General features: G+C 43.0%; 2 protein-coding genes across 10 annotated transcripts; both read right to left on the bottom strand.

Annotated features, from left to right (window-relative positions):
- Positions 1 to 98,573: 98,573 nt before the first annotated feature.
- Positions 98,574 to 146,036, bottom strand: ANKRD46 (ankyrin repeat domain 46). 3 transcript variants are annotated; one of them, XM_053208694.1, is made up of 6 exons: positions 145,899 to 145,966; positions 144,885 to 145,020; positions 116,208 to 116,309; positions 113,224 to 113,561; positions 112,238 to 112,396; positions 105,021 to 107,047 (listed from the first exon to the last, which is right to left on the bottom strand). In XM_053208694.1, the coding sequence occupies exons 4-6, from the start codon at positions 113,532 to 113,534 to the stop codon at positions 106,831 to 106,833; spliced, it is 687 nt and encodes a 228-aa protein (XP_053064669.1). In that variant the 5' UTR covers positions 113,535 to 113,561; positions 116,208 to 116,309; positions 144,885 to 145,020; positions 145,899 to 145,966; the 3' UTR covers positions 105,021 to 106,830. The 3 variants fall into 3 exon arrangements, with proteins under 3 accessions (XP_026919928.1, XP_053064669.1, XP_026919925.1); XM_027064127.2 differs by lacking the exons at positions 105,021 to 107,047; positions 144,885 to 145,020 and adding an exon at positions 98,574 to 98,781 and having other exon boundaries at positions 145,899 to 146,036; XM_027064124.2 differs by lacking the exon at positions 144,885 to 145,020 and having other exon boundaries at positions 145,899 to 146,032.
- Positions 146,037 to 155,697: 9,661 nt separating this feature from the next.
- Positions 155,698 to 226,083, bottom strand: SNX31 (sorting nexin 31). 7 transcript variants are annotated; one of them, XM_015078040.3, is made up of 14 exons: positions 225,892 to 226,081; positions 225,706 to 225,780; positions 215,813 to 215,927; positions 212,436 to 212,500; positions 193,758 to 193,868; positions 189,608 to 189,698; positions 188,561 to 188,648; positions 184,523 to 184,592; positions 179,098 to 179,190; positions 174,885 to 175,088; positions 168,891 to 169,004; positions 165,467 to 165,544; positions 159,337 to 159,393; positions 155,698 to 156,728 (listed from the first exon to the last, which is right to left on the bottom strand). In XM_015078040.3, exons 1-14 carry the CDS (start codon positions 225,955 to 225,957, stop codon positions 156,636 to 156,638), a joined length of 1,320 nt encoding a protein of 439 aa, XP_014933526.1. In that variant the 5' UTR covers positions 225,958 to 226,081; the 3' UTR covers positions 155,698 to 156,635. The 7 variants fall into 7 exon arrangements, with proteins under 7 accessions (XP_014933526.1, XP_026919923.1, XP_014933527.1 ...); XM_027064122.2 differs by lacking the exon at positions 159,337 to 159,393 and having other exon boundaries at positions 225,892 to 226,083; XM_015078041.3 differs by lacking the exon at positions 179,098 to 179,190 and having other exon boundaries at positions 225,892 to 226,083.
- Between the last annotated feature and the right edge of the window lie 62,275 nt (positions 226,084 to 288,358).

Genomic DNA, 288,358 nt, shown 5'->3' with positions numbered 1-288,358 from the left:
ACATTTTTTTATTTAAAGAAAAATACGAATTAATACACTCACTAGTGGTTCATTTCTTCATTTCATTCTGCACATAGAACCTTTATTGTAGTATTCCTAGCCTTCCATATTTGATTTTTAAAAGAAACAGTCCTTTAAACTGTATCATTAAAAAAATCCTCAACAAATGTGAAGCAGTCTCAGAATGTAAAGTCAGGTTAAACATTAACAGCATTCTAAGCCATTTGTCCTTGCAAACAGATACACAGAAAAGCCATCTGGGAGATCATGTCTTTCTGGGTCATTTGACATCCTGAAAAGCCTTTTCCATTAGTAGCATTATGTGAAAATAAAGTTGCCCTTCAGCCACAGTCCTTGTGTTAGTGCGCTTGGGCCGCCATGACAAAATACCACAGTCAGGAGGGCTTCAAACAGCAGACTCCACCCCCCCTCCCCCCCGCTAGTTGGAGAGGCTAGAAGTCCATGATCAAGGTCTCAGAAAATTCAGTTTCTGGTGAGAACTCTCTTCCTGGCTTATAGACAGTTGCCTTCTTGCTATGTGCTGGGGGCAGGGGTAGGTATGGTTAGGAGACAGCTCTCTGGTGTCTCTTCTTTAAAAAAAAAAAAAAGGTTATTTATTTATTTATTTAGAGTGACAGAAAGTGGGGGACAGGCAGAGAGAGAGGGAGAGAGAGAATCCTAAGCAGGCCCCATACTATCCATGTGGAGCCCAACTCGGGGCTTGAACCCACAAACTGTGAGATCATACCCTGAGCCAAAATCAAGAGTGTGTCGTTTAACAGACTGAGTGACCGAGGTGCCCCTGGTGTCCCTTCTTAAAAGGATGCTAATCCTACTGGATTAGGGCCCCGTCCTAGGATCTCATTTAACCTTCATTACTTCCTTAGAGGCCCATCTCCACACACAGCCACATGGGGGTTAGGGTCTTAACATAGGAATTTGGTGGGGGGCGGGGAGGGGGACACGCTCAGTCCAGAACATTCTTAAACTGTCTCAATGTTGCCTCAATCAAGGCAGATTGGGGAGCGGCTTGGAAATGGGAAGAGGGGCAAGAGAGGGACGCTGTAAGACTCTAGGAAGCAGCTGATGACAGCTGTCTACTGCCGCTGCCTTCGGCTCCCCCCACATTCCCTCTCTCTGGGCCTTTGCAGGCTGCTACAAAAGACAAGAGCACTGCCCGCACTCGCTCTGATCTGATGTGCCGGGAGGCTAAGCATCGTTTGGGTCTCGGCTGCCTTTCCCTCTCCATCGGCCACAGCCCTCTCTCTGCCCCCGTGGCCTGGGTGGATGTGCCGCTCTGACCCCGGTGAGAAACTGGCCCCAGCCTGAGCTGATCAGGGTATCGCACGTCTGTGACCACAGAGACGGGCTTCGTGGCGGGCACATGGACTAATCTGACCTAGTTGGAATGGATCTTCGAAGTTTTGGGGGAGCCTTGGGGCAAACAACTTTTCTCTCTTTGCCGACTCAGAACACTGAGAACACGAGGCTGGAAAACAACAGCTGTCTTGCCACCGCGAGGACAGACGACTACCTGAGAAGATGGGCAACCTGGGGGACGCTGACCCGGACGGCGGAGCAAGAACAAGTCACGCTCTTGGTGACCTCGGTCAGGCCCCAGCGTTAGGTTGCGTGGAAGCCAGTCCAGCCTCTAGACATCCCAGCTACGCCAATACGTTCCAGTTTGCAATTGTTGTTGCGGAACTTGTAACTAGGGTTGCAAGGTATAGGACACCCACTTAACCTTGGAAGTCAAATACACAAGGTAGTTTTTTATTATAAACAGGTTCCGAATGTTGCACAGGGCGTTCTTCTCCTAAAAAATTATTTGTTGTTTATCTAAAATTGACATGTAACTGGATGCTCCGCGTTTTCATTTGCTAAATCTGGCAACCCTATTTATAACCAAAATGCATGGGTGATGGGTGGCAAAACACAGCATTCATGAGATCCGAATTGTCGCTTGCTTTGGGGAATGGGAAATAGGAGTCCCTTCCTGGGTCTAGATGTTACAGAAGGACAAAGCCTGAGGATGCTGCTACCAGCACAGTTTCCAAAACAGAGTATCCTGTGTTGGTGCTGACAGCGTTGTTGTGGCTGGGTTAGAAGCAAGCAGACAGGGTCGGAATCGAGCCCAGAATTTAGCAACCATCAAGAAAGCCCAGACGTAGACATGCCCAGGAATAAAGATCAAGGTGAAAGGCAGTTGAAGCATGTCACAACCACACTTAATTCACTTTGTGTTCAACACTATAGGCAAGAAAGGGAAAGAGAGGAACAAAACGAGGAACAACAAGTAAACAACAAGTGAAATAATGTGGACGTTGAGGGTAGTCCTCAAGACAATTTAGGGGGTGGCATAAGTGACCTGGTCCCTCAGCTGGCCTCTTCCACAGTGCCAGCTTCCTCTCGGGCTGAGTCTATTTCAAAGGCCACCGCTGTGACAGGGACGATGGTCAACGTGTTTGATAGCTGCTTCTCCAGATTGGTGTGTACCTGCCAAGGGTCAGCCCAGGCTCAGGTTTGAGCCATTTTTCCCTGAAGCATTGACCTTAGCCCTTCACTTGTGTGTAAGAGGTCACGCCAATTTAGAAAGTGCCAAATGAGGCAAGCAAGCAGAAACCAGGTGCCTAAAGATACAAGAGGTCTTAGAACAAGAGGCATGAGAGGGATGGGAAGGTCAGGTATCAAACTGCAAGGTACAGCATGTTCAAGAAGCCGTACGGGCAGGTTTGACAAACTCTTTCGTGTCAGTTGTACGTTTCCCCGACCAAAAACCCTTCTAAGCCCTCAATGTTGCGCTGCAGGGAAAAAAATCAATCTCGCTCTGCAATCATAGAGAGCTTGAAACTGAAAAATAAGAAACCGTTATTATTTAGACCTAAAGTACAACTGTCGTGTAGATCTGTAGTTGCCCGCTCACCATTAAGCGGCAGAGGGCGGAAAGCACGGAGCTGCAAGGACAACATTGAACGTGGTCAGCTGGGCGCCGAGGCTCACAGAGCGGAGGGTCACGTCACCAAACACAAGGGCAGCACCAACAGGAATTACAACACTTCTCTTTCCTCTTCCCCTTCTACCTCCAGCCTCTCTCTATGGAAGACGAATTCCGGAAAAAAAAACCCTACTCATACGGCCTCTACCTGGTGGCAAATATATGAAAATAATGTGCTTTGCTCTCCGGTTTGAGGTTTGGTCCAAGCTTTTGTCACCAGCCCCGGTCTCAGTTTCTGGCCTATAGCTATCTCCTCCCCGAAACCGGTCTCTCATGCTCTCCTTCTCTCTGCAGCCACTATCGTCCAGGCAACGTGATTCCTCCCGAAGCTTCCAGCCACCTCCCACGAGGGTTTGGGATCTGGCCTGCACCCCCCTCCCGTGTCCTGGCACTCCTTTTCCATGCAGGGCTCACACTGCAAGATGACCGTCAAGGGAAATCGCGCTTTCAACCCAGTGCCTTTCCTCTTCTGTGAAACCAGATGGCAACTAGCTCCCCTTCTTCCAGCTCCTCTCCCAGAAAAGAATCCATGTAACGAATGCAATAACGAGCACCGTAAACTGTTACCGTCAAAGAGGAGAGGAGAATTTAGACCCTACAACTCGAGAGTGAAAGGCTTGAAATCCACCCTGGGTATTTCTGTTCTCCAGAGTCCTTTTTCAGCGCTTCCTCCTCCTCTCCCCACGCGCGCACACACGCACACGCACACACACAGGGGCACGCGGTTCAATTGTGTTCCAGTTTCCATTTTTAAACGGTTCATCAACCCTCGGGGCCATGCTCCAGAAGACAGAAGTCCTGCCTGTTATGTTTCAGATATACAGGAGAGGAGTGGTTGTTTCAAAGCATAGGTCTGGACCCAGATTGCCTGGATCAAGTCTTAGCTCAGATATTTGGTAAGGGATACTTTGTTTAGGCAGCTTACTTTGCTGTTTCCTCATCTGTAAAATGGGGATAACAGTATCTATCACAGAGCTTTGTTAGGAGGATCAAATGTGAGAATACATAAAACAGAACCTGGCACCCTGTAAGTGCCATACATGGTAATATAAGTCTTTAAGGATTTATTCTTGAGAACTTACACACCACCATTGCCCCTCCAGGATCTCACCTCCATCCCAAGAAGATTTGTGGTAAATTAAAAAAAAAATTTTAAGGTTTTATTTATCCTAGAGAGAGGGAGAGAGAGAGAGAGAGAGAGAGAGAACGAGGGGGCAAGGGACAGAGAGGGAGACACAGAATCCGAGGCAGGCCCCAGGCTCCGAGCTGTCAGAGCTTGAGCTCGAACCTGTGAACCGCGATCATGACCTGAAGTCAGGCGCTTAAACAACTGAGCCACCCAAGCACCCCATTAAAAATTTTTAATTGAAATGTCCTTAAGCCAGTATTCATTCATTCAGGCTCAGTGAAATTCCTCCTCACAACAGCTTGATTTTTTAGCTTACTGCCTTCTAATCAGTTAATGTACTGTATTTGAGCTGCCCTGAAGCTCTTCACCATGCATTAAATCATACCGGTTTGGTCCGGTTTTTTTCACACAAACCTCTCTGTGTCTTTTTAGTACACACCCCAAATCTGCTTGAGCAAAAGCCCTGGCCCCTGGCTCTCATCGTGTTCCCTCCTGCCCAATGATACGGCATCAGCACATCACAAAACCACCTTTACAACTTTAAAAAAGTCTCTAGGAACACAGGGGCAATACCAACCACAATAAATTGGGAAGGCAAATTTTTCCGAAGATGCCTATTAACCGATGCCTCAAAGCCCAGCTACAGTTGGAGGATCTCATCAAGCTTTCTGTGTTCCCATGGTAATTAACGTACGTGCAAAGCTTATAAACATATACGAAGAGAGACTGAGTGGAAAATGTGCTGCACCGAGACTAGGAAGAGCCAGGTCTAACCCCAACTCTGGCTGATCAGCTGGGTGGTCTGGGGAAGCTAGAACTGAACCGGTGTTTCGGACTTCATCTGCATTTCTCAAACTATGTGCCTCTGGTCACCCATAGCAGAATGAATGGTTACACTTTTTTCGAGTGCGCATTCTTCGGCCCCCTCTGAGAATTATTGAATCAGAATCTTTGGGTATGGGGACCCAGAATCTCATTGTTAACAAGATCCTCGTGTGGTTCTTAACCACCCTGGAATCTGGGAATCACAGGGCTCTATGATCCCTCTTTAGTTCCCTGTTTATTCATGAGGGTCAGAATTTGATTGCTTTGGACCCAAAGATGTATCGCAAAATGAGCAACACCAGGCCGCATACGTGCTTCAGAATACTCTTTCATTAACACACACTTACCCGGCAGTTTCTAAGTGTCAGGCACTATTCTTGGGCTACATCAGTCAAAAAGCATAAATATGCCTTTACTCATGCAGCCTACATTCTAACGAAAGCAGATATAATAAACTACTAGTAAACACAAAAATAGGTGAGGGCCGCCTGGGTGTCCCAGTCAGTTAAGCGTCCGGCTTCCACTCTTGTCATGATCTCGTGGTTCGTGGGTTCAAGCCCCATCTCGGGCTCTGTGCTGACAGCTCAGGGCCCGAAGCTTGCTTCGGATTCTGTGTGTCCCTCTTTCTCTGCCCTTCCCCACTTATGCTCGGTCTCTCTCTCAAAAATAAACATTAAAAAGAAGTTAAAAAGAATCCCTGTCTCGAGTTCTCCTATTCGAGGGCCTAAGGCCTCGCTGACTGGCCTAAGGCAGGCCCCCAGCAAATGGGATAGGAAAGTAACTTTAGCGGAGCTGGAGGACTGAGGGTTGTGATGGCTCAATCTCGCCCAAATCTTTGCTGTTCCATTTTCATCCTCGATTTTCAGCCTCCAAATCTCGCCCACAGAGGAAAGCAGGTGAGACAGTGAGATGCACCACCCGGTATCTGCTTTCCATTTCTCTCATTGCTTTACTCCTCCGGCCACAGACATTCCCCGAGTGCCTACCTTGTGGCAGGGCCGTGCTGGGCTCGTGGGCAGAGCACAGCATAAGGTTCCTCAACCAACGTCATCCACTAGGACCCTAGTGTCCATTTTCTGTCAGATACCTAATACTTGAAAATGACCACGCATTTTGTCCTATTAGCCGGCCTAAAGATGGCGTTCACAGAACTTTCTCATCAGCAAGGTTTTGTTTTTGTTTTTGTTTTTTTAAAATCCAACTCTGACACGTCTCTGCTCACATAAATCAGCTTCCCCATTTTCAGTGCCTCTTCGAAGCACAGAAAAAAAAGGCAGGGGCAGAAGGGCCCCGGGGCCGAAAGCAGGTTCTGACGTAAGAAGAGATGAACGCGGGCACTCCAGTGGTTTCTATTATAAAAAGAAAAGCCCAACTTCTTAATACATTCTACTTTTCACATTCGCCACATCAGAGACCGATTTTCTTAAACGCTGATGGATGCTGAAGCAGGCATTTTTCACAGTCTTCGCAGCACAGACATTCTCGAAATATTTGCAAGATTAAAAAAAAAAAAAAAAAAAAACAACTTGGGAGGTTTTCCTTTAAAATGCATTTTGTAATAGAACTTTTCTTTGCTCCCGGCATTTGGTGGGGGCAATGTGGAAAAAATGAAAGGGGGGGGCTATTTTGGAAGTTTGCCGGGGGCCTCGGTGGCAGAGGTCAACCTGCCTGCTGGTCTCAGACGGCTGAGGGTAGGAGGCCTGCACCCAGAAAGGGGGTGGCGGTGAGGGCGGGCAGGGCTCCTCCAGAGAGGGGGCTGAGCCTCCCTCACTCTGATACACTCAGCTCCATGCGTGTTTATGAACATGGTTTCCAATAGACAAAAAGAGAATAGTTTTGCATAAATAAAGGGCTTAGGTCACTGCACCCTGGTGTATTACCTAGCTGGAGGGAGTAGGAACCCAGTAGAATCGAGAAGGAAGAAAGTGAACATGACTCACTGGTGAGGGTGTCATGATTTCAGCAGGGTTCCTGCGGGGCGGGCGGGCGGGGAGAGCCTGTGTTACTCACAGGCCCCTTTCTCCTTCAAAGGAAAGTGCTTTCCCAGCTAATCTCTTCCCCTCCGCCCCCACCTGTCTCCGCACAACTGCGAGGGGGGCCTCGAGGGTATTGCTCAACTGGTGCAGGGGATCTTGTTAAAATACAGATATTGATTCAGTAGCTCTGGGCGGGACCCAACAGTCCACGTTTCTAGTAAGCTAGCAACTGGTTCTCATGTTGACGGTGGTCTCTGAACCACATTGGGACAGCAGTGACCCAGCTGGTTCCAAACCCAGCCACACACTAGGGGGAGGCAAAGTTGCTTCGTGTGGCCATTATGTCGATAAAGGTGGGTTTTTTTGTTTGTTTGTTTGTTTTTGTTTGCTGATGACAGCAAATCTCTACTCGTATCCCTGGAAATGATCCCAGTGATTGAATGCTGCTATCACTGTCTCTTACTGTCCCTCTTCATCCATCCCACAGTCAGGCAATGACGAATGCTCTGGCCAGCATTCCTTCCTGCCTCCTGTGACTGCTCCTAGAGCCGGCCCCCTGGAAGAGAACATTCAGGACACACAAAAGCATAAGATGAAATCTTGCAATCACCAGGCGATTTTCTGCTCCGTCTCTACCTCCAGCTGCTTTACGAGCAGCAGCTCGGCATCGAGGCTACGCTTCTAGCCGGCGCCTGCTCCTCCTCTCCGGTGGAGTGTGCTTTGCATTAAACAGCCACTCCAGATGAAAGGGCCATTTACTTCTAAATTGCATAAATTGCTATTTCTTTATTGCTCTCATAACAGAAGCTGCCCTAAAATTGGCACGAAGGGCTCCCAGTCTGCAGTTTCTCTTGTTTTCCAAACCTTGCTCATTTTTCACAGCTCTTGAACTCTCCCTCTCAATCCCTGCCTGCCTGAGTGGGCGAGACAGCAGAGGATGGGGTGCGGGTGGGGGGCGGGTGGGGGGGGGGAGAGGGTGCTAATTAGCCTAGGCTGAGAGCAGCCTTGGCAAGAAGCCACAGGATGGGAGGCCTTGTCAGGTGGAGCCTATCCCGGGCTCGGTGTGGGTGATGACTCAGGGATCACAAAAGAACCTGAATAAGGTGCGGTTTGGGTAGCAACTGATATCTGGCTTGAGTCACTGATGGCTGCTATGTTATTAGAAACGAGGCTGAAGCCATGGTGATTCCTAAATGGGGAAAGACAGGTTGACACAGACGTGAAAGCTGTCAAGTCAGAATAAGGCATGCCTGTCAGCTTTGTCTCTAGGATTTTGTGTTCTTTGATGAATGTCACAGAGGATGAAGCAGTATGCAGATGGCTGTTCAGAAGCTTCATAGCATTAATCAAAGAGTGCCCTCCTGGGCCGGGAGGGGAGTGGGCAAACTGCTTCCGGGAGGGGGTAATGACATTCTCTCGGAGGTCACCTCCGCTCACCAAGATGTCCTCGAGACTGTTCACTCTGGGACCGACTTCTATGAGGCAGGGCTGGGCTGACAGGTCCTTCAAGAAACTGGATAAACACAACTTCCCTGCCTGGACCCCACAGGACTTTCTGGGGGGTATTCTCAAGGGTATAGGTTTAGCCTGAGGCCCATGCTGGGGGGTGGGGGGGCGGTTGGGGAAGAAAAGCCCTTTCAGTAGATGAGGGAGTTAATATGTTTAAAGACCATCAGCATCCAAACTTATATAAATAATAGCTATTATTAGGCAATCCAGTTCACTCAGGAGATACCCCCAAACCCATCTGGAATTGAACGGCATCAGCCTGTAAGAAGTAACCCTCTGCCCTGAACTCTAAATCAGAGTCTCCATCAGTCTGTCATGATCAAGGTCATGTATGTCACAATGAGTTCTTCATTGACCCAAGAGCACATACTTTCTGATTTCGGTCTTTGAAAACATAATTAAATGAGAATGGATTTGAAGTTGCTCTCTGAATAGTAAAGAAAGTTAGTTCTAGCTAACTCTCTGGGAATTACACACAATCATCTGTGTTTGCCAGCTCGGTCATGGTGTCATGTGGTTATTAGCACACACACTGACGCCATGCTGCCTGGGCTTAACTCCTGGCTCCTCTAAGTTACTAGCTGTGTGACCTCGGACAACTATCTTTACCTCCTTTCCCTCAGTTTCCTCATCTGTGGAAATGGGGGCGGGGGGGGGGGAATAAGAGTATCAATCTTCGTAGGTTTGTGTGTGTAGAGCACTTAGCACAGCACCTGACACATCATTAATGCTGCTTATTGTCACTTCTTTGGAGGTACTGGGTATCGTTGGTCGTGTGTCTATCAGGAGAAAGAAGATGAGGAACCATTACATTAGATGGTCTATTGGTTTTTCCATCAGTGAATTGGTCAGAGTTCTTTGAAAACTCTGTTCTTCATTTGTGGAACACCAGGTTTTCAAAGCTGATACTTTAGAGATTAAGTGAATACTAAAGAATTATCTACTTATTTTACTAAGATTCAATGTAGACATCCTCTCAAAATTCAGTTTCTTTAGTGTCCTCTGAATGTAACTCAATTAAAATGCTGATTTTGTGGAAGGTTCCGGAGTATCCCCAGAATTTGTCCTGCCTTTTCAGTACCACTCAAACTTCAGAGTAACCAAACAACCTTAGGGGATGAAGGAAAGTTCTCCTAGATCAAAATTACAGAGGGACTGAATTATGGAAGAAATGACACAGTTAGAAAATTGCCATTCTGTAGCCCTGCATAAAAAAGTTGAAGCAGGTGGGGGTCATCAATAGAAGGTAGAACAGAGATTAATAAAGAACTTTACAATAGAGAGCTCAAGGTATTACCAGCCCAGATCACTGACACATCCTGGCAACACATTTTTTTTTTTTTAAAGAGAGAGAGGGAAAGAGAGAATCTTAGGCAGGCTCCACACCCATCCTGGAGCCAGATGTGGGGTTCCATCTCGCCACCCTGGGATCGGGACCAGAGCTGAAATCAAGAGTCAGATGCTTAACCAACTGAGCCACCCATGTGCCCCTCTTGACAACAATTTGAATGCGATCAGACATTATGTACCTCCAGGTAGGAGGTACAAACAAAATGAACAGTATCACCAATGAAGTATTCTTGAGGAAAGTCAAACTTGAGGCAAATCCAGCCATATATTTGAACTCCTAGTCTATAGGAAATATAGTGGGGAGAAGGACATAATAAATGGCATCGTAAAAAGGAATCAATGAAAGCCAGGATGTAAGGCACTAGAGAATCTGATTTGGTTTCTTTAGCAAGTCAGTTACTTGTAAAGAAAAATGCAGGGAGGACTTTTCTAGATTAAAAGTGACTTACAGAACACTTACAAGATGTAACCACCCAACAAAACGAATGGACTGTTTGGATCCTTATTTGAACAAACAACTGTAGAAATAATTTTGATAATTGAGAAAATTTCAATTAAATTGAGGAATGACTGTTAATTTTGGTAGATGGGTGATGATATTATAGTTATAGAAGTATATATCCTTTAGGGGAATTCATGTTGAAGTTTTACTTATTTATTTTTAATGTTTTTATTTATTTTTGAAGAAGAGAGAGAGAGCATGAATGGGGGAGGAACAGAGAGAGAGGGAGACACAGAATTCGAAGCAGGTTCCAGGCTCTAAGCTGTCAGAACAGAGCCCGATGCGGGGCTCAAACCCACAAACTGTGAGATCATGACCTGAGCTGAAGCAGGACACTCACCGCCTGAGACACCCAGGCGCCCCCATGTTGAAGTTTTAAAGGATGAAATGACCGGATGTCTGGATCGTTTAAAAACACTCCAGTAACAAATTAAAAAAAAAATTAATGGGGAAAGCATTAGATGAAATGAAAGCAAAGATGAAATAAATATGGCAAAATGTGTTGGTTGTTGAGGCAGGTGATCGGTAGATGGTTTTGTGCATGTACGTGTGTATTTTTTACTTTTGAGTAGGGTTGGAAATTTTCATAATAAAAATTTTAAGATAAACCCCCAAATGAATATTATCAAAACAAAAAGTAAATAAAATTACAATATATAATCCTCTTGCACTCCCTTTCCCCCTGATAAAGACTGAATTGTGTGCCTCTAAAATGTATAGGTTTAAGTCCTAACCCCTTGTGCCTCAGAATGTGACTGTATTTCAGGCAGGGACTTTTTTTTTTTAATTAATTTTTTTTTAAACATTTATCCATTTTTGAGAGTGAGAGAGACAGAGCATGCGTGGGGGAGGGGTAGAGAGAAGGAGACACAGAATCCAAAGCAGGCTCCAGGCTCTCCGCACAGAGCCCGACGCGGGGCTCGAACTCACGAGCCGTGAGATCATGACCTGAGCTGAAGTTGGATGCTCAACCGACTGAGCCACCCAGGAGCCCCTAGGCAGGGACTTTGAAGAGGTAATTATGGTAAAATGAGTTTGGGAACCTAATCCATATGTCCTCATAAGAAGGGAGATTAGGACGCAGGCAAACGCAGAGGGAAGCCCATGCGAAGACAGATGGGCAAGATGGCCATCTACAACCCAAGGAGAGAGGCCTTGGAAGAAACCAAACCTACCAACGGCCTCCAGAACTGCGAGAAAATAAACTTCTGTAGTTGAAGTCATCCAGTCTGTTATGGCAGTGATAGTAAACCCTCCCCATTTCCTGTTCGGTTTTCTTTACAGCATTTACCACCACCTAATGTATTATGTATTGATTTCCTTATTGTCAACCTCCCCACGCTAGAATACACATGAGGACAGTACATTTTGTCAACTGCTGAATCCCTAGCACCTATAACAGGGCCTGGCCCATTGAACATACAAGGCGCTCGATACAGACGTGTTGGAGATGCCCTGAGTACCTGCCAGGTTGACAATATTCTTCCAAAGTGAGAATGGTCATCTTACCCCGAGAGGGAGAAGTTGTGCCCTCTACCTCTGTTGGCTCCATCCTGCAGTCTGTCCCAAATCTCTAAACTTTGTCTGGAAACTAAGCATGTCGGGAGTTTGGCTTGCCGAGAAGCTACTCTGTGTTCTGATTCTCTTCCAGCACGCAGTGAGCCCAAGCCTCCCCGTGCATCTGTAGGCGGGGAGACGTGGGGAAGGCTCCAGACTCTTCTAGTGCCCACTCCATAAGGGTCGGAAGAAGCAGAGCGCAAGTGAAACTACAGAGAAGTGAAAATGTGGGTAGGAGGGAAAAAGAAGGGCAAATTAAGGGCCTATCTATAGGGGACACTCATCCTTTTTGCTTGCTGCATAGCACCTACGGAAAATTCTTCCTGTTTGAAGAAAATCCTGCCTCATGAGCCCTCGCTCCCCAGAGTGGAACCTTTTCCCAGGCTCCCTTGCAGCTACAGCTCAGACATGTGACCTGGGCTCCACCGGTCGGACACCATGGCCCGCCTGAAACTTCTCTTCAAAAGTGGGACATGTAAGAATCTAGAATCTATTTTTGGGTGGAGTTGGTAGAGGGGATTTTTTGGCGGTGGCAATAACCGAAAGGTGGTGTTTGGTGCAGCAGTGCTACTGGTGTAGAGAAAGGCAGTGGAAGTCGCAGTAAAGGAAGTTCTGGGTCTAAGGAGCGATGTTGTAAGTTGTAGCACCCGTCCCTGGTGGCCCCGTGACGGCTCAGTTCTGTCGCAAGGCCGCGACTGCCCCTCCTCACGACCCAACCCCAAGCCTGTTTCTCCCGTCCTCCTGAGAATTCTGTAAGCTCCCCAGTACCCTTCTGGTCGACTCCTTTTCTACCTAATCAAAGAAATTTAAGTGAAAGGAGCGCAGATTTGTGAAGCACAAAACACGTTTAAACAATATGCCCTGGAAGGAGAGAATGAAAAAAAAATTTGTGTGTGTGTGGTCAAATATAGAGAAAACATAAAAATGGTTAAAGTGGTTTATTTTAAGTCTGTTAACTACCAGCGTTAAGTACATTCGCCATGTTGTGCAACCACCACTATCCATTTCCAGGACCTTTGAGAATAAGATTTGAGCCTGGATTCATGTCTTTGAAGGTCCTAGGTTTCTATGTCACTTTTAATTCAAGTTAACAGGCCTTCACGGATTTCTGCAGGGTAAGCTTCACAGCCCTGGGGATTTTTGCCAGGCTTCTAGCACCTAGTGGGTGCCTGAAAGCACGCTTGCTATGGAATGGTCAGAGAGGATATTTTTTAGTCCAGTGCTGTGCCGTCTCAGTGGTACGTCAATAAGTGTGTCCACGCACTGTTGTGTGGACATGTGTTCCTTTAGTGGGAAGAAGGTGTATAACCGATGGCATAAAACAGCAATTCCCAGGGTGAGCGGTCCTGTCCCCTGGATGAGAGAAGCTGGAAACAAACTGGTGACAATTTGACTTTTCCCTTGGATGACGCTAACAAGTTCTACCAAAGACCCACGTGGCTACAATGAAAACAAGTTGGTGAGGATATGTCCGCGTCTGCTTCTTAGAGGCTCGGACAGGCTTTCGGTGCTATAATAAGCATTTCTAGGATTTCTGTGAGGAGAATGAGTAATAAAACAACATTTGGTGGTGAAAACGTCGGGTGAGTCGTTCATTCAACGGTATTTATTCAGTCCCTGCCTCGTGCCAGGTTCTTTGCTGGGTAGTGAGCTCTCTGCCACAAACAAAACAAACATGTGGCTCCTATCTAGAGCTTACATACTAATGAAAAGAGGCAGAAATTAAACAAAGGTCAGATATGTCTGGTGAGGAAAGTGCTAGAAAGAAAAGTAAGGCTGGGTAAGGTTGGAGACCGTGACTAGAGATGTATGTTATTTGTGATCCAGTCATCACAGAGGATCTCTGAGAAGGTGATGTTTGAACAGGGGCATGAGGAAAGTGAGGGAAAGGGTCGCATAGACATCTGGAGTGTTCCAGAAAAAGAGAACAGGGAGTGCAGAGCTCAAACGTAGGATTGAGCTTGGCAGATCCTTGGGAACCACAAGGAGGTCAGAGTGTCCAGAGTAAAGCCAGAGAAGAGTTACAGGCAAGAAAGTTCAAGAAGCAGCAGAGAAGATATTTTGCTCTGAATATCCTGAAAGAGTCTGGCAAGATATGGCACACACACCTCCCGGGTCTCAAATGAGAGGTTTTCTTGAAAGAGTTTCTCCGGCAAGAGTTTAGGGCAAGGGGGAGGTAGGGACCGCCTGTTCCTTCCCTCACAAGTTGACAGCTCCCTCTTGAGTCCTAGCTATCAGGGTGAATCACCATTTTTTTTTTTCCCTCTGGCTTCCTGGGCCTTAGCTGGCTTTTCTGTAGGGAGACGGGAGCCATTTGTCTGCCTTCCACAAGCCCTGGTCAGAACCTGTCCTCGGTGCCTGACATGGGGCCAACTATGTTGTCAGAGAGTGGGATACGAACCTTATCAAAAAGGTAAAGATGCAAATGTGAGAAGAAAGGAAAGACCCAGCAAGGAAGGACAAGAGGAGGAGAGAGAACTTCAGGACAAAAGCCTGTGGAAGAGTAGAAGGGTAGGATAGTAGAATAATCCTCTCCCCCCAGCAGTGTTTGCTTGGGCCTCTGGAAAAGGATTGCTTCTATTTCTGCCTCATAGCGCCCCACAACTTTTCCTGATGTTAAGAGAAAAGACGCGAATGCTGATGTTGAGCAGAGTAATAAACACAGTGGGGACCCGTGTTCCTCCCTGGGATGCTCACACCCGTGGAACGTGTCTGATTTGAAAGGGGCACCATGGACCCAGCCGTCGTCACGCATGGCCCCTGGACAGTTGAGCATCTGATTAAATACAAGGGGAATTATGCTGTTTTCTTTCAGCCTGTGCTTTGCTGACACAAACTATTCTTTGATATAAATCGAAACTATCAGAATTAGCATGGGAAGGGCCATTCTTTCGGTCTGCTATGTAATCTCAGGATCCCCAAGTTTCCCAGACTCCGATAAGCTCATTTTTTTAATACTCAAATTTTACAGGTTGAATCCTTGCTCTGACCGCAGGACAAAAAGACACCTCTGGATATTTCTGAAGAGATGTGGCAAGTCATTGTGTACCCCGGACGTTGCCTATCATTTGCCCCCACGTGCCACCTCATGGCTGTTTTTCTACCTTCAGCTGTCTCCCTGCTCCTCTTCATACTCCTCCTCTCTGCTCTGCTTCACGCTAGCTGTGGACACAGCCTCCTCCTTTATTCCCCACCCACCTCCAAAGCCGAGCCGGTGGGTGTGGAGGCAGGAGTGAGAGTCAAAATATTTCACAACTGCTGTGGCCTGTGTGTGGAACGGTCAATCATTTCTAAAGTGTCCCTGCTACGTCAGGCATAACTCTTTCGTGTCTGGATCATTGGGGAGGTTAAGGGGTCATAGGTTTGAGGCAAGGGCACTCAAGGCCGTGATGGTGGGACCTGGGGGAAGAAGCCTCAGGACAAGAGGCTGTTTACCAGACTAGAGTACACAAGTCCCGTGCAAGATTTGCTGAAGGATGGGCATATTCCTGGGCCACTCGGTCTCAGACATCCCTGCAAATCTACAAGTCATGTCACATTGAAAGGAACCCTGCGTCTATGGTCTCCCTTCTTGGGAACCGGCTGGCCATGATGATCCTGGGGTCTCTTCACTCAACCAGATTTCTTCTCAAATCTCCATTCACTCTCAAGTCCAGAATTCCTCCCTCATTTGGTTCAAACATTTGTGAGGGAACACTGAAAATCCCTTCACAAAAAATGACCCAAACCACTCTCCAAGGAAGTCATAGTCCTGATTTAACGTCATCTATGAAAATCAACCTCAGCCCCATTATCTCGTCATTTTTGTGCAAAGTGTCACTGATTGTTTTCTCAACAGCCGAGCAGTTTTATCCTGAGGATGAATTCTGTCCCCATCTCCTAGAGCAAGCCATCCTGAAGCCATCTTTTAAAATAGCATTTTGGGTTTTCTACCTTAGACATGGACAGCTCTTAGCCAGTGCCTGGTTGTTAATAGAGGCTGATGACTGATATCTGAGTGATCAAATAAGGGATACTTTTGTCTATCACTCCTTAGTCACACCTCTTAGTAGTTTCTCAGTGACCTTATGCCTTCAGTCACCTGTTCAACAAACGTACTGAGAGCCACTGTGTGCTAGGCACTGTGCTCAAAATTTGGGGAAACAGAAGCAAACCAAAAAAGATGAAGATCCCTGCTCTCATGGAGCTTATATTTTAGCGAGGGAGAAAACCATCATAACAATCTAAGTATCAGCTAAACCAGCAACATAACCAAAATAAGTAAAACATAGAGGATACGAAATAGTAATGAATGCTAAGAAGCTAAAAAAGCAGAAGGATGAGTAAGTAATGTTGAGGGGATTTTGGGTTGAGATTTTGTGTCATTTTAGAGCACTGGGGAGGACCTCCTGGAGAAGGTGACTTTTGAGTCACCTGAAGCAGGGCAAGGGTGAGCTCCCCTGATATCTGGGGGTGGGGTGGGATGGGGAAGAGAACCCATTGCCACAGGGTAAGCAAAACCAATCACAGTGAGAAGCCCCAGTTTGTAATAATGATCGAATTGAGATGCAGACAAGCACTCCAGGTGGTCCTTGGTTTTCTCCTTCATAGAATAAGGGGAGTTTTTCTGTTTGTTTGTTTCAAGAACGAGCTACTTTTTCTTACTTTCAGTGCTTTCGGCAACCACCATACTTTCCTTCCCTCTCACTCATCTAGAGGAGGAGATCTCCAGCACAGTAGAGTCAAACTATTATGGTTTGTATATGGCAGGAAATAAAAATGAATATGACATTTATTCTCTTGGTGCCCTGCATTTTCTCCAGTAAATCAGTCATGGGCGGTAAATTAATTATGGGCTGCTGTTATGTGCCCGAGCCAGGTACAGCTGTTCCAAATAAGTTCACATTGGCATAACCCAATAGCGAATGCCTGTTATCAGATTTCCAGAGTGCATCTGCATTGGGCAGTTTTGTTAGCCCACGAACTCTGTTGCCTATGGCAACACGTGTTTAGATTTAGGTTGATAGGAGCCGGTGAGAAGGATTTCAAGGTTGGAAAAACAGTGGTCTTTTGATGGCTCACGTTCCTGTCCTATCTCATACCCTTTGAGTTTGGAGCTGGCATTCTTAATGATTAGGTCCATAAGTATGGCTCTGACTGAACAGCCCCATACCTGTTTGGTGACCTGTGGCTATGGCCACAGTTATTTGTGGAACATATTGCTGTGTGGAGCTCCACTTCTGCCCTGTATGTCCTTCAAGGGGGTCATCTTTGGAAGGAGTGGCCAGCCCCTTCTCAAAAGGCATGCCCCTGGCCTGGCCAGCCAGCCTCCCTTCTTTTCAGCCATGCCTTTCAAAAGTTGAAATTACGTGCCAGATGAAAGTACTGTCTGAATGGTTAGTCCTGGTAAAACTCACACAAGAGAACAGAGTTCTAATTCCAACTTCCTCATTCACTTGGGTGAGTCATTTCTCTGAGCCACAGTTTTCCCCATCTGTAAAATGGGAAGCATACCAATCTCATAGGGCTATAGTGTCAATTAAATTAAATAATGTATATCAAGTAGCTCACATGATGCCCAGCTTGGAAGTAGATCCTGGGCATTATTATTTATTTCGAAGGTCAAGGGAGATCAGACTTTGGTGATTATTTGGCCTTTGTGAAGTCATCACCACCACCATCATGGATCCCTGCCTTTGTTACATAGTTATAAACTTCTCTTCAACTTAACACAGTTCTGAGTATGGGAAGGACATTTCAGTCACCTCATATGCTATGGTCTGCTCTAGTGAAGGACAGGAGACTAAAATCAGAAGACTTGAGTTCTAGTTGAAGTTCTTCACTACATCTTTATGTGTCCTCAGAGGAGCCGTGGAAACTCTGAGCCTTACGTGACCACCTGTAAAATAGGGAAGTTGGATTCCTATCTCCAGAGTACTCGAAAATTTTATATCCCCATGTAAACTGAAGGCAAGGTGTGGAACTGCAGGTATAGATTTCTGTGAAAGGAGAGACTGGGAGGGTTCCACTCCAGCCCAGTTCTGTCTACCTTGAAGTTCTGTCACCCTGAAGGTGAGCCAGGCAGAAGATCTTTCTGAAATGAAAACTTGATTATATCACTCGGCTGCTCAAGATCTGTCAGTGACTTGGAAATTGCCTTCAGAATGAAATCTAAATGCTAGGGCAAGGTATGCTAAGGGCAGCTTGTAACGGTGAAACATTGGAAATATACTTGTCCTCTAATGAGGTAACAAGTCAAAGTCAGACTACAACTCAATAGTTAGAATATTATTCACAAGTTAAAATAATGTTGCCAAGACTAAATAACAACATGGGAAGTGCTTACAATGAAATGAGTTTAAAAATAGAGGTAAAAAGGGGCCCCTGGGTGGCTCAGTCAGTTAGGCAACTGACTTCACCTCAGGTCATAACCTCAGAGTTTGTGGGTTCGAGCCCCGCATTGGGCTCTGTGCTGGCAGCTCAGAGCCTGGAGCCTGCTTCCAATTCTGTGTCTCCCTCTCTTTCTCTGTTCTTCCCTTGCTTGTTCTCTTTGTCTGTCTCTGTCAAAAATTAATAAATGTTAAATTAAAAAAAATAGAGGCAAGAATATTTTGCATATAGAATTATAACTATGCTAAATTATACAAAATAGTTTACTTTTTAAAAAAGACTGAATTTAAAAAACCCAAAATGTGAATAGCAATTGATTTGAATAACTTTTCCTTCTTTGTAACTCTTCTATATTTTGCAATTTTTAAAAAACTTTTATTCAAAAAAAATTTTTAATGTTTATTTTTGACAGAGAGAGAGAGAGAGAGAGAGACAGAGCACGAGCATAGGAGGGGCAGAGAGAGAGGGAGACACAGAATCCAAAGCAGGCTCCAGGCTCTGAGCTGTCAGCACAGAGCCCGACGCGGGGCTCGAACTCACCAGCTGTGAGAGCAAGACCTGAGCGCAAGTCGGCCACTTAATAGATTGGGACACCCAGGGGCCCCCAATTTTCTTTAATGAGGACATATTGCTTTGCCAAAAATTATTTTCATTGTTTTCTTATTCTGGAAGTAAAGCATGTTCATTTTACAAACTAAAGAAAATCTAACTACCAAAAAAAAAAAAAAACCCCAAAACTACCTACAACCTCTCAGAAATAACCACTATTAAATCCTCTTGTATATTTATATTTATATACATGTATATATATAAGAATACACACATGTGTATATATATATAGTATACATATGTACACCATATACATGTAAGAACAAGAATATACAAGAGGATTTAACAGTGATTACATATATGTGTGTGTGTGTGTATACAGACATATATGGAAATTTTTTTAATTAAAAAAATTCTGGTAGCCAGAGTGGGGGCAAAAAAGGTGAGCAGTATACTCTTTTTAGATTCTCTTAATGAGGCTCACTCCTCTGGATATAACACATCTTACATGAGGGTCGCTCACATTTTCTACCTTGGGATGGCAGACCGGTTTCCTACCTTCAGGATGCACAGGGTGGAAAGTGTTTCTGGATCCCAGGAGAGACAAACTGGTTTCTTTGTTTTAATTTTTTTTAAATATTTATTAAAAAAAATTTTTTTTTAAACGTTATTTTTGAGACAGAGAGAGACAGAGCATGAACGGGGGAGGGTCAGAGAGAGAGGGAGACACAGGATCTGAAACAGTCTCCAGGCTCTGAGCAGTCAGCACAGAGCCCGACGCGGGGCTCGAACTCACAGACTGCGAGATCATGACCTGAGCCGAAGTCGGACGCTTAACCGACTGAGCCACCCAGGCGTCCCTTTTAATATTTATTTTTGAGAGAGAGACAGAGCACAAGTGGTGGAGGGGGCAGAGAGAGAGAGGGAGACACAGAATCTGAAACAGGCCCCAGACTCTGAGCTGTCAACACAGAGCCTGACGCGGGGCTCGAACTTACGAGCTGTGTAGACCACGACCTGAGCCCAAGTCCGCAACTTAACCGACTAAGCCACCCAGGTGCCCCAGGAAAACTGCTTTCTATGTGAGAAGCTTAGTTGCCTTCTTATTCTTATTTTAGTCCTGATGCTCAGAATTTAGTTTAGAACGCTCAGTATAACAAGGACATTAGCCAGGATATTTAATCCTCTGTAACCCTGAAATCCTATCTTCATGAACTCCCTTTCTGAAGGTTTCTAACTCGGTGGCCTTCCATCGTTCCTGTGGCTGAAGGCGATGAAAAGTGAATGGAGGATGAGGTGGCCTCCTGGGGGCCCAGCACCATGATCCACAGGTGGGTGACTGGGGACATGAATCAGGAGTGCCAAGCACACTCATTTGTGCCCACGAAGATAGTTTCACCAAAATTGGAACCTGGTAGGAAGACTATTCTAGAAACTCAGCCCACTCATCAAGCCTGATCCTACCGGGAACCAAACTTCGGGGCTTGCCCAACCAAACCATGAAACAAATTTATTCATTCAACGACTAACTTGAATTGGGACTATACAGATGAGCCAGGTGCCAAGGGTACAACAGTAATCAAGAGAGTAAGAGCCCTTCTGGTGGTAGAAATGCCCCCCTCTTCTCAGGAAAATAGAGTAAACCTCTGAGGAGTCTGTTTTCTGATGGGGCGCAGGAAAGGCTTCCCAGGTAGAGGCTAGGACATGTGGAAAGGTAGAAAAGAGCTCAGTATGTTCGAGAAACTGAAATAAGACCAGTGCAGCTTTAGGGCAGTGAGCAGGAAGTGGCCAAGAATGAGGTGGAATTCACAGGGGATTGAAGCCATTGTAAACAATGTGGATTTCATGCTCTGGGCAGAATGCTGTACAAGGAGTTTAAACAGAGACAAGGAGTTGGGCTTTGGCAACTCTGGCTTTCCCTCGCCCCTCTCTAGAGTGTTTATTTCCCTGTACGCACCTCTCGCGAGCCTCAGTCCCCCTCCTCAGATCCCTCAATTCCTAAAGTAACTTTCAGTAGTAAGATGCAAAGGCCAGAAGACATTCCCAGGAGTTTGCACTGTAATGGTAGTCAAAAACCTTCAGATAAGGGTGGATTATCAGATTACAAAATGATAGGCATTGGCCAGGAGGTAGAGAATTGGTGAAAAATTCTTGAATCATGGACTGTTCTTCCAACTGGGATCACACACCTCACAAGGGGTCAGATCGGTCTTAAAGGAAGTCAGGCAAGGATGTGGTGCTCCCTTTCCTGACGGGGGGGACCATGGCAGGATTCTAATCCTGGGGTCTCAATAATGGAAGGGATCCTGATGTTCCTCTGAGCCTTAGCCCGGATCACCTGGGCACTTCTGGAGGGCAGGCTCACACCATCCCCTTCATTTTAATCAGATTCGAGTAATTGGCTTCTCATGCTTTCGGTCTCTTCGTCACCTTCTGAGAGGGGCTAATGAACGGAGAAAGAGCCAGTGGGGCCCAGGTAATCCACAAACTAGACATCTGGTCTTGGTGTCCTCGGAAGCGGTCTATGTTCCATTTCCGGGCCAGATACACCTAAGCCTTGAATAGCTGAACTGAAATTCATGGCATTATCTCCCTTAGTCTTATTATGCAGGGTTTTTCCTAATAGACCTTCAAATCCCTCCAAATCTTTGACATCTTGTCATGCAGCTGCTGCAATAGATCTTCTAAATTATGAAAAATTTTAGTGCAATAAAGCAGCCACCTGAGGCCTGAAGACTGTCAAGTACGATCTGCTGGATCTCAGATACCCCAGGTGTATCTCTTTCTCTCGCACACCCCCTCATTGCCTCTTCAAAACACCAGCCTCGCCTTGGCACCCGTGGGACTCTTAAGTCACCTGTGCTCGGCAATGACTGACCCATTTCCTGCCCCAGCCTAAACAGGGCGACAATGGTGATGTTCCATTTGCTCTGTGAAAAGTTAAATGTCACCCTCTGATGTGTACTTGCTGTGAAGTTTCCTAGCCAGGGTACGTGGGGAAACTTTTCTCCATCAGAGTCCTCCTTCCCCCCCTCCACCCCGTTCTGTGTGCAAACAGTCCCTTCTTGTGATTGCACGTTTCTGCCCCCACATTCTTTCAGGTGTAGAGTTTCTTATTGTCTTACTAACAAAAACAGAGACAATATTTACCCAGGACTTACTGAGTCAGACACTCTTCTAAGCACATTTGGGTAGGTTAGCTCTTTTAAGCCTCACAACAAGCATTTGAAGTGTTTGCAGTCATGAACCCTATTTTACAAACAAGGCAACCGAGGTACTGAGAGGTTAAGGACCCTGTCCAGGTAGTGAGTGAGAGACAGAACCTGTGTTCTTAACCATGGGGCTTTTCCTTCTTGGCCTCGTTCCCCCCCTCCCCCCCCCCCCCATCTATCTTCTGTGCAACTATATTCAACCAACACCTATTACTCTGTGGCAAGGACCGCATCAGACACTTGGGATTTGGGGATGAATACATTAAAGAAACCCTTGCCTACAGTGTAAAAGAGACAGGCAGGCACACAATTGACTAGCGTGCCGAGTGGGGAAGGGGAGGCCTAGACACGGGGCCGTAGGACTTTGAAGGGCAAGTCGGAGCCTGTGATACCTCATCCGGAACATCGAAGCGGGTGTAGGGGATAATGCTCTAACCCATAAGCCTCTCTTCCACGGTGGATCATCATTTCCTTCGGTCTCTTCAATTTTTGAGATTTCAATTTTGCCTTCTGCCCCAGGAGAGCAGGTTTTGAACTTAGCCGTGTGTTAAAAATCACTCGTTGTGGCCACAGCTGGCTGATTCTCCTCGTGGCTACGTGGTTGACCCACTTTTCAGCCCCCCTCACTATCAGAGGGGGTGTGTGTGCCTGAGTCTGGCCCAGGGAATGGTGGGGAGAGCACCGTCAGTCACCTCCTAGCCTGGATCATAAAACCTCCCTCGAAACTCTTCCCCCTCCTCTCTCCCAGAATCCAGTGGCAGACTCTGGGGCTAGTCCAAAGTACATGTGGGTTTGAGGGTTTGAGAATCACTAGCCCAATACGTTTGTTTTAATCGCCACCTCATTACCCTCGAGGTTTCCTGGGAGTGGGAGGGAGGAGGGTAGGGACGGCTTACAAATGCAGACTGTTATTTCCTTCCATTCCCGTTTATCTTAGAAAATCCTCCCTCAGCCAGTGTTTGCTGTTGGATTTACCCGTAAGCAGGTGAGAACTGTGGGTGTCTGACCGACCCCAACATGCCCTGGAACCGTCAGAAAAATAAGTCTTTTCTTCTCCCTTAGGACCAGAGTCATGTACTAAGGGCAGAGAGGCTGAAAGTTGACCCCACCCACAATATCATATAGATGACTTACTTTGATAGAATTCCACTAAGTGCTTACATAGATGTATACAGCATTTGAGCATCTAGCATATTCCAAGCACTATGCCAAGCACTCTACAGACAGTAGCTCTTTCAATTCCAACAACAGCTCTAGGAGGCAGCCATTATGATTACCTTGTACAGATGAATCTAAGGCACAGAAGTGAAATGATTTGCCCAGGGTCACACAGCAAAGGGGAAGTTGAGCCAGGACTACTGAAAGGCCATCTGACGCCCTCCACAGGACTAACCTCACATAGAGGGCCTTGAGTGGCTGCCCCAGGCCCCCATTCCACTGCTCCCCACTCTCTCAGTTCCCTTTCATTCCAGACTGGACTTCACTCCCTCTGCTCACTGCTCTCTTCCTATGATTAAAATTTAGTCAATTTGAACCAAGTCCCTGGATCTGATGAGTCTCCCTAGTTTTCTACACACAGTTTGAGATTTCTCTGGCACCATGGCAACCAGATTCTGGGAGGAAGCAGGATCCCCGGACGGAGGTAGGGAAATGCAGGAATTAAGCAAAAATGCTACGAGGATTCACAGTACTGGTAAGTGGTTCCCTCAGACGACACCCACCCTGTGCCCAAGTTCCCACAAGCCTGCCCTTCCTCATCCAGGGCCATTTCGCCACTAAGTACTTTCAAGAGGTGACAGAAATGTTGGAGACGGAAGGAAGGAAGGAAGGAAGGAAGGAAGGAAGGAAGGAAGGAAGGAAGGAAGAAAATAGCAACATTGAAACTAATGAAAGTTTGATTAAATGCCTGCCAAAGTATCACGCTAAACCTCATGAAGAGTTAAATTTGGAATTCATAAAACATTCATGAGGCTTAAAACCCGTAAGGCTTGCTTTTCTGACTTTGCAAAGATTTTCTACTTTGCATAATGATTGTAGAGAAGTCAAGACCAGTTGTAAATTAGAGGTAGTCCTTGTAGGCGACTGGTCTCAAAAGTAGAATTAGAAAAGTTGTATCATACGTTTTACAGCCAAGATAATAATTTGTTCAAATTGGCCAAATGTTGGCTACATGAGATGTGGCTGCTAATAGGTTTAATGGGATGTGGGGTGGAGCCTCCAAAAGAAAGAATCCCTTAAAATCCTACCGCCTTCCCAAACCTTGAGAAAGCTCAGTGGAGGCAAAAAACAGGGTACAAGAGAGAAAGCACGGCCCTTGGTGGGGGCATTCTCCGCTGTGAGGGGAGAGGCCCAGGAGGGGAAACTGTTCTTGAATGAAATGTAGCTTTTACCCAGCCAGCCCATCTCAGGAAAGAGGGACTGTTTGAATGCGTCCAATAGATTCCAGCTGCCCTGACTGGGAACAAGCCAAGAAAAGCCTGCGCCCCATTTTCCCTTCACTGTAGGAAGGAGATTGGGAGGCTTTTGTTTTTAAAAGTCGGGGAGTGAGAGGGGCTGCGAAGTTCCTGTGTTTTTCTTTCCCCTCAGCGACTGCGGAGAGCATCTTCCTTATCATTCAGGGCTGGCCCAAGAGCGCATTTTAACTGGGAGGCATCGCAAATTCACATCTGTTTTCTTATCAAAGTCCTGGACGGGAGGGAGAACCAGCAGCTGTCTCCCTCACATCAAGCCCAGTGCAGGGAGAGCCCTGCGGTTCTGTGATAAAAGAGAGCAGCAGTTAATCAGGGAGCTGCCTTTGCCTTTGTCTCGACTGCCAGCCTCCCTTGAGGACTGGCAGAGGCCTAAGAGGCTCCTGGGTTCTAGGGTGCAAGCCCTTGACATGGCAAAGTCTCAGGACCTTGGTCTTTACCTGAAAATGAGCATCTAATTTCCTTCCACCTTTTCTTATCCGAGAAACCAAACCGCGGGCTGGAATGGGATCACGGATAGGAAATTGCCTGAAGAGGTTTAACGCTTCGCTATTTAAAATGTGGCCCTCAGACGAGCTGCCTCAGAATCACCTGAGAGCTTGTTAGAAATGCAGGCTCTTCGGCCCCGCCCCAGACCTCCCAAAGAAGAATCTGCCTTTTAACAAGATCCCAGGCGACTTGTTTGCACATGACAGTTTGAGAAGCCTGGATTTAAAAAAAACTCTGCAAATCCTACCTTGTGAGGGAATGACTTGTTGAATGTCTCCTGCTAGCTCCAGGAAAATCAGGTCCCAAGCTGGCTTGTTTACCCCCCCGCACCCCACTTTTTAGCTCCGTGCCCGGCATTCAGTAGGCACTCAATATTTGTTGATTTCACTAACAAACCTTATGTCCTGTAAGCCTTCTTTGTGACTCCAGAGGATGGTAGGAAAAGACGGGATATCAAAGTTATGAAACATGTAATCCACCTGGCAGGTGGTACCCAGCCTTTGGACGCTAGTACAACGCCCAGGACAGTGGGCAGCTCTCAGACCTTAGGTGCGGCAAGATCACCTGGAGGCCTTTTTAAAACGGATGCTGAGCGGTCCCCCACCCCCACCGTTTTTAATTCACTAGGTCTGGGATGGGATGGAGAATTTGCATTTCTAACAAGCTCCAGGTGAGGATGCTGCTGGTCCAGTGACCCCCCCACCTTGAGAACATGGCCCAGTATGTTGATGTTGCCTCAGTGCCTTCATATTTTAAATGCAGAAAACAGAAGCATTCACAGTGACAAAAATATCAAATTGGCAGGAGAGCATTTTCAGACTGAGGGATGGGGCTGCTATTTCAGGCTCTGGCTCCTTTTCAGGCAGTGGGGCGGCCTGGGAAGGGGCCAGGACAGCGGTACCAACGGCCAGGAGCTAAGTGGCACTGGTGGCCGCAAGGTTATAATTTGGGACCCAAAGACATGGTTCCCGGCCCTGGTTGTGCGTCAGCGTCACTTGCGTAACTCTTAAAGGGCTACAGTTTTCTTCCTGAATCACCAGGGATGGGACTCGGGCATCTCAATGTGTTAGGTCCTGGAGAGTTATTTGCTACCGAACAGTAGCAGCAGTAACAGCCATGTCCTCTATGCCGGGCCGCGGGTCAAGTGCTTTACATCTATCAGCTCATAAAATTGTCACAATAGCCCAAGAAGAAAGCATCTTTGTTGGGCTGCTGCTGAACACATCACTGCAAACTTAGTAGCTAAATAAAGCAAACGTATTACCTTACGGTTTTGAAGGTTCCAAGGCTGACGCCGGGCTCACTGGGCTGAAATCAAAGGGGCAAGCAGGGCTACATTCCTTTCTGGGGCTCGAGGGGAGAAGCCGTTTCTGCGCCCTGCCCAGCTCCTGGGGGCTGCTCACATCCCTTGGTTCATGGCCCCTTCCTCTAGCCTCAAAGCCCACCACATAACACCCCCATGTATCTCTTCAGCAGCCCCCTCTCTCTTCTGCTTCCCTCTCCCACTTTTAAAGACCCTTTGATTACACTGGGTCCACCTGGATTATTTGGGACACTCTTCCTATTTCCAGGTCCGCTGATTAACAACCTTAATCCCATCTGCAGTTTGAACTTCCCTTTGCCATAATCTAACGTATTTCCAGGTCCCAGGGACCAGGATGCCAGCGTCTTTGGGGGGCCATTAATCTGCCTGCCACAGGAAGCATTCCTATTTCCCCCCATTTTGGAGATGAGAACGTTTAGATTGGTGAGCTTAAGGCATCCTCTCGAGGTCGAGGTCGCACAACTGGAAACCGCTGTGTTAGCTGGGCTTTGCCCCCAAAGCAAAGCCTAACACAAAAACCTAAAGGAAATCCTTTACTGAGGGGTGAGGTCCAGTGAGCAAGTGACACGCAGAGCAAAGCAGGGAAGGAGGGAGAGTTGCAGAGATGTGCTATCCCGTTGGCCATTGCCTGAGGACAGACCGGGGCGGGGGGGGGGGGGGGGGGGGTGGTTAGAAGGGGGAATGTGCCAGGGTGTGTGTGCGGAGCACCAAGCGGGCCCCTGTGCTCTCCCTCGTTGTGGTCTCAGAAGCCCTGGTTGAGGTGCTGTCAGGCTGCACCTGTGTGAGGCTGCGAGCCTGAAGAAAGGCATGAGGGCTGCATATTAAACCCAGAACGCTCTCTGACCCTGCACACCTGACGTCACTTGTCACCACAAGTAACGCTGGCCCACCTGCAGTCATGTAAATTCCATTCATCTGATAGCTCTGAACTCCCCGAGGGGGCTGCCTCCCATCTGGAGGACACTCTTGACACTCAAGAGAATCACTCCTTTCAGGAACACTCAGTGCCTGGAAGCTTCTCATGCAGACCTGTGCACGGGAGCGTTTCCCTGGGACTACAATCTCCACCCTCCCTGGACTTGCCCATCCCTGTGGACAGTGGTGGGAGACGGGGAGGGAGCCCGCCCGTCTGAGTGTTCCCTGTGGTCAAACCACACCCATAGCTTCATAAATAGGCCCAACTGCTTTGGAGGGTGATGCAGAGACAATGATCAAAAACCACTGAAAACATAAACCTCTTCTGATTTTCTAGGGTGTTTATCCTGTAGAAATAACGGAAGGATATCCACAAAAGCTACAAGGTTGCTCATCTCGGTGTCGTTTACAACAGGAGACTATCAGGAACACCTTCCGTGTCCGTGCAGTCATGAACTGCCATCAGCTGAGCATCACTCTCTTGTAGGGTATAGATTGATTCCATTCAGAATAAAACCTATGATTCTCTCCTTCTGCCACACGGCTGGACTGGATGGATTCACCCTCATTGGCTCCCCTGAGTAAACTCCCACTTTTGTCTTTGTGTCCTCAGCCAGATTTGTCTCTGAGCTCGGACCCAGCCATTCATTTGCCTTCTTGGGATTTCCGCAAGACCATTTAGAAGTGCTCCCAAACTCCACATGCCCCCAAATCAAGGCTGCATACTCTCCGGCCCCAACTTGCCCCTCTGAGCCATTCTTGAAGCTACTCTTTCTTATGGAGGCCCCGGACACCCTCTCCCCACCTGCCATCATCCCTTCACTCAGTCCTGTTGATTGTACCTCCAGATTCCTCACTTGGACTGTGCAGGGTCTCCATTCAGAAGACTAAAAATACCTACCTCTTTCCCCCCCCCTCAGGACCTATACACAAGCTGTTCCCTCTGCCAGAAAAGTCCCCAGCCCTGCCCCTCTGCCTGTGAACTTCCTCCCATCCTCATGTCCCATCCCAGCAGTCACTTCTTCAGAGAGCTCCTCTCAGGCCCTCAGCTGAAAGCAGCCCCTTTGTTATTCTGTGCCAGTGCACCCGTTCCATTCCTAGTGCCATCTACATGGACAGAGAGAGCCATGGTGTGTCCACCACGGCCTCGGCTCAGACAGAAATTCCGGTTAGTTCTATTCAATTCCTCCTACTGCCCCATCTCCACAGAGGTGTTCAAGTCTCTTCCTTTGGTTTGGAGGGACTTGCGAGTGCCTGGGACTCTTGACAAGGTGGAGAGTTGTGTGTGTGTTGGGGGAAGGGGGCACACTCAAGACCAGTTCGGCCATGCCCCTTCCCTGATCCTCGCCACAGAAGGCGCCCCTTCTTCTCCTAGTCTGAACCCTCCCCTACCTCGCCCTCTGCTGCCCACCTCCCCTGTTCTCGTCATTATGCTGTCTTCTTACTCTCCTTTTACTGGGCCCTTCCCTGGAAGAGGAAACACAGACCCTGCAGGCTGCACGCGTTCAAGAATCTTCCTGCCGGCACCCGGGGTGCTATCTCCTTTTGCTGTTGTTTCCGCTTTAGTGCATGCTGACCGGGTGTACCTGTGAGAAGGAGATGGAATAGAAATACACAGAAAACACCCAGGTGAGCGCTTGCCATACAACCCGTGTCTTTTTATTTGAGTTTATTGGTTTATCATTTGACATCTGGTTCTGGGTTGAACAGTGCCCTCCAGCCCCCCAGTTCATGTCCACCTGGAACCTCAGAATGTAGCCTTTTTTGGGGGGGAAATAGTGTCTTTAAAGAAGTAATTAGTCAAGATGAAACCGCACTGGTTTAGAATGGGCTCTAAATCCAGCGTGACCGTTGTCTTTAATGGAAGGATGAAGTTCGGACACAGACACACAGACACGCAGGGGAGAAGGCCACGTGAAGACAGAGGCAGAGACCGGCGTGAGGCAGCCACGTGCCAAAGAATGCCACGGACCACCCATAGCCACCAGAAGCTGAAAGAGACAAGGAAGGATTCTTCCCTGGAACCTTTGGGAGGAGCACAGCCCTGCCAACAGCTTGATTTTGGACTCCTGGCCTCCAGAACTGGGAGACAATAAAGTTCTGTTGTTTGAAGCCACCCAGTCTGCGGGATGTTGTTAGAGCAGCCACAGGAAACTAACACACACCCAACAAGACTCTGAGGCCCTAGCGGGCAGGGGCCACATCGAATTTGTTCACTATTGACTCCCTAGCGTCTAGCACCATGTCTGGTGCATAAATGGTCCTACATACACTCTTGGGGAAGAACAAGGACCGCGGTGATTCGCTTGGTCCCACGGAGAAAAAGAGCAGCCAGAGAGCGAGAAATGGAGCTTGGCCCTTCCTTCCCAATCTCATTCTCGGATGCTGAAATGACTATTTTTGGTGAACGCGAATCACAGCTGTGGCCAGTGTCTTCAGTCCAAGGCCGCAGATGCGTGTGCCGAGCCAGGGTTACAGTCACAAGAGTTTATTTTTAAAGTAACCACGCCTGACCTTCTGGCTCGGAGGCCTGTAGACTCAGACTTTCCTGAGGGCCACCCCAGCGTGGCCAGGTCTCCCGGGCAGAGAAAAGCCACAGGTTTCGAAATGAAGGAGGCCCTGAACCTTCCACTCCACCAGCTAAGGAATAGCACCCTCTCCCATCTGTCGCCTACACGCTGACCGCTTTCTGGCGAGTTTGACACCCACAAATCACAATCTGTTGCTCTTGGCTCTCTCCAGTTTCTCAAATTAAATGGTAAGTGTGAGCCTGCTATGTAGCCCACGGGGGGTGCGGCTGGTGGAGCCAAATGCTCTCCCACAGAGGTGGGAAGCTCCCTCTCCACCTTTGGTCTTCCCTGAGAAAAGACACGAAGACACTTCTAAACCGCTGGATTTTTTTTTTTCCCTGTTAATCGAGCCATAAGTAAGCAGCAATCAGCCGTCCATGGGTACAACATAATTTGCCAAAGATGGGGATTCTCCTTTACCTCAGAGGTTTACCTGGGATTTAGGTTAAGAACACATTTCTTAAAGGTTCAACCAGAGTTAGGGAAAAAAAAAAAAAAAGAAAAAAGAAGGAAAATACTAGTAACCTAGTGAGACCCAGGGTACTTTTTTTGTTTTTCATTTTCTCAAATTGTGTTTTTCTTATTTAGTCTTTACATCAATAAAGAATGACACCCTCACAGAAAGAAAGAAAGAAAGAAAGAAAGAAAGAAAGAAAGAAAGAAAGAAAAGAGAAAAGACAAGACAAGACAAGAAAAGAAAAGAAAAAAGGAACATGTTACCCATTTGTCCCCACGCCGGCCTTCCTTGGGCATCTGTGCCCACGGTGAGAACTGCCATACCCATTGCCTATTGAACAAATGAACTAAACACTCTGCACATCTGATTCTGAAAACATCAGGGGGCAATGTTGATATTTACTGTAGGTTTCTGAGGGAGGGAAGGAGAACGTTATATGTCACATGGCACAACTCTTCAAAATTGTCTTTAAACAGGTCTTTCTTGACCACGAAGTTTCATTCCTCATGATGCCGCCCCATGGCTCCCTCTCTGTCTTTATCTTCCTGGTCCTCTCCCTCTTTTTGTACGTGCAGCTACACAGGCTGTCCTGCCAGCGATCTCCTCTTTCCAGCCTCTTCTGATGTATCAGGGTCCTTCAGGTGGGTTCCTCCCTTAGTTTCTCTTATGCCAAGTAACTTGGCCTTCTCTTAGCCTCTCTGATTGTCCTCTCATCCCGTCACCCCACACAACCCCCATAGCTGAACTCGTTGCTCTAATAGGATGTCCCCTTTCCTGGAAAGCACGTGGTTTCCCCACGCCAGCCGAAATCTTTGGTGGATATAAACATCCATACTTTCTGTTGACATCTACAATCCCTGGGTGTTCTGGGCTGGTGCCATTTCATTCTCCCCATTTTCTGTGAGGTTAGAGGGCTAGAGCATTTGCAGTAGAGAGGGGTAGGAGATGGGTAGATTGCAGTTCCAATTTCATAAAAGGACCGAGGATTTGTGAGAACCGGTATGAGCTCACCCCTGTGGAGACGCACCGGGCATAACCACTGCCCTTGAGGAGTTCATCATGTGACTTGGAGAATTGTATATGAGACAATCGTAGAGCAAGCTGACAGTGACATGTACTAAGTGCCCTGAGAGTTCAGAAGGGCAGGCGGGTACATACTGGAGAAGTCTTCAGGAATTTTCTTTAAAAAAAAAAATTTTTTTTTTTTAACGTTTATTTATTATTGAGAGACAGAGAGAGACAGAGCATGAGCATGGGAGGGGCAAGAGAGAGGGAGACACAGAATCCAAAGCAGGCTCCAGGCTCCGAGCTGTCAGCACAGACCCTGACACGGGGCTGAAACTCACGGACGGTGAGATCATGACCTGAGCTGAAGTCGGACGCTTAACCAACTGAGCCACCCAGGTGCCCTGAGAAGTCTTCAGGAATTTCTAAGCCTGGACCTAGAAGATGGGCTGAGTCCAACCAGGTGAGGGGTGGGGGGAGGGAGAAGCTATACCATTCAGGAGAATTAGTGTGAACAAAGACTTGGGGGTGGATATGAAACATGCTGGAAGACAGAAAGGAGGGCCACCTTAGCGAGTGATGGATTTCCCCAAGCACACACTTAAACCAGTCTTATTACTTTAAAATTGAACCTGAACTATATCCCTCCTGGAATTTCTCCCATTAAAAAAATTTTTTTTGTCATATTTATTTTTGAGAGGGGGGTCAGAGAGAGAGGGAGACACAGAATCAGAATCAGGCTCCAGGCTCTGAGCTGTCAGCACAGAGCCCGATGTGGGGCTTGAACTCACGAACCTGGAGATCATGACCTGAGCCAAAGTTGGACACTTGACCGACTGAGCCACCCAGGTGCCCCTCTCCCATTCTTAATTGTAAGGAGGCCTGCGGTCTGGTGCACAGGCAGGCAATCCTCCACTTACCAAGGACTGAGGTTCCAAGGACTGTTATTTAGGTTTGTTGATTGGATCTGGACATATGCATTTTTCCACAAAAACCAAGGTATACATGGGAATTAGCATAGGTGTAGTAAGACTAAAATACGTGTGTGTTGGGGCGCCTGGGTGGCTCAGTCAGTTAAGCGTCTGACTTCAGCTCAGGTCATGATCTCATGGTTGGTGTGTTTGAGCCCCACGACGGGCTCTGTGCTGACAGCTCAGAGCCTGGAGCCTGCTTCAGATTCTTTGTCTCCCTCTCTCTCTCTCCCCCTCCCCCACTCGTGTCCTGTCTCTCTCTCTCTCTCTCTCTCAAAAACATTACAAAAAAAAAAGAAGATGTGTGTGTTGGCACATGTATTACTTTAACATGGTTATTACAGTACATACACTGTAAGCAAGTGAGAAATTTTGTGAAAAATTCGTACTTTTCCAATGAGTTATTTTTAAAATTTACAGAAATGTCATGTTTTTACAATATTCCATAGAAAGTCGGTGAGAAATGACCTCAGGATGTCACCCTGAGAGTTTGGCCGCTTGACTACCCTAGAGGTTCTAATGGTGACCCCGAGCCCTGCCTGCCCCAGGGTCCAACCAGAAGCACGAGGCACCTAAATGACACCTAAATGTCTTTAGGGCATGGGAACTTTGCTGAGCTCCAGGTAGCCTTCAAGGAGAGGTGGCCAATCAGGGGATCTGGCACCACCTCTGACCCAAGTGGGAGAGAATATGCAAAGGCTGGCAGGTGGCTTGGATACATTTCAAAGAGTTTAGCTAATGCCCTGCAGGACACCAGGCACTGCCTGCTAAGTTTAGAAGCAGCATCTAATCCTCCAGAGAAGGGTCTAGAAAAGCTTGGTTTGGTGTTAGGCTCCACAGGGATGATTGAGATCCACAAGAAGCCCAGTCTTGTGAGCTGGGCCAGTGTGGCCGGAATCGAGAATGGTATAATTTGAATGGTTCATAATGTAGCCAAGAATCTTCCTTTCTTCCCCAACCATACCCCCTACCCCCACCACCTTTCTTTTCTTCATTCTCTCATTCATTCATACTAGTGCCAAGCCATTTCTTAGGTGACAAGGACACTGTGATGGATACAATTCCTACCCTATGGAAATTATATTTTATGGTGGAGGGGGGAATAGACACATAATTATGGTTAAATTCATACTGATATAATTATAATTATGGATAATGTTCCAAAGAGGTACAGCATTTAATGGCATTAAGAGGGAACCTAACCAGGTCTGGTGGGGTATACTGAGTGCTTAGCAAGGCTTCCCTGGGAAGCCTTCCGTGGCATCCAAGCTGAGACCTGACAGACGAGAAGTCAGCCAGGCAAAAGAGAAGATAAGAATAAGAATAGGAATAGGAAGAGTATTCTAGACAGAGAGAAGCACCAGTGCTATGTCACTAAGGCAGGAAGGAGAATGGAATGTTCTGGGAACTTGCTGGAGAGAGTGAGCAAGAGGGATGGAGGGTGAGACAGCGGGAGCAGATCACTGGGCACAAGTCCGGGGTGCTCACAGTGGGCTAGGTGACTAATGCCTCTGAGTGGAGCTGAGTCTCTGGGTATTTTTAATGGTGATAATAATTATAATAATAGCTAGCTCTTAGAAAGCACTTTCTATGTGCTACATGCTTTCTATGCCTCATGTTATTCAATACTCACAATCCCCCTAAGGTTTTGTATAGTTATCTTTCCATTTTACACATAAGGAAAACAAGGAATAGAGAAATAAATCAATGTATCTAAGGCCATGCAGCCAACAAGTGCAGGAACTCAAACTTGATCGACGGCCTGATTCCAGAACTCTTGTTCTGAAAACTTTCCCCCCACTGCCTTTTGGCATCAGCGACTCTTGCTGAGGAGGGGCCAGGGAGGCTATCTCCAGCGCTGTAGCTCCTGAGCCCTGAGAAGGGGAGAGGGGGCTGCTGGTGGCTCTGTCTGTGGTAGAGAATTGCTGGGGAGAACTCCACTGGTGGAGGTGGTAGGACCTATCTATGAATCATTTGTAAGGGGAGGATTAGTCAGAGACTGGCTGTGTTGTTGCGGAAGTTGTGGGCAGGGTGTGTAGTCAACATGAGGCCGTGAGGGCTGGAGTTTTTCTTAATGGTGACATTGTGAACCAGGGAAGGTGAGTCAACTTTTGGGGGTGACTTTTAAGTGCAAAAGCATCTTATCCAAGGCTGGCAGGTGAACTTAGAGGATTGTTGGAAGAAAGGTACACCTTAGAGAACTTAGGATGTCCTTGACCAGATACACCCAAAGCCAGGCTGTCTCACCAGCTGAAGGAGCCCTGCACTCCATTTTGCAGGCTGCTCACGCAATCACTGAGCAGCACCTGGAGACAATTTAAAATTAGTTGGGTAAGGAATTTATCACAAAAACAACTCAGGGACTTCCTGGCAGGTCTTTATGCCTGTGATTCAGTGAGAACTCTCAAGGTCCCTGAGCGCAGGGGAGTTGGAAAAAACTTAAAACTGGTTTTGGTGAGGTCGCCTGGGTGGCTCAGTTGGTTAAGCGACTGACTCTTGATTTCAACTTGGGTCATGATCTCACGGTTCATGAGTTTGAGCCCCCCATTGGGCTCTGTGCTGATGGCATGGAGCCTGCTTGGAATTCTCCCTCTCTCTCTCTCTCTCCCTCTCTCCCTCTCTCTCTCTCTCTCTCTCTCTCCCTCTCTGTGTCTCTCCCCCACTCTCTTTCTCTCAAAAGAAATAAACTTAAAAAAAAAAAACAACAAACCCTGGCTTTGGTGAGATAGACATCAAAATGGCAAAAACAAGAACCATGGTAGAATTTAAGAGAAGCAAAATAACTACTCCTCTTGGGGCTAACACTCCTATCCTAACTATGGCCCTGCTAGTATGTTTCCCTATAATTTTCAAGTGCCTGACAATGTGGATGAGATGCTTCCCACTTCGGTTTGACCTTAATATTCGTGATCCAGGTATAATAGCTATTCCAACAGCAAAAGGTAACGGTCATGGAATGTTGGACCTGTGAGGGACATCCATTTATTCCTGCAACCAAAATTTCCAAGAATGTATTCGCACCTGGCATTTCTTCAGGCATATTACATGTCATCTCTAATGGTCCTTAGACTAGTCCAGTCCTTATAGTTAAGATTAGGAAGTCCTCATTACTAACTGTATGATATACTTGAAAGTTGCTAAGAGAGTATATCCTAAATGTTCTAACCACAAAAAAGAAACAGTAATTACCTGAAATTACAGAGGTGTTAACTAACATGATGGGGGTAATAATTTTTACAATATTAAAAAAGTTTTTACAATATAAAAAAAGAAGTCATCTTGCCCAAGGTCCACCCACAGTTGTTAGCAGCTATTTCTGTGGCTGGCAACCGTTAGGGTCCCCTTTTTTCTTTTTGGGATCATCAGTTCCGCAAGGTCTGAGTATAGAATATTGTAAAAGAAACCTCTGAGCTTCCAGGAAGCTCTCCAGTAAGTTATGCAGCTGGAATCTCAGCTGGAGGAGGCATTGTGGTATGAGAGGTAGTCTGGTTTCCCCTAGTGCAAATCCACTTCCCAGGTCTGACCGCAGGCAAGGTCCATAACCTCTCCTTGAGCCTAGGTTTCCTTGCCTTAACAACAGAAACAATTCAATCTTCCTCCATGCATTGCTGTGAGGATTAAATGAAACGATAAACAATGAGATTGAGGGCAAGTATTAATTATCTTAGATAGAATTTTTGGTACATTGCAAATTTCCCCCAACACACAGATGTTTTTTTAATTAAAAAAAAAGTAAGGAGATTAGCATATCTACAGCTTTTACTCCTACGTCTGGCACATAGGAAGCCACCACGAACATTGAAAATTAATTGTCCACAAAAGGCCCCCCTAGGCTGTAGTCATGCCTGAACAAGTCCGGGGGACTGGCAGGGCAATCCACTCTGGCTGCATATTCACAAGGGTTAGAGGCTACTCCTGGGAGAGAATTCGTGCTAAAGTTAGATAATTGAAGTTCCCAAGTTAGATCAAGGCCAGTAGATCAAAGCTTGATGAGACAGGTATTTTCAAGCACAGCCCTGTGTTTATTACATAGACTGACTCCCTCCTTTCCACCAGGGACCCCTATTGCAGTGCCCATGGTCTCCTGAGTTCCAGGGGAGGGAGTGACAAAACTAAACAAAATTTTCTAAAATCTTTGCTAGACTTTGAGAACATATTAGGCAGTTATATTTGTAAATTTTGTATTAATTTGATATATTAATATTAATTTGATTAATTAATTAATTAATTAATTAATTTAATTAATTAATTAAAAAATTAATTTGATTAATTTGTATTAATTTGAAATATACAAAATTAATCAAAATTTGTATATTTTGACCTACCACACACAGGGAAACAAGGGGGACTCCTCCTTCCCTCAGCCTCCATGCATCCCTGGGTGTCTGCTGGAGACTGGGTTGCTGAGTACTAGGAACTGAGTCAAAGCCTTGGTGCAGTAGCCTATGAGGCGGACTTTAGGGAGAGAAGAAGAGGAAAACATCGGCCATGTGGTACCTGAGGGGATTACCTAGGCACACGTGGGACATTTTTCTAGAGATATCAGATCTATTTAGAAAAAATGAAGACCTCAGAGTGTTACTGAATGGTCACCTGAGTCATGACGTTGGGGGCTGGGTCTCCTGAGGGGGTGAAACCTGCCCTGTTGGTTGGTGGGTAAGTAAGTGGACCTGTTTTGTTTTCCTCTATTGGGTTTTCCTTGTGGCCTTGCTCCATCAACACTATCTTTATAAAATGCTGACAAGGCAATGCTTTAGGAGACTGCGCCCAAGGAGAGAAAAAGATCTACTTCTTCTACCGCAGCTATACTTTTTATAATTTATTTTTTAAAATCTTGGTAAAATGTCTATGCATATGTATATGTGTGTGTATATATTTGTGTATGTATATATACAAATAACATAACATATGTATATATATTAGTGTCCAAATTCAGTGACATTAAATCATAACGATTTCCCCTGAGAGTTTTATAGTTTTAGTTCCTAAGTGTAGGTCTCCCATCCATTTTGAGTTAATTTTTGTATATGGTATAAGGTGAGGGTCCAACTTTTTTGTGTGTTGAGTTTGTACCCTGCCAAACTTTGCCAAATCTGTTTATTAGCTCTAATAGCTTTCTTTCTTGTGGATTCTTTGAAATTTTCTCTATATAGGATCATGTCATCTGCAAATAGAGACAGTTTTAACTCTTGGTTTCCTAATTTGGATGTCTTATTTCTTTTTTTGCCTAGTTCTGGCTAGAACTTCTAGTACAATGTTGAATAGCAAGCAGTTAAAGCAGACCTCCTTGTCTTGTTCCTGATCTTAGGGAGAACTCTTTCAGTTATTATTGGCTATGTTGTTAGCTGTGGGCTTTTCATAAATGCCCTTTATCATGTTGATAACTTTACTTTTCATCTGAGAATATCTTAATTTTACCTCATTCTTTTGAAAGGCAGTTTTGCTCGATATAGAATCCTTACTTGACAGTTTTTTTTTTCCTTTCAGCACTTTAAATATATCATCCCACTGCCTTCTGTTCTCTATGTTTTCTGAGGAGAAACCAACTATTTATCTTATTGAGAGTCCCTTGTGTATAAGTCACTTCTGCTGCTTTTGGGATTCTTTTTCTCTTAGGTATGTAGATTCATGTCTTTTTTTTAAATTTTTTTCTAAAGTTTATTTATTTATTTTGGGGGGGGGGTGGCAGAGAGAGAGAGGGAGAGAGAGAACCCCAAGCAGGCTCAACACTGTCAGCATGGAGCCTGATGTGGGGCTTGAACTCATGAACTGTGAGATCATGATTTGAGCTGAAATCAAGAGTCGGACACTTAACTGATTGAGCCATCCAGGCACCATTTGGGAATGTACAAAAATACTTTCTACTACTTTCTCTCACTCTTTCTGTTTGGGACTTCCATAAAACATGTGTTGGTCCACTTAATGGTGTCCCACAGATCTCTTAGGTTCTATTCACTTTTCATTTTTTTCTTTATGCTCCTCAGACTGGATACTTTCAATTCTCTTATCTTCAAGTTTGCTGATTCTTTCTTCTGCATCCTCAAATCTACTGTTGAAATTCTTTGGTGAATTTTTCATTTTAGTTATTGTATTTTTTAGGTCTAGAATAGCTTTTGGTTGCTTTTTACAATAGTCTCATTTTTAAATACATTGCTTTCCTGATTTCCTTTATTTCTATGTCCATTTTTTTCCTTCAGTTCTTTCAGCATATTAAGATAGTTGTTTTAAAATCTTTGCCTAGTGAGTCTGATGCCTGGACTTTCCCAGGGATGGTTTCTATCCACTTGTTTTGTTCCTTTGAATTAGCCAAACTTTCTTGGTCTTTTTTCACGTATACCTTGTGATTTTGTTGTTGTTGTTGTTGAAAAGTGGATGTTTGACCATTATGTCATGACTCTGAAAATCAGAATCTTCCCCTCCTCAAGATTTTCTGGGTTTTTTTGTTATTGTTTTATTTGGTTTGTTTTGTTGTTGTTGTTGTTGTTGTGTTTTTGTGTTTGTTTTGTTTTGTTTTGTTTTTACGAATCATTGAAGTCTATAATTGTCTGCTTGTTCAATGACTTTCCAAACTATTTTTTGCAAAGCTTATTCCTGGTTGTGTGTACGGTCACTGAAGTCCCCGTTCCAATTGCTTATGTTCAGCTAATGTTTGATAGAGATTTTGTTAAATGCTAAAAGCTAACATGAAACCAAACAAACAAAAGCTACCACAAGAAAGAAAGAAAGAAAGAAAGAAAGAAAGAAAGAAAGAAAGAAAAATACAAAAAGCAAACACTTATCCTAATTTTCATGGACTCCTGCTGGAGCACTTTAACACATAGACTTGCATTGAGGCTAGGGATTGGCACAAGGTAAAAGCTTAGGGTCTTCTCAAGCATTTTCTGAGCATGCATCTTGCCTTGAGCATGTACATGGCTTTCTAAACTCCTCTGCACATACAGGTGCCTTTGAATGTTCTAATTTCCCAAAGAACTTTCCCCAGCTTTCCCTCTGGGATTTTAGGCCATCTTTTGCATATTTGGACTGTAATCTTTTGCCTTAGGCTTCTGTGGGTTGTTCATTCACCTAGTAACATTCTCAAACTATGCCCACTGCTTTTCTGGCCTGAGTTCTGAGTTAGGAAAAACTAAGACAAGCATCTTTTGGTAACCTTCAGACAGGTTAGAATGGACATACACAATAATGTGTGAACAAGATGTGTGTTAGAACAGATATAAACAGTAATGTGTTAACACTGGGAACACAGGCTGCCACCTCTTCAAGACCACCTTCACATTGGGAAGGGAATGGGGCCAGGGCAAATAAAAATGCCACAGAAGTTTCCTATCATTGTCAAGTTGCCATTTCTTGATTCAGCATTTTGTTGGATGCTGTAAAACTTTGGCTGTTTTCTAGAGTTCTGACAATTTAGTTCTGAAAGTTTCAGCTTGTGTGTGTGTGTGTGGTGTATGTGTGTGTGTGTGTGTGTGTGTGTGTGTGTGTGTGTGTTTCTTTGGGGAAATAAGAAATTACAGCTACCCACTCCATCATTTTGCTGGCATCACTCCCAAGCTTTACTTTTGATAGTGACCTTATTTTTACCTCTACACTACCATGCCTGGGCAACTGGGTTACATACACAAAATTCACTTTGACCAAATTGTTGAGCTGGTGTATGATGCCTGTTTTTTGTAGAGTAAGTTGAAAATACCATGGGAAACAGGCCAGAATCACACACACACAAATCATTCTCTTTTATCTGTGCAGTATTGTAAATACTGTGTAAATAGCATCTATATCATGATCAAAGGGTTGCTAAAATTAGTTTTCACTTACTATTAATAGTAAAAGGACATTTTCTAAACTGTTGGCTTCAATGTTTAACCGTTCTAGTTTATCCCCATGATAAGTGCTGGCAAATGGGTTTAATCTTTTATAGTGGTGACAGCCTAATGCAATCAATGTGTGAAGGGTTGCAAAGCTATGTCCAGGCTCAGGGGACAAGAGTTCCATAATCAATTGGTGTTGCTTGTCAGGAGCACAGGAGGGAAGAGCATGTATATATTTCTGTGTAACAAATTACATCAAAACTTAGTGGCTTAAAATAGCAACAAATATTTAACTTCCAGTGAAATGGCAGAGTAGGAGGGAGATTTGTTTACCAATCTCAGAGCATGTGCTAGAAGGACAGGGATCACTGGGAAACTTCTCCCGGAACAAAGGAACAGGAGGGCACCATTTTCCTCCCCTTCCCCTAGCATAAACACACAGACATCTATGGAAACCAGCATTGTGCCTACAGTGTGCCCACCCCCACATATTCCTGCAGACACATATGCCTCTGCCAGCCAGGACTCAGCTCCAGGTCCCGTCCCACAGCAGACCCACCCAAACCTTGCTAACACCACGTGCCCTGCTGCCATGCCCTTTTGCAAATCTTCCCCCTCCAACCTAGCCTGCCTGAGTCCCTAACAGCTACAGGTCCCTTCCCACCAACAATGACCTTGCTGGCACCGTGAGCCCTTCTTGCAGTTCAGCACTACTGCATCTCTAACAAAGATCTGGTCTGTCTCAGCTTAAGTCCAAGGTGGCCCCAGACTGGCCCTAACAGCACAGGGACAAAACCCTGCCCACAATAGGCAAAGACAGCTATTATAAATGACTAGGCAGAAGTGGCACAGCCACAACATCTGGGTGTATGCAACATGCATAGGAGAAACCCTGAAGTGCCAGGTTCTGGTGAACAGGAAACATTGTACTGCAGGGCACTACAGGAACCTCTTCTTCATAAAGCCCCTCCTCTTAAGAGCAGGAGAGGTAGCTGATTTTCCTAATACATAGAAAGAGACACAGAGAGTTAGAAAAAATGAGGAGACAGAGGAATATGTCCCAAATGAAAGAACAGGACAAAATTGCAACAAGAGACCTAAATGCAACAGAGATAAAAAAAAAAAATACGTCTGATGAAGAATTTAAAGTAATGGTCATAAAGATACTCAATGGACTTTAGAAGAGAGTGGAGGTTGGGGCACCTGGGTGGCTCAGTCAGTTAAGCATCTGACTTTGGCTCAAGTCATGAAGTCATGGTTTGTGAGTTCAAGCCCCACATCAGCCTCTGTGCTGGCAGCTTAGATCCTGGAGCCTGCTTCAGATTCTGTGTCTCCCTCTCTCTCTCTGCCCCTTCCCCTGCTCATGCTCTGTCTCTCCCTCTCCCTCCTTTCTCTCTCAAAAATAAACATGAAAAAAATTTAAAAAAAAAGAAAATAGTGGGGGACCTCAGTGAGACCCTTAACAAAGAAATAGAAAACATAAAAAAGAACCAATCAGAGATGAATAACTCAATAATTGAAATTAAAAATACACTAGAAGGAATAAATTAAGTAGACTAGAGGAAGCAGAAGAATGGATCAGTGACCTGGAGGACAGAGTAATAGAAAGCAATCAAGCTGAATGAGAGAGAGAAAAAATAATAATAAATGCAAATAGATTAAGCAACACCATCAAGCGTAATAACATTCACATTACAGGGATCACAGAAGGGGGAGGAAAAGGGGAGCAGAAAATGTATTTGAATAAATAATGGCTGAAAATTTTCTGAATCTAAGGAAGGAAATCAGAAATCCAGACCCAGGAGGCACAAAGAGCCCCCTCCCCCCCAAGTAAGTCCACACCACGACACCTGGTAATTAAAATGGCAAAAACTTGTGATGAAGAGAGAATTTTAAAATCAGCCAGAGAAAAGAAAACAGTTACATACAAGGGAAAACCCATAGAGCTATCAGCTGATTTTTCAGCAGAAACTTTGCCAGCTAGAAGGGAGTGTCATGATATATTCAAAGTGCTGAAAGGGAAAAATCTGTACCCAAGAATACTCTATCCAGCAAGGCTATCATTCAGAATGTAATGAGAGATAAAGAGTTTCCCAGACAAACAAAAGTTAAAGTAATTCATGACCACTAAACCAGACTTACAAGAAATGTTAAAGGGGACTCGGAGTGGAAAGAAAAGTCCACAAGTAGGAGTAAGAAAAACAGGAAATACAAAAGCAGTAAAAATAGGTAGATCTATAATAATCAGTCATGGTATTCACAAAATAAAAGGATGTAAATTATGACACCATATACCTAAAACATGAAGGGAAGAGGAATAAGGAATGGGTTCAAACTTAAGTGACCATTAACTTAAAATAGACTGCTGTATGCATAAAATGCTATATTCATTTTATATGTATGTTATGTATATGTATATATAATATATATATCATATACATTTTATATGTATATACTTCATATGTATATATGTATATATTAATGTAACCACAGGTTAAAAAAAAACAGTAAAAAAAATGCAAAAAATAAAGAGAAAGGAATCCAAGTGACAAAACAAATGAACAAAGAAAAAAAGAGACAAAAACAAAAACAAAAACAAAAAACAGACTCTTAACTATAAGAACAAATTGATGGTTTTACCAGAGGGGAGGTGGGTGGGGGGATGGGTGAAACAGGTGTTGGGGATTAAAGACCACACTTACCATGAACACTGAGTAATGTATAGAATTGTTGAATCACTATATTGTACACCTGAAACAAATATAACAATGTAAGTTAACTAAACTAGGATTATAATAAACAAACAAACAACAACAAATATTTACTATCTTTCATAATTTCTATGGATCAGAAATTTGGGAGTAGTTTGATTGGATGGTTTGGGTTCAAGATCTCTTATGAGGTTGCAGTCAAGATGTCAGCTGGGATTACAATCATCTGAATGCTTGTCAGGCTGAAGGATCCATTTCTAAGAAAGCTTACTCACACAACTGACAAGTAGATGCAAGCTATTGGCACCAGGCTCATCTCCTCTTTTTCTGGGCCTCTCTAAATGGCCACGTAAGCGTCCTTACAACATGGTGGTTGACCTCCACCAAAGAAAGCAATCCCAGAGAGAGCCAGGCAGAAGCCATTGTTTTTATGACCTAAACTCGAAGCCACATAGCATCATTTCTGCCACACTGTATTCCTTTGAAGCAAGTCACTAGATCTGGCCCATACTCAAGAGGAAAGGAGTTAGGTTTTATCTTTTGAAGCAAGGCATGTCAAAGAATTTGTGGGCATATTTAAAAACCATCACATGGTGCTATGCCATGCTTCACTGACCTACCTGAGAATACTCACTGAACCCTCCCACAGTCTGAGCAACATAAAATGCTGACTTATTTTATGAAAAAATACTAATTAAATAATGTAGAGTCAAAGGTAAAGAATACACACATATTGTGTGTGTGTGTGTGTGTGTGTGTGTGTGTGTGTGTGATAGAAGAGGAAAAATGAGAGCTTCCTGGTTTCTTGGGGAATTAGTCAAAAACAGCTTAAGGGAACTCCAACCATATAACAACTCACTATCACAAGGAGTGCGACATCTAAAATCTATCTCTTAGGATATTGGCAGAGACCGGGGGCATGAAAGGGGTCTGATTTTGCCCCTCTCATTATCTTTTCCACAGAAGGTTCTGCCACAAGATTAGGATTTCAAGTCATAGGGAAGACTCTAAGTTAAAAGCAGGCCTTTTGAGCAGACTGGACCACGTAAGTCCGGTCAGCGCAAACAGTTCCCTTGCTTAACAGAAACTACCCGACAGGTCAAGGCCTCTGTCACTGGCAGACAGAAGTGCGATGTGAGAGGTATGTATACAAATATGAACAGATGTATTCAGCATTCCTCACTTGGGCTCAGCAGAAAAACTAATACTCAAGCACAAAATGGTGATGTTGTTTTCTGGACATCTGGCTCTGAGTATTGTATGGTTTGTGACTTCTTAGCTTTTAAGTATGTCTCCTCTGACTTTAAGCAGCAGATTCCTCTTAGCAAGCGAGCACTCTGTGCTCTCCAAGGTTGGAAATGGTAGGTTTTCAGAGCTGAGTGAAAATATTGTGTTGACAGCCCTTTGCCTGCTTAAGGCAGCAGGGTTGTTTACTTGGGCTGGAGTACAGCTTTGTCGAGGCAGGGAGTCGTGGTCCCAACATCAGGGTTGCTTAGCAATAGGTCTATGCCATGCTGCAAAATTTCAGACCGGGCTGGAGCACAAGTACCCATTTGGGGGGATTTCCACACGACAGTCTTGCCCTCACTTTGTCATATAGCTCCTAAAATCTGATTCACATTGTAAGATGCAAGAGTAATTTATTCAGTGGCCCCCCCCCCCCACCAATTCTCTTCTTGGAAAAGTTAAAAAAAATATTTGTTCTTTGAGTACATTTCTTTAGATACTACAGAAAGTTAGTCACTCTAGATTACTGAAAATATTTAACTTTAGTTTGATTCTTATTCTGACAAACCTGTTTAATATCTAGCAAAGTAGCTGAATGTGTGCTGTGCTCATACAATGAACAAAAATAATGCATTTTAAAAATAGACTTTGTCATTAGAAATGTTATTACCAGAGAAAGAAATCACATGTGGGCATAAAGGTATATCGTACAACAGATTGCAGGGATTGGGCATGGTTTAAAAAGTGACTAATTTATAGCGTATTCATTTATTAAACAAGCATTTCTGGAATGAGTGCTATGCTATGTTAAGTAGCTAGGAAAGTTAAAACATTTGTCACCATCCTTCCCAGAGCTCACAGTATGGCAAGAAGGAGATAATAAGGTAATCTCAAGTGTTGAGGGAGAGTTAATGAGTGTCTGAGAATTATAATGTGTAGAGCGAGAAGTTAAAGTAAGGGAGAAGGGTTTGGAGATTAGAATGTACTTGAGAAGGGGGGGTCTCCATGCTGGAGAGTGATGGGATATATAGTACACCTCCCAGGTGCTCCTGAAAATAGAGCCAACAGCAACATACCCTTTTCCCCACCAATAGAAACTGGACATAAGATGGTATTTTTGTTGTGTGAGATCGTGAACCTGTGTATCTTTGCAGTAAATTACTGTTGACCTTGACCCTGCTTTGCATTATTTATGTTTTTAAAAAGCAATATTGATTTTATTACAAAGGGACTATTTCCCTCGGAGGGTTTGTTGATTAATGTCTGTTGCAGTTAAAGTCTCAATGTGGCCACTATGGACTTTGGTCACCTAATCCTTCTGTCAAATGTTTTTATTAGCTAGGGTGCATTACACATTCAGGAACTCAACATTAAATGGATTTATGTTAGATCAGGCTGAAGACTTGGGTTAGGAATTAGTGTTTTTTCTCTATTTCAGTCCTTAGACACTCTTTGTGGATGAATTCAAGGTTAGCAGGGTACTACCAATTTATGGCAAATTGAGTCTTTAAGTAGAATATATACAAGGTAGACTATTGATCTTAAATTATTGCCTCTGTTGTCTCTTTAAGGGCATAAAACTAAATACTGCCATCTTTTTATAGTAACTTTGACAAAACCATGTACAGGAGATGTTGGATGCATATTTTTCTGCAATGATAATGGCATATTCATTGCTACTGCTAATTACAGAACTATGGTTAATATTAACTAGTTAAGTCAAATACCAGCCATATTTGAGTAGTTCTAACGTTTTGGACAAAGCCTAATTTAGGCTGATCTGGAATGTTTGGAATGTTTAATTCAACAATGATTTCAGATCATAGGCATTCATTTTCTGTTAAGATTAGCTAGCTAATATCCAGCTTGGATGGGTCAGGTAGCCGGACAGAGAGGAAAGAATAGGTAAAAGAGATATTATGTTAAAAACCAGACGGTTGGATCACTGATAAGCTTTTTTTTTTTTTTTGAGAGAGAGAGAGAGAGAGAGAGCAAGCATGTAAGTGAGGGGCGAGAGGCAGAGGGAGAGGGTGAGAGAAAAGCTTAAGCAGGTGTATGCTCAGCATGGACTGTGATGCGGGGCTTGGTCCTATGACCCTGGGATTGTGACCTGAGCTGAAATCAAGTCAGTCACTTAACCAACCGAGCCACCCAGGCACCCCTGATTGATAAAATTTTTAAAATAAATTACGATAAATAGGAATCTTGAGATTGCCAAGGATAATAAAGGAGTTAGACCAGATAATATTGAGATAGGTGTAGCCTGTCAATAAAAATATGAGATTGAATATTTAAGGTAGAGGCAAATAAACATAGATGTTTCTTACCTACTTAATTTAGCTCTTGCTCTTGTCTTAGTGTTAAGGTTCAAATTTCATAGTACAAAATGTGTTTTTGAGAGCTGGGGTTTTCTCCAAGATGGATAATGATCATTTGTTTTTGAATGCAATGCCAAGAACATCAACAAATAATGTTTAATTATTCATCGATCCCCCCCCCCCCCCATTTAGCTTCGTCTTTAAAATACTTCTCAATTGTGGAACCAGTTATCATCCAGAAATGGCATATATTCTTTTCTTTATTTACAATTTAAAATATCCAAGGTATTATTTTTCTTCCAAAGATATTTCACCTTATTCTCTTTAGTCTATATATGTGCTAAGGGTTAGTAAATTGTTTTCATTAGTTTCTGGAAAGGATCCTCTGAAGCCTGGGTTTCTTTGGAGTTGGCAAACCTGAGTTCACATTATGGTGTACTTCATACTTCTGATTCTGTATTTCTTAATAGTGTAAACTTGGGCAAGTCACATAACCTCTTAAAGCCTTGGTCACTCATCTGTAAAAGGAGAGCAATGACGGCACGTCCCATATAAAACTGTTTTTAAGGATTAGATTTAAGTTGAATGTTTAGTATACTTCCAAACACTACAGGAGTTGTTAGCTATCACTGCAATTATCATCCCAAGAAACCAACCCTGCTGACTCCTCGATCTTGGCCTTTTAGCCTCTAGAATTGTGCACATTGAATTTCTGTTGTTCAAGCCACCTCGCCTGTGGTACTTTGTTATAGCAGCTCCAGCAAATCAGTACAGGACGACTGACAAGAGGAGTATATCCCTAAATTACAAGCGTAAGCTCATTTCTGGAATTATCTGCTATAATTTCTGGAAGCTGCTAGAGTTGGTCTGTTTCTATCATTTTCTTGCGTGGAAAACAATCCACTGCGCGTCCTCCTCTCTGACCCGCGCTGCCGTCTGTGGGGTTTGGCGAGCCAGAGTTAGGCCTCAGAGGGGACACAGACACAAAGATCACATGACGGTTGTAACCGAGATGCCCCAGAGCATAATATCAACAGCTTCATGATTTGGCATCTGTTATGTCAATACTGGTTAGAGCAGTAGAGCTGGGGGAAGGGAGGCAGAGGTGAATCCGAGAGTGAGTTTCATATTGAAACACCACTCCACGAGAATGGCTTGTATTTTTCTGCAAGCAGAGTTAAAGATGTTGTCTGCTCATTTAGTGTTATTATGGGAACAGAATCATCAAACACTATAGATTTTGTTTTCCTTAAACCAGACGGAATCATGATTTCGTTGGAACTGGGGGTAATAATGCCCACATGAACGGCTGATTGCTCTTGGCAGACAACTCTGAACTCCAGGGACTCTTTTTCCTTCACAGCAATTTGGGCTCCTTTTCACTCCTTCCTCCAAGCCCATCCTTGCTGACCGCTCGTCTGTCCTTCGGTCTACTCATTTTCCTCTTGCAAAACAGTGTAGGCCAGGTGTGGGTGCGTGGGTACCACTGACAGGGGAATCCAGGCCACTTGTATCGTCTCAACCTCCTTTAATCAAGCCAATGCTCACCTCCTCCGGAGACAGGAAGCAAGGACTTCCCCATCCCCATTGCCCTCAGGAATTTCTGCAGCCACACTGAAGCCCCGAGTGCTCCTCACTGACTAACAGCAACTTGTCTATTGTCATGGGAAAAAAACAAAACAAAAGTAAGTCATTAAAACGAATACCTGGGAATGTTTAGGAGGTTGGCTCTCCGTAAGTGAGACGGACATACATGTGTTTGTAAATCGCAGGTGGTAGGAACCAGCATTCGGTCTGAGTCTCTGCAGGTGTTTCTGGAGGGTCGGGCAGGTGCAGGGCCCACGGCAGAGTAAGTGCCTCCCTACAGTTTGCAGCCTAGGGGCCTGGCTCGTCCCACACTGGTCCTGCTGCTACTCCTCGCCACTGGCAGCATCTAGCAGGGAGCAGCTGGCAAAGGAGAACCTTGGGTTGTAGCATCCCCAGCGTCACAGAGCTGAGGGGCATTTAGAGCGAAGAAACGATAGCTTAAGAGCCGTCACCGTCACTTAGCTTCAACCTCATGACCACCCTGAGAGGCACAGCGGATACTGTCACCTCCACATCCTCAGGCCCGTGACTTACTGAGGTCTTGGGAATAGAACTGGGGCTGGGCTCCAAGACTTCATAGTATCATGATGTTCAACCTGGCCTCGGGTCACACCTGGGGGGGAGCAGCCCACTCACTTGATCCAGGACTGGCCTGACCCCCCACTCGGTCAAGAGCACTATGGAGATGTGTCATACTTTCACCCACCCAGCCTGCACCGTCAGCCTCAGCCAGCCCCTGGCCACATCGCTCCTTGCATCTTGCAACAATTTCATTTACTGAGAACTTTCATTACTGTGAGATATCTGAGGGCTGCCTGGAATGTTCCCTGCCCTGCGTTTTCCAGAGAACAGATTATCAGGAAGCCCTTATGTCTGCCACCAAGAGAGATCTCTGGATCTTTCTGGCACAATGACTGTTTTGACCTGTGTTTCCTGCTATCTTGTGCATCCAGAAAAAGAGGTACAGAGAATACGGATGGAGGTATAAGTCCCAAGTCCAGATTTTTCCCAAATGGGAAGGGCCAAGTCTGGAAATTATGGCCAGTGCCATAGCAACTATGGTTTTGCCTGCCTTGCTTCGTAGAAATAGCAGGGCTTGATGGAAACTGCATAGTGAGACCATAAAAACTGACCTTGGGCCTGTTAGGTGATTATACATTGATTTTACACTTTGTGCCCAAACCTATCACATCTTGGCCTGCCCGCTTGCAGCTTATACAATAAGGCATTTCTGAGTACAGGGGGTTGGCCCGGGCAACAGTGCCGGGGAAAGAAAACCAAAGGGTTTTGTGCTGCCCCCCAATCAGCGTGCCAGCGCTCTTGAGCAGCTGTGAGAGAGGCCAAGTTCAGATGGCAGGCAAGCCGTGGGGCTTGGAATTCCCCTAGAGGTTCCGTGGAGATCCCCCTGAGAGAGACGCTTGCCCAACCCCTAGGCCTGGAAGGAGCCGGAAGAGCTTGTGTTAATGAGAGAGGAGGGTCCAGAGCAGCCGGGTTGGAACTGGGGTGGGTGACCCCGGGGCCTGCCTTGTTGGGGATGGACCTGGGGATAAGAAAAGCCACTACTTCAGAAGTCCGCTGAGAGGAGCATTTCATGGCACTCTCTTTCCAGACATAAGGTAAACTCTGGAGGCCTCGGGGAACCTCAAAGGTGAAGGACTTAGAAGGGTGGCTTCCCAGGACCATTCCCAGCTGCTGTGGTCACTCTCCAGCCGGGACAGTGTTGCCTGGGCCAGAGTGGTAGAGGAGTCTGGAGGCTGAGGGGGGTCTGCTCACAGGCCCCTCCCTCAGGCCCTGAGGAAGGCTGGCTGTTCGTGGCTATCTGCTCCCTTGCTGCAGGGCCGGCCACACACCCTGCAGACGCTCCACGGACATGTCACCCTGACCTACCAAGGCCCGGAGTGGGCATGAAGGCTGGGGGGCTTCTATGGTTTTGCCTGCCTTGCTGTGTGAATCGAGATGCTTGGGCAAGAGGCCGGAATACTGTCAGTCTGCTTGCCCAGATAGCCTTCGTGCCAATCCGCTCGTTCCTTCATTTATCTAAGCAGAGCTCTGGAGACTGGCTCTGTGTCAGGTTGGACGCCAGGCCCTGGGTGTGCACAGGTGAGCAGGCCAAAGTCCCCGGTGAGCCCACAGTGCGGAGAAGAAGCCAGCTCGGGTGATCAGAGTGCAGTAAAGTACAGCCACGCGGGAGCCTGGTCCCCAGGCCGAAGGAGACGCTAGAGAGGAAGAGCCCCTGGTTCAGTCATGCAAGGTCAGGGAAGGCTTCCTGGAAGAAGTGACAGCTAAGCTAAGACGTCAGGCCCAGTTCAAACCCAAGCTCCCACTTGGTCTGTCTGCGAAGCCTACTTGTCCTTCAGTCCAGCCTGTCCTTCCACATGTGCCACTCAGCCTCTTCCCTTCGCTGGTCTTGTCCTGACTGCCATCCATATCTGCCCCCCACATCAAGCCTCCTTTATCTCCAAATCTTTATTGAGTGCTTACTCTATGCCAGGCACTGAGCTAGGAGCTTTACAGGTTACCTCACAGTCACCCTACGAGATAATGGAGTCAGTCTTCATGGGTTCAAATCCCAGATCAGCCTCCGCAAGCCAGGAGATCTTGGGCAAGTTGGAGGCACAGGCAGGCTCTCTGATTGTGTGTCCAGAGTGCCCTTTTCCATGACACCACAGCTATGTCTGCTCTTTGGCTGTCACTGACATCAACTCTGTATTTCAGAGTCCCATCTGTTCCCATGTCCGAGGTTGTGACCTCCTGCCCTGCTAGACTGCTGGAGCAGCTGAGCCTGTTCTGGCCAGCACGCCCCACACCTGGACACTGGCACCCACAGGAGTTTGGACCCCCGGGCCACTCTCTGCCTGAGCCCATCCACTCAAGCTGCCTGTGCTTGTGCAGAGTTGTGAGTGGGTTATCCAGGAAAGGCTGTGTGGAAGGGAGAGGCAGCAGGAGGACAGCAGAGGATGCTGAGAGCCAGGAGATGGAGGGAGGGAGAATGAGAGCGGACGCACAACGGGACCACAGGAAAGTAAAGCGGATGGAGTGAGACTGGTGGGTAAGGAAGGGTTGCAAGTCAAGGAAAAACTGCTTTGTGGAGGATTTTTAATGTTCATTTATTTCTTTTGTGAGAGAGAGAGAGAGAAAACATGAGTGGGGCTGGGGCAGAGAGAGGGGGAGAGAGAGAGAGAGAGAGAGAGAGAGAGAGAATCCCAAGCAGGCTCTGCACTGTCAGCACAGAGCCCAATGTGGGGCTTGATCCCACAAACTATGGGATCATGGCCTGAGCTGAAATCAAGAGTGAGAGGCTTAACTGACTGAGCCAGCCAGGCGCCTCTGTGGAAGCTTTTTAATGTGACTGCTTACGTACACAACACTGACTAAGGCCCTGGGCACTAATTTCAGGTGGAAATTCCTACAGTTGTTCTAAAAGGTCTCAGAGCAACTCAGTAGGTCTATGTGAGCCCATCCTTCTGGCTGTTTGGTAGGAAAAGTGGCCTCATGAAGGTGAGATTGACCAGAGTGGGAAATTGGGTGAGAAATCGGGGCCCGTGATCTCCGAGTTCATGCCCTTTCTGTGACCCTGGGAGAGATGCCTGTCTTTCTAGAGCCTGTTTCCTCATCTGGAAACTAAGGGAAATTTTGTAGTTTTCCTCTGAGGGGTATTTTGAAGAATAGTTATGGATTGTTTTCCAAGTACAGAGTGTCAGATGTACAGAAAGAGTGCTGGCGTTTCAGAAAATCTACAATTCAAGTTTTCAAATCCGCCAATATTTCCATCCAGGGGCATTTTCCTAAAGAGGGGCCAGGTTAACCCCAGTGGATTCAATACTGTATTCATCTACTCCTGAAAAACAAATATCAGAGTTATTTATTTATCCAAGTTTCATTTGAGACGTTTCAGCCCATTATCCTCTAGCTGGACCACTGAACCTGTGCTCAGAAATGAGAACCAGCTGACTAAATAAACAGTTGCCTATGGAAAAGAAGCAGGAAACGCCTTTCCAGAACTAATAATATTAACAAACTTCCAAGGGACGCACAATCCACAATTAATGACAATTTGGTGGTGGTGTGGGGGGAGGCATAAAAACTTGAATTTGAAATATGAGTCTGAGAACAGCCTGGTGGTTTCATTCTTTTTTTTTTTTTTTTTTTTTTGTTCAGAATCTGTCCACCCTTTTTTCTGGCCCCTTTCCCTTCTGACAGCCACATTTATTCAAATTCTTTCTGTAAATGTCTTCAGTCTGAGGATTTAGATCTTGGGATTCAATATTTCTTGCCCGGACTCCTAGAGGGGCCTGTCAGTAGGAGCTTATTAAAAAGCTCTGTATGTCATGTGACCTCACATAACTGATTCTAGTTAAACCCACAGGAAGGATGGTCTTGCTTTCAGAAACCAGTTCTCCAGCAAGGCTGCCTTTGCTTTTGGTCAGTGACGTCGGACCACATGCTAGGGCAGACCCCAGTTTACGTGCTTAGGCCAAGATTCAGCAGGCTACTGGGGCCTAGGGAATGGGCCTAGGGAATGGGCTTGACCTCCTGGGCCTACTCCTTAGAAGCACCCGGTCTAAGGCCCTAGAGCATCTTGGTCCCCAAGCAGCCCATACGATGCCAAAATCGTGTACCAGGCTATCATATGACTCTCCACTCTTTCTGTCAAGTGTGGGACAGAAATCACTAGTGACCCCTAGAGAGTCACCGTCTCCTTCCAGAGTGAATAGCTGCTGCTGAAAAACAGCTAACCATCCAGGGACTACATTTCTGAGCCCCAACCCGCCCTGGGGGATTCATTCTGGCCAGTGAAACATGAGGTGGAGTGATGTGGGACTTTCTGGCTGAGTGGTTAAGTAGCTGGCATGTCTTCCCTCGCTTTCTTCCCACCTCGTACTGCGAAGGGTCAGAGGCCCGGGTCCCTGAGTCGCTGTGTGGAGGAGAATCCCAGGAGAGCTGCCTGACCAGGACCATCTCATTAGAGTTCATGTGGGCAGGGAACAAACCAAAGCTGTTAGTATCCTGGAGTTGTTTATTGCGCCATTAGCCCACGCCACAACAGTGCCTGTGCGGCATTGCCTAAAGCAATAGCAATGTGTCTTAGGAGAAGCGGGATTTCCCCTCCTAACTTGCTCTGTGCAGGAAACAGCAGTCCTGCCCATGTGCCTGTGACCTTGTCGGAGTCTCTGTGCATCTGCCTCTCTCCATGCTCCCAAACGGAGCCTCTCTGTGGGGAAACACTAAAGCGCGCATGGAAGTTAAAAGCACGGTCTCTGAATCAGACTGCTCAGATTCAATTCCAAACTCTGCCACTTACTAACATGTGAGGCCTTGGGCAAATAGTTTAACCTCCCCGACTTTAAATTCTCTCTCTTCAACCGAGGGAGAGTACTTCACAGAGTCGTCATGAGGAACAAATGGAACATTCTGCGTAAAGTACCTGGCACATAATCAACACAGTAAATACTAGCACCATTGTTACTATTTACTGAGCCTGCTTCAGCATAACAGATGTGCAGACTGACCAACCAATCAATACCGCTGCTACTCTTGGCTCCTGTTTTCTCTTCACACTGATAATTCCCACCAAGACTCCCCGTTTTCTTTCACAGGTATTTGTATTTCTTCTACCTCTGTCCCCAGATGTCATCCCACCTTCTAGTCTTTACCCGAGGCGCTACAACAAATTTAGAAACTTCTAAGCATTTTGCAAAATGAGAAGGAAGTGGATCCCAAGGAAGTGGCCCAAATGTGTGCTGAATGACCATTTATCTGCTTCGGTAGACAGTGGATCCTGTTCTAGAACTACTATCCTCGTGTGTAAGCACTGCCCTCCCTGGCCTCTCCCCAGGGTTCTATGCTGCCAGAAGCTTTTAGGAGCTGTTGTAACGCAGAAAGCAAAAAGGGGAGAAGGACAACAGGTACCCCAATTTATTTTGGAGAGGTTTCATCCAATATTTGAGAGGAAAGAGAAGCTGGAGCATGTTTGGAGTAAGAAGGAAATGGATGGAAGAGAAGAGGAGGGCTGTGAGCAGTGTTGCCCAGACATCTATCTCCTTCATGATGGTCAAGAAGCACAAATAAAGAACTTAAGGTAAATAGAGTTGCCTTGTGATGGCTGGACTGTTTTTCATGCATCATGGTCTTACTCTGTGACTGGACTGTAAGAGCCTCAGTGTAATTAGAATACAGTTTTGCATGGGTTGACATTAGTCTTGCAACCAGATCAAGGAACTTATTTGAAAATTTAAGTTAACACTTGCGGTATTTGTTCAGTTGAGTGATGGGATCAAGGGGTACATCTGGGGCAACAGGTGTAGAAAAGCCACAAGAAAGTCTGGCAGATTCCCAAGGTGAGGTGGCAGCCCTGTGTTTTGTTCTTCACTCTGTAGATGCTGAACAAAGATGAGTGCAGACAGCATGAAGGCAGACTTCCCTAAGCCCAGACTTTCAGGACAGTCGCCCCCTATTGTGATGAACAACCATAGAGGTCATCTGAACTCATTGGAGCCTTGATTGTTGGCCTTGTTTTAGATTCTGGTTAGAATTCAGATTCACTCACAGCTTCCAGGCTTCTAAGCTGTGACCGAACGTTTCCTCAAGGCCTGTTCGAAAGTGTCTCCTTCACAGTAATCCCCCCGCCCCCGCCAGTATTCTCCCAGGTGGCAGAGCCTGGTCCAGCAGAGCTTTAAAGATCATGTAGTGCAATTCCTTAATTTAGACAGGAGGAAACTTGAAATCCCGTAGACTCTTCTCCTCTAGCACATGCTTTGCTAAGCTGTGATGGTCACAGAAACTGAACTTGGCCAGTGGGACAGAGGGCTGGCATTTCCCTGGAGGTGTGGAATGAAAAAGAAGCACGCTTCATAGTCATAGGATGGGAAGACCTGGAAACTGAGGTTGCTGAAGAACCTCAACCCGACTCCCTTCTTCCTCCAGCCCTGGGGTCTTGATTCCCTTCAAGTGGAGGGCATCCGACATTCTTCCAGGTACAGATGCCACAGGACTGCCTGCTCTACTCACTGCATCATTACTGCCATGTGGCTTCCTGGAACGCTGTACTTTACTCAGCAATCCTTAGCACGAAGGCTCAAAGGTGAGCGACACTGCACAAGAGGAGTTTCAACCCTTTGGCTTAAGTCTCTGTCCTCTATTAGATCAATTTCCTTGAACAAGAGGTGCCATTATGGGAGAGTAGAGAACTGGGCTCTAGTACCAGTTTCCCTGCCCGTTCCTGAGAGACTGTGGGCAGCATCCTCAAAGTGGGTCACAGGACACCCTCTCTGAGGGACCTTCAAGGGCTGCCATGATTCCGAGGTAAACAGGTAAGAATTCGTGACCTTCACACTTGACTATAGTCCTTTTCCAGAGGGCAGCTTAGGGGAAAACAGATGTGGAGAGAAATTGGGAGACTCTGAGCCCTGATGGGGAACTTTCCTATCTGGCTAGGGACTGACCAACACAGAGAAGTCGGCGCTCACATCTTATAGTCTACAATGTGACACTGGACAACTGCATCCTGAGCCCTTATGAAGGGGGCAGCCCTGTTGCCAGAGATCTGATACCCGGAATCCAAAGCCTTTCTCTCCGGAGAGGAAGCTGGAGAGAAGATTCTGGGGTAGCTCCTCTCTCTTGCATGAGACTAAGAGAAAGGTGGCCAGAAAGGAGAGGTACCCATTGAGTACTTGGTAATCCCTTAGTTACCAAACTAATGCCCCCTGAAGATTTTATACTACAAACACTGCTTGCCAGTTTTCTCCAGTAAAAGATGAAATGGCTACAATTATGTTTTTGTTTTTTTTGTTTTGTTTTGCTTTGCTTCTGAGGGCCCACCCCTGTCTGAGTTTGAGCTATACCTATTTCGTTTTAGCTTGCCTGAAGGAGAGCTGAATTGTGTTAGGCAGAGAATTATGGTAGTTGACGCTGTGCTTCACATTGGTGGGCGGTGTTCATTGGCCTTGGGTTAGATAAGGGGGTTGAATGACATAGACGATTGCAGTGTTTCCTGGCTGTCCAGCAACATTTTAACCCATCTTTGCTCTATTTGGGATATTCCAGCTTCATGAGTCCTACTTTCATCAGGAAGAATCCAGAAAACCAGTTCCCAAAGTCCTTTGCAATTAGAGCACAGGCATCTGAACTGGCTTCCAGCCATCAGTTACATTTGGCTTAGAAGGGAGAACTTTAAAGAAAAAGGCTCTGGGAAAAAAAAAGAAAAAGAAAAAGAAAAGAAAGAAAGAAAGAAAGAAAGAAGGAAAAGAAAAAGGCTCTGGGTGGAACCCATCTTGCTGTCAAGGATGGCAACCGAGATTTCTTCTAGCAGAATCGGGGAAGAGGGAGTGCCAGAGGAGTGTTGGCCCTGGTATCCTCTTTCCTTGGCGGGGCAGCCGCAGAGCAGCAGCTCTTCACCAGGGCGGTTCTATAGCAAAGATTTGAATGCTGTTCTATGAGATTGGTTCTTTAGGTTGCTTCTGTGAGCTAGCCAATTTCCTTTGCATAAACTCCTTTCTGCTCAATGACCAGAATCAGCCTCTGTGGTTCTTAGTGGAAGGTCCTGAAGGATTCAGCAGCCAACTGCTAACTCCATCACCCCTTCCCACAGACACTCTGAGCCCTGAGATCGCCAGCCACAGCAACAACAGGAATCTCTTGTCTCAAACCTTGGCACTTCACAAATTTCTTTCCTGCTTATAAGATCCAGGCCCCCCATACTTTCCTCTTAGACCTATCCTCTCACGTTGCTAAGCTAATAGCCACTTTGCAGGAAATGGATCGGTGAAGAGGTGGTTTGTAAACCCCATGTGACCACATGAGTTGCCCTCAGCCTGATTTCAAAAAGGCAGCCTATTATGAGAGAGGCACACGTTCTCGCTTCTAGAGAGAGAGGCCGAGTGTTCCTCGAGGATGGCTGCCCACAAGGAAGCCACTTTGGGGGTTTCCATTCAGGTTCCAAATGCCTGGCCATCATTCCGTTCACAGAGCCTTTGAGGTCTTCTTGCTTAGATGATTCACCACTAGCCCATGACAGAATCCAAAGAACGGCCCAGTTAGGTAATCTCTGCTGGTCTCCAACTAGGAGTAAACTCAATAAGCACAGGGATTTGTTCATTGATGGAATAATCCTATTGCCTAGAACTATACATAGTAGGGTCCTTAATAAACCACTGTTGAATAAATTGTGAATTAGTGAATTAATTTATTTATACTGCAAACTTTTTACCAGATGATGGCCTAAAACATACTATGGTAGGAGTAAACAATATGACTTTGGAAATTGGGTATGACTTGAGAGTTTTACACACATAAAATATTTCCATCTGCCTATTCTAGAAGCCTATAGCCATGGTAGGGGATGCCCAGTGTGAAACCATAGTGAAGCAGAATGGTTTACCTCTGTGATATTTTTGGTACCACCCACTAACTGAAATTTGTTGGCACTTTTTTTTTTTTTAATATTTTTACTCTAGGCAGCCTGCCAACTCCCCAAATCACTACTATCTGAAAAGCACCTCATCTTTAAAGACAATGAAGGGGCAATCGTGCATACTGACTTTAGTCTTCAGCCTGGTCTTTAACACCTGTATGAACTTGAACATAAGCCTCCCAATGACGCCACCCTCCTGCACATGGTCTTCAGGAGATTGTATAGACCCAGGTCAGGTACATTTGTAATCTGTGGCTGACACCATGCTAATATGTTTGCATATACCACCACCTTGACCTTTCAAGGCCCTTGAAGCATGTAAGTCATATAATAATTTCCAGTTGACAAATGAAGAAAGTGAGACATTAAATTATTTGCTAGGGATGGTGGAACCAAGACTCCAATCCAGCCCAGCTGACACCAGAGCCTACAGCCCTAACCATTGAGTATTTTGCATCTGACCCACCAGAGGGTTTCTGGGACTCCTCCAATGTCTGCACATGGAAGCAAATATTCAAAGATTATTGTCATCCCCAAATCTCCAGTCCCCCACTCTGAGTCTCACAGCACCTACTCAAGGCTCAATGGGAGTCCCCATGAGAATTTACACCATCCAGTGATAGTCACTATTTCTAGAATACTATTCTCTAGCCTTATATCCTGACATGCCCCATCCACACAAATGAAACCTTTTAAAACCAAGTATCTCTAAAAAAATTTTTCTGTGTACGCATTCAGCAGACTGCAAAGACTCACTCTTCTATCCTATCTTTTTGGTCAAATATTCTGTTCTCTTATGTCACTCCAAGTGGATCCAATTTTGCAATTTCTTTGACAGAAAAGTTCTAGATTGAGAAGTGACTTCAGTGGTGAAGATTTGACAGCATAATAACTTGTCTTAATTTGCCAGAAGGAAAAACCTGGTCACCATTACATCAGCTATTTCAGACTTATCTTTGGTTTGCTTAAGAAAGTTTGCCTGAATAGTTTAATCACTGGTGAGAAGTGGAGGGGGTGGGCAGTGAGATGGAATCCTGCCTAGTTTCCGATTCTTTACTTCTTATCCATCAAAGGAAGAAAGCAATTCATAGACTATTTGAAAGATAACAGCCTCTCAGTCATAGAGCTCTGTTATAGTAAGTTGTGAATAAATGATTTTTCAGATGCTTCAAACATACTGTTTGTGGAGAAACACTTTTTTTCTTAAAAACATTTTTAAATGACTTCAAAAAATGTTTATTTATTTATTTTTGAAAGAGAGAGAGACAGAGAGACAGAGAGAGAGAGAGAGAACAAGCAGGGGAGGAGCAGAGAGAGAGAGGGAGACAAGATCTGAGGCAGGTTTCAGTCTCTGAGTTGTCAGTACAGAGCCCAATGCGGGGCTTAAACCCACAAACTGTGAGATCATGACCTGAGCCAAAGTTGGATGCTTAACCAACTGAGCCACCCAGGTGCTCTGATTTTTTAAAATAATAATAGTAATTATATGCTGTGGGAAGAGGCAGTGTAAAAAGTCCTCAGGAAAAAGAAAAAGGTAAAAGACATGAAGTAAAATCTGAACTACCGTCTCCATTTCATGAATCCGTTCCTCTAGAAATAATCAATATTAAGATTTAAAAAATTTTTTTTAATGTTTTATTTTATTTTTCAGATACAGAGAGACAGAGCATGAGTGCGAGAGAGGCAGAGAGAGAGGGAGACACAGAATTGGAAGCAGGCTCCAGGCTCTGAGCTGTCAGCACAGAGCCTGACACAGGACTTGAACCCATGAACTGTGAAATCATAAAGTAAGCTGAAGTTGGACACTCAACCGACTGAACCACTCAGGCGCTCAAGAATGTTTTAATTATCTGATTTTCCATTACTATGTAAGCACAGATGTATATACTTTATAGTATTTGTAAATGTGTGGAGAAACGTTTTGTGGCTGTCCAAAGGCCCAGATGTAGGCTGGACTTTGTTGAGATGAAGTTAGCTGACAGAGGCCCCTATCTGAAATTCTCTTATCTATACCTCCTTTTTTCACAAAGATGACATTTATGGACATTTCCCTTCTTTGGACAATGCACAGAGAACCCAGAAGTGAAGTGAATGTTGGCCTAAGCTGTTTCGCTACTGGAGCTCTTGGCCTGGTCTAACTGTGTTCTATCCTGCTACCTAAGGTCAAACCTGAAAATACAAACCTAAATTTATAGCTAACACTGGGGTGAAAAATAAAACCAAAAAAATACAACCCAGAAAGCAAACAGACAAAAACCCCATTAAAACAATTTCTACTTCTTTGCCAGAACAGGAAGTCATTGCCAAATAGAGGATATTAATGCTTAAGTTTGGTAGAAAAGCCAAGAAAAAGTAACCCAGCACAGCAGAGCCAGTTTTTTTTTTGGGGGGGGCGGTGGAGGAGGGGGGTGTGGAGCATTCACTTCCCACACTCACAGGGAGGTTGCTAAGCGGAGTATGTCATTAAATGCCTAGCAATGGAAAGGAGCCAAATGTTCCCAGGGAGGGGGCTTTCTCACTATCTTGGGCTTACCTAGGAAACCAGATCTTAATAAAGCCCCTGATTACTTTGCCATGTCCACGACTTAGCCTTTTTCCTGGAACTGGAAAACAGCTGAGAAAGTCGGGCAAGTCCTCCTTGCTCATATGATTCCCTTCTTTTGGTTTCTTGTCCACTTTTTTGAAACCTGGGACCAGTTCCAGCCCTTCTTTACAAGGGTGGGGCTAGCAGTTTGGTTTCAGCTTGATTTCTCCCAGTACCCAACCCAGTATGGAGTTCAAATAAGAATTTTATAAATACTTTCTGGTGCCAACATATATATCTTGCAATCTAGACATTTGGACGTAATGTTAAACAAACATTACCCACCACAAAAACCAGTGGGATCCATCTGTGGTTACTTCAGCCCTGGGTAGTTCCTTCTTTAAAGGTTCTGGCCTGATAGCTGTGGGAAGTAGCTTTTGACCCCAGAAGGCTGCTGGTTCAGTGAATTAAAGCTGTCCTGGAGTTGTTTTCTGTTTTTCTCAGACCTATAATATGAAGCTGGATGGCCCAGCTCCTCCCCAGTGGGTGGCTCAACGTTTTCCCTCTGGCACTAAACCTACTTATGACAGTTTCTGTTGGAGTTCTTTTGGTTGGAGGGGGAGGGTTACAGATTCTCCACAAAACAATATAGGATCAAGATGTGATTCTCCTCATTGACTTAGAGATCCTGGAGATATTTGGGAGTGGGCTCTCAGAATTCCATCCTACATGACCATGCCTTCCATGACCTCTTGGAAAAGTTTTCCACCCTCCGTAATACTTCCAAATACCCTGATATAAGATAGAGGTGATGCAGTGGTTGATTCACCAGCATTCTCTAGCCAAAGGTTCTATATGTTGCCCTTTCTTTACCCACAATCCTATTATTGTCAATAGTAGCAATAGCCGATGTTTATCAATCACTCACTGCATAAGCCTTTTACATGCATAGTCTTATTTAGTTCCCATAACAACCCTGTGGGGTAGGTATCACTATTATTCCATTTTGCAGACAGGGAGACCAAGGAGCAGTTGGGCAGACTAGCTGGCTCAAGGGCATACAGCTTATAAAGGGCAATACCACCACTAAAGCAGGTCTGTCTGACTCCAAAATCCATGCTTTTAGTCATGACCCTAAGCTATCTGTCAAGTCGGGGTTGATGACAGGGAAAAAGAATCCCAGTTTTCCAACTGGCACCAGGAATGTGACATGTCGGAATCAAATGCACAGATCTTTTTCATTGTAGGTTCCCTCTCGTGCTCATCTTCTCCTGTGCTCAGGATGCTGATAAGCGCAAGACTCCAGATGGATGAGGTAACAGAGCAAACAGAATAAAGGTAGCAGAGTAAACATGCAGAGCAGGGGCAAGGGAGAGAGGACAGTTGAGGGTGGAAAGGATCCTGTCGGGGACGTAAGGAGAGATAAAGTCCCCTGAACTGTCTAGAAAGTGTCAAAGATTCTGCAGGTAGGGCCTGCCAGCTGAGGGAATAAAGATATTCGTGTTCCAATAGGACCAGTGTTTTGACAGTGAGTTCCAGAATGTCCAACCACCAGCCTCAGACACCTAAGGGGGTGGGGATGGCAGAAGTGGCCTGGTGGCCTCCATGGAAGGGGTGATCAGTCCTGCACCGTCTCGGCCTTTCCAGTGTCAAAGAGACGTATGCTTTTTGAGAGCTGACAAGACACCCCAGCCCTATCTCCATCCAAAAGAAACTCATGGAAGTCTCTCCCACCCACACTACCTCAACCACATGTCAAAGGAGTGCACTAGTAAACAGACTGAGCTTGCTGCCTGTAGGAGTTAAGGGCAGGATGCCTGCCCTAGCAAGGTCTCAGGTTACTAAGACTTCTTTCTTCTTTCACCCCCATTCTGCAGGACATTTTTAGTGGCTTACCAGTTTTGGCATAAATAATTAAAACTAGGTTAGCCTTGTCAGAAATAAACATGTGCAGCTGTGATAGAATATAGCCTTGGTGGGGGGCCTGTGTGTTTGTGTTTCTTGCTGATATGTAAACCTTGCCCGTGTATAAGTCCACATTCCGGCGGTCATGTTCCCATATCTGTTGGCATAAATTGAAAGCACATAACTGTCAGCTTCACTCCCTTCAACCAAACAGCTACCCGGACCCAGGCGCAAGCTGGCACCACCCGTGTGCAGCTGTGGGCTGTAAACCCATGTGTCTAGGTTAATATTTGCTCATGTTTATATCTTCCCTGATAGGTGGATGGAATTTGCCTAATGATTGTGTTTCCCTGAAAAGTTAATCAATGTCTAAACGAGCCAGTCACAGACCATCACAGAGGTGCAGTGAAGTTGGACTCTGAGTACTTGTTCCCAAGAGCCACATCCCTGGGGTCAAAGCAACAGGAAAGCTGCAGTGAGGATCCTGGGCTTCTTGCTGCTGGGCTCTTGTACACCTTATGCAAAGCTCTAGAATCCAAACACAAGGGGTGCACCTCCTGGGCTTTATGTGACCTGTCCAACCAGCACATCTAGCTACAGCCCTGCTTTCCTCAGGCCCCTTCACACCTTGACCAGGGAACCTTTGTGCCCACTTCATTAGGGCTGTTCATCTTTGAGTCATCAGCCAGAGGGGCACTCCATCCCTGCAAACATATATTGAGCAAATATATATTGAGCATATTTTGAGGATACTGAGGGGAAAATGGTGAATGACATCCCCTAGAGCCACTGACAGGAGAGAGAAGGGAGACAACAAGGCAATTACAATCTGAGGTGTGGGGTGCTTCATGAGGGAGCCTGACTCCTGAACACGGACTTGGGGATCAGGGACACCTCTTAGAGGAACAGAATAAAGGTTGAGCAGAACCTGGAGGGCAGATGGGGTTTGCCAGTTTGGTGGGACCTCAAACATGTCCACATCCTCACCACCAAAACCTGTGAATGTTATCTTCTATAGACGCCAAAGGGTACTTTGCAGGGGTGATTAAGTTAAGTATCTTGAGATGAGAGGTTATCCTGGGTCATCTGAGAGGCCCCAAATGTAATCACAAGTATCTTTATAAGAGGCATACAAAGGGAGAGCTGACTTTGGCCAAGGAGAAAGCAAGCTGACCACAAGGCAGAGATTGGAGTGATGTGCTTTGAAGATGGAGCCGTGGGGCCCCTAGAAGCTGAAAAAAGCAAAGAAATGGAGTCTCTCCTTGGAGCCACCACAAGGAACCAGCCCAACCAATATCTTGTCTTGAGCCCAGTGAAACAGATCTCACACTTCTGGCCTGTAGATGTCTACGAGAATAAACTCGTTTTGAGCCACTGTGTGGTAATTTGTTAGAGCAGCAATAGGAAACTCATACAGTGGGTGTGGGGTTTGGAGACAGCGAGTGGCCCAAGCAGAGGACCCAGCATGGCAAAAGCTAGGTACAACACATCTGTGACTGTAGCCAGAGGGCAGGGTTGATGTCAGGGAGTGGAGAGAATGGTGCAGTAACAGCTCTGACTGCAGAGGTACTTGAGGCCAAGACTCTGACCCTATAGGCTTGGGTTTCTTCTAAGGGCTCTTGGAGCCACTAAGAGAATTTTGAGCAGGAAAGAGACACTATCAAATGGTGCCTGAGGAAGATACCTCTGGCTAGCAATGTGGAGTCTCAGTTGAGGAGGGGGACCATGGCCTACGAGGCCGAGAGGAGGGGGACCATGGCCACCAGAGGCCGAGAGGCTGCAGGCAATGGTCAACCCTGGGTCTGTGGCTTTAGCGGCTCCCAGTGGATTTCCAAAATCTCCTCCAAAGTTCTAAGAGCCCAGATCAACTTCACTTCATTCCATTAAACACTGAATCATTCCTGACTTGCACAAGAGTACCCAAGTTAGTTCTTTATGGTAATTGCCTACGAATAACACTGTGCTAGACTTGAGTTTTTGAGATGTAAAATTAGGCCGTGCAGGTGGATTTTTCCGACTAGATCTTATATAACCATAACGAGGAGCCTAACTAGCTTGTGACAGCAGCTGGGCCTGGAACTCGTAGGCTGGAATTTGGGGCCTGTGCTTCTGTGTCTTTAGTGGATTACATCCACTAGTGCTGATGCTCTCCGGTCTCTGGACCCTTCCTCAGGTGCCAATGTCTGCACCAAAATCTAGGTTTTCTTGTACTCTTCTAGATGCTCCTAGGTCAAAGTTGATTCAAGGGTTACAAACCCAACTCCCTGTAGGCACCAGTCAAAACAGAACAGAGATTGGTGATGCCTGCCTAAACGTGTTTGAATTCAAATGATTAAAAAATGCATTGCTGGCAGCCTCAGGCTGACTTTGTAACCCTGATGAAACCAAGCCCTTTTCAAAATCAGCCTTCTCTCACAGCTTTACCAGGACCCCTTTCAAAAGGGGAACCCACCTCATGGCTTTTTCAAAATTTGAGTTTTAGGATGGGGCGCACTAGAGAGGAACTCTCTGAGTGGAGCAGGTGCCAGAATCTTCCTGATGTACAGGCTTGAGCAATTGAAAATACCAGCTCTCACTCCTTGCCGACCCAGCTGCACCAGCCAAGGTTTAGATAAGGTTTAAAGGACATTGTTAATAATAAACTCAACCACTTAGGAGAAGTCGTAGGTTCAGAATAGGAACTCAAGGCTGGGGTATGTGGCCAAGGAGAAAAGCTTTTGAGAGAAAAGCTTTTTCTCTTAGGCAGTGGGAATGTTGTAGCCCTTCAAACATAAATAAAAGCCAACAATGCTTCGTAACAGAATGCCTTATTTAAGAAGAGGTCTGGGAGTTCTCTCAGCCTAGTGAATGAAACCTGTGGTAACTTTTCTGGGCAAGCTCATTTCACTAAAGGATTCAGGGTAGTGAATGGTGAGAGAAGATGGCAACTGAGTAAATTAGCAAAGAACAAGAGGCCTGGAGCTATAATTTCTGACTTCTATTTATAATTTTGAGATCTTCAACCTGCATACCTGTAAAATGATGATAATTAACTTTGCCCAAAACTCTGTGCACCAAAAAGTTTACTGAGATGAGAAGTGAAATAATATCAATAAAACCCAGCAAAGTGGGCATAACTATTATTTGCCATGAAAGAGGTATTCCTCCAAGATCTTTACATATTAATGTATTTAAACCTTACAGCAAACCTAGGAGATACTTTGGGATAACCCCTATTTTTAAAGGTGAGGAAACTGAGGCACAGTCAAGGCAAGTATTTTGCACAAAGTTACAGTAGTCAGAGCAGGGATTTGAACCCAAGAAGTTGAGCTGCAGAGTCCAGGATCTTAACTACTACTGCATTTTACAGCCTTGCTAGAAAAAAAACCCCAAATGACTTCCCAACAACTGTCTCTAAAAATACTCAAAGCAGCAGAAAGAGTTCTGCATTCCAAGAAAAGTGTAATAGTTGTATTAGGCCAGCTCTACACAGATGACAGTGATAAACTCTGGACAAAGCATTAAAAAAAAAACAAAAAACAACCTGTGTGAAGGCACTAGAGCATGATCATAATCAGGCAGAAACCAGAGGAGAGTTGACACATGGAAGAAGAGATTGACTATGGGGGAGCTTCCTTTTAAAATATTTTAAAGTTTTATGGGGTTTTACCTAGTGGTAGACCTCAGTCAGGTGTGCAAAATAACTGTAATTTGGACCCAAACTGGAAATCTTACTGGCTTGAGAAATCAGATAACTGAATTTGGGGCTGCCAGCACAGCTATAAATTGAGGGGGGAAACCTAGAAAGGATAGAGCCAAAGAGAGAGAACCCCAAGTTCTGTATATAAACTCTGCTCAAATCTCTGGCTGACTCCTGAGCTACATATGTATAGGGCAAACTCCAAGCAGTTAAGCTAAGGCTGAAAAATCAAACAAGGGCTCAGTTGAGCATTTGACTTTGGCTTAGGTCATGATCGCACAGTTTGTGGGTCGAGCCCTGAGTCAGGCTCTGGAATGACAGCTCAGAGCCTGGAGCCTGCTTCAGATTCTGTGTCTCCTTCTCTCTCTCTGCCCCTCCCCTGTTTGTGCATGCTCTCTCTCTCAAAAATAAATAAAAGAACAAAACAAAAAATGTAGCTGCTGCCTAATGGAGGGGGAGTTTGAAGTTGGAGTTCAACCAAGTTAGTTGCTTCTTAAAACAACAATAATAAAAATCAACACTTTACTGAAAAACATGCCAGAAACTGGAGTTTGTACAATGTATCATTCACAATGACCAAATTCAAAATCATTAGATGTTTCAAGAAGAGAGACTATAACCCATACTCAAGAGAAAAAGCAGTGAATGGAGACAGACGTTGAGATGGTCCAGATATTGGAACTGGCAGACAAGGTCTTTAAAGCAGCTATTATAATTATGCTCAGAAATGTAAAGGGGGCTCCTGGGTGGCTCAGTCAATTAAGTGTCCAACTCTTGATTTTGGCTCAGGTCATGACCTCATGGTTCGTGAGATCAAGCCCTGAGTCAGCTCTTCTGACAGTGTGGAGCCTGCTTGGGATTCTCCCTCTCCTCTCTCTCTGCCCCTCCCCTGCTCACTCTCTCCCCACCTCTTTCTTTCTCTCTCTCAAAATAAATAAATACATGTTAAAAAAAAAAGAATGTAAGGAAAAATAAGTTCACAACCAATGAAAGATATGAAATCCTAGCAGATAAATAGAAACTATTTTAAAAATAAACAATTTGAAATTGTGGAACTGAAAAATACAATATTAAATAAAAATTCACTGAATAGGCTCAATAGAAGATTGGAGATGACAGAAGAAAGTATCAGTGAACACAATGATGTATCAACAGGAATTAAACAATCTGAAGAACAGAGTGAAATGAGGTTAAAAAAGTGAACAGGTGGTCAGAGACCCATGGGACAGTATCAAGAAGTCTATCTTCTAGAAGGAAAGGGGAAAATGAGTCATGGAAAAATGTTTGAAGAAATAATGGCCAAAATTAATTCAAATTTGATGAAAGACATAATGTTATAGATACAAAAATATAAAGCAAACCCCAAGCAGGATAAATATGAGGAAAGCCACATGTAGATATGAACTCCATCTTAGCTCAAAATCAAACATAAAGAGAAAATCAGCTAGAGAAAAATGGCACATTACAAACAGGAGACTAATAATATGACAGCTGATGCATTTGGGAAGGACAGAAAAAGTGGAGATCAGAAGTCAGTAGATCCTCTCTAAAGTGTTGGAAGACAAAAAAAACCCCTGTCAACCCAGAATTCCATATTCAGAAAAATACACTTCCTGAAATGAAGGTGAAATAGATAGTTTCATATAAATGAAGACGAAGAGAATTAGTCATCAGCAGAGCTGAACTATAAGAAATGAATAAAGAAAGTTCTTTCATGCTAAAGGGAAATGATATCAGCTAGAAACTCATATCATCAGAAAGGAATGATGGGTACTATAAATGCTAAGTATGTGGACACATGTAAGAGTCTATTTTTCTCTTAATATCTTTAAAAATACAAATGAGTATTTACAGCAAAATTTATAACATTGTATTGTAAAGTATATAACATGTAGATGTAATATACATGACAACTAGAGCATACAGATGAAGGCAATGAATGAAACTATACGGTTGCAAATTCTTACATTTTTGTGAAGTGGTACAATGTTGACTCTAGGTAGATTATTTTAAGTTAAAGATATTTATTATAATCTGTAGAGCATTTATTTAAAAAATACAAATAGGGATAGGTAAAAAGCCAGTAGATAAATTAAAATGTAATTCTAAAAAAAAACCACAAAAAGCAAAACACCCCACCCCGCCACCCACCCCAATAAGCACAGCTAGCTCCAAAGAGAGCAGGAAAGAGAAACAAAGGAATAAAAATAGATCGGACAAACTAAAAACAAAAACCAAATACCCACACCAAACATTAATTACATTAAACATGAATCGACCAAAATGCTCCACTTAAATTAAAAAATCATCAGACTGGAAAGAGAAAAGGAAGAACCCCCTTTATGCTGTCTACAAGCACAATATAAATGTAAATTCAGAGGCAGATTGTAATAAAGGTCAAAAAAGATATATTAACACTATTTATAAAATGAACTCATTCTATGAGATCATCATAACCCTGATACTAAAGCCAAGGAAAGCTATTACAATAAAAGTAAAACACAAACCAATATTCTCCATGAACATGGTGCAAAAATCCTCAACTAAATATTGGCAAGTTGAATCTCAAAAGTAAAAGAAACAACTCCATTAAACACAGGCAAAAGACGTGAACAGATACTTGACAAAAGAAGATATACCACCAACCAACCAGCATGTGAGAAAGTGTTCAACGTCATTAATCACCAAGGAAATGTAAACTAAAACCACAATGAGATACCACTACATACCCACCAAAATGGCTTAAAGTAAGATGACTAAAAATGCTAAATGTTGTAAGGATGCCAAGCAACCAGAACTCTCATACATTATTAGTATAAAATAGTTCAAACACTTTAAAAAAAAGATCTGGCCAGTTTCTTACAAAATTAAACATATGTCTCTCCTATGCCTCAGTGATTCTACTCCTAAGTGTTTACCTAAAAGAAATGAAAACATATCTCCACAAAAGCCTCATACAAGAATATCCATAGCAGCTTTATTTATAATTGCTAAAAATGGGAAACAACCTAAATGTCCATCATCAAGAGAATGAGTGAATAAACTATGATATATGCATACAAATGGAATAAAATCAATAAGAAACTAATAATAAATGCAAAAAATGATGTATCTTTAGCTGAGTGACAAAAGCCTTACACAAAAAAGAATATATGCTGTACAATTTTATGTATGTGAAGTTCCAGAATAGCTGCTGTTCTGGGAGTGGGGATAGAGATTTAGTGGGAAGAGGTATCTGGAACTCTTTATGGTAATGTAAATATCGCATATCTTGACGAAGGTTTGGGTTCCACATGGACATGCATTTGTCAAAACATATTGGTTGGTACATTTAAGATTTGTGCATTTTAGTTTTTGTAAATTCTACCTGGAAAAAAAAAAGATCTACAAATAGTGAACTTTAGCTGATGATTTGCAGGCTAAAATGCTTATAGAAGAGGAATGCTGAGATCTGCAACTCTCTTAGAAATGTAACAAAGAGCCTAAATGTCCATCAACTGATGAATGGATAAAGAAGTTATAGCTTATATATACAATGGAATACTACTTGGCAATGATAAAGAATGAAATCTGGCCTTTTGTAGCAATGTGGATGTAACTGGAGAATGTTTTGCTAAGTGAAATAAGTCATACAGAGAAAGACAGATACCATATGTTTTCACTCTTATGTGGATCCTGAGAAATTTAACAGAAGACCATGGGGGAGGAGAAGGGGGAAAAAAGTTAGAGAGGGAGGGAGGCAAACCATAAGAGACTCTTAAAAACTGAGAATAAACTGAGGGTTGATGGGGGTGGGAGGGAGGGGAAAGTGGGTGATGGGTATTGAGGAGGGCACCTGTTGGGATGAGCACTGAGTGTTGTATGGAAACCAGTGTGACAATAAATTTCATATTAAAAAATATATCAAAGATAAGATGGAGGAATGTTTGGATAGATACGTGATAAAGCAAATATAGCAAAATGGTAACAAGTGTAGAATCTAGATAAAGGCTATATGAGTGACCACTGTATAGTTCTTTCAACTTTTCTGGATTTTGAATTATTTTACAAGTTGGGGGAAGAAAAGAGTAGAGGATAGAGTTAAGTGGGGGGAAAAAAGTGAAGAGGGGTCTTAGATTCATAGACAACCAAAGGAATATACATGGGAACTTTGAGATATATTGAAATGTTTTGGGCACTGTTTCCAAACATGGATAATCATGAAAATATCACAGAGAGCCTTTAAAAATCGTACTGATGCATAGGGGCACTTGTACCCCAATGTTTATAGCAGCACTCTCAACAATAGCCAAATTATGGAAAGAGCCTAAATGTCCATCAACTGATGAATGGATAAAGAAATTGTGGTTTATATACACAATGGAGTACTACGTGGCAATGAGAAAGAATGAAATATGGCCCTTTGTAGCAACGTGGATGGAACTGGAGAGTGTGATGCTAAGTGAAATAAGCCATACAGAGAAAGACAGATACCATATGTTTTCACTCTTATGTGGATTCTGAGAAACTTAACAGAAACCCATGGGGGAGGGGAAGGAAAAAAAAAAAAGAGGTTAGAGTGGGAGAGAGCCAAAGCATAAGAGACTCTTAAAAACTGAGAACAAACTGAGAGTTGATGAGGGGTGGGAGGGAGGGGAGGGTGGGTGCTGGGTATTGAGGAGGGCACCTTTTGGGATGAGCACTGGGTGTTATATGGAAACCAATTTGACAATAAATTTCATATATTGAAAAAAAATCGGAATTTCCCAGCTCCCCTCGTAGAATTCCTGATTTAGGACTAATCTGGGATGGACTGGGAAATATTTTTTAAAAACTCACTGGGTGATGCCCTGGTAACTATCCATGTTAGGAACCATACGTCTAAGAGGCCATAGTTGCTTTTATCTGCAAGGAGTACTATGAAGGATACTACGTACAAGCAAAATCAATTACTATTTCCATTTTTGGTAATCTCTGTTTACCTGTTCACCTTGCACTTTGACAACAGCTTAACACTGAGCAATTGGCAACAACTGATTCCAGCTCATCATTAGTCCAGGTATAATGTAGTCAGATGTCAAATGTGGGCCCTCCTCATTCATCTGCTGAAAGGAGTGGTGGGCATACTACTCTCAGTAATGATAAACTGGACTTCTGGGCAATTCTGAAGACACTGCAACAGGTGGATGATGTGGGTCTCCTCATGTGGGATCTCAAGCCTGGAGAGGGATGACGTGGTAGGGACACCAGGGCGTCTTCTCCCTGCCCCCACACCTATGGCAAGCTAACTTTGACTTCTAGGTAGTTTCCCAACCTGGGGATCCTCCCCACCTCGTCTCCATTTATCGCAATGCTCCAAAGCCATCAAGGTCCCCCTTCCTACCAAGACTTCCCCAACTCCCACTGAGTGGAATCTCATTGTATCAATAATCAGCACAATTCTTATTCTGCAGTATTCCTTTTTGTTGTTGTTGTTAATAAAACTGATTATTCTTTAACATCCATACTTTCTGTTTCTGTGCTAGATATGGAAGGTGTGGCGAACATTTGTTATTTGTTCTGGCTTCCCTGAAGCCATGTTTGGGGAATCCCCCACCTCATGAATGAGTGTTTGTCTCCTACTAAAAACCGGAACCTTCCAGCCACTCTATTTTACAGCCTCCCTTGCAGCTATGATGTGGGCATGTGGCACAGGACTCCTGCCCCTGGCTTTGAATTGAAACTCTTAGAATCCTAGGCCTTGCCATGGTGACAGTGGTGTCCTCACCAGCTTGTTCCTGTGGGGTTACCTGGTGGTGCTTCCTGTTCCCCAGCTTCTCATTGTTTCTACCCATTTTCTGAGCCAGGGTCCCAGCGCAGCCTCCCAGCTCTGATTTTTTTTTTTTCCTAAGTTTCTTTTCTTCTTGAACCAGGCCAGAGTTTGTTTCTGTTCCTTGCAATTAGACAAGTAGATTTGATCTATATAAGCATTCAAGATACTGAAAACTTAAGAATTTCAGATTCAAGGTAAGACTCAGACCTATACCTCACTTCAAGAATTTTCCTAGCTGTTTAGGCAGGCATGCTTACTTTTGAGATCTTTTGTGTGGTTCTCTCTTTCCAGAGGGCTTGTCTTAGCTCTCCATCCAGATTGCAAACCCTTGAGGAAGGGCTTGTTATGAATCCTCTTGTAGCCCAGTAAGAGGCTGGCCTGTAGTTTTACTCTGTAAATACTTGCTGATTGATTGAGACACTAATAAATCCCTGCGAGAATCCCTTCATATTTGGTTATCTCTTAGCTCGTTGTCTGAGAGCTCACTTAAGCCTTTTCCAATTTCCTTCTAGTGTTTGGCTTAAAATTGTTCCCTCATAAAAAGTTTAGATTTTCTCTTAGCCATATTCAGATCTTACCACAATGAGTGGTAGGCTCCTTCCCTGCATACCTCAAGGGCTCTGTCACCTTCCTTTAAGCTGAGAAAACTCAGGAAGCACACCAAGAATTGTTGACATGGCCTTTACCCCGGAAAACAAAAACCAAAAACTGCACACAGACATTCTTTTTGGCCAAGCCACTGTCAAGGCACTCAAGGTCAACATCATGAACTTACCAGTATCGGCTCTTCCTTGGAAAAGGTACCTGCACTCATGTCTTCTTTCCTGAGTCACACCAGGGGGTCTCTGCCCAGCTGAGAACCTGAGAATCTGTGGATTTTAAACATCAACAAAACAACTTCTTCCTCTAGAAATATCCCGAGGAGCAGGGAGGTTGGTGTTAACTAAAGCTGCTGTCTCTTCCCCAATTTTTTTTTGGAAATATGGCCTGGAACTGTGACCTCATCGATCAACCTACCATCAGGGATAGAAGGAGTACTGACTATGTGCCAGGATGTGGCCCAAAGAAATAAAGAAGTCAAAGCCCTACCCTTAAGGGTGCCAGTTCAGTTCAACAAATATTTATAGACTGCCAACTTAGGCAAAAGGGTATAGGATCGTGTGCCAAAACCAGGGGTGCGTCTGGGCTTAGAGCTATGTGGTGGGTCTGCCAAATCTCTGCTACTAGCGCAGGAGGCCCCAGGGTATGCCACAAGGCCCCCAGGGTGGAAGGGCCAGGGTGCCAGCATCCTGTGCCAAACAGCTCACCATGGTCAAGCCACTGACAGTGCTGATAAAGATGCAGATTCCTGGGCCCCACCTTCAGAGGCTCCAGTCTTGGGGGAGGAGACCAGGAATCTGCATTCTGATTAGTGCCACTGGTGGCTCTCACGCAGGCGTTCCAAGGACCACACTTGGAGACACTTTCATCTTGGAGGCACCTGGGGTAAAAATTTTACCCAAACTCCTAAGGCCACACTGTATCCATAAGACAGAGGAAGTGATCACTCGTTTTAACTACAGCCACTAAAGAGTGGATACACCTGGTATTTCTACATGCTCCCCAACTGCAAGGACAAAGTGCGTCTCCCACCACTTTGTGGCTAAAAGCTTCTATTAACTAACAGGGAGAGCAGTTTATTGCGTCTGGCATAATTCCAGTAGTTTCATCCTGCAGAAAATCTAGAGTTTTTGCCTTTGGAGTAGATGACTCCATTTAAGGCCCTCTCACCTGGGCCTGATAATAGCTACCGCAACTCAAGAGTCCTGAAGGACATAGAACTCAAGAAATCCACTTCAGCCTCATCAGAGGAGGCTCCATGGTGGAATCAGGCCATTGGTGGGGTTAAGATGAGCCCTGATGAAAAGGGACAGATCAGGAACTCCAGGCTGGGAAAGCAGCAGGAAGGAAGGTTTTCAGGCAGGAATGCCCCTCCTTCCCTGTGTGAAGACTCCAGCCTCAGGCAGCACAGGGGAGCCTCCTGGCTGTGTGGAGCGGGGAGGACAATAATGGGGATCCTGAGCTAGACGAGCTAATCCCACAGCAGACTGCAGACGGAAGTAGGAGCCAAGGAGGAGGAGGATGGCACCTAAAAGTGCCCACATGCTGGGGTCTCGGATGCGGTGAGGTCCGGGCTCCCGTGAGGGCCAACCTGGGGAGGGGCAGTAGTGGGAGGTTCTCACCTGGAATTGTGGGCAGAGATTCAGGCAGGAGACTAACTGTCAAGGTGGAGAGGGCTGAACCGAGAAATGGGGGCGGGGGGGCTGCTTACCAAAGTCACCGCCAAAGAGTACCAGTCAGATCTTAAACCATGAGACAGTGAGGGAGGGTGTCAGGACAAGCTGAGGTCAGTCCGTAGATTATCAGTGGAAAGCAGATCCTGGCTGGGAGGCACTCACAGTGAACAATTAGGAAGAGAAATGGGAAACTGAGGTGATAAAAAAATTGGAACGCTTCTCACCATAAGCTAGACAAATCCCCATGGACCACTATACAGTTTCTGAAGACGCCACATTTGAACTTCCCTTCCCCCTTGGCCCCTCCCCCATCTCCAAGCCAAAAGTTCACATTATTCCACAGGGCCTCCAATAAATGTCTGATGCTTTCCTAAATCAACTTGACTTCTTTTGTTCCTTGATAGGTGGGAGGAACCAGCCTCATCTGGGGTGAGGGTGGAGGTTACAGGACCCTCGTGTCAAGGTCTGTAACCCCAAGCCCGGTCCTGTTTTCCATTAACAATATTAAAGCCAATGCATCTGAATGGGATCCTAAGAAATTATCTGAAGATTAATATCACAAGACTGATACTGAGCACAAAGCTCTGCAATGTATTTGTGCTCAGAGATGATGTTTGCTAATGTTTGGTTTTTATTTCCCTTGGAGCTGGTACACATCAGTGAGGCCTGGGGATAATGAATAACAGCATGGACAATAAATTTTAAAATAAACAAAATAAAAACTCAAAGAACGCTAATGGAGACCAGTGCTGGGATATGGCACGTGTTGCTAAGACTGTGATGATGAAACCTTAGTGAGCAGATTCTATTATCTGGCCCTTAGAAGCAGTAGGTGGCTGCCTCTTGATTGTATTAGTTCCTGAGTTATAAATTCTCAACACATCACATTACAAACGTGACAAACGGGGTGAGAACAGGAAGGCAAGGGAGGGCAGACTTGGGAAGAAGACGGGGTCTGCAGCAGAGGCTTTGGGCTTCCCACTAAAACCAGTCTCCCCTTCTTGCTGGGTGAGAGCTAGGCAATGTTGCCCCACTCTTGAAGGTAAGAGTGGCTGAAGACTGGCCAACTGACTTCCAGCCAATGGAGTGTGAGGAACGTTTGAGACAGCAGCACGCTTCCTTTATGTTCTTGTTCCCCTTCCACTTGCTCAAAGTCCTTGGGGGATGATGAGGCCACAACTAGAAGGAGCTTGGGTCCCTGAATCACCCTGCAGCATAGAGCTACATGCTGACCTGGAATATCCACCCTGGAATGTTACATGATCTAGAGATACACTTCTAATGTATTTGAGTCGATGCATTTTGGGGTCTGGTTGTTATGGTGGTTTAGCCTGCCCTCACTAAAACAGGGCCAATTCAGCATACCCACCACAGGAATTCTGGAATGGGAAGGAGGCCACAGAAACTTTGCTTTCCATGAGAGCTCACTTCTAGGGTTTCTGGAGAATACATGTAGAGGACTCTGGAGCTAATGGTCAAGACCCGGGACATGAGAAATAAGACCGTTGGGGTATCTGGGTGGCTCAGTTGGTTAAACGTCTGACTTGGGCTCAGGTCATGATCTCACGGTTCATGAGTTCAAACCCTGCATCGGGCTCTGTGTTGACAGCTCAGAGCCTGGAGCCTGCTTCGGATTCTGTGGTTCCCTCTCTCTGCCCCTCCCCCACTCGCATTCTGTCTCTTTCTCTCTCAAAAATAAACAATAAAAAATGTAATTTAAAAAGAAATAAGACCCTCGAACAAGGCATGGAGTGTGGTGGGGGCTGACCCTTTCCAGAGGTGGGGGAGTCTCAGGGCTCTTCCTGGGCCATGCCTGAGACAATTGGAGGAGAGACTTTAAGTGTGATGGTCATTTCAAAATGCTCTCTGGAAATTAGGGCCCATTCCTTCAGTGGAAGGAATCAGAGGTTAGTCAAATAAACAAGCCAAAGAAATCCAACACTGCAGGCTTCCTCTGAGGAGCTTGGTCTGAATGCAAACCCAGGGAGGAGCTGATGGGTTACAGAGAAGTGCAGCTGTAGTGGCCCAAGGCACCAGGGGCTCCTCTATGAATTGGTCCCTGAAAGGCACCAATGCAGAGATCCTTAGTGGGATCAGGAGCAGCTGGCCTCAATGAGGCCTCAAGGGACTGTGTGTAAAGGCCCCTGAGAGCAGCAGCAAGGGGCTTATCTAGGAACTTGTGAAAAAGGCCTGAGATGCGGGGACTCACGACTCCAGTGACACACCCTTGACATGCTCTTGAGGTTGAACTCAAGCCCTTGATTATCTCCTCCAAGCCTCTATAACCCTAGGAAGTAAACAGTACATTTCAATACACGTTAAATCACTCTGTTCATGGCATTCCAACCATGCTCACGGGTACACATTTGTGAAGATTGACTCAGTGGAAAGACACTTCCAAACTGGAGGGAAAAAAACCACGATACTTTTCTCTGAACTAGTCATTCAATAAATATTTACTTAGGTGTTACAAAGAGAAATAAGGCCAGCCTCTTGCCCTGTTGAGCTAAGAAAGTATGAGTGTGATTTTCCAAAGCAGAGGTAGGGATGTCAAGAAGAGGAAGGAGCAATTCAATAAGAAAAGGAGCATTGAGGTAGAGAAAGAAATGAAATATATTAAAATTCAAGAATCTTGTAATGTGTATACAGTGAGTTCGATTATATTCCAGAACGAGTCCACAATTTTACTTTTAAATTCTGTCGACATTCTAAATGATTTAGCTTGACATAAAGGGCATCTTTGTGCACGCTCAACAGGAACTGAATTTTAACTTGCATGCTTGTAAAAAGCCATACAATTACTTCCCTACCCCCAGAGAAGGTGTGAACCAGGCCTTTTGCATGGAATTTCAGCCTGGTGGGTTTGAGAGCAGATATGTCCTGTGCACCCACCCCCTCTTCCCCAAGTTGGGGGGGGCGGTGATGGAGAGGCTAAGGGAGGGATGGGGACAGGAGGTGAGGCTAGACTGTTCGATCTTTGCACTCGGGAGGTCTCTTGCTCTTGTTGGGAGAGCTGCAAATCCCCAGGACAACTTAAGTGCTCACATTAAAACACAAAACATCCAAAGAAAAATTAAGCTTAAAATATTATTTGTAAAGCTCAACATACTTACCATGCAATCCAGCAATTGCACTCCTTGAAAACTTCGTGCAAAAACCTGGCTGTGGATGTTTATAGCGACTTTATTCATAATTGCCCAAACCGGGAGGCAGCCAGGATGTCCTTCAACAGGTGAACGGATAAACTGTGGTATATCCAGCCGGTGGAACAGTATTTGGCAATGAAAAGAAATGAGCTATGTAGCCATAAAAAGATGTGAGGAAACTTACATGCATATTACTAAGTGAAAGAAGCCAGTCTGGAAAGGCTACATACACGCATAATTCCAACTATGTGACATTCTAGCAAAGGTAAAAACTATGGAGGCAGTAAAAAATTCAGTGGCTGCCAGGGGTTGGGGCAGGAGCTGGGCAGTGAGGGGTTAGAGAGGAGGGAGGGACGAGTAGACAGAGCACGGAGGAATTTTAGGGCAGTGGAACTAGTCTGTGGGATACTGTATAGGTGGACACATGTCTTTATACATTGGTCAGAACTCACAGAATGTACACCAAGAGTGAACCTTAGTGCGCACTGGGGACTGTAGTTAATAATGATCGGTTCATTGTGTGTGACAAATGTATTGTGCTAACGCAAGGTGCTGGGGACAGGGGGAGTATATGGGAACTCTGTACTTTCAGCTGATGTTATTCCATCCTCTGTGCTCGAATGTCAAACCCCACAGTCTAAATCCAGTTAGTCTGAGTGGCCAATCCAGAATTGCCCTGGCAGCTTCAGAAGTCATTTGGACTAGCTTGTTTGTGCTAATGGGAGAGTTACCACTGGTCTTCGCCGACTGCTGGGAAAGCCAGGTCTGCTGCATTCTGGAGTCTGGCTGATTCAGCTGCCCACACTCTGGGCGTGGGTTATGAGGCCCTGTGGCCCTTGCCTCTGCTGGTCAGAGAGGAGGAAGGACAAGCAGGGCTGAGAAGGGAGGTGGGCCGGGCAGCTGGAAGCTCACAGGCTCCAGGGGCAGCAGGTCTGGGCTGGAGTCCCAGGTCTCCTCTTACTCATCCATGAAACGGGTAATAATTGTACATACTTTATGTGGCTCTGGAGGGAACGAGTGAGATGTCAGTTATAAGACAATGACCACAATGCCTGGCATGTTGAAAAAGCTTAATGAATGTTGTATTTATTACAACATTTATTAATACAATTTATTGTATTAATTTGTTTATTAAATAAATTTTATTTATTTAATAAATATTTATTTATTTAATTATTTTCTTGATTTATTACATTTATTAATGAAATTTTTTATTAATAATGACACAAAACTAGAATGAAAAGTAGAAGAAGAAGAAGAATTGTTACTATAACTCCTTTCTCATGGGTGTTTGGCAAGGAATAGCTACAAGGAGAGAACATGTATAAATACCTGCTCAGGATAGAAGCATAGTTTACAGACAGGAAATGGTAGCTCTATGATTACAATGTTATGTTACATTGTTCATAGTCATGACATAGCAAAGGATAGATACAGTTGCTCGAAAAACCCATGGTAAACTCTCCCTGGGAGTCCTATTCACAAAGGTTGCAGTTCTAAAAAAAAAAAAAAAAAAAAAGTCTGCTGATAGAACAGTTACCAGAAAATCCCATTTGGGTTTGCATTGTTATCTGGCTTTGATGGGCAACCATCACCCAGGCGACATTTCTAGAGTCGCTGCTCTGAGGTGCGGTCATCTCCCTCCCTGGCCAGCTTCCACGCTCCTCCAGCAGGACCATTTTTTATGAGCTGACAGGAGAGGACCTCATAGACAAGCAGCCCATTCCATGGTGGGACTGCCGGGTCTGCAGGACATCGATGGCCACTTTTACTCCTCACAACGGGGGCCCAGCAGGCCATCAGAGCCCAGGCAGGGGGTCACAGGCCTCCAGCGTTGAGTGAGCGGCTATCCTGGCCCTTAGCAGACATGGACTCCAGCGGGCTCTCCCTGGGGACAGACATGACCTCTAGACTCTGGCCAGCTGGGCCCAGTGTCCTTGATGTTTCTCCCTTTGTATTATTGGGGCACAGGAAGCAGACCTGGGGATGCCTGAGCTTCAACTCCTGCTGCGGGGGAGGGCTGCCTCCATGCTCCTAATGTCCTGGGAACTCCTTTTTAAAAACTGGTCCAAAACATGAGGAAAAGGGACTCTGGCCTCTGACACAGATCCTATGTAGTGGCACGTCTCTGGATTTTTTCCTTCCAAGACAGTGCGAGGGACCCCAGTGCGTGATAGGTTAGCCACACACTGGCTTGGCTTATACCATAAATATTTTTTTATGAATATAATTTATTGTCAGATTGGCTTACATACGACATGCAGTGCTCATCCCGGGACTGGACCACCAGCTATCTGGCTCTTTTGTTGCTGTAATAAAGATTCGCAAAGAGTGTTCATGGGGAAAAGAACTCCTGCCATGGGCACCACGGGGAGGCACCATGACTCACATTAGGCAGACAACATCCCAAGGTCCTGTCCCATCCCCAGCAGTCCCGTAAGGTTTTGGCGAGCAATGGAAGGCAGGAGGGCCTTAGTCAACCTGGGAGATGGCAAAGACCGGGCCTCTCCAGGGCCATCCCTCCTCCGAACGTCCCTCCACTGGGAACTACGTGACACGAGCAAAACTTAAAAGTAGTCAAAGTAGTGGCTAGTGCTTAGAGTGTTTACAGTGTGCCTGGAGCCATACCCACCTCTGCAGTAGAAATGAGCAGAGCTAATATTTAGCAGGTATAACCTGGTACTGGCTGGGGTTCACTTCATAGGTTGGCACCAAAGCTAGCTATTAAATGTTGCATCACCCAGTGCTCTAGCACTGGTCTCCGTTGTACAGATTAGGAAACTGAGGTTGAGAGAGGTAGCAGATCAGACGGCTTGTCCATGCAGAGTCTGCGTGCAAAGCCAGGTTGTCTGACTCCAGACCTGGGCACTCAGGCTGTGCGTCCGCGGCATCCTGGACTCACTCTCGGAGGAGTGGCCAGTGAGCACTATCCTGGCACAGAGGGCACGAGGCGGGAGCTGAACGGCCGTGCCCCGGAGCGAATGTTGGCGTGAGCGTGCTGTCCTCCTGCAGACACCAGCCTGTCGCACCCCTGCACCCCTGCAGGCTGGTAAGTCAGTGGGGTGTGGCTCGCTGTCCTCCAAGAGGCTGGGGACGGGGAGCTGGCTGGACTTCAGAGGCACCAGCTCTTCGACAAGAAAAGGCCATTAGACCTAAGGAGGAAACCAAGAGAAATGGGGCAAGAGGGATACCAGACGCAAGGCCTGTAATCTTGAAAAGAAAGTCAAGTTTTAGAATCATCTTCCCGGGTCGTGAAGCTGGGACTTACCTGACACATTCCTCTACCTGCTTATTAGGTTCAGTGTGGAAAATTAAAGGACACGCCAGACCTGACTGCTGACTAAGCCCCGGATGTTTGTCATCACTGTTCTCTACTGCCCCCCTTTTAGGAATTTCAAAAACGGAGAGGGCGGGAGTTGGTCTGTGGCTATCGTATAAATTTATTTTATACAGATAGATTTCCTCAGCACCTGCTACGCACCAGGAGCATCCATTCATTCATTCAGCTGATTTATTACGGGCTAAGCCAGGTGCTGGACCCTCACCAGCGAGGCATGCAGTGGTCTCCACCTCCGGGATCTTACAGCACCTGGAGGCGCTGGAGGAAGGAGGAGTGCTGCGGGGGGGAAGGGAGGGGGGGGGCCGGGCAGCAGGAAAACTGGTTCGTGTTGTTGAGAATTTCCTGTGAGCCAGACTCTGCTCCGTGCAAGGTGGTCATATCTCTGAATCCTCTCAACAGACTGTCGTTACCTCCATTTTATAACTGGGCAAATTAACATTTGGCAAAGTTAGGCAATCTGCCCCAAGCATCATGGCCAAGTACACACTGGAGCTGGGCTTTGAACTCAGATATCCGACTCCAAATCCTGTGCTTTTATTTGCCGCCTTATACTTCTTGCCTTGCGCTTGTATTATTAGCCCCAAACGTGCAGGGAGCCACTATCAGTCCCACGTAACTGATAGGGAAACTGAGGCTCATAGGGGAAAGTGGCTTGCCCAGGGCCTCTCTGGTTGGAGCAGGGATCTGAGCCCAGGTTTTCTGGTGCCACATCCAGGGCGTGTTACTTCACAGAGCTCCTCTGGGATACAGTCCTGGGGCCGGGAACAAGGACGAGGGAGGTCCCCCTAGAGCCGGTTGGGCCCCATCCCAAGCACTGGTATAACATAGGTTGTGTGGATGGAGACTGTTTTGCTAATGTGTTTAGGGTGGGCATCCAAACATATCTTGAAGCGCTCCAGGAAGCTGGGTAGCTGGAAGGGGATGGCCTGAGGAGTGCAGGTGGGCGCCCAGGGAAGCACCCCACCAGAGAAGGTGACTTCTGATGCTTTCGTGCTCTTCTCTCGCACTTTATGTTCCAGGGCTGGACCCTGTGATTTTCACCATTTCTGTGTGAGAAGAGAGAGGCTGCTGATTCACAGCGAAAGGAAATGGCATCAGTTCTGAAACTTCCTGTTTGTCTGGTATCTGCAAAGATATCTGTGTTATGCAAATATCCTCACTCCTGAAAAACGCAGGCATTTTTCACACACACACACACACACACACACACACACACGCACACGCACACACACATGCACACACACCCTTGACCTGGCCCTGTGTACTGGGTCTCCTCTGTACCTAGTAAATTGAAAAATGATTCCACTAACACGATAGCGGAGGTGCTGGGGGAACCTGCTGTAGGAAATTATGATCATTAAACTAGCAGCGTTTGCATTTGGTCGAATTGCTTAGCAGATGTCTCTTCCAGGTAAGTCCTCGCTCTGGCCCCTAGCCCAGGGCTGGTTTGCTTTCCGCCTGGCGGAGCCTGGGAGTCAGGGATCCCTTATGAGGGAAGCAGATGTGCGGAAAGCAGGCCCCATCCAGGCCTCAGGCTCCCGTCCAGCCCAGGAACGCCATCTCCTCGTGGCTTGGTTTTCCCTAAAGCAGCTCTTGGAATGTGCCACATCCCGCTCCCAACCCCCACGTAAGTGGAGATAATGACGGATGTTGAATATTTTCTGTTGGTTCATTATGATCTTTGTGCAGGTCTTTCTTTCTTTCAAGGTCAGTTCATGTCTGAGCCCAAGGCTGTGGTCTGCTGAGCTGGTCGGTGCTTCCAGAGAGTGTCGACATCTGGCAAGGGCCCGAGACCCGGCCTGCGCCACTGGCTGCTGGCTGCCTCTGCAAACTGAGGAGTTTTTTAAAAAGCTGAATGTAAGCTTCAATTTTAATAGGTGAAAGTGAAAATGACATGTGACTTCCAGAAAATTCTCACAGATTCAAAAGAATTGTTCTTTGTCATGAGTTGAATAGCATTCTTCAAACGGCTGAATGCTTTTCTCATATTCAGAGTTGCCTAAATTAGGGGAAATGGATATAAATTGCTGCAAGACAGAAATCTGGTTAGCCATAAATGAGTTTTTTGTTTTTTTTTTTACCCTTTACTCTCTTCCTGCCCCCATCCAAAAGCCCTCACCTGGGCAGTGGGAGGGTGGCCGTTCCTCCCTCTGTCTAGGAAGGGATGAGACTGAGGTTCCAGCAGGAGGGTCTATCACTTGGCCCAGATTCTAGGCCAGTGACTGCCTCACTTCAAAAGGGAGTGGCCCAGAGGCAGGAGCATGGACTGGTAGAGGTCAAACTGAGTGGATATCTTGGTTCTGCTACTCACCAGCTGTGTGACCTTGAGCAAGTTTCTTAACCTTGCCAATCCTCAGTCTCCTCACCTGTAGAATGAGGTTTTTGTGATGATGACAGGAGACATATGTATATAAAATGGTTGAGCCCAGGACCTGGAGGCCTGAAGGTCAATAAGGGAGGGGTCATGGTGACCACACCAGTCTTCGATAGAGCCTCAGTCACTGCAACAGGTCACATGGGATCTGTCTTTGAAGGAGAGGGTTCCCCAGAGACTGCTCTTGCTTTGGGGATGTCTGTGAGGAAAAGGATGGGAGGAATAGCAAACATTTTTGCGAGAAAGTTTCTCTCCGCCCCTTGAGAGGGGTCCAAGGTCAATTTCTACACTTATCTGTGAACTTGACCTGTTGTCTCTTTGCTGGCTCAGGCTCTAAGGAAATGAGAGATCAGCCTTGTGCTTTTGCAATCCTGCAGTGATGATCTGAGTCTGTAGAGAAATGGAAACAAATGTTCTGATGTATAACCCATGTGAAGCAACTAAAGACAGAGATTGAGCACATGTAGCCACTGAGCACTTACTGGGCTCCTACTGAATGCCTGGTGTAATGTCAGATATGGAGATTTGTCATACTGGAATAATAGCTGGCATGTGTGGAGTCCCTACTGAGCACAAGACACCAGGCTGGGTTCTTTGCAAAGAGCGTTCCATTTAATTCTTCCAGGAACCTCTCAAGTGGGCATGAGTAGCCTCTTTATCAACGAGGCACAGAGAAGTTCCTTGCCCAAGGTCACACAGTAGCGGGTGGGACCGGAACGCACCTTCGGTCTGCTCTCACCACCACCACTCTGTGGGCATGTAAAACGTACCCTTCAGCCTATAGGAATTAAAAAGCCAGCGGATGACACACAACAGCCCCAAATGCCAAAATAAGAATGCAGACGATAAAGAACCCAGAAAAGAAACACAAAGAAGGCGAGGCAGCCAGGGGTGACTTCATGGAGGAGGCAGAGTGGGGATGGGATCAGAGTATGTCTGGTGAATGGGAAGGTGGGGACAGGAGGGCAAGTGGGGGACACTGAGAAGGTGCAAACCTCGAGGAGACCGGACATGGTTTGGTGGCCCATGGGCTCGTCAGGGGCCACTCTTGGTAGCCTTGGAAGTGGGGACAGAGCCCTTGGAGAAGGGTGCTGGACTGGACTTTGGGTGTCTGTCACCTGCTGGGTTCAGGATTCTAGGGAGCCTGACCCTCCTCCTCCTTCCAACTCTATGGATAGGGTTTGACGCGGGTGTCTGCGGGGCCGATCATTATCTGGGGAGCTTCAGAGCTTCTGCTAGTTAATTACTTGCATCTCACCCCTGTGGACACTTTAGTCAGCTGAGCCAGGTAGGTCAGGTTGGAGCAGTGGGTGCTGCAGAGGAGACAGGGGGTGGGAAAGGGCAGGTCTGTTCCCCTCCCATCCCGACGCACCCCAGCAGGGCTTGAGCACAAGTTTCCCAGAGGCGGGGGTGGGCACACCCCTTGCTCTTCGTGTAGCCGGCAAGCTCCAGGCTCCCCAAGGACTCGGCAGGGGTCAAGGCCCAACCGAGCGGGGCCACATCCCTTCCTGGGTGGCACAGCCTTGCAGCCACACTGAGACTCTCTGCAAGCTGCTTCGGGGCTCCAGAGGTCCACGATGGGGCAGAGTTGGAGAGGGGGCCGCTTGACTTGCCTCGTACTCCTTCGTCCTCCCATCTGCCCCAACTCAAGCCGCAGAGACCATGGCTCCAGAGCCCAGGTGTGCAAGTCCAAGTCTTCTCTGCTCCACCTCCCAAGCGGCTCCCCACCGCCCCCTCTCCTCCAGCGCCCCGTCCCCCTGATCTCCCTGCCTCGGCCACTGCAGTGGCCTTCTACCTTGTCCCCCTCCCCTCTTCCACACTCAGTTCTTTCCAAGCCATTCTGCCTCAAATAGCCAGAGGACTAGTGATAAAACATAAATCACCTTCTCTCGTGCTTCATCAGCTTCCTAGTCAGCAGGGCACGAGGGGCCCTCCCCGACTGCCCGGTTCTTGTGCTAGCTTTTCACTCAACACACATTCACTGAAGGCCGATCGCATATATTTGGAGACACTGGTGACAGAGGCCAAACAGACAAAACCCCCGGATCTTGTGGAACAAAGTGTTAAAGTGTTAGTGGAGAAAACAGAGTGAGGCCAGGAACTGGGGAGAGCAGAGGATGGGGGTGGGCATCGGGGAAGGCAGCATTTGAGAAGGTGACATTTGAACAAAGACCTGAAGGAAGCGAGGGAGTGAGTCATGGGGATTGTAGGGGAAAACTTGTTCCTGGCAGAAAGCACAGCAGCTGTGCCCTGAAGTGGGAACACGCCTGGCTGTTTGGGGGTATTTTCAAGGAACACCCTATCACCTGCTGGTCCGCTGGGTTTCTTCTCTAACACAGCTTCTCCGCAATTTGTAATTTATGTGTTCGGGATCATTGTGTGTCCTCTGCAACAAGCTGTCAGCTCTCCAGGATAACGATGTATCTCACTGTCGCCTGAATCGCTGGTGTCTACCACAGGGCTTGGGTGCTTGAAGGCGCTCAGCCGATGTGTGTCAAAGGAGGCAATGTAGCAGACAGCTGGCATACAGCCAAGGGCACGTGTGAGGGGGTCCCTGTGGAGCTTCTGGGAAATGACTGGGGCCACCCCGAAGGGAGTGAAGGTCTACGTAAGGTGGAGGTTGTGTGTGTGACGGGGGTGGGGGTGAGTCATGTGACCTGGGCGTCAGTGCGACCCTACTGTGCATACAGGCCAGTGACCTTTGGGATTCCCAGCTGCTATGCTAGTTCATGGAAGGAAAGAGAAGGGATGCCTCCGTCTTATTAGCTCCCATACCTCATTTTAAGTGGTTCTCTCCCCCCTCTTCCTGCTGTTCATCTCCCCAGGGCTAGGATACAGCCTTCTAACAGAGGAGATGAGACGGACTCTGCTCACAGGTGCGGGTCTCATGCCGACGGCTCTCCCACCTGTGGCCGTGGGGGCCCTTCTTCTGGCTGGTACATTCACATCGCTCCTGCTCTCCCAGCAGGTGGTGTGGAAGACTTGAGAAGCAAATTCTACCTTTAACAAGAATTTCTTGCAGACACTGGAGAGACCCTGATTCCGTTTTACTATGACTGGCTTGCTCTGGTTGTTGGAATGTTAAATACTGATAAAGAGGGGAAGATAAAATCTTGCTGCCCCCCAGGGCCCGGAATTTCCCCATTCTTAAGCCCAGTCTTCCTTGTCTGAGAGAGAGAGAGAGACTGCCAGTAGCCTATTCTAAACCCAATTTCCCCTTCTGCCCTACCAAACGACATAATTTGGAGAGGGGCAGCAACATAGCCAGATAAAAGTCTACATTTCCCTGTGCTCTTGAAACTAGGGATGGCCGATGAGGTATACATGGAAGGAGTTGGATGGGGTTTCCTAAAAGTTCTTTATAGGGAGCTGGGAAATGTGCTCTTGATTCTCCCTTCCCCTGCTTCCTGTCCCTGGAACACTAATAGGATTGCTGGTGCTCCAGCAACCATATTGGGCCACGAGACAACCTTGAATAAGGAAGCCACACTCTAAAACACTCACTCTCCGTCCTTAATAGTGAGAAAGGAGAAAGCAGATCCTGACATCTGGAAACTGGCCTGACACTTTCAGCTAGGCATTAGTCTTGTTTGAAGCTGGCCTAGATGTTTTCTCATGGAACATAAACAATCTCACAGAATGCCATCAGTCAAGGTCACTCTGCAATTGCGACGAGGTGAGTCAAAACAGACTGCCTCATAATTTTATTTAAGCACAGACAAAAACCACCACAAAATACTAAACACCTTCTACTCCTTGCTAATACGAGTGATGGCTGCTTCTTTACCAATTACACGTGTAACTTGTATCTGATCTACCTTCTTTATAGGTAAGAGTTATGAAGATATTCAGCCATAGAATTGTCCCATTTCCTGAGAGCATCCACTCCAGAACAAACGCCTGATTTCTTGGGCTCTCCCTAAATTCCCCTAACCAAAGCCCAAGTCCTGCCAGTCCTATCAAACCCCTTTTTATTTATTTATTTAAAAAAAATTTTTTTTAATGTTTATTTATTTTTGAGACAGAGAGAGACAGAGCATGAACGGGGGAGGGTCAGAGAAAGAGGGAGACACAGAATCGGAAGCAGGCTCCAGGCTCTGAGCCGTCAGCCCAGAGCCCGACGCGGGGCTCAAACTCACGGACCGCGAGATTGTGACCTGAGCTGAGGTCGGACGCTTAACTGACTGAACCACCCCGGCACCCCTCAAACCCCTTTTTAACTGAGACATGGTCCACAGTTACCCAAGGTGTGCAGTCTCCCTCGCTACAGTGAGTATAGGCCAACTTGTTCAATTACAGGTATTTGAATAAGTCACTTGGGGATTGATTATAAGGCAGGCTGTGGTTCAGCGGGTCTGGAACAGACCCCTTTCTGTATTTCGAACAAGTTCCCAGCGATGCTGACACTGTTGGGCACCAGGCCACACTCTGAGTAGCAAGGCAGTCAAGGATGATGGATTCAAATGCCAGAAGTGCCTGAGTTTGACCACAGGGCCCCCATATGAACCCTGGACTGTTTTCTGGAGAAAATATGGCAGGATTTGAATTAACTCACTGCTATATGGTTCCCTATTACCAGCAACCTGACCTACACACATTATCCTCCTCCTTAGACAGATATGTGGTTCTGGCTGCAGGAGCCATTGAGGAAGTCTTGCAGTGCCCACGTATGTGCAGGCCTCAATGAGGCTTGGGCGATTATTGACCAAACTTGCTGCCTTTGAGGTGAGATTATAAGCAACAAGAGAAACCAAGTCATTCCACTTAGTGGACTGGTTGAAAATCCTCCAATAGTCCTATGCTGGTTCCAGGTCCGGCTCTCGGGCTGGAGGACCAGAGATCTGGGAGGTTCTAAACCGTCTTTTCAGCTCAAGTGGTCTGCACCTGGCCCACCTCACCACCACCCCCCCCTCCCCCAGCTCCATTTCTCACCATCCCACACCTGCCAGCACCTGGATGTCTCATGCTTCCTTGCCTTCACTGTTCCTCATGCAGAGGATGCCTTTCCCACGCTCCTTCACCTGGCTAACTGCTAAATCCTACTCGGCTCAGCCTCCCTGTCCCTAAGACTGGCTGAGTGCCCCTACTCTGGACTCCCAGGGAACACCGCCTTCCTCTACCCTGCTGCTTCTCAGCTTACAAGCATTTATTTATTTTATGTTCACCTCCCCATTATCCATTAGCTCCTAGAGGATGGGAACCATGTTGTATTTATTTTTGTAGCCCCTGACACAGTCCCCAACACTCAGTAAATATGAAACTGAACTGAGCCTCCAATCCTCCGCAGCCTGCCCCTTAACTGTAACCAGCTGGAGGAAGGTTATAACACAAGAGTGAAAGAAACCTTGTGCTAACGTTTCCCATTTTAGGTGATGTGACATTGGGGGTTCCCAGGAGCTTTAGGTGTGAAGCTGTAGGTCATACCCACTCGGAAACTTGGCCCCCAAGAAGAGAAAGGTAGGCTTCTGAAACACCACAGAGGCATGAATTAGTGTTTAGTAAGTGACTATTAAATTGAAAGTTAGGGCTCTCAAACTTGAATGGGTCTACAAATCACCCGAATAGCAAATGCATTTTAGCTCCCAGGTGAGTCCTGCGTATTGAGGTCTGCAGCATTGGTATCATCTCGCAACTGCTCAGAAATACAGATTTCCTGGAGCCCACCCCAGATCTACTGATGCAGACTCCCTAGGGGTCCGACCCAGGCATCAGTATAAAACTCCGGGTGATGAAGGCCAGATTCCCGGAAATGGTAGAAGCATGGTTAATTACAGTAACAGCTCCCTCCTAGACAAGAGGGCTCACCTGGTTCTAGGTGAGTTACTTGCTTTCCAGTCTCATGACTGGACCTTTGAGTAGGGAAGCAGTTGAAAACAGAGACCATGAAAAACCACAGTGAGAGAGAAATGCTAATGACATTACCTGACTGCTGCTGCTGCTGCTGCTGCTGCTGGCTGCTGCTGCTGCTGCTGCTGACAGTGAGGCACCAGGGCTAAACCCAAGGAAATGTGTACTGGGGAAACATTTGTAAGGAAATATGCTAAAATCCTCATGGTAGGTGCATTAGGAATAATATCCCCCTTTTCTCTAATTAAAAAACAAGAAGTTCTTGTTTAACAGGAAGATACATGGATTCTGTTTTAAAAATACATTCTCATTTATGCTGTAGGGGACAAAAGGGGCTGTCCCCCTTTGGGGAACCATGGGATGGTTCCCACAGTAGCCCTGTGGCACCTGCGAAAAACCAGAGCTTAAGCCTTTCTCAAACAGTGTTGGGTGAGAGGCCGGGGTTGTGTCGGGGTCGGTGGTTGTGTCCCCGGCAGGCATGTGAGGGAGAGATGCCATGAGGATATTTGTTGAAACAATTTTAGTGCAAGAGATAAAAACCACAAACTGGACCGAGCCAAAATAAATGGGAGAAGAGAGAGAAAAAGGCAGGAGGAGGAAGACGAGGAGGAGGAGAGGGAGAGAAGGAAAAAAGAAATTTGCTTGGTCTGTAACTGACAAGACCAGCTGGAGCCAAGCGCTCCGAGGATTCAGGCAGGACTCTGTCTGCCCCTTAGCTTTCCTGCCCTCGGCATCAGCTCCGTCGTCGGGCAGGCTCCTCCCTGGCCCCCAGTCTAGCAGTGCTTGCCAAAGTCGACTCCGACTGGCTCAGCCTGTGTCCATTCCTGCAGGCAGAGAAATGTGCCGCTGTGCTGAGCCAGGCCTGGGCCCGTGGAAGCACATGAACAGACGGGGAAGAGCTGCTGCCCCAAAGGAAAAGCCTTGTGCTGCCCTCACAAGAAGGAGATGCTGGGCAGGAAGAACATTATCACATCTGCTTCGACCAATGGGGTTATCGGTTCTTTTGAGCTCACCCTGAGGTCTGTTCTGGGCAGTTTTCAGACTTGTGCAGAGGGTTTGGATAAGGCCTCGAGTGGCTGCAGGCTTCCACAGAGAAGAGCTGCCTTTGGGGTGGTGGGGGACAGGGAGATTCTTACTCACCAAGGTTAACACTGTGCATACTGTTATCCGGAGGAAGCGGGAATTTCCACACGGTAAGTTCCCTTCCTTGTACAATGAATTACTATCTTGATGAGAAACCCGTGGGCAGCTGGTTGAGAAGACAGCAGTATTCTCTGAATGAGAGGGAATTTACCACCTTCTTTTATGGTGGCCGTTCTTTTGGTGTCACAGCAGGGTATGGATTGATTCATCTACAAATATATACATCTATATAGACACCATACTGCTAGCCTCTGCAAAATACATGCCTGGAGATCATTTCTGCCACCCAGAATAGGTCACCTCTGTCACCACTCCTCTGTCCACCACCCCCACACCCTGCGGGCCCAGGCATGTGGGCCTGGGGTTCCCCAGTTGGAGGCCAGATGAGAGTCTCCCTGTGTAGGGATTGGGGTGGGGGTGGGGAAGTGGGGCTGATAAGCTGGCTGGCAGTGGCCCAAGTCCCTTCCAGGGCCTGTCGCGGGCCTCTCTGTCCTGGGCTGTCTCTTCCACCACTGAGTTTCTGACCTGAACCTCCAAAGTCCTTCATATCTCATCCCCGCTGCCCTGGGGTGCACAGACTTGGCTCTCCTTGGAGCTCCTTGCCAGGGCTCAGAGCCTTGGTTGTTGTCCTCAGAGCTCTGTCCTCCCAATGAGGGGACAGAAGAAACAGAGCCCACTGTTCTGGATTCTGAGTTGGAGCCAAGCAGCTCCATCTGCTTCTTCCTTCCCCTAGAACCCTCCCCTCAGCCACTGTCAGCTCCCACAGTCCCCGCCAGACGGCCCCGGCTACACAGTTCCTCATGACAGATGTCTGGCTCCTTCCTACCCAAGGAAAACACGGGCTCTTCCCCAGCTCTGGAATCCCCGTCCTGTCTGGGATCCTGTGGACTGAGGAAGGAGAAGGCGGGAAGGTGAGGGCTGGGGAGAGGGGCCATCCTTCCGTAAGCACTGAGGGGTTTGCTGGATGACCGGATCTAATGCCGGGCCATCTATGAAAACTCTGCCCGGACCTCTACAGGTCCTCTGACTTCCAATGGGGCCTAAAGAAACTGAATAATGGGTAAAAGTGACGTTTAAAATGACACAAGAAAAGGCCTGGTGGGGACTCTAATAATGAAAAATTTGTTAACACTTGCTGAAAAAAATGAAAGAAACTCTCACAATATTTGGCTCCACCAACATACAAATGTGCTGTTATTTCCCCATCGTTTAAAAAGAAGGTTTTTGGAGCGCCTGGGTGGCTCAGTTGGTTGAGCATCTGACTCATGATTTCAGCTCAGGTCATGATCCCAGGACCGTGGGATCAAGCCCCGTGTTGGGCTCTGGGCTGAACATGGAGCCTGATTGAGATTCTCTCCTCCCTCTGCCTTTCTCCCCCTCTTGTGCTCTCTCTCTCTCTTTCTAAAATAAACAAAAAATTAAAATATAAAGAAAGCTTTCTCTGTAAAAATGATTCAACCAAGTAAATAAAGAAGGGGAAATCTGCCCTAGAGAAGACTTCCAAGTAATACATGTGATGCCATCCCCTCCAGGAGCTGGAACTTAAATCCCCTTTCCCTGAGGGTGGGCTGGACTCAGTGACTGGCTTCCAGAAAGTAGAGCATGGAAAGGGAAAAAGAGTAACTTTATAGGGAAGACACCTGACAGACACCATGTTAACCAAGTGATGAGGGTAACATTACCAGTGATAAGCCATGTTGCTGTCATGTGCCCCTGATGTGATCTAATGTGAAGGGCACTTCACCTCTGGGGTGTTCTTCCTCCAAATCCTATCACCCCAGCTGAATCGTAACAAAAGCTCAGATAAACTCATATTGATGGACATTCCATGAAATATCTGACCAGTACTCTTCAAAACTGAAAAGGCATTAAAAACAAGGAAAGATGGAGAGAGGGCCACAGACTGGAGAGACTGAGGCCTGACCCAACGTGGCCTCCTGGGCCAGAGAAAGGCCATGAGTGAGAAAACTGGTAAAATACGGTTAGAGACTGTAGAGGGGCTACTTGTATAATGTCAACGTCAGTCTCTTCGTTGTGACAAATATACTATGGTGCTATAAGAAGGTAACATTGGGTAAAGCTGGGCAAAGGATGCACCAGAGTTCTCTGTTCTGTCTTTGAGACTTGTCTGGGAATCTAAAGCTATTCTGAAATCAAGTCTATCCACTCAACCCCCGTAAAAAAAAAAAAAAAAAAAAAAAAAAATCTTCATCTACAATTTAAAGACTGACAATATCAAGTGTTGGTAAATCTGTGAAGCAACTGGAACTCATACATCGCTGGTGAGGGTGTAAAATTACATTTTAGAAAACATTTTGGTAGTTTCTTATAAAATTGAACATACATTACTATATGACCCAGTAATTCTACTCCTAGAAATTTACTCAAGTGAAATTTATGTCCAAAGACTTGTGTACAAATGTTCATGGCATCTTTAATCATAATAGCCCCAAACTAGAAACAACTTAAATGTCTGACAACAAGTGGATGAGTAGTCAAATTGTGGTATAGCTGTACGACAGGATACTACTCGGTGATATAAAGGAAGGAACTATGATACATGCAGGGCAAAAGAAGCCAGGCATAAGAGTACATCCTGTATGATTCAATTTGTATAAAATTCTAGAAAAGGCGAAACAAAGCTCAGTGATAAAAAGCAGAACAGTGGTTGCCTGGGGCTGGGTTTGGGAGGAGGGGGTGGGAGAGATTGACCATAAAGGGGCACAAGGGAATTTCTGGGGTGACGGAAGTGTTATATATCTTGATTGTTGTGATTACATGGGTGTATACATTTGTCAAAACTCATTTAACTGCATGCTTCAAATTTAAATTATTCCTCAATAAAGTTGATTTTTTAAAAAAGCTTCCTCTTGCTCCCACTCACCCTGCCAGCAACTGTTTTGCAAGGCTCCTGAAGGAGTTGTCTATACTTACTGTCTGCAGTTCTGCCCCAGATTCTCTTACATCCACATCAGTCAGGCTTTCGTTCCCCTGGCGCATGGAACTGCTCTCCTCAGGACTAAAGTGACCTCCATGTTGTTGTTGTTAGACCCAATGGTCAGTTCTCATCTCTCACATCTGACCTGACCTGCCAGAACATCCCATACAGTTCACATTTTTTTCCTTGAATCTCTCTCTTCCTCTGGTTTCCGGGGCACAGTAGTCTCCTGGTTTTCCTTCCATCTCTGATTACTCTTCCCCAGTGTCTTTCTTTGGTTCTCCCCATCTTCCCAACCATCTACTGTTGGAGGGCCTTGGGATGCTCTTCCTGTATGCGCTCAGATGATTTGATTTCATTGCATCTTAGGGCTTTAAATTCTATCCATATGCTGAGAATTCCCAAATCTGTACCTCAAGCCCAGGCCTCATTCCCAAATTCTAGCCTCATAATTCCAACTGCCTACTTGACCTTTCTATTTGGATGTCAAACAGACCTCTTACAGTAAACATGTTTAAAATTGAACCCCCTGGGGTGCCTGAGTGGCTCAGTCGGTTAAGTGTCCGACTTCGGCTCAGGTCATGATCTCATGGTTCGTGAGTTCGAGCCCCGCGTTGGGCTCTGTGCTGATGGCTCAGAGCCTAGAGCCTGCTTTGGATTCTGTCTCCCTCTCTTTCCCTGCCCCACTCCTGTTGGCACTCTGTCTCTGTCTCTCAAAAATGAATAAACATAAAAAAAAAAAAAAAACTGAACCCTTGATCTCCCATAAACCTGCCCACCTGCAGCCTCTTCTATCTCCGCAGATGGTCCTGACATCTCACCGTTTATGCAAACCAAAAACCTAGGAGTCATACTGGACTATTCTTTTTCTCCTACTCCATTGGCTTTGCCTTGAAAATACATCCATAAGGCATGTATTCTTTGTCATTTTCACTACTACAGCCTTGGTCCAACCATCATCATCTTGTTGGAAATAAACTAACTGGTCCTCCTACTTCCACTCTTGCCTTCCTACACTCTGTTCTCAACACAGCAACTAGAGTGACCTTGTTAAAATTCAAGTCAGATCACATCAAAGTTCTGCAGTGATTCCCTCTCAGAATAAAAGCAATGTCCTTGCAATGGCCTTGAAGGCCCTACATGATCTAGCCCCCCATCACCTTACCTCTGTGATTTCATCTCTTAATATTCTCCCCTTGCTCGTTCCTCTCCAGACACACTGGTATCTTTGCTATTTCTCAAACACACCAGGCATATGCGTGCACACCTGAGGGTCTTTGCTCTAGCTGTCCTATCAGGATGCTCTCCTGGCCAACTTTCTCACCTCCTTCAACTCTTAGCATACAGATGTGCTACTGACCTACTCTCTTTAATACTGCAGCTTGACCCGCCATCAGCACTTATTCCCTTACCTTGCTCTATTTTTCCTTTGTTTCCATAGCACTTACTTTCTAATGGGCTCCTGCACTGATTTGGTCATACCCTATGATCTCAAACAGATGCGGGCCTCTGATTTGCTGGGTTACAGCTGTGTTCTCGGAGCCACTGCCCTCTTCCCAGGACAGATGACACTTGTCTATAACTGCATCATCCAGCACAGAAGCTGCTACTGTGGCTTGAAATGTGGCCAGTCCAAAATAAGGTAGTACCAAAAAGAATATACAATATCTCAATAATTTTTAATATCGACTCCACGTTACTATTTTGGATATATTGGGTTAAATAAAATATACTATTAAAATTAAGTTCAACTACTTCTTACTGCTTTTTAAAAATGTGGCAACTAGATAATTTAAAATTACTCAGTTGGTTTGTATTCTATTTTATTGGGCAACACTGATCTATGAGGAAAAATTACACGTATCTAGAAATCAAATCCCAGGAGCTTGAAAATCCACATTTCCTAAATGTGAACTGATGGTTTTTTAATTTCAAGTTCTACTGAGATACAGCCAAATTCCATTAAGACAAATTCCCCTTCAGGATTTGACTAATTGGGTTAATGGGGACATTTGAAGAAGCTTTGGCTTTGTTTTTATTCCTCTATCATTTGGTGATGCTGTGGCCGGGAGGCTGAAAGCCCCCACAAAGGACATATGCAGTCTCCTCCTGAGATTCCTCTGACATTGAACTTGCACCTGCTCTCCTTTCAAGAGCATGAACTAAGGTTTTCCTTTCAAGCTCTCCTTTCAAGAGCATGAACCTGAGGCCTGGTGGGTCACTGAGGCTAACAGGGTGGAGGTGGGAGCCAGGAGGTGCCTGCCAGGCATGGGACAGTGCCCATGCCACGATGGCCCAGCTCAGACCTGCAGATGGGGCAGCTGGTGGGCTGAGATACTTGGGGCAGACCTGTGTGGGCTGGCAACCAAGCCATAAGCCAAAGGGAAGGGCTTCCTCTTCTCAGGACTAAATGCAAGGGGCTTGTCTCTAGCAACCAATCTGTGGATGGAAATCAAAGGCTGTAGTGAGTTGCAAGAAAAACCAACTCCCATGGCCTGGAAACACCATGAACTTCTCGGAGGCCAGGCCCCAAGAGAAGGGTGCTGCAAAGCTGGGGGCAGGGGAACAGACAATATAGAATGAGAGGCTCAGTGACCTAGGGACCTGGCACCAGGAAGACACAATGATGGAAGGAAGGGCTAGGTTAGGGAAACTTTCTCTGATCTCCCGAAATTCTATAATCTCGCCATATTGTTTTTATATTCTTGAAGCAGGGAGGGGGAAAGGGAGGCAGAGCACTTGAAAACTTGCCCCTGGTTCTAAGCTCTCTGCCTCTGGTCTTTCCTGGCAGTGGTGACTCCTTCCTGACTCAGGGCTGAGGATCTGGACTAGGAATTATACTCTTAAATTTCTCATGAAAAGCAAAATAGAATTTCATCTTCTGTTTTCTCCCCTTTCTCACTGTGCCAACTGTAGGAAAAAAAAGAAAAGAATATGCAAAGTGAAAAGGATTCACAAGAGATTGCAAGGCTAGAAAGTGAATAAGAAATGAAAACAACAAAACAAAATGTTATTTTTAATTTGCTTTCAGAACTCAGAAATGCAGGTCAATCATTTAGGACAGGGGAGGTGGACGCAACTGTGCCAGATGCTCCAGGGATGAACTGGGCAGGAGGTAATTGCAGATGAGAACCAGGGAAAATCTGTCCCCAGCCACCTTGCCACTGGGGAACGGAGCATCTCCTCAGCGGACAGAGGAATTGCTCTCAGTCTTGCCAGAAGCCCCGGAGAAGCAGGACTGCTGGTGGCAGTGGGTGGAGGTGAAGGGCTTGGCCTCTCCAGAGGGCTCTGCTTCCATCCCAAAGCCATTGTCTGCCTGTGAATGTGCTTTCATCAGCTGCAAACCGTATTTATGGCTTCTCGGAATTTTCCGAATGAAGTAATTTTTTTTCCCCAGACCATTTTTCTTCACAACTGAAATCAGATCCCCGCATTCCATGGAGACAAACAAAACACCATGACATCACCGCCGGGGAGCTGTCATTTTAGACACCATCGCAGCCTTTTGTTCAAGATCAAATAGATGTGCTTTGCCTAGTGGAGGTCACATCCTGCTCCGGCAGAGGGGATGGTCCTCTGGTTTCAGCTTGAGGAACTGCGAGGGCAGCGGGTACGCTGGGCAGACTGCGGGGTGGGACTGGACAGGAAGGGCCCAGTGGTGAGGTCTCTCTGCTTCTTCTCCAACTGCAGAGCTTCAGGATGCCGCTCCATGACACCAGTCATGATGGGGACAGCCCCAGGTGTCAGTGACACTGATGTCTGTGTCTCTCCTTTCTTGGCCTCTGATGCTGAGGCGACAGCAGCCAGGTGCAGAGAGCACTGACCGGGGGAGGTTAGATGGTTTGGGCTCAACTTCTGTCTCGCCTTGCAAAGCTCCCAGGCCTGTTTCCTCGGCTGTAGAAGTGGGGAGGGTAAAAATTCCCCATTCTGCTACCCTACAGAGATGCACTGGGAGCAAATAAGAGACCAAATGTCTGGACCTGGCAAGCACAGGCCCTGCTTCTCCAGTTCTTGCCCTTACATCTCTCAACACCCAGAGGAAAGTGCTCTGTAGCTCCTCAAATGTCCTGGGCTGCCGGCAGGGAAGATTTAGGGGAGACTGGTAGAGACTGGTCAACATCCTCTTGAGCTAACAATTAAGGTGTTATTTAAAGAAAGCTCAAAAAAGAGTGCAAGCCATCCAGTCATCTGGGAACCCAATCAACCAGCGCCTGAGGGTCTGACCAATTACAAGAAACCAGAAGTTTACCTTTCTGCAAATAAATGCTTCCTAAAGTGCAGGGTGGGGGGCTGGCACAGTTCTAGGTAGTGGTTGGCCTAAAGGGAAAGAAATCATGTAAATATGGTAATAATTGAGAGCTATCAGAGCCTGCATCCAGTATTTTACATACTTTATCTCATTTGAGCCTCTGGTTCGTGTTACTATTTTCATGTAACAGACGGCGAAGCTGAGGCTAAGGAAGAAGGGTAGGTTAACCTGCCCAAGGCCCCTCCACTGTAACTGGAGGCTGGGGATCCAAAGCCAGGTCCGACTCCAAGGCCCATGTGCTTAACCACTAAGCCACTCTGCCTCCCAATCACAAATAGAAGGTGTCTGTGAAAAGGCGTGCCTTGCTTGTTTTCACGTAAACCTGGTAAATAGCGAGGTAGAGAGACCAAGTTGTGGGTTTGTGTGTGTTTCCTGTGGAGCGCTCAATGTAGGGCATCTTGTCTCATCCCTTTATACCCATTCTTGCAACTCAGAAGCACCAGAAGCAAGACTGTTACATCTTATTTTATCAAAATTAAATTAGTAAGAAACGTTATACATCCAAACACATTTTAAAGGGCTGACATTTGCCATAAGGTGGTCATCTATATTTATTCCACAACTGGAAATGTTATTTGAGCAGCTGTAAGCCAGCGAACCAAAGTTAGGCCACGGTCTTAGTAATTAGGGCTCTATTAACGACGACAAAGAATCTCAATCAGCAGGAGAAAAGGGCCTTAGGCATCTATCTCTGGAATTGAAATAATTTCTAAGAAGAATAAGCCTTTTGATTTAATAGCAGCCGTACTGCCTTTTGATTAAATAGAAGTTGTATTCTGAGTAGGGTCAAATGTTTAGTCTGTCCAAAGAGAATCATAGTGTAGGATGGGAGCTCCAGGCCCCTTCTATTTATAGCATTCTTTGAGTCAGGACCAAAAGAACAAGAACTCCTTGCTTTTCAAGTCTCTCTCTCTCTTCCAATTGTAGCTCAAGACAAGGGCAGGGCAGGCCTTGCAAAGGTGAAGGGTTTGCCAAAGGGGAAATGAGATAGTGCAGAGCTCCTCTGTGTTGGGGCCTGGGGCTGCCACTTTCCAGAATGGGAATTCTAGTATGGCTGAAGGTTTAATTAAGGATCTAGTGCATTCCCATTTCATGTGACCAACACGTACTTACTGAAGATCATAAGAAGTAATGGTGGGTTTCTAAGCCCAGCCATTCAAATATTTTTGTAATCAGGCAAGATGATGTCACTACATCTCTGGGGATCTGACACTGTCAACATAATCTAAGATACAAAAATCATGAGAAAAATATCATGCTTCTCCAACAGAAAAAAAAACTCAACCAGAAAGAAAATACAGGCTTCCATAACTTTCATTTACTCTGTGATATTCAAGAGTAGCTCCATTAGAAGAACCCTTTTGAAAGAATATAGTCAATGTGGCTACCCACATCCAGATCTTTTTTCATGGAACTCAATGGAAATCACCCTCTTCAGTCTTACACAGTATGCGTTTCACACTTTAAAACTTCACAATTGGTTTAAAAGGTACACTTCCCTTCTCAATGTAAACCTGAGATTGGGCAGTCCAGCTGTCATGAGCTTGAACATTTTCCTTCTCCCTGTCACTAGAGAGGTCTCTGGGCTCTCTATTCATGGTCAAGAAGCTCCATTATTAAGAAGGGGCAGCAAGAGCTAATGAGATGATGCCTGGAAGGTTCTATGGGTTCTTCTAGAGCTGCAGCTATGAAAAATCATGGACAGGGGTCTTAATTAATAAAGCAGTTATTAAAGCTTCCTCAGTAAATCAGAAATTGTGTGATAATGCGTAGATCATTTGCACATAAAAAGCTAGAGTTCAGTTAATAAACCACGTAATTTACTCTGTCAAGAGAAGAGGAGAACTTACACTGAATCCCTATAAAGTACTGAGTACTTTCAGATGTGGTGACTATGAGAAGCACCATGTTCTAATGGCTACGCACTAAACTGGAAGAATCAGACTCTTGATATGGTCTACTCCATGACCTTAGGAAACGGACCAAATTTTTTAAGCCTTGTATTCTTTATGGGAATAACAACACTATCAAAATTTATAGGGTCAGGCACACACACACGCAGGCACACAGCACACAAATAAATAAGTTTTATTCATTGTTAAGTCTGTGAGGTAGGTATTAATTGTTTTACAGATGAAGACAGAGGTTTAGAAAGCTTACGTTATTTGACCAAGGTCAGTCTACACTAATGATAGCTGGGATCTATCACCTCCCAAGTCTGCATGTTTTTCAGTATAACCACAGCCTCCACTGTCTGATCCAGAACTGGAATAAAAGCTAAAATAAAAGATGAATGTGGACAGTTTAATAAGGTGAAATACAGAACTGACACCTGATTAAATATGTCTCCCTTCCCCCAAGTCAGGGGCCCTACTAAACTACAGGAGAATCAAAGCCTGAACTTTATAAGAGTAAGAATTTGGGGATCCCTACATTTTATTTTCTCCTAAACTTGAGTCACAGGCTTAAAAGAACAGCCTGTACTGATGGAATGGTGCTAACTAGGACTATCCAAAGTAAGTTATAGCTTTTTGCCAGCTTTCTGTGCCAGTGACCTAGAAACTATTCCAAAACCTATTTTTGTTTCTTAGGGGCTGAAATTTCAGTGAAATAGCCCAGCCAACTCTGACCCAGAGTCTTCAAATTTAGAAATTAATCCCCCAAAGAAAGGGAATATTAATTTTTATTGTGACAGAGAATAACCTTCTCGTAGCCCAATTATATGAAGAAATAACTAACTCTGTAAGGCCACACTTCTAAATACCTGCAATTTATAGCATGAAGTTGCAAGAGAATTAGGCTGGCAATTATTCTGTAACCTCCAAAAAGGTTTTCTGGCGTATGGACGCATACAAAAATGCACAAGGACTCTGTGGAGATAACACTACACACCATGCAATTTTAAAGGCACATTAAAGAATACTGTAAAAAAGAGAAACAACAGAAACTTGCTTAACTACGTTTACTCATAAAATAATATATGCACACGTTAACTTGTAATGATTCCTACAACACCAACAAAAATTTAGCCATCTATTATTTTTTTTATCTCAAGAGTAGACTAACTACTGTACATCTCAAGTTGGAACTACCCTAAATCAGAGCTTATTATGAAATTGACCCTTAGACGAATTTGGACATGAAACAATAACCCAGATTAAAACGAAGACAGAACCTTTAGGGAAAAAAGGGAGCAAGAAGGATCTACTGAGCACCCCTAAATGAGGGATTGATTCCTAAGCAGATACAATGACAGTTTTATTCTGAGTGTGGGTTATTCTATCTTCACTCATTTCTCACTGCCTTTTTAGAACTACTTCAAAGACGTGGGAAAGGACACCTGGGAACACCTACCGAGGCGCGCACTTAACACCCACAGACAGCTCTGCCACACTAGAGAACTAAGCACTTGTGTGCCCTATGAAGCACCGGCAAGCAGGGCATTTTAGAACTCCAGGGCTGACATTTACAAACAGTCCTGCCACCATCAACCCCCTCACTTTAATTAAAAGTATACAGCAGACAACAGGACTGAAGAAATCATTGGTCTCATAAGAAAAAGTACTGCGACTGACCAGTGAAAAAGTGCTGCAGAAACTCGGGGGCCTTCTGCCTAGCTTGCTTGCAGCGTCTCCACGGTATGAGGTGCTTTACAGAGAAAATGCATTATTCAAAGTGGATTTTTTTTTTCTTTTTGAGAAGTGAAAGATTTCTCAAAGTGTTTATCAAGAGAAGATGATAGGTTTATGGTGATTCTCCCATAAACAAATAGAGTGGGGTTACAGGAAAATACATTCTTGGCTTGTGACATTATCGGTATACTGATCAGATCAGTATTTTGGTTATCTATTTAAAGTACACAGAACACAATGGCAAGAAAGTTTATATTTATGTGTTTAACACTAGATACTTGTGTTTTTAAATCATATTTACAATAGCCTATGGGGAGGCTGGAAGATGTGGATAAGGGAAAGTGTGATAAGAGTAACACATTATATCTGGATTCACATGAACAGTTCTGCCCCTTTCTTACTTGTGGGACCAGTCATTCAGTCCCTCTTGGTTCTCTTCCCCTCCCTAGATGACTCCTAATGTCCCTTCATCTTTAAAATTCTGTGACTATAGTAACTTGTTAATGTTCAATTTTCAGGCTTCACTCAAATGATTCATCAGAATGCTAGAACAGAACCAGGACATTCGATTTCCATAGTTTAGAATAATACCTGCTTATTCAGCAGAACTTAAATCCTTTTTGGAACAGAGAGACATATGAATAAGGGAAACGGACAATTGCAGCTACACCAGAAACCATAAGTGTATTTTGAATAGGAGGCAACAAACTATTGTTTCCAATTGCAAAAGGTCAGTGCATTTTCTGCCGTTAGTTTCCAGAAACTGAGTTTTGTTGTAGTCCTACCAATCCACACTAATACAAATAACTGTCTAATTAACTATCCATCCCCTATCACGATTCAAAAATAAATAAAGGGACTTAAATAATACAGAATTACATAAATAAAAAGTGAACATTTAGAATAGGAAAATAAAACTAAAGATGAGCATATAAACTAAACCAGGAATGAGGTTCTAGTAAAACACCATACTGACCTACATTGCGATTCCTTCTAGGGGAACCCAAATTTGGCATTAAGCTTTCCAGCTTCTAGCGTGAATGAAGGATTCTACCTAATCGATTACATAAGTCATAGAGAAAATAAGATGAAAGCAAAAGCTCAGAAGAAATGTAGTTGTTTGCAGTTGGAAGAAGCAAAAGTTCCTCTTCAGGTGTCTTCATAAAGAATTGTGCCAACAGCATCCTCAGTAACTTTCCTTAAATAAATGCAGTGGTTGGGTACACAGGACTAGTCCTCAGGACAATTCTGGAAGCATCAGAGCACGAGGGTTAGGAGAGATTTCAGTCCTACACTGCCTGAACACAAATCCCAGCTCTGCTGTGTGACTCTGGGCATGCTATTCCAACCTGCCTCAGGTGCCTCAGTTCTCTAACTGTGAGGTAGGAATAATAACAGCCATTTGCAAAGATTTTGCAAGTCAAAAAGCATTGCATAATATTACCACCTATTAATGAAGAGCAAGGGAAAGTAATTGGGGTGGGCACTGCCATAATACAATTCAATATCTAGCTTTACACTGATCTGATTTGACCTCATAGATTTTAGAACAGTGCTGTCCAAAACAACTTTCCCGTGATCAATGTAATAGCCTCTGGTGGCTACTGAGCACTAGAAATGTGGCTAGTTTTATTTTAAAATGTACAGTGGAATTGGGTTTTAGGCTCAGATAACTGTGCTAATGAAGTACTGAATTTCTAATTTAAATAACCCACTAGTAACAAGTGGCTATTACACTGGACAGCAGGGATACAGAAATTTCAGAAAGTTTGAACAGTACTAATCTGTAAACATCTTCCAAGCAATAGCCTATAAATATCATTATAAGTTTTTGGCGAATATTAGGCAACAAGGACTCCATATTGCTTTCCTTGATATCTAACTGGAGTGTGGCCACCTCTACTGCTGGTTAACGTAGACGCTATGCCTTGGGCTTTGGAACTGTCCCTTTTTGATGTGCAAAGTCCAAGGTGGCTGAACAGAACACGAGACTATCTGTGCTGTGAGGAAAGTCAAGGAGGTATCCATGGCAAGGCTAAAATCGTCCCTAGAACACCGCGTTGAAGCTACTTCAGAGCACAAAGAAATGTCTTGATCCCAAAGTTCTACTTCGTCTAGCACAGTTGGAATGGTTTGGACCTGAGCAATTTTAGAGAGTAGTTTCACTGGATGCTGGTCTCTTCCCTGCATCCCCCACACAGTGTTCTATTAACTTTGAGAAATGCTACTTCTTGGTGTACCCTCTAAGATAAACTATGTGGAAAAGGCGTGCCAAAATGACTAAGTAAGAGAAGCCGTAGTATGAATGTGAGTCCCGGATAAAAGTAATATTTGCTAAAATCAGTAGAACGATTTCATGTAAGTCATGTAATATAAAGGCAAAATAAGTGGAAAAAATTGATAATAAAATGTGTATTTCAATACATAAGTGCTCAGGCAAAGACACACAAGAAGAAGCAATAAAATCATTAGTACCTACACGCTACGTATGTCGGTGACTTAATTATCATCAGTGGCACTGCTGTCAGTAATAAGATTTTTTAAAACAGGTACTAGAATTCTTGGTCAAGTTTTAACAAAATAAAAGTATGATCTCATAGGTGTATTCTTGGAGAATTCAGTGTATATTAAAACTGTATTAAAAACAGAGTTGGGTTTAGGGCTCAAATACCTAAGTTGTTTTTTTGTTTATTTTTTGAACGTTCAACAGAACATTCAAGAATCATGTAACATAAGGAATCATTCTTTGTTGAGCTAAACCATCCCATGTACTGTGGGACATAAAACATCTACGGCCCCCGCCCTCTAATTGCCAGCCATACCTCCAATCATTTCTAAAACCTTTGCTCCAAGCCAATCATATAAACTCTATCACTTCCACCCTCACCAATCACTGGTTCATCAATCCGGGGTTAATCGTCCAATGCGTGGCCTTGGATGGTTTGAGAATAGGGAACATGATGTAATGTCAGTCAATGAAACCCAGAGAAAGTTTGCTGGGGGCTGGCAGGCAGGAGAACACCACAGGAAGACAGTCTCTTTCTTCTTTTCTACATGGTTACAGATGGATGCTGAGGCCTGAAAATTCTAAACTCTTCTCAAAACTAGCTGGAGGATGAAGTCAACAAGCAGGAGGGCAGAGCCAGAGGCATAGAAGAACTTGAGGTAAATGTGAATTGTCCCCCTTGGGGTCTACTCTACCTCTAGACTTCCAGTTCTGTAATTTCCTATGGTTTAAACCACTTTCTTTTTTTAAAGTTTATTTACTTATTTTGAGAGGGGGGAGGGACAGAAAGTGGGGGGGGGGGGGAGAGAGAGAGAGAGAGAGAGAGAGAGAGAGAGAGAGAGAGAGAGAATGAATCCCAAGCAGTCTCCACCCTGCCAGCACAGAGCCCAACTCGGGGCTCAAACTCACGAACCGGGAGATCATGACCCAAGCTGAAATCAAGAGTTGGGACACTCAACTGACTGAGCTACCCAGGTGCCCCTAAACCACTTTCAATTTGGATTTTGGTTTCCTGCAGCTGAAAGCACTTTGATACATACATGAACAATTTCATACCACAGAAGCCTAATTGAAAAAAAAAAAACAACCCAAAATAACAAACAATAGCAGGTGAATATTGTTCCTGGACTTCTATACCATGTATATACCAATTATGCTTTTTTGTTCGTTTGTTTTTTACCTGTAGTAAACGAGCCTGCACGCTCACACGTAAAGGAGCTACACTGATCGAGACTGCAATTCTTCCATCAAGTGGCAAGCATACTGTAGAAGAACGACCAACACAGGTCACACATGCAGCCTGTTAAAGAAAACATGTGAAATGTAAACAGCTATTTAATCTGAAAAAATATATAGCTACAGGTGAAAGAGTAATAGTATATTTGTGTACAGAGTTCTCCACAGCACAAGATGCGCTGTGGGCAGACAGGGTAGTACAATGGACTAAGCCCCTGGTCTCATGAAGCTTGTAATTGCAGACAAATGAAACGAACAAACAAAAAACCATGTTTATTGAGTATGGTAACTGATGAGAAATAACAGCAAAGAAGGTTAATGAGGAAAGGTTTTCTGAACATGCCAGAGTCTGAACTTCAATTTTAAAGGTTGGTAATACTGAGAGGGTGTGGGAAATGGTGCATTACAGGATGAGGAAAAGTTGAGTATTTAGGAACGTGGGTGGAAATTCAGTAACATACTGCTGTGATGGCAGCAGGTAAGGTTCTAGACGACTTCACTGTCAGGTTCATGACACACTAGGGCAGAAGGAAAAAAAACTTATAATCGGAGACAGAGCTTCAACTTGGAATGCCTGTTCCACTATGTCCATCTGTCTGACTCCGGACAAGTAACAACCCTCCCTGTGTCAGTCTCCTCACTTTACAAAATGGGAAAATGTAGCTTGGGTCGGGGGCTTAGAGATGACACGAGACGAGGCGTGTTAAGTCACATGTGCTAGAAACGTACTTGATCATGGTAGTTATCACTTAAAATTTTTTTTTAAATGTTCATTCATTCATTTCCATAGAGAGAGAGTGCAAGCAGGGGAGAGGCAGAGAGAGGGAGAGAGAGGGAATCCCAAGCAGGCTTTGCGCTGCCAGCACAGAGCCCAATGTGGGGCTCAAACTGAGATCATGACCTGAGCCAAAACGATGAGTCGGACGCTCAACCTACTGAGCCACCCAGGCACCCCAGTTATTACCACTTTTAAATCCACAAGCAATTCACCCAAATTAGTTTCAGAGCCTTTACAAGACAAACTTATGTGAAACTGAATATACCTATTACATCAGGTTTGAAAAAAACTTTTCAAAGGTTGCAATTGCAACCTATTCCAAAGTGCCCTAAATTAAAAGACAATGACACACTAAGAAAATGGGTTGTGATTAAGAGACTACAAATGCATTTATTGGTAGTATTACTGAATGCTGAATGCAGAGATTAAAATACAAAGAAATCAGCACTTAAAATCTTTTAAAAATGCAGTATCTTTACATACACATTAACCAATTCTGCATATCTATTTAGATTTACAAACACAGAGCAAATTCCAAAGCTTTCACTCTGAGTATACTTTGATTTTGAGTTCTAGTGTTCTCCATTCTAAAGTCAGTTGTTTTTTTGTTTTTTTGCTGTTTTTACCAAGTATGATTTATTTTGTTTCTACCCTAAAAACAAGACTCTGTGAGCTGATCCTGAAGCAGTCCGTTAAATCAGGAATTTTTAAACAGCTCTTTAAGAGAGGATAAAGCCACATGAAAGAAAATGCCTAATCCTACATATATAAATACAAGAGAAAATATCAAGAAGCAACAAGAATCACAGAAATACCAATCCTACTCTAAACTATAATTTCTACTTCTAGCGACAATTCAATTAGCAGTAGCTTAGATGCCTTTGTTCTAAAAAATAAAACCATTAGTTCTTTCACTACAGTTTTCTGACTATACTCAATGAATAATTAGGAACTCTTCATATACTTTTTAAAAACTCAAGAATATGATTTATATGGAACAGGATCGTTAACAAACAAAAGAGACCTTCAGACATACTGCTGAAAGCTGCAACATAGTTTGGGGACCAGATTTCAATTTCTCCAGTATTGCCATTCATAAAGTGTTTATGGCACCCAGCACATAGTGCTCAGCACTGTCAACTTAGAAACGCTCCATCCGTTCCTGCATCAGAGAATTACTGACATGGATGGGACTGTTACAACAATTCTCACAGGGCCTCTAAACAGGACTGCGTGTAAAGTGAAATGATTGTAAACTATGAGACTGCTGTGACAACACAGCTAGCTTGTAGAGCTGAATTTTTCACAATAATAACACTACAGAATTACAGTGACAGCGACATGTGTCAGAGTCCTCTTTACCTGCTGACTATTAAGTAGAAAAAGAGTTTTCTGACTATGTTTTTGATGAACAGGAGATCTTTGAAGTAAACATTAGGGGAAACTGGAAAGTGGACAAAACGAACTCAAGTTCTCTTTTTCACAGACATTAACAACAAGCAAAGCAGTTTACAAAAAAGAAAACCAAAGTTCCCCTATAAACAAATAAATATATGATCAAATCAATCATTTTTGAAGAAAATATAGCTCATTTTCAAAAGTTCTGTTTGGTTTGTAACTAGACTCGAAAATATTAAAATAAACCAAACAGATTCCTGCAATACTGATTTGCTATGTGAAAAAAGCACAAGTTTTAAGCTGAATCTTTCATTCTCTCCCCTATTCCCAGAAAATGAAAAGAAAAAAAAGCAGGGGACTCTTGCAAAAATAAAACCAAAACCAACCAGCTAACAAAAAGTAATCATATAAGAAAACCCTTTTTTTTGAACACCTCACTTTAGTTGGTCCCATAATCAGGGTAAGGTTTCCATAGCAAGGACTCCCTAGTCTCTTCCTTTGTCTTTCATTCTTCAATCACCTCCACGTTTTTATCAAACAAGGCTATGTGAAGGCTTTCCTAACAAGTCAGGCTGAGTCAGAGGTAGCTTTAGGATGAAGTATACTTGACTACGGTATGTGGTTAGTTCAAATGAAAACGTTACGTTGTTCAAAAAGGATTACAACACCTAAAAATGCACAACGAAAAAAATGTACAGCCCTCACTGCCTTGCCTAAGAGAAAACTTTTGAGAAACTCAGAACGTTGAGGCACTGGCCTCATCCCCGTTAGCCCCTTTAATGCACCAGTTCAGGTTGGTTCTCCACAAAAGGGAGCACCCCGCTCACATAGTAGGCAATGCCAAGAGACAGCAAAGCAATGACAAAGATCAAGAGCAACACCCTCCAGAAGCCCAGATCCTCGACAAACTCCTGCCATGTGGTTCGGAAGCTGGACAGGACTCCTTCCCCTTGCTGCAGGTTGGGGTTGAGGAGAGAATGGCTTTCCATGGCACTGTGAAAGGAGCAAAGAAAAAGGAAAGAAACATGAACAACGCATTCCACCCATTTTGGAGACATACAACAGTAGCCACGTAACTTAGAAAAGACAGGACACAACACTTATAAGAAGAAAACTGACCTATTCCTACTCACACACATTCAGATACTCATGTACATATCTGCATATATCTGCACAGTCTACCTTTGACTGTAAATTAAGCCACAATGACCATGTTTCTTGGTTTAGTATCCAGCAGAGCCAGAGTTAAAAATCATTTTCTAATGAAAAGGTCCTAAGCAGAAGTCTATTTTTTTAAAGTTTATTTTTGAGAGAGAAAGGGGGAGGGGCAAAGAGAGAGAGGGAGACAGAGAATCTCAAGCAGGCTGCACACTGTCAGCAGGAAGCCCGACGTGGGGCTTGAACTCAGGAAACCGTGAGATCATGACCTGAGCCAAAATCAAGGGATGCTTACCTGACCGCTCCCCCAAGCAGAAGTTGTGAAGTTTGTAAAATGAGTTGTTTCAAACTCACAGTATCTAAGTAACCAAATTTTGGTTACTTTAAATTTAGAATTCAAAACAAAGATTCATACCTTGAGAATTCATGTTAATGAAAATAAGTCAAGATGGGTAAATCTAAAAAAGCATTTTATATACAGTATGTGAATCTTAGAGTTAAAAGGAAATTATCATTTATTTAGTTCAATTATCTGACCAATGAAGGAATTTCTTCTTTTAACTGTAATCCTCTAAAAACGGACATTTAGCTCAGTCTGTTGTACATCTGAACAGGCCTAGTCATTATGGAATTCTTAATAGCTTCCTCCTACTGGTTGTAGCTCTACCTGGTACAGTAATACAAAATAAGTTTATTTCACTTCTGCACAAAGGCTGAATCTAATTGAAAATACAGTAGCACAAGTGCCATAAAAACGGATTCTTATGACGCCTGGGTGGCTCAGTTGGTTGAGCATCTGACTCCTGCTTTCAGCTCAGGTCGTGATCTCACGGTTTGGGAAATAGAGCCCCATGTGTGGCTCTGCGCTGACCGTGTGGAGCCTGCTTGGGATTCTCTCCCTCTCTCTGGCCCTCCCCCCGGGTGTGCACACGTGCTCTCTCTCTCAAAATAAATAAACTCTGAAAACACTAAACAAAGAAACACGGATTCTTGATTCTGGTTTTCAGAACTCTATCAGTGAGAAATATGACCCCTATAAGTAGAAAACAGGATATCTGACTTTGGTATTTGGAAGGCCACACTGTGATGAATTCAAAGCTCAAAGGGATTAGCACCCACAACTATGTCACAACATACAGGCCCAATAACAGGGTAGCATTTAGATTAAAACCACAATGACCATAATCATATGTGCCAACTATCTCTTGCTTATAAAAGGTCATTTACTACCCGTCCTCAACCCCTTCTCTTCATATTCTTCCAACTATCTGGGTATAGAACAATGGAAACAGTCTGGTTCATCATGCAAAAACCGGCATTCTTATCTAACCTACAATTTTACTTTACTTCTTGATACTTAATCAGAGGTCCTTTAGCATTTACTAGTATTAGAGGTCTTCTCTAGAATCATAGGAAGCTGACTTCCTAATTGACCAGTCTGCCTGACATCCAAGCTTTTCTTCTTTATATATGAAAAGATGTTTATTTTCTAAATAAGAAAGGACATTTTCAGTGGGAGTCTACCAGAACACAAAAATTTAAAAAAACCAAGTTCAAAAATAAGATTGCAACTTTGAGGAGGTTTAAATACATAATACCATAAACAGATAAAGAAGTTCAGGACAGGTTAATTTTGACTTATTCAAAATTTATTGACTATGTCCAAGTTGACATAATCTCATACTCAAAGATGTTGGGTATAAAATGAGAATTTAGTTGGGCATTCTCTAGGAGCTCATGAAGCTCTGCCAATCAGAATTTCCTAGGGTGACCTTATCCAGTGAAATGCTTTCTACTGTATGTGTGCACATAATATTTTTTTTGTACGTGTGTCATCAACACTGTCTTTGTCATCCTATGCTCACAAATTTAAAAATGACTACATTAAGCTTAGGACATATGGGGGAGTGGGGAAAATATTTTTCACCATCTTGATTTATGGGCCCTTTAGTTATGCTTTGTCTCAGAGAACCCTAAGGGTAATGGAAAATGCTAAGTACATTCAAAACTTGCTTCATGTTCTGCTAATCATCACACAGCTTTGCCACAATGCCATGTGCTAGCCAATCCCATTAAGCTTTATTCCTTAACCTTTTCTATTGATAAAATTCACATATCATAAAATTCATCTTTTTAAGTTGCACAATTGAGTGGTTTTTAGTATATTCACAAAGTTGTACAACCATCTCCACTGATTTCAGAACATATTCATCGCCTCTATAATAAGCTCTGTACCGCTTAGCAGTCACCGTCCATTGCCTCTTCCACCAGATCCTGGCAACCACCAATCTCCTTTCTACGTGCTGATTCTGGACATTTCATATAAATGGAATTATCTATGTCTTATTTAACCGGCTTCTTTCATGTAGCATGGTTTTAAAGCTCATCCATGTTGTAGCATATTGATATATGGTATGTCATGCCTTTTTATGGTGGAATATTCCACTAGATGCATGAATGACATTTTGTTTACACACTTATCAGCTGATGGACTTTTAGGTGGTTTCCACCTTTGGGCTTTTATAACTAATACAGTTATAAACATTCATGTACAAGTTTTTGTGTGAATGTATGTTTTCAATTTTCTTGGGTATACACCTAAAGTGGAACTGTTGGTTCATATGGTAACTCAGTGTGACTTTCTCAGAACTGCCAGACTGCTCTCCAAAGCAGCTACTCTACTTTACATTCCCACCAGCAGTGTATGAGGGTTCCAGTTTCCCCACATCTTGCCAATACTTGCTGTCATTCCATCTTTTTGATTACAGCCATCCTCCTGGGTATGAAGTAGTAACTCACTGTGGCTTTGCTCTGCATTTTTCTAATGACCAATGATGTTGCCTTTAAGCTTTTTAAGCGTCAACCACCACATGTCTACCATGATACTGAGGGGCAGGAATAAGATAGGGCAACGAGGTAGTACAAGTATTAATAATTCAATCTCTGGGGGCACCTGGGTGACTCAGTCGGTTGAGCGTCTGACTTCGGCTCAGGTCATGATCTCACAGTTCATGGGTTCGAGCCCCATGTCAAGCTCTGTGCTGACAGTTCAGAGCCTGGAGCCTGTTTCAGATTCTGTGTCTCCCTCTCTCTCAGCCCCTCGCCCGCTCCTGCTCCATCTCTCTCTCTCTCTCTCTCTCTCTCTCTCAAATAAACATTAAAAAAATAAAAAAATGAAAACAATTCAATCTTTGGGGGCACTGGGTGGCTCATTGAGTTAAGTGTCCGACTCTTGATTTCGGCTGGTCATGATCTCACAGTTCGTGAAATTGAGCCCCAAGAAGGGCTCTGCACTGACAGCATGGAGCCTGCTTGGGACTTTCTCTCTCCCTCTCTCTCTACCTCTACCCTGCTTGCATGTGCATGCTCGCTCTCTCTCAAAAATAAACATCAAAAAAAAAAAATTCAATTTTTTAAGAACTGGCTTTACACAATGCTATAAATAATACAAATCCTTATACTAAAGGAAATGACAGGTATGCGAAAAAAGCAGGAGTAAATATTTCATACTGAGCCACTCAAATGACTAATTATACGTACTACTTAGCTAATAAGTAATCACAACTGAGGCAAAATAAAGCTAAAAGTATACTTCTGACAAGAAGATGCCAAGAAACTGGCTACTAACAAAATATAGCAAGGAAGGTCCCCAAAATATACCAAGCAGAAACACATTCTTGGACATTTTTCACGGCAAAGAAGCTTAAAGTATTTGTGAAAATAAACTTCAAGTTACCTTGGAAGAGCATATTTAACAAATAATAGATAACTCAATGTTATTATGTTGCTTATAGCATTCTGTCAATCCGGGGTACGAAGGTGTGAGAAAAGGGCTTGCCAAGGTATCTCAATGTATCTTGGACTTCCTGCTTATTTTATCTACTTGTCAGCTTCCAGTGATAACTCATGAGCAGCATGTGCTGTTCTAGAAGTAAAACTTACTCTGGACAGCAGTAAGTTCTTGAAAGTATCTAAACAAATAGTCCTAAGCTTGAGAGTGGAATTAATGGTTCCCACAGAGTACACCAGCCAGCACATGAAGAGGAGGGAAAGCAATCATGGGTACAAAGGAATCAAATTAAGGGTCAACTATAAAAAATAGAGATGATTCCATTAGCACTCACAGAAACCATGACCCCACCAGTCTACGTGGACCATATTATCCTATTTCCCAGTCCAGATCAGTCAAGCTACTGGGTCAACAGCTGATGAGGGCCCTTGAAATATATTCTTTTGAAAATTTTGGGAGGGGACGATAGTAGGTGCATCATCCTTCCTACCCTGTAGTATCTGGATGGCTGCAACTCCATGGCAGTCAACCAAAACCCATGCTAGTACAACTCAGTCTGGCCTACTAACTTTACCTGATGAGCCAGTGGGGCCAGGAGTTTCAGAGCTCCCTGAACTGTACTGTAAACTGCTTCTAGATGAGAAACGATGAGACACTAAAGACCCTGTCAGTCACCACATCTTAGCCTCAGTTTCTTACAAAAGCCCAAATTTCATTTGTTCCAACTCATGGGAGAATCACTTTCATTTTCCCATTACAGAATTGTGTGTTAAATCTTAATTTCCCTCCTCCGGTTTTTGCTTGTCCTCAGCACTCCACTTTCCTGCCTTTGAAAGGGCCTTTTTGGTCTTAGTTCTAATACTGTCCAAGTTTTGAGCCTTATCTTTCTCCCCATTTTCTGAATTCCATTCTGTTTGTGATCTGCACTTAAAATTCTCAAACTCTTTGCTTCCCTCCCTAATACGCAGCTCTTAACTACTTCTTCTCTCTTATGCTGACAATATTGCAGGATTCCTTGCACGGGTCTAACAGAACATTACACGCATGTGGGCACGTAGTCCTTTCTGTTAACAGCTTCTCAATTGTAACCTGGAGCCATACGGACCTATATAAAGTTCAAAGAAAGTACCAAAGCTCTGTACTTGAAAGCAAATAAATAGAAAGCTCACAAAGTTGTCATAAAAGATCTAAGGACTTAAAGTGGCTTGCCCCTTAAAAAATTATATCGTAAGTACCTTTCACTCTCAGCTGTCTGCATGGTCTCCAGTTTTGAGTGAGTTCCTCTGTTAAATCCTTTTACCTCTTGTTCTTCCAAAGATTCCAGCAATCGGATGACATCTTTATTCACTCCTCTGCGCTTTGCCAGAACTAAGGGTGTAGCACCTTGATGATTGCTAAAAAAGTTCATACATATAGAGATCATCGTAACAGCTGGACTGTATTGTTAGTACCCATTTGTGTATATCTCAGTGATAAGGCACAGGCCAAATTAACTCAAAATTAAAGCACAGTGCAGAACCAATAGTTGAACTAGAACTTGAATTTTGAATTCACCTATTTTTTTTCTTATAGGGAAAAAGGAAGAATATACAGGTAAAAGTGAATAAATGAGAATAAATAAATGAAAAAGAGAGCTGCTTCTTAGAAATTAATTGGAAAGTTCCAGATTCTAGATTCACTCTTATCTGACGTTTATATTTTATAGCAAAAAAATACATTACAAAAAGTCTAAGAATTAAAAACAAAAGTCTAAAGCAACCAAATAAGGTTCAAATTCCAGCTGTGTGACCTCTGTCTTTGTTTAAACTTTTCTTGTCTCAACTAATTCATCTGTAAAATGAGGATAATACCTACCTCAAGAGCTATTCATTCTAAGGATTAAATGAGCTAACGTTACGTAAACACAGTGCCCGGTCCATAACAGATTTTCAACAAATGTCAGTTCTTTTCTTCTTTTTCCCTTGTCTCACACCACAATTAATTGTTAGCAGAACCTCATCACTATTTTCATAAACAAACTTGCACTGCTTCCGCATAAATCCAGAAGTCAGCCTCTTGTTTCCTCACTCCCCTAACGATTACCTTGTCCTCAATGCCTTTTTGAACTTGTCACTGCAGCTGATCAATGAGAAAGCAGAATCAACAGACTCTGAGATTGGACCACTGGTTGACAACCTAATGGAAAGAAATGACTAGACTTCAAAAACCACAGAGAACTTACCAAATATCAATTTTGAGCCCATTGGAAACTAAGAATTGAATAGTGTCCACATGGCCACAGAGATGAAGAGCTGTGTTTCCTTGATAATCTGTGGCCAGAAGATCAGCACCAAATTTATGCAACAGCTGGCAGATGTCTACGTTCCCTCTGGCTGCTGCGAGGTGAAGGCCTGTTCTGCCCCTGCTGTCACGAATATTTGGGTCAAAGCCACTTTCCAAAAGCCGCTTGGAATAGTTAAAGTCTCCATCAATACAGGCTTGTAGCAAGGGCACATTAGTTTGAGACGAATCGTTTACAAAAACGTAGGACATTATTCTGATGTGGTGGATGGAATATGCCTGTAACGAAATATGAGGTAAGTGAGATTCAGTAAAGCCAAACTAAATCAAGACAATGAAGTCATTTAGAAAAGCACTATTTCTTATCCTTCTTGGCCTCCTGCCTCTAATAACTTACCTCACCAAACAGAAACAACAACAAAGTTATCAATTATATTTTATTTTCCATTAAAATGCCTTTTATTCATATCCATTCAATCAAAACCGCAATTGAATTATTCTAAAGCTCTATTTCGTTGTTCATTATATAAAAAGATTAAGAAAGATTTTCAAAGTTAAAAAAGATATAATGGCTTAGATTTAGATTCATTGCATTGTCAGAAGACATATATAACATTATCCTTAAACTTTAAACACATGCTACTGCTGATAGAGATTTCTTATCTAAAACAAAAAAAAAATCCTCTTTCACATATTTGCCTCTTATCATAATTGAGATATTCCATAACAACTCTAAATAAACAACTCTAAATAAACAAAACTATCTGTTCAAAAGTTAACTAAATCAGCATGAAAAAAAACAATGAAATAACTTAATTCACATTCAATAAGGACCTGCTAAGTGTTGTGTCTATAGCACAAACCTCTATTTTCATAGAAAGAAAAAAGCTAGGAAGAGCAATAAACTGAATTTAAAAATTGGAAATATCATGGAATCAACTCAGAGTGTCTTTCTTACAGTATCGATCCTATTCGGCTCTGTTCTGTGGTTATCTAAATACCTGATTTTGCCAAACTCCCCATTTCCTGAAAACTGAGAGATGAAAAAAAAACAGGTCTGTCTGGGAATAGAGAGGCAGGGCAAAGGCAGCAATCCCAACTGTCTCCACTTTAAATTTCATCCATCTGAGTAACTCAGCTTTCCCAGCTTCACCAGTGTGTCCACACCTCTTTCACTGATACGTCCCTGCCCCAGCAATCTCTTGGTGTGTGTGTGTGTGTGTGTGTGTGTGTGTGTGTGTGTGTGTGTGTGTGTGTGTGTCTATCTGGCCCCCTCTTGGTTGCTTTAAGAAAAAGTTAAAGCCCGACAAAAGAAACCTTACTAAGAAATTGAAGAGAAAACAAACCCAAAGAAGAAAACACAAAGGCAGAGACCAATGTCTTTATAGAGATGATTTCCTCCCTCTACAGTTACAAAAGCTGAGTCACAGACAGGGTTGCCTTGTAATTTATCAGACAAAGTCTTTCTTTCTGGAACACTGATGGAATTGGATGTTAGACCAATCTATGCTTCTGTCTAACCTCAAGGGGATTCAGGAAAGCATGGCTACGGAGTTTGGTGAGATTCTTGGCCCCTTCTCCTTTTAGCTTGGTTTCCCAGCAGAGCCTCTGTCCCTCTAGACACAGGTTACTTTCCACTAGAGCTCCGCTGCCTCCATGGGTTCCCTGTAACAAGGGGAAACATTAATACACGCTAAGGGCTTGCTCCAAGCCAGGCATCGCACCCAGGGTTCCCAGTAAATTTTGTTTAATCTTCCTCACAACTCTATAATAAGGGTTATTATATTGAATTTTAATAAGGAGTCACTGAAGGATTTCAACCCCAGGAAATGGCATGGTCTCATGATATCAGTCTTTCGGAAAGATTACTCTGTTGGCAACAGGGAGAGGCTAGATTGGAGGCTAGATTCGAGGTTGGAGACAGGGAGATCAATCAGCTGGTCACTGTTGAAATCTAGGGAAGAAATGATGACAGCCCGATCTAAGGCAGTGGCAGAGAGAAGGGAGCACACTGGAGAGGGACAGAAAAATAGCATTAGCTCAACTTAATGACCCACTACATATAAAGGGTAAGAAGCAGTTGTTAAGGATAACTCTAAATAAGTGGGAAATCTGCTTCTGATTAAGAATTACAGAGATCAAGATAAAATAAACTTAAGATTATGCCACTATATAACACTTTTTAAAGAAAGTATCCTGTCGAGAAGAAATTACTCATTAAAATAGTCAGGAATTCTCTTTGGGGGCGCCTGGGTGGCTCAGTCAGCTGGGTGTCCGACTTCAGCTCAGGTCATGGTCTCACACTCTGTGAGTTCGAGTCCCACGTCAGGCTCTGTGCTGACAGCTTAGCACAGATTCTGTGTCTCCCCCTTTCTCTGCCCCTCCCCTGCTCATGTTCTGTCTCTGTCTCAAAAATAAATAAAAACATAAAAAAAAAAAAGAATTCTCTTTGAACAGTAACCTCCTTATTTTCCCCTATAGTATTCACTGGATTATTATCATAAAAAAGGAAAAGCTATCTGAAACTTTTTAAAAAGTAAAATATCACGTATCAAGAGCTTTTCAAGAGATAACGTGTTTTGGTTAAATTCTGTAAGAATAGACAATGAAAAACAAGCTACTTGGTATTTTTGGTTCAAACACAGTACGAATTCTTGTGGTTTAAAGACTTGGGATTCTTTCGAATGTTGGCTCAGTTAAAACAAAAAAAAAAAAAGCCTTTCTTGTTTATTTTTTAAGTGAGAAGAAGTGTGGTGCATTTTGTGAGTGTTTCTGTGTCCTTGAGAAACTAACTTTGCCCCCAGATTTAATAAGGCCAATGAGAGATAACATTTTTCATCTTGATCACATAACTGAATCTGCCATAAAGCAAGGCATCAAAGCTTTCACATATTATGAGGAAGTCGACGGTAGAAAAATACTCACGTAAAACTTAAGATTAGATCTTTTTTTTCAGTGGTCACCCAGCAGTTTCTCTGAAATCTTAAGAAGGTTCAACAGAATATCCAGAAATGTGCTGGCAAGGATCTACAGTAAAGAGAAAATTTAGTTATAACAAGGGTGTGACATGAAGAAAGTCTAGCTGTCTTATCAAACAGAGAAACTAGTGGGGCTATGAAAATCTATGGGTAAGGCATCAATTTGTGAGGCTGGTAAAATAACAAGTAATAAAGTAATGAAAAGGGAGAACTGAAGGACTTCTTAAGGAGAAGCTCTGTCGCCCACAAACAAGAAAGCATGGTCAGAAAGATAAAAGAAAAAGAATCAAGTTATGTGCCATCAGTAGAGGACAAACTGGGCTCAGAAAATTCACCCCAAGTAACTGGAATTCAGAATGCATTTTTTCACATTATAAATGGTGGCTAGATCTCAGAGTAGCACACAAAAGCATTTTTAGAAATAAAATGCTATTTGCAAGGGCGGGGGGAGGGAGTAAAAATAATCAATACTTACATTTAAACCAAACAGGATATATTTAAGGAAAAATATTTCTAATCCATCCTGAACGCTGGTACTTAAATCTGCCCACGATATTGTCCCCTGCCCCTTTTGCTGTTCAACGTGAAAGAAAAATTGGCTCAAATCTGCCTGCGATCTTCGCCATACACCAGATTCTGCTCCTCCTGAAACATGCTGCTGCCTGTCCTTTATGCTCTTGCTGGGACCCACTCAGGTTTCCCCTCTGCACTCAGGGACATCTCGCGTGCCTAGTCTGCCCCACTGGACTCTACTCTTGAGGGATGATGGAAGTAGGGTCATGCACAGACAGTATGGTCCACAGCATATCAGTGTTAATTCATTAAACATTTACTATATGCCCCAAATATGGCAGATACTACACTAAGTGGTAGGATAGAAGTACAAAATCTCAAATTTGTAGCTCAGGCTGAAATTCAGGTTAAGCTTTTAGAGGTCATGCATGCTGTTATCAAATTCCTTTAAGTAAACTTATATGGGAATAATTAATGGTATTTTTTGAAGCTCCATTTAAATACATAAGTCAGGTTGCATCATAAGGGTTATCAGCGCTAGGCTGGAAGATGAGGACTGACAAATTATATGTACCATTTTAGACAAACTTCGTATTACTGAGCCACTTAATCAATTTGCTTTAACAAAATTCTGAGTTCACCCACAGTGTGTATCTTTACTTTCTTACTGTAACAACTGGGGGTTGAATCTTCATGACTAGAGCTTATCTCTAATATATGATTTTTAAAGTTAAAATGGTGCAGGTGTTAGTCTGAAGATAGTAGGGTTCACACTATGAAAAGGACAAAGTTTGCTTCTCATTTGGAGATAGAATTATAGATTATATAGTTACCCCCTCAAATGACCCATTAAATTCACAAGAAAGTTCCTAAACTTTCTTGGTCAGTAGAAGGGAAGTGGATGGGGAGAATGGGTGAAATAGGTGATAGGGATTAAGGAATGCACTTGTGAGGAGCACAAAGTGTTGAATGGAAGTGTTGAATCAGTATATTGTACACTTGAAACTAATATTACACTGTCTATTCACTAACTGGACTTTAAATAAAAACTTAAAAATAAATTCACAAGAAAGTTCCTTTAAATTCACAGGAAAGACAATGCTTCTGCCATTTTCTTTTGAAGACAAGCCCCGTAAGACAGTACATTTGATCAAATTACAGATTTATTTATGTGATTTCAAAGTTAATATCATACAAATGCATTAGACCTAATTACACTTGAAACCTGAAAGAAAATGTCTGGACCCCAATTACACCTTAATCACTAGGAATCCATTAATTGCTTCTCCAGAAGTTATAAAAGTGAATAAAGTTGAGAACATCTATTAACTATTATTCAAGGGGTGAGGAGGACTAAAGATTTTTTTAATTAAACTTTTTGAGATAATTGTAGATGAAGTTCTAGGAAATAATACAAGGAGATCCTGTGTACTTTTACCCAGTTTCCCCTGGTGTTAGTATCTCACAAAACTATAGTATAATATCACAACTGGGATACAGACGCTGATAGTCAAGATACAGAACATTTCCATCACCACAAAGCTCTCTCATATTGCCCTTTTACAGCCACACCTACTTCCCTCCCACCCCCACCCTCTTCATCCCCTGGAAACCACTATCCTGTCTTCTACTTCTACAATTCTGTCATTTCAAGGATGTTATATAAATGGAACCATACAGTATGTAACCTTTTGGGGTTGGTTTTTTCACTCAACATAATTCTCTGAGGATTCATTCAGGTTGTTATGTATAGCAATAGTGTGATTCTTTTCTGTATCTGAGAAGCATTCCAGGGTATGCTTGTTTAGCCATTCACCTTTCAAAGGACATCTGGTTGTCTCCAGTTTGGGGTGTTAAAGCTTCCAAAACATTCGGGTACATATTTTTATGTGAACCTAAGTCTTCGTTTCTCTAGGATAAATGGCCAGCAGTGCAAATTGCTGGTATGGAGGCTTAAAGATTTTGGACAAAAGACAGTTGAGTCTGAAGGTACCTATTGTCCCCATGCAAAAAACAAAAAACAAAACAAAACCAAAATCAAAACAAACAAAAAGAATGTAAGGTCTTCTTTGGGATCATCTGTCTGGGTGACTCAGGCAACCAGGACAGTTAAGAGGTTATTTATCGAAGAGTTTGTTGGACCAAGCATTCACAGGGGTCCTGGTATTTACCAAAGATAGTGTGTAGTAAGAACCATTCCACAAGTAGAGTTAGAAACACTAATGTGTGAGTATGAACAGGGAACTAGTATCTTTTGAGATTCACAGAGGGCTGAGTCTATTCCCCTGTGAATGAACGTAAAAGCTGAGCATAGTGAAGATTTCTTTTCAAGGTAGGAAAAGCAGGAGGAAGAAAGACAAGATACAGTCTGACTTTCCTGAAGGACTACTGTTAGGAGTGTATAATATTCTAGAGGCAGTTTTTTACTGTCAGAGGCTGTTAAAAGAACTTGGCTACTTCACCCAGAATGCTATCTGGACCCAGACTGCCTAGGTTTGGACTCCGGGTCAGTTGTATGACTTAAGCACTCAAAAGATAATAGTTACTCCCTTCCCAAGGACAGGCACAGCTCTGGGGAGACAGTTCTCTACTGTACTGAAGAGAGCCTGCGTGGAGCCTTGAACATTGATCCCCTGGTAACAGAGCACCGTCCAGCAATGGGGTGACCTCTAGTGGGGAGTAAAGGCCTCCAAGAAAGGAAAAGAGAACGGATTCCTGGCAGAGGAAAAATCCACAGGAATGGTCAACAGTGGGAACACTCAAGCCCCCCCAAATCCTCTAGTTGTTCACCATAGCCTAGTTCCTAGCTCCTAGTGTCCATGAGAGACAGTGACTGGTTCAGAGACTAATTCCCTGGGACTGTGAAAAGCAGGACTCTGGGGGTAAGTCTTGAAGGGCTGGCACAGCCTAACATTTAAAACTCCTAACTCCATGCTCTGTGGCACCACCTAAGAGACTTCATGAGGCTGGAGCCACTCATCCTTTGGGATGAGGTAGTCACCTAGGTGTCAGTAACAAGGGCTCCCAGCACCACACAGTGCTTGTCTCAATCCAAGTAACAAAACAATAAGGAGGTTTTAGTGGAAGCATGTGAGTCACTGACTTGATGGGAAGTTCTAGTTAATAATCTTTCTCTACTTTTCTTTTGTTAATATTGGATCACATCTATAGAAATTTAAGATAGTATTCTTGATGGTTAAGAACTAATGGAGAAAATCTGTTGTATTTTAATATATACTTATTAAACCTAACTTTAAATTGTTTTTCTATATCCAATACATACATACATAATGTATTGATTTATTTTTCATTTTGAAAGGCCACTGGGAAAAGGCAAGACTAAGTGCTACATTCCTGGTTCAAATGGACTGACATTATGCTTACATAGCAACTTTGATCAGAGATCAAAGCAGCAGACACTTCAGCAAAATGCACGGGAAAAATGGCATACCTGGAGAGAGACGCATTTTCAGATCTGACTGCCTACATTTTCTAATGTCAGAGGGAAGTACTAAAACTGAGCGGTATACAGCAAATGGAAACCCAAATCTGGATTCTCTATACCTCATGTGGTTATTCTTAACCTTTTAAAAGGATACAGTTGTTTTAAAATATAAAAATAACCTCAAAGAACCATAAAATAAGAACTTCCAATGGAGTCATTAAATCCGAACTGCTAGCACTTTAGAATGACTGTTCTTAAAACCCAAGCGCTGCACAGATCCACAGATAGTGGGCAAGGGAAAAAAGCCGTATCTAAAAGAAATCTAGCTCTGTCCAAGTAAAAATTGTAACAAAAATTTAATTCCTTCCCAAAACATTAATAATGTGTTTCTTGTCTGCTTATCTTCAATAGCTATGTTTCTCTAACAGAGTGCTCTTAATAATTTCCAAGGCTCAGAGAGGTTAATGAGTCTACGGCCGCACTGCTGGAAGTGGCTTCAAATTGAGTCTGCAAGATCTCGAATAGGCCGTGCCACCTCTACACAATTAAGAAAATCAGTAGAAAATGGTTCATACAAAGCTTAGTTGTTTGTTCACAACTGTTTGCAAAACTTCCTGCCAGAACTCGTCTCTAGAATGCAAAAAATGGATCTGATCTGTGTATCCTTGTAGATGACATAGTGCCTGGCACATTTTTTTTGAAATCTAGACTTGGGAGAATCCAAGAATTCTTTGTGGGTTATACACTCAATTAAGTTCATCTTAACAAGATTTTAAGGTAACATTTTTTCTTATGACTAATTCTACATTTTGTTATAAATTTTTACAAAATATGAATATGAGCAAAGAGAAGAAAATAAAAGTTACCCATAATGCTACCTACCAACTAAAAATAACTATTATTACTATTTTGGGTGCTATGATCCTCCAGCCTTTTTTCTCTGTATGAATATATATTTAATTCATACTCTAAATACAAATGTTAAACTTTTTTACTTACTGTATTGTGAACATACGTCCATGTTACCAGTCTTCCAAAACAATTCTTAATTTTTAATTTTTAATGGTTACATTCTATAATTTTCCATAATTTTATTAAATTCCTTAGCACATTAAAAAAATTTTTGTTCCATATTTTTCCATCACACACATTTAAGCTGACATTTTAAGCCAACCAAAACAGTCTAAGAGAGTTTTAAAATAACATTTCTGGTCAAAATTTGACTATCATAATGGGTTCACAGGCAATGTACTTAAAAGATGGGACACAGATGGATCTGGCTGTAACATCTGGCTGTGGAACTAGTCTAATTTATGAACAAACAGTTTTACTTTGACAGCAATCCTGATGCAACACTTGCTTTACTCACTATAAAACTTCAAAGATTCTGCTGTTCCGTTAATCTTAAACTACAGTTCACTTTAGTTAGGATCCCTTTTATAGAATCCTTGTATATCCATTTTTTTGGAAGCTGTCTTAGAAGACCCTGGGAAATAAATTCTCATAGATCATATGATGAGGATCTCAATTCTTAACCTTTGAGGTATCTGTCCAAAATAAAGGCAAAATATATGGATATTTATTTTGAGCTTCAAAAAAGGAAAAGGGTAGCCCTCTTCTGAAAGCATGGAAATAAATTTTTTAAAAAGAACTGAGAATACTACCCTTTCAGGATACTGCAGCACCACGAAGAACATGGGAAGGAGGAAGTTTATAAGTAGAACCTTCTGAATTTTACTTCTGAGTCTCAAAAATAATTGACAGAAGTTCAAAGAGTAATTTTAAGATAGATCTGGATCTGCTACAGATACATTTTTACTTTATATGTAATTTTGTGGTATTTCCAAGACTAATTTGATTTATTTAAAATCCTTGGGCCGCCTGGGTAGCTCAGTCACTTAAGCTTCCAACTCTTGATTTCAGCTCAGGTCAAGATCTCATGGTCGTGAGACTGAGTGAGATTCTCTCTCTCCTTCTCCCTCTGTCGCTCTCCACTTATGCACACACTCTCTCTCTAAAATAAAATTCTTAATTCTGTGATTTCTTCAATTACTTCATAATTAAAGCCTTATTAATGAAATAAAGGTGAGGTTGATTTGAAATGTGTGAACTACAGAATGCTACTAGAGGCCAGTTCTTTATTTTTAAGTCCATATAATAATTGGAAGTAGGCTAATCAGGTATTACTTAGTAGTGGTTCTTAGGAAAGAAAACTTACTGATAAAAAAAACAAGGATTTATTTATATGTCTGCTATTACTATGCAGCAACTGCTTAGCAAAATGAGATAGAAAATATTTAACATTTACCAAGTTATTACATTCCAGGCACTATTTAAGTGTTTTTCCTGGAATACCTGATTTAATCCTCATATAAACCCTTAAGGTAAGTATTATCATTATCCTCATTTTATGGGCAAAAAAACCTATGGCATTAAGTTTGGTTTCATAAAATTCTTTTCCATATAATGAAATAGTTTGGAAACTTTTTCCTCAAAGATTACATGAAGGGAAACATTAGTCTAGCCCACACACTCTGAATTAACTCCTTTCAAACAGCTCATGCAAAGTAAAGTTTTCAAACTGCGAAAAAACCCAATAAATACCTGGAAATGTTTCTTTACAGGAAGTATTGATCACATGCTTAGAGGAAACATTCAGCCGTACATTATGAATTAACTCTTTGCAATCATCTCAAAAAAATCCTTTCTAAGTGTGAGAAAACAACCACAAAATATTTGGAAATATTTTCTACTTTATAGGAAGTGACTAAATTCCTGGACTCATTATTCTCAAATATCTCTTACTCATTGGGATAATGAGAAAATGCTTGTCTAAACTTCTCTTTCTCCATCAGAAAATAAAAAAACACCAAATAAGGATTTCCGATATACATTTCCTCTGATGTTTGTATTACTTATAGTTTTGCATTATTAAAATTTAGTTACAATTCAACTTTTGAAAAGATATTGGCTTAAAATAAATAAAATTAATTGTTTCCAAAGGGTGTACTGGTATCCTGGATATTTTATTCTATTCTAATACTTTTCAGTATTTTCCAAAATCTTTACTGTGCCAATTTTACGCCGTTTAAAATTCTTAGCAAGGGACCTTCCCCCATAGGAAGTCTTCAGCTTATATTTTGTAATTATATAATAAGTATATTAAATAAGCACTGGGAAGTCAATCTGAAGTCTTTCATGCACATGTATTATTTTTGTAATAAAGTGATTTTTAAAAATACCAGTTTTATCTACAACAGCAGCACTTTATTTATATGACCTAATGGTGCCACCTTGTGGCCCACCTGGGCTTCAACTGCAACTTTAGCATCTAGGACGGGAATAAAGCAAGAGGGAGTGCTTGTAAGTTTCTCTTTGTTTCATTTCATTTTTTTTTAAGTTGTTTTTTAAATTAAGTTTCTTTATTTATTTTTAGTAATCTCTACACCCGACGTGGGTCTCAAATTCACAACCCTGAGATCAAGAATCCCATGCTCTGCTGACTGAGCCAGCCAGGTGCACCCCTCTCTGTTTCATTTCACCGTTACTTACCATTATAATTCTCAATAATCCTTAATTAGTGAAAATTCAGAGTTGGGATGAAGCTCAATGTTCCTTTTAAAAAAAAGTTTAGGGGCGCCTGGGTGGCTCAGTCATCTAAGCGTCTGACTTCAGCTCAGATCATGACCTTGTGGTTCACAAGTTCAAGCCTCACCTAGAGCTCTGTGCTGACAGCTCAGAGCCTGGAGCCTACTTCGGATTCTGTGTCTCCCTCTCTCTCTGCCCCTTCCCCGCTCGTGCCCTCTCTCTCTTAAAAAAAAGTTTACCTAACATAATGCTGTACATCAATTATACCTCAATTAAAAAAATTAATTTTTAAAGTAAAATTAAAGTAAATTAATAGTATAAATGACGACTCTAGGATTATTCAGAAATCTAAATCTCAAACCCACCATAGCAGATTTCGTTTACACAAAACTGAAGTGCTAAAAAAGTGATGTTCCTACTTATTCATTTATTTGGTGTTACTTAAAAAATACGGGCACTACAACTTTTTGTAAGTTATTCCTTATTTTCTAAATAGTTCACAAAATTTATATCAGATTCACATCAAATAGTTTGAAGGCACAAGTGTTCTCAGGAGAAACTTAAATTCTTCCATGAAGTTTCTACAGCCAGGAGGCCCATTCAGGATTATTCAACGCAATCTCCTTATTTTACAGATAAGGATACTGAGAACCAGAGAGGCTGTAACTTCATAGGCTACTTTACAAACCAGCCCTTATTCTCAAGGTTCTAGCTCCATTCAGGATCCACAGTGAAAATAAAACATACATCATCTACACAACATAATGTTTATCACAATTCTATTGTCATCTGTCTGCACCTAATGCTTTAAATTGTGCACCAGATGGGTGCTAGCATGTCCTGCACCCTTCGTGCAAAATACCCATTCTAGTGACACAGGGCGGACAAGGCCCTCCCTACGCCCTGCAACCCCACAGAGGATCCAGTAGACATCTCTGAGGTGTCCTCTGGTTGCGTGTGAAGCTATATGAATCACCGTAGTCTAGAGCTCCATACTGCTTACATTTACGGCCTAAGACAACCCTTAAAATGCAAGAGCTCCTTACACATTATTAGACCCACATCCTACCCGACTCATTTCAACTTCCAGGGGCCCTGGTAAATAAGGAGACACAATGAAAAACCAACTGAAGAAAGACTAAGGAACCAACTTACCAAATAGCCTCTAAAAATGGCACGTTTATTTATAGGCAAAAAAGGACCACCATTTGGGGTGTGAAGCATTTCCTATTTCTCCCTACTGGAAATAAGAATTGAAGTTAAGAACTTTGGTAGGAAGCGAGTAAAGGGTTGAGAAGTGTCTGAGACTTTAAAGGAAACCTTTGTTTCCTTTCCTGCCACCCCTTCTTTGGACTGGAGGCAACCTATTTTGGGAAGGCATCTTCTGATACCCAGAGAAAAGAAAGTAGAGAGTGACATACTTAGAAATGACTCTAGGTTCAAGAAAGAGAAATAGGGACTTTTTTCCCCTAAATTTTCTAGGCCAGTTTGTGAGGATAAAAATAAGGATTACAGGAAGAAGTTGTTTTGGCTGGGGCTTTTCTCGTGATGCCACTTAGGAACCTAAGATGTGGGAAATGCCAATATTCTAAGGCACAGCTGAATCAGCAGTCCTGATAGCTTGTTCAACAGCATAGTAATCCCAAGTGAAAGGGACAATGAATTATAGCAATCTTCTTTCCGACTGAGACCTGGCTTAACAGAAAGCATCTCCTGTTAAAATGGCAGATCCATGAGTTGGCTCAGTTTAAGTCTATGTATTCAGAGTTCTAGAGAATCTTTCAGAAATGGGAATAGGGCTGGCAAATCCCTATATCAGTTTCCTAAGAAACTATTTTTACAGACTGCCCAGACCTACCAGGTCGCTGTGACCAACGTGAGAAAGGGTGGTTAGTGACTAAGGATCTCAAGTTTTAATAGCAACATGACTCTTCATATAATTCCCTTGGTATGTCCCAAGACATAAATACTTAAAGGTTTTAAAAAATAACGCTAAGCTCGACAAAAATGTATCATGAAAAATACTAGCACACCAGGATGCTGAGAACCAGTACTGTAGTTATTAATGCTAGGCACTTTACATTTAAAATTTAAATAGACACAATAGTGGACAATGTAGTTTAATATACAACAAATTTCTGTCCGTGTATGTCTGTTGCCAGGTCTCTATTCTGTTCTAATAGTCTACGGGATATATATGTGCCAATATCACACTGTTTTAATCACTTTGGCTTCATCATAGTTCTTGGTATCTTATGTGGCAAGTCTCCCAACCTTGTTCTTCAAAAACATTATAACAATTATTTGCCATTTTCTATCCCATCTGAATGTCAGGATTATTTTGTCATGTATGACAGAAACCTTACTGGAAATTATATTTACTGCAAGTCATACCCAGATAACATGGAATATCTGGATATTCTTTGGTATCTTTGGTATTCTTTGGTACCTTTTAATACATTTTTATAATTTTCTCCATTAAGGTCTTATACATCTTTTACAAATTTTATTTTTAAATAACTTATTGTCTTTATTTCTGCTTATGATTGAGGTCTTTATTACAGTTTTGTTATTACTAGTACTAAGAATGAAACTGATACATATGTGTTGACTCACATCAGCAACCTTGCTGAATTCTTACTAACTCTATTAATACATTTATAGGTTCTCTTGAATTTTCTTTGTTGAATTACCATATCACTTACATAAGTACAGTGTGTTAGTTTAAAAACATGCCCGCAAATTCTTTACTACACCTTTCTTCAAGAGGAGGAGTCAAAATCCCCTCCCCCTGAGTATGGGCTTATTAATTCACTATTAGCAAATAGGATATAGTAGAAGTGGCTTCCAAGATAGGTCATAAATTAGACAATGAAGCCTCCTCTTTACTCTCTCATGGATGATTCTGAAAAAAGCCAGCTGCCGTGTCATGAGGACACCCAAGCAGTCCTACAGAGGTTTGTGTGATGAAGCATTGTCACTAGACAGCAAGGAACTGAAGCTCTTTGCCAACAGTCACGTGAGTGAGCTACCTTGGAAAAGATCCTCCAGACCCAGCCAAGCCTTCAGATGACTAGCCCAGGCTGAAATCTTGACTGAAACACTCTGAGTTTAAACCATTCAGCTAAGTCACTTTCAAATTCATGACCCACAGCCACTGCTAACCTTTGTAGTTTTCAAATTTATTGGCATAAAGTTATTCATTATATACTCTCGTGACTAAAAAATCCCTATTATATCTGTATTGTTTCCTTTCTTGTTTCCGGTGGTTTTCTTGGTGGGTGGGTGGGTGTGGGTGTGTGTGTGTGTGCTTTTCCTTGTTTTTTCTTTCCTAGATTGTTATTGATAGAAGTTTGTATATTTAGTTTTTTTAAAAAAGTTTTTAATGTTTATTTTTGAGAGAGAGACACAGCATGAGTGGGGGAGGAGCAGAGAGAGAGGGAGAAACAGAATCTGAAGCAGGCTCCAGGCTCTGAGCTGTCAGCACAGAGCCTGATGCGGGGCTCAAACCCACAAACCGTGAGATCATAACCTGAGCCGAAGTCGGCCGCTTAACTGAGCCACGCAGGCACCCTTGTATATTTAATTTTTCAAGAACCAGGTCTGCTGTTTTATTGCTTCTGGTTCTGGTTTCTCTTTTGTTAATTTGTTATATATTTATTTTTTCTACTTTAAGTTTTGTGGTTTCTTTTTCTACCTTGATTTGTACCCTTAACTCACTTTTACTCTTCCAACACATTTATTTAAATCTATAAATTTACACTGAAGTGTCAACTGGACCCTACTGACTTTCACATGTAGTATTTCACATTGTTGTTTAAATATATATTTTCTGCGATGTCTTCTTTAACCTATTAATTACATAGAAATGCATTTGAAATACCCAAACATGAGATTTGAAAAACTTTTTGTTAATTTCTAATTCATTTGCATTGTGGTAAAAGAAAATGGGCCTTTGGGCAAGAATTTATTAAAATTTATTGACTTCCTTTTGGTTAATGTGCCATATATATCTGAAAAGAATGTATGAATATTAGTTGAAGACAGGATTCTACTCTCGATATAAATTTGATCAATCTAGTTACTTTTGTTGTGCAAATGTTCTACATTCTTCCAATATTTTGCCATCTGATATACTAGTTTCTGAAAGCAATGTTACAATTTTCCCCCAGGAATTGTGGCTTTATCAGTTATTTCTGTAATCCCATCTAATTTTGGATTACATTTTGAGACTATATTTAGGTACATGCACTACTGCCCTATCTTCCTGGAAGACTTTTATTAATGTGCTTCTTCCTATTAATGTTTCTTGCCTCAACATTTGATATTATTTAGCTTTCTATGTTTATAACTTTGGGGGAATATTTTTCTATATCAACCTTTATGTATAGCTTTTGTCTTCCATGCATGTCTGGTAAACAGCAGGAAACTAGATTGCTTTTTAACTGTTTTGAAGAATTTTTTCCCATAGGTGAACTTAATCAAGTTACATTTTATATGATTTCTAACGTATTTGGACTTATGTCCACCATTTATTTTGTGTTGTGTATTTATTACCTTTTTCTTTCTTTTTTTTTTTTTTTTTTTTGGCTTTTTTCCTACCATCTCTTTCATTATTACCTTTGTTTCCTTTTTTTTTTTAAGTTTATTTATTTTTGAGAGAGACAGAGAGTGAGCATGAGTGGGGGAGGGGCAGAGAGACAGGGAGACCCAGAATCTGAAGCAGGCTCCAGCTCTGAGCTGTCAGCACAGAGCCCGATGAGGGGCTCGAACTCAGGAACTGTGAGATCATGACCTGAGCCGAAGTCGGACGCTTAACTGACTGAGCCACCCAGGGGCCCCTATCAATCATATTCTTTTTCAAAAAAATCCCATGCCTCCCCTCTGGATTCATTCTTCTTTCTAGCTGAAGTTCACTTCTCCACTTCTTTCAGTGAGGATCTGTGAGCAGTAACCTGTCCCAGTCTTTGCAAATTTGCAAATGGCTCGATTTTGACTTTATTCTTTTGAGGTGATCATGAGGCTATAGTTGCTAGTTACTTTGCATTAGCACTTTGAAGCTCTCGCTCTAACGCTTCCAGGCATCTATTATGGCCAGGAGATGTCTGCCTCAGTCTAATTGTTGTTCTTGCGTAGGAATGTCTTTTTTTCTTTGTTTGGTTTAAAAATTTTCACTTTCTGCTTAATGTTCTACAGTTTCACTAAGGTCTACGTGGGAGGATTTATTTATCATGTTAGGGATTCATAATGTATTTGTAATGTAAAGCACTCATGCCTTTCTAGAATTCTGGCGAATTCTCTTCAAATAGAGCTTTTCAACCCTATCTTCCTATTAGATATGTGCTGGAAACTCAATGTTCAATTTATCCTTTACTTAAAAAAAAAAAAAGTTCTTCTATGCTACATTCTAGGTGCAGTTTCTAGCACCTTCTTCTAATTCACTTATGCTCAGGCTGGTTGGAGTCTAAATGGTTATTACACTTTAGAAAAGGATCTCGAGGGAGGCGTTAAGGTGGTGGAGAAGTAGCGGGACTGGGATTTTCCTCCTCCCTCCAACACAGCTGTACTGAGGTCAAATCATGTGGAACATCCAGGGAATCAATCTGCAGAGTGGCAGAAGGATCTCCATAGGTGGAGGGAGACAGCCTGGCCAGATTGAGGTGTGTGTATGTGAATTGGGGGAGATCTCTGTTTTATCAGAGTAGGCACAGAGGAGAGCAAACCCCTTCTGTGGAGAGACAAAAGGGACCGGGAGACTGGAATTGCGGTATTGTGTTAGGGCATGAGAAACACTTCTGTGGACAGCAGACTGCATGACTTTTCTTTGACACTGCCATGTGTGTGCTCCTGTGGGGGAGGGGAGCCACCCCCAGGGTGCAGCAGTGATCTCAGGGGCTCCCGGGTGCACTGGGAGAGAACAGACCCCTCCCTTGAGTATGGTGGGAAGAGGGTGTATTGCCTCCCCAAGGACAAAAGACCCCACAGGCACCAGCCAAAGGCCTTTTATCGGCAGGGTTGAGTGGCGCTATGTACCAAAACAGGATCCAGTTGGTGTAGGGCCCTTTAAGACATCGGGTTTTGAATCCCAGCCGAGCACCTAGGAGGCACAGGGGACTGTGGAGCAGGACAAGCTGACTGCCCACGCTACTTGTGAGGGTTGCCTGAACAGTGTGGTTTGAAACACCCAGTCTGGGGAGGAGAGATTGGGGTGTTGCCATTTCGATCCCCATCGCCAACATGGTGGGGTTTCAGGGAGCAGCAGAGCTCCCCCAGTGGAGGCGGGACACTTACATCAAACCCTGCCCCTCTGTGCCTGGTAACTGCTCACCTACTGGAGTAGGACTGACACTGAGCCAACCAGATGGCCTCTTCTCCACAGGAGCACAGCCACTGGTCCCAGGCACCAACAGACCACTGTCTTGCGTTTTTGTGTGTTAGTCTGTCTTTTGCTTTTCTTCTTTTTCTTTCTACCCTATACTTTTTTTCTTTTGAAATCAGGCTCATAGTTTCTGATTTGGTTTTTGGTCAAATCTTATTATATATATAATTTTTTTCTATTTTGTTTGTTTAATTAGGCATTTTTACTCTATTCTTTTTATACCTTTTCTATGTCTCCTTTATTTTCCTTTCTCTCTCTCTCTCTCTCTCTCTCTCTCTCTGCATTAAGCCTTATAGGTTTTTGGGTTTTGTTGTTGTTGTTTATTCTCTGCTTGGTCTTTTTTCTGTCCCTTTTGTCTTTCTCTTTGTATGGGATCAGGCTCCCCACCCCCCTTTCCTTTTTTCCAGGCTTACTTCAACCAACAAATCAAAGCACACCTGGTGGAAGGTCCAAACGCTCCACCACTACAAGCAAGGAGGAGTTTTGCAGAGGACTGACCAATTGGATAGAGCAGTCGAAACACAACGCACTGTGAAAAACACTTCCTGAAGTGCCAGGCCTTGGACAGTGTATGACCCATTTTTAATATAGTAGTAATTGCAGGAGTACTTGCAGTAGTATGTGCAGGACACACAACAAGCTATTAAAACACACAAAAGACAAAAACCTAGCCAAAATGATGAAACAGAAGAATTCTCATAAGAAAATCCATCAAGAAATGACAGCCAGAGAATTTCTCACAACAGGTATAAACAATATATCTGAAGAAGAATTCAGAATAACAGTCATAAGACTAATAGCTGGGCTTGAAAAAAGCATAGAAAGCAGCAGAGAATCTATTGCTACAGAGACTAAAGAGCTAAGAAATAGTCATGATGAATAAGAAATGCTATAAATGAGACACAAAATAAACTAGAGACAGTAACGGCAAAGATAAAAGAAACAGAGGAGAGAACAGGTGAAATAGATGATGATATTATGGAAAATTATGAAGCTGAAAAAAAGAGGGAATGGAAATTACTAGACCACGAGGGAAGAATTAGAGACCTAAGTGATTCAATGAAACAAAATAATATCGGTATCATAGGAGTTCCAGAAGAAGAGAGAGAGAAAGGGGCAGAAGGTTTATTTGAACAAATTATAGCTGAGAACTTCTCTAATCTAGGGAAGGAAACAGGCATCCAAGTCCAAGAGACACAGAGAACTCCTTTCAAAATCAACAAAACAGGTCAATACCACAACACATCATAGTGAAACTGGCAAAATACAAAGATAAAGAGAGAATTCTGAAAGCAGCTAGGGAAAAAAGAGCCTTAACCTACAAGGGTAGACACATAAGGGTAGTAGCAGACCTGCCCACTGAAACTTGGTAGGCCAGAAGGGAGTGAAAGGAAATATTCAATGTGGTGAATAGGAAAAATATGCAGCCAAGAATCCTTTATCCAGTAAGGCTGTCGTTCAGAATAGAAGGAGAGATAAAGGCTTTCCTAGACAAACAAAAACTAAGGGAGTTCATGACCACTAAACCTGCCCTGCAGGAGATCCTAATGGGGACTCTGTGAGTGAAAAGTAGCAAAGACTACAGAGGACAAGAGACATTACCACAAGCATGAAACCTATAGTTAACACAATGACACTAAATACATATCTTTCAATTATCGCTCTGAATGTAAATGGACTAAATATCCCAATCAAAAGACACAGGGTATCAGAATGGATAAAAACAAAAAGAAAAACAAAAACAAAACCCAAAACAAACAAGATCCATCTATATGCTGCCTACAAGAGACTCATTTTAGTCCTAAGGACATCTGCAGATTGAAAGTGAGGGGATGGAGAACCATCTATCATGCTACTGGATGGCAAAAGAAAGCCAGAGTAGCCATACTTATGTCAGACAAACTAGATTTTAAAACAAAGACTGTAACAAGAGATGAAAAAGGGCATTATATGATTATTTAGGAGTCTATCCATCAAGAGCTAACAATTGTAAATGTTCATGCCCCCAATGTGAAAGCACCCAAATACATAAATCAATCACAACCATAAACAAATGTATACATAATAATACCATGATTGTACGGGACTTTAATACTCCACTTACAACAACGAACAGATCATACACGCAGAAAATCAATAAGGAAACAACAGATCTGAATGACACATTGGACCAGATGGATTTAACAGATATATTCAGAACTTTTCATCCTAAAGTAGAATACACATTCTACTCGAGTGCACATGAACATTCTCCAAAACAGATCACACACTGGGTTACAAGGTAGCCCTCAACAAGTATAAAAAGACTGAGATCATATCATGCATATTTTCAGCTCACACTGCCATGAAACTTGAAATTAACTACAAGAAAAAAATGTGGAAAGCCTCCAAATACAGGGAGGTTAAATAACATCCTACTAAGGAATGAATGGTCAACCAGGCAATTAAAGAAGAAATTAAAAAATATATGGAAGCAAGTGAAAATGAAAACATGACAGTCCAAACCCTTTGGGATGCAGCAAAGGCAGTTGTAAGAGGAAAATACATTGCAATTCAGGCCTATCTCAAGAAGCAAGAAAGGTCCCAAATACACAACCTAACTTTCCACCTAAAGGAGCTACAAAGGCAGCAGCAAAGAAAGTCCAAAGCCAGCAGAAGAACAGAAATAATAAATATGAGAGCAGAAATAATATAGAAGCAAACAAAACAAAAACAAAAACACAACAACAACCAAAAAACAAACAAACAAAAAACCAGTAGAACACATCAATGAATCTAAGAACTGGTTTTTTGAAAGAATGAACAAAATTGATAAACCCATGGCTAGACTTCTCAAAAGAGAGAAAACCCAAATAGATAAAATCAGGAATGAAACAGGAGAGATGACAACCAACACCACAGAATATAAGCAATTATTAGAGAACACTCTGAAAAATTATATGTCAACAAATTGGACAATCTGGAAGAAATGGACAAATTTCTAGACACCCACACACTACCAACACTCAAACAGGAAGAAACAGAAAATTTGAACAGTCCCAGTGAAGAAAAATTTGAACAGTGAAGAAATTGAACTGGGTATCAAAAATCTCCCAATAAGAGTCCTGGGCCAGATGGTTTCCCAGGGGAATTCTACCAGACATTTAAAGAAGAGTTAATAATTATTCTTTTCAAACTGTTCCAAAAAACAGAAACATAAGGAAAGCTTCCAGAATGATTCTATGAAGCCAGCATTACGATGATTCCAAAACCAGACAAAGAGTCCACTAATAAGGAGAATTATAGGCGATATCCCTGATGAACCTGGATGCAAAAGTTCTCAATAAGATACTAGCAAATTGAATTCAACAGTAGATTAAAAGAATTATTCACCATGATCAAGTGGGACTCATTCCTGGGCTGAAGGGCTGGTTCAACACTTGCAAATCAATCAACATGATACTTCACATTAAAAGGAGAAAGGATAAGAACCATATGATCCTGTCAACAGATGCAGAAAAAGCATTTGACAAAATACACCATCCCTTCTTAATAAAAACCCTCAAGAAAGTCAGGATAGAAGGAACATACCTTAACATCATAAAAGCCATATATGAGAGGTCCACAGCTAATATCATTCTCAATGGGGAAAAACTGAGAGCTTTCCCACTAAGATCAGGAACATGACAGGGATGTTCACTCTCAACACTGTTGTTTAACATAGTGTTGAAAGTGCTAGCTTCAGTAATCAGACAACCACATGAAATAAAAGGCATCCAAACTGGCAAAACAGAAGCCAAACTTTCATCCTTTGCAGATGACATGATACTCGACATGGAAAACCCAAAAGACTCCACCAAATAAACTGCTAGAGCTGACACAAGAATTTAGCAAAGTCACAGAATATAAAATCAATGTACAGAAATCAGCTGCATTTCTACACACCAATAATGAAGCAACAGAAAGAGGTATCAGGGAATCAATCCCATTTACAATTGCATAAAAAACATAAAATAACTAGGGAGAAACCTAACTAAAGACGTAAAAGATCTGTACACTGAAAACTACAGAAAGCTTATGAAAGAAACTGAAGAAGACACAAAGAAATGAAAAAACATTCCATGCTCATGGATTAGAAGAACAAATACTGTTAAAATGTCGATACTACCTAAAGCAATCTACACATTCAATGCAATCCCAATCAAAATTGCACCAGCACTCTTCACAGAGCTTGAAAAAACAATCCTAAAACTTGTAAAAAACTACAAAAGACCCCAAATAGCCAAAGTAATGTTAGAAAAGAAAACCAAAGCTGGAGGTATCACAATCCCAGGCGTTAGCCTGTATTACGAAGCTGTAATCATCAAGACAGTATGGTACTGGCACAAAAACAGACACAATAGAATAGAATAGAGAACCCAAAAATGGACCCACAAATATATGGCCAACTAATCTTTGACAAAGCAGGAGGGAGTACCCAATGGAAAAAAGACAGTCTCTTTAGCATATGGTGCTGGGAGAACTGGACAGTGACATGCAGAAGAATGAAACCGGACCACTTTTTTACACCATACACAAAAATTAAATTCAAAATGGATGAATGACCTAAATGTGAGACAGGAAACTATCAAAATCCTACAGGAGAAAACAGGCAGCAACCTCTTTGGCCTTGGCCACAGCAACTTCTTACTTGACATGTCTCTGAAGGCAAGGGAAATAAAAGCAAAAATGAACAACTGGGACCTCATCAAGATAAAAAACCTCTGCAAAGCAAAGGAAACAATCAGCAAAAAAGGCAACTGACGAAATGGGAGTAGATATTTGCAAATGACAGATTAAAAGGATTAGTATCCAAAATCTATAAAGAATTTAACAAACTCAGCACCTGAAAAACAAATAATCCAGTGACGAAATGGGCAGAAGACATGAAATAGACACTTTTCCAAAGAAGACACCCAGATGGAAAACAGACACGTGACAAGATGTTCAACATCGCTCATCATCAGGGAAATACAAATCAAAACCACACTGAGACAACACCTCATATTGGTCAGAGTGGCTAAAATTAACAACTCAGGATACAACAGATGTTTGTGAGCATGTGGAGAAAGGGGATCCCTCTTGTGCTGTTGTGGGAATGCAAGCTGGTACAGCCACTCTGGAAAACAATGTGGAGGTTCCTCAAAAAATTAAAAATAGAATTACCCTACAACCCAACAACTGCACTACTAGGAATTTATCCAAAGGATACAGGAGTGTGGATTCAAAGGGGCACATGCACCCCAATGTTTATAGCAGCACTATCAACAATAGCCAAATTATGGAAAGAGCCCAAATGTCCATCAACTGACGAATGGATAAAGATGTGGTATATACATACAATGGAATACTATTTGGCAATGAAAAAGAATGAAATCTTGTCATCTGCAACAATGTGGATAGAAATAAGCAAAATAAGTCAGAGAAAGATCATATGATTTCACTCATGTGGCATTTGAGAAACTTAACAGATGAACATAGAGGAAGGGTAGGAAAAATAAGATAAAAACAGAGGGAGGCAAACCATAAGAGCCACTTAAATACAGAGAATATATTGAGGGTTGATGGGAGTGGGGAAAATGGGATGGGCATTAAGGAGGGCACTTGTTGGGACGAGCACTGGGTGGATTTAAGTGACAAATCACCGGAAGCTATTCCTGAAGCCAGACTACACTTTATGTTAGCCAACTTGAGAATAAATAAAATAAAAAATAAGTAAAACGATAAAAAAGGATTTCAACTACTGTAACTTTTCATTTCTCAGAGTTGTAATTAATTCTTCATCTCCACCTGTTCTTGTTACTTTTTGTTTCATAATTTACTGTTCATTTTTAATAAATGAATCCTTTTTCTCTTTCAGCATATAGACACAAGTCTGTTGGATGGTTTCCTAAAATTCTTTACATCAGAATTGAATTTGTGTTCCAATGCTAGTATCACTGGGTGAGCTTTTCTTAGCATTAGATCTTCATTCCTTTTGGAATTGGTGCTGCAAGCTTATTTTGAGACAAAGGTTTAGTTGTTTCTGTTCCCCATTCCTTCTCCCCCTGTGCTTACTCCCTCTGAGAGCTGCCTCTGCCTTGCCACCTGGGAATGTAGTTCAGAACCAGGTCTTATAAAAGGTAAGTTTGAGCTCTTGTCTCTCAGTGATAGTGGGGCTATTACAGACTTAGTTCCAGAGCCAAAGTCCAGTTCAGTTCCTGGCCGGGAGACTGCCATGTTGTGCCTTGCCAGGTCCAGCTTCCTGAAGCCATCTGGTTCGGGCAGCAGCCAACAGTTTTACTGGGACTCCTCCTGTGCTCTGGGAATCTCTACCCAAGGCCTTGACTTGAAGCTGTAACCCTACTTAACCCTACTCCACCTCTGCCTTGTGCGGAGCATTTTCAACCCTCAGCACCCAGCAGGAGCCAAATTCTTGCCCACCACTGCCCACCTCCAGAACAGCTGCAGCTCCACTTGTCACCTGGTGTTTTTACTTTACTTTTTGCTTTTACTTTTATAAAGGGAGTGAGAAGTGAGAGAGGGAGGGAAAGGGAGGGGGGAGGGGGGAGAGGGGGAGAGAGAGAGAGAGAGAGAGAAGCAGGGCTCACCCCATGTTTAATTTATTTACTGCTCTGACTACATCTTTCTGGCTTCCTCTTTTTATGTTTGATCAATTATGGCCATGTGCTGAAATATGAACTTAACATACCATTTTGATCTAAAACTAATTCTGTGTTTTTCTTTTATGTTTATTTTCTAGAGAGAGAGCACGCACATGCACGCAAGCTGGGGAGGCACGGGGAGGGGGGAGCAAGAGAATCTGAAGTGGGCTCCCAGCTGTCAGCGCAGAGCCTGACGTGAGACTCAAACTCACCAAGCATGAGATCACGACCTTAGCTGAAGTCAGACGTTTAACCGACTGAGCCATCCAGGCGTCCCTATATGTGTTTTTCTATCCTCAGATGCCCAGTGTCATTGTAGTGGACACATCGGCTGCCTATCTAGTATCCATTCTTACCTTCTGCTGCCTATAGTACCCAACAGTATAACTTTTCACTGCCCATATGCCTTGAAAGGGTCATCCCTGATTATTTTAAGCCATGTAATAATTACATTCCCCCAGCTGTAGTGTTTATTTAGAGGTGGACATATGACAAGTCCAGTAAGACTCTGCTTGGAATGTTAGAGTGATACATTATCTTTTTTTCCTGAAAATATGGTATGTAAACACCTAAAACTGCTTTAGTCATTTTGACATATATTTTATATACATGTGCACACATACACACACATGTGTGTACACACACACACACACACACACACACAGCCTGCACAAAGAGTAGATAGAGAAATGGAATCAAGCCTTGATTAAACCTCATTAAAGCACAGTATTAACTCTGGACTTTTTAAATACAGGCATTAATAAAGTACCTTGTATATTAAGACAACTTAAATTGGGTTTTCTGTTGCTTAGAGCCAAATATTTAAATGACACAGAATCTAAAGTGGTCATTACTACTTGATACCTAACCTACTGCTACATGCGCCTGTCACTGCTTTCCAAGAAGGAAAACATATTGTTTGTATTCCATGTTTCAGCAAAAGACGAAGGTCAAAGGAAGGGTGGGGTGTAATAATACCAAACTCTCTTCAAGAATGAGATGAACTGAATTATGGTCTAAGAAAACCCACATCTAAATGGAACAAATAGCACAAGGGATCGGATGCTGACAGAGCACTAGGTAAATTCTAGGAACTGATCATGGAGATAACCAGCAGAACAAGCTAAAAAGATACTCTGAATAAACAAGTGAGATAAAAATACGCTCACTGTGGGAAAACTCTTTATAGGGAATACCAGTTTTTGTTTTTAAGAAAATAATCAATGTAACAGTTAACAGGCAAAACACAGCCAAAAGATGGGGAACGGCAGAGAGACTTAAAGAAGCAGTGTCAGTTGGCAACTGGAAAAAAAATGACTGATGTTAGGACTGAAAGTGCCACCAAAGTTACAAATGCCTAAATTCTTCCAACAATGTTACACTCAGGATATTTATTATTATTATTATTATTATTATTATTATTATTATTTTGAGTGAGAGAGGTGCAAGTGAGGGCAGAGAGAGACAGAGAATCCCAAGAGGGGCACAGAGAGAGAGAGAAAGATAAAGGGAGTGAGGGAGGGAGAGAAAGGAGGGAGGGAAAGGGAGAGGGGGAGAGACAGAGAGAGGGGGAGAGGGGGAGAGAGGGAAAGAGAGAGGGGGAGAGAGGGAGAGGGAGAGAGAGAGAGAGAAGCAGGGCTCACCCAAAACCGGGCTCATATTTTTTACCTGAAGTGGGGCTCGAACTCACAAACCATGAGATCATGACCTAAGCCAAAGTCAGATGCTTATCACCTGAGCCACCTAGGCACCCCTCAGGACATTACTTTAAAATTAAACTTTGGTTAAAGGGGGAAAAAAAGACATCGTAATTAATAAGATAAAATATATAGGATATTTGGCTAGCTTTAATATATTGAGTTTAATTTTTTTTTAATGTTTATTTATTTTTGAGAGAGACAGAGAGAGCATGAGTGAGGGAGGGGTAGAGAGACACAGGGAGTCACAGACTCCAAAGCAGGCTCCAGGCTCCAAGCTGTGAGCACAGAGCCTGATGTGGGGCCCGAACTCATGAATCGTGAGATTGTGACCTGAGCCGAAGTCGGATGCTCACCCGGCTGAGCCACCCAGGCGCCCCTGATATACTGAATTTAAAAAGTAAAATATAGATATACTGAATTTAAAAAGTAAAATATAGAAGAGTATCTAGTCTCATAAAGACCCAACGTGGAAAAATTAGCTAAATAAACTACGAATTTGTGTTCTTGCATTTCTTTCTGACTCACTTGCTACCATCCCTAAATAGCATTGTGCACGTATCTTTTAATTGACCGTATTCAGAAATTTATGAAATGTACTACCTATCAGTACTTAGCAACATTTTCCAAGATATGTCTCCTCAGGGAAGGGAAACAAAAGCAAAAATCAACTATTGGGATTGCACCATAGTAAAAAGCTTTTGCACAAGAAACCATCAACAAAACAAAAGGCAATCTACTGAATGGGAGAAGATATTTGCAAATGATATTACCTAATAAGGGGCTAATATCTAATATATATATATATAGAACTTATAGAACTCAACACCAAAAAAGACAAATAATCCAACTTAAAAATGGGCAAAGAACCTGAATAGACATTTTTCCAAAGACATACAGATGGCCAGAGACAAATAATATAAAGCTGCTCAACATCACTAATCATCAGGGAAATGTAAATCAAAACGAGGTATCACCTCACACCAGTCAGAATGGCTAGGAACAGAAAGACAAGAAATAACAAATGTTGCCAAGGACATAGAGAAAAGGGACCCGTCCTGCACTGTTGGTGGGAATGCAAATTCCTGTAGCCACTATAGAAAACAGTGTGGAGATTCCTCCAAAAATTAAAAATAAAAATACCATATGATCTAGTAACTCCAATGCTGGCTATTTACCCAAAGAAAATAAAAACACTAAGTTGAAAAGATATATGCACCCCTATGTTTATTGAAGCATTATTTACAATAGCCAAGATACGGAAGCAACTCACGTGTCCATCTATAGATGAATGGATAAAGAAGATATGGGTTGTGTGTGTGTGTGTTTACATACACATACAATGGAATATTACTCAGCTATATAAAAAAGAATGAGATCTTGCCATTTGTAACAACATGGAAAGACCAACAGGGTATTATGCTAAGTGAAATAAATCAGACGGACAAAAACCATATGATCACTTATACGTGGAATTTAAAACAAACAAACAGAAACAGACTCATAAATAGAGAGAACTGGTGGTTGCCAGAGGTGAGGGGAGTGGGGGAAATGGGCAAGAGGTGAAGGGGATTAAGAGGCACAAACTTCCAGGAAAAAAACAAGTGCCACTTATTGGCTAGCTTGTTGAATACATACAAGTATCAGTATTTCTTTGGTATATATGTGTTTATGGTTAAAGGACAGAGAGCTGGAAAACAACAAACTGTCCCTTTTTTAATCAAATGGGTATATGTCTGTTTGTCGAACATGGTTTGGTCTTAGAATTGTTTTGTTTCTCTCATAATTACTGGCAATAACAATAATAATAAATAAGTATTTAAGGTTTTTAAACTCTTCCTTGGAGGAAGTGCTAACAATCCTAGTGAACAAAGACAAGCTTCAGAAAACCTAAACAGCACTGGGGCACCTGGACGGCTCAGTCAGTTAAGTGTTGGACTCTTGATTTTGGCCCAGGTCATGACCTCATGGGGCATGAGATCAAGGCCCACCTTGGGCTCTGCACTGACAGCATGGAGCCTGCTGGGGATTCTCTCTCCATTATTCATAATAACCAAAATGTGTAAATAACCCAAGTATTAGTTGACAAATAACACACACACACACACACACACACACACACACACACACACAATGGAATACTATTCAGACATAAAAAAAATATGGAAAATCTATCATTTACAATACCATGATTAAACACAGAGGACATTATACTAAGTGAAATAAGCCAGACACAGACAAATACTGTATGATCCTATTTATATGTGGAATTAAATTTTTCAATTATTTATTTTTGAGAGAGAGACAGACAGAGTGCAAGCAGGGGAGAGGCAGAGACAGAGACAGAATTCAAAGCAGGCTCCAGGCTCTGTGCTGTCAGCACAGAGCCTGTTGTGGGGCTCGAACCCATGAACCATGAGATCATGACCTGAGCCAAAGTTGGATGCTTAACTGACTGAGCCACCCAGATGCCCCATATGTGGAATTTTAAAAAGCCTAACTCAAAGAACCAGAAAATAGAATGGTGGTTGTCCGGGACTGAAGGGTAGAGGAAAAGAATCGGTTAAAGCGTACAAACTTTCAGTTTCAAGATGACTAAATTCCGAGGTTCTTTTTATTTATTTATTTTACTTATTTTTAAGACTTTATTTGAGAAGACAGAGAATCCCAAGAATGTTCCGTTGCTGTCAGCAAAGAACCCGACATGGGGCCCGATCCCATGAATTGAGACACCATGCCCTGAAGCTGAAGTTGGATGCTTAACCAACTGAGCCACCCAGGCACCCTAAGTTCTGAGGTTCTAATGCATAGTATGCTGATTATAGTTGGTAATACTGTATTGTGTACTTGAAATTTGCTGAGTAGATATTAAGTGCCTTAATACACACACGTAACTGTGTGAGGTGATAGATGTATTAATTAACTTGATTGTGGTAATCACTTCACATAAGTATATAAGAATACCAAGGGGTGCCTGGATGGCTCAGTTGGTTAAATGTCCGACTTCAGCTCAGGTCATGATCTCAAGGCTCCCGAGTTTGAGCCCCACATCAGGCTCTGTGATGACAACTCAGACCCTGGAGCCTGCTTTGGATTCTGTGTCTCCCTCTCTCTCTGCCTCTCCCTCACTTGCTTGCACTCTCTCTCTCTCTCTCTCTCTCAAAAATAAATATTAAAAAATTTTAAAAAACACAGATAAAGAATACTAAATCATCACATTGTACCCCTTAAAGAATCATGCTGTGCTACCTAAATATATACAATTTTATTTGTCACCAATACCTCAATAAAGCTGGAAGAAAAAGGAACAAGCATCTTTTTAATCTGTAAATTAGAAGCTCCTTTGTCAATGATTTTAGTTTTCATACATAAAGTTTAAGTTGATCATTCTAATATTTATGTATTGTTTTAAAAAAAAGGATTTTATTACAAAGATATAACCAAAAAGTTAAGTTTTAATAGCAACAATTATATTAAATAGGTAAATCTTTTACACACAACACAAAAGAGTTCTTTATGGAATGCCTACACACGATCTAATTCTCTATTTTCCTTGTAAGACATCTAGGAAAAGTCTTTAGTAGAATGGTACTAAGCAAATTTGGTATGACAATTTCAATAGCATAGTGACAATCTCCAAAGTTCTTTCATTTTTAAAGGGTGAATAACAAAAGAAAAGTCAACGTGGAGTTAATGAAAAATTCTGCACCAAAAGAGGTTCATCAGCTCCACATGAAGAAAGGCATACCACTGAAAATTATTAACAGTAGTAGGAGTATTTCTTTCCACCAGTCATTGATAAAATAATCCAAGTCTAGTTGCTAAGTAAGAGAAGCTGGAAATAAAATTATTTACTATGGAGATGACTACAGTGCTTTCAAATTATATATGGAAAATGTACAGCTAACCTCCTCTACAGAGTTGTCTATACTTGTAGACTCCAATCCCTCTCCTATTTTCTCTGTAAACCGGGTTTTAGACTAGGTTTTCTCCCTCACTGTTCTGCTGAAAGTGCTTCTGCACGATCACCAATGACCTTCGCGTTGCTAAATCCACTGGCCATTTCACCATCCTCATCTACATGACTTCTCCAACGAGCAGGACACAGATGATCACTTTCTCCTTCCTGAAACACTCTCTTCACTTGGCTTCTAACACTCCACACTCCTATCTCCAAAGGCTTCTCCTCCTCAGGAAGATCTTAATCTCACCAATCATCTTTCCACAAAGCCCAGAGCTCAATCCTCTTTTCTTTAGACCAGATCTCATACAATCTCATGGTTCTAAACACTATTTGCTAATGACTCCCAAATTTCTATTTCTTGTCAGGATCTTTCCCTTGAACTCCAGCCTCCTATAGCCTCATTTGAACAGGCATCTTAAATCTGACACATCTAAAACGAAACTCTTGATTGCCATCCCACTCACCTCCCCTTATCTCTCCACCCTCAAATCTTCCCCATCTCAGTAAACAGCAACTCCATCCTTCCAACAGCAGGCCAAAGGCCTTCGAGTCATGCTTCCTTCTTTTGGTCCCGCACTCCACATCCAGTCCATCCGTAAATTCTGGCAGATACCACCTGGTCTGAGCGCCCATCACCTTTTCACTTGGATTTCTGAACCAACCTCCTAACCAGTCTTCCTGCTCCATCCTTGCCCCAACAATTGATTCTGAACACAGCAGCCAGAGCGATCCGTTAAAAACATTGGGTCAGAGAGGCACCTGGGTGGCTCAGTTGGTTGAGCATCTGACTTTGGCTCAGGGCATGATCTCAGGGCTCGTGGGTTCGAGCCCCACATCAGGCTCGGTGCTGACCGCTCAGAGCCTGGAGCCTGCTTCGGATTCTGTCTCTGTCTCTCTCTCTCTGCCTCTCCCCTGCTCGTGCTCTATCTTGCTCTCTAATATAAATAAATGTTAAATTAAAACAAAAAACAACAAAACAATGTTGAGTCAGATCCCCCAACTCCTCTGGTCAAAACCTTCCACCCACTCCCCTCCTCACTCAGAGAAAAAGCCAAGGTCTTTACCAAGGCCAGTTTAGCTCTCAGATCCCACCCCACCCTCCCTCACTCTGCTCAAACCTGCTGGCCTCCTTTTGCTGGTCCTCCAATAAGACTGACAGTTTCTGGGCTTCAGCACCTGCCTGGTATACTCTTCCCTAGATAGCTCCAAAGCTGTCCCTCACTCCCTCAGGTTTTGTTCAAAAATCTTCTCCATGACGCCGTTCCTTATTTTAAAACTACATCTGTTTCTTCTCTGGTTCTTCCTATCCCCCTTCCCTGCTTTATTTTTCTTCTTAGCAACTGTTACCATCTGACTGGATATATTTTAATTCTTAAAAATTATTTTGTTTAGGGGCACCTGGGTGGCTCAGTCAGTTAAGCGTCCGACTTCAGCTCAGGTCATGATCTCGCGGTTTGTGAGTTCGAGCCCCGTGTCGGGCTCTGTGCGGACAGCTCTGGGTCCGATTCTGGGTCTCCCTGTCTCTCTGCTCCGATTCTGGGTCTCCCTGTCTCTCTGCTCCGATTCTGGGTCTCCCTGTCTCTCTGCTCCTCCCCACTCACACTCTGTCTCTCTCTCAAAAATAAATAAACATTAAAAAAAAATTTTTTTTAATTATTTTGTTCATTGTACCCACCCGCACATTCCTCCAGTGGAAAGTTAGCTCCATGAGGACAAAGATTTTCCTTTGTTCACTCTTCCATCCCCAGTGTGTAGAACAGTGCCTGGCCATGGAAGGCACTCAATATACAGTTGCTACAAGAATGCTGAATACACAAACTCTTGGATCCTGATAAGGCGAAGGAATTTGGGAGACGATAATATCCAACCTCTTTCCACATGGGAAATAGAACATCCCTTCTGACGTTCATAGGAACTGTGCAAAGTCTTAATCCTTTAGAGTAACTCAATGTGTTCTAAACATGGCAAAAATCTCTTCATTCTCTTTACTTCAGTCTCTCTCCAATGCCTTTCCTACATCCAGTAAGAGATGAACTTACTGTCATCGAAAAATCTCTCATTTCCCTTCAGCACTACTGTCATAATATTGCAAAGGCAAAAAGAACGCATTCAAAATGGTATCGAAATACAAATAACGAAGAGAAGTAATTAAGTGCATAAACAACCAAATAAACCCAACTCTATTCCAAATCAAACTGCACTGGGAACGATGAGCTTATTATCCACTGTAACCTTTAATGAGCAAACAGTTTTCTCATGAAACTCCTTTAAAACTAAAAAGAAGCTGGTATGGGGCCCTTGCTCATAGCCATGAAAATTAAGCCTGAGAGAAACCAGTTCAGGCCACAAATCAAATCAAACATGTCTAGAACACGCCTGGACAGGTGACAGGTACAGAAGCAGAACACTGGAGTAAGGCAGATGAGGCTCAAATCCCAGCTCACTCTTGTCTAGCTGTCTGACCGGCGACAAGTTAACTCAGACTCTCCGTGCTGGGTTCCTTGTCTGTAAACTGGAAATGGAACTTCACAGGGTTGCTGCAAGAGGTATTAGGTATTTCGAACACTCAGCACAACGTCTGACACATAGTAAGCTCGGAAGACAGTTATTACTAGAATTCCTATACCACTGATACTATAGCTAGGAGCTCCTTGGTACCATTGTTATTCTTTAGTGAGAAGTGTTACTATTCAATGGTGTTCTTTTTTTTTTTTTTAACCTAGTGATGTTCAGTAGCCAGTTTTAAAGAATAAATGTATCTTTTCCTCGAGGCAGAGCACTGTATTGGATAACCTGGCGGGTAAAGCACCTGCTTCCTAGCATTGCACATTAAAAGGCAAATGCTGTCTTTAAACACGGGGCCATGTGCCATTCTGGACCGCTCCCTCACACCGCAACAGCTGTTTACGCCTCGACTGCAGGGTCCTTACGACCAGCCACGTCGCGCGGTGCGCAAGTCGCGACAGCACGCGCTGGGTCCCGGCGCAAAGGCGAAGAGCCGGCGGAGGGCTGCGGCTCAGACAGCCCGATTCATCGCGAGCGGGCCCCGCCCCAGGCCCGCCCGCCGCGGGCCGCACACCCGGGCTGCCTCCTCCTGCGGACTGTCACGGCCTTTACCCGCAAGAGCAAACAAGAACCCTCGCCTCGCAGGCCTTTCCCAGCCCCCACGGGCGGCACGGCCCAGAAGGAAGCCAACACGGACCCGCGACGCCCCGGTCTGGCTCCCTCCGGTCGCCGAATAGGGGCGGGGGCCCCGGGCCGCCTCCCCCACTCACTCCCCCAAAGCCCGTCTCCCAGGCCCCCGGCCGGGGCTCTCCGGTACGTCGGGGCCGGCAGGGGAGGTGTCAGCGGTTCCGTCCTGGGGCCGCCTACGGGCCCCGGTCCAAGTACCTTCGAACAGGCCGAGCACAGGCGGCGGCGGCGGCAGCTCCAGGCTGAGGGAAGGAGAGGGGCGGGCCACCGAGACAGACGGAGCCCCGGTTGTGCCAGAGCGGCCTCACGCCGCGTCGGTCGGCGCGCCCTCTGGAGGCGGGAGGCCCCCTCAGCGGCTCTGCCTGCCCTGAGCTAGAAACTCGGAAAGAACCCTCTCTCCATTAACTGCGCCTGGAGAGGAGAATGACAACCTCAGAAGAGGCTTTTCAGACCCGAGTCCAGGAGCATTTCGCACTTTTCACGTCTTTTTCTAAATATACATCCCACCTCCAGCTAAATGAAGGCTTCAAAGCAAGGACAGTTTTATTAAAAGCTGTAGGCATCAACTAATACTCACTGGCTTCTGGGTAAGTCTAATGTAATAACCCAAATGGACATAGTCGTGACTGCTCTAATTCTAAAATATGATGCGAAGTTGTTGTTTGTTTGTTTGTTTTTTTCTCAAAAACGGTTTGAGTATTTACATCCCACTTTTCTAAGATTCCTGGACTAAATGCAACTTGTATACAGCCAAAACTCATTGAAAATGTGGTGGGTGGTGCGATGGTTAGAAATTCATTTACTGGGAACTTAAAAAAAAATACATACACACACACACACACACACACACTCACACACTCAGCTGGTTAAACGACTGACTCTAGATCTCAGCTCAGGTCTTGATCAGGATGGTGAGTTCAAGCCCAGGGTGGGTCCCGTATCTGGGACTTGGAGCCTACTTAAAAAACAAACAGAATAAAAATTTAAAAAAGAATTATGATTTCAAGGCATTTCACATTTTCTTGTGCATTAACTACCAATGCATTAACTACTCTTTGAATTGATGACATTTATTAACCACTTCGTCATGGATGTCTTCCTTGTGGTTTGGGTTGAGTTTAAAATATCTTCATCGATGCCTGTAAATTGTGCCAAATCAGGAAAGAATTTAAATCTTTTCCCAGTGTGTTCACAGAATGCACTTCTCTTTATTAATTGGTTTACCAAACAATCGGAAAGCCCATTTATTACTTCTTTTCAAACATATTCCCTCCCCTTTATGAATTACTGCCTTTGTTTGACCTGAAAAAATGCAGGGACTGTGCAGACAGCCTTTTTTCTCTGATGAGATTAAGGGAATGAAATGTGTGCTACACATATTCTGTGAATCTTCCCTGTCACTACACCAGGGGACATCAGCAGATTGGTCATTAGGAGTGCTCAGAGAATCCATTCCTGCACTTCCAATAAGTTAATGCTGCACATGACCATGAACCCATGAACATGTCCTATAAATGCAAACCAAAGTATCCCCAGCTGCATTTCTGTTTAGCAAGAGCCCAAAAATGTCTGTATTCACTCCAATGTTACTCACCCAGAGAAGAGAGCCTTGGGAAGTCTGAGTGGAAAAAGACAGCAGTCTTTATTGTAGTTAAAATGTTTTAATTTTGCAAGCTTTACAGAAATGTTTGACCATGTGTACATACTTCCAGAGTTCCTACCAGGGTCTTGGAAGGGACCTGTATAAGGGAGAGGGGAGGCTGTATTCCATATTGTCACTGTAACAAATCATCACAAACTCAATGACCTAAAACAACACTAATTCCTCATGTTACAGTTCAGGAGGCCAGAAATCCAAAATCAGTTTTATTGGGCTACAATCAAAGTGTAGGCAGGGCTGCATTCCTTCTGGAGGCTCTAGGGAGAATCTGTTTCCTTATCCTCTCCAGCTTCTAGAGGCTGCCCACATTCTGTGGCTCGTGGCCCCTACCTCCATCGTCAAAACTAGCAATGTAGCATTGTTTCTCCTTCTGTCCTCTGCTTCCATTCTTGCGTCTTCTCTAACTTTGACCCTCTTGCCTTATTATAAGGGCCCTTGGCTTACATTGGGCCCACCTTGATAATCCAGAATCTCTCCATCTCAAGGTCTTTAACTTAATCGCATCTGCAAACTCCTTTGTACCACACTAGGTAACAACATCACAGGTTCTGGGGATTAGGACATGGCCATCTTTGAGGGGATGTTATTCATCGCACTACAAGGGCTCTGAAGCTCAAACTCTATTCCCTTCAGGTGAATCTGCCTCTTCTTCCTCATTACCAAAATCTGTTTGGTCCTGAGTTCTGATTGTGAGACTTCGTTGGGGAGAAATACCTGTAATTACAACTGGGATAAGCGTTACGGGGGCAGAGAGAAGAAATGTTGTAAAAAAGACAAATAGCATGGGACCTAATTTAGGTGGAAGGGCAGCGATACCTCTGAAGAAGTAATGTTTCATCTGAGACACAAAGAATGAGGAGGAGTTAATTATGCAATGAACAAAGGGAGTGTTCCAGACAAGGGAGTAGTACGTGTGGCCCAGCAGTGGTGATGTCAGAAGGTCAGCATGGGGGTGCCTGGCTGGTTCAGTCAGCAGAGCATGCAACTCTTGATCTCAGGGTTGTGAGTTCAAGCCCCACGTTGGACATGGAACCTACTTTAAAAAAAAAAAAAAAAGTTCGGTGTGGCCAAATTGTATACCTACCATTGAATCCTTAGCACTAACACAGTGGCACATAGTAGGTGCTCAATAACATTAGCTTAGTAGTTCCCAGCCCTGGCAGCACATTACGGTCATTGCAGGAGCTTAAAAACACCTACACCCAGGTCCTAGCTGAGACCAAATAAGAAGCGTTTTGAAGCATAGACCTGGCATCTGTATTTTTAAAAGCTGCTCAGGGAATTCTACTGTGCAGCCAGTGTGCAGACTTGAGAACCACTCTGTCACGTACAACTGAGTGAATGAATGAATGAATGAATGAATGACACAGAACATTTGCTTGGCATAGGATTTTCTTTTAGGTGGTTTGCTTCTGGTTAGGGCAAAAAGGAGTTTGGGCTATATTGGTGGTATATTAGGATCCAGTCTTAGAAAATGCAGGAAGGGCTTTCAAAAACATAATTGAACACCTATCAGAAGAGACTCAAAGTGATCTAGCAACCATCCCCATGTAACCAATTGTCTCCATAGAAAAGAGATGTGTTGGAATGGGAAGGTGTTTCAAAAACACACCCTACCTACAAAGGAAGAGGAACTTCTACTTGTTGAACTTTAATGTTCCAGGTTGGTTTTTTGTAGTACTAATGAATGGCCATCAGAGGGAGACGTGCTCCTGTAAGTGTTGCTTCTCCGGGTTGCCCATCTCTGACACCAGGCTAGGGAGAGAATCTGGTATTTTTAACAACACTGCGGATTCTCAAGGATTAACCATTGAATGACTAAGTCACACACAGGGTATGAGGCATGTAGCATATATTTGTCTACACCAGAGTAAGATTCATTTCGGTTTCCCAACAGTTTAAACATTGAAACCACCAGAAAAAAACAAAAAAAAAAAACAAAAAATGAAGCGTACACGTATGCCAGGCATTGTGTTTGCACCACTGAGGAAAAAATTTGAAGCCTAGTAGAATAATCTGTTCCTCCAGCAACCAGCACAACTAGAAATTAAGTGTGTAAGCAAAACTTTCTGAAAGGAATCTCTCTCCCTTTATTCATTTGCAAAGGAAACATCTTAGATCTTGAATTTCTGGAGTTACTAAGAGTTGCACCCCTGGAAAGAAGAAAAGAACTTGGCTTCTTGCTACAACAGCGATTTGCTGTTTTTCTTTGCACTTATCCACACATGCCGGAACCACACGGATTTTCACACATATATTAGACGAAATAATGTATGTGATGGGAACGTATATAGTGCTTAGTCCTGATTAAGCTTCCCTTCCAAAAGTTAAGGAGCTGATCATTAGTAAGGGAATACCTTTTGCAAGGGTTTAAGCAAGTGAATTGCTTTGCAAAGCCTTTAAAAATGATGTGGAGCACCTGGGTGACTCAGTTGAGCATCCAACTCTTGATTTGGGCTTAGGTCCCGATCCCAGTGTTGTCGGATTGAGCCCTGCATCAGGCTCCACACCAGGCGTGAAGTCGGCTTGAGATTCTCTCTCTCCCTCCCTCCCTGTGGGAGGAGTCCAGGAAGTGAAGGTGTAGAAGGGGGTATTGAAGCATCAGATAAAATGTCACAAACTTGTCTGCCTGAGGATTCTGGATGCCAAGCATGGCTTGGGTCTCTCTGAGGTGGGCTCCCCAGGGGAAAGCTCATGGAGAGGTCTATGCAGGTTGATGCCTAAATAACTACTGCTTCTGTGAGTCCCCTACCAAGCATCTGGTGGTGGGCCCAGGGCTAGGCAGGGCCAGTAGGCGAGAAGAGGAGCTAGATGCGGAGTGGAGGGGGGCAAGGACGAATTAGAAACTGTGGGTAACTTCCCATCTGCATGTCATTGTACCTGATGGTGAAGAGACCCTCAGAAGGTAATGGCTGCTCCCTTGCTTTGTCTCCCAGTCCTCATAAAAAGCCCCCTTTGGGTTAATTCTAAACTGTAACCATACAGGAGAGGGAACTCTGGGAAACATAGTTCCAGTTTAACCAAGTTGATAAAAAAAAAAATCAGTACACACATAGGCTCTTATAACTAATTTTGCAGATAAGAAAACTAAGGGCTGTTGAGTTAGATAATTTGGCTACGCTCACATTGCCAACTAAAAGCAGAAGCAAGCTCAGAATTCAAGTCAGGAGTCGTCTTCCACTCCACTGTCAAGCCTCTCTTCCTTTGTGGTACTTAAATGCTCTTAAGTATTTCAAGAAAATCTTAGAAAAATTTCAAGCATCACTTCTGAGTTCCCTTCGTAGGTCAAGAGTCTGTGAGTAAGTAGCCTGCACGTCATCACTACACATAAATCAGACTGTCTCGATTCCATTAATCTCTAGGCACCTGGGTTACAAGGGCCTTATGGTGAGGAGTCAGGCCTGTGACCGCCAGATCTCAGTCATTGAGTAATGAGTTATGAGCTCTTAGGCATGGGAAAGTCGTATCTTACTTGGGATGTAGGGATTATGTGCAAACCTAAGAAATGATCTCCCAGAGAGCACCGCTGGGTGTCATTGGAAAAGTCAATAAAAACTCTGCAGAGTGCACAAGAAATGACGGCGTCCAACCACATCTATGATCACTTATTTTACACTTCAAAACAAGCACTAGAAACTCAGAAGTCAACAGGTTTATGCATTTTTTCAGAAGCGGGCAAAGAAAGGCAATGGAAGATATCGAAAAGCTCACAACCCAGGCTAGCCTGGCTTTTTCTCCTTCCTTTTCTGGTCCCAAATTTCCTTCCTAACCTTTTAATATTCCCACTCCTGAGAGACATGCTGGTTCAGGGTTTGTTAAGTGTGGGCAAAGGAGAAGCTGAGGAAGGGTTCCTGCTGGTCCAGATAATGAGCCGCCGGTTCCAGCAATCCGTGCTGTTAGAGGGTTCGCTTTAGCCCCAGCACGGTGCTTAGCTCACTCCAGGGGCTCACGCTGAACCCGCATTTTAGGCTTGGAGGGAATCTTAACTCTCATATTAGTCTCAAAACAAACTCTGGGCGAGCATTCAAACAGAAGCAAAGCTCATCTCCTTCTCAGTCCTGAAACATACTCCAGGGAATGAGCATTCTCAGAACTTGCCGCGGTTCAGCTCTCAAAAAACACTGATCCTGTGGTTTCATTTCCACCTTTACAAAACTCTGGCGCCCAAGTCAGGATAAAGCCTGAGGCTCTTCTCCTCTGACAACCATTTTCTGCCAATACAACTGGACTAATACATCTTTTTAACTTAAACTCCTAACCAACAAGAAAGGAAACTTGTGACATTTTTATAGGGGAAAGAAAAGGGTAGATAAGTAATACGAATTACTCTTATCCTATATATTTGTTTTAAGGCAAACAGAATGGGAAAGACTTACAAATGATTTTTACTTCTTATAAACCTGAAGAATGTATTTTTTTTAATGTTTGTTTTTGAGAAGAGAGAGCAAGCCGGGGAGGGGAAGAGAGTGAGGAGGACAGGGGATCTGAAAAGGGCCCTCTGAGCACAGCAGAGAGCCCGATGCAAGGCTCGAACCCATAGACCACCAGATCATGACCTGAGCCAAAGTCAGATGCTCAACCAATTGAGCCACCCATGTGCCCTGAAAAATGCATTTTATGTGTCTATCTTCCAAGCTCACGAGGCACATTAAAAAATAAATGCAGTTGCCTTTTGTGTTTTTGTTTTATCATCCAGCAGGATTAAAAAGAAAATCCCAGGTAAGAGCGCTTGCACTGGAGCAGTAAGGCTTTAGGATTTTTTTCTGCAGTGAACTCACTAAGATCTCAGCCTCTCTTCCTTATCACCCCAAGATCGCATGTCACTTGTTTTAATCTTGACGAAGGAAAAGGGAAAAGAGGCTATGAAAAGAACAAAAGGGAAAAAGGACATCTTGACACACACAACCCATCGCTAGTTGCAAAAGAGAAAGTAATGCTGACATATATAATTGATATAAACCCAGTTACCCGTAAGAAACCATAGATTTAAGCACTATAATATGAATTCAGTCAATACATGAAGATAAACTCTGATGTGCAGCCTTCCTATTTTCTTCCTCAATCTCATGCTGTACAAGTTATGGGGAGCGGAACCGCCTTCCCTTTGCGCCTAAGTGGGTATACTTGTTGGTGTAGTGCCTCTGGAAAGCCCGATGCTCCACCAGCTATTGTGAAGCAAAATCTCTACAGCTGATTGTTGGACAGAACCTGTCTCCAAGTGGCTGACTTCACAACATATATGATTCATAACTCCCATTTCATTTGCTTTACTCATCATTTTTGTTCTGCAGAAAATCGCATTATTCCAACTTCCCTTGATCGGGACCCAGATGCAGTAGATTTCCATCACCTCTTCCTCTGCACACTAGACCCAGTTACAAAGAGGGGGATCTCCCCGGAAATTCTGTGGGGACTAGTTTTCAGTAAGAATAAGAGCACGCATGTGCACAGAAAAGCCAACTCACACTTGCAGTCTCAGCCTGCTGCTCCAGGCGTCTCCACCCCAGACAACTGTTGCACCGCAGAACCCATCACATAAGCGCTCATGTGGACAGATGGAAAAGCCATTAGGAAGTACAGCCAACTTTGTGTTCCCACAATTCCGGGACAGAAACCACATTCAGTGCAGGAGGAGTGCAAAATCGCCAGGGTCAGTGCCTTTAAATCAAATGAATGTCTAACCTCTTCCAAGATGTTACACAACCAAAGCCCATTTGGTTAGCTAAAAAGACTTTGCCCTCCAGAAAAGTACGTGGGCTAGAGGGCTAGACCAAAGAGCCACGCCCACCATGTACTTTTTCCATAGCTCTAAGTTTTCTTATCTGGAAACCTGTTCTACAAACAACTGATTACTTAAGAATGCAACAAATAGCTATTATAAAGTAACTTTTAAGCAAAGTACAATTATACATCAATAAAGTGGGGGTAAAGAACAATTACAAGGCTGAAAAGCCATCTTCTAAAGGATTATTTGTGTTAGCCATACCTTTTTTTTTAAAGTTTATTTTGAGAGAGACAGAGACTGCGTGAGTAGGGGAGAGGCAGAGAGGGAGGGAGAGAGAGAGAATCCCAAGCGGGCTCCACAGTGCCAGCACAGAGCCTGATGCGGGGCTCGAACCCATGAAGCCACGAGATCATGACCTGAGCCAAAACCAAAAGTCAGACGCTTAGCTGACTGAGCCACCCAAGTGCCCCAGCCATACATTTTCTAAGTTAACCCAGCATGCCTTATTTTGGGGTGGTAAGAGCCAGAAAAACATGTCAAAGTTTTTCTTGACTATTTTTCTCAGGTCCCTGATGACAGGATTGAGGCCACCGTAGTGAAGGAGAGAAGTACCTTGTGCTCCATGTCTGGCAGTCCAGAGTCCACATGGGCTCCTGCCTCAGTTTGCCTCATGGGCCTCGGTCAATACACTGCAGACGGAAGACTAAAAAGCATCCAGAGCGGTAGATGGCTCCGTTGCTGAGTTTTATTTTGTTTTGTGTTGTAGGATCACTTTGGCCACTATTTTCCCACTGAGGCTTAGAACCTGTTTGGTTTTCCACAAATTAAGATCACTTAGCCCTTCTCAAATTCACTTTGAGGTCGAACTTAAAGTAATTTCTAACTTACACATTTAGCATAAAGTTCGCTTCCCAAGTGTCCACGAGGAGATGTGTGCAAGCCATGAGCTCACCACATACTGATGTAGACTGAGACCTGGCTTTGGGGAGCACATCAGCCCTTCTGACAAAGCCCAGGCGTGCTCCCCTCCAGAGGACCCCACAGGGGTACAGGGGCTCCAATCACAATGGAGTCAGCTCTGCCCTTTTATCTTACATTTTGTGAACTTTTCAAACTAGTGTTTGCATGTGAGCAGAGCGCTTACGCCAATAGCTTCAGAAGAATGAACAGCAGTAGGAACAAACACATATGTCTAGAAGAGGAGAGAAGGGATATTGGTGAAAGCAGATGAATCAGAAGAAAATTTGGTTGACTGGGAACCAGTTTTGCGGGTATAAATGGAGTGAATCCGTAGACTAAAGCATATGCTGGTAATTTCCCAAGCCATGTTATACCACTTAGGAGTTACTGGAAGGATTTCAGTAGCTACCTACCTTTACAAAGTTCATGTGCTGGGTGATGTCTCCTCCCGTGTGGCGGGACCATGCTGCTGGGAAGGTCCGGCCCAGCAGCACCACAGAAGAGTGACGTCACCCCCTGGAGTGATGGGGCCCCATTTCTGGCTTCTCTCAGAGCTTGCAGCAGGAAAGACCACTCTGGCAGTTGGAGTTTAGGCTTTTCACCCAATGATGAAGTGTTTTGATCCAGAAGTAAACAAAGCCCCCAACTCTTTCTAGATGAAGACAGGCCCAATAATCCCCAAAAGGGCTAATCTTTCTTCTCCCACATAACTGCTTGGGGATGTACCATTTCACAAAGTAAGTTTTGAATTTTGTCTTCTACTATCCCAGTATATGCTTGGGATGCACGCCATCCCTTGTTTCTTCTCATCTCCTGACATTGATGATGATCTCAGTGTCTTGGAAAAAAAACTTAATTGTAATCTTCCTGGTTTTGCCATATTCAAATAAGGGATAAACTGCTCTGCTTATTTTTTAGGAGTGCTGCATTTGTGTATGCATAGATACTGATCCCTATTCTCTCTTAGCTTTATCTCCTGACTACTCTCCAACCTAAAACTTTGCCAGCACAGGGTGGGGTTTGCTCCTGGTTTCACGAACACTGTAGTCATTCTCCCATCAGCTGCCCTTTCTTTGCGTATGTGTGCCCCCATCTCTCCTCCACTTGGCTCTATACCTTCTTCTAAGTCCCTCTTCCTGACCACCCCACCTTCCTCCGACGCACAGGTCCACACTACACATTGGACACCTACCACATGCTGTCTGGGATTACTCACTCTTAAGTATCAAGTGGAAACGTGAAATTGACAACATTCAACGATGTTTGACCTGCAGAACACCAACTGGGTACGGTTCAATCTAGTGTCTGCATCTTCTCACCCCAAGTACAAGTTCTCTTTGCATTCTCGGTGTCTCCAATAGGCCCTGACACAGTGTAGGTGTCTGCTACTAAAAAGAAATAGATGGACTATTCTGAAATTGGCAAAACAGTAGATAAGTTTCTAATATGACAATGTATTCTAATTAATTAATACAGTCAGCATGGGTGACTTGGGATGCTAACGGTTCCCCCCTGCAAAAACATCCTACTATCGCCTAAAATATAAAACTTTATGGTACGAGAAGCGATGGCTGGAGGCATTGCTGTATAAACAGTACAGGGCTTTAATCGACTCTACACTTCAAAAAGATCAGTCTCGAAATTTTCATCAGTAAATTTTATATTCACTAGAATATATTTCATATTTATTACATAGTTACACAATCCAGTTAGAAAAGAACATTAGAATATTGCACTTTATCTAATTACATTACATAAATTCTTCTGTCTCTCTCCCTAATTGCAGTCTTAATTCCATATGTAATCACATTTATTATCATGATAAACTGAAACCAGATAAGGAAAAAACTAAAAAGTATCCATAGTCTTAAAGCTAAGAGACATAACACAGTATCCGATAGTGAGTGCAGGGCCCCATTGCTTTCCAAAATTAAAAAGATTCAAAGTAGTGTGATGCTTACTGAACTGAATTCCATATTCTAAAGACAGAATACAGTTACATCAGAGACAGAGAACTGGGCAGCCTATCCCTTTGAGTACATCGCTATTGGTGGACTCAGACTTATGTAAGGAAACAAGTATTTCATCACTTCCTTGCCCTGGTGCTGTGGACAGATCAGTGAAGTCCATCCAGATTTCTTTTTCAATGATTCCATTTCTTAGAGCCACATTTTCCTTAGGTGTTGAGTCATGCCTTCAGAACCTAACCCCCAATACATTTAGAGTGTTTTATGCCGAGCCTTTCATTCGTGTAATATCAGAACAGATTGAAGACTTCGTCAAGCCAGGCACACATCTCTTCTGGGGCGGGGAGAAAAGAACAAATGACATACTAATTGCTTTGGATTGTTGTTTGTCATTTATGAGTCCTTAAATCAAACTATATAACTGTGGTTCATAGTTCTCTTTAATCTTGAGATTAACAGAGTTCTGAAGTACTCTTGGTCAACACTGCCCATCTTAACGTCAGAAGAAAATGGGAAGGAGTTTAACTTCTTCCACTCATGCTAGGAAGCCCACTTTCAATTCCTGAGCTCTTTCACTGTCGAGACAGCCCCTAAAGGACATTTTTAAAAGTGAGAGTTTCTCATCAAAGATCTTCTTCCTTTATGGTCCCAAAAACACAGTCAGCTTTGGCTATCTCAATCTTGCTTTTCCTTGGTGGAAAACGAGAAGAGTCTTTCTGTTAGGAAATAAAAAGAGGTCAGGAATGTATGCGAAAGGAAATAATTTCCATAACAACAATAATGACAACCATAAAAAAGTCAAGAATGTTAAAATACTGCTAAAAAGGCAACAGGAAAGGTTACACTTATTTAAACAATGGTTATTCCAAGTGGTTTTTTTCCAGCAGAAGCTTTACTTTGGGGTAGGTGTATATGTTTTCGGGCTGAGAGTGCCTCCTGCTGGTATGCCAAGGTGGACGTGTCCAGAAGGCCTTGCCAGGCACCGGAATGTCTCCAGGTAACATTTCAACTCTGCCTCTTGTCCTTCTCCCCCCTCTCTTAAAGCTAAGCAACTTTCAATTTTTAACTTCACTCCAAATCTTTAGGGCATACGCCACACAAACACAAATTTTTAGCAAGGTTTATAGTTACTCTAAAACTTTTTAAGAGGTTATGGTGGCTATAAACCTTCAGTGAGTGAATAGTTGGCTTTCAGTAGTTATGAAATCTCAAAGCCTATGGTTTTGTCCCTGGTAAAATAAGTGTGCCTCAATGGGCAGCTACGCTAATTTTTTTTCTATGAGGGATTTGTCTTGATAGAACCCATGGCAAAGTGGCTAAAGGAACAAACAAACCTGATGGGTTAAACAACAAAGAGTGCTTCAGTTCTGTTACTGGTTCTGTCATACACTGCCTGTGTTACCTTGAGCAAGCTCCTCAACCTTTCTGTGTTCCGTTCTCTTGGCTATAAACCGAGGATAATAATAATAGCTGGGTTGTTATGGGGACTGAATAAGTCATACATGGAATGCATGTATGCTAAATAAGTTGGGATTCAATATACTTGGACACCTTCTGATATGCTGGCCCTGCTCGGAGCATGAGGGAGGTTGGCCTCGTTTACCATTGCTGCTCATTAGAGAGGACACGTGAATTAGTTTCAATGTCGATCATAGTTGTGCTGTGTATTGTGCTGCCTGTTGTTTTGGAAGAGTGGCTCTCAAAACTGAACATGCATCAGATGCATCTGGAGGGCGGGCTAAAACCACAGATTCCTGGCCCCCATCCCTAGGGTTTCTGATGAAGTAGGTAGGTTTGGGACCTGAGAATTTAAAGGTCTAAGTTTCCAAGGTATGCTGATGCTGTTGCTCTAGAGACCACACTTTGAGAACCGCTGTTCTAGGATAATAGCTTCAGTCCTGGCTGTACATTAGACCAGCTGAGGAGCTTTTAAAAATTGTGTTGCCAGGCCCGTAGACCTACTAAACCAGAGTCTTTGAGGGTGGGGCCCAGCCATCATTTGTTTTTAGAGCTCCCCAGGTAACTCCAATGTGCAGCTCACCGAGAACCACAACTCTGCGCTATCACTCTGCTGCTGATGAATTTGAGCGATGGAGTGAACACCTACCGCCTACACTTTACGGGTAAAGAAACTGAAGCTTGGTGCAGTGTTCCCCCTTGGTGTGCTTACTACCCATGCCGATCTACTAAATCAATCTTTTGGAGTGGCGCCCAGGAATTTGCATTTTAATAAGCACCTCAGGAGCCCCTTAAACATTTAGTTTTTTGATTTGCCTGAGGACACATCACCAGTGCATGGTGGAGTTCTTATCTCTTGTTTCCGACCTAAGCAGGCAGAAATGCTGTTATTATGAAAGAGGGTAAGATTTGCATTTAGTTTGTTTTAAAAAAAATTTTTTTTTAACGTTTATTTATTTTTGAGACAGAGAGAGACAGAGCATGAACGGGGGAGGGTCAGAGAGAGAGAGGGAGAGACAGAATCTGAAACAGGCTCCAGGCTCTGAGCTGTCAGCACAGAGCCCGATGCGGGGCTCGAACTCGGGAGCTGTGAGATCATGACCTGAGCCGAATTTGGACGCTCAACCGACTGAGCCACCCAGGCGCCCCGCATTTAGTCTGTTTTTCAATGTTTTTCCTGAGCTTATTCACTCACGAAAGGGCCTTATATATTTATAAGTACTGTACTTATATACTTAGTACCTTTATATACACAGCAGAGCATGTACAAAGAGTGGACCTTCCCAGTCAAATGAGTTCATTCAAATGCTACTTGGACGTCACCTCCAGTGATTTATTTATAAGACTTTGGTGAGAATGAATGTTGTTAATCCACATAAAAGTGCTTAGAACAGTGCCAGGCTATAAGTGCCTACTAATGCTTTCTTTATGATATTTACTGTTATTGTTAACTGCCCAACAGACCTAAATGCTCCAAACAATATTTAATAAACTTAAAGGTTGTTGCATGAAGCGTCCACTGCAGAGAACTCACGAAACTAAAATGTAAGCCAGAAAGAGGATTAAAAAAAAAAAAAAAATGTATTGAGTATAGAATAAAATTGCTAGAGAATTTTGTGTTCTTCTTGGAAATTTTCTATGTAAAAATCCAGGAAAGCATTTCTCCTGGCCCTACCGGGCACCACAGTAAAAATACCATACTTCTGTGATGGTCCTCCAATTGGCCCAATCCTACATGGAGGAGCTTCTGAGAAAGAAAATTCTGGCTGCTTCTTAAAAGTAGAATGACTTTGGTTACTTAAAGGGGGAAAAGGGCAGATTTATCAAAAATTATAATGTATCGGTTACATAATTTTACTCACAGACCTGGCTTTGTTGAATGTGGCATTTTTTACTTTTGCCTTGTTCTGGAACTTCAATCTGCTAAATAGATTAGTAAAATGTCAGTCAGCACAGCCTGGAGAAGCAAGCACACAAATAATCCATTTAACTAGCACATTTCCCCTTCCACAATAATCCTCTTAATGGTCTCGAAGGCCGCCAGTCAGCAGGCACACCTGCTTCCCATCGGCACATTCCCTCTTTATTTGCAAATGTACAAATGTTGCAGAAATTGAGCCCCCCAAACGTGAAGCACAGCTTAATGTTTAACACTGGTGGCTGACTATAGATTTTGTGATTTAACACAGCTTCTAAAAGGACTTCACACGAAATGAACTCCTAAATCCTGAAATAATCCACAGAGCTCCAATCCATACGCTGAATCAAAGCCAAATGGGGCTTTGATTAATCAAAAGGCACCATTAATCAAGTGAAGATCAAACTGAAGTTCAAGACACTTGAATATACCTCGTGTACATAAGGTAAACTTAATATAACAGTCAGGGTCCCGGCGGAAAACAGATGGTGCACTCCTGAGGGGCGTTTTAAAAAGGAACTATTTAATGGAGGTGTGGGCAGGATTAAAGTGAATCAATGAAGGGATGTGGGAGCCCCCAGGGGCTAGCAGTGAGGGGCTGGAGGGTCATTTTTACCACGTCTAGGCCTGAAGGGGCAAGGGTAGCAGCTGCTACTGGACGGAGAGCAGCTATCACTGCAGAGAGGAGAGGCCACCTGCAGGAGCGTGGCCCTCAGCAGAAGGCTGTGCCAGCCACAGAGACCCAGCAGGGACAGAACTGGAGAAATACCCACCCCCCCCTTCCCCCATCTCACTTTTCTTCCACACTCCAGTCTCGCTGGGTTTTCCCAGCGGGTGAGCCCAGTGGGAGGCCAGGGAGCAAGGTTGTAGCACACAGAGATTAGTCTCCAGGGCACAGAGCAGGGTGGGGGAGAAAGAGTTCTTTGACTCTTCTTAGAGGAAAAGAACACGATTCTAAGCAACTAGCATTATGTACCCATCTCAAAGTATCACTCTCTAGCCATAAGGCCTCCTTACTAATTGCCTTTCTCCTCCCACAAACTCCTTGACTCTGGATCCTCAGTTCCCAACCTATGTTATGAATATAGACATAATCATAAATATAGGCATTTGTAAGTGAACGATTGAGGTGTGAATTAATTGCTTATTATTGATTACTATTCATGAGAGTACAGGGTGGAACATTTCAAAGTAGGTGAGATAAAGAACGTGACCCTGCAAAAGAGGGTCACTGTCTTTTTTTTTTTTTTAATTTTTTTTTTCAACGTTTATTTATTTTTTTTGAGACAGAGAGAGACAGAGCATGAACGGGGGAGGGGCAGAGAGAGAGGGAGACACAGAATCGGAAACAGGCTCCAGGCTCTGAGCCGTCAGCACAGAGCCCGACGCGGGGCTCGAACTCATGAACCGTGAGACCGTGACCTGAGCGGAAGTCGGCCACTTAACCGACTGAGCCACCCAGGCGCCCCTAGGTTGGTATTCTTAATAGACAAGTTCATATATTTGAAGCCTACCTTAATAACTTTAAGAAATCAGTTATTAAGTCTTGCTAAATGAGAAATTAATGCCCTGTTGTCTTACATGTTTTGCTACGGTATTGTTATTGGTTACAATATTACATTATAGCTTGGAAGTAGTCTCATGCAATGAAATACACAGAATATGGGCGAAAACAGCTCAGAATGTTTCTCTCCCCTGTTCTCTTTCACCTTCCCCCCTGCCTTATGTCGAAATAAATAAAATAGAACCCACTACAAACTATCGAGCAATTTCTGATATAATCTATTTCCTACTTACTTCAAGAAAGGCTTTAAACATTTTATCTACGAGGGGGAATAAAGCTGGGGGAGGGGAAAAGAGAGCAAATCCTTTTGTCATAATGTGGTATTCCTACATGCCCAGGTAGTTTCTGTTGATAATCTAACTACTTATTCCCACACGGTAATTTCCCCCTGGCTCTCCAAAATTTTGTCCACCTGCCATGCTCAGGCCATTCTCAAGAGAGCCGTAGTATGTCTGTACTTCTTCTGTTTTCTAGACAACACCAACTATTCAAAGGCTGACATTCTTGGGACCTCAGATAACACTGCCCTTGGTGTTTCCCCTCTTCGCCATGTAACAGAAACACACTTTACATCATGATCTCTGAGCCCAGTGACCTTTTACATAGTCTGATCTTGCTCCAAATGAAAGAGAAGTGGAGAGAAAAATACATATGGTGATGGTAGTTGGCGCTGGGGGTGTGAGGTATGAGGCAAGCCAGAATCATAAAGCCGTTTGGTGCTTTGCCATTTTCCAGAAAACCAACTTAGAGATTCAGACCCACTTTTTAGTAAATCTAAGGAAGAAAATATACAAGCTAATAAGACAAATTAGGTATGGATTATTAAAAATATAAATTGTTTTTCAACTGAGAAAATTATTCACCATCTTATGCCTGATACCTCTCATATATTCAGATTATGGTTCAATATACAAGATAATAATAATGATACATTTTCAGAAATTCATTAGGAACACATGGATTGCATAAAATACATCTGCCTTCTTTTCTTAATGTCTTTTAGATTTCTTTCAATGGCAGAGATTGCTGTAGCCTACTGTATTATCCATTCTGCCTTTCCTTCTTAGTGATACCACCCAAACTTATTTGGAGAGGCAGCATACTCTGTCAAAAGACTACATTTACCAGATTCCCTGCAGCTAGGTGTTGGCCTGTGGTGTGACTAACTCTTAGCCAATGAGCCAAGCAGAAACTCGGTGGGACTTCAGAGACTCCTCCTTAAAGAAAAGATGTGAACCATTCATACTTTCCATTTATACTTGCCGCCTAGAATGTGGATGTAATGACTGGAGCTCCAGCAGCCGTTTTCAACATGAAGTAAAAGCCACACACTAAAAATGGAAGAGCAGAAAGGTCTCTGGTGACATTATGGAGCAGCTATCCCAGCCGGAGACTGCCTACCTCTGGGCTTCTTTTAGTTGAGAGAGACACAAACTTTTATTTTGCGTGGGACCCTTCTTCTGTCTTGTTTTGTTCTTTGTTATATGTAGCCTAACCTACTCCTGACAAATACATTTTATTTTCCAATAAAATAATTCTTAAAATTCTGTTCTAGTTACGAGTAGCAAATACTAACAAAATTCATTTATTAAAGGTTTTTGTGTAGGAGTGTAGCTCTAAAAAGAATGTTACATTTTTTCCCTTTCTGATTTGCAGTTAATACTGCCTTTAAGAATGTAACATGATTTTGTTGTTGTGTTTACATTTTTTTTTTAGTACATTTGTTTGACTTCAAAAATTTTTTAATTTTTTTAATGTTTATTTTTGAGAGAGAGAGAGAGAGACAGAATGTGAGAGGGGGAGGGGCAGAGAGAGAGAGAGGGAGACACAGAGTCCAAAGCAGGCTCCAGGCTCTGAACCAACAAACCGTGAGATCATGACCTGAGCCAAAGTCGGACGCTTAACTGACTGAGCCACCCAGGTGCCCCTAAAGTAGTACTATTTAATCTGCTTCTAGGGATGATCTGCTTTATTTGTGGGGCTCATTAAGTTACAGCTTCCTTAATTTCTCTCCCCTCTCCTGATTCTTCATGATGATCAAAATCTTGGAATCTATTCTGCCTTGCAAAACAGAGACCTCTCTATCCTAGTCCATACAAGCCTTTTATAAGTGATATGGGTCAATTCAGACTTTACGTGTTTACCTAGAAAATGAGTGGATGTCACAGTCATAAATTTATATGGCTACTTTAAGTTCCACAAAATGACTTGTTCTATACTTTGTGAGGAAGCCCAGAACCCAGCATACGTTCCGAGAGCTAATCTGTCTGCTCTTTTCACCTTCCGGGGTCTCATTCTACCCAGGCATTTGTAGATGAGATTTCAAGTTTAAGGGTGGACTATCCCAACAACATCCCCTTGAAAGCCCAGTTTTCCAGAAGAAGGGTTTAACTTTTCAAGAACCAGAATAAGAAAGAAAGGGAAGAAAAAGCGTTTGTGGAAATAAAACTTGTTAAGTATTAGGATAAAGCAAGTACTGACTGACATGCTGATTTCACCATCGGCCACAGAGAAAGTGTAGATTTCAATTTGTGTGCAAATCTGAAGAAAGTAGTTAGTGTGGTTGTTTTTCTTGAAAACTTTAAATAGGTCACTACCTTCTCTTATTATTTAGCAAACTCTTTAGCTATTCATTGTACAAGTATTTCCTGCATCAAGTGGCTTACATTTTATTCAGCCACATTTGAGAGCATTTCTCCCTTTTAACGGGGCTACTTCAGTTAATTACTTTTCTCTTTCTTCTTCTTTATATATATATATAATAAGTGGAGCCTAGGGGGTCCATCCTAAGAGGTTAGATTTTATTACTCTTTTAAAAAGAGCATCCAGGGGCACCTGGGTGGCTCAGTCCATTAAGCATCCGACTTCGGCTCAGGTCATGATCTCGCGGTTTGGGAGTTCGAGCCCCGCGGCGTTGGGCTCTGTGCTGACAGCTCAGAGACTAGAGCCTGCTTCAGATTCTGTGTCTCCTTCTCTCTCTGCCCCTTCCCCACTTGTGCTCTGTCTCTATCAAAAATAAGTAAATGTAAAAAAAAAAAAATTAAAAAGAGCATCCACAATTCTTTTATTGCTTTGATTTGCTATGCTATAATACATTTTGAATTCTTCAAATACCAAGGGGGGAGTGAATTTTATTTTCCCTGGGAAAATATTTTCAGTTCTAGAAGAATGAGAAGTAAGGGTAAAGTGCAACTATTTTCTTAGAAAAAAGCTGCAAAATCTAGGAAAGAGCAATGTTAAACTGAAGACGTCACCCATCTTCTTAGAGAGGACTCAATTTAAATGAAAATATTAGGGAACATTTCCAAATGTTTTCTGTTGCATTTTTAAAGATCGTATAACATTTTGAAAAAAAATACGTTTATAAATGTCAACCAGGCTTTAATATTTGTAATCATTTTTTAAAAATATTTTTAATTAATTATTATTATTATTTTTTTTTTTTTGAGAGAGAGAGAGAGAGAGAGAGCACAAGTGAGCATGAGCAGGAGAGAACCAGAGAGAGGGAGGCAGAGGATTCAAAGCAGGCTCTGCGCTGACAGCAGACAGCCTGATGCAGGGCTCAAACTCACAAACAGTGCGTGCGTGACCTGACCCAAAGCCGGAACCTTAACCGACTGAGCCACGCACGCACCCCTGTAATCATTTAAAAAAAATTTTTTTTTAACGTTTATTTATGTTTTTGAGACAGAGAGAGACAGAGCATGAACAGGGGAGGGTCAGAGAAAGAGGGAGACACAGAATCCGAAACAGGCTCCAGGCTCCGAGCTGTCGACACAGAGCACGACGCGGGCTTGAACTCACAGACCGTGAGATCATGACCTGAGCCGGAGTCAGACGCTCAACCGACTGAGCCACCCAGGAGCCCCTGTAATCATTTTTAAAACATAAACTGTACTGTCTTATTGGGATATGCCCATATCATGATGGTGACAAGGCAAATAGACAAGTTTAATATCTCAGTGTCTCTTTTTACAGCTTGCCACCAACCTTTGCAAGGAGTTACTAGGCCTTTACTGAAGAGACGCAGACTAGAAAAGCAAAGTTTAATCTTACACTGAGAAAAATTTATAGCCTTGAGAGCTTCTTTCACTCTATGGCTTCTTCCAACTGCTAACGGCATCTTAATTTGGCACGGTGGAAATTTCAAGAAGCTGTGAGTTCTTTCTAGAGACAAAACTGGAGAGCTTATTGAAGTTCATCGCTGCTATGTTGCAGACCTCTCAGGATCCTGACCTTATGAGGTAGTTTTTATGGTAAACCTGGAATCTTTCATTTGGGGGAAAGCAGAAATACAAGAATACAGAGTAGAGGGTTGGAGAGTTCTCAGCAACGTAAGGACACCTGTCTTGGAAAAATGGCTTGAATTCTAAAGACTGAGCTCCCAGAAGGCAGAGGAGCTCACTTCTAGGAGGTCACGTGCCTCCCTTGAGGACCAGCATTCATCAGTGTAGGTTAGTACAGGCTGATGGTGGGAACTTAACTGAAAAATATACACGGATAAGAGCACTTACCATTTCTGGATTCTCTGCAGCTAGCTTTACCGTCTTTTCTGAGATCATCTTTTTCAAGCAGCTACTCAGCAAAAAAGCCTGAAAATCCAGAAATAAAGAAGTGTCTCAGCTGAAGAGATCGTCTTTCTTCTCTCCTCACACCACAAGGCAGATTTTGAGCTCTGCTCTCCAAGAGTACACTTTTAAGAATTTAAATTTCTTTTTTAATTTCCATAAATTTGCATACGATGCAATTAGCTAGTAGCCATACATTTTCTCAATTACATAGATATACTTACAGTAAATTTTTAAAAAGACAGAAAACTCATTACATTTACTAATCTTTTTCCCTCTTAAAACTCCCCCCTATTTTTTTCTTTGTAAGCTGCTCATGTCTTACAAGCAACAAATAATAAAAACTGCTTATTATTGTAATCAAATCAACCGATGATGGTCAATCTTATATTTAATCGTATGCATGATTATTGAGAGACCTATTACTAGGTATAAATAGTAACCTGTCTGTTTGAAAGGGTATATTAACACCTTATGGCTTTTATGAACTAAAAAAAATTTTGTTTTTTTATCACTTTCTTATTTTTCTGGTATCTTTTTTTTTTAACATTTATTTATTTATTTATTTATTTTTAAATTTTTTTTAACATTTATTTATTTTTGAGACAGAGAGAGAGTATGAACAGGGGAGGGTCAGAGAAAGAGGGAGACACAGAATCTGAAACAGGCTCCAGGCTCTGAGCTGTCAGCACAGAGCCTGACGCGGGGCTCGAATCCACGGACCAGGAGATCATGACCTGAGCTGAAGTCGACGCTTAACCAACCGAGCCACCCAGGCGCCCCATAACATTTATTTATTTTTGAGACAGAGAGAGACAGAGCATCAGCAGGGGAGGGTCAGAGAGAGAGGGAGACACAGAATCCGAAACAGGCTCCAGGCTCTGAGCTGTCAGCCCAGAGCCCGATGCGGGGTTCGAACTCACGGACCGCGAGATCATGACTTGAGCTGAAGTCGGACACCCAACCGACTGAGCCACCCAGGCACCCCTTTTTCTGGTATCTTTAATCACTCACTTTTAAGACTGATGGTTGCCCCCAATATCACTTGTGGCTTTTTGTTGGCTCGTCGTTGTTAGTGCCAAGACACAGACATTAGACATCTTATACAAATGCTAGGGTTTCCTTTTTCCAAGATCTTCACCCCATGTGCCAATTTAAGGTTCCCTACGATTTCCCCACTTGCTTCTTTCCCACGAATCCTCTTTCTCTTTTGTTCTGCTCTCAATTCTTGGCTTGTACCTTTCTCTTTTGGCCCTACGAAAGTTTGAGACAACAAAGCTCAAAGCTTGTGGTCATAGGACCTTAGCATAAGTTCGTGCTCAAGGATGGTCACTGCACTGGGGAGGGTGGGGGGGGGGATGATGGAGAGGAGAAGAAAGGGAAGAGAGAAAACCCAAGTCGGGATGGTAGCCAAAGCAGAGACCCTTGGAGGATAGGACATAGAAAGTAGAATTAGAGGGAGAATGGCTACATGCAGATAGCATCTCAAAGTCTTGCAGGACTGTAGAGCATGACAGGAATTTATTTTATTTAAGGGGAGAGAAAGGAAGTAGAAAAGAAAGGTACTGCTACCAATAAGGAAAAGAGTAACAGATGTGGGATTTATACACAAAAACAAATTTTGATTTCCTGGTTTAGCTAAGAACTAACCCTGTTTATCTGTGTACATATATAACCTACACAAAACCAGGGTATGAAATAGTTAAACAATATAATCTGGGTTGATACAGGTAGGAGAGGTGTTTAATAATGCCCCGTAAGGTGTGAACCGATTCCATATTCCTATACAATGTGCACAGATATGTACGTTAAGACTTAGCTATAAATCAGGTAGGATTTATTAAATATGAAGTCACTGAGTTTTTGTTTAAAGAATCTAGAAGATATTGGGGTCCAAGCCCTCATTTGTGTTTGCAAGGCAAACGAGCTGTATTTCTGCCTTTTGCATACATAGCTCTTGGGTACATATCAATAAATCCACACTCCAAAGGAAATAAGACCCTACTAGGAATCCTTTAAAAGAATGTTTATTACACTCTGTATAGTGGCTTCAACTCATTTGGTACAGACTAGATTAAAAGATGATAATAAAATTTAACTACTGCAGTTAGCATTCTAGGCAAGGGGAAATGATTTCACTGCCAAGATCTACCTTGCATCTCTCCAAGTGACTGCAAACCATCCTACCATTTCCCTAAGGATGTTTCATATTCAAGGTGAAACTGAGGGCCCATCTCTTTAATCTAGACTTTGGTTAGCACTTCATGTTTTTCAGAGGACCTTGGTGTGTGGTATATCATGATTTGCAACTATACAAGAGGTAGAGATTCTCAGGGACCTTTGGTTACCTGAAACCAGAATGCTGCCTGGAATTTAGTGAGATCACCAGTGACTTAAGTTGAATGTAATGCTGACACAAAGATTGCTTTGATATTTCGGTTTCGTTTTAGAATATCTGTAATTTTGATTCCAATTTGAAATAGCTTAAGTTAGTTCATAGAATTTTTCAATTGAATTTGTTGTTTAGAAAATGAAATCTTAAAAACAAAATGTTTGTTCCAACTTTAATTATAAGCCCATGGAAGACCTGGAGAGTTTGCTCCCCAACAGCTCTCTCCCCTCCCAGCAGAACCTTGATTTTGTCTGATGACGAAGTGCCCAGCTCATGCTTACTCTAAGCTGATCACAAATTCTGTTCTTTTTGGTAAGACTTGATTCCCAGACTCCCTTGCAGCTAGGAGTGGTCATGTGACCCAGCTCTGACCAATGAGACCTAATAGAAAGTCTGTGGGGGCTTCAGAGGCAAAGTTTTTGCCGTCTAGATAAAAGGGATAGCTTTTATGATAGGGATGTCAATCATCTACCTCTAGTATTCTTATTAAGTGCAGATGATAAAAATCTATATTGTCTGAGTCAGAGATCAATAAATCCAGCCCCTCACTTGTTTTTACAAACACATTTTTGTTGGAAAACAGCTGTACCTATTTGTTCACATATTGTCTGGGGCTACTTTTGCACTCCAACAACAGAGTTGAGTAGTTGCAACAGAGGCCATATGGATCCCAAAACTAAAATATTTATCATCTGGCCCTTTGAGAAAAAGTTCACCAGCCCTTGGTCTGAGCCACGATTAGTTGAGTCTTCTGTTATTTAGTAACTTAATGCATTTCCCAAATTGACATGAAGGCTGCAGTGACTAATAGAATAAAACAAAAAATAAACAAATTAAGCAGTATTATAGGCCAAAAATGGAGTGTACAGTGTATTCTAGAACTCTGCTCTGGGTGGGTTAGGATAATGTGCTTTGTTCACCCCAGCAGGCAAGAGAGCATTTCAGCACAGGGACTCATGCTCTGTCCTGAGAACTCACCTGTTTGGTGTAAATAACAAACCATTGCCAACGACTGTCTTCACTATACTGAAATCTGAGCTCTAAGTTCTGGTTGAGAGTTCGCTGAGGTCCATCCACATCCAGCAGAGTTCCCTACAGAGGAAGAGAGATTATTTAATATTCAGTAGAAAATTAGATGGCTATTATGTGCCGGGCAAAATATCAAAACGAGTGATACTGTGGCTCTTCCCAAGAAGCCAACAGTCTAGGAGGGGCTATGAAAGTAAGTCACCACAGTTTGCTATGTTAAGTATTACAAGGGAAGCAAACACAGGTCTATGGAAGGAAGTAGGATGGGCATGTAATCCAGACTAGGAGTGTAAAGGCAGGCTTCCTGAAGGGGGCTGGTATCTGAGCAGCAGCAGTAGAAAATTTCCAAGTTTGTTGTGGGTTTTTTGGGGTGGGGGGGTGGGGGTGGGGGCGGGGTTCTGGGGGCACAAGTGGTTTCTAGTAGAAGAAATAACAAGTGCAAAGGCACCGAGGCAGGGGGGACCTGGCACACTGGAAATGTGGCAAGAGATCAAGTGTGGCGCCAAAGCCCAGAATGCAAGATGTGTAGGGCCGTGAGAGAAGAGGCAGCCTGGGGCCAGATCCTGAAAGCTCTGTAGGAAGCAGCTTGGAGTTTTGCTATATAGCTTCTATCCTCCTTTCTCCTCGTAATGGAGTCTCATGCCCATGGGAGAACCTCTCCTCTGCTGTGGCCATCTAGGTAGGACTGTCAGGGAATATTGCCCTCCTGGAGGGGGGACACACATTACCCAAGTTCAGGGCAATTGGACAAATACTCTCTATGCCCCTTATTTGATTCCAGAGTGGAGCGATCCAAAGAGCAGGTCCTGATAAAGAATTCCGGTTTCCTAGAAACCTTGAGCTCCTTTGGTTCTTGACTTTCCTAAGCCTCTGCTTCAGCCTTTCCTTTAAATCAGTGGGTTTTCACGTATCCCTCCAATAAATTCTCTCTCTCTCTTTTTTTTTTCCACTGGAGCCAGAAGTGTTGGTTTCTATTGCTGGCCACTAAAAAAAGCCCTAGCTGTTACAGGTTTTATAAGCTAAGTTAAGGAGTCTAACCTTCATCTTGAAGGCAGCAGACATGCATGAACAGATTTTAAAAGCTGGATAATCACACAGATTTATATTTTAGAAATATTGATCTGAGAGCAGCAGGGTAAAATATGAACTGAAAAATAGCTGTTTTCAGACACTGAACAACAGATAATCCAGTTCTGTCAACCCAAGGAGGAGAAAAACACATGAGGTGAGCCCTATCGTTACCCAGCTCACTGCCTGGAGGAGTTTCCAGAATGCAGTGCAGGGAAAGAGACTCAAACCGAGCCCAGAGGTCTTGCTGAGTTGAGGAGAAGGAGATAAGAGTTTGAAGTTGAGTTTAGAATTTGTGGAGAAAAGGACCGAAGACAAGGACTGATACAGACAAAGAGCTTCCGAGAGCTCTTTTCAGATCTTTGGTTGAACAATGATCTGTGCTTGTGTGGAGAGGACCCTCGTACACAGCAGGTGGATATTTAAAATGGAGCAGACTATTGGAAAACAGCCTAGAAGTTCCTCACAAAGTTCAACATAAAAATACCACTATGGTACTGGCAATTCCACTCCTAATCATATACCCAAGAGAAATGAGAGCCTATGTCCACATAAAAACTGGTACACAAATGTTCATAGCAACATAACTCATAACAACCAAAAGATAGAAACAATCCAAATGTCCGTTAATGAATGAATGAATAAACAAAATTCGGTATAACCTTACAGCAAGATATTATTTGACCATGGAAAGGATAAAGTGTTGATACATGCTATGATAAGGTAATATGTGGAAATACTATGCTAAGTAAAGGAAGCCAGTCATAAAGATAATATATGATTCCATGAATAATGAAATATTCACGGGCGCCTAGGCGCCTCAGTCGGCTAAGTGGCCAACTCTTCATTTTGACTCAGGTTACAATCTTGTGGCTTGTGAGATCAAGCCTCGCGTCAGGCTCTGTGCTGACAGCGTGGAGCCTGCTTGGGATTCTCTCTCTCCCTCTTGCTCTGCCCCTGCCCTGCTCAGGTGCATGCGTGCGTATGTTCTTTCTCTCAAAATAAATAAATAAACTTAAAAATAATAATGAAATATTCAGAATGGGTGCATCTATCAGGACAAGCAGATTAGTCACTTCTTAGGGCTGGTAGAATGGGGACACAGATGTGAGCTAAGGGGTATGGGGGCTTCTTTCTGAGGTGATGAAAATACTCTAAAATTTATTATGGTGATGGATGTGAAACTCTGTGAACGTATGAAATTCCCCCGAATTGTACACTTCACACAAGTGAATTGCATGGTATGTAGGTTATATCTTGATAAAGTGGTTACAAAGGAACACAATGACTGTGTGGTACCGGTGGAGGGACAGACACATACATCATAGAATACAATAAAGAACCCTGAAATAAGTCCACACACATGTGCCCAACTGATATCCGACAAAGGTGCAAAAGCAATTCAGTTAAAGGACAGCCGTTGCAGCAAAAGGCGTCAGAGCAAGTGCCCTTCCGCAGGCAGGAAAGGGAACGTGGTTCTGAGTTTCACACCCTCTATGAAAACTAACTCAGAGTGAGTCATGGGCTTAAATGTATGACCTATAACTATAAAACCTTTAGGAAAGAAACTCTAAGAAAAAATCTTCAGGATCTAGGGTTTGGCAAAGAGTTCCTAGACTTGACACTGAAAAGCACGGTCTATAAAAGGAAAAACTGATGAATTAGACTTCATCAAATTAAAAACTTTTGCTCTGCAAAAGTCCCTGTTAAGAGGATGAAAAACTACAGAGTGAGAGAAAATATTTGCAGGCCACATATCCAACAAAAGACTAGTATCTACAACGTATGAAATACTCTCAAAATAGCAGTAAAAAAAAAAAACCACAACTCAATTAGAAAATAGGCAAAAGATATGAAAAACAAATTTCACCAAAGAAGATACACAGATGGCAAATAAGCACACGAAAAGGCGGTCAACATTATCAGCCATGAGGGAAATGCAAGTGAAAATCACAATGAAATATCATTACACACTAAAATAAAACCAGTGACATCAAATGCTGATGAGGACGCAGAGAGACAGAGGAATGGAGATTTGTGCTCCAAAACATATATATGGACATTTACACAAGCTTTATTCCTAACAGCTAAAAACTGGAAACAACCAGATACGTTTTATTGGGTGAATGGTTAAATAAATCTCGTCCATTCCATACCATGGAATACTGCTCAGCAATAAAAAGAAACAAACTACTGATATAAACAACAATCTGAATGGATTACCAAAGAATTACGCCAAGTAAAGAAAAGCCAGTCCTAAAGGCTACATGCCATATGATTCCATTACAGAACATTTTTAAGGGAATCAATTCCTTGTTTTTGTTTATATCTTTACATCCTAAATATAGTCAATTCTTATTATTCACAGTAGTCGTGCTCTATGAAGCCACTGTACATAGTGAAATACTGAACACTGAATCATTGTTCCAGGGGAAATACGGGGCCAGGTTCCTGCAAACGTGTGGCTACAACATTTTCATCTACTGATCAATACATAACTGTTTTATGAGTGTTTCTGTTTTTTAATAAAGAGCTTGATTGAGGTATACCTGATGTAAAAAAAAAAAAACAAACCACTGAACATGTTTAATATACACAATTTAATGAGTTTGGACATATGGGTACAGTCATGAAACCATCACCACAATCAAGGTAATGAATATATCCGTCACCTCCAAAGTTTTACCTAACACTCCCGAAATCACACAATTATAGAAATGGCAAACAGATCAGCGGTTTGTTGGGGCTAAGGAGAGGTGTGGTGAGAGAAAGTGGGTAGAGCTATAAAAGGCCGACGTGAGGGGTTCTTGTGATGATGAAAATGTTCCAACTCTTGACTGTATCAATGCCAATATTGTGGTGGTGATATTGTACTGTAGTTTTGCAAGACGTAACAACTGGAGAAAAGTGGGGAGAAACTACACAGGATCTCTGTACCATTTCTCACAACTGCATGCAAACCTACAATTACGTCAAAATTAAAAGTTTAACTGGAAAGATTCAACTGTTTAAAAGCAAAAATAATTATGGGGCGCCTGAGTGGCTCAATCGGTTAAGCGTCCGACTTCAGCTCAGGTCATGATCTCACGGTTTGTGGGTTCGAGCCCCATGTAGGGCTCTGTGCCGACAGCTCAGAGCCTGGAGCCTGCTTCAGATTCTGTGTCTCCCTCTCTCTCTGCCCCTCCCCTGCTCAAGCTCTGTCGCTCTCTCTCTCTCTCAAAAATAAACATTAAAAAATTTTGAAAAATAAAAGCAAAAATAATTATAATGTAGCATGAGGTTATGTATACATGTCAAAATAAAGTATGACAATATTACAAAACGGGAAATAGAAGTAGACTAAGGTTTTTATACTTTGCGAAGTGGTATAATGATTAAAAGTAGAATGTAGTAAGTTAAAAAAGTACTTTATAAACTCTAAAGTAACCATAAATAAATGAAAGGACATAGCTTAAAAATGGTATATATAAATGGAATCATAAAATACTTAGTTTCATCAAAAGGTAGGAAAAGAGGGAAAAAACGGATAAAACTCAAATCAATAGATAAATCCACAATTGCATTTGAAGGTGTTAACCTTCTTCTTCTCTCAATAACTGACAGAACAAGTAGAAAAAATATAAAGATGCAGGCGATTTAAACACTATCAACTGGTTGATCTAATTGACACTTCTAGAATATTCCACCCAATAGTGGCAGAATACACATACACACACTTTTCAACAGCACATGGAACATTTACCAAGACAGACCCGATTCGGAGCCACAACACAAGTTCCCATCAATGTAAAAGACTGAAATCATATGCTGATAATGTCAAGATTGCTGGCTTGACATTTAGCAGGTGGTGGTTGAAGTCCTGTTTACCAAGATGGGGAACATAGGAGGAAGGTCTCTAGGATGGGCATGAGAGGGGAAGGGTGAGTCTGGTTTGGGGAAAGGCCGAGTTTGAGATGCCTGTGAGACAGCTGGTGAAGATGTCCAGAAGGCGTTAGGAAATAATGGACGTTTCGACAGGGACGTGGATAACTGCTTTCAGGGAAGACATAGAGGAAAGATGGAAATGGAACCCCAGGAGAAGCCAGCACCTCAGAAGTGCTCAGAGGAAGAAGCAGACCCAAAACTAGTGGGGGGGGGGGCGGGGGGGGGAGGAGAGGGAATTTTGAGAAGGAAGAAATGGTTGACAGAGTCAAATGCCACAGAGAGGTCTAGTATCGTGCCGGCTAAAAACTCCCCGTGGATTCCATGGATTTAGCAACTGGGGGTCACGGTTGCTCTAATAGTGTTTCACCTGTACCAGTTAATCTGGCTTCCCGCGTAAAGGGGATAATCCCACTCAGCTCACTGAGTTATTGCGAGAATTGAATTGAATACCAGATGTGGCAGCATCCGGGAGAGCACCCGGGACAAAGCAGGCACTCAATAAATCTGATCACAGGGTTTCTTCTGGGAGGAGACGGCAATGGCAGGATGATGCCAGGGATCCTTGAGAAGAGCTCTACTGGTCGGCGTCCAGTTTCCGAGGGTAAAGATCTCGTCAGTACTGAGGATGTAGTGAGTACTCAATAAGCAGTAGCCATTGTTTCTATGGGCTGTATCACAAGAGCCACCCTTCTGGCAGTAGAGGAGCCTGCTGCTGCAAAGTGGAGAGACGGGCGTCTCTACCGCTATGGTTGGGACCCTCGTATCAGCCCGTTGACAGGTTTTACCTTAGGTGATGCTTAATATGGCTTAGATGCCAGCCCACTCAAGAGAGTGATACAAATGGCAGGCCTATGTCCCTAGTCCCAACTGTGTCACCCCCAAACACTAGGATCCTGAAACCACGGGTTGAGACCTTAAATCCTGGGGAAGGCAAAGTGCCAAGATACTTACGAGGAAAGTGACCTTCCAGCACTTCACTCTGCTCATCTGGAAGATGATTTCCTGGGTCTGGTTATCAGGCAGGGTTATGCAGCAGCTGATCTCATCATTGCCGACAGAAAGGACGGCCCCACAGCCCGGTTCCGGGTAGTCACAGGTACAGGGATCCAGCTGCAGGTATCCATAGTGCCGTACCTCTTGGGACAGCTCCAAAAACTGCGCGGGGTGGGCGGGGGCAGGTCGGAAGAAGCAAAAGACGACTTGAAAAAGGGAACGGCCTCATGCCGGAAGCTACTGCCATTCTAGGAGCACACATGGGACGGAGTCGCCGTGAAAGCGCCTTTTTTTCTGGATGATACAAATGAAGACGGTGTCCCTTGTGCTCCCTGACACTAAGGCCTGGGGAAGTTCACGGTGTGTCCCGCCAGGGCTGGGACCATTTCTGCCTCATTCACCATTGTGTCTCTTCTGTTGCAGTGCTTGGTACATAGTGGGAGTGAAAATATTCAGGGAGTGAATGATGAATGGAGACGAATAGAGTGAACCAAATGAAGGAGTAGATATGATTCTATCTCAGCAGGTTACAACAGCAAAATACACAAAAAGTGTATATTTAAAATGCTGTTGGGGCACCTGGCTGGCTCAGTGCATACAGCATGTGATTCCTGATCTCAGGGTCTTGAGTTCAAGCCCATGTTGGGTGTGGAGCCTCCTCAAAAAAATTTTTTTTTGTTTTTAACTAAGCTGAGGTCTATGTAGGAAGAACATAGTTTTTACAGTCTGCTCTATATGATGCATATATGAATTGTCGGAGGAAGAGATTTTGCGAATGGCAATGAAATGAGAGAGTGAGTCTGCTTACTGAGTAGGGTTACAGACAGCCCCAAAGTGTCAAGGGAACACCTTTATGTGACTTTTAAGGTTTAGCTTTCCCTCTGCTTCTGACTTGGCTTAAGGACAGAGGATAGTTGCAGTTCACAAGTGTGGTCCAGGCACCCTGTCCTGACAACATCTATTCCTAGGACTTTTCATTTTTGTAACAAAGTGTTATTATTAACCACTGCTTTTAACTGATATTAGCTTGGGGACCTCTCTCGATCTTGTTCTTCCAGCTTTCGCCAGGGTCCTGCCTGATGTTGTGCGAGAGGCGCGCTCAGAAAAAGCACTTTAACACGTGGTCAAAGAAGAAAGATCACTCAGTGACAACCTGGCACTTTCCAGATCCTTTTTTGAAGGGGGGCCAAGTCCCTTCAAGGACCACATGAAGCACTCTCTGATAAGGTGAAATGTGCTGAGACATGAGCAGTGAGGGATAGCTGACTGTTCCTACGAGGTAGGAGACACACTTGAGGCTCCTGTCCCTTCCAGCCACACGTCCTCATACCAGCTCATTGTGCTTCATTTATTTGACTTAGAAGCTGCATGAAGTTGCCAGGCCTCCTCCCCTTGGGTCAGTGGGAAACATCAGAAATGACAGGTCCTGAGTAGATGCACTGCGTGCGGGGATGGGGGCGGGGGCGGAGTTATCTTGCCACAGAGCAGAAAGAGTAGTTTCAAGCTCTTGCTACAATAGTTTCTTCTTTATTATATGATACAAGCCCTTATTGCTTGGTAACACCTTTAAAAACTTTTTTTTATAATCAGCTCTTGGCTGCGATCTTCTAAAAGAGCGTAAGTATTTAAAAGTTAAGCTCCACAGGGCGCCTGGGTGGCTCAGTTGGTCAAGCATCCGATTTCGGCTCAGGTCATGATCTCCTGGTTAATGAGTCTGAGCCTCGTGTCAGGCTCTACGCTGACAGCGTGGAGCCTGCTTAGGATTCTCTCTCTCTCCCTCTCTCTCCTTCTCTCCCTCCCTCCCTCTTTCAAAATAAATAAACATTCAAAAAAATAATAACAGTTAAGCTCCATTTCTGTGGAAAGTCAGTGATGAATACATCAGCCATTCAAATGCTTGTTGGGATTTGTCATTCGAGAAGCAGGTAATGTTACTGACTTTACGAAAAGTAAGAGAAATCTGCAAGGATTAGTTTTTTTTTTTTTAATGTTTTAATGTTTATTCATTTTTGAGAGAGAGTGAGACAGAGCGTGAGTGGGGGAGGAGCAGAGAGAGAGGGAGACACAGAATCTGAAACAGGCTCCAGGCTCTGAGCCATCAGCCCAGAGCCCGACGCGGGGCTCGAACTCACGGACCGCGAGATCGTGACCTGAGCCGAAGTCGGACGCTCAACCGACTGAGCCACCCAGGCGCCCCAAGGATTAGTTTTTTTAAAGAAAATTAGTTTCTTTAAGAAACTTACACCTGAAAAACATAATTTAACATACGTAACTGCAGAAGGTATGTCCACATATTTTCATTTAGATCGAGGGTTGGCAAACTTTTCTGTAAACAGCCATGTAGTAAACATTTTCAGTTTTGTGGGTATACAGTGTCCATTGTAACTACTTGCCTCTACAATTCTAGCACAAACAACAGGTTTAGACAGTACAAAAATGAATGAGCATGGCCGTGTGCCAATAAAACTTCATTTACAAAAACAGTGGTCCATGGGCTGTAGTTAGCCTATCTATGATTTAGATCAATGAATTCCTCCTTTAAATTAATTCCACTCATTTGCAACTCCAGGTTTTCTTGCACATGTACATAAAGTAAAGCAATAGTTGTCACCATGATGGCTCTATTAGCAGGAGAAGAACATCACAAACACTTTAATGCCAGTTTGACGTCAGTATCCTTAGATGCTTCAAGAGAGTATCGGTTAAATTCATTTGAATCATGGTTCAGATTTTTTCATCTAATTCATACACTCAAAGTAAACTTTTTATTTTTTTATTAAAAAAAATTGTTAATGTTTTTATTTATTTTTGAGAGAGACAGAGCACAAGCAGGGGAGGGGCAGAGAGAGAGGGAGACACAGAACCCAAAGCAGGCTCCAGGCTCTGAGCTGTCAGCACAGAGCCTGATGTAGGGCTCAAACCCATGAATTGTGAGATCATGGCCTGAGCCAAAGTCAGATGCTCAACCTACTGAGCCACCCAGGTGCCCTGCTCAAAGTAAAGTTTTTTCAAGATGACTATGACAGATAATCTAGTAAAATCAGGTAAAACACTCATCATAGACGTGAAATGTGTTTTGTGTCAAAAATACGAATACAGATTTTGGTAGAGTATAGCACACGGTAAGCACGATATTCCTACTAAATCGTTAAATCAAAAAGTTGATGGAACAGGAATGAATCTCAGTTAGACTCTCTAACTGTATCCAAAGTAGCTGATATATCCAATTATATCCAAATAATCTATCCTTCAAAATAAATACTGTAATTGTCAAAATTTACAAATACACAGAGAAATTGAACTCCAAACTTTTTGTGACAAAGCTGAGGTGGAATGCCAAGGAAGGAAAATATTATATTGTGGAAGTATATGCTTTTTCCTTTTTTTTTTTTCTTCTTTTCCTGCCTGTCAGTAAAATTCTCAAAATATCTGAGCTTTTGAAGAATTACTTTCTATAGCAATGTGGGTATAAATGAGTCCTCTAAATTTTAGTTGCACTGTTTGCACTCAGTGAGTGAATGTTGGCAAAGCCTAGAGAATAAAGAAGACAACACAATGAAGCAGGGTCCATTTCTTCTGTTAAAATATGCCGTTTGTCAGACTCGTCTCACTGCTTGGGGACGGGGGGAGTGTGAGTTGGTACCATCTTTATGGAAGCTTTAAAAACAGACTGTTAGAAATATATTCTAAGAAATAATGGAGCATGTACTCAAAGACAGAGGATGCCGGCCGCAGTGCTCAGGGACCTTCAGCCAGGAACTGTACCAGGTGTTGGGAACACACAGGGTCTGTTTAAATTAGACACAGTCCTGGGCCTCATGGCGCTCACTGCCAAAGTGATTTATAGCAGCAAACACTGGAAATAACCTGATTTCCAATAATAAGAAATTGGTTAGCTAAATGACAACTATAAAACTCAATATGCTGTGGTCATTAAAAAGAATGCTGAGAGTCTATATTAACTTGGCAGAGGGTTCACCACAATATATCGTCTGTGCTTTTCAGAATCTTTAAAGAATAGAATCAGAAAAATTAATGATGGTGTTCTCGTTTTTTTAAAAGACCCCCATGTTTAGCGGTTGATGGGTTTACAAATTAAGAAACAGCTCAATTCCAATATGTTTCTTTAACTCCCCTCCAAGGGATTTCTCTTGGTGCAATATTTGATCACCTTTGTTTGGTTGTCTTCTTTCTGGAGAGCCTCTAATTTCTGCCTCTGCGCCTGTGTGGGTTTGGCCCATTCTTGTTCAATGTCCTGTAGTGCCTTAAAGCGACAGAAGTTGTAAGATTAGCAACCTTAGCAGAAGTGAGCTAATCTGACAAAAACACACTCATGTATGAAAGGCTATAAAAACAGAGCCAAGTGGACATATATAAGGATTTAGCATGTTATAGAGCTGACTGTTAAATTAGTGGGTGGAGGAAGAGATTGTTCAATGGTTTGGGGACAGCTGGCCACACTTGGGAGAGAAAATGAAGTTAGCCTCTTTCCCCACACCACCCAATCAAACAAATCCAGATAAAGATTTAAATGTTTAAAAAAAAAAAAGATTCAGGAAAAGAAATCTGATGCTGAGGTAAGGATTATATTTTTAAGATACAGAATCAAAGTGTCATAACAAAGGAAAATATAATTACATGAAAATATAAAACTTCTATGCATAGAAACCATCAAGAACAAAACTAAGAAGCAAATGGCAAACCAGAGAATATGACCACATCATATGTGGAAAAGAGTTGATATTTATATAAAGCAATAGGAAAAATATAAATATCCCCAACAAGAAAATGGACAAAGAATATGAATCGGCAATTGACAAAAAGGAATTCCAAATTCCAAATCTATATTCAACCTCACTAGTAATCGGTAATTTTTTTTATTTCATTTATTTATTTTTTTGCCTCTCAACTTGGCAAAGACTAAAAAAATATATATAATATTCAGGGCTGGCAAAGATTTGGGGAAACCGGAAATTCCATGTAGAGCCGATGGGATTTAAATTGGTACCATTAGCCTGTATTGCTTTTATTTATCAGGCTTTCAGAAAGTTTTCCATTGGTCTTCAGTTAGCCTGTTAAGCCCTCAAGAGAAAACCTTGAGTCCTTCCCCTCAGTGTATCTTGTCCAAGGTCTTACATACAGCAAACATTTAATAATTCTTTGCCAATAGTCAGGCACTCATTTATACCTTGGTCTGAATGTAAGTCTCTGTGCTCCACTGGTTATGCCTAATCTCCATCAGGAGAATGAAAAGATGAGTGAAGTTTTGATTTTGCTGTTTAGGTTGGGGAAAAGGAAATGGGTTTACAGAAGAGAAGAAAAATAACAAATATTTGTTGAGAACCTGTTTTAGATAGGTTCTCTCAGCTCTGCAAATTGTCTGTGGGATAGGAACATTCCCCCCATCCTATAGATGGGTAAATTGAGGTCTAGAGAGGTTATGGCTTTCGAGACAACCCAGCAATAAGTGGCACGAGTTGGGTTAAAACCCTGATTTGGCGACTGTACCCTCCTCTCTATGCCCAAGCTACTGAATTCTGAGTATGTAGGTGGCTACACACACCAAGATTTACCCCTCGTCACCAACTATTCTCAAAACTGGGCCTAGACATCTAGAACCTTTCCTTTCCTGAATTCTGCTTGATGTTAGAGCCCTGTAAGGACTCGGCAGCGTTATCACTCGGCAGTGATATCAAAGAGAAAGTATAGCTAAATAAAGAAGGTAAACAGCAATCACGACAGTAAGTACTAGCTGAAGATATGTCATTTGCCATTAGGGGACCTGGGACTCTCAGATACAGAGATTTAAATGTCCTGCATCGGCAGGAAACTGCTTTTGTTTCACTACCTTTGAAAAGATTTGACCCTGATTATGGGCTCGCGAGTCATCGAATACATCACATACAGTACCTCACTCTAACCATGAGAGAGTCCAATTCAGACGAATGGCTCTACTCAGTTCTATGGCTCCCCAAAGACTGGCTGCTGGAAAGTTATGTAGAACCTATTTTTAAAAATCGATTGAAATCACCTAAGCCATGGGTTTCATGAGCTTCAATCACACATGCCCCAGCACCCCCTGCAGAGGGTATAGCAGTGAGAAGTGGGGAGCAAGGCATGTACCGGGCTCTAGCTGGCTGAGGCATGGCACAGCTAGGCCGAGGCTGTGTGAGTAGACCGGGCCATGTGCAAGGGCACCAGGCTGTGACGGTCTGGGGAAGCTAACGGTCAGCCCATGTTCCCTTCACCAAGCCATGAGCCCCATTACGGGGTTAGCCTGCCTAGAGCAAGGGACACCTTGTTCTAATTTGCACAGAGTTACCACATAGGCCAGTGGTGTTGACATGCAGGCCCAGAACTGACCAAGCCTCGGTATTTTTTAGAAAACCCAGACATTTATGCTTTTATATACCACCTTCCATTTTGTTAATACTACTCAAATTTAAAATAAAAGAAGGGAAACAGTGTGGGAGTCCAGTTGGCTCCTGGGACATCCACCCGTGGGGCACAGCTGCTTTAGAACAATCAAAAGCGTTTCCCTTAATAATTATGATGGCACTGTTATTTATCAGAAGAACTCATAAGAACTTTCTGCATTAATTTTTTTAAAGGATGATTGCTTCTCACATATTCACATATCCTAAGCTCCCAGGACGGTCTCTGCCCTGGGCCATTCAGAGTCTAGTTAGGCAAATACATATGTAAATGATATTTACATGGCTGGGTGAGTAGCACCCTTAATGGAGGGTACAAACAAGTACTCAGGAGCAGAGAGGGAGGAAGGCATTTTCTTTCGAGGGGAGCTGAGAAAAGTTTCCCCCAAAGAGGCAGCAGTTACGGTCCTGACTCCCCGGAGCTGACTTCTCGGTACCCCCACTTGGATTCAGTAATAACAACGGTGATGATAATGGCACAGATAATCATAACATCAACTATAATTTTTTGAAGACTTTGCAAGAGAAGAGCTGTGGTTTGAATAACAGTCTAGTAAAGCTGAGAGAAAACTTAGAAACGGTTCCTTCCATCACTTTACAGGGGGACATTGTAGTTCAAAGTTCGGAAGGGTGAACAGAGAGACACAGAGAGAGACAGCCGGTGACAGAGCAAGGGACAGAATGCATTTTCAAAACTGCTATTCGTGCGCTTTTCATGAAGCCATCTTTTTTCCCAGCTATCAGCAGAGGAAACACCGTCCATTTCTCTCTGGTTTACAACTCCTCGTTGAAGACAGATACGATGCCTACGGTGATGCTGGGGGTTCCTACTTCTCACCACCAGGCCAGAAAGACTATTTCCCACCAGAACAATATCAGAATTAGGTGATGCATCCTCCACCAAGGACGGGATATCAAACAGACCAGATGCAACCAATAATGCACTATAATAGCAAGGGTGCGACGGTGATGAGCCTCAGTAAACGTGTAAAATGGTAAAGTATGGTCCCATTCACACAACATGATTTTAATTACACTCAGCATGATTATACATGGGTCCAAGTATGACGAGAAATGAACTCAAAACTAGCCATGAAACTACAATGGTGACCACTGCACATCCAATATGTGATGTTTTGATTTGGCTCCTTAGAATTTCGGAGAGCTTTGAGAAGATGATTTATTGGATTGCCTTGGCCTGTTAAAAAGTCACATAAGGAGAAATGGGCAGTTAGGCTGTGACTCCTTATCTGACATGCTGGCTGCTGGGCTCCCTGTGACTGCTCGGTCACCCACCCAGGTGCTTTGCCCTGTGCTGAAAAAGCCAAGGTCCCTGCATGGGGCTGGTGGTCTAGTGGGGGAGATATAGACACAAGTGATGCTCTAGCTTGTCCAATTGAAGACCTCCTTGATTCTGATATCATGATTTTGTGAGACACTAAGGAAAAACACTGCCAGTTAAGCTATGACACAGGGCCTTGTGATAGTTGTGCACGGTGCGTGAACCGGCCATGCCGACCCTCCCTGGCTGGTCATTGCTTTTATTTCTTCTGAGGCATTTGGTGATTCCTCTGGCCTTTAGCTGTTCTTCTTGGCCTGTGCCAGGCAGTCCTTTTGCATATAGCTTAGTGAAAAACTGAGCAGTTCCCTCTCCCTGGGCACGTAAAGCCCCTGGTGGTTGCTTTACAAGAAAATTTGGAAGTGTGGTCATTTCTGGCTTTATGAATATAAAGGGGAAAACTGGTACTCTGTCTTTGCCTCTCTGTGAAAGTGATAACTCCCATTCCATGAAGAATCATAGTGTGTGTAGTGGCAGGGGGCTGGTGACGCAGGAAAACTGAGGTGGGGGGTAAATGGAGAATGTTTCACAGAGGCAGCATCTGTGACCGCCTCACCACGTAGCAGAACCTTCACCACTGAATCAGGGAAGGGAAAGGAAGCCAGGGGTGCCTGGGTGGCTCAGTCAGTTAAGTGTCCGACTTTGGCTCAGGCCATGATCTTGAGGTTCGTGGGTTCGAGCCCCGCGTCGGGCTCTGTGCTGACAGCGCAGAGCCTGGAGCCTGCTTCGGATTCTGTGTCTCCCTCTGTCTGCCCCTCCCTGGCTCATACTCTGTTTCTCTCCCAAAAATAAATAAACCTTAAAAAAATAAAATAAAAAAAAGGAGGCCAAACGCTCAATGTACTTTCTGGGGGTTAGGCCAGGACCACCAACGTAATCTGCAGGGCCTAATGCAAAATGAAAATGTGAGGTCTCTTGTTCCCAAATTAAGGATCAAGATGGCAACAGCCAAATATTAAACAATTGTGGGGTTCTTCTGAGCAGGCTATGTGCCCATGAAGCAGGCCCTGGAGGCAGGTATGCTACTCGTTGGCTCAGGTAAAAAGAAGATTATGCTAAAATGAGATGGGAACACATGTGGCTTTAGATTAGCAGGGACAACCTTTCTAGACTCAACCTTTCTAGACTCAACCTTTCTAGATTAGCAGGGACAACCCAGAAAACTCAGAGAGGTGGTTAAAATGGAGGTAGAATTTTTTTTCTTTCTAAATTCTATTTCTTAAAAAAAATTTTTTTCCTGTAGTAAACTGTATAGAGCATTTGTCGTTTTCACCACTTTTTTATTTAAAAAGTTTTTTAAATGCTTATTTATTTTTTGAGAGAGAGAGAGAGAGAGAGAGAGAGAGAGAGAGAGAGTGGGGGAGGGGCAGAGAGCGAGAGGGAGACACAGAATCCAAAGCAGGCTCCAGGCTCCGAGCTGTCAGCACAGAGACCGACATGGGGCTCGAACCCACGAACCGTGGGATCAGGACCTGAGCCAAAGTCAGACGCTTAACTGAGCCACCCAGGCGCCCCTCATTTTAACCATTTTTAAGTGTACAATTCAGTGGCACTAAAAACATTCATAAAGTTGTGTAACCATGAACACTCTTATACCTACTTTTTTAGCATCCCTGACATCCCTAGCAAAAATTCTGTACCCATTAAACAGTAACTCCCTGCCACCTAGCCCCTAATAACTTCTATTGTACTTTCTGTCTCTGTGAATTTGCCTATTCTAGTTATGGAGGTAGAATTCTTAACTATCACAATTTTTTTTTAATGGTTTCTGTCCCAAATGGTCAATAACACATGGTGTTTTGAGAGTCCTTGGTCACCCTTACCTGCATATGGATCAAATCTACGGCTGCTGTGCAGTCCATCAGCATGGAGTCGAGGGATGGGTCCATGTACCTGCGTAATTCAGGAGCATTAAGTTCATTCATATGACACGGCCGATGGGCACACCTGGGAGCACATGCTCTCTGAGGTGGTGGCCCCCTATGCTTTAAACGAGCCCCCACTGGGGCACCTGGGTGGCTTGGTTGGGTGAGCATCTGACTTCAGCTCAGGTCATGATCTCACGGTTCATGAGTTTGAGCCCCACGTTGGACTCTCTGCTGTCAGCACTGAGCCTGCTTTGGGATCTTCTGTCCCCCTCTCTCTCTGCCCCTCCCCCCTCCTCTCTCAAAAATAAATAAACATTGGGGCGCCTGGGTGGCTCAGTCGGTTAAGCGTCCGACTTCGGCTCAGGTCACGATCTCACGGTCTGTGAGTTCGAGCCCCGCGTCGGGCTCTGTGCTGACTGCTCAGAGCCTGGAGCCTGTTTCGGATTCTGTGTCTCCCTCTCTCTCTGACCCTCCCCCGTTCATGCTCTGTCTCTCTCTGTCTCAAAAATAAATAAACGTTAAAAAAAAGTTTGAAAAAAAATAATAAACATTAAAAAAATATTTAAACGAGTCCCCCTTTCTAACAGCCCTCTACTCACCTAGCTTTTTCTGTCTCCTACTTTCTTTACACTGTAAGCTCTTGTCTGGTGGGCTCTGAGAGTAAGGTGCCAAACAATAAAGCTGTGGGAGAATGGCCCACGGCCCTGTTCACACTCGCCCCACTGTCGGGCCCCAAGTGCGCATGCCCTTTCCCCACCCCATAGTACCTGGTGTCACCGTTGCCCCAAACCCACACCTGCATCACCACCCTGTACCCAGGCTGCTCTCATCTGTTGCCCGAACTGCTCCCTTTGTCAGGCCCTCTGCGTCAGCCCCGTCCCCTCAATCCCAGGCTCTGCGTTCTAACCTGAGGGCTCTTTCTTGAGTAGCCTGTGGACTGTTGTGGTCCCAGGAGTTAGATCATTCATCTTGCTCCCTTCCACGGCCCGGCCCGTCAGGGGACACCTAGCTTTCATTTCCAGCTCCGTCTCTTACCCACCTTCCTCTGTCGCACTCGACATCCAACCGTGTTTTCTCTCCTTTCCTCTGCCTGGAAGACCAGTGCCCTTACCAGCTTCCGTCCCTGCCTCATCTGCCTCTCCTGGGCTCCTCGTGTTCCCCCTCTAGTCCCCACTCCCCACGGTTTCCACTTCATCCTCTATGCTTCCTTAGCACTCCAAAGTCATCCTGACCACTGCTCTCATCAAGTTGATCTTAGCGCCAGGTACATAGGGGCTGTGTCCTATTTGGAGTTGCCACTCTGCAAAGTGACTTGCAAACAGCAGGGCTCCGTGTCTATCTAATGGGCCCAGAATCGCCAGGCTAAACTGAAATCATACTTCCTGTATGAGCACAGGAGCTGCTAAGAATTGATAGAAACGGTCCGGAAAGGGTGCACCACAGCTGGTCTAAACCAATCTGAGGGCAGAGGTAAGCCGAATCACTGCACTTACGAGAGTGTGGTTAAGAGACCAATGGGATTGGCATGGACTAGGAAAGGATGAAAATGGTACTTGAAGGTCACCTTCCTCCTGGGGGGCGGGGAGAAGCAGGCGCAGTTATGTCCGATTTAGCTCATTTGCCCACGCGGCGTAGGCACCCTGTTCTCCGTGACTGACAATAGCAACTGTTGCATCCGAGCTAGAGAGCCCCCGGACCCAGCCCACACTTGGGGCTCTGAGAGGCCAGGGCAGCCTCCCTCTGGTCTAGAAGGAACTGTACCATAATTGGAGAGGTGCACCAGAGAATTCACAGACAGAAAAATCCCTAAAACTCTGGCTAATGTTTGCTGGAATGCCTTACCTGCTGGGAATCCCACAGCTCCCGGCAGCCAAGCTGGCCTCCCTGCTCCCACTCAGACTTTTCCGGACAGATGACCAGGTCCCTTCAGGATCCTACTCCAGGCTCTTCCCCTCGAGTGACCTGACCCTCAGCTCTAACAGCTGGAGTGGGGGCCTCCTTCCTTCCCAGTTCCCATTAGCAAAGGCCATCTGCCTGGATCCGAGATGCTGGTGTGTGAGTGACATTTTATCTTACACTGATGATCTACTATATACCTATTTTTTTTTAAGTTGTATTTATTTATTTTGAGAGAGCAAGAGAAAGCGTGAGCACAGGAGGGGCAGAGAGAGAGGGAGGGAGAGAATCCCAAGCAGGCTCTGTACTGTCCGTGCAGAGCCCAACATCGGGTTCGATCTCAAGAACCACCAGATCATGACCTGAGCTGAAACCAAGAGTCAGAAGTTTAACCGACTGAGCCACCCAGGTGCCCATAGAATATACCTATTTAATGAAGACCTGGGCAAAACCCAATTACCAATTAAGGCTTCAAGGTAAGGGGCAGAGTCCTCAGGTCTCCTTTGATCTCAAGTTCTCTGGAGAGTCCATGAGCAAAGCAGTCTAAGCCCCGGGGATTCCTGCTGTTATTGTTATTATAATTATTATTATCTTCAATATAACAGTAAGAAACAAGACCAAAATTTGTTGAGCATGTGGGATTACTTTATTTAACCCTCACACTAATCATATGAGCTAGACTCCTGTTATTATTCCCATTTTACTGAGGCTTAGTGAGCTTGAGTAACTTGGCTAAGGTTATTCAGCTACCCAGTGAGTTGGTTGGGATTTAGACTCACATACTCTGACCCTAGGAATGACCATGCTCAGCCACTTGTTACACCAATCAGCTTCTAGAAGAACAGCTACTCTAGAAACACCTAGATGGAATTGCTGAGGGTTTTTCCTTTTTGCCTTTTTAGGGTTCCATCCCACAGATTTTGACAGTTTCTCAGAATACTTTTGAATAGCAGTAGATGAACTTCTAGCCCTGCCAGGAATGTCCTTCCAAAATTCAAAACCACAGACTGGCGCTGTAAACAGGGCATCATGAGGTCAAGATAACTACTATTCCTAGATTACAAAATGCCTTTCTTTAATACTCTCTGTGCTCCGATTACAGAATAGCTGGGCTGGGAGAGAGTAAACCAAAGAAGCAACCCAATACAGCCATGGTAATAAACACTGGAGACTACAGATTATAGGACATATGTGGGGCGGGGTGGGGTGGGAGAAGTGTCCTGCTTCTTGTTATTTTCTGTTCGTTCGCTTTCCGTAGGGCTTCTTGTTTCTGGGGGAAAGGATAGTATTTTCTGCAAGGTGTTCAGTCAGTCTATGAACATGGCTGGCCCTGGTTTATACGCATTTGTTATTGGAATCCTTTAAGAATGTAAGCCAGGGGCGCCTGGGTGGCGCAGTCGGTTAAGCGTCCGACTCCAGCCAGGTCACGATCTCGCGGTCCGGGAGTTCGAGCCCCGGGTCAGGCTCTGGGCTGATGGCTCGGAGCCTGGAGCCTGTTTCCGATTCTGTGTCTCCCTCTCTCTCTGCCCCTCCCCCGTTCATGCTCTGTCTCTCTCTGTCCCCAAAAAATAAACGTTGAAAAAAAAAAATTGAAAAAAAAAAAGAATGTAAGCCAAATACTTAAGAGTTCAAATTCACTGCAAGTTGTCTGAGTCCACCCTTTGCCTTTAGGGAACACCACAGTGCAACAGATGAATTGCACCTATTTGTAATCATCAATAAATTCCTTCAATTAGTACAGTTGATAATCCATTCCAAAGCAAGCCCATGACCTGCCATTTCTCATAATCCCTGCTTTGATTCCCACCCCAACAGCACTTGCTTTTCAAGACTTACCTTCAGGGCCACCATCCTCGTGACAATATCCCTCAAGTACTTACTGGAGACCAGTGGGAGTTATCTTCAACATCCCATTCTTTAGGACAAATATTCTGGTTCATTCCCCACTCTCCCTTCTTTATTGCTTTCCTCTCAACCTTCCGCAAGCTCCTGGTCCCTCTCTAGCGGTTAGGTGGTGAGCTGATCCGGTGAGACCGACAAAATCTCAACGGGAACCGAAAACATCCTCAAATACCTACCATCACCGCAAACGCTTACCACTTCCGGAGTCCAACCTTGCAGTTTTCCATTCCAGCACTTCTGAGACTCACATAAGGGAGTTCAAAGTCCGCCAGTTTTTTCATGACTAGAGAAAGGGGAAAGGGAGTCTTCCTGGTTGAAACGGCACAAACAGTTTACATACAGAGGCTTCGAAATGAGAAAACAAAGCGTTGCCATTGGAAAGAATAAAATCACCCTGATCACATTCTCTCGCATTTGTATGTAATTTTTAACTTTCCGAAATTCATCCAAATGATAAATAGCATTTCACCCTCATAAAACAGCAGCACCGTTCGTAGGGGGTACTTTCCACTGCAATATAGATGAAGAAACCGAGGTCCAGAGAGGTCTAGTGCCTTCGCCAGCACACCACAGATCTTAGTGGTGAAGCCAACACACAAACCCCTTAACTTCCCACTCAAAACCACTTCCCTGCAGCTTCTTGAGAACATGTGTAAGTGGCATTCAGATAATTGATACCATTTCACAACTAAATAGCTTGTAATACCTAGAAACGCACTGCAGAGGAAAGCAAAAGCCATGTGGACCACACTGTCGTCTTTCACTAACTCCTTACGTTTTTTAAGAATCTGAGAACTTATTTATGGCATCCACATTTTATAGCAAACATTCCTTAATGAGGAGAAGCGATAGCGTGATGGGATGTCCTGACATCCGAAGTCCAGCACTCCAGAGGGAGGCCGGGGCGTGGCTGGTGGCCAGCAGCCAGGCCATAAGGGTAAAGGTGAGACAGACATTAGGACTGGGACCAGGGCAGGCACAAGAGCAAGTGCAGTTACTGGTAAGGGCCTGACATCTTGCTCTGGTCCATGCTAGCTTTCTGGAGTGCCTCATCCCCAGCTCACCCTGAACACAGACACAACCGCCCATCCCCCAACTTCTGATCCAGGGACTACTGAGAACAGTAGTAGGGACCATGCATCGCCCCTGCTCGGCGGTATCTCCTGCATCCCCTGGGCTGAGCACGTGCCCACGCCTGCCCAACCCCATCTCCCGGCTGCCCTGCGTTCCTTCTTTCCTTACCAGAGAGCTTGCCCTCTTTGCGAAACCGAATGAGAAAGAGGCCAAAGTAGCCCAAGAGCTCCTGACACAGTCCAATTTTGTGTGACACCACCTTGAGAAATAAACAAAGACAAGAAAAGGGTGGGGGAGTGGGGGGGGGGGGGGAATTGGGAGAGTGTCCGCCATGCTTACCATGATATGCAGAATTTGAAATTGCCTGTAGGGGCGCCTGGGTGGCTCAGTCGGTTGGGCGTCCGACTTCGGCTCAGGTCGTGATCTCGCGGTCCGTGAGTTCGAGCCCCGCATCGGGCTCTGGGCTGACAGCTCAGAGCCTGGAGCCTGTCTCAGATTCTGTGTCTCCCCCTCTCTCTGACCCTCCCCTGCTCATGCTCTGTCTCTCTCTGTCTCAAAAATAAATAAATGTTAAAAAAAAAAAAAAATTGCCTCTAAACATCAATAGAAAGTGCTTTAATGGGCTGCAGACATTAAAAGGAATCTTTTCCAGGGGCGCCTGGGTGGCTCAGTCGGTTGAGCGGCTCAGATCAAGATCTCGTGGTTTTGCAGGTTCAAGACCCGCACTGGGCTCTGTGCTGGCAGCTCAGAACCTGCTTAGGATTCTGTCTCCCTCTCTCTCTCTCTGCCCCTCCCCCATGTACGCTCGCTCTTGAAAATAAACAAAAACTTTAAAAACAAGGGAATCTTTTCTGAATCTAAAAATGATAACATTGATTTTAGAAAATTTACAAATCAAAAAAATTAGAGTGACGAAAATAAAAATCAGCTGCAACACTATGGACATGAACCTGGCCTCCGCTGAGGCTGATTGCCCCACCTGGGACAGGGATGTATCTCCCAGATAGTTTGGTCGTTATAATCCACCGGAGGGCAGCAGCCATTCTCCACGAACATCTGTCCTTCTGTGATACCTGCCCCTGGGGCCCTCACCCCAATTTACCTTCCTGCGGGCTGGATTCTCAGAGAAGGGACGTTTCCCGCCAACTGGCTGCCATAGAAAAGTGTACAAGCTACTGGCCACCTTTGCCCGCCCCCCGCCCCGGCCCCCTTCTGTCTGGCGCCTCCTGTGACGGTCAAGTCTAATTTACATGCCATTTGCTCAGCGCAACCTCGGATCCCAGGCACAGGGTGCTCTCCTTTCCTATTCCTTCCTGACCTTTACATCAAACGGCTTTCATTTCAACACCCACGGTTTCATTTCTACCAGCGGGTCATGAGGCTGTAACGTCATAATGTTTTATATTCACGCACCTTTCCTTAGCAGGAATGTCCATGCTACCACAGATTCTCCCCTTCCTCACCCACCCCTGCCCCCCACTTAAGCCTGGGCTGCAGTGTGACTTCTTTGCTTGCACGCTCTGAATTCACTAGATCACCTCTGCAACACTCGAGGATTTCACCTCCACAGCCAGGGGTGTGAGCTGATGCTTTAACCATGGCTCCGGGTTCTCAAGGTGGCAGTCGTACAAACACCAGGCTCCAAGGGGCACTTTTCTTGTCACAGATCTGTAAATTGCCTCATGAGGCAGTCTTACTAGGTGCATGATATGAGTGGGTGTGCTCGGCATGGCTTTGAAAATAAGGAAGGGCCTGGGAATGTTTTACGACATTCACTCAAGGCGCATCCCCGTTCGCCTGCTTCCTATCTCACCCTTCCCCATGCCCTTGCAGACACCCCACACCAAACACAGCGCCCCTGTGTGTGCAAGGGTGAGTGTGTGCTGGTAAGTAACAGATTGCAAAGACATCTTTTCCTAGAGGATGAGCCACGTCCCTTCAGACTGATAACTCTCTTCTGGGATCCATTCAGGGAAAACAGCAAGCTTACATGCTAGGGCAGATAAAGGAGTAGGGAAAAGAATGGAGAAGGCTTTTTCATTTATAAGGACATAAACACACATACCTTCTTTCGAGAGGAGTAAGCATGGACAAAAAAGAGACACAATGATATTGTCTTCTTAGCAAACGTTAAGGAGATTTCAAAACATAAGCACCATCAGTAAAACCACGTTAGCACAAATGTGTAAAACCCCCAAAAGAGATTTTATCTTGTTGCTCGTCCTTAAGAAACCCAGCAGGATGGCAGGGAGGTGGAGGGTGGAGGAAAGTATGCTTGAGGAGATGTAAACAATGATTTTTTTTAAGGTTTTTGGGGGGTTGGGGAAAGAGAGAACAAGAGGAGAAGGGGCGGGGGGGGGGGGGTCGGGCAGAGGATCCAAAGCAGGCTCTGGGCTGACAGCAGAGAGCCTGACGCAGGGCTTGAACCCATGAACCATGAGATCACGACCAGGGCTGAAGTCGGACACTTCACCGAGTCACCCAGGCCCCCCCCCCCACCACAAAAATGATTCTCAATTACAAAATTTAAATTATATTTTTATGCAAGCTGGAGAATCTCCCAGCCCCTGGAAGAGAAGTCACATGTCTGCCTGGCCAACTGCTCACTTTGGTACCTGCTCACCTCCAGGTAAACTTATTTGATGCTAATGATGTCAGTGTCTGGGGTTTGAATGTCTCACAAGTCAGTGTGATTAGAACGGGGAAGGTGTAATTGTCTGAGATCACGAACGTACATTGTTAAACTTCTGCTCCTTGTTACGAGAGAAACTGGGGAAAAGAGTTGGTATTGTGGAACCATAGACTTACTGCCCTCCTCCTTCGCTATGTCAGCCTCCCACTGTGCAGGTCCTGGGAAGGCAATTTACGGAACCATGTTTTTGTGTTTGGGGGGCTTTGGGGGATAAATCCCCTGAGGCATTAAGCAGCAAGGGCCTTTGATGCTTTTTTAGAGATATCACTCTGGAAGCCAGGATAGAAGGTTGGCAAGACTGGAAGCAGGGACTAGTTTGGAGGCTGCTATCGAAATCTAGCTGAGAAATGAGGGCTCGAACGAGGATAAGGATGGAGAGGAGGAAATGGGGAGACAGGAATTATCAGGAGAAAGACTTGGGGCACAAGATTAGTAGGATTTGGGGGTCAGGGGGTGACGGAGGGGGACCCTAGGGTAACTTCTCAATGGATGGCCTCAGCAATGAGGTGGCTGCAGATCTCATTCAACGAGGCCAGCAATACAGGAGCCAAAAAAGGTTGTGTGCAGTGACTTTCCTAGGAAGGAAGGTCAAAAATGATCACTCTTGGGCAGAGCAAAGACCCCAGAGAAGGGATGTTTCCTAGCCTGGGGACAAAACTGCTCTTTGGAGGCCAGGAGGGCATGGGCCTTCTTGAACCTCCAGGCTGGAAAGAGGAGCCGTGTTTCAGGGAGGAGGCTCCCCCACCCCATGGTCTCAGGTAAAGGTGGGCTTGAGGGCTGGGAGCCCCACAGGGATGGCTCATTTCCTACCTAGAAGGTGTCAGGTACCATGTCCCCAGTGCAAGAACATTCTGTCCTTGGGAAGGCCCCTAGAAACTTTCTCACTTCCACCTGTTTACAAGTTTATATTTTCCGGCACCTACTTCTCTAGAGGATTAGAACTAACACCCTCCAAAGAAAAAGGACCTGGGAGCAGTATGCGGGTGTGAGAAGCTGGTGTTCCCTTGAAACCCAGGGTAGGGAGGAAAGGCCCCAGGGACAGAGCTGGTATTAGCCACATCTAAAGACGGGGCGGACAGTCTCTGTGTCTTGTCTTCAGAGTCCTCACAGAACCAACTTAAACTCAGGTCTGGCCCTCTGGATGCAGAATTAGACCTGCTGGAGTTTTGGTTTCCTGTGGGACAGGAGGGACAATTACTCCAGCCTTCGAGAAATCACTCTGCCAGAACCTGTCACCAGCCTACCTGGATACAGCCTGTTTCAGACTCATCTGGACTCCACTCCCCTTCCTGCTCCCAACCATGAGGGCATCCCATAATAAAGCACTTGGCATATCTCCAGGGCACATCTTTGGTTGAGTCCCAGAAAACTGACAGCCGTATTAGGAAGGGCCTAAAAGATGTCTGGGAAGTTGATGCCCACGGGAGAGAAAGATGCCCGGGAGGATAAGTTGTAGCTCAGATTCCTTGGTCAGTCTCCCAGAAAATCCAGCCTCTCTACAGATACATCATCCAGAGTAAAATGATAGGCAGGAAGCTTCTGGAAGGTAACCTTATCCTAGTCCCTGCCCTCAAACAGAATGATTCCTGAATTCAGTTCTGGAGCTGGAGTTGAGACAAAGTTTACCTCTAGAACTCTTTCAGCAGTATCTGATGTTAGAATTTCGATTTGAATATTCCTTCCATCAGGCAGAAATATATCCAGAGCCGCTGTCTTGATCGTGATGCTAAATGTGTCCTGCAAGCAAAGGGAAAGCACAGTGAGCCCCCCAAGTCCCTTCAATGGGGTACACGGAGCAGGAAAAGTCAGTAGCTTCCTCTACCTGGACCCTCAGGGCATACATTACCCGGAAACACACAGAGTTGACTGCAGAGATTTGGGGGATGGTGTTTTGATGGATGTGTTGGGGTGAGGAGGGGTGTGGAGGGGCCGAGACAAAGCAATGACATGCCGCTTGAATAATTTTCAAATAAACAACAAGGCATCCATTTTAGGAAAAAAAAAAAAGCTTTTGATAAAATCATCCACTTGACCGTGGGGAATCTCAGATTTTAATTTTCACTTTGAATATTTCCAGGTATCCCTAAAAGTCCCATAAAAGTCTTCTGAATGGAGGCGCCTGGGGGGCTCAGTTGGTTAAGCATCTGACTCTTGATTTCGGCTCAGGTCACGATCTCATGGTTTGTGGGTTTGAGCCTCGCATTGGGCTCTTCACTGACAGTGTGGAACCTGCTTGGAATTCCCTCTCTCTCCCTCTCTCTCTGCCCCTCCCTTGCTCACTCACTCTGTCTCAAAATAAACAAATAAACTTTAAAAAAATTAAAAAAAAAAGTCTTCTGAATGAAGAAGAATGTCACTATCAGGTGAATAAGCATCCACCTGAGGGCCAGCACTCCCAGCTCAGCCCTACTTTGCTAACATTTATGCATTCTGCAAGGGGATACCTATGTGCTAGAGACTACTGCAAATCTGGGGACCTGTGAAGCTCTTGGATGAAATGTTCTGGAATGTCAAGGACAGGCTAGAGACACTGGAAAGGCTTCAGAGTGGAGGAAAGTGTGAAGCTGGAGTTGATGTTCAGTGACCACAGAGCGGGGGACCCCAGGGGGAGGCACGGCCAGTGGCCGCTCAGCTGAGCCTCGCAGGGCAGTTGCATCTGGCAGAAGGCTGTTTTCAGCATCTCCCAAATGGGATGCTGTTGGTCCGCAGGACTGCCTCATCTCTGGGAGGCTGATTCAGGTCAGAGCCTCTCTCATCCCAACTCTACAACAGGATTAAACCCGAATGCACCAACACATTCACTGTAGGCAAGGAGCTCACTTCTCTCCTAGGCATTGAGAATGGCAGTGGTTACATATTCTCCTGGGGAGAACGGAGACAAGAGTCACTCAAATCATTTTCTGTGTCCTAAGGCTACTATACAAGTCAGAATATTAGTAATACAGAGGGGTGGAGGGTAATCTCTTCTTAGTGCCAAGACAATGTGCACCCAGCCTAGGTTTCCGCCTTCCTGGTACCAGGCGGGGAGAGAAGAACCAAATGACCAATTGTAAGATTGTTTGCAGATCACAGAATTGGGCTCAGGCAAGCTGACCAAGTGGGGCCTTTCCCCTCAACAGGCAACACCTCCCTTTTCCTCACCCTCCCTACATCCACAGATAACATTTCAGGTTTTACAGGCTCCTGGGAGACTCAGCACAACTGCATTGCCCAGGTACCTCAGCCGGCCAGTTACATTAGCGACAGGCTCATTTTTCTTAATTTTGTTATCAAAGGGCAAGCTTTGTCTTTAAATTTTAACGACCCACCTGCCTCCCCCGCCCGCCGCCGCCCGCCATGTGTTATAATTACTAAGTTTCTATGATTCTGAATCTAAACACTTTAGAAGAGGAAATCTGCTATTTTCCAAATTCAAAGGGTTGCCCCCCCCCATGTTTATGAATATCTACACATTTAGGCAGCATGTATACATAGTATATCATTTATGAATAAATATGCATATATTTATTATGTACAAATATATTGATAACGCGTGATACTCATAATTGTGCTCTGTGCCAACGGCTTCACATAGGGTAACTCATCTAACTCTCGTAGCAATGCCTTGAGACAAATACGCATATTAATCCCCCTTCGTCAGATGAGTAAAAGTTCACGAAGGTTAAATAACTTGCCAGAGGACACATTGCTAGGGAATGGCAGAGGCAGGATTCCAGACCAGCTCCACGTGACTCTAGGCCTGGGATCTAAATAAGGGACCCAAAAATTCCCAACAATAGGCCTCCCATCCAGCACTGCTATGGCGTCCCCTGAATGCCTGTGCTGAGACCCTCACCTCCAGTGTGATGGGATGCGCAGAAGGGGCCTTTGGGAAGTGATTAGAGCTGGACGAGGTTGTGTCCCTCGCGATGGAACTACTGCCCTTTTGAGAAGGGACAGCAGAGGGCCTGTTCTCTTTCCATGTGTACACAAAGAGGACACAGATTTCTCATAGTTCCAGGAATTTCTATGAAGCCGCCCTGCATTTTATAATGTCCGATATAAATGGAATAACTCTAGCACTTTTTTGACTCTCAAAGTGTCCAAATTTGGATAAGTTCATGACTACCATGTCGCCACCCTCTACACCAGCATGAGGTACCATGGTATGCTGCCTCCCTCCGCATGCAATAGGTTTCTGTCTGTGTGACAGGAATTTGTCACTTTTCAAACAGTCCTGTGGCTCCTCCCTGTCAGAACTGGGCTCTGAATCAGCAAACGCGGATCCTCTTACCAGGTTTTTCCTCCAAGAGTCTGGTGCCAGGACCGTCCGCTTCGCGGCATCCTTTGAGAATCACTCCAAGTTCTTCTACAAAATGTCAGAACCCCTGGTTTCCCTGCACCACAGCACAGGCCCTGAGCTCCCACACAACCTCAGGCCACACTTCCGTCACCTCTGTTTCCAGGGGACCTTTGGAAGATTTCCCTAGTTCCCCTGCAGTCATGATAACTGATTGATGATGAAACACAGCAGGGTCCCCAAGACTCCATATTTAGCTGAGATACAGGTAGTCAGGGGTAATGGGCTCCCCCAGAATAATTGCTGCAAACAGTCCCTTTCTAGGAATACCTTTGCTTAGATGTTGGTTCTTGTGTTCTGGGGCCTATAATCACAAACATCCCTTACCTCAGGGGAAAAACACTCACAAAATGAATGAAAAGAATTTTATTGCTTTTTGGTAAGATTCTAAAGGAAAGCCTAGCATTAATTTTTATTACCACAGTGCAACTCCCAACTCAGACCAAACTGCAGACTGGTAAGATAGCTAAATTACATAAACAGCTAAAATGAAATAAATGCATACCTTTATTAAATTCCTCCACAAAAGTGAGAAAGATTGGATTGGGAGAGCAGGTCAGATTATAGATGGCCCTGAAGTCAGACACTTGAGGATTTTATTAAAAAGGCAGGGTCGCCTGGGTGGCTCAGTCGGTTAAGCCACCGACTTCAGCTCAGGTCACGATCTCGCCGTCCGTGAGTTCGAGCCCTGCGTCGGGCTCTGGGCTGATGGCTCAGAGCCTGGAGCCTGCTTCTGATTCTGTGTCTCCCTCTCTCTCTGACCCTCCCCCGTTCATGCTCTGTCTCTCTCTGTCTCAAAAATAAATAAACGTTAAAAAAAAAATTTTTTTTTAAGGCAAAAGGAAGGGGGCACCTGGGTGGCTAAGTCGGTTGAGCATCCAACTTCGGCTCAGGTCATGATCTCGCAGTTAGTGAGTTTGAGCCCCACATCGGGCTCGCTGCTGTCAGCACAGAGCCTACTTCAGATCCTCTATACCCCCAACCCCACCCCCCCACCCATCCCCTGCTTGTGTTCTCTCTCTCTCAAAAATAAATAAACCTTTAAAAAAAAAAAAAGGCAGAAGAAAGCAGAAGGATGGAAACGGAGTGATGGAAAGATTTTGTCTGGTAGTGTGGTGAAAATGGGCAGGAAGAGAGACTGGAGGGTAGGGAACACTCAGAGTTGGCCGCAGTAATCTGCTCACAGGTACCAAGGGACTTGGCTGGAGCATGTGAAGAAATGGGTTCCAAGCCCAACTGCTACACCTGCCCCATGTGACCTTATGTAAACCTGGAGAGGCTATTTGCTCCCTGTATTCCTCATTCCTTCTGCTCTAAAATAAGGACGGTAATAGTGCCCACCTCGCAGGGCTGCAGTCAAGATTCAAGGAAGCAACATGTGGAAATTGGAATGGCACTCGCTGCAAACACTCAAATGGCAGCTGTGTTGTTCTGTTATTGTTAGGAGAAATGAGGAGGAAGTTACGTACCTTTGATTAAAAGTAGTGCCAACGGATAAGATATAAAGGATTCAAGAAAATACTCAGGAAGATATTTTAACATTCACATCGAAGCAAGGAACGTCTGAGTTGGGTCAATTTTACATCTTACACAATCTCTTGACTCTATCTACTTTTCTTCTCCGCTGCCAGCCCCTTAGACCCAACTCACACCTCTTCTCCCTCGGCTCCTGTGATGGCCTCCTTGCTTCCATTCTTACCCTACTACAAAGCACTCGCCACATGGAGCCAGAGAGATATTTTAAAATGCAAATCTAAAAATGTCCTTCCCTCGCGTAAAACGCTCCAACGTCCTTGCGTTGTTCACAGAGGGCGGCTATGCTCGCCACTATACGACCCACGCTGGCCTTACACTGCCCACAGGACACTCCAGGGAAAAACACAATTTCTCTCTACTCACACCGCTTCTGACACTATCTGGAGTTAGGACAGACCCCACAGGTTAAGGGCTCCGTGCCACAAGACTTCCTCTCCCCGGTTTCAGGTGGCAGTCGCAAATCTAGGCCTCCCACACTTCTGGCCAACTGGCTAGAAATCAGGAGTGCCCACAACACCCTCCTCAGGATTGGTAGTTTTCTAGAATGGCTCACAGAATGCAGGAAAGCTCCTTTTACCTACTATTGCCCACTTATTAGAAAGGAAACGACCCACAACCAGCCAAATGGAGGAGGTGCCTAGGGCAAGGTATGTGGAAAGGAGCACAGAGCTTCCATGCCCTTTCCAGGCACACCGAGCATGTTCACCAGCTCCCAAGCTCTCTAAACCCCACAGTTTAGGGACTTTTATGGAGACTTTATCACATAGGCTTTATCACGTGTGATTATTAACTCAATTTCCCTGTGCTTCTCCCCTGTAGACCAGGGGGTGGGGCTCTAATCCCAACCCTGTAACTATGCTTTCCAGCAATCCCCATCTTGAAGCTGCCTAGGAGCCCCCAGCCACCAGTCTTCTCATTAGCGCGCAACAAGACACAGGGATCTTTCCAGAGATTCGAGAGGCTTATAATATCGGAAGCTTTGTGTAAGGCACTCCGATTACCCCCAACACTCAAGAAATTACAAAGGTTTCGGGACGCCTAGGTGGCTCAGTCGATTAAGCATCTGACTCTTGATTTTGGCTCAGGTCATGATCTCACGGTTGGTGAGATCAAGCCCCACGTCGGGCTCTGTGCTGTCAGCACACTGGGAAGATGAATCCCCATAATATTTGGCTTTGAAAACCATAGGGGCCTAACTTCATGAGTTCTTATCACCCATGGGGCTTTTAACACTTGAAACTTTACAAATCAGCGGGCTTGGCTCTGGGGGAGTCAGAGGATGATGGAAACTAAATCCTGGCCCTTAAAGAAACAGCATAATATACTGCCCTGCTGAGATACAGCACAGAAGCGGCGTTTGAAAAACACCTGGGTGTACGGGAGAGAGATGTGTTTGTTAATCTTCATGCCTGCACTGGAGGGGCAGGGGTCTTTGGGAGACTTGTCCAAGAAACAAAGAGGCTGGTAGGCACCATTTCCCTTCCCTCTCCCCAGCCAAGATACACGGACACCTGCAGGAATAAGCACAGCACAAATACTCTCCACCTAGCTTACTAGCAGCATGCCTCCCCACATTCTCCTGCAGACCTGCCCCCTCCACCCTGACCTCCTCCTGAAGCAGACCAGCACAAACCTTTCTAACACTGTGCACCCCGTCCCCGTGTTCTCCTGTAGACTCACACTTTCCAGCACACTCTCAGTAGTCCATTCCAAGCGGCACACCAAGCATGGCAGTGTGCAACCACCCCTGACAAGGGTCAGCACCATCTCAATTTGAGCCCCCCCCCCCCCAAGTTGCACTGCAGTCCCAGTAGCGCGATGGTGGCAGACAACGGGCCCTGACTGCAGATCCTGCCCACCAATGAAAGCTCTCAGGGGACAATTGCAGGGAGAATGCTCTGCAGTCTTGTGCCACCACAGCTCTGGCAAGTGCTTGGCCTGCGCCAACTGAAGCCCAAGGCGACCCCAGACTGGCCCAGTAACAACACAGAGATCAAACCCTGCCCACAACAGGCAAAGAGAGCCATTACAGACAACCGTACTGAAGGCTAACGTGGCTCAGCCACAACAGTAGGGTGCACATAACACACAAGAGATATCCCTGACGCACGAGGTTCAGGTGAACAGGGAACATTGCACTGCAGAGCACTACAGGCCCTCTTCTTCATAATGCCACTACTTTTGAGAGCAGACGTAGTTGACTTTCTGAACACATGGAAACAGGCCCCGAGAGTTCACAAAATGAAGAGACAGAGGGAAATGTCCCGAATGAAACAGACAAGGACAAAATCACATCCAGAGAGCTAAAAGAAATAGAGGTAAGTAAAATGCCCTAGGACAGGTAAAGTATTACAGGCATTACAAGTAAAATGTATTACAAGTGAAACGGTAGGACCATTTAAAGTAATGGTCCTAAAGATACTCAATGGACTTGAGAAAAGCATGGAGGACCACAGTAAGACCCTTGACAAGGAGCGAGAAAATGTACAAAAGAACCAACTCAATAACTGAAATTAAAAATACTCTAGAGGAAATAAACAGTAGACTAGAGGAAGCAAAAGAATGGATCAGTGACCTGGAGGACAGAGTAATGGAAAGCAATCAAGCTGAACAGGAAAGAGAGAAAATATAATAAAAAATGAAAATAGATTAAGGGAACTCAGCATATCATCAAGCATAATAACATTCGCATTATAGGGATCCCAGAAGGAGGAGAGAGTAAAAAGGGGCAGAAAAATTATTTGAAGAAATAATAGCTGAAAACTTCCCAAATATGGGGAAGGAAACAGACATCCAGATGTGGAGGCACAGAGAAACCCCAACAAAAATCAACCCAAGGAGGTCCACACCAAGACACGTAGTAATTAAAATTAAAAAGTAGTGATAAAGAGAGAATTTTAAAGGCAGCCAGAGAAGAGAAGATAGTTACATAAAAGGGAAACCCCATAAGGCTATCAGCTGATTTTTCAGCAGAAACTTTACAGGCCAGAAGGGAGTGGCATAATGTATTATTAGTGCTGAAATGGAAACATCTGCGACCAAGAATACTCTATCTAGCAAGGCTATCATTTAGAATAGAAGAAGAGAGAGTTTTTCAGACAAGCAAAAGTTAAAGGAACTCATGACCATTAAACCAGCCTGAAAAGAAATGTTAAAGGGGACTCTTTGAGTGGAAACAGAAGACCACAAGCAGAAATGATAAAACTAGGAAGCACAAAAGCAGTAAAATTAACTATATTTATAAAAATAAGTCAATGGACTCACAAACTAAAAGCATGTGAAATATGACACCATATACCTAAAATGTGGAAGACAGAGGAGTAACAATTTAGTGCTTTTAGAATGGGTTCAAACTTAAACAACCATTAATTTAACATAGACTGCTACATGTGTAAGATGTTATATAGGAACATAATGGTAACCACAATTTAAAAGCTAGCAATAGGCAAAAAATAAAGAAAAAGGAGGCCAACTATATCACTAAAGAAGGTCAGTAAACTAGGAGAAACTAAGAGAAGAAAGAACAGAGAAGAACTACAAAAACAACCATAACACAAGTAACAAAATAGCAGTCAGTATATAGCTATCAATAATGACTTTGAATGTAAATGGATTAAATGCTCCAATCAAATGATATGATAGATATGATATGATATGATATGATAAGATAGAATATGATAGAATGATAGAATGGATAAAAAAAACAAGACCCATCTATGCTGCCTATAAGAGACTCATTTCAGACCTAAAGACACGTACAGATTGAAAATGAAGGGACAGGGGCGCCTGGGTGGCTCAGTCGGTTGGGCAGCCGACTTCGGCTCAGGTCATGATCTCGTGGTCCATGAGTTCGAGCCCCGCGTCGGGCTCTGTGCTGACGGCTCAGAGCCTGGAGCCTGTTTCGGATTCTGTGTCTCCTTCTCTCTGACCCTCCCCCGTTCATGCTCTGTCTCTCTCTGTCTCAAAAATAAATAAACGTTAAAAAAAATTAAAAAAAAAAAGAAAATGAAGGGACAGAGATACATTATCATGCAAATGGAAGTGAAAAGAAAGCTGGGGTAACAATACTTATACGAGACAAAACAAATTAAAACAAAGACTGTGACAAGAGACAAAGAAGGACACTACACAATCATAAAGAGAACAACAAGAAGATATAGCAAGTGTAAATACTTATGCCCCCAACATGAAAACACCCAAATACATGAAGTAGCTAATAACAAACATAAAGGAAGCAATTGATAGTAATACAATAATAGTAGGGGACTTTCATACCTTATTTACATGAATCGATAGGATTATGTAAACAGAAAATCAATAAGGAAACAGTGCCTTTGAATGACACATTGGATCCAATGGATCTAGCAGATATATTCAAAATATTCCATCCTAAAACAGCAGAATACACATTGTTTTCAAGTGCACATGGAACATTCTCTAGAATAGGTGACATGTTAGGCCACAAAAGAGGTCCCAACAAATTCAAAATGATCAAAGTCATACCATGCATCTTTTCCAACCACAATCCTGTGAAACTAGAAACCAACCACAAGAAAAAAACCTGAAAAGAATACAAACACATGGAGACTAAATAACATGCTACTAAACAATGAGTGGTTCAACCAGGAAATCAAAGATGAAAACAAAAAAATACATGGAGACAAATGAAAATGAAAATTCAATAGTCCAAAATCTTTGGGATACAGAAAAAGCTGTTCTAAGAGGAAAGTTTATAGCCATACAGGTCTCCCTCAAGAAACAAGAAAAATCTCAATAAACAACCTAACCATTACACCTAACGGATCTAGAAAAAGAACAAAACCCAAAACCCAAAAGCAGTGGAAGAAAGGAAGTAATAAAGTTTACAGCAGAAATAAATGAAATGGAAACTCAAAAAAAAAATTTGATAGAAAAGATCAATGAAACCAGAAGCTGGTTCTTTCAAAGATCAATAAAATTGATAAATCTTTAGCCAGACTCAGAGAGAGAAGACAGACTCAAAATCAGAAATGAAATAGGGAAAATAACCAACATCACAGAAATACAAAGAATTATAAGAGAATAGTAGGAAAAATCATATGCCAACAAATTTGACAACCTAGAAGAAATAGATAAATTGCTAGAAACATATAACTTCCCAAAACTGAATCAGGAAGAAAGAAAATTTGAACAGACTGATTACCATTAATGAAACTGAATCAGTAAACAAACCAAGAAACAAAAAAAAGCCCTCCCCCAAACCAAAAATCCAGGGCCAGATGACTTCATAGACAAATTCTGCCAAATAGTTAAAGAAGAGTTAATACCTATTCTTCTCAAACTAATCCAAAAAATAGAAGAGGAAGGAAAGCTTTCAACTTCATTCAATGAGGCCAGCATTACCCTGATACTAAAACCAGATAAAGACTCCACTAAAAAAGAAAACAATATCCCTGACGAACACAGAGGCAAAAAATCCTCAACAAAATATTAGCAAACCAAATTCAACAATACATTAAAAAAAATCATTCATCACAGTCAAGTGGAATTTATTCCTGGGATGCAGGGGTGGTTCAATATTAGCAAATCATCCAATGTGATACATTACATCAATAAGAGGATAAAAAAAATGATCGTTTCAACAGGTGCATAAAAGGCATTTGACAAAGTACAACACCCATGCATGATAAAAACTCTCAACAAAGTAGGTTTAGAGGAAACACACCTCAACGTAATAAAGACCACATAAGAAAAACCCATAGCAAACATCATACTCAATGGTGAAAAACTGAGAGCTTTTCCTCTAAGATCAGAAACAAAACAAGGATGTACACTATTGTTTAACATAGTACTGGAAGTCCTAGTTACAGCAATCACACAAGCGGAAGGAATAAAAGGCATCCAAATTGGTAAGGAAGAAGTAAAACTTTGACTATTTGTAGATGGCACATTGCTAAACAGAGGAAACCCAAAAGACTCCATGAAAAAACTACCCAAACTGACAAATTTTCAGCAAGGTCACAGGATACGAGATCAATATACAGAAATCCACTCTATTTCTATACGCTAATAATGAAGTAGCTGAAAGAGAAATGAAGAAAGCAGTTCCATTTACAATTGCACCAAAAAAATAACAAAATACCAAGGAATAAATTTAACCAAGGAGGTGAAAGACCTATATTCTGAAAACTATAAAACACTGATGAAAGAAGTTGAAGATGACACAAATGGAAAGATATTCCATGCTCATGTACTGAAAGAACAAATACTGTTAAAATGTCCATAGTACCTAAAGCAATATACTGATTTAATGTAACCCCTATCAAAATACCGACAGCATTTTTCACAGAACTAGAACAAAAATCCTAAAATTTCTGTCTTTTCAAAAAATTTTAAATGTTTATTTATTTTTGAGAGACAGAGCACGAGCAGGGGAGGGGCAGAGGGAGAGGGAGACCCAGAATCCAAAGCAGGGCTCCATCCAGGCTCTGAGCTGTCAGCACTGAGTCCAACGCGGGGCTCAAACTCATGAGCTGTGAGATCATGACCTGAGCCGAAGTTGGACGCTTAACAGACTGAGCCACCCAGGTGCCTCCAAAATCCTAAAATTTCTATGGAACCACAAAAGACCCCAAATAGCCAAAGCTATCCAGAGAAGAAGAACAAAGCTGGAGATATCACTATTCCAGATTTCAAGATATACTATAAAGCTGTAGTAATCAAAACAGTACAATATTGGCCCCAAAACAGACACATAGATCAAAGGAATGCACTAAAGAGCCCAGAAAATAAAACCACAGTTATACGGTCAATAATCTTTAACAAAAGAGGCAAGAATATGCAATGGAAAAAAGTCTCTTTAACAAATGGTTTTGGGAAAACTGGAAAGCTACATGTAAAAGAATGAAGTTGGACCACACACAAAAATAAACTCAAAATGGATTAAGGACCTAAATATGAGACCTGAAACCATAAAAATATACATATACACAAAATACACAAAAACGTCATTGGTATTTTGATAGGGATTACATTAAATCTATAGATTGCTTCAGACAGTATGGATATTTTAACAATTTATTTTCTTCCAGTACATGAGCACGGAATATCCTTGTATTTGTTTATGACGTCTTTAGTATCTTTCACCAGTGTTTTATAGTTTTCAGAGCACAGGTCTTTCACCTCCTTAGTTAAGTTTATTCCTAGGTATTTTATTACGTTTTGGTTCAAGGACCACCCGACTCTTTGCCATTGGTTAGAATCAGACACACTAGGGGTGCCTGGGTGGCTCAGTCAGTTGAGTGTCCGACTTCAGCTCAGGTCATGATCTCACGGTTCGTGAGTTCGAGCCCCACGTCGGGCTCTGTGCTGACGGCCTGGAGCCTGCCTCAGATTCTCTGGAGCCTGCCTCAGAGCCTGGAGCCTGCTTAGGATTCTGTGTCTCCCTCTCTCTCTGCCCCACCCCCACTTGTGCTCTCTGTCTCTGTCTCTGAAAAATAAATAAATGTTAGAATCAGACACACTGGTGGCCACTGGCCCACAATCTCCCTCCTTTTCTCCAACATGTCTACCAGTTGCCTCAGCCAACAGGGTTCTGATTCACACTCTCCTTCAACTTCTCCACTTTCCCCAAGACTCTAACCACATTTACCTCCTTCCTCATTCCCACCGGTTGACCTCACCTTCTACAAGTCATAGAAGAAACATCAAGAGGGGGCTCACTCTACTTCTAATCACACACCTTGGACTGTGCCTGTAGTCATGCCCAGTGTCTCTCCTTGCCTCACATTCAGTGTGAGAGGTGTCCTTCCTCCGCTCAAGCCCAGTCTGTGTTGGGTCCTCCTTCCTTTAGTACTTGGTGCCATTCATTATTGAGGCCAACCCCACCCACTCCCATTTTCAAACTCCTTCTCTAGTGGTTACTCCCCACTAGCAGGCAAACCCACTCAAGTCTCTTTGATCTTTTTTTTTTTTTTCTCATCTATTTATTTTAGAGAGAGAGAGCATGTGAGTGGGGGAGAGGAGCAGAGGGAAAGAGAGAAAGAATATTAAGCAGGCTCCACACTCAGCACAGAGCCCAACTTGGCCTCTATCCCACAACTGTGGGATCATGACCTGAACCGAAATCAGTCCAACCGGAGTTGGACATTCAACTGACTGGGCCACCGCCCAGGCACCCCATGTCCCTGTCATCTTAAACAGAAACACAGAGACTCTGGGTGGATCACCACCAAGAAAAAAAAAGGGGGGGGAGGGTTTCCCATGGGAGAAATATCTCTTTTCAGGACTTCCATGGGCTTTGAAAGAGTCATATGTTTAAAGAAAACTAAGTATTTTTTTTTCTTTTACATGATGCCATTTTAACTCCAGGAAAAATAAGAGTTTTCAAGAAAGTAAAAGTAATCATGAACATTACTTGTTCAGTAGTAAGAAATCGGTACATGTTATAGGGATCAAAATGCTAAGAATTTAATTTTTTTTAAAGAGTTTCATAACAAAATTGGGGTGAAGGGAATGGAAGAAGGTGATATAAGAAAGCGGCAATCCTCACCCTTCATCACAGTCAGCAGATTATGTCTACAAGTTGAAGCACAAGAGAAAGTTAGAGATGTATCTCATTAACCCCCAGGTTTTTAAATACCTGAAGAAAAAACTAAAAGATTTGAAAGTCACTGCTTCTGAAGAGCAGGAGAAGCTTATGTTCTTCTAATCTGTTTTAGTGCCATTTTACTTTGGAAACCACAAGCACATTTTGCTTTGATTAAAGAAAAATGAACATGTTATGACAATATGGCAAAGAGGAGAAATGATGGCAGTAAGAAACCTTCATATTATGAGATACAAGCAAGTGCACAACAGGTGACACGTTTTAGATTCGGAGTGGTGACCAAGAGGAATTTGGCTCTCTTTGTGGTATTTGAATTTTGCCAGAACATATATAATTAATAAAATGTAAGAGCAATACAAAACCACAATCAGAGGGGGAAAGGCCAACTTCGTGGATTTGGGATGTAAAAAATAAAACCTTACCTAGGCTGTCATCTTGATCTAGGGTGGATCAGGAATCAAAATACACAGTTCATGCTGCAAAATCAAATGCACTTGTCTTTAAGAAACGTCGCAATCCTCTAATACCATGGGCTCCCTCAACATCCTTCAAAACCCTTTCTAATTCTTTTCTTTTTTTTTTTTTTTTAATTTTTTTTTTCAATGTTTATTTATTTTTGGGACAGAGAGAGACAGAGCATGAACGGGGGAGGGGCAGAGAGAGAGGGAGACACAGAATCGGAAACAGGCTCCAGGCTCTGAGCTATCAGCCCAGAGCCTGACGCGGGGCTCAAACTCACGGACCGCGAGATAGTGACCTGGCTGAAGTCGGACGCTTAACCGACTGCGCCACCCAGGCGCCCCTCTAATTCTTTTCAAATTGAATTTAACAACTTGTGAATGTTTTGAATTTTTCCAAGAAGATCCATCAGTGTGTTTTATTGGTATTCTGCTCTGAGGCAGAAGAATGGTAGCCATGGTCCTTATTCCTGAGGTTTCTTACCCAAGAAAATCCACATTGGGATTGCCAAGCTCTTACTTTCCATCACACTTAATAATGGGCTATAATCGTTGCACTGTAAGGGAAACATTCTTAAGAGGAAATGGGGGAAGAGTCACTTCCCCGGTCCCCCCGAACAAAACCAGAGTGATCTAAACTTCCTGAGTAAGTTGCCCCTAACTTCCAAGGCACACAACGCTACTCCAGATACCTTCTCTGTCTTCTTTTTCTCACACATGTTGTTCACACAGGCCATAGAACACTGCAGTTTAAGAATCAGGAACCTAAAAATGTCTTTAGTCTAAAGACTTCAATTTTGCCTTTTCAAAATTGCCTTGATCTCCAAGGCGACCACAGGGCAAAAACAGAAAACGGAGGAAGTCAGGGGAGTCCAGACACACAAAACAAGAGGGACATGGTTAGGGGCAGGGCTGGGTAGGCTACTGCCACTCTAGAAATTTCTCATAACACCAATAGAGCAGGGGCTTTGGATCCAGCTTCCCTGGGTTCAGATCCCAGCTCCTTCACTTCTGAGATATGTGCCCTTGGCCAAGTTAGCTAACCTGAAAAAGAGATACTAACAGCACCTCCCTCAGCAAGTTGTAGAGGATAAATGAGACAGTGCACATTAAGCACCAGGTCTTGCCCAGATTAAATCACTCTGTAGAGGGAAATCCCTCTTGTTTTTCCAGCCTGCATCTGATCATCCTTGATAAAGGCTCTCCTGAGAAGGGCGCCAGGAGGATTGCATGCATTCATGTTTCGAATGTCGTGCGTCCTTGCCCAGAGACAGGAAGATGCTCTTGTACCTGCCGCATCCCGGAGAGCAGGGCCCAGGTGCATGCGATTGCCCAGCAATAACCATTTGGCAACTGCAGGCCAAGCACTTTCAGGAGCAGTGAAAATATGCAGGTGGGGTCTGTATAATATTGAGGCGGGCAAACTGCCTAATCCCTGCTCCTTGGGCTCTTTCAGTTTGGCACATCCACATATCACCGCTGCTCATTCCAGTTCTCCCAGCTCCCACCCGCCCTGCAGTATCGATCTTGCTGCAAGCTTGGTGGGCTGATTCTCTCCTGCGCTGACGGCATCTGTCCGCCACCAATAAATCGCTCTGGCCCTGAAAGGCGGTCAGGGAAGGGTCTACTGGACGTTGGAGTAGACTCACCCCCAATACTAACTGGCTACCCCTTCCCTTTTGCTAATATCCATCCTGAGTCTCGCAGGCCGCCAGATACTATGTGGTTTGTTGTTTTGGTAACTAATGGGAAGAAAAAGCTAAAGTATAATCTCATCTCCCTGCCCACCCCAGAAATCTTCCAATGCCAGCTTACATATCACTTTCTTTGGAAGATCTCCTGGACACGCACGCATCCTATGGCAGGGCCTTCCGGCCCTTTTCTCACACGGTCACGCATAGAGAATGATATTTGTCCTTCACACTGGGGTAAGTGAGCACAAAGCCACCGGCAGGGCCCGCAAATGCTGCACCAGGGCTAAGAAGGTAGAAATCTCAACACAGCCCCCACTCTCTTCTGGAGCATGGCCCTGTATCATGGGCCATGTAGCACAGTGTGTGGTCCTATATCACAGTACTCATTACATTTAGCGACATGCCCAGTGACCTTTCTGTCTCCCCAACAAGACGGTAAACTCCGTGAGCTGAACTGGGTGCCATTCGCTGGTGTCTCCCCCACCTCTCGAGCGGTGTTGGCTCGTAGCGGGCATGCGCTTCATATTTGTTCAACGTCTGAACAATAAAAGGGACAGCATAAAGCAGGACAGGGGCACAAGGAGCATAGAACCACCTGCCTGATTTAAATTTAGTTTCTTGGGGCACCTGGGTGGCTCAGTCGGCTAAGTGTCTGACCCTTGATTTCAGCTTGGGTCATGGTCTCACGGTTGGTGAGATTGAGCCCCACACGGGGCTCTGCGCTGACAGCACGGAGCCTGCTTGGGATTCTCTCTCTCTCCCTCTGTCTCTGCCCCTCCCTCCCCACCTCTCAAAAATAAATGCATAAATATCAAATTTTTTTTTAAAAAAAACCTTAAAATCTTTGTCAAATCTTTAACCTCCTTTGTAAACAACTTTAGAAGCAAAGTGACCTCTGTTTTACCCTCCTTTTGGAGACAGACAGAAAACAACCAGAAGGAAAATCATCCTCGAAGACGTTGAAAATTGTCCCGAGCCTGAACTACTTACTGGGTTTTCAAAGGGGCCGCCAAGTGCAGTGAAAGTCAGACCTGGTCCGGGAGGAGACAAGCAGAGGTAGCAAGGGGCCAGGGGACTCGAATCACACAGAAGCTATCTTAAAGCAGTTAATCACCAGAGACTAGCACATCTGGGAATACAACTCCAGGCCCCATTTGACCCTACCTAGTGGAAAGGGACACCAAAAAAAAAAAAAAAAAAAAATGTGCAGACACATCATCTTTGCAGAAAGCAATCTCTCAGCATGGTTGGGAAGAGAAAAAAAGACATTGTTAATGGCAGCAAATACTTCATAAGTGTTAAGGTTGCCACATGATATTTAAGTGCTTGAAGAGATATTTAAGGGGCGCCTGGGTGGCTCAGTCAGTTGAGCGTCCGACTTCAGCTCAGGTCATGATCTCACAGTTCATGAGTTTGAACCCCGTGTTGGGTTCTGTGCTGACAGCTCAGAATCTGGAGCCTGCTTCGGATTCTGTGTTTCCCTCTCTGTCTGCCCCTTCCCTGCTCTCTCTCAAAAATAAATAAAAACATAAAAACAACAACAACAACAACAACCCTGAGCCATCTCACTCCTGAGCCTGTGCTCTTAACCACTAAGCCAGTCCTGAGGCTACTTGGTCAACAAGAGGGTTTAAAATGCTAGATCACAATATGTGGAAGTGTGGTTATGGCTTCACGGCTAGACACACTGCTCGAGCCCTCAGGCGGAACATTAGAGAAAGTGCTCAGAAACAAGAGGTAAGATCCAGAAGTACAACAGACAGAGTCAAAAGACTCAGCCGGAGCTCCTCCCTGAACACTATGTCAGCTGACTCACGAAGCACAGCCCCTTCTAAAGCTGACTGATTGCCTGAGAAGAAATAGCGAGGGACCTGGGCAAAACTCCCGCGGCAAAGGAGGGAGGGATCGGAACCAACTAAGAGTAAAAAATATATCCCCAAAACAATGCCACTGAGGAGATGACAAGGATAGATGCATTAATAAAAATACACCTTCTCTAACTCAGAGAACGGATGAAAGCCTCAGAAAAAAAGATAAGATAACAAAAGGATATAAAAGCAACCTGCAAAGTTGGTGGAAGAAACAGAAGAGAAAAATAAAGCCATTAGACAAGTGCAAATCTCATCAGAAGAAGCAAGGCATGGTAAAATACTAACAGAATTAAAATGGGGTAAAAATCTTGCACATCATCAGAAAAAAAGACACTCAAAACAAAGCTCCACAACACTGACAGTCCATGACAGTTTTTAAAAGGCACTGAGAGCAAAAACCATAACGTACACAAAAAAGAGGGCAGAAGTGAGGCCAAATGTACCTCTGTGTACTGACAAGGAATGATTTGCAAGATGTAGAATAAAAAAAAAAATTCAGTAAGTGTGTAGAGTACGAGCTTATTTATAAAACAAAAAGGTTACGCATACATATGACTGCTTGTATGTGCACAAAAATGCGTAGAAAGAGCGTATATTAAACTGTAAACAGGGGCGCCTGGGTGGCTCAGTTGGTTAAGAGACTGACTTGGGCTCAGGTCATGATCTCACAGTTCATGAGTTCAAGCCCCGCATCGGGCTCTGTGCTGACAGCTCAGGGCCCGGAGCCTGCTTCAGATTCTGGGTCTCCCTCTCTCTCTCTGCCTCTCCCCTGCTCATGCTCTGTCTCTCTTTCCTTCAAAAATAAATAAACATTAAAAAAATTAAAAAAAAAAAAAAACAACCTGTAAACAGTTGTCTCTGAAGAGGGGTACTGAGGGTCTGTGGTGGGATCATGAACTCTTTTGTGCCGTTCGAATTTTACCACCATCACCACCTCAACAACAAACTGTTCAAAGAAAAAGAAAGTGCATGTGTTTTAAGCCATCAAAAATATGTGAAAATCTACATGGTGACACAATGGGAGACGCCCAGATCACTTCTTGGGTTGAACGGACCAGTTACTATACCAACATGGTTGACCTACCGAGTAAATGAAATTTGCTCCCTTTTGTTTTTTTTTTTTGTTTTTTTTTTCCCAATTCCAATCAAAGTATCACTCCTCCCCTAGCTAGGGATCTAGTTCGGTAATATCATATTATCGTTATGACTTCATTCTTCTCAAAGATTTCCATTCAGTCAAGAACATACTTGCAGGCACAAAAATGTTCCCACATGTACGACTAGAACGAGGGGTGTGCTAACCAAACCTACTTGGCAAACTTCCAGCCTCTACAGGGCAAGTGGCCAGTGGTTCTTTAGGCCAACAAAGGAAATGGAGTTACTATATGTCATTCTGTTCAGACTGAATTTTCTCTGTGATCCATTCACAACAAAGTTAAGAGCAGAGGATATGCTGCGTTGATGTCTTCACTGTGGCACACTTGATCCCAGCCACAGAGGCAGGGTCCCAGAATTGTCACGGGGGCCCTTCATGATAAAAGGTTCTCTTCTCCATGGCCCGTTTTGAGAGGTACAATGCTTAGGCTACAGGATAAAAAGGTATCTGCTGAATTAAAATGAGTTCAAAAGTCAAGCGACCCACTCATTTTCCATCTAGAATCTAAACCGCCAAAAGAACAAAACAAGAGCCATTCCCCGATGTCCCCCAGATGAGTGTATTTTACCCAATGTGGAGCTGCAGGCTGGAAATACACACATGGTAACCAAGAGACATGTTCTGTAGCAAAATAATGACCTTAGTAAAGAAGACCATGCTTACCAGCTGTACGAGTTTTAAAAAGTCCATGAAGACGTCACTTCTCAACATGTTTGGGTCCATGGTTACTGAAAAATACGGATGGTGAGCCAGGTTAGCCTGGGGCTCGGTTGACCTCTCTATTAAATTGCTCTGTCCTCTAGGGAGTCCTACAGGCCTTACCAGTACACCACCGCCTCCTTGGGCAGTGGAGCTAAGACCTCTCAAATACATGAAAATCCACAAAACTTGCCTTCTCCCAGCAGCCTTGATAGCAACATAAACCCTCCTATCAGTCCGAGGCACCTCACTTGATTCACACGTGCCTGTATCGTTCAATATCCATTTTGCTGCCCTAGCAGGATGATGGTGAAGTTCATATGAAAAAGCAAAAAGATCTTTAAACCTGGACTGGGACTCCTGCTTTGGCAAGACATTTCTTAATCTGAAAATGTGAAGTCAACCAAGAAACCCTGGTTGAGAGGGCACGTCTCATAATGACAGGAGCTCTCGAGAGGTTACCCCCGCCGCCGCCCCAAAAGTGATTATAAGGCTGTCAGAGAGATTTAAAGTTTTCTATTCAAGAATGAAATCTTACCACTTGCAACAACGTGGATGGAACTAGAGGGTATTATGGTAAGCAAAATAAGTCAGTCAGAGAAAGACAAATACCCTATGATTTCACTCATATGTGGAATTTAAGAAACACAACAGATGAACATAGGGGAAGGGAAGAAAAAATAAGATAAAAACAGAAAGCGAGGCAAACCATAAGAGACTCTTAAATACAGAGAACAGACTGAGGATTGCTGATGGGGTGTTGGGTGGGGGGATGGGCTAAATGGGTGATGGGGCATTAAAGAGGGCACCAGTTGGGATGAGCACTGGGTGTTCTGTGTAAGTGATCAATCACTACATACTAGTGATCAATCTAGTCCTGAAATCATTATTACAATCATTAATCCAACTAACTTGGATTTAAAAAAATAAGGGTGAAAACAAGTAATAAAGTTTTCTATTCTTTTATACCTATAAGAGTATTTACCCTCTTAGTTTTAAAGCTCGGATACCAATATTCAGGTGCTGTGGCCAGAACAGACACTTCCCCCTGAGAAGTTCAAATTCCTGCATGAGGTCGTTCCCAGACTGCTTCCTCATTTCTTAACCCTCCTTGCTGTAATGCTTCTCCTGGGCCCTGTGCTTTAGCTACACTTATCTATTTACTAACTCTGTGTCAGATGTCTTTCTCTTTTCTTTCCTTTTCTTTCTTTTCTTCTTTTATTGACGTTTCAAATGATTTCATCACATAACTTCTACCGGCATTTACAATTAGCACTGAGTGAAGTCATTTTGAGTTGTACCTTTCCCAAACAATGTTCCATTTTTCAGAATAAAGTAACTAAAAGAAAATCATGAGAGACTTTTTACAAAACATATTGCCTCTTTTTTAAGGGAGGCAATTTTAGAGTGGGGGAAAAAAAGCTCTTGTCTTATTTTCTGGAATGTATGTGGTGTAAATGCAAATTAACATAATTGTTAGCATAGACTCTTGGAGATGGGGAAAGCTGTTGAAAAAAGTGTTCATCTAATTGGTATTTATTAAGAACCAGGTACAATGCTAAGCACTTTGTGTATTTTAGTTCCTTTAATCTTTACAACAAACTCTGGAGTAAATATTATCTCCATTTATCAGACAGAAGCTCAGGTCATACAGCTAATGAAGTACAAACCTAGGATTTGACTGTAGTTCTGACTCCAGAGCCCAAATCTTAGTCACATCACTGAGCTGCGTTGTCTCCTTGCTTTACCTTGCTAGAGGATACAGGAGTTATCCTGATGACAAATGGACAAAGGCCAGGCCTAAAAAAGCAACCCCTTAGGCACTGTGATCATTTGTGAAAAGACCAGTGGTTCAAAAAGGATATTTCACTAAGACATTAGAAATCAAGCCAAGAGAGAATAAAAATTCAGTAGATATTACATTTTGAGTTTGAAAAAGCTTATTTACTGGGTCTAAAAGAAGTATATTCTCCATTACAAAAGACATATGGGAAATAGATGACCTCTAGAATTTTTATTTATTATCTTTAAAAAACTGTGTGCAGCCATGAGAAATAATGAAGTAAATCTATCATTTCTGACTTAGAATGACCTGTAAAATATAGATTTTAAGAGGGAAAAAACAACTTACAGAAGAAAAAAACATTTTTCCTTGTGCTGTGAAGGATATCAGTGGGATAACTGGTGTAGTTTGAAAAAGGTCTCTAGATTAGATAACATTAATTGCCTGATTTTGATAACTATACCGTGATTGTAGAAGAGAATGTCCTTGACCTTAGGAAATACACACAGAAGTATTTAAGTGTAAAGTGGCTTGGGTATGTAACACAAGCATTAAAAAAAAAAAAATACACACACACACACACACACACACACACACACAGGAAATTGAGAGGATGATAAAGCAAATATGAAACGTTAACATTTGGGAAATCTGGGTGAAGAATATACAGAAATTCTTTGCATTATTTCTGCACCCTTTTTAGAAGTCAGAAATTCTTTCAGAATAAAGTTTATAAGAATCAATCACCGAAAAATGTATAGAATAAATTTCAATTTGTGTTTAACAGAGATATGCATACACACCAGCAGATACAAAAATTGTTTCTGAGGAATACATAAAGCGCTTGTAATGATGTTTACTTCTAGAAGCCTCGGGGTCTAGGCTGGAAGGGAACGCACTTTTCATTGTATACTCTTTGGACAGATTCTATTTTTAAAATATTTTGCGTATATACTATTTCCCCTTTCAAAAGTCTTTTTTTTTTTAAGTTTATTTATGTTGAGAGAGACAGAGAGAGCTCAGGGTGGGGGGCAAGGGCAGAGAGGGAGAGAGGGAGAATCCCAAACAGGCTCTGCACTGTCAGCACAGAGCCTGACACAAGGCTGGAACTCACGAAATTGTGGGATCATGACCTGAGCTTAACAGACTGAGCCACCCAGGCACCCCTCCTCTATTTCAGTCGAATCCAGGTAATATGTCTGTGACTTCTACAATCAAAGCCAACACATAACACCCGAGGGCAAATCTGAAAGTTATTTTTAAAACGAAATACAAAGGCTGTATTTTGTATGACTCCATTTATATACAATGTTCAGAAAAGGCAAATATATAAGACAGAAATTAGTATAGGTGGTGATAGAGGCAGGTGGGGGAGAGGAATACGGAGTGACTGATAATAGGTGTGAGGTTTATTTTTGGGGTGACAAAAATGTTCTCAAATTCGACCATGGTGGCTGGTTGTACAATTTTGCAAATACGCTAAAAACCACTGAATTGTACACTTTCAATGGGTGAATTTATCTCAACAAATCTGTAAAAATAAAATCCAAATACATACCCTTCTGCAAATACTGTTCCAACTGCTCCCTTCTCTCATCAGCCATGGATGCGGTCATTGCGAGATAGTACTTTGGCGGAAAGGGTGGCAGGGAATTTCCAAAGATCCGCCTCAGCTGAAAGATCCAGAAAATACACACTTCAGGCCCACAGCCTCCAATGCAAGGTTGGTGAGACACCAAAGCCTCCTCTTACGGCAAGTCTCACTCGAGTACTTCGTTTAAAATCACCCCTGCCTGGTGGCCAAGAGGAAGAAAAGGGGATGCTTTGATTTTCTCAAGGAGTTTATTTCAGTACATGTTTCCAACGATGCTGTTAGGCATACTACAGACTGACATCTCCAGTCTGAGTTTGGTAGATTGGGATACGTTGTAATTTTTCATTTGTTTTTGCAAGACTGCCCACCCCTTCCACCATATAGTATTTCTCAGATTCAGTCCCCAGTAGAATCTGTGATACCAATGATGATAGTTAGAAATTTAATTCCCCTACCCCACGTCCACCAAATCTGAACATAACAGCAGAGGTTTACAGCACGCTAGCTGATAAAGTATCCACTAGCCAGTGCTAATGAGCCCCCAGAATGTGGCTAGTCCGAACTGAGATACGCTGTTCGTATAAAATACATTCCAGACTTCAAAACTTAGTACAAAGAAAAAGAAAAGGGAAATATTTCACTAATAATTTTTTATACAGATTATATGTTGAAATGGTAATATTTTAGATATACCAGATTAAATAAAATTAATTTATTAATAACTATTATTAAAAATCTTTTAATCGGCCTACCAGAAAATTTTAAATTACACATGTGGCTCACATTATATTTCTATTGTGCAGTACTGGTTTATAAAATTCCTATAAATCAGGGCACCTGGGTGGCTCAGTCAGTTAAGTGTCTGACTTCGTCTCAGGTCATGATCTCACAGGTTTGTGAGTTCAAGCCCCATGCCAGGCTCTGTGCTGACAACTCAGAGCCTGGAGTCTGCTTCGGATTCTGTATCTCCCTCTCTCTCTGCCCCTCCCCTACTCTCACCGTATCTCTGTCTCTATCTCTCTCTCTCAAAAATAAATAAAAATTAAAAAAAAAAAGACTGTTTATAAAATTCCCATAAAGTTAACATATGACCCCAGTAGGAACCCAGTGAGTGAGGTCCTTCCCATCCTCCTACCCATCTACCCACCCAATTATGGATCCAAGATCACGGTGGCAGTTATTTTTATGCAAGCTAATAGTAGATGCATCAAAAATATGTTTTAAATTAAGATAACCAAAGTGCATTTTCCTTCATTCCAGCCCTGCACTTACAGAGGCAGCTTGAAGATGAGGCCAGCATTCTCTTTATGAGAAAGGAAACTAGTCAGAAATCAGGTTTTAACAACGTGCCTCTGGAGAAGACGGGCTAAAGCTCTCTTACCATAGCCAGTAGCTTAAAGAAAATGAAAGCAGATCGAAGAGAAACAAACGGATAGGAATTTTAACTCCATGGCCTTTGTCACAAACACAGTGTGTATCTGGTGAATATGCACCTTGCACAGGCCCTAACTTCAAAATACGATACAACCACGTGTCGCCACCCCCATTGCCATCACCCTGGTCCCAACCACTGTCCCCTCTTTGCCTGATTATTGCAGAAACTATACAAGAGTATAGTTCTCTGCTTCTGCCCTTGATCCCCTTCAGTTTATTCTTAATACAGCATCTAAGGTGATATTCTGCAAATGCAAGCTAGGTCACTCCGTTGCCCCGCTCAAAATCCCCCATAGTTTCCTATCTCATTCAAGGAAAAGCCAGGATCTTTCAAATGGCCTTGGAGCTGTGCCAATCAACAGGATGACCGCCAGCCACCTGGGACTACTTACTTTTAAACTTAAATTCATTAAAATGAAATAAACCTTAGAAAAAAATTGTTTTAATGTTGATTTGTTTTTGAGAGAGAGAGAGAGACAGAGACAGAGCACGAGTGGGGGAGGGGCAGAGAAAGAGGGAGACACAGAATCGGAAGCAGGCTCCAGGCTTCAAGGTGTTAGCACAGAGCCGGATGCGGGGCTCAAACTCACAACGCGAGATCATGACATGAGCCAATGGTGGACGCTTAACCCACTGGATCACCCAGGTACCCCAAAAAGGAAATAAAATTTAAAATTCGGTTCCTCGGTTGTACCAGCCACCTTTCAAACACGCAATAGTATTTGAAAGTAGCAAGTTGCAATTCAGTAGCTACTGAAATGGACAAAGAGCATTTCCATCAGCACAGAAAGTCCTACCAGACGGTATTGGTTTAGTATCTAGAAAGGTTAGTAACTGCCTATAGGTAAGATACATTAAGTGAATGGATGGCAGGTGGTGGGGGTCAGGGTTTTTACTCTTGGCGTGAAGATTTTCAGATAAGGGAAGTAGGCCAGAACGATCGATGTGGCGATGGATTAGAGTTGGAGATACTGGTAGGAACTCATAGCTTCACATAGATACAGAAGGTTACATATAGAAATATTTATAGATATGTACACACACACACATTTTCCTTGGTTTCTCTTGCTCCAACTAAAGCAACCAGGACTCCATGAAGAAAATAGCTGATTTTTAGGACTGAAGCGGGGGATATATAAGAGGGATCTGGAGCATCTTGTAGCACCAGAAAACAAGAAAGTGCTCAAAACAACACCACCACCACAAATCAACAGTGGGTGCATGTCAAAGAGGCACAGAAGCAAACTCAGAGAGCTCCATGGGCCAGATATGGGACAACTAAAATAGCAAAAACTAAGGCAGTATTGAAGTATAACCCCACTGGAATTACCCCAGTGATCAAGGTAGTCATCAAGAGTGATAGGTCATGTTGATGGCAGGTAATCTTCCTGTGATGTGATGAGAACAGCACTGACCTCTGTGATCTTTCTCCCAAAAACCCATAACCCCAGCCTGGTCGCATGAGAAACATCAGAGCCTAACAGAGGAACATCCCACAGAATCACTGACCAGTGCTCCTCGGAATGGTCATTAAAAACAAGGAAAGTCTGGGGCGCCTGGGTGGCTCAGTCGGTTGAGTGTCCGACTTCGGCTCAGGTCATGATCTTGTGGTTCGTGAGTTCGAGCCCCGCGTCGGGCTCTGTGCTGGCAGCTCAGAGCCTGAAGCCTGCTTCGAATTCTGTGTCTCCCTCTCTCTCTGCTCCTCCCTGGCTCATGCTCTGTCTCTCTCTCCTTCAAAAATAAATAAAAACATTAAAAAAAAAAAAACAAATAAGGAAAGTCTGAGAAACTGACACAGTCAAGAGGAGTGTAAGCAGACATGACAATAAACGTAATATGGTGTCCTAGATGGGATTCCAGGGCAGAAATGGGGCATTAGGTTAACAATAAAGAAGCATAACTGAATTGTGGGCTATAGTTAATAATAATGTATCAATATTGGTTCCTTAACTGTAATAAACGCTCCATGCTAATGGAAAATAAGAAGGGAAACTGGGTGCAAAGATATATGGGGATGTTCTGTACTATCTTTGCAATTATTATGTAAATCTAAAACTGGTCCACAAAAAGAAAGTTTATTTAAAAAACAAACAAACAAGGGCGCCTGGGTGGCTCAGTCAGTTCGGCATCCGATTTTGGCTCAGGTCATGATCTCACATTTGTGTGTTCAAGCACCTCGTCAGACTCTGTGCTGACAGCTCAGAGCCTGGAGCCTGCTTCGGATTCTGTGTCTTCCTCTCTGCCCCGCTCCTGCTTGCTCGCACGCATGCTCTCTTTCGCTCTCTCTCTCAAAAAAAAAAATATAAATAAAACGTTAAAAAAATTAAGAAAAAAAAAACACCTGATATTCTGGTTTCCTGAAAAACCAGAGGTTCTGGAACCACTGGGTTCACATTCCTCAGGTAATCGTCTCCCGAGGAAGCCTAAGCAGTTCCCACCATTTCCCATTGCCTCTCACCTGACTCACACCTCCCATTTAAACTACCTGCCTGACCCCTGTAGCCATCGACTTTTGCAACCATTCCTCCTTTAAATCTGTTAGCATAAAATATCATAGCAACAATTCTTTTTTTTTTTTAATTCAAGGCATTTTCCTGTTATGCCAAACACTGTCCAAAGACACCCTGGTTGGAGCATCATCCCAAGCAAGGCTGTTCAAACAACCTGGGATTTATGTACCCTATCTCTGCTAATTCCATTAAATAAGAGCAGAAAATCGTCTTCTTTGCATGCAATTATTTCCTAGCTAACAGATTAAGCGATCTTTAAAAGGCAATTTTCTCCCTAGGCATGTGTTCATAAATGTCGAAGATGCTCCCAAATTGGTTTGAATCACAGCAGCCTTGAGCCACCAGAGCCGCCTGGGTTTTCCACCAGCAGCAGAGCATCTTGGGGAAGCCCCTATGCCAAGGTCAAGAACTGGGGGAAAAGCCACCGAGACTTAAGGTTCTAGTACCCATCACAGCACAAAAACTCTCCCAGCAGGTTTCACAACCTGAGCTGACTTCTCAAGGAATCTTTCCCCTCCCCTTTCTGATACTGGTCTAAGAGGGAAGATAAACATATAACAGACTGAGTAAAGTCTGCCAAAAGTCAATCATTGACTCCCCAAGTTCAACTCCGTCAAAATATAACCTTTTCTATTGGTCTCAGAGAGCACACAGTTTAGCTATTAAAACCAGTAGCATATTAAGGATTACCTGGCATCAGAGTTTAGCCCAAACACTCTTTCCAAAAACTGTTCAGATACTGAAAGGAAAACACACCTCTTTTATTCTTTTATCATGAGATGTGTTTGTTTGCTTGGGGTTTTTGTTTGTTTTCAAAAGACCATGTTTCAGATAATATACATTTTCAATCCCAGCACAAACTCCGGCACCATTTCTCCATCACACAGCTCTGTCTTTCAACATGAACAGGACTTTACCGGTCAGTGGAAAATATCACCCCTTTCCCTGCTTATGCACCTCCAGTCTCCCCCCCCCCATACTTATTCCGAAGTGGTCACCCGGGACAATCGGAATTACAGGTACAAATGACATCCTTTCTACTGTCAGTTTCTAATGTTGACTCATCCATCCTGCCTCTCCAAGGCCCCTTGGAAACAAAACCCCAGATTTACCGGATCTAGGGCCACAGTTCAAAGCAATCTGGGCAGCGGCATCTGGTACCAAAGACCATGAGCCTGGAGCTTGTATATTATCTCATTTGTTCATCAAAATAGCCCTGTGAGGTAGATGATCATCGTCACCATTAACATTGTCATCCTGCCACCTTTATATCAAGGTTATGTGACAATCACAGTAACCTGAAGCTCAGGGAGACGAAGTGACTTTAACCAAAGTCCTACGAGCTACTGAGTGGTGGATTTTCGTTACTTTTTCCTTCTCCCCCTCATTTTTCTCCCTTCTCCCTCCTTTCTCCCCTGCCTTCTCCTCCACCAGATCTCTTTTGAGCATCTACTAAAGAAGGATTCTGTGCTGGGTATACTATGCCAACGGTCCTCATTCATTCCTTCATTTAAATATTTGGGTTTTGTAACTAATCAGGGGAAACAAAATATCTGCACGAAAAGAGGAATATGACAAGATCTGAACACGAAGTAAAACAGGAATCAGAGAAAGGCATCTTGTGAAATCGAGGAGGACTTTCCAGAGGAGGTGAGGCTTGAGATGGGTCTTGAGAAAGGGCTGGTCGCTAACCAGTGGGCCAGAAAGCAGGGGGTCTGCCCAGGAGGGGGAAGTGAGGTAGATAGAGGTTATGAGTGGGCCAACCTGAGACAGAGAATGTGAGTAGGGAGAGAAGAAAGGAGCTGGGCTGGGTCAGCAGCTGGCAGGGAGGAAAACTAAATCAGCACATACGGGCTCACCAAGCCTTCCACTGAAGGATCCTTTGCAAGATTCTGTGGCTCGTGCCTATTGCCGTAACTGATACTAACAGAACATTTGCAAAGAGGCAAGCATCCTTTTCGTAGAGTCCAGTGTCACTTACACAGGATGGCCTCATCCTTAACGCTAGGTCAAAATGAGCCAGTTGAACGTTTCCTTCACAGGTCTCTTTAAATCCCTTTAAGGGAGGGGGTGTAGGCAAGAGCGGGGCATAAATCCAACCGGTTTGATGTATTCAAAGGCACAGAAAGAAGTCAGTCAAGCAGTTCACATGGCAGAGAGATGAGGAGCACTCAACAGCGGAGGGGCGAGCTGCCAGACCTTGAAGGAAGCTCACTGAGGGACGAGCCTGCATGCAATGACTTCAGAGGGCACCATTCACAACCGACATCTCGAAAGCACAGCCAAGTTCAGTCTTCTATGCGTTAGCCTGCACGCAACTTGGCGGAGAAAGAGCAGGGGCCACCTCACCTGGGCGGGTGCCTCTCCTCAATCCCAAAGTTATCCAATATACAAAACAGAAATCCAATACCTAAAGCCAAAAATCCCACGTGCTGAAGCGCCGTCTGCCCTGAATGTACCACAGTGAGTGCATGGCATCTAATGGGAGCTTAGAATAAATGAACGAATGAATCAGTTAATTCTATAAGGTGAAATTTCTGTTCTACCAGGATGCAGAACTTCCTGGGAAAAATACCAAACCCACACACAGATGGGGCCTTGTTTTGTTTCCTGCTTATAGTATTTTTGTATTAAATCAGATTAAGAATTCCGAGCCATCTCACATCTTCAGTGGAATAAGAAGAACAAAATCTAGCTGAGTGGTGCCTGAGAGACGTCCCCCAAACGTTCTGTCTCCGACTTCGGGTTGCCAGACAAAACACAGGACGCCCACGTAAGTATGTCCCAAATACTGCACGGAACTACTTCGACCCAAAACTTCTTTGTTGCTTACCTGAAATTCACATTTAGCTGGGGAGCCTGTGTTTTTATTTGCTAAATCTGGCAACCTTACTCGACGATCTACACAACAGGATTGATTAATGATGACGAGTGCCCTGCTGACCCCACAGAGGCTTGCTAGGCAGCCTGAATAAAATCCCGTGCCTGGAACTCTGGCGGAAAGCAGATCTTGGTTGCCTGGGGCCAGGGGTGGAGGGAGAGGTTATCAAGGGCAAAGGGGCAAGGGAACTTACATGCAGAGTGCAAAAACTGTTCTTTGTCTTGATTGTGGTGGTAGTAACATATACATTTACCAAAATTCACCACACTGAACACCGAAAATTGGGAGATTTTATTATGTTATTCCCAAATAGAGTAAAAGCTTGTTACTTTAAGACTCCATTGTTTTACTGATACAATTTATTTTGTTAACTGTAGTAAGAAAACCACAAAATTTAATGGGTCGGAGCAGGTCCTGGAGATCAGATCTTGGCTCCGATACTTACTAGCAGTTTGGCTTTGGGCAAGCTGTGCCTCAGTTTTCTCATCTGTTAAATGGGGCTAATTATAATCCTGGCTCATAGTGCTATTAAAATGAAACGTGCTTTTACATACAAAGTTCTTGGTGCCAACCTTAACACACAGTAACTGCTTGCTGTTTTAAATTAATAATACCAATATTCACCTAAGTTCTAAGTAGTTTTCTTTTTAATGAAGTCATTCCTGTAGAAACAAGGAAAAGGATAAGTTGCAAGATATAAGATAGTTGGAAGCTGGATAAAGAAATCTCCACTTTCAGATTTTGAAAAATCTGGGACAAATATGAAGTATTAATTAATATCTACCCTGTACCCCAAATTGGGCACCAGGCTATGGCTCTTCAATATTTAAGAGTCCACTGTACTAACAGTTTGTTTTCCCTGGCTTCCGAAACAGAATAAAAGTCTACTCACTTTATGGCTCTGCTTATGAACCTACGAAGACTTGACAGGTCTTAGTTTTTCTGAAAACGAGCATTTTCCCGAGTCTGTTGGTTAAGGAGGGCCAGGTTCAGGAATTCCTCAAGCCTCTCCATCAGTAAGTGTTTAACTGAACACATGTTATGTGCCAGGCTCTGGGAGAAAATGGCCCCTACTCTTCACAAGTACTCTGGGAAGTTGACACCCGTAACCACCTATTTGCTTATTATTTGATGAAAAAATGGAAGGTCAGAGAAGAGGTGAGGTGACCAGTCAGGAAGCAGTCAGTCAATTCCACACCCTCCTGCTCCTCACGGCTGTCTCCTGCTTTTCACACTGTGACGGCAGCCTGCCCAAAGCCACCCCTCGTTACAGAAGGCGGATTATTGGGCGAGAGGACACATCAACTTCCTCCGCCAAGTGCCAAACACACCTGTACTTTCTCTTCCCTTCAGATCTCCATCTGCCTACCTCAGCAGTCCTCCCAAGTCCCCAGACACATTTTGGTCACAAGTAGCCGCTCATCTTGCAGAAGTCTGAATCCATGCCCTTCCTCATGGAGTCAGCCAACCGTCATTCCTGAGCATCTGCGGGGGCACAGGCACCTCAGCAGGCGGTAGCAACTCAGAGATGACCACACGAATTAGGTAACGAGCACATTAAAGCTGTTTTATGTGGAGTCCAAAGAAACTTCATCCTACCTTGGAAAATGGACTTTCTTCCAGCGCCCGCTGATGGGAGCAAGAAGCATCCCTGCACTGTTTGCAACAGTAAAACATGGAGTTGAGACCTGTCCTTCAACAGAAGGCAGTTAAAGGAAATGTGTTCTATGCTCGCTAGAAACCCAGATTGCCTGGAAGGATTCTCCCCCAAATAGCTGTTGCTTGGGCAAGTTTGTTTCTTGGCTGTTGTTGTTGTAAGTTTTGTTTAAGTAATCTCTACAATGAACCTGGGGCTCAAACTCATGACCCTGAGATCAAGAGTCACATACTCTTCTGACTGAGCCAACCAGCGGCCTCTTTTGCCTCCTTCCTTCCTTCCTTCCTTCCTTCCTTCCTTCCTTCCTTCCTTCCTTCCTTCCTTCCCCTGGGGCCTCTTTTCCTTCCTTTCTCCCTTCCTTCCTTCCTTCCCCAGGGGCTGGCTTCCTTCCTTCCTTCCTTCCTTCCTATATATGCTCTTTAAAATCAGGATACAACCCCCGCCCCCAAATGTTTTTAATTAAAAAGAAAACATGCACGTGGCACCTGGGTGGCTCAGTCGGCTGGGCGTCCGACTTTGGCTCAGTTCACCATCTCACTGTCGGTGGGTGAGTTTGAGCCCTGCATCAGGCTCTGTGCTGACAGCTCAGAGCCTGGAGGCTTCTTCAGATTCTGTGTCTCCCTCTCTCTCTGCTCCTCCCCTGCTCACACTCTGTCTCTCTCTCAAAATAAATAAAGATTAAAAAAAAAGAAAAAGAAAACATGCATGGAGGCAGAGGGAGGGTGAATTTTATTTCCAAACTTTCATTTACTCCTCTAACCCATTTTGGAGACTTGGAACTCTTCCTTATTAGGACAATAAAACCCTTTAGAGCGTGCTAATAAATCAGGCTGCCTCGCAAAGAAAATGCCCCACATCAGAGGGAGAAACTATAGTGGGAAACCGCCTCCGGTCTTGATCAGTCATTTGCTTCCTGGGTTTCCAGCCTGCCGGTACTCGAAGCCTATAAATACACTCATTTGAAAACAAAAATACACACACCTTTTCAAAGAAGCCTAAGACACTCTGGGAGAGAGAAAATTAAATACCGATCTTTGTAACAAGATTCCTAAAACTATAGCTCCGTCTAGATTTAGTGTGCTCATTCTGAACGGGGACATAATGTTGGGGAAGAGCTGAAATGCACCCTGCCAGCGTGGGCTGCTGGGGGTCGATCACTGGGCTGGAAAGCGGTTGGGAGAATCACCTGAGCCAATTCCCTCACCTCCCAGCTGCAGAGGGTTAGGAGCGGTAACCTATATAAACAGAGCTGTAGGCCGAGCGTTACCAAATCGATCCTTACTCCAACCCCGCTTCCCAGATTAGGGGCTTGCAGCGCTCAAAAGGTCCGGTGTCTTGGGGCGCGCTTTTCCTCACCTGCCTCGAGCCTGCTCACCTGTTCGTTCCAACGGTGCAGCTGGCTGTAGCGCACCCTGCAGAAGAGGTACCCGTCCAGGTACACGGAGTACAGCTGCAACACGGAGACAGAGCGGCTCGGATTAGCTGAGCGAGCAGGTGAGCCCTCGCCCCGTCACGTCGCCGACCGTCTCCCCGCCCGATCAACCCCTGGTCCCCAGCGCACCACGTAGCGGCCCCCCAGTGCGTCCGGCCGCTGCTGGGACACCGGGATGCAGAAGTGCATCTTCATGGCTCTGGCGGGGGTGGGGAAGGGCCGTCGGCAAGCCGAGCCGCGGCGGCGAGTCCGGGCTCCGGGGAGCAGAGGGCTGCAGGTCTGCAGCGGCAAGGGCGAGTCTGGACCCGCCGCGGCGGCCGGGGCGGGGCTGGCACCGCCCCCTGGTCCCCGCCCAGCTCCCGCCCAGCGGTCGGTCCCGGGAAGGTGAGGAGCCGCGCTCGCAGAAGCCGGACCTGCCAGTGGCTCGACACGGGTGTGTGGACCTCTCCCGGCTCCTTGGCGGGAAAATCGTGCGTGGGCGGGTGGATCGCTAGAAGCCTTCTGGGGAGAAGGTCCTAGGTGGTCTTCAGATTTTCATCAGAACCCACAAAAGCTTAAAATCGTTGCTCCAGCCACATACATGTCCTGTCCAGTGCCAAGCAAGTAATGACTCCCCTGCCCCGCCCCCAACACCGGGGGAGGGAGAGAAGGAGGCCTGGGGGGGGAGGGGGCGGAGGGGCGGTAGGGGAATGTACAGCGAGGAGGAGTCGCTCTCTCCAAGTGTCCACTCCAGGACCCCATTCTGACTTCCTTGGCTGGTCGGAGGTCCCATCCCCCTTCCCTGGGCCTGTCCTGTGAGGGGGAGTGACGGAGCGACCGACCGATCCCGTGCAGACGCGCCCTCAAACTCAAAATGTTGACATTTTCTCCAAGTAGGTGCCCCCCCACCAGGATTTAAAAAAAAAAAAAAAAAGCTCGTGTCTCACTACCTGTCGACAATGCCCGAATGCAGTGCACTGCGAATTAAGATTCTCAAGAAATCCTTAAATCTAGCAGTAGATCTATGACTAGCGTAGTTACATTAGCCTCCTTTTGTTGTGTTAACAATTTGTTAAATCGGGGCGCCTCGGTGGCTCAGTGGGTTAGGCGTCCGTGGGAGTCTTGGCTTTGGCTCAGGTCCTGATCTCACGTTTCCTGGGTTCCAGCCAGGCATCCAGCTCTGTACTGACCACAGGAGCCTACTTGAGATTCTGTGTCCTCTGTCGCTGCCCCTCCTGACTTTCTCTCCCTCAAAAAAAAACCCCATAGAACTTAAAAAAAAAAAAAAGAAAGAAAGAAAAAGAAAGAAATACTTTTCCCACTAAAGTACCAGAAACCTCAACCATTATGTTTCCTTAACCTACCGGAAACCTTATCACATGGGCGTGGCTTGCGCCTCTCCTCGTCCCCGGGAAGCCCCGGCTTTAAATAGGTGCCAGCACCCAGTTAGCTGGGTTTCTATAAACACTGTGTTCTCTGGACTAACCATCCCAAGTTCTTTCAACAATCTTTCATCTTTAGTTGCTGTGTAAAGCAATCCTCCTAATTCCCTTATTTTAATGAAATGAGGATAGAATTTCTCCCCTCCCCCTTCCTGCCACGGTCACTGGGGCGGAGGGATGCTCCAGGCACCTGTGTGCCTGTCACTGGGTAGGTGCTGGGCTGCCTCCATGGTTCCTCCTGTTCGTAGCTCTCCTACCTCTAGGGGGTAAACATCAAGAGCAACATCCTTTCCAATGACAGAAAAGGCCCAGAGAGTGCAGTAACTTTTCCACTTGTTTTCCCCATAGGTCTGATTGGTTTTTTTCTAGGACTCCGTGGATACCACTGAAAGCCCTTTAAGAGGCAAGTCCTCGCTGGGGGAGAGCTGAGTGCCCAAAGGGGGAATCTGAAACCGGGGAGGGAGACCCCACACTTGCCCAACACCCGTTCTTTCCTGCATGCTTGACGTGTGCCAGGCTCTCACGTACATGGCACCATTTAACTTCCCCAGGCACAGTGAGCTAGGAACCATTGGTGGGAGGCCTTATGGAAAAGGAAACTTGCTGCCATTAAGTTAGGGAGGCAATATAATGTAGAGACGAAGAGACTGCAAATGGAATTCCTATCCCAGCTCCGTGGCTTCTACTTAAGGGCCTTGGACAAGTTAATGGACCCTTACATCGAATTTTCTTCCCTTTAGGAAATTGTGTTAATAACCGTATTCAAGGACTTTCAGTCCAGGGTAGATGGGCCTTAGGGTTTTTCCCCTGCCGGTGGGCCATCTCTGAACGGGAGGGCCACACTACACCAAGACTACAGGTGTCCCTGAGTGTCCCCTGGGGTACAGGCTCATGAGGTTGGCTCTGGGATCTGGCCCAGTCTTCAGGACAGGGAAGTGGAGCCTATCCTCCTGGGACTTTTCTTCAACCTGTTTGGGGCCTGGCTCCACCTCCAGCATAAGCCGAAGGGCCATTTCCTTCCTCCCACCAAGGCTACCCCTGAAGCTGAACTGGGCAGGACTAACCTCTGTGCAAGTCCCTGTCTTCTACCTCCAACCTCTGCTCCTGACCATCAGCTCTCATTCGCTCATTCAGTTAACATTTTTTTGCTAGAGTATTATATCTTTTTTCCAACTTTATTGAGATATAATTGAATTTTTTTGTTTGTTTATTTTTGAGAGCAAGAGAGAGACGGCGCTCAAGCAGGAGAGGGGCGGAGAGAGAGGGAGACCCAGAATCCGGGAAGCAGGATCTAGTCTCTGAGCTGCCGGCACAGAGCCCGACTCGGGCTAGAACCCCCAAACCGTGAGATCATGACCTGAGCCGAAATCAGATGCTTAAATCGACTGAGCCACCCGAGTGCCCCGAGATATAATTGACATATAACCTTGTTTAAGCTTGAGAGGTACATACGGTGTGATGATTTGACACACGTGTATACAGAGAAATAATTATGGTAATACATTTATCACCTCACATAGTTACCATTTGTTTTGGGATTTTTTTTTTTTTGTAGTGAGAACATTTAAAATAAACTCTTAGCAACTTTCAAATATATACTATAGTATTAACTATAGTCACCATGCTGTACATAAGATCCCTGGACTTTATTCATCTCATAACTGGAAGTTGATATCCTTTGACCTCTATTCCTCTGCCCCTAGCAACCACCAATCTATTTTGTATGAATTCAGTTATTTTAGATTCCACATATAAGTGAGATAGTATATTTGTCTTTCTCTGATTTTATTTAGCATAATGCCCTCAGGGTCCACCTATGTTATTGCAAATATCTGGATTTCCTTCTTTTTTATGGCCAAACAATATTGCTGTGTGTGTGAATAATAATCCTGTGTCTCTGTGTCATATTTCCTTTATCAATTCATGCATTCATGGACACTTCATTCATGGACAATGCTGCAATGAACAGGAAGGTGCAAATACCTCTTTGAGGTATGATTTCTTTTCCTGATACCTAGAAGTGAGATTGCTGGATCATATGGTAGTCCTATTTTTAATATTTTCAGGAACCTCCATACTGTTTTCCACAGTGGCTGCACCAACTTCGATTCCCACCAACAGTAAACAAGGGCTCCCTTTTCTCCACACTTTGGCCAACACTTCTCTCTTTTGTTTTTGATAACAGCCATTCTAACAGTGTGAGGTGATCTCTCCTTGTGGTTTTGATTTGTACTTCCCTGATGGTTAGTGATGTTGAGGACCTTTTTATGTACCTGTTGGCCTTTAGAAAATTAGTAAACCTTGAGAAAAATACCTGTTCAGGCCCTTTGCCCATTTTTTAAAAATTAAGATAAATGACCTAAATAAAACATGTTTGTTTCAGGTATATAATGATTCGATATTAGTAAATATTATGAAATGATCATCACAGTAAGGCCAGTTAACATCCATTACCACATACACTTAAAATTTTTTTCCTTGTGATGAGAAATTTTAAGACCTTCTTAACAAATTTCAAATATGCAATACAGTATTCTTGAGTTTTTAAAAATGTTTTAATGTTTATTTATCTTGGAGAGAAAGAGACTGTGCATGAACAGAGGAGGGGCAGAGAGAGTGGGAGACGCAGAATCCGAAGCAGGCTCCAGGCTCTGAGCTGTCAGCACAGAGCCCGATGTGGGGCTCGAACCCATGAACCTTGAGACGATGACCTGAGCCAAAGTCGGCTGCTTAACCTACTGAGCCACCCAGGCACCCCTAATAATTATGCAATACAGTATTATTAACTATAGTCCCCATGCCGTGCATTGTATACCCAGAATTTTATAACTGGAAGTTTGTACTTTTTGACTACCTTCTCACATTCCATGCCCCCTCTAACTTTCCTCCACCCCGGCTCTGTTAACCTCTGTTCTGTTCTGTGTCTATGAATTCAGAGTTCTTCTGGTTTTGTTTTTCTTGTTGTGTTGTGTTGTGTTTTTTAGATTCCACACAGTAAGTGAGATGCTATGGTATTTGCCTTTCTCTGTCTGACTTATGTCACTTAACCTCATGGCCTCAAGGCCCATCCATGTTGTCTCACGTGACAAGGTTTCCTTCTTTTTTATGGCTAAATGTTCCATTCTATAATACATATACACACACCACATTTCCTTTATTCATTCCCCCATTGAAGGACACTTAGGTTGCTTCCATTATCTTGGCTGTTGTAAATAATGCTGTAACGACCATGGGGGGAGTATATACCTTTCTGAGTGAATATTTTCATTTCCTCCAGATAAATACACAGAAGTGGAATTGCTAGATCCTAAAGGGGTTCTATTTTTAACATTTTGAGGAAACTTCACACTGTTTTTTATAGTGGCTGTGCCAATTTACACTCTCACAAACAGTGCATGAGAGGTCCTGTCCCTTTTCTCTACATCCTTGACAATATTCATTACTGTCTTTTCGATAATAGTCGTTATTCTGACATGTGTAAGGTGATAGCTCATTGTGGTTTTGATTTGCATTTTTGACAGTGATGTTGACAATCTTTTCATGTACTTGTTGACCATCTCTATGTTGTCTTTAGAAAAATGTCTATTCAGATCCTCTGCACAGTTTTGAATTGTCTTTTAGCTATTGAGTGGTAGTTCTTTATATATCTTGTATATTAACCCTGTATCAGATACAAAATTTGCAAATATTTTTTGTCCATTCAGAAGGCTGCCTTTTTTTTGGCCATTTAACCTTTTTAATATTGAAATATAATCAACCTGCAGTGTTATAGTAGTTTCAGGTGTATAATATTACGATTCAGCATTTCCGTACATTACTCAGTGCTCCTCATGATAAGTGTACTGTGAATCCCTTTCATCTGTTTCACCTATCCCCACCCCGCCCCCCATCCACTTTCCCCCTGAAAAGATTTGTTCTGTAAAGTTTTGGTTTATCTCTTTTTATTTTGTGCCTGTGTTTAATTTCTTAAGTTCCACATATGAATGAAATCATGGTATTTGTCTTTCTCTGATTTATTTTACTTAGTTTTATATCCTCTAGGACCATCCATGTTGCTGGAAATGTCAAGATCTCATTGTTTATGGCTATATATTACTCCATTGTGTGTGTGTGTGTGTGTGTGTGTGTGTGTGTGTGTGTGTACCTGCCACATTTTTTTTTAACCATCTATGGATATAGACACTTGGATTGCTAACACATCTTGGCTATTGTAAATGGCTGCAATAAACCTGAGAATCTGTGTATCTTTTCAAGTTAATGTTTTGTATTCTTTGGGTAAATACCCGGTAGTGGAATTAGTGGATCATATGGTAATTCCATTTTCAATTCTTTAAGGAACTTCCATACTTTTTTCCACAGTAACTATACCAATTTGCATTTCCACAAATAGTGCATGAGGGACTTTTTTTTTTCTTCCCATCCTCACCAACGCTTGTTATTTCTTGTCTTTTTAATTTTCCCCTTTCTAACAGATGTGAGGTGGTATCTCATTGTGGTTTTGATTTGCATTTCTCTGACGATGAATGATGTTGAGCATCTTTTCAGGTGTCTGTTGGCCATCTTGATGTCTTCCTTGGAAAAATGTCTATTCAGGTCCTCTGCCCATTGTAATTGGATTATTTGTGTTTTGGGTGTTGAGTGTTAGAAGTTCTTTATAGGTTTTGTATATTATTTCCTTATTGGATAGTGTAGTCCCAATAGTTTAATTTTGCTTTTGTTTCCTTTCCCTCAGGAGGCCTCTAGGAAAATGCCTCTATGGCTGGTATAAAAGAAATGACGGCTTATTTTTGTGGTTTCAAGTCTCACACTTAGGTCTTTAATCCATTCTGAGTTTATTTTGCGTATGACATAAGAAAATTGTCCAGTTTCATTCTTTTGCATGTAGCTGTCTAGATTTCCCAGCACCATTTGTTGAAGAGACTGTCTTTAACCGATCATGTATTCTTTTCTCCTTTGTCACAGATTAATTAACTACATGGGCATGGGTTTATTTTCTGGCCACTCTGTTGATCTGTGGGTCTATTTTTGTGCCAGTGCCATACTGTGTTGATGACTATAGCTTTATAAGTATCTTGAAATCTCAGATTGTGATACCTCCAGCTTTGTTTTTCTTTCTCCAGATTGCTTTGGCTATTTAGGGTCTTGTGTGGTTCCACACAAGTTTTTGTATTATTTGTTCTAGTTCTGTGACCAATGTTGTTGTATTTTGATAGGGATTGCATGAAATCTGTAGACTACTTGGGGTAGTATGGCTGTTTTAACAATATTGGTTCATCTAATCCATAAGCATGGAATATCTTTCCATTTGCTCATGTCACTTTTAATTTCTTTCATCAATGCTTTATTAATGTTTTCACAGTACAGGACTTTCACCTACTTGGTTAAGTTTATGCTTAGGTATTTTTTATATTTTGGTGTAATTATAAATGGGATTGTTTCTGTCATTTCTCTTTCTGCTACTTCATTATTAGTGTATGGAAATGCAGCAGATTTCTGTATATTAATTTTGTATTCTGCAACTTTACTGAACTCATTTATCAGTTCTAATAGCTTTTTGCTGGAGTCTTCAGGGTTTCCATATACAGTATTCTGTCGTCTGCAAATAGTGAAAGTTTGACTGCTTCCTTCTCAATTTAGATGCCTTCTTTTTCTTGCCTGATTGCTGCAGCTAGGATTTCCTGACCCATGTTGAATAGAAGTGGTGAGAGTGGACATCCTTGTCTTGTTCCTCATCTAAAAAGCCAATTTTACACCATTAAGTGTGATACTAGATGTGGGTGTCTTTATACATGGCCTTTTTTTATGTTGAGGTACATTCCCTCTAAGCCTAGTTTTTTTTTTTTTTTAGAGTATTTATCATAGATGGATGTTACACTTTGTAAAATGCTTTTTCTGCATCTGTTAAGATGATTGCATGTTTTTTTTCTTTATCATTTCTTTTGTTGATGTCAGGTACGATGTTGATTTGTAAATATTGAACCACCCTTACATCCCTGGAATAACTCTCCTTTGATTGTGATGACTGACTTTTTTTTTTTTTAATGTATTGTTGGATTCAGTTTGCCAGTATCTCATTGATGCCCTTTCATTTTGTTGATGGTTTACTGTGCTGTGAGAGCTTTTTAGTTTCATGTAGTCCCAGTTGTTTTTGCTTTTGTTGCCTTTGCTATTGGCCTCAAATCCAAAAAACCACCTCCAAGACTGATGTCAAGCAGCTTACTGCCTGTTTTCTTCTAGGACTTTTATGGTTTCAGGTCTTACATTCAACTCGTTAACACATTTTCAGTTAACTTTTTTTTTATGGCATAAGGTAGTGATCCAGTTTCATTCTTTTGCATGTGGCTATCCAGTTTTTCCAACTGGATATTTATTGAAGAGAATGTCCTTTCCTTATTATACATTCCTGCCTCATGGGCTTATTTCTGAATTGTCTATTCTGTTCCATCGATCTGTGTGTCTGTTCTATTCCAATACCATACCGTTTTGATTACTATTGCTTTTTTTAATACAGTTTGAAATCCCAGATCATGATGTCACTGGCTTTGTTCTTCTTTCTCAAGATTGCTTTGGCTCTTTAGGGTCTTTTATGGTTCCACACACATTTTAGGATTGTTCTATTTCTGTGAAAGATTACGTTGGAATTTTTTTTATTGAGATTGCATTTAATCTGTAGATTGCTTTAGGTACTGTGGACATTGTGCTCATGGATTGGAAGAATTACTGTTGTTACAGAATATCTTCCCATTTATTTGTGTCTTCTTCAGTTTCTTTCATCAGTGTCTGATATTGTCCAATGACCAGTCTTTCGCCTCCTTGGTTAAACTTCTTCCTACATATTTTATTCTTTAGGAGACAATTTATGATTGTTTTCTTAATTTTTATGATAGCTTGTCATTAGTGTACAGAAGTATAACAGATTTTATATATTGATTTTTGTATCCTGAAACTTTACTAGATTTGTTTATTCTACCAGTTTTTTTTTCTGTAGTCTTTTTAGGGTTTTCTGTATATATAATGTCATCTGCAAATAGTGACTGTTTTACTTCTTCCTTTCCAGCTTGGATACTTTTTATTTTTCTTGCCTAATTGCTCTGGCTAGACTTCCAATATTATGTTGAATAAAAGTGGAGAGAGTAAGCATCCTTGTCCTGTTCCTCTTCTTAGGAGAAAAGCTGAAAGCTTTCACCATTGCATGTGATAGTAGTTGTGGGCTTCTCTTATATAGACTTTACTACGTTTATGTACATCACCTTATACCCTACATGTTGAGATTATTTTTTCTTTATCATAACTACAACTGAATTTTGTCAAATGCTTTTCCTGCCTCTTGAGATACAAGTTTTGTCCTTTATTTTATTAATGGGCACATTGATTGATTTGCAGGTATTGAACCATCCTTGCATCCCTGGAATAGATCTCCCTTGATCATGGTGTGATCCTTTGAATGTGTTAAATTTAGTTTGCTAATATTTGGTTGAGGATTTTTGCATCTGTGTTCATCGGGGATATTGGCCTGTAATTATCTTTTTTGGGCATCCTTGTCTGGTTTTGGCATGAGGATAGTGCTGGCCTCATAAAATGAATTTAGAAGTGTTGCCTCCTATTCTATCTTTGGAAGTTTGAGAAGGCTTAATATTTTTTTTTTATTTTAATTCAAGCTAGTTAACATACAGCATACTATTGGTTTCAGAAGTAGAATCCAGTGATTCATCACTTACATATGACACCCAGTGGTCATCTCAAAAAGTGCTCTCCTTAATGCCCATCACCCATTTAGCCCATCCCCCTCCCACCACCCCTCCAGCAACCCTCAGTTTGTTCTGTATTTACAAGTCTCTTATGGTGTGCCGCCTCCTCTGCTGTTATCTTATTTTTCCTTCCCTTCCCCTATGTTCATCTGTTAAGTTTCTCAAATTTTCTATATGAGTGAAATCCTATGATACCTTTCTCTGACTGACTTACTTCACTTAGCATAATACTCTCCAGTTCCATCTACATGGTTGTACATGGCAAGATTTCATTCTTTCTCCTTGCCAAGTAAATTCCATTGTGTGTGTGTGTGTGTGTGTGTGTGTGTGTGTGTGTATACACCACATCTTTATCCATTCATCAGTCAATGGACATTCGGGCTCTTTCCATAATTTGGTTACTGTTGGTAGCACTACTATAAACATTGGGGTGCATGTGCCCCTCTGAATCAGCATTTTTGTATCCTTTGGATACATACCTAGTAGTGTAATTGCTAGGTCATAGAAAACTAGTTTTAATATTTTGAGGAACCTCCATACTGTTTACCAGAGTGGCTGTACCAGTTTGCATTCCCACCAACAGAGCAAAAATGTTCGTCTTTCTCTGCACCCTCACCAACATCTGTTGGTTCCTGAGTTGTTAATTTTAGCCATTCAGATAGGTGTGAGGTGGTGTCTCATTGTGGTTTGGATTTGTATTTCTCTGATAAATGATGAGCATCTTTTCATTGGTCTGTTAGCCATCTGGATGTCTTCTCTGGAAAAGTGTGTATTTCTTTCTTTTGCCCATTTCTTAACTGGGTTGTTTGGTTTTGGGGTATTAAGTTTGATAAGTTCTTTATAGATTTTGGATATTACCCCATCCATTTTGAATTTATGTATGTAAGAAAGTGGTCCAGGTTCATTCTTCATGTCACCATCCAGTTTTCCCAGCACCATTTGTTGAAGAGACTTTTTTTCCTCTGGATATTCTTTCCTGCTTTATTGAAGATTAGTTGGCCATACATTTGTGGGTCCATTTCTGGGTTCTCTGCTCTGTTCCATTGATCTATGTGTCTGTTTTTGTGCCAGAACCATACTGTGTATCACAATTCTAGTTTTCAAGCTATATTACAAAGTGGTATTCTTTTTTAAATGTTTCATAGAATTCACCAGTGAGGCCATCTAGTCCTGGACCTTTGTCAGGAGGTTTTTGACTGCTGACTCCATCTCCTTACTGATACTCTGTCTTTTCAGATGTTCTATTTTTTTATTCTTCACTATGTCCATGGTAGGTTGTATGTTTGTGGCAATTTAATCACTTCTACATTGTCTGATTTGTTGGTGTACAATCGGTATAGTATGCTTATGATCCTTTGTATTTCTGTATTATTGGTTGTAATGTCTCCTTCATTTCTGATATTGTTTGATTTTGTGTGTGTGTGTGTGTGTGTGTGTCTAGCTAAAGTTTTGGATATTTTTATTAAAAAACCCTCAGATCTTAGTCATTTGTCTTTTTTTTTTTTCTATTGCCCTTTTAGTCTCTGTTTGGTTTATTTCCTCTTGATCTTTGTTATTTCCTTTTTACTAACTTTGGACTTTGTTCTTTTTCTAATTTGAGGTGTCAAGTTAGGTTGTTTGAGATTTTCCTTTTCTCTTGATGTAGGTATTTATCATTATGAACTTGCCTCTTAGAACTGTTTTTGCTGCATCCCATAAGTTTTGGTATGTTGTATTTCCATTTTTAGTCGTCTTAAGATATTTTTTTAGTATCTGTTTTGATCTATTGTTGATTCAGTAGCGTATTGTTTAATCTCCACATATTTGTGAATTCTCCAGTTTTCCTCTTGTAATTGATCTCTAGTTTTATACCACTACGATTAGAGATGATGGGTACTAGGATTTCGGTCTTCTAAAGTAAGGCTGGTTTTGTCTTTGCACCTTTTTTTTAGTCAGATAATTGCTTTTTTGCTATTACATTACATGATTATCTTCTGTGTTTTTCATATTAATCCTTTATCATATACATGGCTTTCAAATATTTTCTCATGTTTCCTAAGTTGCCTTTTCACTTTGTTGGTTATTTCTTTTCCTGAGCAGGTTTTTAGTTTGATGGAGGCCCACTTATTTATTTTGTTGTGTTTCTAATGCCCTATACAAAAATTGATTGCCAGGGTACCTGTGAGGCTCAGTCAGTTGAGTGTCCAACTCTTGATTTCAGCTCAGGCTGTGATCTCCTCGTGTGTGGGATCAAGCCTTGTGACAGGCTCTGTCCTGTCTGCGCAGAGCTTGGGATTCTCTCTTCCCCTCCCTCTCTCTGCCCCTCCCCTGCTTGTTGTCTTTCTCTCTTTCTCTCTCTCTGAAAATAAATAAACTTAGAAAAAAATGATTGCCAAGACCAACATCAAGTAGCTTTTTCCTTATGTGTTCACTATGTGTTTCATGATTTCAGGTCTTTAATTTAAGCCTTTAATTCATTTTGAGTGAATTTTTGTGAGTGGTGTAAAATAGGGTCCAGTTTCATTCTTTTGCACGTGGATATCCAGTTTTCCCACCACAATTGGTTGGAGACCCTATTTTTTCTCACTGAGTATTCTTAGCTCCTTCATCCAGTATTAGCAACCATATATGCAGAACTTTATTTCTGGGATCTCCATTCTGTTCCATTAATCTAGAAGTCTGTGTTTATGCCAGTACCATACTCTTTTGATCACTATACTTTTGTAATATATTTGGAAGGAAGTGTTATGCCTCCAGGTTTGTTCTTTCTCAGAGCCTTTTGTAGTTCCATATGAATTTTAGGATTGTTTTCTCTATTTTATGAAAAATGCCATTGGAATTTTGATAGTGATTTCATTGAATCTATAGATGGCTTTGGAAGAAAGGATGTTTCAATAAGATTAATTCTTCCATTCCATGAGCATGGGATAATATTCCATTTATCTGTGTCTTCAGTTTCTTTTATCCACATTTTATGGTTTTCAGTGTACAGATCTTTCACTTCCCTGGTTAAATTTATTCTTAAATATTTTGTTGCTACTGTAAATGGAATTGTTTTCTTTATTCAGTTCATTGCTAGTATACAGAAATGCAACCGATTTTTGTGCATTGAATTCAGCAAAGCAGAATCATTTATTTATTCTAACAGTAGAATCATTTATTCTAACAGTATTCTTATAAAGTCTCTAGGATTTTTCTATAAATTATGTCCTGTAAAGTTGTCACTATTTGCAGATGACCTCTTCCTTTCTTATTTGGATGCCCTTTATTTTTTTTCCTAATTGTTCAAGCTAGGACTTCCAGTACTATGTTAAATAGATGTGGTAAGAGTCCAGTTGCTGATCTCTGAGGAAAAGTTTTCAATCTTTCACTCTTGGGTATGATGTTAGCTGTGGGCCTTTCCTGTATAGTAAAACCTTGGTTCGCAAGCATAATTCATTTCACAAACATGCTTCTAATCCAAAGCATTTGTGTATCAGAGTGAATCTCCCCATAAGAAATAATGGAAACTCAGATGATTTGTTCTACAACCCAAAAATATTCATGTAAAAAAGATTATAATACTGCAATATAATAAAAATAAAGAAAATACAAAGTATAAAGAAAAATGAACGAATTAACCTGCACGTACCTTTGAAAACTTTCGTGGCTGATGTGAAGGAGACCAGAGAGAGGAGGGTTATCATGTAAAAGGACTTTGACTATCCCTTACAGAATCCCTGCCATCTGTTGGCTCAATGGAATCTTTTTCTCTTCGTGCAACTTTAACAAGGAACCTATCCAATGACGTAGAATGAAGCAAAGCATTCCTAAGGTTACTCTTGTCTGGAAAAGCAAAGGACTGTCCATAGGTGCTTTGAAGTGACAAAAACACACTAGTGCCAATTGTGGGCACCTTCCAACGTTCTGAAAGATTATTGATTTCTGCCAAACACGGGAGGCCTGAGACGAAGCATCTGAGCATAGGAGATGATCACCCACAATCCTGCAGTGAGCAGAGAGAGAGCAGAGAGATGGAGAAGAACCATTGGCTCAGTTGTGATCATGTGACATTCGGCATCATATACTACTTGTATCGTAAGACATTGCTTATTTATCAAGTTAAAATTGATTAGAAATGTTTGCTTGTCTTACGGAACACTTGCAGAACAAGTTATTCACAATCCAAAGTTTTACTGTATGTCTGTCTCTCTGTGTCTCTCTGTGTCTCTCTGTGTCTCTCTGTGTCTCTGTCTCTCTCTGTCTCTCTCTGTCTCTCTCTGTCTCTCTCTGTCTCTCTCTCTCTGTCTCTCTCTCTCTGTCTCTCTCTCTCTGTCTCTCTCTCTGTGTCTCTCGGTGTGTGTCTCTCTCTCTGTGTCTCTCGGTGTGTGTGTGTCTGTGTGTCTCTCTTTTGTCTCTCTCTCTTTCTTGGGCAGGGGAAGAGAGAAGAGGAGGGATGAGGAGAATCTTTTTTTTTTTTAATTTTTTTTTTTAACATTTATTCATTTTTGAAAGGCAGAGAGAGAGCGCGAATGGGGGAGGGGCAGAGAGAGAGGGAGACACAGAAACAGAAGCAGGCTCCAGGCTCCGAGCTGTCAGCACAGATTCCCGGCGCAGGGCTTGAACTCATGGACCGCGAGATCATGACCTGAGCTGAAGTCGGCCACTTAACCAACTGAGCCACCCAGGCGCCCCTAGAGAATCTTAAACAAACTGCGTGCTCAGCATAGAGCCCAACATGGGGCTCAATCCCACAACCGTGAGATCATAACCTGAGCCAAAATTAAGAGTTGGATGCTTAACCCACTGAGCCACCCAGACACCCCATCATATATGCCCTTTTTTGTGTGAGGTAAGTTCCTTCTCTATTTGTTGAGACTTTTTATCATGCACAAATATTGAATTTTATGAAATGCTTTTTCTACATCCACTGAGATGATTTTATTTTTTGTTCTATTAATATAATTGATCACACTTATTGATTTCAGTATGTTGAACCATCCTTACATTTCTGTGATGTATCTCACTTAGTCATTGTGATCATTGTAATGTATTGTTGAACTCAACTAATATTTTGCTGAGAATTTTTACATCTATACTCATCAGGGATATTGATTTATAGTTTCCTTTTCTTGTATTTTTATCTGACTTTGCTATCACTGTAATACTGGCCTTTACAATTAGTTTCAGAATGTTCCTTTTCAATGTTTTGCAAGTTTGAGAAGGATTGGTAATTTTTCTCTGAATGTTTGGTAGAATTCAACAATGAAACCATCTGGTCTTGGACTTTTGTTTGTTGGGAGGTTTTTTATTACTGCTTCATCTCCTTACTCGTTATTGGTTTGCTTAGGTCTTCTACTTCTTCTTTATTCTGTTAGATGATCGTATGTTATGAATTTATTCACTTTTTCTAGGTTGTCCAGTTTTTTGGTGTATGATTGTTCATAGGGGTCTCTGATCCTTTGTATTTATTTCTATGGTATCAGTTGAAATAGTTCCTTTTTCATTTCTGATTGAGTCATCTTTTTTTATTGGTGAGTCTACCTAAATGTTTGTCAGGTTTTGTTTTTTTTGGTTTTTTTATCTTAAAGAACCAGTTCTTATTTTGTTTATCTTGCCTATTTTTTTCCTGTTCTCTACTTCATTTATTTCTTCTCTAATCTTATTTACTTCAGCTAACTTTGGGTTAAGTTCTTTTTCTAGTTCCTTGATGTATAATGTTACGTTGTTTATTTGGGCTCTTCACGCCCCCCCCCCCTTTAAAGAAGGTCTTTGTAGCTATAAATTTTCCTCCTAGAACTGCTTTTGCTGGATCCTTTAAGTTTTGGTATGTTGTGTTTCAGTTTCCATTTGTCTCAAGATATTTTTTGATATGCCATTTGATTGCTTTGATACATTGGTTATTCAATACTGTGTTGTTGAATTTCCATGTGTTTGTGAATTTTCCTTCTGTTCTCGATTCCTAGTTTCATACCATTGTGGTTGGGAAAAAATCCTTGAAATAATTTGAGACTTGCTTTGTAGCCTAACATGTCTCTCCTAAAGATTTTTGTATCTCCACTTGAAAAGAATGTGTATTTTGTTGTTGTTGGATGGAATGTTATGTAGGTCTAATAAGTCCCTTTAGTCTATAGTGTTGTTGAAATCCACTGTGTTCTTCTAGATTCTGTCTGGGTGATCTAATCGTGGTTGAAAGTGTGTTATTAAAGTTGCCTACCATTTGTATTGCTGTTTGTCTTTTTAGTTCTCTCAGTATTTGCTTTATATATTTCAGTGCTCTAATGTTGGATTCGTAAAATTTACAATTATTATAACTCCCTAATGAATTGATCCCTTTGTCATTATACAATGACCTTCCTTGCCACTTGTGAACATTTTTAGCATAAACTTTACCTTTTTATGATAAAAGTAAAACTACCCTGCTCTTTTGGTTAGTAGTTACTAGAATATCTTTTTTTCATACCTTCACTTTTAGCCTGTGTGAGCTTCGAGCAAAAATGAGTCTTATCAGATCTAGTGTTTGGGCTTCTTATTTTTATTTTTTTTTTCATTCAACCATTCTTTTAATCAGATAATTTAATTCACATTTATAGTAATTATTGATAGGTAAGGACTTAGTGTTGCTATTTTTTTTTTACTTATTTAAAATTTTTTTAAAGTTCATTTTTGAGAGACCTTGCACGAGTGGGGGAGGGGCAGAGAGAAAGGGAGACACAGCATCTGACGCAGGCTGCAGGTTCTGAGCTATCAGCACAGAGCCCCACGTGGGGCTTGAACCCATGAACTGCGAGATCATGACCTCAGCTAAAATCAGACACTTAACCAACTGAGCCACCTGGGTGCCCTCATTGTTTTTGTTTGTTTTTAAATTTTTTTTTAACATTTAGTTTTTGAGAGACAGCATGAGCAGGAGAGGGGCAGAGAGAGACGAAGACAGCAGGGCTCAAACAAATGAACTGTCAGATCATGACCTTGGCTGAAATCGGACGCTTAACAGTGAATCAGTGAATATTACCGCTTCCATGTACTCTGCACTGTGCAAGGTGAAGTGCTCACACATGCCCAAGAGAGGAGTATCCTAATCATTGCTAACACTTCAAGAGAACTTCTCTTGTCCGGTGGTGGTCTGGACACTTTACATGAATAAACTCATTCTCATAACAGCCACCTGAAGTAGGTACTGATGTTACGATCATACACAGTTGGGGAACTGAGGCATAGAAGTTAAGAAACTTGTTCCACATGACAGAATTCATAGGTGGTGAAGCTGGGGTATAAGGCAGGCAGGTGGTCTGCACCTGCGGACCATGCTCAATTAGGTTGCTTTCCAAGGATGGCTTATGAAATTTGTACCATTACTTTACAATCCTGCCATTTATAGTCCTAACTCTAAATGCAGTTTTAAATAACTCCATTTTTATGGTGTTCCATGTCTGAATCAATTCTGTATGGTTTCCGAGGGTTATTTTAATTTACTCTGTGCCTGACACATGGTGGGCATTCATTAAAAGCTTAACGTTTCCTCATTCAAGGAGTATTTATTGAGTGCCTCTTAGGGGTTGGGCACTGCAGTGGGACAGATACAGTCTCTTAACCTCACAGAATCCACAGCCTAGATTACAGATAAGAGGCTGTTTCTATAATGGAATCTGTGCTATGACCAAACGAGAACACTGTTTACTGCTTAAGCCTTTTAAATGTTATTTGCACGTAGCCTCTCATCTACTTTGTGTAACCTTTGGTCTTTTCATATCTGGGACCCACACAGTCTTTGGCGCTATGGATGGTGAAGTATGGCTCTGTCTTGACTGTGGGGCTTTCCACTTCTTCAGAGTCCTTCATATACTTGGGCCTCTGGGACAGGCAGCATAGTAGGTCTACTAGAGAGCCAGCAGGGTGGTTTCTAATGGTTGGCGCCCTTAAGTATACACTACAGGGGTTCATCTGGTGTGCACATAGGTGCCTTTGGCTCCTCTCCTAGCCCAGTCTTTGGGAGTCAATAGTCAAAGCCATGGACTATACGAACAAAAAGACTGGAACAAACATGTGCAAGTTTCCTGTCCACAGGTAGCTTTTTCGAGCAAACGCTGAAGGTGTAAGAGTGGTGAGAGATGGGGAGTTAAGTCCTCCCACCCTATGTATCTTGCTTCATTTGTCAGCATTCTCTTTATTCTCTTGAGTTTCAGATGGTTGAGTTGGAAAGGTAAGACCAGAGAGCGTGAGCTGTATGTCTTTCTTGGTCTTGATTCTACCTGTTAGGCTATGTTGAATGCTTTAGAGCCCTTTGGAACTGGAGAGAACATCAATTATAGGAAACCTGAGAGAGCTGCAAACTTATACTAGTCAGAGGCACCTGGGTGGCTCAGTTGGTTAAGCGTCCGACTTTGGCTCAGGTCACAATCTTGCAGTTTGTGAGCTTGAGCCCCACGTCGGGCTCTGTGCTGACAGCTCGGAGCCTGGAACCTGCTTTGGATTCTGTGTGTCCGTCTCTCTCTGCCCCTCCCCCACTTGTGCTCTGTCTCTCTATCAAAAATAAATAAAATGTAAAAAATAAAAATAACTTATACTAGTCATAGGTAGTTCTGGAATGTCTGGGGCTCTTGGGTAATTTTCTAGTCTAGAACATCTATACTCAGAGATTGACTATGGTCAGTTGGATAGTTTCCTCCAGATACTCATGTATACCTGGAACCTCAGAATATAGCCTTAAGTACATCTGCAAAGGCCCTATTTCCAATTAAGATAAAAATGGAGATGAGCTTCTTCTGGATTGGGATGGCTCTAAATCCAGTGAGTACCTTACAAGGCACAGCAAAGACATACAGACACAGAAGAGAAGCCAAGGAAGGATTCTCCCCTAGAGCCTTCAGAGGGAACAGGGAACAGGGCTCTGCTGATACCTTGATTTTCCAGACTTCTGGTCTCCAGAACTGAGAAGCCATTTCTGAGGTTGTAAGCGACCAAGTTTGTGGTACTTTGTGGCAGAGGCCCCAGGAAACTCCTACACCGGCCCTGTGGCCACAATCAGCCCTGTGCCAGAGCACAAAGGGCTATGCCCCCCCGGGGCCATGTGGGTGCATGTCCCCGTGCACACACATACCTCCGAGGAGATGAAACTGGGTGAGGGCAGCCAAGAGGAAAGGGGACCTGGGATCTGAATGACAGTGTCCTGAAGATGGTCACAAGACTGGCTGACCCAGTGCTCACCACAGGCCCCACTGTGTGTGCTCACATATACAAACTCCTTGAGCCCTCGTAACAACTGTAGGAGCTCAAAGCAATGTCATCCCCGTTGATGGGAGACCAAACTGAGGTAGACAGAGCTTAACACTGGTCCAGAGTCACACAGCTTGTATGCTGGGAGTCAGCATTCAAACTTTGACTCTGGACTCCTACTCGCTTCTTCAAACACAAATAACGTTTTGGTTCATAACTGTTAATGGGAGGAACTCTCAAAAATCAAGGGCCCCAGAGCTGGGCACTGATGTCTGGAGGAAATGACACTAGGGAAGTGATACGGCTGGCAACTGGATGTTACAGAAGCGACCCCTTCAGAGTGGGGCGGTCAGTATGCTGCTGGGAGGCTCCCTTCTGTGCAGGCACCACCTCAGGGGTGGGAATTGAAAGATGGCTGGACTTCCGGCCTGCTGGGGCCAGGCAGACACAAAAACGGCTGGACACTGGGCCAGCCAGGATTGCAACCACAGCGTGCAGGGAATTAGCACAGAGGAGGGAGTTAGCCAGCCAGCGTGGAAAGTGGGGGGAAGGCACAGAAGCTTTCTGCAGAAGATGGGCTGCGACAGGGTTCTTTCTAGATGAGTAGAGGTAAACTGGGAAGAGCCTTCCAGGAAGCTAGGCCAGTGAAGGCCTACGATGACTTAAAAAAAACATTCAAATGAAACCAAAATGAGTTTGTTAAAGGAAAATCGAGGCCTGAAGAACTACATGATGGGGCTGCAGCGGGAGGCAGCCGAGATTCTGAAGGCCGCCGTCACGGGGCCAAGGAGGTTGGGGTTCACTGATGTGACTGACCCTGCTCTGTCCTGGGCTGGCAGCTAGGTTGTATGGAAAACATGAGCTAGGGATTAAATTTTGAAGAAATAAAGGAGCAAGGGCAAACATATCAACAGTTGCTTTTCTCCCTAACAAAGCTCGTGCAGACAACAGGACGGCATGTCCCTGTAGATCCTCCCTTGCGACAAATATTCTGTTAAAGTGTTCACAAAAGTTCTAGGAGGCAAAGTTATGCGGGACTCAGATTGACTGGCCTGGGGGTGAAGAAAAGAAGGTAAGAGAGACCCAAGGCTGCCTCAGGGCTTGGGTTGGAACGTCTTGATGGGCAATCGGGCCACCATGCGGGGAAGTAGCAAGTAGGGGATGGGGGAGCCCAAATGGAGTTTGGATGTCACAAGCTGGGTGTGGTAGATGGAGAGCCAGTGGGAGGGTTCAGATATCCAGGCCGGGGTGGAGGATAAAACTGTGACTGGGAATCACAGGGATACAGGTGGGGGTCACTGTCATAGGAGTGGATGTAGTCCCCTGACAAAGGCACGGGAAGGTAAGGAGAGAAGTGGGCTCATACTTTGGAACTTTAGTAAAAAACCTGTCTGGTGTGGTCAAAGTGACTTAGAAGACTTTCTCTGGAATGAATGAAATCAGAGCTGTAACCTAGCCAATTTTACCATCCACTGACGGTCTGAAAAAGGATGTGGACCCCTCACAGCCACCTATTGGTAGAATACCTGGGAAAGCACTGTCAGGAGGCCGGGGCTTCTCCCCCTGCCCTTCCTCCAAGCTGTGTCCAGAGGACGAAGTGAAGTCTATACCTCCTCGCTTTGGAGATACTAATCACTAGAGTTGTAGGGTAGGGAATGTTCACTGGGCTTTCGTGCGGCTGGAACGAGGTCCCACTCGTGACCATCGAATTTCCTCTGCGTTGACTTGAGGCTCATCCATCAACAGCCCTCCGATTAGTAATTTGGGTTTGGGGGGGATGCCAGTATGGGGATGGTGCTCTGGAGAGCCCGGACGGCAGTATCCTGTCACCAAGAAGTACCCTCCCCCTGGTATTTCAATAAATCGGAGCCTGGCCAGGATAGTGATGTCCTGTGAGCCTGGTTCTTCTGTCCTTGTTGAGCCTGACCACTTCTGGGTACCCTGGCAGGCCCGTGGTGGCCCCAGGAGCCACTTGCCATGATGTGTAGAGTGGGCAGGTCACAAGTCCTACTTGGGCAACTATCCCTAAGGGTGGCCCAACTTTTTTGGGGGGGGGAGGGGGGAAGCTAGTTGGTTTTAACGAGAAGGACAAACGCCTTTCTTAGAGAAATGCAATATAAAGTGGAAACACGCTGTTATAACACACAGACCTTGAACAGCGGAGCTCGAAGGACCACCCAAAGCATTACCCAAAAGCGACGACGGGAAGGGGTTTGCTGCCTCTCAAAGGTGATGGGAATATTATCAAGGCAGATTCTTCCCGGGTTAGAGAAGAGTCGAATACCATTGCTGTCCAGTGACGTGGGCACCAATGATACTGACGAGGACAGCTAAGGGTTTTCTCCATGCCAGGCATTACCTACTTCTGTGCTAGCTCCGTCTTCACAGTGACTCTGACGTAGGTACTACTGTCCTTTTGACATTTAAGAATCAGAAGCACAATGCAGTTGAGGATCCTCCCCAAGGACATACCTGTGGTCTCTCCTTAGTGGCCTTGCTGGGCTGCCCCCAGCCTCTTCAGAAACTCTCCAGAGTCCCCTTCCCGGTGCTTCAAGGTACAGCTTCTCGCCCCACACTCCACATGGGCTCCACGGAGAGACCGCAGGCCTCCAGGGCAGGGCTACTCTCAAGCTGGGGGCTCAGGTTTCCCTTTGCCCAGCCCTACCTCTGGACCCCTACAGGGAGTTCTAACTGAGGGTGGGGGGGTGCTCACAAAAGGAACTCCTCCTCCAACTCCACCTAAGACATAAGCAGTACTTACACGAAAGTCCCTCAAACTAAGCCTTTCAAAAAGGTGAGAAAATACCACGGGGTTTGACATCACAACGACCCCATTCGTGGGCTCCCAATCTTGTCGGTTCATGAACGTCTGCTGGTGTCTTTATTTTTAAATCTTTTTTAAAGTTGTTCTTCTTGGAGAGGGGAGAGAGAGAGAAAGAGCACAAGCTGGGGAGGGGCAGAGAGGAGAGCCAGAATCCCAAGCCCAATCCACGCTGATGTCAACACCGAGCCCCATGCAGGGCTTGAACTCACAAACTGAGCTCACGGCCTGAGCCAAGATTAAGAGCTGGACGCTTACCCGACTGTGCCACCCCAGGGTCCCCATCTGCTTGTATCTTTAGATGTGGCCGTATGCTGCCACCTGTGATCCGTTACTCCTGTGGCAGCACATCTCGGCCTTGACTGCCTATTGGTATCACCTGGGGAGCTTTTAAATAAGCACTACTAATTCCTGGGTCCTCCTCTCCAGAGATCCCGATTTAGTTGGTTTAGGGTTGGGCTGGGGCATGAGGCTTTGACAACTCCCCAGGTGTGAAAGCTACTGGAGAGTGCATAACCTGGTCAGAGCCCCTCCCAGCTCTTAGGATTCTGAAGGTTGACTTTGGCCCCAGCTCGCTCTGAGTAGATGAGATCGAGCCCCCCGGAAAAATGCCTCCCTGGGAAGCCGCGTTAAGAACTTCATCCAAGCAGCTCGCGGGGACCAAACGGAAGCCTGGGGTTTTATTCAAAGTCTTTTTCAAATGGTAACCATTTGTAGAATGAAGATTCTTTCACGTGCTGCCAGGAACCTACAGAAAGAGCGAGTGGGTGCCAGAAAGCTCTAGAGGCATTGGCCAATATAGCAACACTAGTTAACACATAGTGAGTACTTACTGTGTGCCAGGCACAACTCAGGGCACTCCGCAGTACTCATTTCAGCCTCACAAAAACCCTATGAAAGAGATAACTTCTGTGCCCGTTTGAATGAAAAAGAAACTGAGATGCAGAGAAGTCTCTCACCCAAGGTTACATAGCTGATGGTCCTCAACAGCGGGATGTGCAACCCAATTGTTTGGGCTCTACAGGGAAATGTAGGACAGAAGGACACCACAGACTCCACGAGGGAGACAGCGGGACAAGGGTGGCCGGAGTGAACTTTGCGTGAGCACACATGAGCTGCCTGTGGGAGCCTATACTCCTAAAAAGGTTCTTTGTCCAGGTCTTGGTTGACCGTGAAGGCCGTGAACCGGTGAGCGCTGTTCCATCACTCTTGGTGGGACCTGCTCTAACCCCACTGGCTGGTAGGTCTGGGGGAATTTAGGATACAATACAGTTAATTTTAAGCTGAGTTCTACAGGCAGAAAACATGTTCGACTCAAGAACGTAGATTTCTGTATAGATTACAGCGTAAGATCTAACAATAAAGGACATAAGGAGGCTGGGGGGAACCTCACCGTCCTTTTCATTTGGGTGTTATCAAGGGACACAGCAGAACTTTCCCAGAAAAAAGTCCCATGTGGTACAGTTCTCAGGGTCAGGTGCCTGAGCTGGCCAGAACATGCATAGGCTTGAGGCATTTAAAAATTATTTTTGTTTGTTTATGGCTGATGGCTATCTTTATTGATTCGAGGTAGCCAGAATGTTTCTTGCTTTTCTGAACAAAGGTAGCAATTCCAGAAATACTTTGTGACTTTTTTTCTTTCATTTGGTTTTCTTCTTGCAAAAGTGATCACCACCCAAAACACAGATAAGAAAGTAGAAACTTCCCTGACCCCAAGACTAAAAAGTAACTACTGTTAATGTTTTGATTTGTACCTTTTGGCACGCATTTGGTACTATTTTATTTAGTTTGTATCGTTCCAGTCTTTTTTTACTCTGGGTTTATAATTCCTTCCCATCCCCCCAAATGAGGTCTTTTAACATTTGCTGTTTCCTGTCTTTTTTTTTTTTTTTTTTTTTAATTTTTGAGACAGAGAGAGACAGAGCATGAACAGGGGAGGGGCAGAGAGAGAGGGACACACAGAATCCGAAACAGGCTCCAGGCTCCGAGCTGTCAGCACAGAGCCCGACGCGGGGCTTGAACTCACGGACTGTGAGATCATGACCTGAGCTGAAGTCGGACGCCCAACTGACCAAGCCACCCACGCGCCCCTCCTGTCTTTTTTACTCTGGGTTTTCTTTAGGTGGCAGACTCTAGAATTTTCTTTAGGTGGCAGACTGTCAGCCTGGGGCATTCTATACACAACAATTCCTGCTGACGCTGGCCAAGCCTCTCCAAGAGGCCTGGCCGGAGTCCCTCAGACTGTGACATCTCTGAATCCCTCTTCTCCACAGATCCTGATGATTAACCATAAAAACATGCTGTTCATAAATCCAAATAATATTTGCTAAAGGGCTGCTTTGAAAGATACACCAAGTTCTACTGGCAGACTAAGTCCTAGCAAACACATGAAATATTCAAATGAATACAGCATGTATCCTCCTCTTACGTTTGCCCAACCCCGTGCAGTGTTTTGGAGTAGTCTGATGAACATTTCTACATTCAGCCTTCGCGACATCCAGAAAGGCAGGTAGTTACTATAATTTCCATATCACTGATGAAAACACTGAGCTTCAGTGACTTAGGTCAAAAGATTAGTAAGTCCTGATTCTATAACTTCTATGATGCTCTCATAAATGGGAAAGAATAAAAAAGTTCATCTAAACCAGGGATGGCCAATAAGACTGGAACGGAGTGTTGACTGATCCATCCAGCAGTGACCACACGGGGCGAGGTGTTAACAGGGACGGGGTAAGTGGGAAATAGAAACAGCTAGTATTTTTCCTTAAACAGCTTTATTGAGACAGAATTGACCTACGACAAATCACATACATTTAAAGCGTGCAATTTTGGGGCACCCGGGTGGCTCGGTCGGTTGAGTATCCAACTTGTGATTTCTGCTCGGGTCATTATCCCAGGGTCGTGGGATCGGGCTCTGTGCTGAGAGTGGAGCCTCCTTGAGATTCTCTCTCTCTCCCTCTGCCCCTGCCCTGCTCATGTTCTCTCTTCGAAATTTAAAAAAAAAACCTGTACAATTTGACTTTTGACCTATGTGCACATTTATGAAACCATCATCACAACACAGTGAATGTACCCATAACCCACAACAGTTTGCCCCTGACCCTTTGTGGTCCGTCCCACCCACCTTTCCCTGCCTTGCCGTTCCCAAGTAACCACTGATGCGCTTTCTGTCACTATAGGTTGGTTTGCATTTTCAAGAGTTGTGTGTAAATGGAATCATACTGTATACCTTTTTGGTCTACTTTTGCTCAGCATAATTATTTTGAGATCCAACCAGGTTGTTGTGCATGTTAATAGTTTTGTTTTTTTTTACACTTTTCATTGCTGAGTAGTATTCCATTGTGTATATATACCTTAATTTATCTATTTGCTTGTTGATGGGCACTTGGGTTATGTCCGGGTTTTGGCTCAAGAACTTAATATATCTTGAGTGCTGGCTTTGGGCCAGACATTCTCCCAAGTGCTTTATATTTATAAAATCATTTAGTCCTTCAGTCAACCCCATGACATGAGATAGATATTCTTCTCCCCTTTTATCAGTGAGCTAAGTGAAGCACTGGACGACTGAGTAACTTACCCAGAGTCATCCAGCTGTTAAATGGATTCAAAGCCAGTGTGATTCCAGAGCCCACATTCTTAACTGTCATGCTAAACTGCCACCATCACTTAGCGATGCTTGTCACTGGCCGGGGTGGGGAGATGGTGGTTGTACCTTGTTTTTTTGTTTTAAAGTATAATTATTTTGAGAGAGCACCTGTGCATGAGCAGGGGGTGTGTGGGCAGAGAGAAAGGGAGAGAGAGAATTCTAAGCAGGCACTGCACTGGCAATGTGGAGCCTGACATGGGGCTCGATCTCCTGACTCTGGGATAATGACCTGAGCTGAAATCAAGAGTTGATCACTTAACTGACTGAGCCACCCAGGTGCTCCTATGGTGGTTGTACCTGGTATTTGTGGTACCCAAGCTCTTAATAAGTGCCATCATGTCCCATCTAAACTGTCCTACCACCTGTTAAACCCCCTTAGAACATCTGTCTCAGCTGTTCATTGAATGGAGAATATTTCTAGGTATGAATTTCTTCAACACTGGACCTCTCTGTTCCAACAATCAAATATAACACAGTTGGCCTAGATTTTTAAAGAATAATTTGCTTTAAAACTGAGTGAAAATCATAAACCTATGATAGTTATGGAGTAATATCTTTATAGTTGAGAGTTAAAGAGAAACAGCTCTTTTCTCGACAGCACAACTGGTAATGACCCAACCAGCCCTTTTCTTCGTGCATGGGGCTTTCGCGGAATGCCCTTTCAGAAAAGTGGTTTTGTTTTTGCTTTTGATTCTTTCTGGCTCCTCTTCCTCTGTTGCGAGGATACCGGGTGAATTACAGCGATGCCCCACAGCTCTGAAACAGAACAGGGTTCTCTCTGCCATTTGAAACCCTATTGTCTAATGGTTCATATAAAGAAGATTGTGTTCCTTCAACAGAAATGAGAGGCATGTCTCCATGGCTGGGAATAAAGGAAGGGCATTACCAGCCACGCCAGGACACCTTGCCTGGGTATGTCCCACCTGCTGAGGCTGTCTTACTATTCAGCTATCAGACTTTGATTTCGGTTCAACAAACCTGAACTTGAAGACAACTGGTTTTTCTGCATCTCTAGTCAGGGAGTTGTAGGAACAAGGTCGAGCTGCTGGTTCCAGCAGTGAGCTGGTCAAGCCAGGTGGACCGGTGTTCCGTCAAAAGGGGACAGAATGTGGAGTGGATATCTACTGTGTGTCTGGCCCAGTTCCTGGTCTGTGGCTACCTCGGTGGACATGACAGCTGTCCCTGTGCTCCTACAGTCTCATGGGAAAGCCAAACGTTCAGCAAGAAGAACACAACTGGAATATACTCCAGGTGTGATCGGGTCTACAAGCATAGAGCGTGGAGCATGCGCGGGGTTGAGGGGAGCAGCCCTGAATCAGGGGCACACAGAAGGCTTATGTGAGACCTGAAATGTGAGTTGGGTTAGTCAGATGAAGAGCCTGTGGAGAGGGTTAGAAAGAGAAGTGTTTAAAGCAGAAAAATAGCAAATGTGAGAAAGCTCGGGTTTTCTTAGAGAAAGAAACACGGCCATTGAGCTGGAATGGAAGAGCAGGAGCCATGGGGGTTGGGGTGGGGGGCACTGGGCCATGGGGCCCCCTTTGCTAACGGGGGTGATGAGGCTCTGAGAAGTGAGCTAATGTGTCGGGGGTTTTGTAGCTGAAACTGACCATCAAGACTCCTCTTCATGCACATTCGGCCATGTCATCCTGCTTTATTCCTATAAGCCCTTAAAAAACATGCCCATCTTAGAGATCAACTGAGATTCAGAAAGTGACTCCTGGCCTGAGGGTCAGAGCCTGGGTTTGAATACAAAAGCCAGTGGTTGTTTCTCGTGTTGATGTTTTATTAAACCCAAAGGAAACCTGTTACCTCCCCGTGTCCCCACTCCCAGCCCCCTGGAGGTGGTTCTGTAGGGCGTGACCCAACGCCCACCCTCACCAAGCCCTATGATTTCCTGGCGATTTGACTTGATGTGAGGAGGGAATTTAGAATACCTAGGGAATAAAGTATTCAGTTAGAATTCTTCAAAGGCAGGTAAAGAAGCACCCTGGGGATATAACCAAAAAGGAATTGACTTAAAGACACAGGGGTTCTTGGAATACCCAAGGGCAGGATATAGTTGGATCTTGGGAAGGATGAAACTTTTTTGGACCTTTTTTTTTTTTACATGTGCTAATTAATTTTTGCTCTTTCCCTAAGTCACCTGGTACAGCTCTCCCCTTCTCCCACCTTAATGTTCATGGTACCTGTAACTGTTCCAACCAGAGAGGGAGGGAGGGAGGTGGGAGATAGATAGATAGATCGATCGATAGATAGATAGATAGATAGATAGATAGATAGGCAGACATATCGATAGATAGATAGATAGATAGATAGATAGATAGATAGATAGATAGATAGATTCAGTCCCCTGGGACCTGGGTTGAAATTCCTGGGAAAGGGAATTGGACTGGTTCATCTCTGAACCAATCAGCACGCCCAGAGAATGTGGTCGTGGTATTCAAATATGCCTGCTAGGGCTTGTGTGTGTGTGTGTGTGTGTGTGTGTGTGTGTAGATCAGTTCCACAATAAAAAGAAAAGGTAGTCATTTGCTCAAGACCTTACTAAGTCTGACCTACCGGGACATAATACTCTGGAGTTCACTTGCCCTTTCTACTTATACTTGGAGAAGAAAAAAGTCAGTAGTAACGGTAAAGTATCATTGAACAAGCCAAAATAATAATAGTTATTATCATATCTACAACTGTCTTTTATTTTGAACTGTGTCTTAAACTGAATTTTTGCGGGGAGCTGGGGGCTGCATGTGTCAGTAAACCAAACTGAATGTAACACAAAAAGGAAATCTAATGCTCATGTAAGCTGGAAAATCCACATTTTCTGACTTCAGGCACACATGGATCCAGGAGCTCAAGCAATATCTTCAGGGCTCTTTCTCTCTTGCCCCCTCTCAGTTCTCCCTTCCTCTTGACGTTAGCTTCATTCATGTGTTCTACCCGTGGCTGCTTCCAGGAAGCTGGGAGAGACAGGTGACTGCAGGCAGCACTAGCTTGGAACTTAAGCCAGCACAGCGCCTCTCAATGTAGGGCGTGGGATGGCAGCAGCGCCCCCTAGAGGGTTTCTTGGAAATCTGTGGAAACATTCAGATGGTCACAATGATGGTAAGGAGCTACTGTTAGAATTTAATGCTTAGATACCCTGCAAAGCGAGGGACCCTCCTGTACAAGGAGGAATTACCTCACGTGTCACACAAATTTCTGATGTCCCAATGGGCATTCATGGAGGTGTAGAGCCTATTTGCAATTGAGACTAGATGTAATCCTCTTTTATATACAAAGTCCTTCTTGCAGGTTTTTTTTTTACACTAAGATAAAATTTACAGAAAACATTATTAGTTTGGGGGCATCTGGGTGGCTCAGTCGATTAAACATCTGACTTCAGCTCAGGTCACGTCCTCACAGTTTGTGAGTTCGAGCCCTGTGTCAGGCTCTCTGCTGTCAGCTCGGAGCCTGGAGCCTGCTTGGGATTCTGTGCCTCCTGCTCTCTCTGCCCCTCCCCTGCTTGCACTCTGTCTCTCTCTCTCTGTCCCTCTCTCTCAAAAATAAACATTAAAAAAATTATTTTAAAGAAAACATTAGTTTCAGGGGTACAACATAATGATCAATGCTTGTATATATTGTGAAATTATCAACCACAATAAGTCTAGTTAACATCCATGACAACACAGTTATACATTTTTGTCTTATGAGTGCTTTTAAGATGTACACACTTAGCATCTTTCAAATACACAACATAGTATTATTAACTATAGTCACCATGCTGTATGTTACATCCCAGGACTTATTTGTTTTATAACTGGAAGACTGTATGTTTTGAGACCTTCACAATTTCACCCACTCCTTTCACCCCCTGCCTCTGGCAATCACTATTCTCTTCCTTATATCTAGGAGTTTCGTTTTTTTTGTTGCTTTGGATATCACATACAAATGAGATCCTGCAGTATTTGCCTTTCTCTGTCTGACTCATTTCACTTGGCATAATGTACCAAGGTCTGTTCGTCATTGTTGCCATAAATGGCAAGATTTCTTTTTTATGGCTGAATTATATTCCATTGTATGTATGTATACACACACACACACACACGCACACACACATCCTCTTTATCCATTTATCCATCACGGACACTTAGGTTGCTTCTATGGCTTTTGTAAATAATGCTGCAACATGGCAGTGAGTGTATCTTTCTGAGTTCGTGTTCTTCCTTTGGATCCTCAGAAATGAAATTGCTGGATCATAACATAGTTCTACTTTTCGCTTTTTAGGACTCTCCATATCATTCTCCATAGTGGCTGCACCAATTTATATTCCCATCAACAGTGGACAAGCGTTCCCTTTCTTCTACATCCTCATCAGCACTTGTTATTTCTTGTCTTTTTGATAATAACCATTCTAACAGGTGTAAGGTGATATCTCATTGTGGTTTTGATTTCCACTTCCCTGATGACTAGTGACGTTGAGAATGTTTCAGGTACCATCAGTTGGCCCTCTGTATGTCTTCTTTGGGAAAAAAAAATCCTCTGCCCATTTTCTAATCAGTTGGTTTGTTTCTGGCTGTTGGGTTATGTGAAGCATTTATATATTTTATCAGATATGTGACTTACAGGTTCTTTCTCTCATTCAGTAAGGTTGCCTTTTCATTTTGTTGATGATTTTCTTTGTTGTGCAGTCCTTTTTAGTTCGGTGTCATCCCACTTACTGTTACCTTTTTTTTTGCCTTTCTTGTGGTGTCCAATCCAAAAAATTATCACTGAGACCAATGAGCTTACTGCCTATGTTTTCTTCTAAGAGTTTCATGATTTCCGGTTTTATATTCAAGTCTTTAACCCATTTTGAGTTGATTTTTGTGTATGGTGTAAGATAGGGGTCCAGCGTGATTGTTTTGCATGTGGCTGTCCAGTTTTCTCAACACCATTTTTTGAAGAAACTGTCATTTCCCCATAGTATATTTTTGGCTCCTTTTGTCATAGGTTAATCGACCATGTATGTGTGGGTATATTTCTGGGCTCTCTATCTGTTCTACTTATCTCTTTGTCTGTTTTTATACCAATACCATACTGTTTTGAGTGCTGTCGCTTCAAATATATGTAGTTTAGTTCAAATATAGTTTGAAATCTGAGCATGTGATCCCTCCAGCTTTGTTCTTCATTCTCAGGATTGTTTTGGTTATTCAGGGTCTTTGTGGTTCCATACAAATTTTAGGATTGTTTTTTTTTTTCTATTTCTATGAAAAATGCCATCGGGATTTTGAAAGAGATATCTTTCCACTTATTTGTGTTTTTTCAATTTCTTTCATCAATGTCTGATAGTTTTTGGTATACACATCTTTCACCTACTTAGCTAAATTTATTCATAAGCATTTTATTCTTTATGATGCAATTGTAAATAGGAGTGTTTCCATAATCTCTAATAGTTTGCTATTAGGTATAGAAACACAAGATTTTTGTATGTTGATTTTTGTATTCTGCAACTTTACTGAATTTTTTATTCTAACAATGTTTGGTGTCTTTAGGATTTTCTATATATAATATGTTATCCGCATATAATGATAGTTTTACTTCTTCCTTTCTGATTTGGATGCCTTTAATTTCTTTTTCTTGCCTAATTGCTTTGACGAGGATTTCCAATGTTACATTGAATAAAAGTGGGGAGAATGGGCATCCTCATGTATTCCTGATCTTAGAGGAAAGCTTTTAGCTTTTCACTATTGGTATGATGTTAGCTGTGAGCTTTCTATATATTGCCCTTATTTTGTTGAGGTGTGTTTCCCCTAAACCCACTTTTTTTAGATTTTTTTTTAATCATAAACGGATGCTATATTTTTCAAGTGTGTTTTCTGTGTCTGTTGAGAAAAATCCTATTTTTATCCCTTATTTTGTTAATGTGATATCATGTTGATTGTGTGGATACTAAAGAATACTTGGATCCCTGGAATAAATCCCACTTGGTCATGGTATATGACCCTTTTAATACATTATTGAATTTGGTTTGCTAATATTTTGTTGAGGGTTTTTGCAGGTATGTTCATCAGGGTTATTGACCTGTAATTTTCTTGTCTTAGGGCATCTTTGTCTGGTTTTGGTATCACAGTAAGGCTGGCCTCTATAAAATGAATTTGGAAGAGTTCCCTCCTTTTTTGGTTTTGGAAGGGCTTGAGAAGGCTTGGTATTAGTTCTTCTTTAAATGTTTTGTAGAATCCACTAGTGAAGTCATCCGGTTCTAGACTTTTGTTTGTTGGGTGGATTTTGATTACTGATTTAGTATTCTTATTGCTATTTGTCTTTTCAGATTTACTATTGAATGATTTTGTCTTGGTAAGTTTTATGTTTCTAGGAATGTATCCATTTTTTTCCTACATTGTGCAATTTGTTGGCATATAATTGTTTATTTTTGAGAGAGAGACAGTCAGACCACCACAAGCAGGGGAGGGGCAGAGAGAGGGAGACACAGAATCCAGGCTGTAAGCTGTCCGCACAGAGCCCAATGCAGGGTTAAAACTCGTGAATGAGGAGATCATGACCTGAGCTGAAGTTGGAGGCTTAATCGACCGAGCCACCCAGGCCACCCCTCTTTTTTTGTTGCTGTTTTCCTTTGTTTATTTTGTTTTTTGATGAATCTAGCTAAGGTTTTGTTAGTTTTCTTTTTCTTTCAGAAAACCAGTTCTTAGTTCCATTGATTTTTCTGTTGTCCTTTTTGTCTCTATTTCTGCTCTGATCTTTGTGGTTTCCCTCTTTTTACTAACTTTGGACTTTGTTCTTTTTCTGGTTCCTTGAGGTGTAAGTTTAGGTCGTTTGAGATTTTCCTTGTTTCTTGACGTAGGTATTTATCATCATGAACTTGCCTCTTAGAACTGCTTTTGCTGCATCCCGTAAGTTTTGGTAGGTTGTATTTCCATTTTCATTTGTCTCCAGGTTTTTTTTATTTCTTCTTTAACCTGCTGATTCTTCAGGGACATATTGCTTAACTTTCACATTTTGTGGATTTTCCAATTTTCTTCTTATAATTGATTTTGAGTTTGAATACCATTGTGCTTGCAAAAGATGGTTGATATGATTTCAGTCTTCTTAAATTTATTAACACTTGTTTTGTGGCCTTATATATGATGGATCCTGGAGGATGTTCCACGTGCACTTGAAAGGAATGTATATGTTGTTGTTTGGGGATGGAATGTTATGTATATGTCTGTTAGGTCCATCTGGTTTAACATGTCCTTTGTGGCCATTTTGATATTCTGTCTGGATGATCTTTCCATTGATGACAGTGGGGCATTAAAGTCCCTTACTGTTACTGTATTTGTTCCTTCAGGTCACTTAAGATTTGTTCTATATTCCAATGCTGCTATGTTAGGTGCATAAATATTCACAAATATTATATCCTCTTTTAGGATGGACCCTTTTATCATTATGTAAACACTTTCTTTGTCTTAAAGTCTATTGTGTCTGATATGAAATATCTTAATGCCTTCATTTTCAGTCTGTGTACTCACATCTGAAGTCTCTTGTATTCAGCATATAGTAAGTCTTTTTTTTTTAATCTATTCAACACTCTGGAGACTAAGTGGAGAATTTAGCCAATTTACATTTAAGGTACTTATTGATAGGTATTCACTGCTCACCTATTGTGAATTGTTTGCCTGCTGTCTCTTAAGACTTGTGTTCCTTTCTTCTCTTGCTTTCTGCCTTTGTGATATCATGATTTTTCTGTAGTGGTATGCTTAGATTGCTTTTTCCTTATCTTTTGTATATTTACTATAGGTTTTTGCTTTGTGGTTACCATGATGGTTACATAAAACGACTTATAAACAGTCTACTTTAAGTTGATAGCAACGTAAGTATGAACACCTTCTAAGCTCCACATTTTTACTCCCAACAGTGTTTTGTGTTTTGATGTCACAATTTAATCTTTTTATCTTGCATATCCCTTAGCAAATTATTGGACTTATAGTTATTTTCACTACTTCTCTTTTTTAACAAAATTTACTTTTAAAGCGTGTACATATGTGGGGGTTGGGGGGGCGGGGTGTGTGTGGGGAGGGGAACAGAGAGAGAGAGAGAGAGAGAGAGAGAGGGAGGGAGAGAGAATCCCAAGCAGGCTCCACACTGTCAGCGCTGAGCCTGATACGGATGGGGCTCAGTCTCACTAACCATGAGGTCATGACCTGAGCTGAAACTAAGAGTCTGACACTTAACTAGTTGACTGAGCCACACAGGTGCCCCTTCATACTAGCTTTTTAAGTGGTTAACCCACCACATTTACAACATTAGATTATTCTGAATTTTATTATACATTTACCTTTACCAGTGAGATTTATGGTTCATACGTTTTCTTTTACAAGGATGTTTCAGCATCCTTTGGTTTTAGCTTAAAGAAGTCTCTTTAACAGGGCACCTGGGTGACTCGGTCAGCTGAGCATCCAAATTTTGGTTTTCGGCTCAGGTCATGATCTCGTGGTTTGTGGGTTCAAGCTCCAAGTCAGGCTCAGTGCTGACAGTGCAGGGTCTGCTCGGGGTTCTCTCTCCATCTCTCTCTGCCCCTCACCTGCTTGCTCGCTCACTCTCTCTCAAAATAAATACACATAAACTATGATTAAAAACAAGTCTCTTTAACATATCTTTTAAGTCTGGTTTAGTGATGATGAACTCTTTTAATTTCTGCTTTTTTGGAGAATTCTTTATATCTCCTTCAGTTTTCAATGACCACTCTACCAGGAAGAATATTCTTGGTTGACAGGTTTTTTTTCTTTCAGCATTTTGAAAGTATGGTGCTACTCCCTTTAGCCCATAAAGTTTCTGCTAAAAGACCTGCTTATAGTCTTATGGGGGTTCCTTTGTATGTAATAAGTTGTTTTTCTCCTTCTGTTTTTAAGATTCTCTCTTGCCTTTATCTTTTGACACTTCAATTATAATGTGTCTTGATGTTGGGCTCTTTGAGTTCATCTTCTTTGGAACTATGAGCTTTCTGAATCTGAATGTCTGTTTTGTTCCCCAGGTGTGACATGTTTTCAGCCATTATTTCTTAAAATAACTTTTCTGTCCTTTTATCTTTCTTCTTCTTTGGAACCCCCTATAATCTGAATATTAGTCTGATATTGTCCTACAAGTCCCCTGAGCTACCTTGATATTTTCTCATTCTTTTTTTCTTTTTGCTGCTCTCGTTGGATGAATCCCACCGCCCTGTCCTTGAGTTTACTGATTCTTTCTTCTATTTTACATATTCTGCTGTCAAATCCCTCTAGTGTATTTTTCAGTTCATCTACTGTATTCTTCAGCTTTATAAGTCCTATTTGGTACTTTCTTGCATTTTCTATCTTTTTGTTGAAATTCTCACTTTGTTCATCCATTCTTTGCTGAGTTTGGTGAGTACCTTTATGATAATTATTTTGATTTCTTTATCCGGTAAATCACTTATCTCCATTTCATTAAAGTCTTTTTTTCTGAGGTTTTATCGTGTTCTTTATGTTGGAACATATTTCTATTTCACTTTCTTTGACTCTGTGTTGGTTTCTATGCATTAGATAAAACAGCCACCTTTCCCAGTCTTGAAGGAGTGGCCTCATGTTGAAGATGAGCCTTATGGTTCAACACTGCCCTGGTTCCTGGTTGTCTCTTAAACCTTTGTAATTGTCCCAGCAGCCTAAGTTATTTTCAGTGGCTCTCAATAGGCGAAGGAATTCCAAGACCTGTCATTGTGCCAAAGGGGAGGATTTTGTTCACCTAGATTCAGGCTGATTGGAAGCCAGACCTTCAGGCAGTAGCTTTTAAAGTATGCAAATATATATCTTCCAGGGGAAGGCTGGGAGTTGGGCATTTCTGGCTATTCCCTCTCTGCTGAACCCTGTGGTGATCGCCAGTTAAGAACTTTTTCTTTCTTTGCTACCATCCCATTGAAATTCTGAACATAAGCCCCACTGGCCACCAGAGACAGGCAATCAAAGGATATCCCCTGGGTGGCAGCTACAAAAATCAGAGCACCAGAGATAGATAGATAGATAGATAGATAGATAGACCAGAGAATGTGAAGATGGCACCTATCCTCGGAGGTCATTGGTGAGGATCACACATGGCCTTAGATGTGTGTTTTAATTACAAGCCTGTCCCTCAGGTCACAGTTGTGAGTAGTCCTCTTTCACAACTGGCTCCTCAGTCTGATGCCTCATGGCTGCTCTGGTCTCCCTGCGGTGGTAGCAGGTTAAGAGCACGTTCTTCATTTTTTTACAGCCCTGTGGGACCTACGAGCATAAGCCCCACTGACCACCAGAGCCAGGTGGTATAGGTGTCCTCTTGATTGCAGCTGCAAAAGCTGGGGTGTTCCTTGTATACTGGGAGATACTGGTGACCTGGAAGGAGGCAGAGGAAGGGAGCCCAAAGATGACATCCACTGTCCTCTGTCCCCAGAGAGCATCTCAGCAGGTCCCTACGTGGGTTGCGTAGTTTTAATACATGCTGACTTGTCCGTGACCACTACCATTGTACAGGGAGGGAAAGTTGTGCTTTCTTTTGTTTGAAATGTTACCAAGTACTGCTCACTGTTTCAGAAATCACCAATGGTTATGTCACTAATGGTATTGGAGGTTCCATACAGCTTACCTGCACACATCTCCATCTGTCACTATCACACTCAAAGTGATTCTACACGTTTGTGGCAAACATCTGATTATCCTGTCTTCTAGTGTAGGCACACACTTGAGCTTGCAGATTTATGCATTATTATTTTGTGGTAAACTATTTTTATTTTATTCTATGAGCTATTTTTATTCCTCTTTGTATAACTCTTGTATCAGAGTTAGGGCATCGTTGACTTTTCTAAATGACATAGGCATTATCTGAATTTCCTTTTGGTATATCAAAAGGATAATAACAAAATAGTTGCTTATAAAAAGAAGTATTGATTTTAACAACCACAGAGAAAGAGGAAGAGAGCAGCCTGCTCCTTCCTAATGAGCACTGTTTTGCCAATTGATAGTAAGGACCCTAATGGTCTAATATGGGTCAGGACCCATCCCTGAACGCGGGGCTCACTGTGACTAATGGAAGGAAGAGTTCTTCTGGGCTAGCCTCGTTAGGTGAGCGCCCTTGGGGGCAGGGACAAGGAGGGAGGCAGGGGAGACAAGACTCCAAGTTACACAGCCCTACTAGGGCTAATGGAGTTGGGGGAGGGGTAGTCCCCTACAGTAAAAGTGGAGTGCTGTTACTAAATGAAAGTGGAAGGAAAGCTAGACCGGCTAAAGCAACACCTACCCACAAGAACATCACTTAAACACAGAAATACACAACTTAAAATGTAAGTGATGCAAAAATGTTGGTGAACCATTTTGTACTACCAGGCTTACGAAACAAACCGCACTGCTGAGGATGGAGAGATACTGAAAGTTATCATTACAACGCGAGAAAAACTGGAAGAAAGAACCACTATCCGCTGTAAACAACACTGATGGTGCAATACTAACAAAGCTTCCACCTAAAATTGGCAGGAATTCCAGCAATGCTGTGTATACACACTGGGAAGTGGCAACACTTAAGAACAGGGTTTGGCAGCCAGGCTCATCAGTTGAATGTCAAATGAGTCCCTAGGAAACACTAGCAAAGCCCTAATTTTGGTAACCCTTGACTGCATATAAGCAGCTGTATGTAATAATGGCACTCTAGGGAATTGTATCCACTCGTAAGAACCAAGGACTTACATCGTTTGTATCAACTGGTGGCCCATCTGGTGTTCCTTCTCATGGGCTGCTGACTAAATGTCTTATAAAACAAAGCCTTAAATCGCCATAAATGTCACATCTCCCAGTTGGGTTTTGCATGGAACTAGGGAGTGAAAATTGAGCCTAGAATCCTGATATTCTAGTTTGCTGATGGAGGGCCATACAGGGTTAATAATTAAGGTCTTTATTCAATAAACATTTATAGAACATATTCCACGGCCTGGGACATACAGTAACATAAAGACTTGCAACTCATAGTCTAGTGAGAGATCACAGTCCGTAAACAGATGAGAGACCCAGTGCGCTGTTTCTCCCCCCCTTAATCCATGCATGCATGTCAGCCCTTTTATTCTTCCCAGACCTATCCAGCAGTCTTCTGCCACAGGACCTTGTTTTTTGCTGTTGTCTCAAACCCAGCTATTTGGCAAATCTGTCCCTTTCTTCATTCAGGTCTCTATACCAATGTCCCCTTCTTGGAGAGGCCTTTCCTGACTACCTCAACTGAAATAACAATCCTCTCTCTTCCTTCCCAGCCCTTTGTTCTCTCACTCCCACCTCTTCCATCCCCTAACCCAGTGGGATTTGTCTTCACAATAATATCAGTATCTGATGTTAAATAATTGCCAATTCTTATTGAATAGTTGCTGTTCATCTGAAACTGGTCTAAGCGTTTTACGTGGATTAACTCTTTTTATTCTAACAACCTATGATTTGGTATTGAGTTTGCTATTATCACCCCTGTTTTATGTGGGAGTAAACTGAGGTGAGAGAGGTCAAGTAACTTGCCCAGAGTCCCACAGAGCGAGGATTTAGACTCTAGCCAGCTCAAGACCGCATTAACCACTATGTTATGTGGCTGCTCTCCACGTTGTTGTTGATCTGTTTTGTTCTTTGACTATCAACTGTCTCTTTTTTGGAATGTAAGACCACTGACCACCACTGTACCTCCAGGGCCTAGAGGAATGATTTGCATAAGGTAAGCAGGCCAACAAACACTGGAGGAATGAATGATGCTGCTGAGAGCATTCCCACCCTGGTCCCTGAGCACTCCACGACTTTAAAGAGTTTTTGAATCATTACAAGATTAGAAGATTTGGGAAGTTGTGGCTAATACCACCCACCTTTGAGAAGTACCACACCTTCCAGCAACAGATCTCAATGCTGGCTGCACAGTGCTGTCACCTGGGAGCTATTAAAACTTGGTTGCCCGGGCCTCATGCCAGAGCAGTTAAATCGGGGTCTCTGCCTTGGACACTGGCCTCGGTGCTGATAAAGCTCTACAGTTGATTCGGCTGTGCAGCCAAGTTTGAGAACCACACCCATAGTTGAATCTGATCAAGTGGTGAAGAAACTAGGGTGGAGGTTCTAAGATTGTCTCATCAATCTGGAGATAAAGTAGACGAGATTACAAAGGAATTTGGAATGAGTAACTTGAGTCTAGGGGATATGGGACATTAGACTCTCATCCTATCACAACCTAGCGGGAGGGCAAGGAGTCCTTCGGGCAAGGAGTCCTTCGATGTAAGCTAAACTTGCTCTTCCTTATTTTTAAACACTTACGCACACAACTCTCCCTGGATCTCTGCATCATCAGAACTTGTGTCCTGGCCGACACTATCTAATTGATTAGCAGTCTCAGCCCAGTCAGTGAAAAAGATATCCCCTCCCCAGTTCACTTGGGGTGATAACTGTTGCCTTACTGGGTGTGCAACTTGATTCTTGGAAAGTCTGGGGCTTAATTTTGGAGATGATGAAGTGTTAAGTATATTGCATTAATATTTCTGTATTAAATTTAGAAATGGCTTATGTAATATATATCAATTGGTACCTACGATATTTGGAAGGTTTGAAAGGATTTGGTATTGTAAGGTGTCCAACATATTAGTCGTTTGAATTCTAACATAAAATGTCATAAATGAATAATCAGTTGTAGACTTTAGATTTTAAGTTGAAAAGTATAGTAGAATGTACCCAAGTTTATAAACAATACTGCAATGTTTAAGATAAGTGGCAAATCACTGCCATTACTCATTTAACTCATTAGATTTTCTATAGTTGTTTGCGTGTTCAGGAAGGTTATGCTCATTAGTCCAGCTTTGGAAATGCTTAAAATTGATTATATGAAACGTATATGCAAAGCTTAAGGCATTTACAGGAATTAGAACTAAGTTGTAGAAGGGGCTGGTGTTTACTTTGGACATAGTCTCAATTCTCTCACATCCCATTTCTGATCCATTGGCAAAGCCTGTTGGCTCTTCCTTTAAAATCTATCCGGAATCCTACCCTTTCTCACCTTCTCTACTACTTCTACCCTAGTCTAACCACCATCCCCTCTCACCTGGATTTAAAATATGTAGTCTCCGGGTGGGGGAGAGGGGCAAATCGGTGATGGGCATTGAGGAGGGCCCCTGTGGGGATGAGCACTGGGTGTTGTATGGAAACCAACTTGACAATAAATTATATAGGAAGGAAGGAAGGAAGGAAGTCAGTCTCCAAACTGGTCCCCCTGCTTCTACCTGCCCCTCTCCTGTAAGCCATGTCCTGTCACTCTTCCAAACTTCATTCAGCAGCTTCCTTTCTCAGGACCCTGACTCCCACCCACTGCTCTCTCCTTTTCTTACTCTGGGTTTGTGGCCGAGCCAAGTACCCCCTTTCTAGGCCTTCGCACTTGGCTGTTCCTTTTCCTGGAAGGGCTCTTTTCCAGGATGGCCACCTGGCTCATCCCTTGCTTTCTTCTGCTAAGGTGTCACCTTCTCAGAGATGTCTTTCCTGACCATCCTGTGCAAAACCCTCCATGCCCTCCTCCCACCCTTTCACTCACTGTCCTCCTTGCCCTGCTTCATTTTTCTTCATCGTGCTTCCCACCATCCAACAGATTAGATATTGAATATTACATTAAATAAATATATATATTTTTAATTTGGGGCACAAAAAGTACCTTCAAGGGCAGCAAGAAAAACAAAAACAAAAACAAAACTCAGATGTCAAAGGAAGATTATTTACATTTAGAATGGTTCTGGCTGTTGATTATTTTACATTTTTAACATTGATTATTCTTATGTTTAAAATAGCAGCACTATGTAAATAACAAACACTAAGTGCTTACTACCCACTAGGCATTATGCTAAGCTCTTTAACCCTTTAATTCTGACCATGTGAGTTAGTAACTGTTACTACCTTCATTTTTCGGGTAAGAAGGTGATGCAAACAAAGGTTAAGGGTCTTCCCTAAGATTTTACGACCCAAGGTGGAGAGCAGGAAATCCAGGCCAGGCCAGCTGGCTCCAAGGCCCAGGCTCTTAACCACTTTGCTAGATTATTTTATAAAAGCTTCTTTTCCCTGTGAGGCACGGAGAGAGGAAAGGTCTAGGCTTGACAGAGTGACCTTGAACAAACAGCTTACCTCCCATCTTATCTGCACAGGAGCTCATTTTCATCTCTAAGCCTTGATTAACTGACTGTTAGATAACAGAATTTTCTGCCTAGGAGGTATTGCAACACCAAACTAAATAGGAGGAAATTGGTTTAGAAGACATTAAGATCTGGCTCATGGGCCCACTTAGAATTGTGACCCTGTCTCCAGATAAATTAACCTGTGCACACAATTTCGTAGACCAACTAGTCTGTATGAACCCCCACAGCCCCAGATGCCAAGTTAAGCTCCCCTGGTATAGACCAGAAATTTCAGGCCATTCTGAAGGAACATGAGTCCTCTTTCTTTTCAGGGGTTTTTAAAAATAAAGCTGGGGTTTTAGAAGTTTGAAATGGCCCAGATGTGGTTCAACTGGAAGAAAGGAGGAGAATCCTCAGTGCTTCCCAACCTTCTTGGCTGTGCTCGTTACCTCAGGCAGGGAGTTCTCAAGCTGGTCACTGTCGACCCTTTCAGTGGGATGATTCTTCCTTGGGGGGCTGCCCTGTACATTGCAGGATGTTTAGTAGCGTCCCTGGCCTCTATCTAGTTGATGCCAGGAGCACGTATCCTCCAGACGTGACCACCAAAACAGTCTCCCCGCATTGCCAAATTTCCTCGGGGTGGCAGGAAGGGGGCAAAATCACCCCTGTTTGAGAACCACCGACCTGATTCAGTTTAAAAAAAAGTCTTGTCCACACAAACACACGAGTGTGCACAGCATTATTCATAACAGTGTAACACTGGGAACAAACCAAACATCCATCAAATGATGAAAGGATAAAGAAAATATGGTATAGCCATACAATGGAATATTATTTGGCCGTAAAAACAATTAGAATAATTGATCCAACATAGATGAACCCTGAAGACCGTATACTAAGTGAAAGAAACCAGTCATAAAGAATGTAAATTATATGATTCCATTTTTATAAAATGTCCAGAATAGGTAAATCCAGAGAGACAGAAAATAGCTTAGTGGTTGCCTAGGGCTGGGGTGATAGGAAGATGAGGGAGTGATGGCTGATGGGCACAGGTTTGTTTTTTGGGGGGGGTGGGGGAGAGGGGAATGATGAAAATATTCTAAAATTGTGGATATTGTTGCATAACTCTGAATATACTCAAAACCATTGGATTGTATACTTTAAATGGGTAAATTGTACAGTATGTGAATTATATCTTGATAAAGCTGTTAACAAAAAGAAAGGAAGTCTCTACCACCCCCTTTCTCTCCCCTCCTACCCCAGACCTATTGATTGAATCAGGTTCTCCAAGGGGCAGAGAACTGAGTGTGTCAAAGCTCCCCAGTGGGGGCGCCTCAGTGGCTCAGTCACTTAAGCTTCTGACTCTTGATTTTGGCTCAGGTCATGATCTCATGGTTTGTAGGATTGAGCCCTGGGTTGGGCTCTACTCTGATAGCTTGGAGCCTGCTTGGGAGTCTCTCTCTGCCCCTCCCCCACCCGTGTGCGTGAGCACGCTAACTCTTTTAAAATAAACAAACATTAAAAAAACTCCCCAGGTGATCTGGTGCAACTGGCCGGCTGCCCAGTGTTTGGGAATCTCCAGCAAACTCGTGGTTCTTTACAAAGCTCAGGTTGAGTGGCTTTTTTTCTTTTTTTTAAGTTAATAATATAGTTTTTATTGAGAGGCCGTTGGCATATGTCTTGTATTAGTTTCAGTTGTACAACATAATGATTCTATATTTGTGTATATCGTGAAACGATCACCACAGTAAGTCTAGTTAATATCCATCACCCTATGTAGCTATATATTTTTTTTCCTGTGAGAGTACTTTTAAGATCTACCCTCTTGGCAACTTTGAAATACACAACACAGTATTAACTCTAGTCACCATGCTGTACATTATATTCCCAGGACGTATTTTATAGCTGGAAGTCTGCACCTTTTTAACCCCCTTCACCCATTTTTCCCAATCACCCCCTTCCCGCCCCCCCCCCCCCCAATCCCCACCTTTGGCAACCACCAGTCTGTTCTCTGTGTGCATGGGCTCAGCTTTTTGTTTTGTTTTTCAGATTCCACAAAATCTGAGTTGTGATTGCCTACTGTGAATCTGATTGTGACTGGGACCTCACTGAAGTTTTGCTTTGCATGTCCTTGATGGTTAGCGAGGTTGAGCACTTTTTCATGTAGCTGTTGTCTTCTTTGGAAAAAGGTCTATTCAGATCCTCTGCCCATTTTTTTTAACTCAAAATGTTTGGGGTTTTCTTGCTATTGAGTTATTCTGGTTCTTTATGTATCTTGGCTATTAACCCCCTATCAGATATGATTTCAAATATTTTTTCCCATTTGGTAGGTTGCCTTTTTCATTTTGTTGGTTTCCTTTGTTGTGCAGAAACTTTTTACTTTGGTGGAGTCCCACTTGCTTGTTTTTGCTTTTGTTGCCTTTGACCCTTTAAAAAAAAAAATCAACCCTTGCATTCCAATCAGAAGAGGAGTATGAATTCATAAAGACCAGAAAGGATCCCCATTAAGGTAATAACAAAATTGTCATTTGTGTGTAGGAGTTGTTTGTGTTCAAGTGTCTCGTGATGAAACGGGAAATCCCACAAATTGTGAATTGACATGTAGAGACCCTGGAGGACTATTGCAACAAAAAGTCTCCGTGTTTACAGTGCTTTTATATCTTTATCCAAATACCGCTGCGTTCTTGCCTGTCTGCATCATTTTCTCGTCCTTCCGCCTGTCTTAGAATATTAGATGCAGAGTACATCTTAGGCTTTGGAAAGTACAAGAAGAGAGAAAACGCCTTAAAAGTTGGTATTTGCAGAATCGGGGGAAGTTCAGGAACAAACTTCCTCAAGAACAGTGAGATCTGATCACTCTTTCGCTTTTGGGTTTCCACCATGAAAGGATCTGGCTCCATCCACTCATTCATTTGCAGCGGCTATTTTGAGGTGGTGATAACCGATCTTGGTGAAGGATGGGGGAGAAAAGGGAATCCTTATCCACTCTTGATGGAACTGTAAACTGGTACAGCCATTATGGAAAACTACACGGATGTTCCTCAAAAAATTAAAAATAGAGCCACTATATGAACCGATCATCTCACTCCTGCTGATACATCTGAAGGAAATGAAATCAGGCGCGGGGACAATACGGCGTAGTCACGTTTACAGCATCCTTAACTGCTGCGGGTGATAGATGAACCTGAATACCTCCTCCTTTTGCTGCCCCCTCTTCTTACTAGATGGTCTGGGGCTCCAAGTGCTTCCTAACCACTTCCTCATCACTCAGGCCCGTGTTCTAATTATAGCTTGTCCATGCTCTGGGGCTTGCGCTTTTCCTGCATTATCATCATTATCAGAACAATCCTATGAGAGTGATACTGTTATTATTAGGGTCTTCGGATGAGGAAACTGAGCACCAAGGGCTTAGGTCAGTTGCCCGAGATCAGCTGGGCACGCAGCGCACGTGGCCACGGTGCCTGACGCGGAGCTAGATCATATTATCATTTGCCTTATTCTCCATGGCCTGTTCTGTCTTGCAGTCATTTAATCCCTCCTTGCTAAGTGTTCACATCTTCTAATGACTCTCTGTGTTGGCATTTTCAAGTAACATGTTTGCATTTTAACGGGGATCTTCTAGCATAGCCCATAACCCATAACGCATAAACCCCAAACCCGAATCCCTAATGCCAGGAATTCGAGTGCTCTCGGCTGATGGGCGAGGGGATAATTTGGGGCAGGGGCACTTTGCAGGTGGCTCTCAACGTCCCATCTGGGCGCATAAAAACGTTAACGCCAATTTTCTGGAAGCCTTTCTGCGTCGCACTTCATATATTTCATCTGTTTTCATTCCCTTCATAACCCGCAAGGGTGTTATTAGCCCCACGAACAGCAGAGGAAACTACCGAAGTCTCCGTGTCAGTGGGCAGAAGAGCCAACATTCACAGCCAGGTTTTTCTGGCTCTTAATGGCATGCTGCCCTCTCCCTCATGCAGCCTTCAGAAGTGAGCTACCTGAGAGCCATTCGGAGTACTTTCTATCTTGTTATTTGTGTCTATGCCACCCCCCCCCCCAACAAACTGGAGGGTCAACTTCCCGCGGGGACTGGATCTTTATTCACTCTGTGTTCCCTGCGATGCACATCGTAGGTGCACGACACATGTTTGTTGCAGGAACGGATAGCAGTTAGCATGGTTGCTGCTTGTTTGCTGCAGAGACGAACTCAGCCTTTGAAATACTTGGACTTCTACCCCAAATGTTCGCCGGCGGGTTAGAGCCACTATTCGTATGGCAGATGGCGATGGGGACCTGCGTACTCTCATGGTAGTGGGACAAAGTGTTGCTGCATCAAATACAATTCTAAGTTGCCTTTTGTTTTGTGAAAGCCCCGACCCGATGTCTCTCTAGTCCTAGATCTCTTGGCCCACACCACCCACTTAACCTGCCTTCGCCAAGGATCTGTCTGTTGCGGGTGACAATACCACAGCTCAGACCAGCTTACATAAACTGGGGGTTTACTGGCTTATGCAGCTGGGGACAGCTTGGGGAGCACAGAAGAACTGAAGGAAGAGCTCCTGAGCTCCGGGGCATGGGGGCTGGAAGAGGGAGGCCACTCTGGCAGGACCTTCTCTTCTTTCCACTTGCCAGGTCTCATTTTGTAGACAGGTGAGCGCCTTAAGGCAGAGAAGACGGTCATCTGCAATCCAGAACCTGACCCCTGGTAGTTAATGAGTTAATGAGTCCAAGAAATTCTGAGGCAAGGCTACAGTGGGCCTCACCTATTGGATGCCCGCCACGTGGATCAATTCATTCGTTGTCAGTCACTCAACAGATATTGTGAGCAAAATGACACCATACTTAGGCTAATGGAGCTCATGATCAGTGGAGGAAATGAAACATCAATCCACCGGCCAACAAGTACAAAATCGGGCTGTGGCAAGCGCACGGAGGAAAAGGTAGATGGTGCTATGAGGGTGTGCATGAGGATTTGACCTTGGAGGTCAGGGAAAGCATTCCTAAGTAAGAGACGTTTGAGCTAGGATCAAAAGGATGAGTAACGCAGGGGGAAGAGTTAGGGCAAGGGCAGGCAGGCAGGGTGGAGAGAGCAGTGTGAGGAGAGCAGCCAGTTAACATCAGAGCCTGGGGCTACAAGAAGGCCGGCGCAATTAGAATGAAAATACCCAGCCGAGAGCACTGCCTGTGAGACTAGAGAAGCGGGGAGGGAACCCTCCATGCAGTGCCTTGTGGGCCACGTTAAGGAATTTCATCTTTGTCCTAAGCCTGCACGAAGCCAGGAGAGACATGGGGAAGGTGTAGGGTGACACGATCTTATCTGTCCTCTGAAAGAATGACTCCAGCTGCAGTAGGCGAGGCGGAGGCAGCCGGGGGCGGGCTCGAGAACATCGCTCAGGAGGCTGTGCAACTGTCCAGGTGAGAGATGCTCACAGCTGGGATGGGGGTGACAGGAGAGATGGACGGGAAAGAAATCCGGAAGGTATAATTGGCAGGCCTTGGCAGCTTGAACAGGGCAGGTAGAGGACAGATTGGTGTTGAGGATGTCCTCCAGCTCCCTAGCTTGCTCAACAACGTCCAGAGGGGTGCAGGGCTAAGCCTGGCCCGGTTCGATCATAATCTCACCCCTAGACAGGCTCGGCACTGTGGCTCGTCAAACCCGCTAGATTCGCCTGGTGGGGGGAGACATTTCCTGAAGGAGAGGGGCTACTATTGCCAGGAAAAGAATAATGGAAAACTGCCCTACAGACCCCAGCCAAAGCTACCACAGCCCCCTGCAGCGATCACAGGGAGGGGCCAGTCTCTGGCCTCCATGAACTACTGGCAGTTAAGTGCCACACTTAGTCACCATTAATCACCAGAGTGTCACCAGGCCAGATACCAAGGAACACAGTCCTGCGTCTTCAGGAGGACCCTGAGTGAGAATTCCGACGGTCAAGTTCGCTGTCCTAGGCACACACCCGTAGGGTCACTATTACCCTTCTCACTCACTTTCCTGGTCCCTGAGGTGGCCAACCAGGTGTCCTTCTGGTTCCAGCTCAAATCAGAGGTTAAAAGGGCAGAGGAATTAGTTCCAGCAGCTTCCACCAAACTGGGAAGTGGCAACAGGAGCTGAAGTATGTCCCCCAGGAACGCTTAGTCCTGGTTTTACGTAAACACAAACGACGCCCACACACCCGCGTGTTCCTTCAGTCTTTTCCCATCATGTCCTGGAAACACGAATCTCTTTAAGAAGATAAAGAGCATTTTTTTTTCTTAGGTATTTCTTTCATTGGTACCGGGAAGCCATGGGCAAATATGTTAGCCTTATAAACCGAAGGGGTAAGCCAGTGAGGAGGTTAAAATAACACTGGTCTTTTCAAGGTCTCCTAAGGGACTCCGCAAAACCGGTTGTGTTCATGACAAAGTAAAAGAAGCCAAAGCGCCCAGGATGTTTGTCTAAGAAAATGATAGTGTTGCTTTTGGTGTATCCAGTGAGGGAGGTGGATCAGCCAGCGTTTGCTCAGTCCTTGTAAAAGTCCAGTGGTGGCCGCAGGCTTTATTGTGGAAGGGCTGTGTGCAAAGTCAAACGTTGTGTCTAGTATGTTGGGTTGTCTGTTTTTGTGTGTGTGTGGGGGGGGGGGGTTCCCTCTCTTTTTCTTTTCTTTCCTTTTCTTTCTCTCTCTCTCTCTCTCTCTCTCTCTCTCTTATTGTTAAAAACTGTGTTGGAAGAAGTTCAAGTCGTCCAGAGAGGATAACCAAATTCAAGGAAAGAAAAGATGCTGTCCCATAAAATGACAACAAACGGGAAAGTCCTGGGTATTTGTCACAAGGATGTTAAATAGTAAACAGAGCTGGTGGCGGTCTTCTCTAAACTGGTAGGAATATTGGGCTGAAACTATCCAGTAACATCCAAGTTGGTGGTTTCTGTACTTCTCACGAGACAGGTCTTTGGGCGCAAGCTGTCAGGGCTGGTAGCTGTTTCCAGGTTTTCTACATTGAAAATTGGTTGTTTCGTGTAGCTACCATAATAAAGTGTCTTAGACCTTCTGGAGAACTTGCTGCAGCTTCTACATCAACACTTGCTGCTTCACCTTGCACTTTTATTCTGCGGAGATGGCTTCTTTCCTTAAATCTCCTGAATCAACCTCTGCTAGCTTCACACTTTTCGTCAGCTTCCTCACCTCTGTCAGCCTTCATAGAATTGAAGAGAGTTAGGGGTGCCTGGGTGGCTCAGTTGGTTAAGCGTCCGAGTTTGGCTCAGGTCATGATCTCACGGTTTGTGGGTTTGAGCCCCACGTCGGGCTCTGTGCTGATAGCTCAGAGCCTGGAGCCTGCTTCGGACTCTGTGTCTCCTTCTCTCTCTGCCTCTCCCCCACTTGTGCTCTGTCTCTCAAAAATAGATAGATGTAAAAAAATTTTTTGAAAGAATTGAAGAGAATTAGGGCCTTAAATTAAGCTTAAACTAATTACACTTGGCACAATGCCCTCAAGGTCCATCTATGTTGTCACAAATGGAAGGATTTCCTACTTTTTTATGGATGAATAATATTCCAGTGTGTGTGTGTGTGTGTGTGTGTGTGTGTGTGTGTCTCACATTTCCTTTCTCCATTCATCCACCAATGGACACTTAATTTGTTTCCACATCTTGGCTATTATAAATAATGCTGTAATAAACTTGAAGATGCAAATATCTCTTTGAGATGTTTCATTTTCTCATACCCAGAAGCGGTTGTGCTGGATTAGATGGTAGGTCTATTTTCAGTTTTTTGAGGAAATTCCATGCTGTTTTCCATAGTGGCTACACCAACTTATACCCCCACCAACAGTGTGCAGGGGTTCCATTTTCTCCACATCCTCACCAGCATTTGCTTGTCATTTCTTATCTTTTTGATAATAGCCATTCTAACAGGCGGGAGGCGAAATCTCACCGTGGTTTTGATTTGCATTTCCCTGATGGTGATGTTGAACATCTTGTCATGTAGCTGTCAGCCATCATATGCTACCTTTGGGAAAATGTCTATTCAGGGAGTCTGCCCATTTTTGGGTTTGATTATTTGTGGGGGTTTTAGGTTTTGTTTTGTTTTGTTTTTGCCATTGAGTTACATATTTTGGATATTAAGCCCTTATCAGATATGTGATTTGTAAACATTTTCTCCCATTTCATAGGTTGCCTTTTCATTTCATTGATGATTTTATTGGCTGAAAGAAGCTTTTCAGTTGGATGTAGTCCCAGTTTTTTGGTTTTGCTTTGCTGTTGGTGTCAAATCCAAAAAGTAATTGCCTAGACTGATGTCAAGGAACTGACTGCCTATGTTTTCTTCTATGAGTTTTATGGTTTCAAGTTTTGCATTCAAATCTTTAATCTATCTTGAGTTAATTTTAGTTTGTGATGTAAGATAGGGGTCCAGTTTCATTCTTTTGCATGTGGCTGTCCAGTTATAACACCTTTTATTAAAGACACTATCCTTTCTTCACTATATATTCTTAATTCCTTTGTCATAAATGAATCGATCATGTATGACTGGGTTTATTTCTATTTATTCTGTTTCACTGATCTATGAGTCATTTTTATGCTAAAGCCATACTATTTTTATTACAGAGCTTTGTAATATATATAGCTGACTTTGGAACCACACAGGATTGAACTGCATGCATCTACTTAATTGGGGATTATCATTATCATCATCATCATTATTATTATTATTATTAACGTTTATTTATTTTTGAGAGAGAGAAAACATGAGTCGGGAGGGGCAGAGAGAGGAAGAGACACAGAATCCGAAGCAGGCTCCAAGCTCCGAGCTGTCAGCACAGAGCCCGATGCTGGGCTTGAATTCATGAACCATGAGATCATGACCTGACCCAAAGTCAGATGCTTACCTGACGGAGCCACCCAGGTGCCCCAATTGTGGATTTTTAAAAATAAATACAGGATTATAAAAATATTTGCTCTTTTTAATGATTTTCTTAACATTTTTTAGCTTACTTTATTGTAAGAATACAGTATATAATACATATAACATTCAAAATATGTGTGAATCAACTGTTATTGAAATAAGACTTCCAGTTGATAGTACACTATTCATAATTAAATTTGGGGGGTCAAAGTTATAGGTAGATTTTTTTATTACATGGGTGGCTCAGAGCCCCTAACTCCCATGCTATTCAGGGTCAACTGTGGTTTGAAATCAGAGTGTGATGCCTCTGGCTTTGTTCTTCTTTCTCAGGATTGCCTTGGCTATTTGGGGTCATTTCTGGTTCCATACAAATTTTAGAATTGTTTGTTCTGTTGCTGTGAAAAATGCCATTGGAATTGTGATACAGTGACTGCTTTGAATTTGTAGATGGCTTGGGTAGTATGAGTATTTTAATGATATAAAATCTCCCAATACAGGAGTTCAGAGTATCTTTCCATTTATTGTCTTCACTGTCTTCCATCAGTGTCTTATAATTTTCAGTGTGCAGGTCTTTTGCCTCCTTGGTTAAATTTACTCCTAGGTATTTTTTTCTTTTTACTAAATTTTTTTCAATTCTAGTATAGTTTACATACAGTGTTATATCGGTTTCAGGTGTATGATATAGTGTTTCAACAATTCTATACATTACTCCGTGCCCATCATGATAAGTGCACTCTTTAATCACTATTTTACCCATCCCCCCACCGACCTCCCCTCTGGTAACCATCAGTTTGTTACAGTTAAGAGCCTGTTTCTTGGTTTCTCTCTCTCTCTCTCTCTCTCTCTCTCTCTGACTCTCTCTCCCCCCGTCCTTCCCTCCCTCCCTCCCTCTCTCTCTTTTCCTTTGCTAGTTTGTTTTGTTTCTTAATTTCCACATATAAGTAAAATCGTACAGCATTTGTCCATCTCTGGTTTATTTTGCTTAGCATTATACTCTCTAGCTCCAGACATGTTGCAAATGGCAGGATTTCATTCTTTTTTATGGCTGAATAATATCCCATGGTATGTATGCTTCTCCTTTATCCGTTCATCTCTCAATGGACACTTGGGCTGTTTCCATAGTTTGGCTATTATAAATAATGCTGCAATGAACATAGAGGGGCATGTATCCCCTTGAATTAATATTATTGTACTTTTTGGGTAAACACCCAATGGTGCAATTACTAGATCATAGAATAGTTCCATTTTAACTTTTTGAGTAACCTCCACACTGTTTTTCACAGTGGCTACACTAGTTTGCACTCCCACCAACAGTGCAAGGGGGTTCCTAATCCTCTGTATCCTCTCCAACATTTGTTGTTTCTTGTGTTGTTGATTTTAGCCATTCTCACAGGTGTGAGGTGATATCTCATTGTAGTTTTGATTTGCATTTCCCTGATGATCACTGATATTGAGCACCTTTTCATGTGTGTATTGACCATCTGACTATCTTCTTTGGAGAGAGGCCCATTTAGGCCTTCTACCCATTTTTTAATGGGATTATTTATTTTTTGGGTGTTGAGTTGTATCAATTCTTTATATATTTTGGGTACTAACCCTTTATTGGATATGCCATTTGTAAATATCTTTTCCCCTTGAGTAGGTTGCCTTTTAGTTTTATTGATTGTTTCCTTCACTGGGTAGAAGCTTTTTATTTTGATGTAGTACCAATAGTTTTTTGCTTTTTTCCCCCTTGTCTTAGGAGACATATCTAGGAAAAAAAAGTTGCTACAGTCAATGTCAGGGAAATTACTACCTGTGTTTTCTTCTAGGATTTTTATGTCACATTTAGGTCTTTAATCCATTCTGAGATTATTTTTGTGTATAGTGTAACATGGTGTCATTCTTTTGCATGCTGCTGTCCTGTTTTCCCAACATTTGTTGAAGAGACTATCTTTACCCCATTGCCTATGCTTTCCTCCTGTGTCAAAGATTAATTGACCATATAAACATGGCTTTATTTCTGGGCTTTCTGTTCTGTCCCATTGATCCGTGTGCCTGTTTGGGGGCCAAAGTCATACTGTTTTCATCACTACACCTTTGTAGTATAACTTGAAATCTGGAATTGTGATGTCTCCAGTTTTGCTCTTTGTCGAGATTGCTTTGGCTATTCAGGGTCTTCTGTGGCTCCATACAAATTTTGGGATTGTTCTAGTTCTATGAAAAACATTATTGGCATTTTGATGGGGATTGCACTAAATCTGTAGATTGCTTCAGGTAGTATGGGTATTTTAACAATATATTTTCTTCCAATCCATGAGCATGGGATATCCTTGTATTTGTTTATGAGGTCTTCAATGTCTTTCATCAGTGTTTTACAGTTTTCAGAGCACAGGTCTTTCATCTCCTTAGTTAAGTTTATTCCTGGGTATTTTATTATTTTTTGGTGCAATTGTAAATGGGACTGCTTTCTTAATGTCTCTTCTGTTGATTCATTATTAGTATATAAAAATGCAACAGATTTCTGAACATTGATTTTGTATCCTGCAACCTTACTGAATTCATTTATCAGTTCTAAATAATAGTTTGACAGAGTCTTTAGGGTTTTCTGTATACAGTATCATGTCATCTGCAAATAGTGAAAGTCTCCCTTCTTCCTTACCAATTTGGATGGCTTTTATTCCTTCTTCTTGTCTGATTGTTGAGGTTAGGACTTACAGTACTAGGTTAAATAATAATGGTGAGAATAGATATCCCTGTCTTGTTCCTGACCTTAGGAACAAGAAAATTGAGAAACACTCTCAATTTTTCACCATTGAGTATGATGTTAGCTGTGGGGTTTTCATACAAGGCCTTCAGTGAGGTTGAGGTATGTTTCCTCTAATCCTACTTTCTTGAGGGTTTTTATCATGAATGGATGTTGTACCTTGTCAGATCCTTTTTCTGCATCTATTGAAATGATCATATCGTTCTTATTCTTTCTCTTCTTGATGTGATATATCACATTGATTGACTTGTGAATACCAAACCATCCTTGTATCTCAGGGATAAATCCCACTTGATCATGGTGAATGATATTTTTAATGCATTGTTGGATTCAGTTTGCTACTATTTTTGTTGAGGAGTTTTTGCATCTATGTTTCTCAGAGATATTGGCCTGTAGTTCTTTTTTGCAGTGATTTTGTCTGGTTTTGGCATCAGGGTACTGCTGGCTTCATAGAATGAATTAGAAAGTCTTCCTTCCTCTTCTTTTTTTTTTTTTTTTTTTTTTGAAGAGTTTGAGAAAACAGGTATCAAGTCTCCTTTAAACGTTATGTAGAATTTGCCTGTGAAATCATATGGCACTGGATTTTGGTTTGCTGGAGTTTTTTTGATTACTGATTCAATTTCATTGCTGACAATCAGTCTGTTCAAATTTTATATTTCTTCCTGGTTCAGTTTTGGGAGGTTCTAGGTTTCCAGAAATTTATCTATTTTTTCTAGGTCATGTAATTTGTTGGCATGTAATATCTTATAATATTCTCTTACAATCTTTTGTATCTCTGTTGTCTGTTATTTCTTTCCTTTCATTTCTGATTTTATTTGAGTCCTCTCTCCTGCTCTCTCTGTTTTGATGATTCTGGCTAAAGGGTCATTGATTTTGTTGATCTTTTTAGAAAACCAGCTCCTGGTTTCATTGATGTATTCTTTTGTTTTTTTAGTTTCTATTTTGTTTATTTCTGTCCTAATCTTTATTATTTCCTTCTTTCTGCTGGTTTGGGGTTTTGTTGTTCTTTTGCTAGTTGCTTTAGATTAAAGGTTAGGTTGTTTATTTGAGATTTTTTTTTCTTTCTTTTCTTTTTTTCTTCTTCCTTCCTTCCTTCCTTCCTTCCTTCCTTCCTTCCTTCCTTCCTTTCTTTCTTTCTTTCTTTTCTTTCTTTCTGTCTTTTTCTTTTCTTCTTGAGGTAGGCTTGTATTGCTATAAATGTCCCTCACAAATACAGCTGTGCTGTATCCCAAATATTTTGGACGATTGTGTTTTCATTTTCATTTGTCTCCATGTATTTAAAAAAATTTTTTTTATGTTTATTTATTTTTTGACAGAGAAAGACAGAGCATGAGCAGGGGAGGGGCAGAGAGAGAGGGAGACACAGAATCTGAAACAGGCTCCAGGCTCTGAGCTGTCAGCATATAGCCCGATGCGGGGCTCGAACTCAAAGACTGCAAGATCATAACCTGATCCAAAGTTGGACCCTCAACCGACTGAACTACCCAGGCACCCCTCTGTGTATTTTTTTTTAATTTTGTCTTTGATTTCTTGGTTGACCCATTCATTGTTTAGTAGCATGTTATTTAACCTCCGTGTATTTGTGGGCTTTTCAGGTTTTTTTCTTGTGGTTGATTTCTAGTTTCACAGCATTGTGCCAGAAAAGATGCATAGTATAGTTTCAGTCTTTTTGAATTTGTTGAGACTTGTTTTGTGGCCTAATATATGATCTATTGTGGAGAATGTTCCATGTGCACTTGAAAAAGTATATTCTGCTGTTTTAGGATGGAATCTTCTGAATATATCTGTTAGATCCATCTGGTCCGATGTGTCATTCAAAGCCACTGTTTCCTTGTTGATTTTCTGTTTGGATGATTTATCCATTGATACCAGTGGGATATTAAAGTCTCCTACTACTATTATAGGTTGTTTTCTTTATGTTTGTTATGGACTGCTTTATTTATTTGGATACTACCATACTGAGTGCATAAATATTTACAACTGTTTTATCTTCTTGTTGGATTGCCACCTTTATTATTACATAGTGTACTTTGAATCTTATTAGAGCCTTTGTTTTAACATCTATTTTGTCTACTCTAAGTATTGCTACTCTTTCTTTTCACTTCAGTTTGCATGATAAATGTATCTCCATCCCTTCACTTTGGGTCTGCATGTGTCTTTCAGTCTCTTGTAGGCAGCATATAGCTGGATATTGTTTTTTATCCATTCCATTACCTAAATACCTAGTAGTGCAATTGCTGGGTCATAGGGTAGTTCTATTTTTAATTTTTTGAGGAACCTCCATACTGTTTTCCAGAGTGACTGCACCAGCTTGCATTCCCACCAGCAGTGCAACAGAGATCCTCTTTCTCCGCATCCTCACCAACATCTGTTGTTGCCTGAGTTGTTAATGTTAGCCGTTCTGACAGGTGTAAGGTGGTATCTCATGGTGGTTTTGATTTGTATTTCCCTGATGATGAGCGATGTTGAGCATTTTTTCATACGTCGGTTGGCCATCTGGATGTCTTCTTTGGAGAAGGGTCTATTCATGTCTTTTGCCCATTTCTTCACTGGATTATTTGTTTTTTGGGTGTTGAGTTTGGTAAGTTCTTTATAGATTTTGGATACTAACCCTTTATCTGATATGTCATTTGCAAACATCTTCTCCCATTCTGTTGGTTGCCTTTTAGTTTTGCTGATTGTTTCCTTCGCTGTGCAGAAGCTTTTTATTTTGATGAGGTCCCAGTAGTTCATATTTGCTTTTGTTTCCCTTGCCTCCAGAGACGTGTTGAGTAAGAAATTGCTGCGGCCAAGATCAAAGATGTTTTTTTGCCTGCTTTCTCCTCGAGGATTTTGATGGCTTCCTGTCTTACATTTAGGTCTTTCATCCATTTTGAGTTTATTGTTGTGTATGGTGTAAGAAAGTGGTCCAGGTTCATTCTTCTGCATGTCGCTGTTCAAGTTTTCCCAGCACCACTTGCTGAAGAGACTGTCTTTATTCCATTGGAGATTCTTTCCTGCTTTGTCAAAGATTAGTTGGCCATACGTTTGTGGGACCGTTTCTGGGTTCTCTATTCTATTCCATTGATCTGAGTGTCTGTTCGTGTGCCAGTACCATACTGTCTTGATTATTACAGCTTTGTACTATAACTTGAAGTCTGGGATTGTGATGTCTTCTGCTTTGTTTTTCTTTTTGAAGATTGTTTTGGCTATTCGGGGTCTTTTCTGGTTCCATACAAATTTTAGGATTATTTGTTCTAGCTCTGTGAAGAATGCTGGTGTTATTTTGATAGGGATTGCATTGAATAGGTAGATTGCTTTGGGTAGTATTGACATTTTAACAATATTTGTTCTTCCTATCCAGGAGCATGGAATCTTTTCCCATTTTTTTTTTTTTTTTTTTGTGTGTGTGTGTGTGTGTCTTCTTCAATTTCTTTCATAAGCTTTCTATAGTTTTCAGTGTATAGATTTTTCACCTCTTTGGTTAGATTTATTCCTAGGTATTTTATGGTTTTTGGTGCAATTGTAAATGGGATCATTCCTTGATTTCGCTTTTGTTGCTTCATCGTTGGTGTATAGGAACGCAACCGATTTCTGTGCATTAATTTTATATCCTGCAACTTTGCTGAATTCATGAATAAGTTCTAGCAGTTTTTTGGTGGAATCTTTTGGGTTTTTCATGTAGAGTATCATGTCATCTGCGGAGAGTGAAAGTTTGACCTCCTCCTGGCCGATTTGGATGCCTTTTATTTCTTTGTGTTGTCTGATTGCAGAGGCTAAGACTTCCAACACTATGTTGAATAACAGTGGCAAGAGTGGACATCCCTTTCTTGTTCCTGACCTTAGGGAGAAAGCTCTCAGTTTTTCCCCATTGAGGATAATATTAACGTTGGGTCTTTCGTATATGACTTTTATGATCTCGAGGTATGTTGATACCCAATTTTTATTTCCTTTGGGTATATACCCAGAAGTGTAGTTGGTGAATCAGGTAGATCTATTTTTAATCTTTTGAGGAAAGCCCATATTGTTTTCCATAGTGGCTAAAGTAATCTCATTCCCACCAACAGTGCACAATGGTTCCCTTTTCTCCACATACTCACCAACATTTGTTATCTCTTGTCTTCTTGATAATAGCCATTCTGTAAACTGTCAGGTGATAATCTTATTGTGGTTTGTATTTCCATTTCCCTGATAACTAGTGATGTTGAGCATCTTTTCATGTACCTGTTGGCCATCTGGATGTCTTCTTTGGAAAAATGTCTATTTAGTTCCTCTGCCCATTTTTAATTGGGTTGTTTGTTTTGTTTTTATGAGTTCCTTATATAGTTTGGATATTAATTCCTGATATATAGTTTGCAAATATTTTCTCATATTTTGTAGGTGGCCTTTTCATTTTTTGATTGTTTCTTTTGCTGTGAAGAAGATTTTAAGATTCATGTAGTCACATTGGTTGATTTTTGCTTTTGGGGTCCTATCAAAAAGTTATTGCCAAGATCATTGTTGAAGAGTTCTTCCTTAGGTTTTCTTCTAGGGGTTTTATATTATCAAGACTTATGTTTGGGGCACCTGGGTGGCTCAGTCGGTTAAGTTTCCAAATTCAACTCAGGTCATGATCTTGCCGTTCATGAGTTCAAGCCCTACATTGGATCATCGGACTCTGTGCTGACAGCTTGGAGCCTGGAGCCTGCTTCAAATTCTGTGTCTCCCTCTCTCTCTGCCCCTCCCCTGGTTGTGCTCTGTCTCTGTCTCTGAAAATACATAAGTCTCTTTTAAGTTTTTTAAATGTCTGTTTAATTTGATCTATTTCAAGTTATTTTTTCTATTTTTTTAATGTTTATTTATTTTTGAGAGACAGAGACAGAGTGCAAGTGGGAGAGGGGCAGAGAGCGAGAGGGAGACACAGAATCCAAAGCAGGCTCCAGACTCTGAGCTGTCAGCACAGAGCCCAACGCGGGGCTTGAACTCATGAACTGTGAGATCATGACCCGAGCTGAAGTCGGATGCTCAACTGACTGAGCCACCCAGGTGCCCCATTTTTCAAGTTAATTTTTGTGCGTGGTGTAAGATAAGCCTGATTTCACTTTTCTTCATATATTATCCAGTTTTCCCAGCACCATTTATTGAAGACACTATACTTTCTCTATTGGGTGTTCTTGGCTCCCTTGTCAAACATTAGTTGACTGTTTATGCAGGAGTTAATCCTACACTTGCTATTTTGTTCCATTGGCCTGTATATCTAGTTTTATACCAATACCATTTGATTATAATAGGTTTGTAGTATAGTTCAAAATCAGGAAGTATTGGCTTATAGCTTTGTTCTTCTTTCTCAAGACTGCTTTGTCTGGTTAAGGTTTTTTGTGGTTCCATACAAATCTTAGGGTTGTTTGTTCTATTTCTGTGAAAAATGCCATTGGAATTTTGATAGGAATCGTGATGACTCTATAGATGGCTTTGGGTAGTATGGACATTTTAACGATATTAATTCTTCGGATCCATAAACACAGGATATCTATGTGTCTTTCTGGTTTCTTTTAAAAAGTCTAGTAGTTGCTGTACAGATCTTTCACTCCCTTGGTTAAATTTATTCCTAGGTATTTTGTTGTTTTTGATTCTATTGTGAATGGGACAGTTTTATTTTTTCAAATATTTCATGATTAGTATATAGAAATGCAACTGATTTCTGTAGGTTGATTTTATATCTGCAACTTTACTGAATTCATTGACTAGTTCCACCAATTTTTTAGTTGAGTCTTTTGGATTTTCTATACATAAAATCATATCATCTAAAACAATGATCATTTTACCTCTTCCTTTTCTTTTTCTTTTTTTAAAATTTATTTAAAAGTAATCTCTACATCCAACATGGGGCTCTAACCCCATGCCTAATTGATCCAGCTAGGACTTCTAGTATTTTATCGAATGAGAGTGGTGAGAGTGGGCATATTCGTCTTATTTCCGATCTTAGAGGATGTTTTCAATCTTTCCCTGTTGAATATGATGTTAGCTGTGAGCTTTTCATACATGGCCTTCATTATGTTGAGATATGTTCCTTCTATACTCAATCCATTGAGGGTTTTTGTCATGAAGGGATGTTGTATTTTGTTAAGTGCTTGTGTGCATCTACTTTGATAACCATGTGATTTTTATCTTTCATTCTATTAATGTAATGTGTGCCATTTATTGGCATATATTGCACCATCCTTTCATCTTCATGATTAATCCCACTTGTTCATCTTGTTTTCTTTTTTGTTTAAATTCAAGTATAAATAACATACAGTGTTCTATTAGTTTTAGATGTACAACATAGTGCTTAAAAAATTCTATATTCACTCTCTCAGGGCTCATGAAAATAAGTATACTCTTAATCCCCTTTATCTATTTCACCCAAGCCCCTACCCACCTCCCCTCTGGTCACCACCAGTTTGTTCTCTATATCTAAGGGCCTGGGGTGGTTTTTTGGGTTTTCTTTGTTAATTCATTTTGCTTCTTAAATTCCATATATGAGTAAGATCATATCCTATTTGTCTTTCCCTGACTGACTTATTTCACTTAACATTATAGCCTCTAGGTGCTTCCATTAGTTGCAAATGGCAATATCTATGTCTATAAATCTATTATCTATGGATAGATAGATATAGGCAGTCAGCTGATGGAAAATCGTTTTGTGCTACTATATTCCCTTGATAGTATTGATAGGTATGCATTTCTGCTTTCGCATTTGAAGTAGCAAGTACTTTCGTAACTAAAGCATTATCTACTCTTTGGTTCTTACATTTCAACAGGCTGGCTATAGGTATAGGTATAGGTATAGGTATAGATATAGATATAGATATAGATATAGATATAGATATAGATATAGATATAGATATAGATATAGATATAGATATAGATATAGATATAGGTATAGATATAGATATAGATACCTTCTTTATCCATTCATCTATAGTGGACACGTGGGTTGCTTCCATATCTTGGCTATTATAAATAATGCTACAGTAAACACAGAGGTGCATATAATCTCTTCAAATTAGCATTTTCATTTTCTTGGGTAAACACATAGTAATGGAATTACTAGATTATATGGTAATTTTCATTTGCGGAACAGAATTCTAGATTCTTTTCCACAGTGGCTGCACCAATCTGCATTCCTAACAGTGCACAAGGATTCCTTTTTCTCCCACATCCATGCGAACACTTGTTGTTTCTTGTGTTTTTGATTTTAGCCATTCTGACAGGTATAAGGTGATATCTCATTGTGGTTTTAATTTGCATTTCCCTGATGATTAATGATGTTGAACCATTTTTTCATGTGTCTGTTGGCCATCTGGATGTCGTCTTTGGATAAATGTCTATTTATGTCTTCTACCCATTTTTAATTGGATTATTTGGTTTTTTGGGCTTTGAGTTACTATAGATTCTTTATATATTTTGGATATATAAAGACCATGTTGAATTATCCTTTTAATGTGCTTTTGAATTTGGTTTGCTAACATTTTTTGAGAATTTTTACATCTATATTCCTCAGGGATATTGACTGCTATTTTTGTTTTGTTTTCTTATACTGCCCTTAACTGGCTTTGGTATGAGGATAATGATGGCATCATAGAATGAGTGTGAAAGTGTTTCCTCCTCCTCAGTATTTTGGAAGAATTTGAAAAGGATTGGCATTAATTCTTTTTTAAATGTTTGGTATAATTTGCCAGTGAAGCTGTCTGGTTCTGGGGTTTTCTGTGTTGGGAGCTTTTTTGTTACTGATTCAATTTCTTTATTATGTTCAGATTTTCCAGGTCTTCCTGATTCAGTCTTGGTAGGTTGTGTGTTTCTAGGAATTTGCGCACTTCTTCTAGGTAATTTAATTTGTTGGCATAGAATTGTTCATGGTAGGTTCTTGCGATCCTATGTATTTCTCTAGTATCAGTTGTAATGCTTCCTTTTTAATTTTGAGTCTTGTCTCTTTTTTTTTTTCTTGGTCTAGCCTAAGGTTTGTTAATTTTGTTTACCATTTTGAAAAGCCAGCTCTTAATTTTGTTGATCCATTCTGTTGTTTTTCTGGTCTCTGTTTTACTTATTTCCATTCTAATCTTTCTTGTTTTTTTTTTTTTTTTTTCCTTCTGCTGTGGGTTTAATTTGTTCTTTTACTACTTCCTTGAGGTATAAAGTTGGGTTGCTTATTGAAGATCTTTCTAATTTCTTAAAATACTCATTGCTTTAAACTTCTCCAAGCACCATTCCATGGAATTTGATTATATTGTGTTTCAATTTTCATTTGTTTTAAAAGAATTTATTTCCTGGGGTGCCTGGGTGGCTCAGTTGGTTGAGTGTCTGGACTCTTGGTTTTGGCTCAGGTCATGATCTCACGGTTCATGGGTTCTAGTCCTGCATCAGGCTCTGTGCTGACAGTGTGGAGCCTGCTTGGGATTCTCTCTCTCTGCCCCTCCCCTGCTCATGCTCTTTCTCAAAATAAATAACTTTTTTAAGTTTATTTCCCTTTGTATTTTATCTTTGACCCACTGGTTGTTGGGAAATGTGTTGTTTAGTTTCCAGGTTTGTTCATTTTCCAGCTTTGTTCCTATTTATCTCTAGTTCCATACCATTGTGGTCCCAAAAGATAGTTGGTATGATTTCCATCTTCTTAAATTTGCTAAGACTGGTTTTGTGTCCTATCATATGATCTATCCTGGAGAATGTACCATGTGTACTTGAGAAGAATGTATATTCTGCTGTTGGATGGAATGTTCCACCTGTCCATTAAGTCAATTGGTCCAAAGTATGGTTAGATTCCAGTATTTCCCTGTTAATTTTTTGTGTGGATGATCAATTGCTAAGTCCCCAACATTAAAGTCCCCTGTTATCGTACGTCTCTTTCTTCCTTCAGATCTGTTAATATCTGCTTAATATATTTGGGTGTCCCAATGTTGAGTTCATATACACTTGTGATTGTTATATCTTATTGTATTGACCCCTTTATCATTATATGACCTTCTTTGTCTTGTTACCATTTTTGGCTTCAAGCCTACTTGTCTGATATGAATATATCTGTCCTACTTTGTTTTCGTTTCCCGTTGCCTGGAATATTTTCTTTCCCTTCAGTTTGAACCTACGCGTGTCTTTAGGGCCGAGAGGACTCTCCTTTACCCAGCGTATGTTTGAGGCTTCTTGTTTTATCTATCCAACCATTGTGCATTCACACCGAGTGACTTCTGATATGTAAAGATCATGAAGGCCAACTAACGACTTCTGGTTGTTTTGAATCTCCACTGTTTCTTTTTCCTTCTGTTTCTGTTTCTTTGTAAATTGGTGGTTTCTCCATGGTGGTATGCTCTTTTCCCCAATGCTTCCGTTTTTTTTTTTTTTTTTTTTGGTTTCATAAATCTCTCGACTTGTGCTTTGTGGTTACCTTGTGAGGTTTACATATAACATGTCATAGATAAAATGGTTTATTTTATGCTCATAGTAACTTACCTTCATTTGCCTAGAAGGCTCCACACTTTTACTCCTCCCCTTTTATATTTTTGGTGTCACACTTTTTTTTATGCTGTGTATACATTAACAAATCATACTAGTTATACTTATTTTTAATGCTTTTTCCTTTAATTTTTATCCTATAGTTAAGTGGCTAACTCACTATTCTAAGATAGAGTTAAGTTTTCTAATTCTATTTTTCACCTTTACCAGACTGTTGTGTACGTTCAGAGGTTTTCAGGTCTTTGATTAGCATAGTTTCATCTCAGCTTTAGGAATTTTATTTTTTAATTTTTTTTAACGTTTATTTATTTATTTTCGAGACAGAGAGAGTCAGAGCATGAACAGGGGAGGGTCAGAAAGAGGGGGACACAGAATCTGAAACAGGCTCCAGGCTCTGAGCTGTCAGCACAGAGCCCGACGCGGGGCTTGAACTCACGGACCGCGAAATCATGACCTGAGCGGAAGTCGGCCGCTTAACTGACTGAGCCACCCAGGCGCCCCTCAGCTTTAGGAATTTCTTTCAGCATTTCTTACCAGGCAGGTCTAGTGGTGGTGAACTCTGTCAACTTTTGTGTGGGAAAGCCGTTATTTCTTCTTCATCAGGCAAACTTATTCTTCAGATATAAGGTATTCTTGGATTGCATTTTTTATCTTTTAACCCTTGGAATATGTCCTTCCACTCTCCTCTGGCTTGTAGCGTTTCTGCGGGGAAATCTGATAGCCTAATGTGGTTGCTTTGTAGATCACGTTCTTTTTCTCCCTGCCTGCATTTAAGATTCTTTATCATTGATTTTTGAGTTTCATTATACTGTGTCTTGGGGAAAGTTTTTTGCATTGAAATAATAGGGTGTTGTTAGCTTTGCAGATGTTTATGTCCACGCCCTTCCCTGGGTTTGGGAAGTTCTCAGCTGTTCTTTTTTTCTTTCTTTTTTTAATTTAATGTTTATTTATTTATTTTCAGAGAGAGAGAGAGAGAGAGAGAATGTGTGTGCGTGTGTGTGTGTGTGTGTGTGTGTGTGTGTGTAAGCAGGGGACGGGGCAGGAGAGGGAGAGAGAGAATCCACACTGTCAGTGCAGAGCCCGATGGGGGGCTTGATCCCACAAACTGTGAGATCATGACCTGAGCCAAAATCAAGAGTTGGACACTTAATCAACTGAGCCACCCAGGTACTGCCTCAGCTGTTATTTCTTTAAATAATCTCTTTGCCCTCTTTTCCCTCTCTTCTCCTTCTGCTACACCAGTTTTTCTGATGTTTGCCTTCTTGATTGAATCCAATAGCTCCAGTAGTGTTTCTTCATTCCTTTTAGATCCTAGCTGTCCTCTTGAATTATTTCCATATTCCCGTTCAAGTCACTTATTCTCTTTTCCATCTGGTCTGCCTTGTTACTGATGCTGACCAGTACATTCTTCCATTCACACATTGAATTCTTTAGCTCTAGAATGTAGTGTTCTTAAAATTTTAATCTCTTTGGAAAAGAACTCCTGTTCATTAATTTTATTCCTGAGTTCATTGAATTGTCTGAGGTTTTTTTTTGGAGCTTGTTGATTTCCTCATAAAAGCTATCGTGAATTCTTTGTCAGTTAGATCATACTACTCTGTGCCTTGGCATTCATTCAGCTGATGGAGAATTCTT

Source organism: Acinonyx jubatus, chromosome F2 (assembly GCF_027475565.1).
Source record: "Acinonyx jubatus isolate Ajub_Pintada_27869175 chromosome F2, VMU_Ajub_asm_v1.0, whole genome shotgun sequence".
NCBI lineage: Eukaryota > Metazoa > Chordata > Mammalia > Carnivora > Felidae > Acinonyx > Acinonyx jubatus.
The sequence above is the reverse complement of the archived record's forward strand: the minus strand, read 5'-3'. Positions and strand labels throughout refer to the sequence as shown.

Coding starts and splice junctions, on each gene's coding strand:
- ANKRD46 (XM_027064124.2), bottom strand. CDS start 113,534: ATGTCCTACGTTTTTGTAAACGATTCGTCTCAAACTAATGTGCCCTTG. Junction 112,397..113,223: donor GGGCTCAAAATTGATATTTG/GTAAGTTCTCTG, acceptor GAACTTTTTTAG/CAATCATCAAGGTGCTACAC. Junction 107,048..112,237: donor CAGACAGCTGAGAGTGAAAG/GTACTTACGATA, acceptor CTCCTTTCACAG/TGCCATGGAAAGCCATTCTC.
- SNX31 (XM_015078040.3), bottom strand. CDS start 225,957: ATGAAGATGCACTTCTGCATCCCGGTGTCCCAGCAGCGGCCGGACGCA. Junction 225,781..225,891: donor CACTGGGGGGCCGCTACGTG/GTGCGCTGGGGA, acceptor TCCGTGTTGCAG/CTGTACTCCGTGTACCTGGA. Junction 156,729..159,336: donor GCCACATTCAACAAAGCCAG/GTCTGTGAGTAA, acceptor ATTTCCTAACAG/AAAGACTCTTCTCGTTTTCC.